The sequence below is a fragment of the Miniopterus natalensis genome, chromosome 1 (assembly GCF_054644295.1).
Source record: "Miniopterus natalensis isolate mMinNat1 chromosome 1, mMinNat1.hap1, whole genome shotgun sequence".
Lineage (NCBI taxonomy): Eukaryota > Metazoa > Chordata > Mammalia > Chiroptera > Miniopteridae > Miniopterus > Miniopterus natalensis.
The window spans coordinates 8,164,317-8,404,786 of record NC_142081.1 but is presented as its reverse complement, the minus strand read 5'-3'; the positions used below and the strand labels follow the sequence as shown (position 1 = coordinate 8,404,786).

The window sequence follows — 240,470 nt, the reverse complement described above, 5'->3', positions numbered from 1 at the left end:
TATATGTATCAGGATGGAACTGTAGTGACGACGAAGCGGGCCCACCAGTTGTACCGATTCCGGTTTCCGTTCGTCGGCCGGCGTCCCGATTGATCGCGCACAGCGCGTCAGCCTCCGAGAGGAGCCTGCGCCGCCGCCGGGTCCTGTCGGACGTTCTCGGTGCTTGGCAGTTTCTCTTAAGCCCTGTCTGCGTGGTGCTTTTACAGGCACCACCTTGCTAGTTGTGTAGTCGCTTAAACAAACAAATCTTAAAGACATTGAAAAGTTTTTCTCAACAAGACACCCTCATAAACGGGGGACAAGAATTGATGAAAGCCCGCAGTTGCCACGTGGAAGAGCCAAATTGCTCTAACCGAGATGGCCCTTGTTTGGCAATTTGCAAAAATTTAAGCGATTCAAGCCCTATATTTATGGAGCACCTTACAGTTCTCAAAACACCGGCTACCTTGGAACACCAAAACTATCCCTTGAGGTGGGACAGGTATTATTATCATCATTTACAGCTGAGGGGATAGACTTCGAAATACCAAGTCCTTTGCCCAGGGGCATACCAGTAGCATTAACAAATAGGCAAGCCAAGCCAAGAACCCAGGCATTTTGACCATGGTCACCTGGTCATAACCCGCACAGTTCTCTGATAGGCCTGGAAATTCATTTAAAACCCTTTTTAAAGTATTGGCATTTTCAACTCTACTCACCCTTTGAGAAACAAGTTTTTTAAGTCACACTTATTTCTGTTGTTCTCAGACCACCTCTAAACTTCAAAGGATAAGAGCAATTTCAAATTTTGTATATGTTTTAACCATCTCTTGGTCTGATTTTTTTTTTTTTATATGCCTCATATCTAGTTGGAGAATTTAAGTTTTTTACATCCTTCAATGGAAGGACTTTATCTCTTTGACTATGATCATTGCTTTTGTCTGTGCTTTTTTTCAGATTTGTTATATCTTTCCTTTGTTCATTCATCACCTCTTTACTTCCTAGGGAAGATACTTACCAATTTGTATTCATATTTTTCCCTTTCACCCCATGCATTCCCCCTTGCACCAATCTTTGAAAGTTTGGAGATTATAAACAGAGACTGTAGTATTCCCTTGCCTGAAAAAGAATCCCCTCTAGCTGGTAAGGTTGTCTTTCAACTGAGTGCACAAATGTGGACAATAGACAAGAAGTGCATGGAAAAGTGAGAAAATACAAGGGAAACTGGCCCATCTACTTGCAGCAAAGAATTGGCTCTGGATGCCCACCTCTTCTTCCCCTATATTGTTATACTTCCTCTTAATGCATAATTGACTTTTATCTAAATTAAAACCACCTGCCGTTATTTTCCATTATTTTCCCTTTGTCCTCATCAGCTACATATTGCATTCACTGAAAGACCTATTATTTGGAAACTAAAAATTCCATTGTCCTTGCCACCTCTTGATAATTTATTAAAAGTTAAATAAGATCAGTCTCCACTAATTACACTTTCTCATTTGTTTCTGACCCTCATTGCTTGACTTTGGTTCTGTTTCCTAGGAACGACTTTAAAAACAAAATTAGAACAATACCGGCAGTGATAGCATTCTAAGTAATTCCAGGGCAACACCATTTTTCTAAAAGCTGTTGATGTAGAAATCTACCAAAGCCTTTTTGAAAAGCGGAGTGAGATCTGCTTGTTCCCCCTTGTCCCTTTCTCTGTCTGCACATTTGAAGAACTCTACTTCAACAGTTGGGCATGATTTGCCTTCACAGAAATCATGTATAAGTGTTCTGTGACTTTTTCCACAAGTTAATTCATCCACCTTGTTTTTCATATTATACCACTTAACTGCACCTTTGAGATATTGAATTAACTCAATTTGCAAGTCCATCAGAATTTAGATTTGTAGATTCAGTTCAGTCCAACACACATTTTTTAAACTATCCAATATCATGTGTGAAACACCAGGCTAGATGCTTAGGAAAAAAAATAAATGTTTCTTTGCCCTTGAGAAGCTTAGAATGTAAATAGGAAGCTAGACTGAAAAATAATTTTAAATAGTAATAATTTTAAGAAGCTAGTGCTAAATAGTATGGTTGATCCTTGAACAATGCAGGGGTTAGGAGCACTCACCCCCTCACACAGTCCAAAATTCCACGTATAACTTTTCGCTCTCCCAAAATGTAACTACCCTTGGTGTCCATGGAGGGTTGTTTGCGGGACCCCCAGTGGATACCCAAATCCGAGAATGCACAAGTTCCATATATAAAATGGCATAGATCTGTGCGAACTTCCAATGGTGGATCGAAAACAGAACAGGCGTTTATTTTTAAAAATCCTTTAAAAAAAAAAAAAAAAAAAAGGTTGGGCTAGTTCGAAATGAGAAAAACAATGGGTTTCTGTCACTTGTAATCAAGAGTCCTGAATTTGTGTTGTGTTCCTCTCCCTGCTCCCTCCATCAGTGAATGGCACCCCATCCACCTGGTCACTGAAGCTAAAAACCTGAGTCATTTTCGACATTAACTGCGTATTCCATTTTCTGTTACTCCAATCTTTTCTACCATACATAATCATTCACCAAAGCCCCTCCTAGGCTCATCTTTCTGGAAAGACAATAGGGAAGTTGGGTTTTTTAAATCATGAAAAAAAGGAAAATTTTATTTCCTTGCATGCTTTGCATATAATGATACTGTTCCCAAGCGTTTTTTTGGAATCTCCTGGAGTCTAAAAGGTGAAGAGGAATGAAAACACATGTCAAAGTGCCCAGGGCAGTGATTGGTACCTTGAAAGGTATGAAAGACATCTTCTGCATACCAGAAGGAAAGAAACATTCCTATCACTCAAGATGGGAATCGAGGTCAAGGGAGATCTATACAAAGAAATCTTGTTAAACTAATGCCTTATTTTCCTAATCACTTCTCCATGATTAGCTGCTCTGGCTCAAGCCCTTTTGTCTTGATACTTTTTCACAATTTACCACTCTTTGTCCAACTTGGTATATATGGACAAAGATATACTAAGCTCTAACTGCTTCTTTGGGTCTTCACTTTCCTTTGGGGGATCCCATGCACATGAAAAACTCTGTATGCCTTTCTTTCTCTTGTTAACCTGTTTATGCCAGTTTAAGTCTCATTCCCAGCTAGAAACCCTAAGAGGGTAGAGGTAAAATTTTGCCTCCCCTACACATGGATTCAACTACATTTAAAAAAATAACTTCAGTTCATCAAAATACACAATAAGGAGAGTGAAAAGACAAGCCACACAATAGACAAAGATATCTGCAATACTTAAAACCAAGAAAAGGCTTAGATCCAGAATACATAAAGAATTCCAATAATTCAAGAAGAAAAAATGAGATAGAAAATGGGCAAAGACCTGAACAAGTGAGAAAATCCAAATGAGACTAATTAAAAGGTACTCAACCATATTAGTATAAAGGAAGTATAAATTACAGCTGCAATAAAATAACACCACTGACTAATCAGGCTTGTTAAAAAAAAAAAAAAAGACAATTTCATCAATGAGGATATGGATTAGTAGGAACTCTCTACACTGCTGGTGTGAGTTAAAAATAGGAAGAACCACTTTGGGGAAGCAGTTTGGCATGACCTAGAAAATAAGGAAAATTGTCTTTCCTATGGCCCAGCAAATCCACTATTGGGTATATATATAGAGAAACCTATGTTCGTGTGCACCAGGCGATATGAACAAGAATGTTCATAGCAGCATTGTTTATATGAGTCAAAAACTGGTAACAGCCCAAATAGCCATCAATAATAGCATGGACAAAAAAAATGTGGTATATTCATGCATTAAATGAACTTGAACTATAAAACACGTGGATGAATCTTACAAACATGATGTTAAGCCAAAGAAGCAAGACACAAAAGTAATCATACAAGACAATTCCATGAATTGTATTTATCCTTTCTAAGATGTACTTTTTTTTTTTAACATTTTTTAACAACGCTAAAATTTGTTGTTACAATTGATGACCTTTAGGGATGGGTCATGATTTAGTTAATAGATTTATTTTCTTAGTGAGACATCAAATAATGGCATCTAAAATTCTATAAAATACAAAAACAAAGCTAAACCATTTGGTTTATAGATACATAAACCCTAAACTACATAGAAAGCAAGGATGAGTAATGGTGATGCAATATCAAGTATTTAAGATGCTATGGCATAATTTGGACATCTCATTTGTGAATCCTCAATTCTTTGAAACCTAGAGATGGAATTTACCTCAATTTACTCAGCATCATATTTCAAGGCACATTCTCACACATTGCCTTGGCCCCTCATCCATTTCTGTCATTGGTGGAAGTAGAGTTCTTGTGGTGCTACAAGGAAAAGAATTTCCCGAGGCCCCCGTGGGATGATGGGGTTTTGTGGAAAGCATTATTGATGATGTAAAATTAAGGGGGTTCCCCTCCAAGGTCCCATCTCTGTCTGTTCCACCATGAAATGTTTACTCTTGTCTTCAGCAGGGCCGGAATTAAGGCCACTGCCCATAGTTTTTGCTCCATATTAAAGTACAGTCTACCCTAGCATCTGGCTAGCTTAACTTGTGTTCCCAGCTGCAGTCCATTTTGTGTGGGGTCTGCACAGCCATGGGCATGCAACTGCTTAAGGCAACCTGGCTGTGGAGAGAGAACAGGTGAGCACTGGGCGAGTGTGGGTCACAGAGCAAGAGAAATCAAGAGCATGAAGTGGACAAGAGACAGGGAACTCTTTGAGGATTTTAACCAGGAACTTTCCAAGGTTTTGTGGGCTTCTGGTGTGGTCCACCTCCTAGTCAATCCATTGTTCCCCAGGTAAGACTGACAGGCAAGCCACCTGGACTTATACTGCACATGTGCCTATTTCCCCCTTTCTTTGATTCCTTTCCCCAGTGATCTACAGGGAATGAACCAGTGGTTCCCTGGGGAGTGTGAAGCTGTAGGTTCTTGGTGAAGCTTTCCTGGTGACCATGTTTACAATGTCTGACTTCCCTTTGCTTTCTTTCCTTTACCAATATTAATAACTAGCTAATTACAATAATATTTCCACCTTCCTTCCTCCTCCTAATTTCTCACCTTTCCCAATCAAGTGATTTGGGTGGGATTGAGCCTATGTTTATACCTGATTTCCTGATTTAATTAAGATTTTCAGCAAATGCTACTCCCCTGGTTTTAAAGATAGGTTCAGGGGAGGAAATGTAACACCATCAAGAACGGGATGTATGTTTGCTAGGACTTCTGGAAAAGAACATCTATCCTTGTACACAAGATGCTGGAAGAGCCTCCTCCTGTTCTGTTGAATATCACTAAAAAGGGATGTAGCCCTAGGAGTTCTTGGCAACCATCTTGCTACCCGAGGGGAGCCTACTTTAGGGTACAGCTAACTTATACCCTAGGGAAAACTGTGTCCCTGGTGACATGATTAGAGATGTTATAGGCAGTTAGGCAGACATGAGCAGAGCAAGGACAATGGATCAGGTATAGAAACTCACCAGGGCAGAAAACCCCGGGTGCCTAGCAAGGGGTGAAACTGGGGGAAAAAGAATCTTGCCCCCAGGGTAACCAATCCTCCCCTAGCATACCACTGGTCATACGGTTTGGAACCCCTGACCTTTTCCTCCCTAAAGATAATATCTAGACCTCAGTTGTATTTCAGCTCCAGGCCCAAAAAAGCAGCAAAACCAGACAAGTGACGCTGTGGCTGCCTCAGGACCAGCTGCATTGACTAAAGACGCCCTGCTCTGGCACGGACCAATCAATGGAGATCACGACCCTGAAAGAGCACACCTGAAAAGTTGACAAATATTCTGTTGAGACCCTCCCTTGAGACCTCTCCTAAGAGTCCCATTTGCAAGAGAGAGAGAAATACTCTCGACACAAAGGACCCAGTGTGCTCGCTCCCTCAGTGGAGCACACCCTCCTCTCTCCATTCCCTTCCCCCCTTCTTTCCTCTAAGGGACCCCATGAAACTTGCAACTAAGGGAGCAATGGGCAGTGGCCGTTCATCCTGGGCTAACCTCCTGAACCTGTCTCCAAGGCCTCCTTTTCTCTGGCTTCTCAGAGAACCACAGCAGCCCAGCCTAGGCTCTCCTGTAGCTTCTTCTATGCCCTTCCTTGTTTCACTATCCTAAGTATGTTTTTGCTGCAGCCAATAAATTCTTTCTTGCTTTGCTGCACTTTATCTCTTGATTGAAATCTTTCCTTTAAGAAGACAAGAACTGCCCTAGCCTGTTTGGCTCAGTGGCTAGAGCTTTGGCCCGCAGACTGAAGGGTCCTGGGATCCAGCCAAGGGTAGTACCTCGGTTGGAGGCTCGATCCCTGGTCAGCTCACTAGCGGGAGGCAACCAATAGATGAGTCTCTCTCACATTGATGTTCCTCTCTCACTCGCTCCCCTTCTACTCTCAAGAAAATGTAACACCAACAAGAACAGGATGTGGTGTTACATTTCCAAAAGCAATGGAAAAAATAACATAATCATATGAGGAGTAAAAAAAAAAGACAACCAAGTTCTCGTCATCTTGCGGGCAACAGTGATGCTGTTAAGCACAAAAGTTTTAACTTCTACAGTTGAAAGTCTTTTTATAAGTAAGGTTTTATTGAGCCAAAAATGCTAGCCAAAAAGAACACTGGTCTTGGGGCACGGAGTTAAACCACCAGCAATATGGCTAGGTAGAAAAGACAGCATATTTGTCATCCAGGAGTTTTGGAAGCGTTTTTTATACATCAAGTAGGGGGAAGGAGAAAGAAAGAGGCAGTCTTGAAAGAATTTACTAGGCAAAGGGGGGGGTGAAGGAGGGCCAGCTCTGGGATAGCAGTCTGCCTCAAGAAATGTCGGCTCCTGTGGATTGCATGGGGCAGCAGTCTGGAAATCCCCCAGGCAAACAAGCAGAGCCTGCTGCTGCCTTGCTAAAATAATCTGCAGAAATAGCCACCTGTAAATTAATCCAAGATTCCAACAGGCAAAACAGGAATGTGAGAAGTCATTTGTTAGTTGGTCAGCATCTATTAACAAACTAACAGATCTGTTTCTTTCCCTCACTCTCTGGCCATTGTAATTTGATTTAGAACATTTTAGAGTTTTTTAAAATCAATGCTTAATTAGCTTCACCTGAAATTAGCCCTGCTTCTGGCCTTTCCAATTAGGTGAGCCAGTCAGTCATTTATCATTAGGTTTTCCTTAACATTTATCCAAGTAATCTTAACTGATATATATGCTATCTCATTTAATCTCCATATCAGCATTTGAAGAGAAATATTCTTATACTTGCTTTATTAGTCTGAGCCTCTGTGGCTAGTAAATGATAGTGCTGAGGTCTGACCTTTGATCTTTTTGCTCCAACTGCCAATCTCTTTTTACTCTGGCATAACAGAAATACATTGAAGAATTTCTGGATGTAGTTCAGGAGAGAAAGAGTGTCCAATTTAATAACAAAAAAGTGATGTAAATTAAAACTGTTCTCAGTTTTAATAGAGAAGGGACCAAAATTCTGCCACCTTGAAACTGCTTTTGGGTATATTGATTTCAAGCTGTTTTATTAAGAAATAGGAGACTCAGAAAGAACCTTTGATCCACCCCCCTTTCCTGCCCAAGAGATTCAGACAGAGAAATCTGCTTCAGGAAGGAGATCTTAGGACGCTGCCTTAGCCTAATTTGAATTAAGTATGGTAAACAAGAGGGTTTCTGGAAGGTGCCTGTTAGCTACATACCCCCTGCGTCCTGTTGTTTCTGAGTCACCTAGCAACGATTTTCCTGCCACGTGTGTGCCCCTCTCTCAACTGCCTGGAAATCGCCCATTCTCACTTCTGAAACATAATACCCTTTTTACCCCCCTTTTCTCTTTTGTCCAAAATGTCTTATGTACCCAATGTTGCCTCATTGTCTTGAGAATTTTCATGGGTTTATCATGTCTTTGTGAATTCCCCATGTATATGTATTAAACTTTGACTTTCTCTTGTTAATCTGTCTCAGTTTGGTTATTGGCCCAGCCAGAAGAATTTAGAAGGTGGGAGGAAAAGTGTTAGTATTTTTTTAGCCCCCACAATAGTGTGTTTTGTTTCAAATGATGTAACTTTTTGATAAAAAGATCAATTTAGCCCACTGGCTTAGCGCAGTGGTTTAGCGTCGACCCACGAACCAGGAGGTCTCCATTAGATTCCCTGTCAGGGCACATGCCCAGGTTTCAGGCTCTATCCGCAGTAGGTGCTGTGCAGGAGGCAGCTGATCAATGACTCTCATCACTGATGTTTCTATTTCTCCCTCTCCCGTTGTCTCTCTGAAATCAATAAAAACATATTTAAAAAAAAAAAAAAGAGAATCAACTTAAAGAAAAATTTGCACAATAGTGAACTTGGAACACCAAGGTCATGCTTTGAACTGCCTAAAGACAGTTCTTTCTCAGGATTCTTTGTAATCATGGACAGCAGCTTTTGTTGGATCTTATATTACCATTGTGTTTTCAATTCAAAAGTGTGCTACTGATGTTACCAGTTGCATAACTCTGTTTTTTCCACCTTGGCAACCCTTCTGCTCTTGCTGCTTGCTTATCTGAATTTCTATCTTTGAGGTCCTGCAATTGTAAAGACAGTCACAAATAGACCCAGAGAGAGGCACTGCTTTCCTCAAAGACCTTTGGTCCTTGAAGAGCAATTAAATGTGTGTTTCTAGGGAGGAGAACATTCAAGATGTTTGAGCCTGGGGTAGTGCAGTCTTAATACATTATATAATTGTCTTGAACTCTAATGCCAGTTTATTTAGAACATGAACATTTATAAAAACCATATGAAAAAAACTAAGTAGGCGGGTGCGCCTTTCTTTTTCATTGTATATGTAGAGCTCAAAAAACTTGATCTCTAGGCTGTAGCTCTAATTATGTCCTTTTACATAACTGCAGCAGGAAGGTTCTGCATTGTAGGTCACTGAGAATATATTGAATGCAGGGACCACTAAGCCCTTTATTGAATATTGCAGAGGTTTGAGTTAACAGTGCTAGTCCTTTGTGACTTGAAGAAGGCTGTACCTGTAATTTGAGAAGCTAAAAGTGCCATCTATAATTTGAGAAGCTAAAAGTGCCACCTCCTGGAGTAGGGGTGGGTGACTGGGAGCTTAATTGTGTTGTGGCTGAATTTGGATTTATATTTCTGACACTGTCAAAAGTACTTTAAGGATTTTGTCACAGAGAAAGACCTAAAATGCTCAATTCTCACATCAGCTGCACTCCAACTGAAACTTTTTTCTTTTTTAAATATATCTTTATTGATTTTAGAGGGAGGAAAGGAGAGGGATAGAGAGATAGAAACATCAATGATGAGAGAGTCATTGATTGGCTGCCTCCTGCATGCCCCTGACTGAGGATCGGGCCCATAACCCGGGCATGTGCCCTGACCAGGAATCGAACCCTGATAGCCTGGATCCTAGGTCGACGCTCAACTACTGAGCCACGCCCAGCTGGGTGAAACTTCTCTGAATTAGGATTAATCTAGCCTGGCTTTTCTCTTACTGAGCTCTTTCTTTGCTTACTTCAGCATTTCTTGTTAACTTTTTAAAAATTTACAAAGTAGGGGAAGGCCCTGGCTAGTGTGGCTCAGTTGGTTGAGTGTACTCCCATGCACTGAGAGGTCACCAGGTCAATTTCCAGTCAGGGCACAAACCAGGTTGCAGCTGGATCCTGGGAAGGGGGTGTGCAGGAGGCAGTCAATTGATGTTGCTCTCTCCTCAATGTTTCTCTCTCACTCCCCCTCTCCCTTCTTCTCTTTCTAAAAAAATCAATACAAAACATATTAAAAAAATAAATAAAAAGTGGGGGAGGCCCTGGCTGGGTAGCTCAGTTGGTTAGAGTGTTGTCCCAATAAGCCAAGATTTTGGGTTCGATCTCTGGTCAGGGCACATACAAGAAGCAACCAGTGAATGCATAAATAAGTGGAACAACAAATAGATGGCTTTTTCTCTGTGTCTGTCTCTCTCTCTCCCTTCCCCCCTCTTTCTCTAGAAAAAAGTCTTAAAAAAAAGTTCAAAGTAATATTCTTGAAGAAATTTGAGGTCACAATGCATCTATAAAATATGAATAGGTGACTCTTAAAAAAACCCCAAAATAGTAAGTTTTAGAAGTAGAATTCTAAATGAAGAACTTGACAGAAAGGCTAGAGGAGAAAGCCAGGGAATCTTTCAGAGTGTAGAACAAGGGGACAAAAAGGGAAAAAGTTGAAACACATAGATGACCCACCAAGAAGAGCCAATATTCATCTAACAGTAGTTACTTAAAAAAAATTTTTATGTATTGACTTTAGAGAGAGAGGAAGGGGGGAGAGTGAGTGAGACAGAGAGACAAAAACAGACCTGTTGTTTCACTTATTTCTGCATTCATTGGTTGATTCTTTTATGTGCCCTGACTGGGGATGGAACCCGCAACCTTGGTGTATCAGGATGTTGCTCTAACCAACTGAGCTACCAAGCCAGGGCTAATAGTAGTTTCAGATTGGGAATAGAGCAACTAGAGAGAAGGAAATAAATAACAGAAGATCTCCCAGAGCTAAAGAAAATCCAAGTTGAAAGGTCTCTCCCACTGCTAATCCACACGAATGAAGAAAGACCCATATCTAGCCATATCTCAAAGAAACTTCACACGCCCAAAGACAAACAGAAATTCCTAAAAGATTACAAAAAGAAAAAATAGAGGCTACATTAAAGGTTGAGAATTATATCGGCATCACACTTATCATTTACACTAGATACCAGAACAATTTGTCAAGTTCCCGCGGGACAGCGATTACAAGCCTAGAGTTCTATAGTCAGCAAAATTAGCATTTAAGTGGGGAGCAAAATAAGGATTTTTTTTTCACTTGCAAGGGCCTGAGGAAATTTATCAGCCACAGACCATTCCTGAAAGAATTGCTGAAGGATGTACCACATCCACGGGAAACAGGACCCTAAGAAAGAGGAAGGTACTAGGTGGCAGAAACAGGGCAATCAAAGGAAATCCTAGGACGCTAGGTTGTACACTAGGCCTAAAAAGGAAATAGTGTGAAGACACGGGTTCATCTCGGAGAGTGGATAAAAGTTGATTATAGTATTAAGTTTAAAAATCACAATATATTCCATTTTTCCTCCAAGAGCTACGAGTTTGTGACATCGCCTTCTCTACTGGGTCCAAACACCTTCTTTGATCCTGCCATGAATATTTTTTATATCATCAACAGATACTTGTTCTTGGTTTTCTTTTTACAAATTTTTAAAAATTTGTTGCGTTTTAGAGAGAGAGAAACCTGATCTGCTGTCCCACTTACCTGTGCACTCACTGGCTGCTCCTTCTCGAGCGCCGACTCCAGCGCCCACCCACGGCCTTGGCCTCCCCACCAGGCTCTAACCAGCTGAGCTCCCCCGACAGGGCTGTTCCTGCTTTTCAATGTTGGGCATTAATTTACAGTCAATGTATGGGGAACTTAATTAACATTAGAGAACAGAGTATCTACGTAATAAAATCTGCCAATGAGAAGTAACGGCACGTTGAGAAGCGTAGGTGGGGAGGAGAGAAAGATAAAGAGAAGCGTAGGGGTGCTGAGGCCTTCGCCGTGCCCAGCAGTAAATTCAAGAGATAGATGCTCTGTGTGGTGTTGGGGGGCTGGGCAGTTGGCGAGGGTTAGAAAGCCCAACTGAGGGGCACAGATTTGAGGGGTGTGGGGTGAGATGGGAAGGGATGGAAGGGAACCTGTGTGAGGTCGCGGTCAGGCGGAGGCCTCTAGCCCAAGGGGCGGGGCCTAGCCGGGCAGAGCGGAAGAGGCGGGGCAGGCGGGGCCCAAGGCGCTTGCGCAAACCCGCTTCCCGCCCAGCTCTAGAGCACGCGCCGTCCTGCCGCACCGCTCGTCCCCGCGTGCCGTCCCGTCGAGCTCGCTCCGCTTTGCCTTGTGTCGCCTCACCTGACGCGTCATGCCGCGCCTGCTAATTCTCTGCCTGCGTCGCCGCCCACGCGTGACCCTGCCAGGCCGCCTGGTCCACTCCGAGCTTGGTCGCAGGCAGCAGCACTTGTCCGCTGTGGTGAGTTGGGACCCAGGCCCCAGGGCCGCGCTGACTGGACGGGTGGGGCGAGAGTGTTGGGTCGAGGTTGGGGGCGCCTTGACTGGTGGGGAGGACCCGGGCCTCGGCTCACTGCGGCTACCATGGCAGGGCCTCTGTTGGAGAGGTGGGGGCTGGTGGGGGTGGGGGCACGGTCACGGTCACAGTCACGGTCACCGTGAGCTCGCTTTGGCTGGGCCTGAGGGGTGGGAAGTGAGGACCATGAGGGCACGGGCCTCGGAGAGGTTTGGGCCTTGACCTCGAGGGTCGCCCTTGTGGGCGCCAAGATGGAGGGCAGAGCCGTTGCTGCGCCATAGAGTATCTGCCACCTTCAGACCTTCATTATTACCAAGACCCTACCATTTTCCCTAAGACGGTGAAAAATTCTGGGCAGCTTCTAGGTTCCAGCATTCAAAGGTTGGAAGTGGGAAACCGTTAGAAGAAAAACGAATCTTTTTCAAAAATTTAAGTTAGGCCATTAAGGAATGGCAGGCCTGCGTTTTAGTTTTCGCCAGGCCCAGGTTTCTAGGACAATGGTCAGATTTCTCAAAATGAAAGCGGTTTTTGTTAGGCAGGCGAGTGATGACCGAGGAAGCCACTCGTTCACAGCGCTGTTTATTTTCCCCTCCAGGACGTGGCTGTTGGACTCGTCGTGATTTTCATGACTTTCCTAACACCGTGTGGGTATGTGCTGAGCAACCTGAACCGGTTCAGAAGAGAGTAGATGGAAGAAGATGAAGAGCAGCCGTTAACGTCCAGCAAGATTTCAGAAAAGCTGTGACTTCTTTCAATGAGTAAAAGTGCCAAGTTGGGTTGATGGGTGTTGTGGTTGTTCAGTTTCATGACCATATGTTTACAGTTAATATTTTGCACTTTTTTAGTACTGTGCATTATATAAAGTTGAGTTGTATAGTCATTTAAAAATGTTAAATAAAACTGAAGCACTTATTCATGCTTGGTATTATGTGTGATCATAGATAGTTTTCTGAACATCATAAAAGCTGATGAAAATTTACTGATGAAAAATACAATAATGAGAACTGCTATGAAAGGTCAGACTTATTGAACATAGTGCCATCGAGTGTTATATTATGGAGTGAATGCATATATTTGGGGACATCTAGATTAGATATGTAGGTGAATGGTAATAAAAGTTTAGCTAAGTTTGCCTCTTTAAATTCCTACGTTTCAGGGTTTATTAAGTACCTGTATATTTTATTTTTACCTCTCCTAAATTATTATTATTCTAAGTTGTCTGTCAGGTTCGAAGAATCATATACACCTTTTTTTTGAATTTTTAGCTCACTATTCCAATTATGGTGTGACTGTGGACAGCATAGTTCAACTCTGAGCCTTGGTTTTTCTTATCTCTGTAATGGGAACTTAAAATTGCTGTCTTGAAGGGATGTTCTGGGGGAGTAAAACATTGAACAAAAGTAAACAACCTCCGAGCTTAGTGCCTGAAACAGACTAATCAATAAATAGAAGTTATTGTTAAGAAAATATGTTTATAAATGTTCATTCAACAGGTACTGCATTCCTGTGATGTGCCAGGTATTGTCCGAGGTCAGTAAACCAAAAATAGATCCCTGCTTCTGTAGGACTTGGCAGACTTGCATTCTAATTATTTTTATATTCTTAAATTTCCATTTTGAAATTTCTATTGCTGTATTATTAGAGTTCTCTGGAGAAACTGAACCAATATATTGCACTCGTGTGTGTGTGTGTAGGGGGAGGGGGCACCAGGACACAGACTCTTATCTTCTCATGTCATCAAGACCATGTTCCTGTTGTTGATTTTTAACTTTTTTCTTCTTTGACTTTGATGACTTTATGCTTAAACTTCTGATGCCTGCCTCTGTGTGCTCCAGCTAATGACAAAATACTGGTCTACCTTTGTTCTTCCTTAGAACTTTAGCACTAAATTTTCTGAATCATTTATTTGGTACTCTTTATTTATTGACTAGTGCTATGTGTGGGGAAATGGTAGGTCATTTTGGTAAATGAGCACTGTTGCCCTGTCTTGTTACTTAATTTTACATGCATAAAGGTGTCATATTCAAAGTACAGTTGATTCTTGTTACTTGGGGTAGTTATGTTCTATAAAGTCACTGTGAACACTAAATTAGTGAATACTGAACCATTGCTCCTAGGGAAAATTTAGGATTAGGTTCCTTTGAGCTATTGGTCACATTTTTGTCAAGTTAGCAATACATAATCTTGTTTTATGTCTGTTTAACGACACCTTATTTAATATGTATTGATTTGTGATTCATAAGCATTTTACTCATGGCCAACAGCACTGTAAATTGTGCCTGAACAAAGCTTATCTAATACTCATGTTTTCCATTTAAGACACATAGTGTACTTGTGCTTAGGAACTCTAGATAGCACTTAAGCACTATGCATGGGGGTCAGATCACCAGCAAAAAGTAAAAAATATACGTGACACTAAATAGACCATGGAAAAGACACATTTACAGTATGCTGGCTGAAACAGGAAGGCAGAGCATCACCTTTTCAACCTCACCATTAGGTGATTAAAATTTTACCCCAGTCTGTGTATGTCTTTGAATGATGTGAAAACATTGTATTGATTTTGGGATTGCAAATCAATTTTAGTGAGATTTTGCAAAAATGAGATCTACAAGTAATGAAGATCAGGTGTTATTCTTGGAGAAGGTCTTGGTCCCATTTGTGAAAGATTTTGGGGTTTCTTAATGTGAAACTTTAAGAATTTGCAGGATAGTCTTTTGTTGAGAATTAAGTAGAGAAACCTTTATCTTTTGAGGTTGAATTTTTGTGGAATAGTTTTAAAAAGTGAGTTTTACTTTGGGGAATAAATGAAGTAGTGCACCTCTTGGTTTAAAAATGAGATAGATGAGACCCTGGCTGGGTAGCTCAGTTGGTTAGAGCGTTGTCCTGATACACTATGGTTTTGGGTTTGATCTCTGGTCAGGGTACACACAAGAAACAACCAATGCATGTTTCTTCTCCCTAAAATCAATAAATAAAATAAAATGAGATTAATGATAAACTAATGATTTTCTTGGTAAAACCGAGGGAAAATGCACAAGAGATAATAAAATATTTTGATAGTGATATCATTGGTAGATTAGCACTTTCACTATCTGTTTCTCAAATAAGTACTTCAATGGCCAACATCCAGTTGGATATAAAATTCTGATATCTGATAAAGAGTTAACTCATTAGTATCTAGATATACTGCCTGTCTCATCTACATATCCAAACTTAAAATTCCTTGAGGAAGGGTAAGGTATGATCATTTTTTTAATCCTTAGGTATAGCATATTAGATAAATCAAAATATTTACTTCTTGATGAAAAGACTGAAATTGCTTCTTCATATAAACAAGTATTTAGTGAACATCTATTATATATTCTGTAGATGGGATTACGGACAGTTCTTTTTTCCCCCCTGATCTATAGGGCTGGGCAAAAGTAGGTTTACAGTTGTGAGTATGTAAAAGTTTATTCTTACATCATTTATTATTGTATTGTTTTCTATATGAACAACTGTAAACCTACTTATACTCACCCCTGTATTGTCATTCCTTTCTCAATGCACATATTCTGAGCTCTTTTTAAAAAACCTTGATTGTTGAAGGTTTTTCCCCTCCCATTGACCCCTCCCATTGACCCCTTCCACCCCCCCCCCACTTTCACCATACTGTTGTCTGTGTCCATGGGTTATACATATATGCATATAAATTCTTTGGTTAGTCTCCCCCCCTCCCCCGCTATATGTCAGCCTTGCATGCTTCAATGTTTCTGGGTCTATTTTGTTTGTCAATTTATTGTGTTCATTAGATTCCACATAAAAGTGAGATCATGTGATACTTGTCTTTCTCTGCCTGGCTTATTTCACTTAGCATAATACACTCCAGGTCCCTCCATGTTCTCTCTTTTATTAAAAATATACCAATTGAGTGGTTAAACTGCTGGTTAGACAAACAGGGTTGATGTCACTTGCCAATTTCCATCTTTTCTAGTAGTGGGTTTAGTGCTATGTTGGGGAAGATTACAGAAGAAATGGAATAATTTTAATCAGTGGTGTAAATAGTGTGTAGCATTTATATTGACTTAGTATATCAATTTTTTTCTCTCATTTTTTTTGTATTGGTGATACTATTACAGATGTCCCCCATTTTCTCCCCCTTTGCCCACCTCCACCGAGACCCTGCTCCACCCTCCCCTCTGGCTTTCACCACACTGTTCCTTCTACAGGCACATAGTATTCCATGGTGTAAATGTACCACAGCTTTTTTATCTACTCATCTACTCACGGGCACTTACTTGTATATCAATTGTTCCTTCATAACTTTGGCAAAGAAATTTATAGAAATTATAAATTCGTCTTTAGGTAAGGAGTTATAAATCATATATAATATATTTATAAGCATGTTAAATGCAGTATTTAATTTGTAAGCATGATAAATATAACATTTGTGGCAAATATTCTTAAATTTTTATAAGAAATGTTGATCATTATGAAATATTTCTCTTCAGACAGCCCAGGAGTGATTTTTTTTTCAATACAGGAAAAACTTTTTTTTTAAAGTTCCGTTTTTAAAGTTCTGTTGCTATGGCAAGTTGCTGAATTTGGGTAAATCAGTTAATTTCTGGAAGTATGTTTCCTTTTCTGTAAAAAGAACAGGTTGACCTAGACCAGTGATTTTTAACTTTTTGCTTATTCAAATCAATATATTGTCATTGAAAGATTTTGTGGTTTACCATGCAAGTAGGACATTTTGAATTTTTAATAGTAATCTGAGTGTAGTAAGAATTAAACTATAAATTAAGTACTATTTAAAGTTGATGCTTTTTATAATTTATGCACATATGCATAAACACTTACATGCAATATAATACTTGGGCAGGCCTATCAGTGGGGAAGATCACTTCTCTAATGTCATTTACATGATGTCAGTCTTTGCTCCTCTTAGCTTTATTACTTCATTGTTCCTGCTACACCTTTACTTGGCATCACTTAGACTTCCACTCCCTTCTCCTCCATCAGGACCCTGCTTTTTTTTCCCATTTTTACTTAGTCTTTTCACCTTATCCACTTTAATTTAAGTGTTCTGTTGCCAGTGCTTTTTTTTTTAAATCTTTATTGATTTCAGAGAGAGAGAGAGAGAGAGAAACAACGATGAAAGAGTCATTGATCGGCTGCCTCCTGCATGCCCCCTACTAGGGGTCGAGCCCAGAACCCAGGCATGTGCCCTGACTGGGAATCGAACCAAGATCTGGATCATAGGTTGATGCTCAACCACTGAGCCATGCCGGCCAGGCATATTGCCAATACTTTTAACTCCTTTGCCCTTTTTTTAATCTTTTTGTTCATGTGCCCTACAAACTACAAACCCTGGATTGGTCTTAGTCCCTTGATTTTGGGTCAGGCAAGTGTTGCAGAGGGAATCACATCATCACACTATTAGTACTATTAGAAATTCATCTCCAAACTCATAAGCCTGCAATGTTTCTTGAAATTCCTTTCTTTTTTCCTTTACTTTTCATGGTAGTGGCTATTTTAAATCCCATCTTGACTTATTCTGTTAGCCTCCTACTCAGTCTTAGCAGACTACCTCACCTGGTACTTCAGAGAGAAAGTTGAAACTATATCTTGATTATTTCTCCACTTTCTACAAATGTAACTGAATCCCACACACCTTTCCTCCAATTGCAGTGGAAAAAGAATTACCATTCTAAGGCTAATTCCTTTGCCTGTGCTGTGGGTCCTACATCCTTCTTAGCCTTTGGGATACAAAGCTCTAACAATTGTCTAACTTTGATTTTTCTTTTTTGATCCTCATAATTTAAATACACTCAGCCTCCAATCTTTAAAAATGAAAAAAAAAAAAGTTCTTCCATCCTCTTGTAACATAAACATCCAATTTTTGAGTAGCCTTCACAACATTCTCTCCCATTTAGTTTTCAACTAATCAAAATTTGCTTTTATCATTCTGATACTGCTATCCAAGGTCATCAGTGGCGTTGTCACTAAATTAGTTTTTAGTCCTGTCCTTGTTGCAGTATTTGGCACTATTTACAGTACTCCCCCTTATCCATGGTTTTGCTTTCTGTGGTTTCCATTACCACGGTCAACTTCTGTCTGAAAATATTAAATGGATAATTCCAGAAGTAATTCATAAATTTTGAATTGCATGCTGTTCTGAGTAGAGTGATGAAATCTCATGCCCTCCCACTCTGTCCCCCCTAGGATGTGAATCATCCCTTTGTCTAGTATATCCTTGCTGTATATGCTACCGGCTGTTAGTCATGTAATTGCCATCTCTGTTACTAGATCAACTATTGTATCATAGTACTTGTATTCAAGTAAGCTTTACTCAGGCATTTTATCATCTTACATCATCATAAGAAGGGTGAGTATAGTACAATAAGATATTTTGAGAGACCACATTCACATAATTTTTATTAAAGTATATTGTTATAATGGTTCTATTTTATTATAGTTAATCTCTTACCGTGCCTAATTTATAAATGAAACTTTATCATAGGTGTATATGTATAGGAAAAAACAGTATATGTAGGGTTTGGCACTATCTATGGTTTCAGGTATTTACTGGAGGTCTTTGAACATTTTTTATTATTATTGATGTTTAGGGAGGAAGGGAGAGGGAAAGAGAGAGAAACATCCATGTGAGAGTGAAATATCAATCAGCTGCTTCCTTCACAACTCGGGTGGGGCATGTGCCAGACCAGGAATCGAACCGGCAATCCTTCAGTGCATGGAATGATGCCTGTACAACCGGCCAGGGCTTTGAACATTTTCCATGTGGAGAAGTGGGGGGCGTACTATACTCTCTTTTTAAAATAATGTATTCAGTTGTATCACTCATTTCTTGTTTACCTCCTATCAATTTGATTGCTCTTTCTTAATCTTATCCCTACCCTTCTTGTTTAAAATTCTCTCTCTGTATTCTTATTCCTTTGGATGAATTACTATCTACTTGGTTACTCCCAAATCGGTCTTTGTGGCCTAGATCTTTCTCCTGAAATCTGGATAGTAATGTTTGTCTGCCTACCATTTCCTCTTGGATATTGCATAGGTAATTCAGATTAAAAATATTCCAACCTAAGATCTTTTCCCCCTCAAATCTTTTCTTCCTGTATACATTCATATATTCAGTATTTGAGTGCCTCCCTGTATACCACTGTTCTGTGCTAGATACTGCACATGTACTGAGTAGTCAGATAAAGTCATTGTCTTAACTTAATCTAGAGGGGGAGACTGACAGACATGAAAACCTAAATACATAGTCATAAATAGGATATGAAGAATAATCAGGGCGTCTAACTTAAGTTCAGGGAGGGGGAGTCACTGTTCGTCTGCTAGAATGATATTTGAGACCTGAAAGATAAATGGGTGAAGAGTCAGGGAAGAAATTAAAATTTTTGGTAGAAGGAACATGTAGGAGACCCAGAGGTGGCCAAGATCGTCACATTTTATAGAACTGAAGAAAGCTACATAACCTTAAGTATTGTGAGTGAGAGAGAAAGTGTCGTGAGACCACGATGATGGGGTAGGTGAGAGCCAGATTATAGATGGCTTTATAGACCGTGTTAGAAATTTTAAAAAGTTTATTGAACATACAGGAAAGCAATAGGATCTGATTTTAGCAACAAGTGATTTAAGTGTATGAAAATAAATGTAATGAGAAATGAATCATATTTGCCTTGAATCTCAAAAGTAAGATACCACACATGGTCTCTATTTCAGCTGCCAGAAATAAATGTAAGAACCCTCCTCAACAGTCTTTTTCTTTACTATTGCTCCACTGATTTTACATTTTAACTTGTCTTACATTAACCACCTCAGTTCATCCTACTCTGGCTTCACCTCTTAACTTTTTAAAAAAATCCTCACCTGAGGATATGTTTTTATTGATTTTAGAGAAAGAGGAAAGGAGAGAGAGATACATCTATCAGTTGCCTCCCGCACACACCCTGGCCAGGGATCAAACCTACAACTTGGGTATGTGCCCTGACCGGGAATCAAACCCTTGACCTTTTAGTGTACAGGACAACACTCCAACCAGCTGAGCCACCTGCCAGGGCCACCTCTTAACTATCCTACTGTTCTCTAGTTATATCCAACTATTCGTATTTTCATGCCCCTATCCCACTAATACGTGAATTTTCAGATTGCCTCCATCCTTTACTACATAGATAACTACTATCTCTAGAATGCTTTCCTCACTCTACCCTTTACCTATCCAGTTTCCATTTTGGCTTGGAAAATTTTTACTCACTTTTATTCATTTCTCAAGTCTCATATTTAATGTGTCTGTTGGAAAACTTGTCCATATTTCATGTTCCTATGACATCTTCAGTTTACTCTTAAAACAGATGTAGTCTCTTCAAGAACCTGTATGTTTCTGGTTTACTTTTCTAGGTTACAGTCCTTTGAGGTCCAAACCCAGATCAAGGGAGGTTCACCCATTCACCTGATTCCCCATGAGCCTCTTTGACTGTGGACTCCAGTGTCTATCCTCTTAGTCCTAAGAGGCTGTCAAAGCACTTTCTCAGTGGGTGAGCGTCAACCCTTGAAGCAGGAGATCGTGGTTCCATTACTGGTCAAGGCTCATGCTCGGATTTCAGGCTCAGTCCCCAGTAGGGGGTGTGCAGGAGGCAACCTATCAATGACTCTCCCATCATTGATGTTTCTATCTCTCTCTCTCTTCCTCTCTCTGAAATCAATAAAACATACTAAAAAAAAAAAACAACTTCTCAGCCACTTCTTCCAGAATTGGTAAATGCAGAGCTTCTATTAATTACTATATTTCACCATTTTCTGACCTGGTAAGTCTTTAATGTCTTGTAAATTCTTTAATACCTTCAAGCGAATGTTTTTTATAAATAATTTGTTCCACTTGTTTAGTTGCTCAGGAGAAATAATGGTCTGACCTACCTATTCTGCTATTTTCAGAAGTAAAAGCCCCGTGCATGTATTTTGCAGTCTATAACTGAGATCTAATTGTCTTGACATATTAATGTTTTTAAGACTATGGTTAAAGTGAGAAGTTCTCCCTATAAAAAGAGAATGGGGAATTCAAAGTAATCTAAATTCAGGTTTAAAAAAAAATTTAACTGAAGTGTAACATAAAAATGTACAAGTTGTAAGTATATGGCTCAATTAATTTCACAAAGTTAATTCAGCTCTGTCACTAGCACTGAGACCAAGAAACTGTGTTTACCAACACCCAAGAAGCCCTTATTATGCACACTTCCAGTCATGAGCCCCTAAAGATAACCCTTATCCCAACTTCTAACAGCATAGATTAGTTTCACCAGTTTGAACTTCATATTAATGGAATAGTACAGAACATACTATTACTTCTGGCTTCTTTAGCTCAATATTATGTATATGAGATCCATATTGTAATTTAGATTTTCTCTTAATATATTTATTGTAGGTTGGGGGGAGATTAAATAAAGAAGGTGGACTTGGCACATATGTTTTACCTCCAGATAAATTTGGAGAAAAACACAGCTCAGTAGTTACAATAGATGGATGTTTTGGATGTAGGGAATTCCTGGTGCAGTTTCAACATATACAAGGAATGGGAAAGGGGTCTGGGGTAATCTTCAGGGGACCTTTGGGGAACTAAGTAGCTTAGCACATCAACCCCTTCCCCCATCAATTTGTGGCACTAACTTTAAAAATACCGTTTTACTGAGAGATAAGTCACATTTCTTACAGTTTACTGGCATTGGTTCTTGACTAAAGTTGTAAATGTGGTCACTGGAATTAAAGAGGCTGGGATTTTCTCCAGATAGCTGTTTGACTTCTAAAAGGGATGGAGGGCCCAGCTGGCGTTTCTCAATGATTGAGCATCAACCCATGAACCAGGAGGTCAGGATTTGATTCCCGGTCAGGGCACATGCCCGGGTTTTGGGCTCGACCCCCAGTAAGGAGCATACAGGAGGCAGCCAATCAATGAGAACTCTCTCTTATCATTGATGTTTCTATCTGTCCCTCTCCCTGAAATCAATAAAAACAAAAAAAAATAAAAGGGATAGAGGGCTTCTACAATCACCATTGGGCCTTACATGGGACATGTCCTGTTTCTTTTCTTCCTTTACTAGAGTCAGGTTACATGAAAATAAAAAATGTACAAATTCTCAATACAAAAGTGATCGGACTACCAAGCTTCATCAAACACTTGAGGAAAATTAATACCATGAACAAAATTGGTCCAGAGGCATGGATGCATGGAACAGACTGACAGATCTTAGAGGGGAGGGGGGGATGGGAGGAACAGGAAGAGATTAAAGAATTTACATGCATAGCCCTTGGACATAGACCATAGTGTAGTGAAGGCCTGGGGTGGGGTGGGTGGAGGGGGGGTGCAAAGGGAGGGAAAATGGAGGACATCTGTAATACTGTCAAAAAAGTTTTTTAAAAAAGTACTAAATTCAAGAAATAGAACTAATCTTGAGAAATCAGAGTTAATATAGCAAGATGATTTTAAAACAAATATATTCTCATAGATTTGAGAATGTTGCATACTTGACTATGAAACGAATCTTGGATGTTGTAAATATTATTGTTAAAATGAACTTAATATCTGGGCTAAATGACAGTGATACCAAAGCACAATTAGGTGCAAGAGCAAACAAATTCTTTGAGAACATAGAGGAAAGGTCAGGGGATTAGAAAGAGTGATAAAAAAGGGCACATGGTTATAGATTCAGGAATTCATTATCTGTCTAATAGAACCCCAGACAGAATAGAGAAAATGGAAGGGAGGAAATAAAGGAATCGAGAAAAATTTCCCAGAGCTTAAAAAGAAGACTCCACATTGGAACAATCTATCAAGTGCAAGTAGAATAAGTTATAAAAACCTGCACCTAAATACATTTTGGTGAAATCTGAGAAGACAAACGATAAGGAGAAATTTCTAAAAAGCTTTCAGACAGAAAAAAAGGCTACAAGAAATAATCAGATTTCTTAATGTAACACAATCTTTGAAGGCAAGGAAACATGTTCAAAGATAGGAGGGGAAATGATTTTTATAACAGACTAGAATACTATATCTATAGCTAAAGGAGCACTTAAGTGGGAGGGAAAAAATAAAGATTTTTAGATATGCAAGGCCTCAACCAGTTTTCCTTAATGTCAGCACCTCATATAACCATGCGACACTTGTGAAAACTAACAAATGAAAATTGGTACATTATTAACTGAAATCCAGAGTTTATTCAGATTTCATCAGTGTTTTTTACTAGTCTTTTCTGGTCTAGGATCCAGTCCAGGGTATCACATTGCATTTAGTTTTATTTGTCTTTGATTCTTTAGGATAAAACCCAGATGCAGGAGCCCTAATAGTGGAGACAGTTTAAACTCAAGATTTCTCTCTTTCTCACTCACTATTACTTTGTTCTCTTTATTTTCTCCAGATTTTTTCCATGCACTGACATACATACACACAGGAGCATACAAGTGAGAGTTTTCTCTTTCTGTTTGTGGGATCCCTAGAGGCCTGATTAGATAGAATCCATTGACATTCAGCTGCAGCTGAGGCAGTGGAGTTTGCAAGATTCAAGAAAGGAGTGGAGTGAGCATAGTCATTTGCTGAGGATACAGTAGGCATACTGAGGGATGAGGCCTTAAAAAAGAACAACTGCAAGGGGAAGAGGTAAAGTATTGGAGAGAAGATGAGTTGAGAATAAGTGATTACATAGAACATATTCTGAAGGTTCAACCAGCCAGGAGTTGCTTTATATTGTGTGACATAAAGGGGAGAACTCCAATGGAACATAATTTCTTTCTATGTTTTACATTCACCATCGCCTACTTCGCATCTAAAATGTAGTTCCTACCCGGCCAGGCGTGGCTCAGCGGTTGAGCATCGACCTGGGATCCAGATGATCAGGGTTTGATTCCCGGTCAAGGCACATGCCCGGGTTGCAGGCTCTATCAATGACTCTCTCATCGTTGATGTTTCTATCTCTCTCTCTCCCTCTCCTTTCCTCTATCTGAAATCAATAAAAATATATTTTAAAAAATAAAAATAAAATAAAATGTAGTTCCTGTTTCTTATGTGAGAGCATGGGGAGAGGTAGGAGTTGGGATTGTGAGTGGGTAGGAAGTAGCGTAGAAAATGATCTAATATAATTGATTTTTTTTTTAAACATATCTTTATTGATTTCAGAGAGAGGAAAGGAGGGGGGTGAGAGAGAGAGAGAGATAGAAACATCAATGATGAGAGAGTCATTGATCGGCTGCCTAGCCCACACCCCGGGCATGTGTCCCGACCGGGAATCGAACCCCAATCTCCTGGACCCTAGGTCAACACTCAACCGCTGAGCCACGCCTGGCCGGGCAATATAATTGATTTTTAATTCAATGTAGAAAGAGCAGAACCTCAGGGTTCTTGTCTTCCAGCCCCAAACTGTCTTTTTAAAGTACTGACCAGTTTTTTGCACTTGCTTTCTTATGGATTCCCCTTCTGCCTTTCCCAACTCTGACTACTTTTGCTACAGGTGAGAAGTCTGAATTTTAGAAAGTTTATGAGGAGTTTTAGAAAGTTGAAGAGGAGAAAGCAGGGAGATCTTTGGGGGTATGTGTGTGATTATTGGGGATGATTGGTGGGGAGGAAGCCCTGCCTTTAGACAGAGTCCATTGTTTTGTATTTATTTTAAAACCAAAAAGCCACTTAGTTAATTTACAATGATAAATAAGCTGTCAAAGTGACTGAGTATGGGCATCCTTTGGCCACAACATTCTCTATAAGCAAGTTATAAAAAGATAACCATGAAAAAAACAAGGGACATAATTATATAACTGGAACGCTCCCTACTACCAAACTAAGATAATCTAAATATTTGCATAAAAGGATTAACTAAGACCACTTTAGGGTGATTAATCTGGGAATAGCATGAAGAATAGATTAGAGTGGAAAGAGATTAACATTGAGGAAACTGCTAAGGAAGGTATTTTAATGACTCAGATGTGAGATCAAGGAGAAATAAATTAGTGTTATGGCAAAAAATATGGAAAGAAAAAATTAAATTCAAAGACAATTCTGAAAGAGAAATGACAGAACTTGCAGCCTGTTTTGTTAGTCTGCTAATACTATAGAATACCATAAACTGGAGGGCTTAAACAACAGAAATTTATTTCTTAAAGTTCTGGAGGTTGGGAAGTTCAAAATAAAGGTACTGGCCAATTCATTTCTCTGGTGAAGGCTTTCTTCAGACAGAAGTTTAGGCCACCTTTTCACTGTGTCCTCACATGGCAGGTGGACAGGAGGGCTCAAAAGAAGGAGAGCTCCATCTAGCCAGGGTGGTTCAGTGGTTGAGCATCAACCTATGAATGAGGAGTTCATGGTTTGATTCATTGTCAGGGCACATGCCCAGGTTTTCCCACTCTCTGAAACCAATAAAAACACATAAAAATGGAATTAAAAAAAAAATTGCTCTGGTCTCTCTTCCTGTTTATATAAGGAACACTAATCTCATGAGAGCCTCACCCTCATTGCCTCATTTAATCCTAGCTACTGCCCAAAGGCCCCACCTCCCAGTACCATCACATTGGGGTTACGGCTTCAACATAGAACTTTTGGGAGACACAATTCAGTCCATAGCAAAGCCTGATTAGACTGTATGGAGGAGACATAGTGGAGAAAAAGACAACATTGTGATTTCTGGTCAACAGTGAGAATAATGGCCCCATAATGAGAAGAAAAAAAATCAGGAAGAGGTGTTGGTAGGGTTGGGAAAATAATGAATGACTTCTGAATATTGAACTTAAGGTAGTAATGGGACATCCAGATGTAAACATCTATCAAACAGCTAAAAATAGAAGGCTGAATCTTGGTAGACTGGCTAGGACAAAAGAAGAAAATGAAAAAGTTGAGAATCTTAAACATGTAAGTTGTAGCTGAATTATGGGAATAGATACTATATCTGGAAGAGAGAGATTTAGAGAAAAGATAAGATTTCCAAGGCTGAATCCTTGAGAAATAACTCACATTTTGGGGAGTAGGATGCAGAAGATGAAGGAGGAGTCAATGGAAGTAGTCCGATACTTCTTGTCCAGGGTGGTAGTGTGTTCATGGATTGGGCCTAAACTCATAGTAATGACATGGCTGAGTTCAAAACAAGATAAAATATCAATTTGCACCAGAAACTGAACAGAAATGCAAATTTATGAGTAGGGTTGATGTCAGCCTGCTAGACTTGAGGCTGAAAGCAGGTAGTTTGGATTTATAGCTCCTGCACGATAAAGTGTTCCATGTAAGACAGGAACTAGAATCACACTGTTAGAAGTCTCCAGCTTTCCCCAGCCTCACTCAAGAAGAGTCTGAAGAAAATTGTCAGCTCCTGCTTGGGATACATACAGCTTAAAGCACACTAAGCCTGGAGATTCAGGAATATAGATACAGTCTTGAGACTTGGAGTGAATCAAACTGTCCAGTGACTTGTGACTGGTTTTGTCATACCTCTATTTAACAATCTTTATCTGTGCATATATCTGCTAGTATAAGATCTAGTTCAGGATTGGCTGTCCAGGGAATTAGGTAGAACAAACCAGAAATTGTTAGGGAGGGTTGAGCGCACAGGAGAAGAGAGATAAATAAGAACAAAAGTCTCTTATATAAGGTACCTCCAAACAAAGATTACACAAATAAATCTAATGGCAAGAAACATGACCAAGAAAAAAGTTATGTGAATTCAATATAAAATTCTTTTTCATGGAACAAGCTGTTAAAGACCTTAAAACAAGTATGTTTAGGGTTGAACGAAGGAATAAAATTCATAATAAAAAAAACTGTCAACTAAAATCAAGCGTATATGAAGTGAGAACAGGTGGGTATGAATAATGTAATTTGGCTACATGAAAATGAAATATTTACATCATTGAAATTAAAAATTCAATAGCTGGGATACACACCCTATTGGACACAAAGAGAATTAGTGAATTAAAAGATAATTCTGAGGAATTAACTCAGTTTGCACTAGGAGAGGTAAAAAGACAAGCAGTTAAAAGGTACAGATAGAGTAAAAGGCTATGAAACATCAGCTAGACGTTCCAGAACAAGGAAGAGGAAGAGATGGAAGCGAAGAAATATTTCAGAGAAAATGGAAGACAATTTTCCAGAATTAAAGTGTTGTGACTTCTTGATACCAAACAGGATAAAATAAATTTAAATGTAGACACATCATAGTGGATCTGCAGAACATTGATGATCGAAATAATGTCTTCAGTGCTACCAGACAAGGAAAAATAGATTATTTAATAAAAAGCAATTAGAGTGACAGCCAACTTCTCTCCATCAATAAAGGGTTCCAGGAAACAACAATATCTTCAAATGTTGAAGGGAAAGTGATTTTGAACTAGAGTCGTCTCCCCAGCTAAATATTACCTGAGAGTGTGGGGCAAAGAAACATTTCAGCATATGAGAGTAAAAAAGTAATGAAGGATGTACTTCAGTAAGAAAGTGAAACCAGAGGGAAGATACGGTATACAAGAAATAATTGTGAGCCCAGAATAGACAAAATATGTTGGTAAATTTACTTAACTATTGATCAAATGAGCAAGTTTTATTTTTTATTTATTTTATTTTTCTTTAAAATATTACAGATGCCTCTTTTTCTCCCCAATGACCCGTTCTACCCCGTCCCATCCCCCTCCCCAGTCCCTCTCCCCACCATTGTCCGTGTCCTTCGGTTGTGCATATATGCACATAAATTCTTTGGTTACTCTCTCCCCCTCTACCCACCCACCCTCCTCTGTCCCTCTGACATTCGTCAGTCTCATCTATGCTTCCATGTCATTGAATCTGTTCTGTTCATCAGTTTATTAAGTTTTTTAGATTCCACATATAAGCGAGATCATCTGATGTTTGTCTTTCTCTGCCTGGCTTATTTCACTTAGCATAATAGTTTTATTTTTAAAGGCAAACTGAAATTCAAGAATCCTGTTCAATTGTAAGGAAGATAGAAATACTGAGTAGTTTGAGATTGTTAGAAAAGTTTATAGTTAAGGAATTTATTTTAGTCAAAGACTAGAAACACCTTTCAACTTAGCAGAGGGAAAAAGGATTACAGAATTTTTTTCTTTTTTAATCCTCACCTGAGTATATTTTTTCCATGCCTTTTAAGAGAGAGTAGAAGGAATAGAGAAAGAAAGAAAGAAACACTGATGTGAGAGAGACATACTGATGTGAGAGAGAGACATCGATTCGTGCCTCCTGCACACACCCTGACTGGGGCCAGGGGTAGAGCCTGCAACTGAGGTACGTGACCTTGGCCAGAATTGAACCTGCGACCCTTCAGTCCGCAGACCAGCACTCTAACCACTGAGCCAAACCGGCTAGGGCCAGACATTTTTTTATTAAAGTAAAATGGGAGAAAGGAGAAAATGTTCATAAACAGCCTCATGTGTATATAAAAAGTTGCTTTATGGCCTGACCAGTTTGACTCAGTGATTGGAGCGCTGGCCCGCAGACCTAAGGGTCCTGGGTTTGATTCCCAGTCAAGGGCACATACCTCGGTTGCAGGCTCCATCCTGGCCCTGGTCGGGGTGCGGGTGGGAGGCAACGAATTGATGTGTCTCTGTCACATCGATGTTTCTTTCTCTCTCTATCTCTCTCCCTCCCTTCTCCCTCTTCCTTCTTCCCTCCCCTCCACTCTCTCTAAAAAATCAATGGAAAAAATATCCTTAGGTGAGGATTAAAAAAAAAAGTTGATTTACGACAAAGTTGCCATGGGATTAGAAATTGTTGGGGAAGAATTTAATAAATGGCTTAGTATGATACGTATTCATATAGGAAAAAGTAGTCCCTGCCTCATGCTATATATAAAAATAAATTTAGTTTGTAATAAACACTTAAAAGTGAAATGTAAAGCTTTAAAACTTTTAGAATGAAATATAAGATAATCTTTACAACCTTGGGGATAGAAAAGCATTTACTGAAATATAAAAAGCATAAATTATAAAGAAAAACATTGAAAAATTTGGCTAAATTTACATTTTAAACCTTCTGTTTAATAAAGACTATAAACAGAGAAAAAAAGGACAGCTTGGGAGAAGATACCAGTTTTTATCTGGTATCATTTTATTTCAGCCTGAAGAATTTCATTTAGCATTTCTTATAGTGCAAGTTTGCTGGTGACAGATTCTCTTAGTTTTCTTCTATCTGAAATGTTTTTATTTTGTCTTCATTCTGAAGGATATTTTTGCTGGATATAGATACTGCACTGACAGCTATCTTTCAGCACTTTAAAGATGTTGATTTAATATTTTCTCATCTCCATTATTTCTGATTAGAAGTTAGCGTCAAATAGAACTGATACTTACTCCCTTGTATGTAATTTGTCATTTTTTCTCTGGTTGCTTCCAAAATTTCCTTTTTGGCAGTATGATGTTCCTAGACATGATTTTTATTGTATTTCTCCTGCTTGGAGGTTTTTAGGGCTTCTTGAATCTGTAAATTTTATTTCAACAAATTTGGAAGTTTCAACCATTATTTCTTTTTTTGAAATAATTTTTAATTTTTCAATTACTGTTGACATACAATATTATATTATTTTCAGGTGTACAACATAGTGATTAGACATTTACCAGCCATTATTTCTTTAGATTTTTTTTCCTGCCCATTCTATCTTTTCCATCTGTGACTAATATCACTCATGGGTTAGACCTTTTGCTATTGACCCCCATTATCAAGGCTCTTTTCATTTTCTTCCAATTTTTCCCTTTCTGTTCTTCAGATTGGATAATTTGTATGAATTTATAATCAAGTTGAATATTCCATCTATTTTCTGCCATTAAGGCCATCCAGTGAATTTTCAATTTAAAATACTGTATTTTTATGTTCTAAAATTTCCATTTAGCCCTTTAAAAAAATACTTTCTACTTTCCTGCTGGCATTCCTATCTTTTCACTCATTATGATCATATTTTATTTTACTTTATTTAGCATAATTAGGCTTTAAAATGCTTGTCTGCTAATTCCAATTTCAAGTTTTTAAATTTTTAAATGTAATCATCAGTTTATTTTTTTATTTTAATTTTTAAAAATTTATGTTTATTGTTGAAAGTATTACAGATACCCCCCTTTTTTACTCATTGATCCCCTCCACCCTGCATCTGCCGCCCCCCCAGGCCTTTACCACACTATTGTCTGTGTCCATGGCTTATGCATATATAAGTTCTTTGATTAATCTCTCCCCACCCACTTCCCCACCCCCATCTTTCCACTGAGATTCATCAGTCTGTTCCATGCTTCTATGTCTCTGGATCTATTTTGTTCTTCAGTCTGTTTTGTTTATTAGATTCCACATATGAGATCATGTAAAACTGAATCAGGAAGAATCAGAAAACCTGAATAGGCTAATAACAACTGATGAAATCAAAGCAATATCAAAAAAACTCCCAGCAAACAAAAACCCTGGTCCAGATGGCTTCAAGGGGAGCTTTCTAATTCTTTAAGTTGTAGGATTAGTTCACTAAAATTTTTTTCTTGCTTTTTGAGGTAGGCCTGTAGTGCTATGAACTTCCCTCTCAGGACTGCTTTCGCTGTGTCCCATAGAGTTTGGGTTGTGTGTTCATTATCATTTGTTTCCAGGAAGTTTTTGATTTCTTTCTTGATCGTATTGGTAATCCATTCATTGTTTAATAACATGCTATTTAGCCTCCATGTGTTTGAATGTTTTTTTGTGTTTTTACTGTAGTTGTTTTCTAATTTCATGCCATTGTGATCTGGGATGCTTGATAAGTTTCAGTCTTCTTGAACTTGTAGGGACTTGTTTTGTGTCCTAACATGCGGTCTATCTTTGAGCATGACCCATGTGCACTTGAGAGGAATATATATTCTGCAGCTTTGGGGTGAATTGTTCTGTAAACATCAGTTAAATCCATCTGATCTAGTGTGCCATTTAGAGTCACTGTTCTTGTGTTGACTTTTTGTCTGGAAGATCTATCCAGTGAAGTCAGCGGTGTGTTAAAATCCATGACTATGACTGTATTGCTGTTGATCTCTGTCTTAAAGTCCTTAAGGTTATCATCGATAGGTCCTTATTTATTGCCATTTAAATTCTTTATGTCTATGTTTCTCTATTTCTCCTTATTACAGCAGTCCCTTTAACATTTCTTGCAATGCTTCTATTTCTACTTCTAATTACAGCAGTTCCTTTTAACATTTCCTGCAGTGCTGGTTTGGTGGTGATAAAATCCTTTAGCCTTTTTTTGTCTGGGAAGCTCTTTATTTCACCATCTATTTAGAATGATAGCCTTGCTAGATAGAGTAGTCTTGATTTCAGATCCTTGTTTTGCATTACCTTGAATACTTCATGCCATTCCCTTCTGGCCTGTAGAGTTTCTGATGTGAAATCAGCTGATAGCCTTATGGGAGCTCCTTTGTAGGTAACAGATTGCTTTTCTCTAGCTTCCTTTGTCTTGAATTTTTGGCATTTTAATTATGATGAGTCTGGGCATGGGCCTCTTTGGGTTCTTCTTGCTTGGGACACTCTGTGCCTTCTGAATTTGTGTGGCTTTTTCCTTGAGCAGATTAGGGAAGTTTTCTGTCATTATTTCTTCAAACAAATTCTCTATCTCTTGCTTATCCTCTTCCCCTTCTGGCATTCCTATGATGTGAATATTGTTACATTTTATGTTGTCCCACAGCTCCCTTAGACTGTCCTCCTCTTTTTTAATTGTTTTTTCTTTTTGGATCTCTGATTGAGTGATTTTTTTTTATACCCTATCTTCTAATTCACTGATCTGAGCCTCAGCTTCCTCTAATCTGCTGTTTATTCCTTTCAATGTATTCTTTATTTCTGCTATGTCATTCTTCATTTCTGACTGGTCATTTTTCATAGTTTTCATATCTTTTTTCATACTGTTGAGCATCCTTACAATCAGTATTCTGAACTCTATATCTGATAGATTGCTTATCTCCATTTCATTTAGCTCTTCTTCTGGAGACTTCTCTTGTTCTCTTATTTGGGGCTTGTTTTTGTGTCACCCCATTTTGGCTGCCCATTTGGGTTTGTTTCTATGTATTAGGTAGGCCTGCTAGGACTCTCAGACTTTTCTGAAGGTCTCTGGTGCAGGCCAATGTCAGACACTGTGACTTGCCTTGAGTACCCTGTTTGGAGCTGTCAACAACCCATGCCTTGAGGTCCCCTCTGTTGGGGCTGGGTTGTTTGGACAGGACCAAGATGCACACCAAAGTCTGCTATTCCAAGGCCTTGGCCCAGAAGCAGATCAGACAAAGACTCAAAGCACTCTGAGGTCTGCCTCTGCCTTCAGGCTCTTACCCTATTCTCTTATTGAGCCTCAGGCTATAAAAACTCCACAGGGTGGGGCAGCTGATTGTTATCAGTCTCTTAATGAACCTCAGGCTGTAGAAACTCCTCTGGGTAGGGTGCGAGGTTTTCCAGCAGGATAGGGCAATTGCTTCCCCCTCAGGCAAAAGCTGCTTGGAAGGTAAATGTCTGCCTGTGAAAGATGTCCTCTGCAGTATGGGGGAATGACTCTGCACAGGAATCCAGAGGGGTCCCCTATGAGCTTTATCTCCAGAACCCACAACCCTAGATTCTCCTCACACAGCTCCAGTCCACTCACACTGAAGCCCAAGGTGAGTGGCTGCACATGAAACTTTGTGTGTGGGCTGTTTAAGAGGGTGCCTGCATTTCCAGCTGTCTCTTCTGGGCAGACAGAAGCCCGGCTGCTTTTCAGAGCCAGATATTATGTGGGCACCTTTCTCAGTTCTGGTGCTCTCAGCTGGGAAGCCCAGCCTGGGGTTTAGGCCCCAGAGTCCTCAGTGAGAACCCCCCTCAGGTGAGATATCCCTCGGGATCTTCAGCTACTGCCTGTAGGAGCCCAGCCAGCCCTCTCACCTCCACACTTCCTACCAGTCTCTATGTGGTCTCCACTTTTCCTCCTTGGTTATGAGGGTGTTCTCCAGCTCGTCTTCAGTTGCAGTTGATCATTCAGGATGGTTTTTCTATATTTTAGTTGTAAATCCAGTGTAGCCCCAGAGAGTGTCAATGTAGCTTCCACTCAGTCTGCCTCCATCTTTAATCTCCCCCAGTTTCAAGTTTGAATTGCATTTGGCACATTGTGAATGTAATGCTGCAAAGACTGCAAATTTTGTTATTTTCCTCTGAAAGGTGTTATTTTTGTTTTAGCAGATAACTAATTTAGTTCACCTTAAACTATATGCTAACTATTGTGTGGCAGCTGAAATCTGAGTTTCGTTCTCTTATCCCTAGCTGGATTATTTGCACACAGCCCTGCACAAGTGTGGTTCAGAGATTAGCTAAAGATTTGGATAGAGACACATAATTTATATTTCCTTCTCTCTGGCTCTATCTAGTGATTCCTCTTCCCTTTCTAGTAGATACGGTTATTCTTGACTATGTGGTTTGGTAATTCAGATCACAAAGGTTGTGTGGGAAAAAAAATATTTAAATTATTATTATAATTTTTTATTGATTTTTAGGGAGAGAGGAAAGGAGAGAGAGAGAGAAACATTGATGTGAGAATGAAACGTCGATCAGCTAAGGCTGTGAGTATATTATTGGAGTTTTAGCCACCCCGTGTGGCACTGACTAAAGCCATCCCTCAGGCTGAAAGCTATAAAGAATGGGAAGCAGTGCCCGGACAGTGTTGCTCAGTGGTTGAGTGTCGCCTCATCAACCAGGAGATCACTCTTTGATTCCCGGTCAGGGCACAGGCCTGAGTTTTGGGCTCGATCCCCAATAGGGTGTGTGCAGGAGGCAGCCAATAAATGTGTCTCTCTCACATCAATGTTTTTCTCTCTTTCTCTTTCTCTGCCTCTGTCTCCCCTTCTTTCCCCCTCCTCCCTCTCTTCCACTCTCTAAAACAACAATGGAAAAAATATCCTCAAGTGAGGATTAAAAAAAAAAAGAATAGAAAATAATATTCTTGTGACATTCACTTCTTCCAAGTGTGTTCAGAATCTACCTGCTTTTGGTTAGTCTCCACTTTTTCAGGTTTTATTTTTATTTTTAAAAATTTTCTCCAGAGTTTCTGGTTTTTATCTTTGGGAGGATTTGTCCAGCAGTCCTTTTTTTTGGCTATACTGGAAGTGGAACCTGGAAGGAGTGTAAGTTGATACAATTATTTTGGTAAGGAATTTGGCAGTATCTAGTAAAAGTTCAAGTTGAGAAACACCCAGAGAAATTGTTGCACATGTACATATGTATAAGAATGATTATTGTATTTTTGTAATGGGAAAAAATTGCAAATAACCTAGATGTTCATCAACAAGACAGTAGGTAAATAAATTGTGGGATATTTATAAAATGAAATACTATACAGGAATGAAAATGAATAAATTAGTGCTATATGTATCAACATGAGTAAGTCAAAATGTGATGTCAAGTAAAAAGTGTGTTTCACAAAGATATGTATAGTTTGGTATCAATTATATAAAGTTAAAAATATGTAAAACAACATATATAGTTTTGGATATATCACCCATACATACTGTGTAGGAATCTATCTCATCTAAAATTTTACTCTGGTATCCAAAATTCTAACCTCTTTCAACATTTCTTATCTATTTTCCTGGTTTAGTATTTTTTCTTTTATGTAATTATCAGTACTTAATGTATTATATATTTTATTTCATTTTTTTGTTTTTCCCTCCTGCTAGAATATCAGCTCCATGGAGGCAGAGATTCATGGTTTCTTTTTCACTACAGTATGTCCAGTGCCTAGAATAGAGTTTGGCATATCATAGGTTCTCAATAAGTATTTGCCTAATGAATAAATGAATAGTATAAAAATATGAGGGTTTCATTAACCACAAATTTGGATAAGTGTTATGAGGACTTCCAGTGAATCTAAAATGTTTTATTTCTTAAAAGTAAAGTATCTAATGCAAATTTGAGAAGATATTAAGAGCCGATGACAGTGGCAAAATTAGTGTTTATGATATTTTTTGTATTTTTATGTTGGAAATAACTTCATTAAATAAAAGAAGCACCAAAAAGTTTGGAGAAGACTTTTTCAGAATATTATAGCACAGAACTTAAGGGAAGAGGGAGTTTCAAAACTGAATAGAGAAGTATTTGAAATGCTGGAATTAGTCACCAAGAGATAAGATAATTATAATTGACTATTAGGAAATTATTAGTGACTATAGAAAGAACCTGTTTCAGCAAGGAGTTGATAATAGGTAGGATGCTGAGAAAATGGGGGCAGTAAGTATGAAGACAGGTACAGATTTTCCAGGTTGGAAAATTTATTCATGTTTGTGAGCAAAATGAACAATGCATTGAAAAGATGGAGACTTAAAATGCTGGAAAGAGAGAGGACAATTAATGGGAGCACCTATAATAGAGACACATATTAAGAAGAAAAGCGCGTTTCACCTGGCAGTGAGGGTAGGCACTACTTATGCAATAGAAGAAAAGAAACAGAAAGTTTGACACAGATGGGTGGAGACAAAGAGAAGGAAAGGTAAGGGAGTTCACATTTGTTTTTTTTGTCTGTTTCTTTGAAGTAGTAAGTTAGGTCATGTGTTGGAATGCAAAAAATGGCCCAGGTTAGTGAATTAGCCCAAAGGACATGTTAGAAGATTGAAGTTTTAAGAGCCTAAATTGCTAATTAGGATATCAATTATATGGATGATTTCAGGCTTTGAAACAGAACTAACCTTAATGGAATGGGTGCATTTGAGTGGCCTGAACAGTAATACTAACAGCAGCAAATACTCATATGTGCCAGGGATTATTCTAGATTCTCATATGTCATTTGAATTGTGCCAGGGATTGTTTTAGAATATTTATGTATACTCATTTAATCCTGACAACAACCTTTGAAATAGCTATGCTATTACGAGCATTTTGCAGCAAGGAAATTGAGACATACAGAGTAACTTGCTCAAGGTCACACCCAGGCAGAGCTGGAATTCAAACCTAGGCCATCTAACTCCTGAGTCCGTATTTCTTGACAACATTATACTGTCCTAAGGGGGTACTGGGAGGTTTAATTGATGACAAACAGCAGGATTAATAAGCAGGTCAAAGGAGACTAGTTTTCCAATACATATTTTTTACTTTGTTGCTGAGTTATCTAAGACACTACTTTTGAAAAAAAATTTCAATTATTGTTTTCTTTATCAAAGCCTCAAGCCTCCCAGAAATTTTTGCTTAAATTATTGAGTTTTCTTTTAATCACACAAAATATTTGTCATCTCAGAAATTTATATTCATATTTTCTGTCATAATGATTCCCACTTATTTTACCCAAAAATTAACTCTTCAGCATCATTTTTTCTTTAATTGATTTTTTATATATATATATATAGAGCGATGAAGGGAGAAAGAGAGGTATCAATTGGCTACATCCTGTGCGTACTCCAACCAGGGATCCAGCCTAACCTGGGCATATGCCCTGACAGAATTGAGCCAGCAGTCTTTCAGTACACAGGGCAATGCTCAACCCACTGAACCACCCCGGCTAGGGCTTCAGCATCATTTTTTACATCACCATTTATCTTGGAAGAATGGAGCTTCTGTGTGGGATGTGTTTTTGGGAATGAACAATGGGATTAGCCAGACCAACCTGTCAAGCAGTGAGGTGACATTGTCCAGTCGTGAAAGCATTTTCAAGTCAAATTATTAACTTTTATGAACATTTTGCCAATACCACGAAGCTTAGCCACTGTGTATATTGTAATAGGCAAAGTTGCCCATACACTTTTTATGCTACGCAGAAACATTTCTTGATATTTGTTCACGTATTTTTTAATTGGCAAAGATTTATTTTGAATATTTTGTACATACCGTATACAATTTAACATTCTTTCCTTTAAAATAAGGATTATTCTTTTTTTCTCAAGATGAAAAAACACTGATCTAGTAGCCAGTTGTCAGCATTAAAAATAATTGGTTAACTCTTACAATTCTGTTTCTGTGGCTTTTGCTAAATAACTTGCTCTGATCATTGTTCCTCAGCTTTCACAAACTATTTAAATTATTTGAATGAGAATAGTCATAATGATTGGCACTTGTACCGTATTTTGAATTAAAACAGATTTTCATATCCATTATACTATTTCATCTGTCCAGTAACTCTTTAGGTGACGGGAAGGTTTTATTGTTCCCATTTTACAGATGAAGAACCTGAGGCTTAGGGAGATTAAAAGATTGGTCCTAGAATGAGTATGTGGTAGAACTGAGTCTTGAAGTCCAGGCTCAGATGGTCCACTCTAGATGATTCTTTAAGTATCTTCCTATTAATATGCAAGATGCCGTTTTCCCCAACACTTTCCTTTTCTATTGGCTTTGGTTTCCCAACAGAGGGGTTTCCTAAGGTGTCTGTCTCCATTCTGCGTGGTTGCAAGGGAGCACATTGGGTACCTCCAGTCTCCAATCTTGTATTTCTTTTTCTGTAGCCCTTCCAGCTTCGCCATCCATGGAAATCTCCTTTTTTAGCCCCAACTTCTAAAGTCTTCTCACAGCCCCTCGGCAGTGGGACCTCCCATCCTAATCCTCAGCAGGAGAGCCCATCAGAGAGGGGCGGCAGGGCACGGAGCACAGCACGCCGGGAAGCCATGCTGAGGGTTACTTCTGCATTTCCTTCTGTGCGGCCCTCGGGAGCATCCTCGCCGCCCTCCGGCCCCGGCTCTCTCCAGCCCGCCCCGGATCCGCCTCCCCCTCCTTCCTCCGGGAGGTTGAGACGAAGCGTGGGACGCACCTGTGTCCCTCTCCGGTCACTCCGTTGAGGCGCCAGGGGCTGCTCCTGGAGCAGGATTTACAGGCCCGGAGAACGCCAATGGGAGATCCAAATGGTCGGGGACTCCGGCACTTTAAGAGGCTTTTCTCTGGGAAATACCCGGCCCCTCCGTTCGCCTTATGAATGGAAATACTCCTCCCCCGGTCGAGCCCATTTTCCCATTTCACCAGGAGCCGCAGCTCGCTCTCTCCTTTCGGTCTCCCCGCCCACATCCACGCGGGCAGCTCCAGGAGGGGACGGACAGGAAGCCTTTGGCCGCCTATTAAATCCCACCCATTTCTCCGGGGGCGATTTCCTAACCTTCCGGGACCGAATTCTGCAATTTGATGTGCGTTTTGTCCGAATGGTAGCGACACGGGCCTAAGGGAGGGGGAAAGCGAGGGGGTGGGGGGTGGGGGGTATGCGTTCTTTTCCTCGCAACATCGCTGGCGGAGCGAGGGAGCTCACACGACACAGATTTTTGGGCAAAGCCTTTCCATCTGGACAGCACCATGTCCACCAAAGCGGAGCAGTGTAAGTAGCAGCCGGCCTGGCGTTCCGGCCCGGCCTCCGGCTGGGAGCTATTGCAGTTGCGGCGTTTGCGGCTGCCGGGAGACCTTGGCGGCGTGCTGGTGCGGGGGTGGGGGCTGAGGTTGGGGCGGGTGTGGGGTGGGGGGTGGAAGGAGAAGGTGGGGGAGGGCGGACTTTAATGGCAACGCGGCGCTGTCCCCGGTGCTGAAAAATAATGCTGTCTTCGTCGCGCTTGCGGTGGGGTTTCTAAGGACGGAAAGACCCTGCGAAATGAAATTAAAATGGGGTCATTCTCGGAAAAAAAAAAAAAAAAAAAGAGGCCTCGTATCTTTCAGATAAACATTTCAGTGTCTCTTGTTGGAGTGGGGGAAGGGGGGCAGCGGCAAATCAGGGGCGGGGAACTGTCAGTGCAACCAAAGTCGGCCCGGCCTTCTGAGCATGCCCAGTGCTTGGTGCTGGAGCCATAGGGGAGTTTGTCTGCAGTTTCCCTTCAGGTTGGAGAGGCAAGAAGGGGGGCGGGGGGCCAGGAGCCAGGCAGAATTCAGGATCCAGTGTGAGGATAATCCGCTCAGGAGTACCGACCCATGCTAAAACTAAGCACAATGATAGGTTAAGGCAGGAGTGGGTGCTTTCAAGAAAGTGAAAGGGGCTCTGGGGAAATGATCTAACCCTTTGTAGGGCAGCTTACACAAACTCTAACAAGCAGCAGGAGGATTTTAGTTGTCCCAGTAATGACTGACGGTGTGTTTGGTTGGAAACAACCTGCTAACTCCTTGTGGACGGAGGAAGTTTCTAATGCGCTCCCTGTAGCCTTATTGCAGTGCGCATTAGTAGGCCTTCGTGCACACTTGGGAGGCTGATTGAAGTGAAACCTTTTCCTGAGTGCACTTGAGGGATTCAGGAACTTAAACTTCTGATTGTAAATACAGGATGGTTTTATTAAGCAAGAAGTTTGAATTTTTAACAAATATACTAGAACTCACTCATCTAATGGATTCTTGTTTCTTTCAAAGTAGTACACAGTTAATGTTGATAATGTTGTCACTACTTAAAAGTCTTTGTAATTCTTCTTTGGAATGGCTATTAAAACCATTCTGTGAGACACCCCAAACAGTAGTCTCATTACTTGGGGGCAGTAGTGTGTATATGATAAAATGCAGTCTGTTACTTATTCACCAGCTAGGTTAAATGAACCAAGACTCATGGAATTCCCAGATGGATGGTTCAGTAGAGATTGACAGAGCACCCCTACCATCCAGTGTTTGTACCTCTTTGCAATGTTTTATTTCCTTATCTGTGAACCTGGGGTAGCAATGCTGACGGGGTTGTTGTGATTATAAGTGAGAGGATACATATACATGAAAGGTTGAGTAGTGAGCCTAGCACATAGCAAGTACTCAATAAATAATGGTTATAATACTGACAGTTATTTCCCACTTAATAGTGCATCTCTTCTAAATAGTTAGGAAGTTCTTTTGTAATTTTTGTTGCCTGTCTCCATAAGTTAAATCTAAATCTCAAAGATAAAATTTGCTTCTACGGAGGCTTTAGAAAAAAATTGGAAGCATTATGTTTTGAGTAATGACAACATACTTGGAATCAGTGTGGATCTTCCCACTTGAGTATATCACACCCTTGAAAGTTTTATTATAGTACAGTTGTTAAAAAAACCCCACAACCTGTCATTTGATTTTATAGTTACATATTATGTAAGTAATTTCAGGTTATAGCCAGTGAGCATTACTGTCCTCTTCCCGTGTTTTCTCTTCCTTGTTATATTTTGAGATGCACTGGATGCTTTTTCTTGTCTTTTTCCCAGACAGTTAATGCCAAGATAAATAAAATCTACCTGTGGACTTGGTTATGTAGTGCAAGCAGTGTGTAGTTAAGTAGCTATTTTAGAATTGTTTGTAAAATAGGTTTGTTCATTGTAGATGATGGAAAGGACACCACTAAGGAGCTAGAACATGGGGATTTGAGTTTTGCATGCCCCCCTTTTTTTATGCCCTTTTGATTAACTGTGAGACACTGGGCAATTAATTTAATAGTGTCATGCCTCAGAGTTTTCATTTGTGGGATAAGGAATAGTTTTCATCTGTGAAGTAAGGAACTGTTTAATCCTAAGGGTTTGGAGGACAATGGAGGTAAATGGGAGGTTAAGGATGCTTTGAGTGTTTTTAAGTATCTTTCTTTAGAGTAAAGGGAAGGAAAGAATTTCTTTTTTTCTTACATGCACGAAAATGAATGGGTGGACACTCTAGTGTACATTATAAACCTGAAAACAGAGCAAACACATAAAAGGCTGCCTAGGATGTTCATGAAGGGTGAACACTTTTTTGATAAAGGAAAGTTGCAGATCTGTGGTATTTTGGTCTTGGACTCAGTGGGAGTGTGGCTAAGGGGAAAGAGAACGAGAAGGGAAGGCCATGAGATTTTTCTCTTCCTCTGGATGTGAGGACCAGGATGGGAGGGAAGGAGAAAGTTCCTTTCTCTGCATTCAGCAGTGTGCACAGTACCACTTACCTAAAGACCAACAGGGGAGAATTGGATTTAATATAATGTCAAAATATTATTTCTATTACTCTTCCTCCTGAGGCCTCTTGATGTAGGTAAAGGTTTCCCTGGTACAGGAAGTGGACATACTTTGGTTGAACCAGCAGGAGGAAGTACTTGCATTTGAACCCAAACAAATTACGTGACTTACCTTTGAAATGTAATGTGTCACAGATATGTGAAAAATGATTTTATGTAGTGGTATTTTCTTTTATGAAATAAGTAATGGTGAAAGAGAGGCTAATTTTAGCTAAGGGTAGTTTGGAGCCTGTTTTTATACATTCGCTCTGTTTCCTATGCTATGTGTAGAACCCTTATAATAGAAGGTGAAAGTTTCCTAGCAATTTCTCAGGCAATTGCACAAGAGTTAAATTTTTTTTTCTCTAAGTGCTTCTTTTTCTTAAAAAGTTCACTGTAGTGAAAATGTTTATGTGGCTGATATAGAATCTGGAACGATAAAAATAAGAATTTATAGTTCTTTTATTTGGAATTCTAAAGAGGAGTACAAGTCTCCTGCACCCCCACCCCCAGCTTTCTCCATCTTCCAAGAGTTAAAATTGACAAATCTGGGGTACTTTGGATGTGTGCTTCCAAAAGAAGCTTGCTTTTGATAACAGCAGAAGTTAAGAGTTGGGGTTCCAGAATCAGACTGCTGCCTGGGTATGAATCCTGCTTCTTTCTTTCTGTGTGACCTTGGACAAGTTAAGTCAGCCTCTCTAAGCCTCGACTGCATTAATCTATAAAATGGGGATAGTCATAGTAGTTGTGAAGATTAAAGGAGGTGACCTATGAAAAGTGCTTAGCACAGAATCCCGGCACATAATGAGGAGTTCATAAATGTTAGCTATTGTTATCATCATCATCATCAAGTATAAAATCTTGTGCTTGCTGCTACATTATAAATGATAAATTTGGACCTAGCTCCCCCCTCAAAGTATTATTTAAATGGGATATGGACTATTGGACTATTTTTATTTTGCCTTTCCCTTTCCCTGACTCCAGGTCTCCTCTTACAGGCAATCAACCTAACCCATTTTGGTGGGAGGGGATCCCTGCACGTCAATTCCTTGACTTGGTCTATCTAAACAAAACATTTCTTGAATGAAATGCCTATCCATCATCTTTTGTATTTTGATGGCAGTATAGCTGCTAGTAAACATAAGCCAGTTATCTAAATATCCATCAAAATGTTTGTCAAACTTGTATATCAACCCGCTGGCAATTTGAGCTAATGATAGAAATGTGAATTTATGCTTTTTTAATGTACTTATCCTACTCAACATCTTTATTTCTGTAACTAAAAATCGTTTTTATTACATAAAAACCAAAAACTTTTAAGAGTATAGCTAATTAGCAATTTGATTTGGAGTTGAACTTGCCCCTCTCCCATACATATTTGAGGGCCATGCTTGGAGAAATCAATGGAATGTTTAAAAAATTTTTTTACATATGTTATATGGTAATATTACTAAAATAGAAAAGTCATTCTCCTTTGAATAGCACTGCAACCTGTACTTGTTTATAAATCTTTGCACAGCATTGCTAACTTCTTACAGATGAAACTAGTTTTATTCATATATGAAAAAATTAGAGTATGGGTTATTAACCATATTGTGGTAGCAAAAAGAGTGCGTGATTTTTAGCTCTTGTTTTACATGACTTCTCTGCATCGTTTGACACTACTTGTATTCCTTATTTAAACTCTCTTTTCTTTCTCTTTTGACTGTTCCTACTCAGATTTTTTTAGGGATATTTTCTTCTTGCCCTTTATAAACAAGATTCTGTCATTAATCCTTTCTCTCTCTCTCTTTAAAATCCCACAGACTTTTGCTCTCGTTCACTCTCATATCAGTTATCATCTCTATGTGGATGACATCCAAATACAATTTTCTAGTCTAAACATGTCTTTTGAATTATAAGCCTCTATCTCTATCCAGGCATCCTATAGGCATCTCAAACCCAAACTCATTGTCTTCTGTCCCAAATTTGTATTTCTTTTTATATTACTCATTTCAGTGAATGGTGTGACTATCTACTCATTAATCCTAGTAAAAAATTTGGGTGTCTTCTTAAACTTCTACTCTGTTATTAGTATTCAACAAATCACTAAACCCTGTTGATTCTAGCACATCCAACCAAATAGCTGTCCTAACTCCTTGATCTAGTTACATTGGACTGTGTTTTTTTTTTGCTTTTTTTTTAAAGTTCCTCCAATGTATCATGTTCTTTTAGCCTGAAATGCTTCCTTTCCCTTGGTGGCTCTCTTCTTTGCCTTTTTATTGTTCAATATTCAGCTTGGAAGCTTTGCCTGATTGCCAGTCTTACTCCGTATGCCCCACTCGTGTGCTCACACTGTACTGCAATAATTAGTTTTCTTGTTAGGTGCCCACATTTATTTTGTGTGTAGACTGTATTATGTTCATCTCTGTGCCTCCAGTGTGCAAACACCATTGTCAAGTGCACAGTGATTACACAAAAACAGTTTCTTGAATAAGTAAAAATGATAGAGAGTGACTTAAATGTCTTTTATAAAGAAGAATTGCATAATCAAGTTTTTGGATATCATTAATTTGAAGATTACACATTTTTGTCAGTGTGAAATTCTGCATTCTGTACAATGTGGACATTATATAGAATGTGTGTTTTTCGAATGGTTTTTCAGCAAAATAAATATACACTTGTCAAGAGTGCTTAAACATATTTGCTGAATTAAATTATAGTATTTATATAACAAGTTACACTTTTCCTGCACATTCATTGTGTTTTTGGTTCTTTTCTCATCAGTTAAAATTTTCTATTATTACGTTCAACATAATAATTATGATTTCTAATTAGTAGACAAACTTAGCACATAGACAACCATTTTTCTTAACATAAAATGACAATACATCTGAAGTCAGGGACTCTTCATGATGTCGTTTGATGTGGACCCTTTTATAACACATCTATCTGTTCAAGTTTTATATATTGATGACTCAACCAATAAATAGGCTTTAAGTTGGGATTTTTGTTTTGCAGTATTGTCATCTTGGAAATTCACATGCATTTATTTCTTACATTCTGAAAAGATATGGGTAGCTCTGCATAATTGATCTGTCTTCTCTTTTATCTTTTTATTTTTATACACGAAGGCTACTGATTTTATGTGCTAATTTTATAACTTTACTCAATTATTTTCTTTTTGTATTTTCATTTATTCTTTGGGTTCTCAAGATGTATAATTATATAATCTGAATATAGAAAATAGTTTTATCCTTTCTTTTCTATACAATTCTTTTGTCTCTAATTGTTTTCTTATTTCTAATTGGACTGGCAAATATTTACAACCCAATGTTCAATACAGCATAGAGAGTGATTCTTTGTTTTTTAAACCCTCACCCGAGGATACCTTTTTCCATGGCTTTTCAGAGAGAGAGTGAAAGGGGGAGAGAGAGGGAAACACTGATGCGAGAGAGACACAGCGATTGGCCGCCTCCTGCATGCGCCCAGACCAAGGCTGGGGATCGAGCCTGCAACTGAGGTGTGTGCCCTTGGCCTAAATCGAACCCGGGACCCTTTAGTTCGTGAATTGATGAGCCAACCACTAGGGCTAGGGGTGATTATTTTTGTTTTTTATTTTAGTTGGGAAGATTCTAGTATTTCACTATTAAATAAGATATTCTTTTGGGCTGAGGTATGTACTGAGGAAGTAACCATCAATTCCTATTTTATTGACTTAAAAAAAGCCCTGAGTGGTGTTGAACTTGTCAAGTTCATTTTCTGTATCTATGGAGACCATGTGACTTCTCTTAACTTTATTAATATGCTGGATTGAATTTTGTCATATTTTATTTAATAATTTCTGCATCGATATTCACATGTTAGATGGGTCCATTTTTTCTTTTTTCTTTTTTGCAGGGATGGTGTGGGGAGTAATTCTAGTCAGGATGTGGGAATAATGCTATATTTACTACATAAGATGAATCTGGAAGTTTTCCTACTTTTTCTATGCTCTGGAATGATTAAAGGAACATTGAGGTTACCTGATCTTTAAAAGTTCGTCATAGTCCCCCTGTAAAACCCTCTAGCCTGGTGCTTTTTTGTAGTGGAACCCTTCTTTCTCTATTTCCTCTGTGACCCTTGTTCTATTTGGACTTTGTGTTTCTACTGGGGTCAATTTTGGTAAGTTTTATTTCTCTACAAAATTAATTCAGTTCATCTAAATTTTCAAATTTGTTTGCATAGAATTATGCAAAAGTGTCTTTTAGAAATTAAAACTTTTTTATTATTTTGATGTAACTCCTTGTCATACCTAATGTCGTATGTTTAGTGCAATTTGTGTCCCTGACCCTCCTTTTTTTTAAAAAAAACAACTTATTTTTAGAGAGAGAGAGGGAGAGAGAGAGAAACATCATTTGTTGTTCCGCTTATTTATGCATTCTTGTATGTGCCCTGACTGGGGATCAAACCCACAACCTAGTGTCAGGATGATGCTCTAACCAACTGAGCTACCAAGCCAGGGCCCCTCTTTTATTCCTGATTGAGTGAGTTAGTGGTTTGTCTATTGTTGATTTCTTTTCTAAGGAACTAGTTTTTGGATTTACATATTAATTCTATTGTTGTTTTTTTGTTTCTAAATTAATTTATGCTTTTATTATTAACTCTCCTTTTTCCTGATTTCTTTGTTTTGTTTTGGTGGTTATTTGTTAGCTTTTTGAGTTGGGTGTTACTATATTTATTTTAATATTTTGATATAGGCACTTCATGCAATGTATTTTTCTTTGACACTTCTTTTAGCTGCAGCCTACAGGTTCTTCATAAGGTCAGGCTTTTATTATTATTTTCAAGAAATTCTGCAGTTTAATTTAGTATTTTGCCTTTGACCCAAGAGTTATTTAAAAGTGTGCTCATAGCCCGGCCGGACATGGCTCAGCTGTTGAGCGTCGACCTAGGATCCAGGCGATCGGGGTTTGATTCCCGGTCAGGGCACATGCCCGGTTGCGGGCTTGATCAATGACTCTCTCATCATTGATGTTTCTGTCTCTCTATTCCTCTCCTTTCCTCTCTCTGAAATCAATAAAGATATTTTTTTAAAAAATAAAAAAATAAAAGTGTGCTCATAAAGTCCATGAGGAAAGAAGTTTTATTGTTTTAAAATTTTGTTATTGATTTCTGTTTTTATTGCATTATAGCCTGAGAATGATATTTGCATTATTTTTGTTCTTTGGGACTTACTGAAAAATTTTTTGTGGCCTAACATTTGGACAGTTTTTGTGAATGTTCTATGTGTACTTGAAAAGAAGTTTAATCTCCATTTTTCGGATTCAGAACTTGAGATAGATCTATAAGATCTACCATTATGTTGTCTAGGTCTCTATACCTTTCTTTTTTTTAAAAATTTTATTTTTGTTTAAAATATTACAGATGTCCCTTTTTCTCCCCAATGACCCGTCCCACCCCGTCCCTTCCCCCTCCCCAGTCCCTCTCCCCACCATTGTCCGTGTCCTTGGGTTGTGCATATATGCATATAAATTCTTTGGTTACTCTCTCCCCCTCTACCCACCCGCCCTCCTCTGTCCCTCTGACATTCGTCAGTCTCATCTATGCTTCCATGTCATTGAATCTATTCTGTTCATCAGTTTATTAAGTTCTTTAGATTCCACATATAAGCGAGACCATGTGATGTTTGTCTTTCTCTGCCTGGCTTATTTCATTCAGCAGAATTTTCTCCAGGTTCATCCGTACTGTCCCAAAGGGTACGAGATTATTCTTCTTTACAGCTGCGTAGTATTCCATGGTGTGAATGTCCCCCTTTCTTAATTTTTAGTCTGCTTGATTTTGGATTGTGAGGTATGTTCAAGTTTTCCTATTATTAGTGTGTTTCTGTCTGTTTTTCCTTGCATTTTCTGTAGGTTGCTGCTTAACGAAAATTATTGCTATTATTGGGCTCATAAATATTAGTAACTGTAATAACTTCATTGTGAATTATAGCTTTAAGAACTATAAACTGTCCTTCTTTATATATTTTAATGCTTTTTGGTTCCAATTCCACTTTGTCAGATATCAAGATTGTGACCCCCTGTTTTTTTTTTTTTATGTTTGCTTGATGTATCTTTTCCCATCCTTTTATTTTAATTCTTTTGAATCTCTTTGTTTTAGGTGTGTCTTGTATTCTGCATAGTGTTGGATTTTGCTTTATTAGCCAATCTGAAAATCCTTTTCTTTCAATAGGTGAGTTAAGCCCATTTACATCTATTGATATGATTAATATGTTTGGCCTCAGTTCTATCGTATTGTTTTATTTTTATGTCTTTTGTATCTACACTTTTTTCATTATGCAGTGGGTTTTATCTGCTTGTTTGTTCCATTGGTTAACTTTATACTAATATTTTTTGTACCATTAGTTCATTTTTTTGGACTTAATTGGTTTCTCACATTGAACAATATTGAAATTAGCTTGTGATTTCTTCTCCCTTGCTCCTTCTAGCTCAGTATCTGATTTAAAATAACATCTTTTTATTTCCAATTAATATTTATTAGGTGATCATATTCATATGCACTCCCTATTTCCCCATCCCAATTTTTGATTATTATACTATACTATATTCTCTTCTTTATAACTGTGGTTTAGCTGTGTTCTACAGGTATATTTATATTTAATGCTCACCACTAATTCTTATGTTACTGTCTCTCAGTTTCTTTGGTTGTTTGAATGTCCTTTCCTAATAGATTCTTTAGGAAGGGCACACAGGATCAATGTACCTTGAGTTTTGGGCAGCTTATGATTGTTTGCAGCTTTTTACTTGGAAGTCAGTTGGGGTAGATATAAACTGCTTAATTCTTGTTCCCTTCCTTGAGCATCTTAAATTTGTTACACCACTTTTCTGGGGTGTGTGTGGGGAATTAAGAATTGTTGAAAGGCCTGGTGGCAATCTTGTTTTCTTTCCCTTAATAGTGGCAGCCTTTTTGCCTGGTTGCCCAAATGATTTTTATTTTCTTTTGAAGTAGTTTTAACTGTAATATGACTCACTGTTGGCCATGTTGAAATTATTGTGGTCTATCCTTTTAATACGTAATTTTGAGATTTTTTTTTTAAATTTAAAAGAGTGTTCTGGAATTTTAGTTTCTTTTTATCTTACTTTATTGTTGATTGGAATTATAGTTTTAATATTTATTTTTTCTATTGTTTGGCATTCTTTGCAATCCATATCATATGTATGATGGGTTTTAATCTTTTTTTGATAATCTTCTATATGGATCAGTGTCTATTGAGTGATTTTAAAATCCCTTTCTTTATTTCTTTTCAGTTTTTTTTAGAGTCAACTGTACAAATACTTTTAAAAAATCTGTATGTGAGCTAGCGTATTCATGGTGATTCTGCATGTAAATAGGAATATAGTTATTTAGTCCTTAATTTGAAATGTCAAATAGAAATTAAAAATTGAAACTTTTCTCTTGAGTATTTTCTTATTTCTCATAAATCCAAAGTTTTTATTACACGAAAGTATAAGCATCTGACTATGCCATTACGCCTTCTAGTGCAGACATGCCCAAGTCCCCGTGTGTTGGGATGCATGTTGTTTTGCCCTCTCTTTGTTTATTAGGGAAATGATTATATGTGATAACATTCACCCATTTCAAAGGCACAGTTGAATGAATTTTGCTAGGTGTAGGCAAAAGTAGGTTTACAGTTAATACAAATAAGTAAATAATAAATACAAATAAATAATACAATAATAAATAATACAGTAATAAATCAATACAAGAATAAACTCTGTGTTTCGTGTACTCACAGCTGTAAACCTACTTTTGCGGCGCCCTGTGTAATTGTGTAGCCACCACCCTAACCAGTATAAAGAACAGTCCCATTACCCTGAAAAGATTCCTGTGTTCCTTTGCTCTTGACCCCTTCTAGCCTCAGTTCTAGATTTTCACCTAAATGGAATCACTTAGTGCAGTCTTTTCTTTTGTTTTTGTTTTTTAATTTATCTTTATTGTTGAGAGTATTACAGGTGTCCTATTTTCCCCCCCAATTGATCCCCTCCACTTTGCTCCTACCCCCTTCCCAGGCCTTCACCCCGTTATTAACTGTGTCCATGGGTTATGCATATAACTTCTTTGGTTAATCTCAGTGCAGTCTTTTCAGTAAGACATTTTATTTAGCATAAAGTTTTTGAGATTCACTCATGTTGAATGTATTAATATTTTGTTCCTTTTTATTGCTCTCTAGTATTTCATAGTATATATGTGTATTATTTGGCCATATGAATAATGCTGCTAAAAGTATTTGCATACATGTTTTTATTTCTCTAGGGTGAATACTTAGGAGAATTGCTTGACAGCATGAAAAATGAATATTTAATGTTCTTGGTCTTGGGTAGAAAGCTTTGAGCCTTTTACAATATTAAGTCAACCTTGCATTCCTGAAATAAACCACATCTGGTCATAATACATATCCTGTTAAAATATTGTTGTATTCTGTTTTTGCTAATATTTTGTTAAGGATTTTTGTATCTATGTTCATGATCTATATAGGTCTATAGCTTTCTTTTCTTGTGATATTTTTGCCTGGCTTATAAAATGAGTTTGGAAGTGTCACTCTTTTTTAAAATTTTCTGAAAGAGTTTGTATAGAATGGATATTCATTTTTCCTTAAATTTTTGGTAAAATTCACCACTGAAGCCATTGGGGTCTGAAGGTTGCTATTTTTATGTGTGTATGTGTGTGGGGGATGGTTTTAAATTTTAAATTCAATTTAGTTGATACAGAGTTGTTCAGATTATTTCATTGTTGTTTTAATTCTTCTTGGTCAGCTTTGTTATTTGTGTCTTTCAAGGAACTTGCCCATTTTGTTCATATGACAAATTGTCTGGTTGTCCATTTATTGACATAAAGTTGTTTGTAATAATCCCTTATTATTTTTTCTATATAGGTAGATTTCTGATATTGGCAACTTATGCCTCTCTTTTTTCTTGAACTGTCTGGAGGTTTATCAATTTTATTGATCTTCTCAAAGAACTAGCATTTGGTTTTGATTGTTTTTTCTATTACATTTCTGCTTTCTATTTTATTGATTTCTGCACTTATCTGTACTATTTCCTTCTTTTGATTTGCTTTGGGTTTAATTTGATATTTTTTTCTAGTTTCTTAGAGTGATAGCTTATTTTATTGATTTGAGGCTTTTCTGCTTTTCTAATATAGATACTTAAAGCCATAACTTTCCTTGTAAGTCCTACGTTAGCTGCATTCCACAATTTTGATAGGTTGTATTTTCATTATTGCTTAGTTCAAAATCTTTTGTAATTTATATTGTAATTTTTCCTTTCCCCCAAAGTTCCTTTAGAAATGTGTTGTTTAATTTCCAAATATTTGGGATTTTCCTGGTTTTTATTTATTGTTTTTGATTTCTCATAATTTCATTTTTGTTAGAAAACATAATCTGTAAGATTTCAATCTTTTGGCATTAATTGAGACTTGTTTTACAGCCTAAACATGTTCTATTCCATGTGCACTTGAAGGAATGTATATTCTGCAATTGTTGGGCGTTGTTTTCAAATCTTCTATGTTCTTGCTATTTTTGTCTAGTTTTCCTATCAATTGCTGACTAAGCACATTGCAGTTTTTAACTATGATTATGGAATTGTCTGTTTTTTGCCTTTAAATCTGTCAATTTTTGCTTCATGTGTTTTGAAGCTCTATTATTGAGTTCATATTTATTTATGATTGTTACGTTTTTCAGTTGAATCATTTATTTTATCATTACTGGGTTTCTCCTTTATCCTTGTTAATATGTATTGTTGTTGTTTTTTTAATCCTCACCAGAGAATATGTTTCTTGATTTTAGAGAGAGAGAAAGGGAGAGGGCGAATGAGAAACATTGATTTGAGAGAGAAACATCAATTGGTTGCCTCCTGTATGAGCCCCGACCAGAGATCGAACCCACAACCTAGGAATGTGCTGTGACCAGGAATCGAACCTGCAGCCTTTTGGTGTAAGGGAGGGTGTTCCAACCAACTGAGCCACCCGGCCAGTGCACTGCATATTGTTTTTATATCTCTTTATCTGATATTGATATGCTACTCCAGCCTACTTATTAATTATTGTATTGTTTTCCATATGAACAGTTGTAAACCTACTTTTGCCCCACCCTGTATTTTCCATTAATTTTCTTTCAACCTTTAAAAATTTCCTATTGGCTTCTTAGGTATCGTCTTTCACATTTTTAAGTAAAGGTTGCCATAGCAATTATAATGTACATTGTTAATTTTTCATAGTTAACGTACAATTAATTATGTACTACTTTATGTAAAATATATAAAAATCTTGCAGCCTTATAGGCCCATATCACTCTTTTATAGTTGTTATATGTAATACATATGATACATATGTTATATAACCCGTGAGACAGTGTTAGGATTTTAATTGTAAAGGTATATGGTTAATAAAGAAATTAAGAGGAAGAAGAAAATACAGTGCTTTGTATTTAAAAGAGGTTTGCCATTTCTGAGTCTCTTCAGTCTTTTCTGAGGAGCTGTGTTTTCATCTGGTATCAGTACTCTTCAGCCCAAAATTTCCTTTAGCCTTTGCAGTGCAGCTCTGTGTGTGACCGAATTTCTTAGATTTCTTTGTCTGAAAGTCCCTTTATTTTGCTTTTGTTCTTGAAGGATATTTTTGCTAAATATACAATTCTGCTCTGACAGTTCCTCCTTTCCTTTCAGTACTTTAGAGATACTATTCTCTCTGCCCTCCATGGTTTCAGAGAGGAATTCAGCCATCAAACTGTACTACATCCATAATATGTATGTAATGTATATATTTTTCTCTGGATACTTTCGAGATATACTGTTTATCTTTGGCTTTTAGTAGTTTGAATGTTATATGGGCTTCTATCTGCATAAGTTGTTAGGTGTTTATTCTGTTCGGTGTTTGCTTATTTTGTGTGTGAAATTTTTTTAAAAATAAATCAAATTTGAGAAATCATTGGCTATTATTTCTTCACAGATCTTTTCTGCCCCATTCTTTCTGTCCTCTCCTTTTGCTTTTCCATTTGCGCATCCTTAATTTTACCGTTTGATGTTATGTAACAGGTCTCTGAGGCTCTGTTCATTTTTCCCCCAGTCCTTTTTTTTTCCTGTGTTCTTCAACCTTGAATACCTTCTATTGATCTATTTTCAAGTTCACCTACTCTTTCCTCTGTCAAATCCATTTGGCTAAGTCCATCCAGTAAATTCTTTTAATTCAGAAATTTATATTTTTCAGGTCTAGAATTTTCATCCTGTTCTTTTTTTAAAAATCATTTTTATTTGTCCATTGGGACTTCTTATTTCTCTGATGAGAGTGTCATGCATTGGAAGCATGTTTTGCTTTCCTTCGCTGAGGATAGTTATACTAGTTGTATATGCCTTTCTGTTAGTTCCGACATCTGTTTCACTTCACCATCAACCTAGACTGGTTTACCTTTCTTCTGAGAATGTGTTTCATTTTCTTGGTTCTTTGTATGTTGGATAATTTTGGATTGTATCCTGGACATTATAAATGTTAAGTTATAGGGACTTTGGATTCTATTACTTCCCACTGATGAATAGCGTTTCCTTTATTTTACTAGGTCATTTTCTTGGCTGGGCTTGAACTGTAAACTGTGGCTTATGCAGTAACATCTTCCTCTGTTCAGATCGTTTGCCTTTAGCTGGGCTGCTTTGAGTCTGTTTCGTACCTGTGCGGTTCAGGGATCAGTCAGGGAGGTGGGTACCCCAAGACCGCAGGTCCCCTTGCCATTGTGGGATCCCCCCACTCGCTTTAACAGTCACGCTTGCCGCTTTCCTTTCCTGGTTCCCCCGGTCAGATAGGTTGTGGGTTTCTCTCCGTCCCCACCAGTGTACATGCTGCTTGCACTGCACTTAGCCCCAGGCTAAATGCCGCAGAGCCTGTCTCCCCTGCTCCTGGCAGCTGGGCTCCCCCCGAGTCTGTCTGCTTCTGTCCATTCTCCTTTGCTCTCAGGCCACTGCTTTTTCATCATGTCCAAGCTTTGTAGTTATTTCCGTGTGAGGAGGAGGAGCTGATAGAGATTTAGTTTAGCATAACCAGAAGCCTCTTTATTTCTTTTTAATTTTAGGAATTCCTCCTTTCCATGTTTTATTTTTCTTAAGCATTATCCATGGTGTTTATCTAGTCCTGTTTCTAGCGGTTGTCTTCATTTTAAAAATATTTCTTCTTTTATTTCTAATTATCTCCAGAGTTCTTTCACTGTCCTTTTTAAGATCTCTCTTCTCTAGTCAGCTAATTTCAGTGTGCTTAATAACACAGTTTCAATCATGTTCTTAATTTCTTTTAGCTTGTTTTGAAATATGAGGTTACAGTTTTCATCTGTTTAGTGCACACGTCTGCTTATTTTCTTTCTCTTATGATAAATTCGCATGGGGTTTTCTGTTGCTCATTTTTTAAAGCAAAATAAGTTTCCATGTGATTTTAGGAGGGAGGGTTAGGTCAGGATGACTTTAGGGCTCCTATTCTATTTTCTTGTTTTTGCAAAGTGATAAAAATATGCTCTTGTACTTTCTGAGACCTGTTTTCTTTGGTTTCCTTCCCCCTTTTATTTGGACTTTCTTTCTCCTCTGTGTCTAATATCCTTACCCTGTTCAGTGGGATTCTATTCCTGGTAGTTGCTTCTGAGCACAGGGCTTTATCTTGAAGGTACCTTGGTTTGTTAGTGTTTACAGTTTAACGTCTGCTCCCTCACTGCAGATCTTATCACCTGAGGAACCCCCTCCCTACTTTGACTTATGTTTTCAGGCTGGGCCACCACAGTTTCCTGTGAGTACCCGTGGACGATTTGAGAGTTCCCCTGTCCAGAGGACCATCAGGCCCAGAGGCCTCCCTTTTGTGCCTTCCTGCTTGGATGCTGATAGCACATGGATGTGTATGTCTCAGAAGTTTTCCCCACCCTCTGACAATTGGTTCACAGGGCTACCTTGTCACCCAGTTTTGTTGTTGAGATTGTCGGCCAGTCTTTGGGTTGTCATCTTCATTGATCTGTCGTTTTTAGTTGAGGGGCTTGGGTTCATTAAAAAACTATGCTGCTGCATTTACCCTCTTCCCAGATCCCTCCTGGTTTAGCATATTTAACTGGACTCTTTTTAAAACCCTCTTCTCTGGTAGTTAAGATAAAATGGCTGTTGCCTTTAGAACCAAGCTTGTGACCATTCACCCACTCCCTGCGTCTGTGTCAGGAGGAAGGCACGGCAGCCCCTTTAGTCCTTTCTTTTTTTCTGTTGCCACTAAGAGGAGATGACCAAAATTTGTCCTGAGAAGAGTGGTCCAGGATGGTCAGCTTCATCTTGTTGCAGAGATCTCCTGCAGATCTTTTTTCTTTTCTCTTTTCTTTTCTTTTCTTTTCTTTTCTTTTCTTTTCTTTTCTTTTCTTTTCTTTTCTTTTCTTTTCTTTTCTTTTCTTTTCTTTTCTTTTCTTTTCTTTTCTTTTCTTTTCTTTTCTTTTCTTTTCTTTTCTTTTCTTTTCTTCTCCTTTCTCTCTCCGTCCCTCTCTCTCTCCCTCTCTCTCCCCCTCTCTCTCTCCGCCCCTCTCTCTCTCCGCCCCTCTCTCTCTCCGCCCCTCTCCCTCCCCCTCCCCCTCTCCCTCTCCCTCTCCCTCTCCCTCTCCCTCTCCCTCTCCCTCTCTCCCTCTCTCCCTCTCTCCCTCTCTCCCTCTCTCCCTCTCTCCCTCTCTCCCTCTCTCCCTCTCTCCCTCTCTCCCTCTCTCCCTCTCTCCCTCTCTCCCTCTCTCCCTCTCTCTCTCTCTCTCTTTCTTTCTTTCTTTCTTTCTCTTCTTTCTTTCTTTCTTTCTTTCTTTCTTTCTTTCTTTCTTTCTTTCTTTCTTTCTTTCTATTTCTTCTTCTTTCTTCCCTCCCTCCCTCCCTCCCTCCCTCCCTCCCTCCCTCCCTCCCTCCCTCCCTCCCCTCTCTCTTCTTTCTTTCTTTCTTTCTTTCTTTCTTTCTTTCTTTCTTTCTTTCTTTCTTTCTTTCTTTCTTTCTTTCTTTCTTTCTTTCTTTCTTTCTTTCTTTCTTTCTTTCTTTCTTTCTTTCTTTCTTTCTTTCTTTCTTTCTTTAAGATAGGACTTCAATATTCATTCTTATTGAGTAGAGTACCTCATCTTTCTGATATTAAGAACAGTTTTTAAAAGATTTTCTTCTACATAAATTTTCTTTCTCCAAGGTGACTTTCTGTTCCTTCTGATCTGTCTCCCATGTTAGACGCTTTCTTTAGATTGCTGGCCATTCTTTGCTATCTTCTTGGTTAAGGGTTGGGACTAAGAAGCTGACCTGAGCGCATTGGTGGGGCCATTTATTGGGAAACCCCTGATGTCACTGTCTGTCTTCAGATCTTTCATCTTTGACTGGTCAGATTCACAGAAGGAAGGAGCAAAACAGAGGCTTCCAGGCTCCAGCCTGAAGGTTCAGGGTCTGTCTGCTGGGTGTAGGGGCGGTGTGCGGCGGCTGACTTAGCTCTGTATTCAGTATTCAAACTTCTTACACCCACTAAATCCCACTGGTTTAGGTTGGTTAACTAGTCTTCAGCTGCGTTTGATTTCTTTCATTCCAGAGACCCTCCAGTGTATATTCCCTTTAGACAACAGACTTCACATCCACTGAGTTGGGGGGAGGTGCTCTCTCAGAGATGTGAAGCAGCAGAGAGAATTTCGGGATCATTTTGCTCCTTAAACAGCTTTCAGCCAATCCCTCTGATTTTTAAGCTCTCCTCCCTGCTCCACGCCTCTGGTTCAGGGCTATCTGGTGCTGCCAGCTCTATGCCTTTTGAGAATTCCGAGATGCACATGTTCATTGTTAGCTTTCCTTGCTGCTGGCCTGGGATTGCTACTTCCCTATTGGCTTTTGAGCTCCCAAAATTATGTTGCCGTGTGTCTTCTTGCTTATTGCTCCTTTCTTCTCATCTTTAAATGACCCTTTTACTGTAGTTTGGTGGCATTTCAGGTGGGTCTGATTTAGATGATGGTGTTCACTTTATTGTCTAAACCCAGAGGCTTTCTCCCATTTTTGCATGTCTGCATCTTTGCATTCTTTATGTCTTAAATATGGTCTCTTCTGAGAGGCCTTCCCAAACCCTGTGTAAAGAAGGGATTCCCTGCCTCCTCCTTTATTTTCTATGCTAGCTCCCTGCATGCTTCTTTATATACCTTTATATTTTTTTGGTCTATTTTGTTCATCTTTGACACTTTATCATAACATCTGGGGATCAGGGGCTGTAGCTGTCTCATGCACTGTTATACTCCACTACGGGGCACATAGTTGACCCTCAATAAATATTTGCTGAATGAGTAAAAGAACAGTTTATATGTAGATTGCATGAGGTTTTGAAATGGACAGTTTCCTCAGTTTTTCACATATAGCCAAAGAAGGGCAGGGGAGTAAACAGCACCCACCTCACAGGATTGTGGTGACTTACAAGAGCTAGGAGGGTGAGGTGCTTAGAAGAGTGCCTGGCACACGGTCAATGCTGAAGAGTGTTAGAGTTTTAAGAGACTTAAGAGTCTCGAAAGAGTCACAGTTTTATGCTTAATTGTTGTTCAGTTTGATCAAGTTAGATCAAATGTATGATGGACTGAATTATTCTTGGGAATTGGGCAGTATGTTCTGAATGACAGCGCATCCGAATATTAACTCCAGGTCAATCATGAGTCTCAACTTGGACTGTCGCATTGTCATGGAAGAGAATGTACTTTAACAGGGTCCCAAATATTTCTCAGAGTTTGGCCACGAAACCAGACATTCAAATTTTAAGACAGTGCTGTTTATAATTCATCTTCTTATTTAGGCAATACTGGGATATCTGCATCTTCTTAGGAAGTATAATTTATTTTCAGTGCAATCGTTTTCTTTTGAAATGGAGCCATGTTTATTGGACAGATGGTTGCTAATTCAAATATGTCTTGTGTACTGCACTTAGGTATGGAAACTTAAAGAATGATTCAGAGTCATCAGCTTCTGTATATCTCTGAAATTATTTAATTTTCACCAAATAGCTCCTTAGTTCCTCAAAAATCTATGATTATAGAGAGCTAAGTACAGTTTAGCAATGAGAGATGAAAACATTCTCTAGTTTTCATCTGCTAAATCCATATGTCTGGATTTATAAGTCCTTGAACAAATCAGTAATACTCTTGTCTTTCTATCCCCCCCCCCAATCCTTGCAGTTTCAAATACTTTCTTCTTGTCACATCAGGAAGAAAGTACAAACTTGTGAGTCACTCTTTGGATGAAATGGGAGGTACCCAGAATTTGCCCTCTTAGGCTCTTCAATTTCAGAATCTTGATCTGAGGAAGCTGCCCAGTATACTTTTAAAAACAAGCTTATATAACCTAACCTGATTGCATAAAAATAGAATAGAGCTCCCTATTCCATTTAAAATTATAACTAATATCCAACAAACTCTCAACTTGAAGAAAATTTACCGCTTTATCATTTCTTCCAACATGCCATGGAATGAATCTGACTTTCACATTTCCAGCACAAGCTCTTCTGACCAATAGTGCAAAAGAAATATAGAAATCAAAACAGCAATATTCTCTTCTGACGAATAAATTGTTTTCCCTCTTTTCTTTATTGCAAGTACTTCATCTCTGGCAAATGAAATGTTTCCATGTTAAGACTTTTTTTCCAGTTGGCAAGTGATTAGGTATCACTAATTCATGCATGAAAGCATTGGATGATTTTAGGTATCTGTGTATTTTTATTTTATTTTATTTTAATTTTTATTGAGTTTTAGAGAGAGGAAGGGAGAAAGAGTAAGAGAGAGAGAGAAAGGGAGAGAGAGAAACATTGATGTGAGAGAGAAACATTGATTGGTTGCCTCCTGCACGTGGGGATAGAGCCCGCACACTGGGAGTGTACCCTGACTGGGAATCAAACCTGCCACCTTTTGGTGTACAGGACGATGCTCCAACCAACTGAGCCACACTGGCCAGGGTTCTGTGTGTTTTTTAATATGCTAAAAATGTACGGTGGGTTACAGCAGTTCTACTGTTTCTCTTTATAGGTGACATGTCAGAAAGTGGCTTTATTATTTACCTCCTGCGTGACTTTGGGCAAGTTACTTACCTTCTCTAAGCCTTGGTTTTCTCATTGGTAATATGGAATTAATAATAGTAATACAACTATTATTTTTATGTTTACTGGCACAACATAACCACTCAGAATTTATAATTATTACTATTATTGTGACCCAGAGGATGAGGATTATTATGTCTTTTTGTTGTTGATTTGTTTGTATCTCAAAGTGCCTAGCGCATTAGTGAGTGTTCAGTCAATATCTGATAAGTGAGTAAGACCACTGATACCTTTCCCTTTGTTACTTAACTTTGCTTAATGTGTAAAATTCCCTAAACTCCTGACGTTGGTGTTTTGTTTTTTGTTTTTGTTTTTGTTAATCCTCGCCTGTGGATATTTTCCACTGATTTTCTAGAGAGAGAGGAAGGGCGGGGGAGAGACAGAGAGAGAAGCCTCGGTGTGAGAGCCTCATTGATTGGCTGCCTCCCGCATGCATCCCGACCAGGGCCAGGGATCAAGCCCGAAACTGAAGAATGTGCCCCTGCCTGGGGATCGGACCCGTGATACTTCAGTCCATGGGCCGTGCTCCAACCACTGAACCAAACCGTCAGGGTGACATACTGTTTTCTTTTAAATATGTTTTTATTGATTTTAGAGAGAGAGGAAGGGAGAGGGATAGAGAGAGAAACACTGATGAGACAGAAACATCGATCAGCTGCCTCCTGCACTGAGCATGCATCCTGGGCATGTGACCTGACTGGGCATCGAATTCTGATGACCTCTTGGTTCATGGGTCGACACTCAACCACTGAGCCCCGCTTGTGCAAAAATATTGTTTTTTACAAGTTAACTGCTCAGGAGTGTAATTGAGTAATGTATGTGGAAGTGCTTTAAAAAATGTAAAGGCTATCCAAGTGTAATTGATGATGATGATGATGATGATGATGATGATGATGGCGATAGAGTCACTTGCCGGAGAATGGGAGTGTTCTTTGCTGACCTCTACCTGTCTGCTGCCAGGTAGAGTTTGCCACCTGGAACTAAAACCTCCTAATATATGTAAATATATATATATATATGTAAATATGTGAGTATTTGGAAGAATTAACAATGAAATTTGTGACTTCTGACATCCTCTTTCTTTTAAGGGGAGATGTGACTGTTTTGGCTCTTTAAATATGTGTATCCTTTCCCATCACTTTTCATTTGTATCTTTTATGAGGTTTTGCTTTCAGTTAAAGAGGATAACCATTCTCAAAGAAGAAGGATTATTTTTGATTAAGGATTTGCTGAGAACTCTGGTGCCTCGCTAGAACTACCAGTGTGTTGTGGCCTGTTCTCCCTTCAGCTTCACTTCTGAATATCTTTATTATTAACTGTATTTACTTTTCTGTAAAAGACAAGTCTCTGAATATAGAAATGGATTTCAATACCAAATGCACTAGTATATTGTGTGTGTGTGCATGCGTGCGTGTGTGTGTATGTGTAAGGGGTGCTTGGTTCAGTTGATGAAAGATCTTTGCTGTGTTTTTCTTACTCCATGGTTATTCTACTTTTTAAAATATTTTTTTTACTTTTAAAATTTATCTTTATTGTTGAGAGTATTACAGGTATACCATTTTCCCCCGCAACTGACCCCCTCCACTTCGCTCCCACCCCCTCCCCAGGCCTTCACCCTGTTATTGACTGTGTCCATGAGTTATGCATATATGCATATAACTTCTTTGGTTAATCTCTTCCCACCCTCCATCCCCCTTCCCTCTTTCCTCTGAAATATGATCATCTGTTGCATGTGTCAATGTCTCTGGATCTATTTAGTTCATTAGATTCTTTTGTTCATTAGCTTCTTCTTAAAGAAGACCCTTCAACATTTCCTGTAGTGCTGGTCTGGTGGTGATGAACTCCTTTAGCTTTTTCTTATCTGTGAAGCTCTTTATCTGACCTTCAATTCTAAATGATAGCTTTGCTGGGTAGAGCAATCTTGGTTGTAGTTCCATGTTTTTCATCACTTTGAATATTTCTTGCAACTCCCTTCTGGCCTGCAAGGTTTCTGTTGAGAAATCAGCTGACAGTCGTATGGGTGCTCCCTTGTAGGTAACTAATTGCTTTTCTCTTGCTGCTTTTAAGATTCTCTCTTTGTCTTTAACCTTTGGCATTTTAATTATGATGTGTCTTGCTGTGGGCCTCTTAGGGTTCCTCTTGTTTGGGACCCTCTGTGCTTTCTGGACTTGAAAGTCGATTTCTTTCCCCAGGTAGGGGAAGTTTTCTGTAATTATTTTTTCAAATAGGTTTTCAATTCCTTGGTCTCTTTCTACCTCTTCCGGCACCCCAATAATACGAATGTTGGGCCTCTTGAAGTTGTCCCAGAGGCTCCTTATACTGTTTTCATATTTCTGGATTCTTTTTTCTTTTTGCTCTTCTGGTTGGGTGTTTTTTGTTTCCTCATGTTCCAAACTGCTGATTTGATTCTCAGCGTCCTCTACTCTACTGTTGATTCCATGTAAATTATTCTTCATTTCAGTTCCTGTAGCCTTCATTTCAAATTGGTACTTTATTATGTTATCGATTTTCTCAGTTATTTTCCTAACCATCTGCTTAAACATCCTTATAACCAAAATTCTGAACTCTCTGTTAGCTTGCTTGGGTCTATTTCATTTAGTTCCTCTTCTAGAGATTTCTTCTGTTCTTTGCTTTGTGACATGTTTCTTTGCCTCTGCATTTTGGCTGCTTCCAGGTGTTTGTTTCTATGCATTAGGTAGAGCTGCTATGTCTCCTGGAATTTGTGGAGTGGCTTTTTGTAGTAGGTGTCCTGTAGGGTCCAGTGGCTCAGCCTCCCCATTCACCTGAGCTGGGCCTTCTAGGTGCTCCCCTGTGTGGGCTGTGTGCACTGTCCTTTTGTAGTTGAGCCTTGGTTGTTGTTGGCATCCCTGGGAGGAACTGACCCCCAGGCCAATCAGCTGTGAGGACCAGCTGGAACTACAGCCAAAGCGCTGCTGTGCTGGAGACACCCCTATGGAGCAGGATTTACTTCAGTGGAGCTTTGGTGTTCACCAAGTGCGCCCCTTGAGTGTGTCACTCGTAGCTGTGGTAGGGTTGTAATCCAGCATGGTCGAGTCTGACCACCAGGTGCACTGTCTCTGGGGCCTCCTGGGAGGTGCCAAGTCAGCCTCTGCCAGTGCCTTGCCCAGGGCCACCCAGCATGAGCTACACAGCAAACCGTAGCTGGCTGCTACTTGTGCTGGGCTTGGAGGTGCCCAGGAGAGGCCAAAGCTATGAGCCAGTGCAGGCTGCCACTAGTGCCAGGCCTGGGGCCACTTATCAAGCCGTATGGGGCCTGCTGCTGCTTGTTTGAGAGATTTTAGGAAAGTCCTAAGTATGGGACTCGAGAGGTCACTTGCACAGAAAAGCCCCTGGAAATGGCCTGGATGAGCCTACAGGTGGGGAGGGGCGGGGCCTCCGGGAATCACGGGGCGGGGCCAAAGGCGTGAGTCAGGTGCTGGCGACTCAAATATGGCGCCTGCCTGCCGGCTGTGCGGGAGGACCCGCCACAGGAGCCATGGCCTCCGCCAGCCCTTCTGCCTGGGAGGAAGCCGCCCCTCGGCCTCTCGCCCGGATCTCAGGCAGGTTAGTTCCTCCCTGAGTGTCCCAGGTCCTTTCAGGCTGCTGCCCTCACTCAGAGGGAGCGTCCGAGTGAGTCCGGGCGCGGGCCCTTTAAGAGGAGCTGCTGGGGCTCCCGCAGCCTCCGCGACCCTCAGGGACAGTCCCCGCTGGTTTCATAGCCCGGAGTTGTGTGGGGTCATCTCTTCCGGGCCTGGAGCCCTGGGCTGGGGGCCTGCTGTGGGGCTGGGACCCCTCCCTCCTCTGGGAAAACTCCGCCTCGGAGATTCCCTTCCGGGTTTCAACCACGGCACCGGGGGTGGGCCCGCGGCCCAGTCTCCGCTATTCAGCCCGATCCGCCCGCATCTGCGCCCCTCCTACCGGTCTCGGTGCTTCTTCAGGTCCCTGGTTGTGGGGCTTCTGTTCAGCCAGATCTCAGGAGGCTCTGAGTGATGGTAGTTCTGTATTTTAGTTGTGATTTTGATGTGGTTGCGGGAGGTGGCGGGTGCAGCTGTTCCCTACGCCGCCATCTTGTTTTTCCTCTCGGTTATTCCATTTTAAGGAACAGAGTATTGGACTGGGAACAGGGAAAGAGAAGGATCTCACATATAACTGCTAATTATAGTAGCAACTTATTATCTACTATGTGCCAGTCATTGTGCTAAGTAGTTTATACGTATAATATTTTAAAATCCTCATTTTATAGGTTAGGAAATTGAGGCTCAGAGAAGTTCATTGCCCAAGTTCTCATAGCTGGTAAGTAGAAGAGCCTGAATTCAAACGACACCTGGCTCTTTTGCTATATGCTTTGAATTCTTGATTCCTCCACTTCCATCTGTAAAATGGAATATTTTGTGAAAAGCTCCAGTTGTTGGGGGTGGGAAGCTCCAGTTTTAGTGGGTGACATAAGGAAGAGGGTTGAGGAGACTCTTATAGTAACTTCAGAGAATTACAGATGTAGAGTGATATAAACAATGAAAGGTTTGGAGAAGCTGGAACATGGGGGCACCAATGAAAATAAAGACCCTACAGGCCCATATTGCCTATGTTCTTGTGGGAGTGCAAGTTTTAGTTGTGATACCAGAAGGAAATGGGGAAGGGGTGCACATGGAATTTGTAAATGCCCCTCATAAATCTTGTTTGGCTCCTGATATAAAGGGATTTGTTCGTTACTGTTATTGGGCGTGATAGTACTATTGCGATTATGCTATAAATACCTTTATTAGTCAGAGGTTATACTAAAACATTTATAAGTGGAATGATTTGATTAGTAGCATTTGCTTTAAATACTGAAGCCAAGCAGTATTGTGGATGGGAATAGATAGTGACTAGTAAAGTTGAGTGTTGGGTACATGGACTTCATTTTACTTTTCTCTCTACTTGTATGTGTTTAAAATTTCTTTTTAAAAAAAATCCTCACCTGAGGATATGTTTTTATTGGTTTTATAGAGAGAGGAAGAGAGAGGGAGAGAGGAGAGAGGAACATTGATGTGAGAGCGAAACATAGATTAGTAGCCTCCTGTACACGCTCCGACTGGGGGATAGAACCCACCACCTGGGTATGTGCCCTGACCAGCAGTGGAACCTGCCCCCTTTTGGTGCACGGGATGATACTTCAGCCGACTGAGCCACACTAGCCTAGGCTGTGTTTAAAATTTCTATAGTAAAAAGTAAACAACAAAACTGAAACCAAACTCCTTTCTCCACAAAAGCTCCATGTGGAAATAAAGGATAAACAGAGAAGAAGCCATTATGCTACTGAGGACTTCTAAATTCAGTGGGCTGAAAGGATACAAGTAACTTGAATATAGCCTTAGGGGGTATCAGGCAGGGCTCCAAATTCTCGTCTGTTTCTGTAACATTACCCCCAACCCTAGTTCCCTCAGCTTGAGCTCTTTAGCAGTGTTAGGGGTTGAGGCTGCGGCTCAGATGGTGTAGTCAGCCTGGGCATCTTCAGCCACAAGGGGCTCTTTCTGTGGTTCTCCCAACAGAGGAAGGGAGCCTCACTCATTCTGATTAGAACAGAGCCAATTTTAGCTGTGAACATGGGGGCAACAATGAAAACAAAGACACTACAGGCCCATATTGTCTGGGGCCTGTATATTTTCTACTTTTCCTCCTAAAATTATGTTTCCCAAAATGTCCTCCTAGGGGTGTGCCTTTCTGCAGGTGTTCGCTTTCCTTCCTTACCTAGGGGTACGTAGCTCTAGGCCTCAGCTGAGACTGGCTCAGAGACTGAGGACTCTCTCTCTGCTCTGACCGTCCTCTGGGTGGTCAGCTGTGACAGGCACACATCATCCTCTGACTGTAAGGCTGCAGGGCCTTGCGTGCTTTCTCATGCAGTTAGGCACTCAGGGTGGGGCTCTCTGTCTGCCCCCCCTGACTCTTGGAATAGGTTTCCCTTGTTCTCGCTCCATCTTTGCAAACTCAGTCCTTCTGTTGGCTTTCAGCCAGACCAGCTCCACATCCCAAAATGGCCACTAGTGGAACCAAGCACTTTGGAAGAAAGTGATACAGTAGTTCTTGTGATACAAATAGTTCTTCCTATACTTAATAAGAAGAGGCACTAGGAACTTTAGTGTCAAATCCAAGATCTAAAACTAGTCCATAGAGGGAATATAAATTTGAAACTGCTCTGTTGTACCAAAAATCATGTGATACGTGAAGTCATTCATTCATTCATTCATTCATTCATTCATTCATTCATTCATTCATCAAACATTTGTTTGCAACAAGGCACTCATTAAATGCTTGATATACAAAAATAAAAGACAGTTTCTGATTTCAAGGATCTGATAGCCCAGTCGAAGAGACAGTGATTGAGTTAATAATTATGGCATATATGTAGTGGTAAGTGCTATGTTAGAGGGAAGTCCCTTGGGCTATGACAGTGCCGAGGAGATGTGTCTAATGCAGCTTGTGGTAGAGACAGCTAGTTATCTATAGCAGAAGTGGTTACAGCTGAGCTTTGAAGAATTCTTAGGAGGTGGCCAGGCAGGGAAGTATAGATTGCATTCCCGTAGAGAGAATATTATGTGCAAAACCATGGGAGGGTGTGAGCATCGTAAGTTGGGGTTTCTGCAAGTCAGTATGATTGAAGTGTGGTACATATGGAAAAGACAGAAGATGAAGTTTGACAGATGAGCAAGGATCCGTTCATGTAGGACCATATATGCTAAGCTAATTATTTGGATTTCAACCAGCAGGAAAGCAGGAAGACTTGCATTTTAGAAAGATCACTTTGGATGTTATGTAAAAGAAAGGGTCAGAAGAGAATTAGTCTGGATATCACAGCAATAACCTAGAAAGAGATTGTGCAGGCTTGAATTATGGTGTAGATGGAGAAGAGAGTAGATGTTAGAGATGATTTCTAGATAGAACAAATAGGAACAAGAAGTAGAATCTACTTGGCGTAAGAGACAATTTGAGAGACACAAAAATAGTGAACTAAGACAGGCAGGGCAAATAAGAAGGATGTCTAATTCCTTATTGATCCTCTCGTTGAGAGAAAAAATGAAAAAGGTACCATGCATAATTTTTACTTTAACCACTGTGGTGAATATTTACAGCAACCCAAATTTATGAACTGCTCTTTAGTTATGTCTGTTATTTCTCAGCGAAAGGTTAGACTGAAGAGAAGGTGAGTATTTTAAAAGGGACAATGACAGCAAATCTATAAAGCCGTGGGCTTTATGTAGTGGAAGAGAGCACCAATAAAAAATAAGATGGAATCAGGATGTATGCCTCGCATCTACATTAGTAACCAACTTTTGCAAAGAATGTGTGGGAAGTACTATTTTAATTTCTCATTTGGCAAAAATGAGAACAAACAAACAAACAAGAACCCCTGAAGCTCAGAGATATTAAATGATTTTTTTGAGGTCGCACGTGGCTGTAGGTGGGAACTCACACTGACCCCAGAGTTCTCTGCAGGACATTGCGATAACTCCAGGACATTTATCCAGCATGTTTAGGGCCAAGCCATGAACAGTAAAATGAGTGGCCTATTTGAAGAAAAGAAAATGAGTAGGTACTGAAAATGATAATGAAGAACCTATACATACCTCGGGAATATATATCAGGCAAAATGATTGTTTGGAGTTCTATTGGAAGGAGAGATGGGAAGAAAATATGTCATGAAAAAGTTCTTTGCATTATTTATATGTCAAACAAATTTTATCTGGAAACTACTTATTTTTGTAAATGATATTAGATTCTAAAGAATTTATTTAGAGAACATTGATAGGATATGGGATAGGTGACATTTAAATTTTCAATTCATTTCAGCCATTGTGTAAAGGTTGACCATCTGTTATGTACCTAGCATTTTGACATGTGCTAAGGGAGTTACAAATATTACATAAGATAATTCTGCCCTCAGAGATGTTGAAGTGTTGTTAGGGATACTAGATTTGCAAACATGAAACTAATTTAGACCCATACAGAACAGAACAGAGATAAACTTATATAATGAAGTGACAGAAGTTCTGAGGCAGATAGTGAGTAGCCAGAAAAGGGAGACAGTGATAATGACTGGAGTCAGTTAGAAGGCTTCATGGATGGTCTGATTCTTGAGATGGGCTCTAAAGGGTTAAAGGGAATTGATTTTCAAGAACAAAACGTAGGACTAGAGAGGTAAACCAGTTTCATTTTGTGTTTTCTAAAGAAATAAATAGATTTAGTCTAATATTTCTTCTGTTCACTACAGTGTTACTTAGTGAAATATTGGAAACAATCTAATGTCAAATAATGGAATAAGGGAAGTATTACTATTTCATGCTATATCATACAATTAAATATAATTAAGCTAATAAACATAATGAAAGAACAGTGTAGCCTGGTGGGGAAGCCACTTACTAGCTTTATGTCTTTGGGCAAGTCACTTAACTCTTTTTGTGTTTTGGTTTATTTAACTTTAAATGGATTAAAAATTAATGTATATAGAGCACCTGATAAATAGTGGACATTCAATAAACATTATTATTCATATATATTACTAATATGTAAAGAGATACTGTCTTTCTGAAGGGAAATGTCTCAGTTCTTATCAAAAGTTTTAAAATGAGTATTTCCTGTTTGGCTCGGCAATTCCATAATTAAAATTTATTCTAAGGTAGTATCTAAAGATGCATGTTTAAAAGGATATTCTTTGCAACTTTAAATAAGATATGAAAAATAACCCCAAATTTCACAAATAGGTGATTAGTGAAATAGATTATGATTCACTTACATAAAGGAAAATTATAAAACCATTAAAATGCTGATGTAGAAATGTATTTCTGATATAGAAAGTGAAGAAAGCAGATTCAAAAACTATATAAGTAAAATCTCATTTTTGTAAATGTATATATATGTAGAAAATTTTCTAGAAGGGTAATACACCAAATGTTAACTATGGTTGTCTCTGAAGAGCGGGCCCTTAGGTGATTTTTATTTTCTTCATTGTGCTTACCTAAATTTTTTACTTTTATGGTAGTGAGCATAAATAATTAAATATTACAAATTAGCAATTGGTTGCTATTAAACATATTTAGTGACATAGGAAAATGCTTAAGATTGAAAGAAAAACTATTTAAAACTCATGTATTATATAATCCCAATTTTGTTAAAGTATTTTTGCTTAAAATGAATGACTGAATTTGCTTTTGTGGCTTTTTTTGGGACCTGCGGCAGAGCTCTGATGGCCCGGTGGAGACGGGAGGAACAGTGAGGTAGCAGCATGCAGAGGTTAGATCCGTATGTGCCTGGATAAAAAAGCATCACTTTCTCAGACCGTCCCCCTTTGTGTTTTCTTCATTTTTATCACAGCTCTAACAGTTGGCTTTCTTGGCTGTTTTCGTGAAACAAAGTTTAACCACTGCCAAAGCCACTCTCCCTCTTTCTCCTTTCCCTTTCTCCTTCCTAGGACCCAGCAAATTCAGCACCCTCCAGCCACGGGGCAGATACAGTGGCAAATAGGGGACATCGTTCTTGGTGCCTCCTGCCCGTTTGGGAGAGAGTCAGCAATCACCCAAAGAAGTGTATGATGAAAAATTATGATGACTACTGTGAAAAAATAGAATAGGATATTATAATACAGAAAAATGTGGGTGGAGGTCAGGAAATCCATTTAGACAGGAAGCCAGCAAAGACCCCTGTGGGGAAGCGACAGTTTAAGTCAGCCTCGAAGTATGGGTATGAGTTAGCCACACAGAATGTGAAGGGAAAAGCATTGTAGGAAGAGGGACAAGTACATAGAAAGGTTTTCAGGTAAAAAATAGTTTTGTGTGTTCAAAAGCTGGGGCAGGAGCCAGTGTGTCTGACTCTTGTGGTATGACATGAGGTTGGAAGGAAGGCAGGAACCTGGTATAATATGTTAAGGATTTTGGATTTTATTGAGTGCAGTGGGCAACCACTGAAGGATTTGCACGGAACTGCTTATATTTGAAAAATATCTGTTTGGCTGCTCAAGAGGCAAGAGAGAATCAGAAGATGAGTTCAGAGGCTATTTATTTATTTTTGAGTTTGGAGCCTTTGTAGAATCGATCAGGAGATGATGGTGCCCAGTAATGATAATGAACATAAAGAACAGAAGACAGTTTGGAGGTATATTTTGTTGGTAGCATTGACAGGACTTAGCGACAGATTGGATTAAGGGTGTGAGGGAGAAGGAACAGTGAGGGAGTGAGGTGCTGTCAAGGATGATTTTCAGAGTACTTTGTTGGAGTGACTTGCTGGATGACATAGATGGTGGAGTAGGTTTTATTGGGGTGAGGGAAGAGCTAAAAGTTCAGTGTCGCACATGTTTGCTTTATGATCGCTCCAGAGCTCCAGTGGAGCAGCTGAATAGGTGGGGCCTGTTGCTCAGAGGAGCTACTCGTCAGCGATGGAGATGCACATTTAAGAGTAGTTGGCACAGGTGGGGTGGGGTGAAAGCCTTGTGGATGGATGGGATTGACTGTCTAGAGAGTATGGTGACAAATGCAGAGTCTAGGGCTAAACTGTGAGGAATTCCAAGACTTAACCATCGAGTGACGGGGGAGACGGCAAAGCACATTGAGAGGGATACACTAGGCGGGGGGAGGCAGACAGGCGAGTGCGCCAGGGAGGCCAACGGGAGAAAGTTTCAAGGAAGGAGGGACTGGCTATGGCATGGCATAGACTGGAGGTCTAGGAAAATGATGACTGGAAAGTGCCCACTGGATTCAGCAACATGGAGGCCCTAGACAATGGTGGAGAAAGCAGACTCAGTGCAGCGGCGGAGGTGGAAGCCAGACTGGAGTGGCCGACAGAGCTGGAAGTGATGGAGAGATGAGAGGACACATAGTGCTATAACCTTGGCTCTGAGTGGAGAGACCATTAGCTAGAGGGGAACTTCAAGTTAAATGAGAGGTTTTTTGTTTCCCTTTCACAAACATTATTTGGATGCTTATGGAAGTGTGTAGGAGAGACAGCTGATGGATGGAGGGCACTTGTGGTGGCATGGATTTTGATAGGAAGGGGAAAGAAGATGGTGCAGCTAGGCTTCTGATATTCACTATATGTTGAGTGTGTACTAGGTACTATGCTAGGTGATTGGCTCAGTAAGAGATTTATTATTCACAATAGCCCATGAAGTTGGTATGATTATCCTTATTTTACAGATGAGGAAATGGGTTAAGGGGAGATAGAGCCAAAATCTTAATCTAGAATTATTTGATTTTAGAGCTCAGACTCTTAGATCTTAGAGGATTTCCTCTATGATGGTGTATTAGTCAGTCTGCTAGAGCTGTCATAACAAAGTACCACAGACTAGGTGGCATAAACAACAGAAATTAATTTTCTCACTCTCCTGGAGACCAGAAGTCCAAGATCAAGGTGTTGTCAGGTTTGGCTTCTCCTGAGGCCTGTCTCCTTGGCTTGCAGATGGCTGCCTTTTCTCTGTGTCCTCACATGGCCTTTTCTCTGTTCACACGCATCCCTTGCGTCTCTCCTGTGTCCAAATCTCTTCTTATAAGGACACTAGTCAGACTGGATTAGAACCTGCTCTAAGAGCCTCATTTTAACTTAATCACCTATTTAAAGGCTTTATCTCCAATACAGTCACGTTTTGAGATTAGGATTTCAATATATGAATTTGAGGGAGGTGGGGTGGCATTCAGTCCATAACAGATGGCTTCTGTTTTCTTAAAGTATAAGGGGAAGAGTCGTTATGGGAGAAGTTTTGAAGAGCATGCAGAAGGATGAAACAATGATTGCCTGAAGGTCACTTGAGGCTGGAGATAATTTGTTTATATCCATCCAGCCCAATTATCTGAGTTTCTGCAGCAATATTCAGGCATAAGGTTGGAGTGAAAATAAGAACTCTGTGCTGTGTTGAGGCTGCTGGGTGCTCACATGGGCTCAGCGACCAGCCAAATGACCCTCTCTTCTGTGTGAAGTTGAAATGTAAATGAATTTTAGTCACATCCTCAGCACAGTGACAAATTACTATGTAGCAGGGACCTTTCTGGCTGTTCTCAAATAATCGCAAACATGGAAGTTAAATAAATCTATGATTTTGTTGAATTCACAAGTGCAAAAATTAGCTTGAACATTTTTCCAACTGGTTCTATAAATTGTCTTTCATGATTACTCACCAGTATCTTTGTTCTTCTTTCTCTCCCCCCTTTCTTTCTTTTTTTAAAAAAATATGTCCTTACTGATTTCAGACAGAAGAAGGTAGAGGGAGAGAGAGAGAGAGAAAAATCAATGATGAGAGAGTCATGGATCAGCTGCCTCCTGCATGCCCCCTACTGGGGATCGAGCCCGCAACCCGGGCATGTGCCCTGACTGGGAATCGAACTGTGATCACCTGGATCATAAGTTGATGCTCAACTGCTGAGCCATGCTGGCCAGGCTCTCCCCCCTTTCTTTCTTCCTTTTTTCTATCTTTATGTGTCAATTATTTATTGAACACCTACTAGACGTCTGGCACTAGGAATAAAAACAATCTAGTATGGGTGACAGATACGTATATATACAAAAAAGCCCCAAGTGATAAATATTATTCAAGTAATAATTCATTTGTTCACTTATCCCACAAATATATTGAGTACTTACTATGTGCCAGGCAGTGTGTTAGGCATGGGATTGAGACATGAGTAAGATATAGTTTCTGCGTTCAAGAAATTGACAACCTGGCATAGAAAAATAAACAGGTAAGTAAACAAAAATAATACAATGTGACATTTGTAAAATATTAAAAGATTTCAAAGAAGGGAGTGACTCTTGTTTCTGCTTTCCCTTGCATGTTGTGTAGTGACAGTTTTGTAGCTCTTGAATTATGAGCAAGCATTGAGTTGGGGGAATCTATGGCTTTTCTCCTCAGTGGAGCATATTGACCACAACTTGCACTATCAACTGCCTCTTTTTAATATGGTGGAATGATTAACATTTTCCTGAAATACTCAACAGAAACTTGCTAAATATTAAAGGCTGAGAAAAGTCATAGTAACAGAGTGTTATTGCGATGCTGGGTGAGCAGAAAGCATATGCTGGCCTAGCACATATTTCAGATGTTTGGGGCTTGAAACTATATGAATGTCGGGGTTTCCTATAATGTGATTTGATAAAAGATGGTGAACAGCAAATAAAAAAGGCTGAGAAGAAAATGGATTTTTGTAGATTATGTAATTAAATGTTTTATTATTATTTTATTTTATTTTTTAAATATGTTTTTATTGATTGCAGAGAGAGGAAAGGAGAGGGAGAGAGAGATAGAAACATCTATGATGAGTCATTGATCGGCTGCCTCCTGCACGCCCCCTACTGGGGTTGGAGCCTGCGACTCGGGCATGTGTCCTAACCGGAAATCGAACCGTGACCTCCTGGTTCATAGGTCGATGCTCAACCACTGGGCTGGGCTGTAATTGAAACATTTTAAAGTATCACTTATTTTTACCTTATCTCAAGAAAAAAGTCATTTACAACCAGCCACTTATAGGGTTAATTGAGACAATGAATATAACCTTGTTGCTTTCTTTAGAGGTGATGTGCTATATACACACTCAAGGTATTATCTGCAATCTAGACATTTTTGTAGGAAAGTACTAACCATATTATGGAAATATGTAGGTATTCGGAGAGAGAAAAGGACAATCTGATAAATGGTATATGTGGGATTTAGAATCAGTGAATAATAACAGCTGAAAATTGCTTTAATGTCATGCACCGAACACCTTCTGTCTGCATATTGACTACATTTCAGAATCGGATTCTAGAGTATGTCACAGTGGAAAGAGCGCTGGATGGGAGTGAAGGTTTTTTAAGTTCTAGTCTAGCTCTGCCACTAATGACCTAATGTGCCTGATTTTCCCATATTCAAAATGAAATGGTTCTGGGAAAATGTCATTAAGGCCCTTCCAGTTCTGATATGTCATCATTCTGTGATTCTACATCCTGTGCCTATCAAAAGCATTCTGACGTGTTTTAAGTTACTTAAGCCAGAATTTCAGTTAGAGCTCATCCAGGAGCCTATTTCCGTGGGCTGTTGGGAACAGCACAGCCTTGCTTCTCCAGGACTTGATATGTCTTCTGTTAACTGCTGACAGTGAGCCATGCCACCTAAAAGGCTCCCTTGGTAGCCTTAAAGATTGAAAGGACAAATGGACAGTGTTGAGAGCTCTGTGGAAGAGGAGACCTGGAGACGTTGATCATCATGGCCCCTTGGGATTTGCAAAGAGGAATGACTAGAACTGGGCCATTCACTGCAGCCAGGTCAAAGGTCAGGTCAGGAATGTGGACAATGCTGGTGACTCCAGGTAGGTCTAGGAGGGTAAATAAACCTATTTAGTCCCTCCTGAGTCTTGAGAAGATCTGGGCAGCCAAGCTCCGAAAGCTTAGGAAGCCTTCTATTTCTGAAATGTCTTGGAAGGAAAATGTGACATTCATTTTTTTATATTATCACCCAAACATTGTATTCTTACTTGATACTAAATTAATCCATTCTTAGTATTCTTGCAGTTCAAACATTTGCTAAGCACACTTTTATGATCACTTGCTGAGTTAAAAGTCTGGTTTCAACTGATGCCATTGGGCAATGGACTCCCTTTATTTTAGGATTTTTAGAGTGTTGTTGAAAGATCTTTGAGTTTTTTCATCCAGTTTCAGTTAAGTAATATTAAATATAGTTCTCTGGTAGCAGAGATCTTTATTATTTTGCTAAAAATAAGCTAACTTGGGGGTGATTATAAAATAATTTGGAGTACTGCCTTTCTTAGTGATAAAAAAAGTAATGGATAATTTGTGAAAAGGATATTAAACTAGATAACTAAAAATAATTTTGGGTGCTGAATACAATTAGAAGAAATTTAAGTTCTTTTATAATTGTTTCTGTCATGGAATTCCAGCAAAAATTTACATATTTTTCTTAAAATACTGATTAAATTTCATTAAAAACAGCAACAGCTGTATATCGTATACATAGTACAAGATGATTCTTCTTGTTTTTTGTTTTTGTTTTGTTTTGCTTCTATCTAGTTGCTTCCAAGATCCGGTACTTACAGGAATATCATAACCGGGTTCTCCACAACATTTACCCTGTACCTTCAGGAACAGATATTGCAAACACCCTGAAATACTTTTCTCAGACCTTGTTAAGGTAAGCTTTAAAATATCCTCTACTTTGAGACAATTATTAGGTAGGACTGCTGAATTGATTGGGATCTAAATTTTGATTGAACTGAAAGTTTTGAAGGGCCTTATGTTTCCTAGTGCTCTGCCAGAAGAGTCTGGACTCCAGTTCTCTGGGTGTCTATAGCAAATCCGATCATAGAACTGAGTGGGGGAAAAAAAGTTGCAAGGTTCCTGCCTCCTTTCCTCAGTTGAATGTCTTATCAAGGGATTTATACAGTGATAAAAGTTATATGTCTGGCAGTAACATAGAGTAGGATTAAAATTAAGAATAGGAAGTACTTATAGTCTTAAAGAAAATCAGAATTATGTAGCATTTGAGGGTCATCAGTGGTAATTCGTATTTCTTGAAGTGTAATGTATGGCAATAACAATTATTTTTAATCTGTGTAACACTTCAAGTGTTCAACATCCTTTACAATTGATACAGAAATTCTCTAGAGGACCAGGAAGCAAAACCAAATACTGTCTGTTTTTACTGTAGCATAGAGACAGGAGGGACCTATCTGCTTCACAGTTCTCACTGGGGAAAAACCAGAGACCATGGGACTTTGAAGGAAAGGCTCAATTGTTTGGGAAATAACATCTGAGAAGTGAGAGGAACACCTTACTTTTCCACTGAATTCTAAGGCTTAGCTCTTCCGTTGTTACCATGATCTTGCTCCAAATCTGATTTTGGAAATACATAGAGTTGACTTGCTACTGTCTCTTTAACTATATAACAACAAAAATCTTGTGAGGTAGGTTTTAGGTAAGGAAAGAACACCAATTTGGAATGACTGTAGGTGGCACTGGAATTTACTGTGGTCTAAGGCTTTGCGTGGTGAATGCTTTGTAGATGGAAGCTTCATGCAGTCAGGTCAGTCACTAGTCTTCTGCAGTTCCGCTGTCTCTTTGTTCTTACTCTTTGGAATATCTTTTCTTCTTTAGAACGCTGAGTGTCCCTGTTCTGTGTTAAAGGGATTCTGTTTATCAGATTCATAGATTTCATACTTGTATAGTAAATTTAGGACCTTGTTATAGGGTATTTCCCTTCTTTTCAAACTGCAGTGGAATAATTAGTTCAGTTTTCATAGTAATAACCGTAAGTTTATACAGCACGGGATCTGATTCTGTCCTCTGGAATTCTCCTTTTGTCCTTGAGGTCAGTGTTCTCAACGGGAAACACTTTGCTTTATCACAAATTCGGAAAGTTCTTGAACTGAGAGGCACTTCTCAGGAAGAAGCAAATTCTGAATTATATTTGCAAAGAAACTGTGACATCCTAGTTGGCGCTTGGAAACTTACTGCTTAGGTCTTAGTCATTGTGCCAGAATGTTAAGAAATTTAGGGTACTGAAGTCATGTTTGCAAGGCATGAAGGTTCTGTTTTCTTGAGCAATGGGTCATTAGAATATGATCATGGGTGATAGCATTTTAATGGTCAAACCCTGGTATTAAGGTACTTTGTTCAAGTGGCTGTTGGAGAAGATTCTATGTGATTAAGCTGAGTCCATTTTCAAAGGGAGACATCAACAGCTACTACTACTGATAATACTAACAACAGCTATCATTATCTTAGTAATATTGTATAGTAATAATAGTAATTATATGTCTCAAGCACTGTTCTAAGCACCTTACACGTGTCATCTCATTTAATCCTTTATAATTCTATGAAATAAGTGTACTATTACACCCATTTTACACATAGTGAAACTAAAGTATAGGGTGCTTAAGTTAGTCAGAGGTACATATCTAGTAAGTGTTGGAACCAGGATTTGACCCTGGTGGTGCTAACCCACAGCAGACGCTCTCAACAGTTATGCTATACTGCTTCTCCTTAGCACTACTAGCTGTCATAGTACAGGGACACTTCTTTTAGTAATTGGTTTGGCCTTTGGGAATGCTGGCATCCATTAAGAGTCCATAGAGTAGTTCGGGCTCTCTTCGAGCTTAAGGTAAGAAAAGAAGTGCTTAGTGCAAAGATTTATCATCTGTTTGGAAGTTAAATTGAACTTACTGGAGGTGATGTGGACAGTATTTCAATCCCCAGGTGCTTTAGCTTTATCTTCCATTAGGCCATTCATTGTGGACAGCAGGTCAGAGCAGAGCTGACAGCCTGTAGGTCAAGAGCGTGCACACGGAGTGGGAGGAAGGAAGAAGCACTGAGCAGTGTAATGTGTCTCTGGTTGGGCTTCAGTGCTTACAGATTCAACTCCTGGGCTGAGCCCAGCATTTTCTTTCTTCTTTTTTCCTACCTCAGTTTTTTTTTTTTTTTTTTTAAGCTCTTTCATCTCTTTTGTTTACTGGAAATACAGAACTTACAACTATTGTCCTATATATTGGAACAAGTTCTGATCACTTTTGCTGTTGGTATATATACCATAGCAATCATACTCATGTTTCTTTCTTTATGCTCTTAGAAAGTTCGAGACAAATAGAATGGAGTAGGCATTTGGTATCCAAGGTTATTAACAGTAAGATTTTCTACTTAAAACCGAGATGGTTCCTTTTACATTTTACATAATTAAAGAAAAACTTTCTAATTACAGTTTACATTCAATATTATTTTGTATTAGTTTCAGGTGTGTCATAGCGGTTAGACAGTCATAGGTTTTTATATAACTTTTATATTCAGAAGCACTTCTTGCTTTCAGAATTCAGATTCTTGGAAGGAAATAAGAAGAAAGAATTAGAGATGAATTCTCATGGAGTAACCCTCTGTCTTTCTATTTGGGTCTTCTCAAGGATGTTAAAATTATTATTATTTTGGTTAAAATATGCAACTTGAAGTCCCAGTAGCTTCATTTGAGTCAGAATAACATTTTTAGAGTCCTCTGATATTCATGCATGCATAGAACTCTCATTGATTTTAGTAGAGTTTTATACGCATTTCCAAAGGCAGAGATTATCCTAGTTGTTTAACTTCAATTAATTTAATCCACAGGAGAGGAGAGATTATATTTAGCATAATTGACTAGATCAGCAGTTGAATAGTCTACATATGTCCACTTAGCTCATAATTAGACTCAAAACAGAGTTCATGGAAGTTCCCTAAACTCTAGGTTAGTGGAAGGTGAGTCCCGTGTATTACTCAGTTTGCTAGCCCTTGAGCCTAGTGCAGTGTTTGGTCCTTAGAAGATCAGTAAATGTTTTTTGAATTGAGTTGACTTTAGTTCAGATTTCACCTGTTGCAGGAACCCTTTTAGAGCATTTACTTCATCTAGCAGTGACCTTGGGTCCTGGGTAAAGTTTCATCTGAATACTGAGTTGTACTGATTTTAATTTAGTAGGAACCTAAGTGTAGGAATGGACACACAGTTTGCACACTTTAGGGCTTAGCTATTTTGTTTGCTTGTAGTATTAGAAGCAACTATGAAGATCATCTAGTTTAATCCCCCCTCACCGCTACCAGAGGTGTCTGTGCATTTTATATTAGAAGCATTCTGGGCCATGTTTTAAATACTTCAGGCCTTCTTTAAGAATCTTGCCTTTTACTTGGCAGAACATTTAAAGGTTTCCAGTCTTCCTGTGTCAAACATTCTTTTAGAACCTCTTCCCCCAGATATCTCTTCTTGTGCCTTTCAAGCTGGTAGCATATAACATCTTTTAAAAAATCATTAAGTTTGGGGAAAATTACTTGCTGCTAACTCTTTAGAAAAAGTTTAATATGTTTTTAAAAGGGATTCTAGCCTCATTTCAATAATCTTAATTGAATTATAGTGTCTGATTACTTAGGAAGAGTATATAGACCTTCAAATTACTGACTTGAAGTCTACAGAGTAGCTTTAGAGCATAGCATGATCAGGGAAATTTTGTTTAGTGCATAAAGTCAACTCAAGTCAACATTCATAATCTTATAGAAAGTTTATTTTATGTATTAATTTTCTGTGCTATAAATACCTTGGGACAACTTCTCATCTTTACTAACACCCCCAGAGATCTTCTCTTGATTTCTCTTGATGTTGGAAGGAAATGCTTGAGAAAGAGGATCTCAGGAGGGAGAAGGAAAGGTGAGAAGTTGGCTGCTGGGTTGGACTCTTCTGAGCAGGGCGCTCTTAATATTCCTTTTGGTTGGATGTACGGACCTCTGGGAAAGAATTTCAAATGGGGAAGATGGTTTTATGATTTCCAAGTTAGACAGTTTGGTTGGGGAAATAAGTTTTTTCTCTGAATAAAATTCACAAAACATCATAAAATCACAATACATTGTACATTTATTCATGAGCCCTTCTTAAGTTTTTCCACAAAGAAAACATTTCCTTACATTGAAACATGAATGGTAATTTAAAGCTGGTTTCATGGAAAGCTCATCTTCAGCCATTTTTTTCTCAACCTCACCTACCTATTCAATCTGAAGAAAGTGGGGAAGGTCCACGGTCTCAGGGCCGGCGTCCCTCCCTCCCTGCACGTGTGAAGTCGCTGTGCTGCCACTTGGGAACGCCGCATATGCAGGAAGGGAAAAATATCAACGGAGCCTCCAAAGCTGATTTGCTCCTGTTTGTCAAATTATATCAAACTCTGGAAAAATGCAAATGTATATTTGAAAATATACTGTGCTATATTTCCCCCACCAAGGAAAAGTTTGATGAGAGCACTGTACTTAATCGAAAGGATAGCATTAATATATGATACAGAGAAAATTTTATTCTCAATGGCAAAATGTTTTTTTATACCACTTCTGTAAGATCTACATCTCGTAAATTTGAAAAGGTGCTTGTAGTAGGCTAAGTTAGGGCTGAAGTTTGGGAAAGAATATTTCTGATTTATATCCATTATGATTCTAAAGGTGTTTTCAGTGAGATAGAATCCTACAGGATTAAAATAGTTTTTTGGTGACTGGGCTTATTATCAAGAGTACATTTAAAGGTGGTACTTTTAGGGGTAATTGAATTATATGAGGAAAGTATAAAGTCTGATGGAAAATGATGGTATTTATATTAGATATAGGCAGGCAGGGGTAACTGGAATGTTGATATTATCCCATTGTAAAGTAGACGCTTACAAAGTTAAATACATCACACACACAAAAAGGTATATTAAATCCCTTTAAAAGTTAAAAAATACACTAAATCTTAAGTTACTTATTGCTAAGAAGTATTACATAACTATTCTGAAATTATCTTTATTATTAATTGTTTTTCCCTGGACATTGGGTAACAGAAGACAAAGGAAATCGAGGTAAATTAGGCACATGGAAAATAAAAAGCATGTAGTCATTTTTCTTACATTGTAACATATTTTGCACTAAGAGTAAATAAAAATAAATGTAAATTTGGAATAGCAAGCATGCTTGACACTAACCAATTCTTCACCCCACTGTAAAATTGTAAATGTAATATCATTAACTAAGAACTTAGTAATGTTTGATTCACATAGAATAAGTGTAAAACAAGGTTATTTTTATGTAATGAAACATTTATAAATTGTTATCTATTTTGATTAACATATAAAGCACGTTGTAAGTGCAGCAGATTTATCATTATAATGTATAGCTGTTGTCTTTAATGATAAATAGTATAACCTCATTTAAAAAACCTAAACATTTGGCTATGCAGTCATTTCTCCTATTTTTAAATTAACAACTTTTCTTCTTTGCTTTTACTAAAAGGTTTTTATTTTAAAATGAAGGCTTGAAAAAAAAGCCAGTTTATTTTTAGAATTTATTTTTATTCCCCTTAAACTTTTTTTAACTTTCTAAATTATCTTTCCTCTAGTTTTTAGTGAGTTTTGTTGAATAATAACGTAAGTAGCAGCAGTAATATATGAGATCTTATTGTATGATATACAGCTACATGGCAGATACTGCTTGCTTAGTCTTTAGAATTTTGAAGGTAACTATTTAATAAACCACTGTTTGTATTCATAAAATAAAATGTTTCCTCCCCAACATGCAAAATTAAAAACACACACATAAATAACCATTATCATTAGTTCACAAACATATGCTACTGACCATCTAATATATATTATTTTACAGCTTTTCCAATGTAGTTTAGCTAACATTTTAGAAATATGTATTATTTCTAAATTCATATGCCTGTTTAAACTTCATTATCTCAAATGATACTGACAGAATGTCATGAAACAGTATCATAATATACATATAGACATTATTTTGATGCAATAAACATGTGATTTTTAAGACTTTCTTAATAAACACACATGTTTATTCTTTGCTAAAACATGTTTCTGCAAGTGCCATACCTATATTTTGCAAGTTTTATTTACCTGATTAAGACAATCTTGTTGAAAACTTCCTTTCCTTTGAAAGCTCCTTTTAATTAAGAATAGAAGCCCTAACTTGTTAGACAAAAGCCATTGTTTTTCCTTTCAGGAAACTTCTTCACCAGATCGATAAACTGTAAAACATGGGTTTGGCACTGAAACATGCATTTTTATATTTTTGCTCCTTACTAACCAGATAACACATGAGATGCAATGCAACTTTCACAAAATAGACCTTGCATTATTGGTATCTGAGCACAAAGCTGTGTGACCTGTACTAGATTTGCAGATGCCCCTGGTGTGGCAATTGCATCTTATGTGGGCTATATCTGGTGTTTTATTATTTGTTTTAGAGTGTCATTTCAATGTAATGTGCTGTTCTTTGTGTCTTTGTTGTCTCTTTTTTTTCTTTGTCCCCCCAACAGCATTTTGTCCCGCACAGGGAAGAAGGAAAGCCAAGATGCCTCCAATTTGACAGTGCCCATGACCATGTGTCTTTTTCCTGTGCCATTCCCACTCACCCCATCTCTAAGACCGCAGGTCAGTTCCATCAACCCTACTGTTACTCGCTCCCTCCTTTACAGCGTCCTGCGAGATGCTCCCTCTGAACGTGGCCTGCAAAGTCGTGATGCTCACTTGTCAGACTACCCTTCTTTGGACTATCAAGGCCTCTACGTGACTTTGGTGACTCTCCTGGATCTAGTTCCTTTACTACAGCATGGCCAACACGGTGAGCATTTTATCGAAAACTTTGAAAATGTAAATGCATGTTTATGGAAGCTGGAGATTGTTGTTATTGGAATAAATTGCTTGAAAGATCTTTGTTTGGCTAAAACCTTTCTTACATTGAAACATAATTATGGTGTTTTCCATCCTAGCATTTTGCTGTGGCCAGAGGGATGTTATCGAAGTGGGCCTGATTTGGGGGGGAATGGGTTGGGGAAAGGAGGAAGACTCTAACAGGAACGTATTTCTTCTCCCATGATCTGCTTATCATGGAGACTTGTTGAAATGATTTGGGAGCTAAGGCTTAAAAATTTGCCCTCCTGAAAATATAAGAGGTGGAGCTTGAAGAGCAGGTCCAATGCACTGACTTAATTCTGTCACTTTTGTGGGGCAAATCACAGAATCTCTCTGAGACTTATTTTTCCTTTCTTTACACCCAGGAGATTAGATAAGAAGAAATCTCTAAAAACAAAGAAAAAGAAATCTCTAAGAAGTATTCCAAATTTAACTAACAATTAATAGTTAATTACAAAATGTTGGCTGAGCGGTCCAGTGTCTATGTGCTGTATACAGGGTGCCTTAGGGCAGAAGCTGGAGAGCATGCTTCCTAACTCTTCCCCTTTCTACTGGGTGTCCTTAGGCAAGTTCCTTAGCTTGCTTGCTTACCAAATTCTTCTAATGCATAAAAAGGAGTGCAGTAATATCTACTGCTTAACTATTCAGTATTGTATTTGGGCGAATCAAATGGAAAACCATATAGTAAGAAAAGGGATTTTTGCAGAAAATGAACTTTTAAAACATCAATTGTCTTAACTTGAAAGCACTGAGAATCTGGTTTCTGGGAGGATTATAACCAAAATTTCACTGTACAGAAATACTGGAATTTGGGAACTGCATGGGTGGTGAGGGCTTATTTTGCCTTTTAGTTATGACTAACTCTCCTAAGAAAATGCTTAATGATTTATTTAGTAAGATGTGTTCCTAGTTAAAAAAATATTTTTTAAATCTACTTTCATAAAAATGATGAAATAATGATTATTGAATTTGTTTTTGCTTATATTTACATTCTGTATTGTAGTGAATATAAAAAATGGAGAAATTTATAAATTTGCTTATCATATAATTTTGTAGCTGTTTTAAGCCTAGTCACTTTTATTGTGATTCTATCCTATCTCAGAACTTAAGGGAGAAGCCCTTTTGAACATAAGGCGACCAGAGCTTACTGTGGTGGTGAGCTCGTCAGTGCTTTCCTTTGTGTCTCCAGTCCTTCGGTCATCGTGGACCTGTCTGGTCCTGGGCTGGGCCACTGTGTTAGGCAGCTCTTCTTTGTCTGTAAAGCCCCTTGATTAAGATAAAAACATTCAGTTTGGTAACTTACAACTCATTTAATTGCTATTAATGTGTAAATTATGACAATTTCAACCGGGATGTTTTGTATTTTTGCTTTTATACCCACAGCTATTTTGTGACTTTTCACTGTTATCTCTATACTATGCTCTTGTTCTGCATAACAGAGCTTGGAAGATAGGGGAAAACTCACTAGACCATCCCTTAGAGGTTAAAAAGTACAGCGTTGTTTCTCTAAGCGTGATCCGAACAACATCAGAATCACTGAGGGAGCTTGGACCATGGAATTCTGGGCCCCAAGCTGGTGCTTCTGAGTAAGAATCACCACATTTTTAAACTAGCTCTCTGGGTGATTCTTTTGTATACCAAGTTTGAGAACATAGGGCTAGAGGCTGCGTCCACACATGGAGCAGTGCAGTGTCCCTGGAAGAGTCCCATTTTTATCTCAGTTCAGCAGCTAACTCTTAGGAAATTTTGGACAATCACTTCTTTTCCCTGGGCCTTAGTTTCTGCATATGAAGAATATTCCAGGTGGGCTCTCAGGCGCCTTTCTGTGCTTACAGAAGTTCTGTAAGTAGGCTAAAATGCAGCTGAGGTGTTTGTCATGCCTCGGTTAATTCTTAGTGAACCACCTGTGGATTTTCTGTTTCTTCATTTGGAGCCCAAGGTTGACTGACCCTGGTTCCCCAGTGTACAGTGTGGCCACATCTCTGTTGACAGTTGATTACTTGTTGAGAGGGTATATTAATTCTAATGAAAATCAGAAATAACAGGCATCAAAATATCACTAAGAAAGTAAATCTGCAAAAAAAAGTCGAATAGTTTTCTTTTATAATGGATATGAAAATGGTCAAAGTCTTTTTTGTCAAGTCTTGGCTGACGACCTATGTATTGGACAGTCCAGAATGATCGAAATACACACTCGGTGCAGTGGGATTTGGTCTACATGCATTCTAAAGCTAAATAGTTGTTTTTTCAAATGTGCTGTATTTTTACTCCTTGTGCAGGTAATAATTATAGTAAGAATATTAATATTAACAAAATGGCTAATATTTGTGGAGCGCACATTATGTATCATGTTAAGCACTTTACATTTATCTCATTTAAACCTCCTAACAATCCTTCTAATGAAGTGAGGTAGGTACTGTTCCTATCCCCATTTAAAAATGTTGATAGATTATTATCAGGTGGCACGTTCTTCTGTGATAATTGATAATTAAATGCACAGGGTCATGCAGCATCAGTTTACGGCTTCCTTTCTTTGGTGTGGCTGAATCCGCCGTTGTGCTGGAAGATACAAATTACTGCATTGCCCCAAACTCCAGATTGTAGTTTGGTTGATGGGGCAGAAATAGCCTAGTTTTATTTCAAATCCTGACCTTGCCTTTTCTAAAACTTCGTGTGATAAAATAATTTAACATCCTTGTGCCACCATTATTTTGTGTAATATGTAATGGAGGTAAGAATGCTGGAGGGATTTCAGGATTCATTATCACATGAATTTTAATTTATGAAGTTGAGGAGTGCTATGAATACCAAGTATTACTAAACATTGTTAAAGCATTGAGGAAAAGCCCATGTAATAGGTATTTATGTATCTTTTTTTTTTTTAAAATATATTGATTTCAGAGAGAGGAAGGGAGAGGGAGAGAGAGAGAGAAACATCAGTGATGAGAGAGTCATTGATCGGCTGCCTCCTGCACACCCCTGACTGGGGATGGAGCCCACAACCCGGGCCTGTGCCCTGACTGGGCATTGAACCCGGATCTCCTTGGATCCTAGGTTGATGCTCTACTGCTGAGCCACGCTGGCTGGGCTATTTATATATCTTAATGCAGTTATTCATTAGACATTTAATGAGCAAATGCTTTATACTCACTATTCTGAGTAGTATGTTTCAGAACTCTTAATAGGAAGAGAACAATAGTTACTTATCATTTAAACCTGTTCATAAAAACTTAGAATGTATAACTAGCATATTTTGTTAAATGGCAAAATATTCAGTGACCGATTACTCAATTTTCTTTTGTAGATCTTGGACAGTCGATATTTTATACAACCACATGTTTGCTACCCTTTCTCAATGATGATATTCTGAGTACTTTGCCCTACACGATGATATCAACGTTAGCTACCTTCCCTCCATTTCTGCACAAGGATATTATTGAATATCTTAGCACATCTTTTCTACCAATGGCTATATGTAAGTTCCATCTTACCTAATACTAGATTATTTTTATATATTGTACAAGTGGAAATTGCTTTTGCTGTTTGAGGCTGTAGATTTTCAAGATTATAATGAAATCACTTGCTATGGACATGTGCTGTGATTTAAGTGCAATCATTTCGGCATGAATATTATGATGAAAACCAAAGATATGGAAGATGATTATACCTTACAATTGTTTTGTTCACACAGTTTGATCTTATGCAGTTGGAAGAAAGAACATGTAATGGCACAGTCTATATTTCCTAAATATAAATTATGGTATATTTTGCCCCTTGAGGAAAAAAGGTGGAGAGAGTGTTGCCTCAGATGTAGAAATTGTTCTCTTTTGTATTTGAAGGCTGTGAGGTGTAATGGGAAGAGCAGTAGATAGTGTCAGGATATGTAGATTCTAGGCTCAGCTCTGTCCACAATCTGCTGTGTGATGTGCAGCTCACATAGCTGAAGCAACATCTCCAGAGTGACAACAGCATCAGCTTTCTGTCACAGGAGTGTTGTGATGGTAGTGAATCAGACTTTATGAAAACACTTTGACAACAGCTAAGGCTTGAGACTCACGTGCAAGGTACTGTTAGAAACATAGAACTGATTTGAATTCTATTTCACTATTTTAGACTTAATTCTTCAGGCTTTCCAGACCTGAGAGCAGAGAAAAAAATAAATCGGGTTGTGGCTTTTATGATCAAAATCCCCCTAAAATTGTTTTTATAGAAATGGATTACGAATTATCTGTGTTGCAGTGAATAATCTGAAAAGATTATGGTTTGAGGACTCAAATAGATTTTGATTCAAATCCTAACTCTACTACCAACTAGCTGTGTGACCTTAGGCAAGTTAATTAACCTTTCTGTTTCTTACCTATAAAATGGAATAATAATAATAATAGCTGCCTCATGGGGTCGTTGTGATAATTGAGATGATGATTACCCTAGAACATTGGTAAGGTGCCAGCACAATGCTTAGTGTTTAATAAGTGTTAGTGTATGTCCCTCCTTCCCACAACTCTTGTTCTATAAAAATACCTTTATTGGTCATATTCAATTCCTAGTGATCATTTTTCACCATTTTAATGTTAGGTACTTATGATCTTATTAAAGTTGTTACTCTGTAAATATATTTACACATTTTACGTATTTTACAAACAAGTTTAACTTTAGCTATGGAATTATAATTTTCATGTCTTTTAAGCAAGGAGTCTGACTTTCCTAAATTACGTAGTGATTCAAAAAAATTAGCAGACTGATCATACCAGCCTTAGAATTGGATAGCCATTTAAAAAGAATAAATATGTTAACTGTTAAACTTAGGCACAGGAATTTTTTTTTTTTTTTGAACAATAGCAGGTGAGACTATATCTTTGTAATAATGAATCTAATTCATTGTATTCCTACTTTTTAGGAATAAGTTGTTAATTTTAGGAGAGGCATTGAGTGTGTCAGGCCTCTGCAGTTATACTTAGACTAATCAGGCATTGGGACGGGTGGCAATTTGTTCTTTTTTTTTTTTTAATATATATATCTTTATTGATCTCAGAGAGAGGGAGAGAGAGGGAGAGTTTGATGCTCAGCTGCTGGGCGACACTGGCAGGGCATGGCAGTTTGTTCTTCATCTGTGATTAATTTCTACTTACTTAGAAACACAGACCCCCGAACATGCCGTGCAGTCACACTGAAATTCTAACTTATTTAAATGTGTGAACTGTGGCAACTGAGGAGGGCAAAATGGTAAATTTAGTTTACAACATGCGTGTGAATTTTAGTGCTTATTTGTGGAGTCACTTGGTGTTCAGTTAACAGTATGAACAAGTTGCTTGTGTCTCTGAGATTCCATTTTTATCAACTGGAAAGGAGGGCTTTGGGAAAAATGTTCAATCTCTAAGGGTATTTCTGGCGTTAATAATCTAGGTTAAATAAGATCAATCTTATTTGATGTAAGAGGCGCATATCTTCTGCAAACCCAGTCGTTGATCTGATTCATTTATTTTGTTGCTCTGGTTTTAGTTGTTTAGTTCTGACTTTCATTTCTCTTCACCATTCCTATGGTTCAATAGTACCCAATCTTTGTCATCTTTTAATTTTTGAAAACTAAATCATAGTACTAACCTTAAAGCCTATTGTATTAAATGATTCATGTGTTTCTTTGTACTTGTTCCTTTACAAGGTAGGTACAAAGACATAGACCCAAAGATTGGGGGGATCAGGTTCTAGATTAATCATGTTAAAAGGAACCGATGTGAAAATATGTGTCTGTTGCTTGTATCCATGTTGTTTCTATTTTTGGAAGTTGTTTCAGTGTCTAGAAATTCTGACTGAAACGAGAGAGGAGCGTTTAACTTCTTCCAGAATATTTTTATTTCAGTACTGAGATGTTAGGATGAAGGATGTTGCATTTTTTGAGTACTTGATAAAGTCTTTAAAACGAGAAGGCTTTTTTCTCTTTGGTATGGTGTTTGCAAGATCAAATGTAAAACATGGGCAGTTTTTCAGGTATTGTATAATTACATCATTAAGGGCCTAGAAGATGCTGTTCTGAGCCCTAAAGTGGGTCTGCTGAGGTAGCACAGCTCTTTCAGTTTAATTAAGGGCCATCCATGGATATCAGTTGTCCTTCATGTCATTTTTGTCAATAAACCAAGTACTGTGCTTCTATTTTAAATAAGTTCTTTGGCGGTACCACAGAGCAAACTACAGTTTATTATAAAGACTTCCTTTTACATAACCTTTTCTAACTCCTTCCATAAATAAGATATACTTCTTTTTATCCCAAGTTTGTGCAGTAGGTTTTGTTTATAAAGAAAATATTAAGGAGTTCCTGAGAATTGAAAAAGCCATTTGCATTTCACCATGGAAATCTCTTTTTTCAATAAAGAATATGTGATTTGTGGGCCAAATTGAAATATGGAAGCTGGGAAGAGAAGTTGGGAAGTTTGGCAGAGAAGAGAAAAAGCTGATCCCAAATGAACATTAATTGATGTAGGCTATGTTATTTCAAAGAAAATAATAAAGCTGAACAGTTATATCAGTTAAAGATGCTCCTAGTATACCTTGGTAGCCAGGACTGTGCAGTCTCATCTAGTTTCTTTTCTAAGTTAAATCCCCCCCCAAAGTCACATACCCTCAGAAAAAATAAATGTTTATTCAGATCTTTGCATTGACTTAAAAGAAATTGTCTCACTTAATTGAATACCTGGTTTCAGACCACTGGCCCTGGATCATTTTTGTTCTACTAACACTATAGAGGATGTGTGTTATGTTCCTATGATCTTCCAAAATCTAATAATTATATGCAAAAAAAAAAACCAGTAAAAAACAAACACAAGATATTGATGGTATTGAAATAATCTTTTATGGATAAAATCTGTTTTATTGGCTAATGATTGTTTTTATAAGGTCAGCCTTACTGTACTTTAAGGGTTTATTGTTGAATCAAGGGAAATGTTTTGGAAATAAAAATCCAGAAGAGCTGAATTGTCGTCCTTTGGCTATAGATCTCTTAACCTCATCAAACTTCAGTTTTCTTAGCTGTAAAATTGTGACTAACCATAACCTTCCCTGTCTACATCCCCTGTTTGTTGTGAAGATCATGAGATAATCTATAGGAATCGCCTTTGAATATTGCATGTTACCCAAGCGTATAAACAGACCAAACCCATAGTCTAATGACAGACCTGTCAAGTTCCATTGCAGCTAATTCCAGCATTCTGTTCAAATCCACGTGTTGTTCTGAAATGCTCTTATCTTAAATATTGCCTGAGATAAGGGATCATTCTCTGGGGCTTGGAATTTTCCCCCTAGAGTTTGTTGTGTCGTAACAGTAATTTTTATAACAGGTTTCAGGTGCACAATTCTACAACACATCATCTGTACACTGTGTTGTGTGGTCACCATCCCAAGTCAAGTCTCCATCCATCCCCATTTATTTCCCCTGTACCTTCCTCCCCCTCCTCCCACCCGCCCTCACCCCAGCAAATAGCTACCATATTGTATGGCACAGCTCCAGCATTTTAGCTCTAAGAGGGCAAAGACTTGCCTGTCTTGTATGTAGCTGTGTCTCCAGGGCCTTCAACAATGCCTGGTACATAGGAGGTACTGAAAAAATACTTATGTTTTAAATCCTCACCTGAGGATATGTTTAGAGAGAAGAAGGGAGAGAGAGAGAGAGAAACGTTGATCAGCTGGGATTGAACCCACAACCTAGGCATGTGTCCTGATTGGGAATTGAACCTGTATCCTTTTGGTGCATAAGACGATGGTCCAACCAACTGAGCCCCCTGGCCAGGGCTGAAAAAACACTTTTTGACTGAATAAGTGACTAGATCATTGGCTATGAAGTCAGGTGACTTGGGCGGTAGTCCCAATAATTAAGTTGGTGTTCTCATGCAAATAATTTGATTTCTCTTTTATAAAAATGGCTTTTCCCATATATAAGAGCTGTACATATTATATTAGGCACTGTGAAATGCAGGAACAGATTAGGGAATTGTTACTATTCATAGAGGGGGTGGTGGTGGTAATGGTTATTCTGATGGTGCTGAGAGGATTAGGGAATAGGTCTGAAACTTTTGATTATATTTCTTGAGCACAATATTAAGTGTAAATTTTTAAAATTTTGATTAATTCTCTTATTCCTTCTATTATATGTAGTTGTGGCCTTTTGCACCCCCATGGGGACAAGCAACACATCTGTTTACATCATGCTTTTTAACAAGATTCAATAAATGATGTGTGCCTGTGCGTGTTTATTAAATTAGAATTGCAATGATTTTATTCATTCTGTTAGAAGGCTAAGAAATTGCAAGGCACCATCTGTTTATATAAGCATTGGAGCCAATTTCCTAGGGCTTGAGCCAAGGGAGCGCTTTTGGCTTTGCGGTTGACCATGCTTGAGGGAGAGCATGGATTTGTGGGGGTAGAAGGGACATCCAAAGGTCACTGAATCATTTGGGCTGTTCTACAAATAGACTTCACCTAAATCATCTGAGGCACTTGGGCATCTCTCCCATTTTTAAAGGCCTCCAGGCACAGTGATTCTCAGTCTCTCTTAATAGTAGTTTCCATTTTTCAGAAATGTTATTATTAAAAAGTTGGAGATGAATTTAAACAAAGGTGAAAACCTTTGTCCTAAAGGAATATATATGTGAATTTATTTTTTCTGGAGACTTTCTTTTTCTTCCTTAAACAAAGGACACAAGGCATGCACTTAGCCCTCCCACACCTGGACACCTTGCTGAGTGCTTTCTGTCTTATTTCTTACCTCTCTAGTAGTACTTCCAAATGGAGGCCAGAGATCCATTTGCATCAGAATCACTCACATGCTTACTAAGAGTGGCACTTTCCTGTTTCCCAACCAAGTTAGGCTCTCTAGATACGGCCCCCCAATGCTGAATTTGAGCCCCCTGGCTCAGGTCTGAGAACAGCTGCATCTGTTCTTTAGGATTCAGCTCAAAGTCCTTTTTCCTTCATCAATCATATTTGATTAATCAACTTTATCACTCAGTAGCAATGAACTGATCTCCACATCTCTGTGTGATTATTAAACTTATTCATCTACCAGAGTATCACCTCGTGGTGAGGTAGCAGCAGCGCAGCTGCACGTGATGGATAAAGCAAACATGTTAGTTAGAGACCCGTTTTATTTATTTGTTTGTTTCTGTGAAGCTGTGGTAATGGCCACCCTCTACTGTGGTGCTCAAAGGCTTTTATGTAAAAAAAAAAAGAATCATGGGGAACTTCTTTGTCTTCTTTATATCAGATCTTTTTATTAGTGTTTTAATGGTACTTCTATACATGTGTTTATTAAAAGTAGTCTTATTCTTTTTGGCTATAGGTGAGATATTGCTCCCACATACTGCACTTTGATCTAGAATAAAGTAAAGTAAAATAAAATAAAGCGGATTTTAGGTTCTCTGCTTCCGTTGTTGCCCGTGTTCATGGTCTGGCCCATGATGTGACTTTCTGGGGTGTGATGCTCACTGTATGCTGTTCTGTTCATGCTTTCTTGACAATTTTCCACACAAGCCCAAATATAAGGAGAGGCTTCTCCTACTTCTACAGTTATCCCTGAAAAAGATTTTCATTTTATATTTGAGTCCTTATGAAGTTTCTTCTAATGTGGTTCCTCTCTGTTACTGTGTTTAGAATAATCAAGTACTCTCTGGACACAATATATTACCTTGAATGACTTCAATCAGTGCTAGTTTTGAATGTTATTGGGGTTACCTGATACATTATATTTAAAAAGACACAGAAAGAAACTTAATATAGAGTTGGATGTCATTGTAAACAAGCCACTTAAAAGATTTCTTAAAAGATGTCTTAAGGGTTATTACCTGGAGAACATGATTATACAGCTATAAGATGAATTCTGAAGAAACCAACTTGCTTTGCGATTCAGAGCTTGTGGCACAGGATAAAATGTTCAGCAACAGTGTTATTCACAGAATCAAAAAGTGCTTTATTTAAAACAACTCGTATGGATCTGAAGATGGTAAGCTTTGGAAAACTAAAAAAGTGGTTCTCATGGTGATACAGATGCTAATGGTTAAGTTACATGTGAAGGTTTGAATAAAATTTTTTAATGATGTGAGCGTTGAAATAAAAAAATGTGTTTTTATTGATTTTAGAGAGAGAGAAAGGGAGAGGGAGAGAGAGAGAAACATCGATGTGAGAGAGAAACATTGATCGGCTGCCTCCCACACACACTCCTGCAGGGGACCGAACCTGCAACCCGGGCATGTGCCCTGAGCAGGAATCAAACCGGCGACCTTTGGTTCATGGGATGACATTCAACCAACTGAGCCACACTGGCCAGGCGTGAGAATTGAAATATTTGTTTAAATTAATATACTATTTTTAAAAAGTACATGATATAAAATTTGTCTAACTAAATTAATAATGTACCCATTGTAAGTAGACTGGTATTTTATCTGCATCTCTAAAAGTTAATATATTCAAGTTGGGTTCAGAAACCTTTTATTTTTACTTTACTGGAGTAGCCTTCAACATGCCTTCATACCTGGGTACATGGATGATTCTGTTTTTTCTCTCTTTTCCACCCAGATGCAAACATCTTGGGTGCAGAGGTCACATCTAAGTGCAGCTCTGCTAAAGCCATCACATCACATTCTGGCACTGTTCCCACTCCTTGTGGATTCTCACTAAATGCTGGCTACTGCTACTGATAATGACAACTGTAGCATTTGTATGCTAGGACACATCTCGTAGTTTTATTTGTGCAAAATGTCCGTTGATTCTGTTGGCACTTTTAAAGAAAAAGTTTTTTCTCAGCTCTCATGCTCTATGCAAAGTAGCAAGTATACATATATCCATATAGATTAGTTGTGTCTAATCAAAAATATTCTGCTTTCAGTGGGTTCCTCAAGGAGAGAAGGAGTTCCTGCCCATGTTAATCTCTCTGCATCATCCATGCTCATGATTGCAATGCAGTACACGTCCAACCCAGGTAAGGGGAAATTTGGGTGGCTTGACTAATCCCCAAACCAATAATTAAACGAGACATCAAACAAGCAGGCTAGAAATTCTCATGTGATAACTTCTCTTGGTGGATAGACAAGTGAAGATATGTTAGAAAACAGACTTTTGAGTTGAAATAAATTTCCCTTGCCTGTTTCTATCAACAGTAATCTTGTAGGCTAGCATTTTCAGAATGTTTGAGGACATGATTTTAGAACATTGGCTGGAAATTGATTGAATGTAAGTATACAGGAATAGTTGTATTAGAAATAGAAAAATCACCTGCAATTCTAATAATTAAAGAAAACCATTGTTAATAATTTGTGAATTTGCTACTCTAATGCCACACAAGTATCCTTGAACATAAATCTTTTACTACATTTTAAAATTATTTCCTTAGAATAAATTCATAAAAGAGGGATGAATTGGTTAAAGGACTTGAAAAATTTTCAGTAGTCTCACTAATTATATATGAAAGTATACATAGCCTGTCATTGAACATTGTTACACAATTTGTATAGAGTCGGACAAGTGAGAAGTAATATCTAGTTTTGGTTTGTGTTTCTTTGATTACTGGTGACATTGGACAGGTTTCCTGTGATTTACTCTCTCTGGTTTCTGTTCATCCGTATAATTGCAGGTGATCTTTCGGAGACTCACCTAAAAAGGGGCTGACTGTTGGCGTCACATGCTAAGATATGAACATTTTTATTTTTATTTGATGTTTATTTGGAAAGTGATCAAATTTGATGGACTTGTTTTCAACCTTCTACTTAATTATGTAGTAAATACTGAGGTTTTGACTCAGAATGAGGAAAAACATATTTTTCATTTTAAAATCTTAATTCTTCTAGTGTGGAATGCCGTCCTTTAAATGTGAAACCCAGTCCCTTAGGATTATTATATGAGTTTGATGAAAATGTATTCACTTTGGAAGTTATATCTCATAGCTCACTTTGGCTTGAATATCCTTAAAATGTCATTTATATTATATGTTATGTTCTGGAAACAATCCTTCATTTGGAATCCAGTTCATTGAAAACGTCTCGTCATGAGGCTTTGGTCCTGATGTCTAAGTTGGGAGGCAGTGAAGCAGCGCTTTGAGGTTAGATGTATGTGGGTTCACATCTGTGCTCACCTGCAAATTGCCAGTTAGCGTAACCTTGAACTTGTCATGTTTGCAAATAGCTGTCACAGTGGAGGTTATTATATTTTTATACAGCCACACACACAAACAAGTAATAGATCCGTCAGAGCAATTAAAGCAGTGTCTCCTGGTGTGCCTCTTTCCTTTTATCCAAGAGAAAAACAGAAATCTCACAAGTTCTTTAGCAGGTTCTCCCTTAGGTCTTGCTGCCGCAACTGAGTCAAATGGCTGTCCCCAGCTGCAAGCTGCACTGGGACAAGGGCAGGTGGAAAGGGGTTGTTGATAGCAGTTGAGTAGCATCAATAGTGTCTGTTACGGGTAATAGGAGAGGGTCAGTCATGAAGTCAAGGGAAGAAAGGGTTTTAAAGAGAAGGCAGTGGTCAGTACTGAATGCTGCTGAAAGTCAAATAAAAGGCAGACGGAAAACTGTCCATTGAGTTGAATGACTTGAAGGTCACTGGTGACTAATGTGAGATCTACTTTGGTGCCACAATAGAGTTGGAAGATGGATTAGGGAAAGTAAAAAACAGCTATTTAACTAGGGTGAAAGTATCTCTCTTCCCTCAGTAAGCATAGGCAAATCAAAGAAGCTTGCTGTTGTGTAGCTTTTAAGAATTCCTCAACAGATGGAACTGGCAATCAAATGATAAGACCCCGTTCTAGTCCATCGTTGTAATCCATCATGCTGTCACTTGCTATCTGCCCAAACTTGGCAAGGTAGGAAACAGTCTCAGTTTCCTAACTGCAGCACGGCAGTTACGGGATAATCCACATACAGCTCTGAGCACAATACTTGGCATAATGAATGCTCAATGAGTGTGGCCTTTTGCTACGATCCTGTTCGGCTCTTTTCCCCTATGTAGTTCTTGATTACGTGGATATAAGAGTCTGTTGTAACGGTATGATTACTGGGGATTTTTCTTAATATTTCCTTTGTCGATAAGGTGAATGAAATATGCTTCTCAAGGATCTTGGAATAAAGCTTGATAAAGTCAAGGGCTTGTATGATTTTTTAAAAAGTGTGAATATATGGAAAAAAGTAATTTCTAATTTAATGATCAGAGTGAAAGTCTTACTAATATAGTTTATTATATCTCAAAAGATGTTTTATCTGATATCTACATTTCATGTTCAAATTACATTTCTTCCTTACAGTGTATCATTGTCAATTACTGGAATGCCTCATGAAATATAAACAAGAAGTCTGGAAAGTAAGTTTTGGGCCACATTTAACTCATAGCCACAAACTCCCCAATTTATATTATATAGTAAAAACTGTTTGCATGTCAGAAGTATTTATAGGTCAAATTTATTGATGCCTCATTATTTTGGTGTGGCAGAGCCTGTAATTCTTTCCTTACTTGTCAATTGTTTATCATTTAGAGCAGGAATGATCTTGAACACAGTGGCTTGACAGAAAAAGTAATGGAATACCTCTTATTCTTGGAGTTTAGCAAATACTATATAATATGACAACTTTATTTGATTTGAAAGGTTGCTTAAGAACCTGTCTTCTTTCAAGTAGGAGATGTGAATTGTTAAGAAATGTGTTTTAGGAAAAAGAATTTTTAAAATGTAGTGTTTAGCAAACTGGCTTAAGCTGTTCTAAAGTCTATAACATTATTTGGAGTAGAGAAGAATATGTTAAGAGATAGTGTACATATGAACTCTACCTGGGGGCTTATTTACAGGACCAATAAGTAAATGATAAAAAATCATGTTTTAATATGATTGAATCTGAGAAGCACACCTGGTTGATGAGATTCCAGGGGAATTAACCACCTCAGCCCCTCTATTGAAATTTTCACTGCTTTGGTATTATTGAATGAGCCACTTTTATTTTTATTTGATCATGCTAAGTCAAAATATTCTTCCTGTTTCCTTCAGGATCTTTTGTATGTGATTGCCTATGGGCCTTCACAAGTAAAACCACCAGCTGTGCAAATGCTGTTCCATTACTGGCCCAATTTAAAACCTCCTGGGGCAATAAGTGAATACAGGGGCTTGCAGTACACAGGTAAGGAGAGAACAGCCCTGTGATATACCCTGTCTTTATTTCTCCTAGGCCACATTTGTTTCACCTACTTATATTTATTTTTATCTTGCTGGATTATATTTCTGTGCCTTTAGACATTGTCATAAATCCTTTCTGAAACTAGGTGGTGTAAAATAAATAAATTACAACTAATGTCAAAAGTATTTATGACACCATAGTGTAAGTCTCAGTCTCCTTTGCTACCCATGTGCCCCATGGTCTTAACTACTGCTGATATTAATCACTGCAAGGTGTGAGCTGTGAGTAATGCTGCACATTTGCTCACCGTGTAGCAAAACCCCAGGTGGCTAATTCTGTTCTGATAAGACGACTTGGGGCATGTTCAACATTTCCAGTTCATATGCTAAGTAAAAATTAAATGACCCTGGTAGCCTAGTTGGACAGGAAGAGTCAACAGTTGCTGAATATTGGTGTCATTAATAACTGAGAAGTAAACATAGAATTTAAATATAAAGGCATATATTTACCAAAAAACAAACCAACCCCAATCCTATGTTGTGGTTTAGGTTTATATATTATAAAATCAAAGAAGCAACTTGTGGCTAATAGAGTTTCGGATGCTCTTGACTACCTTTTCCCTCCACTAAACTGTATTCATAGTTTTCTGAAAATGGGAGAGGTGGATGTTTTGGCAAAGTTAGCTTTTATTCAAGTTATTGTGGGTTACTGATGTTCTAGAACCCACTTCTTTCTTAGCATCACTCATCTTTCCTAAGGCAATTTGAGGTGGCTCAGAGGGGATTTAACTTAATTCTGGTCCTGATTAATTCTGTTCCTTATGTTCCTGATTAAAGCCAAGTGTTAGAGTTATTAATATCTGTTTTATGGGCTTTGATGATCCTTGGTGGCTTATTCTAAACTCAGAACAAATAGTATTGGCTATAGTGGTAGCAATAATATTAATTAAAACAATGAAGGTAGATAGTAAGTGATTTTTAAAAAATGGAAATTGGTATCATTGGTGTTTTATATCATTGATGGTAGAGAATATTGAAGTATTGCTAACTGGATAATTTGAATGTAAAAGCAAAAATAGTTGGAAGCATTAATAAAATAAAAGATAAAAATGATTGAAATAGTTGATACCAACCCCTCTCAACAGATCTCTGAAATAAGCACTTACAAGATGTAACCAGTATTAAATGAAATTTATTTATTTGGTAAATATTTGAAGAGTAACTCTAATGTGCCAGGCCCTGTACATTTTCACACAAAACCAGATCTCATGGAGCTTAATACAGTCTGGATATGAATATTCATTCATTTATTCATCAAATATTTATGAGGTGTCTACTATTAACCAGGTATTATTCTAGGCACTGGTGGTAATACAATGAAAAATCATACTAAGATCACTAATATCTTGGTATGTGCATTCCATTTGTGTGGGAAAGACCAGGAAACCGCCTTAAAGTGTGATAAGTGATAAGGCAGAGCAAATACAGTTGGCCTTTGAACAACTTAAGAATTAGGGATGTTGATCCCCCCATCCCCTACACAGTTGAAAATCTCTGTATAACATTTGACTCCTCAAAAACTTAACTACTAATAGCCTACTGTTGATGGGAAGCCTTATAGATTATAATTGATTAACACATATTATATATGTTATATGTATTATAGACTATATTCTTTTTAAAAAAATTATCTTTATTGTTGGAAGAATTACAGATGGCCCCCTTTTCCCCCATTGACCTCTTCTTCCCTGCACCTGACAAAATAGATCGTGATATAAAGTATGCTATATTCTGAAGGTAAACTAGACAAAAGAAAATGTTAAGAAAATCATAAGGAAGAGAAAATATATTCACAGTATTTATTGAAAAAAAAAATCCATGTATGAGTGGACCCGCGCAATTTAAACCTGGGTTGTTCAAGGGCCAACTGTACAGAGAGCTGTGGGAACATACAGGAGGGACCTCTGACCTCACCCTGATGGTGGGCAAGTTTGAGGAGGGTGAATTACCAAGAAAGGTCTTTAGTGAGTGACATGTAAGCTGATACTTGAATGAGATGCACACACTAGACATCATAAGGGGAGTGAATCAGCAGATGAAATGTGAAATTGAGGTAGAAGGAGCTGCACAGGTTTGGACTTGGGGCCAAAGATAGCATGACTGTATTTTAGTTACTAAAAAGTCTAATGCAGCCAGACAATGGAGGGACAGGAGGAGAGTAGCTAGGGGTAAGCAGAAAGCCTGGTGGGGCCTGTGAAGGAGATTGGATTTCATCCTAATGGCAAAGGGAAACCACGACAGGTTTTAAATGGAGAAGCCACATGATGAGATTGGCCTATTCAGAGCATCTCAGAAGCCCCGGGAAACTGACAGCTGCTTTGGTTTCCCACTGTAACCACACCCTCTTGGTAGAGCCAGGCAAACCTATCTCCCCAGAATAACTCAGCCTATGCCAATTAAGATCAGAGCAGCTCTTTCTTTTTTACTTGGCCTATCGGAACAGGAGTCTGTCTACAGGCATTAATTCTTCAGTCCATCCTTGTAATTACATCTCCACACACTTCCATTCTTTCAACAGTGTTATTATGTGCCTAGTACCTGCCAGGCACTGTCCAAGGTCCTGGGAAGCAGCTCTCTTAGAACTCCCTTTCCAGTGGATCATGGCATTCTATGCAGAAAATAGATCATGGAAAAAGTTAACCATTCTAGTCCATATATTACTATTTATTCAGCACTGTCTGCTTGTCAGACATTGTCCTACCTGCTTATTATCTCATTTAATCTTTTAGGGTTCTCCTAATTGAACAAAATTTATGGACCAAGCACCAGATTAGATTTTACAGACATCGTATCAAAAATCTTGAGAGGCAGGCTTTCTTATTTCAATGTTACAGATGAGGAATGGGACACAGTTTAAGTAACATCCCTAAATTCACATAAATAATAAGGAAACACTGCTTGAATTTGAACCTAGACTATCTTCATTGAAAACCTACATTTTTCTGGTCTAAGAGTGTGATGTCACTTTTCTCAGTTCTTTAATGAAACTAGCTGGAGCATTAGAAATTTTCTGCCATGCTTTCTGCAATGAAGGATGCACTAAAGGGTATCATCAGTATTTAGATTGCAGTGCTACCCTAAATATTCTTTAAAAAAAAAAAATCTTTATTGATTTCAGAGAGAGGAAGGGGGAGGGAGAGAGAGAGATAGAAACATAAATGATGAGAGAGTCCGTGATCGGCTGCACCCTGCATGCCTCCCAGTGGGAATTGAGCCCGAAACCTGGACATGTACCCTGACTGGGAATGGAACCGCGATCTCCTGGATCATAGGTTGATGCTCAACTGCTGAGCCGTGCTGTTCGGGCCCTAAATATTCTTAATAATAAAAATAATATGGACACAGAATCTTATGATGAAAATTGTCTCCATATAACTGAAATGCTTTCTTAGGGATTAGCAACTTTTGTTAGTTTCCTCAGTGATTTATTTCCTTTTAAAGTAAATTTTTTTAATAAAAGGAAAATTTGCTTTTAGAAAAACTATAGAAATATGTAAGAAGGAGAACAGTACTACCCAGAAATGTTATATTTGGTATATTTGTTAACATTTTGGTATATTTTCTTCCAGTTTTTAAAAAATTTACCTTTATTGTTGAAAGTATTACAGGTGTCCTATTTATTTTTCCCCCATTGACCCCCTCCCTCCTGCACCCACCCCTCCCAGGCCTTCACCCCATTATTGTCTGTGTCCATGGGTTATGCACATCTGCATATAAGTTCTTTGGTTAATCTCTTCCCAACCCCACCCTTCACACCCCCTTTCCTCTTCCCTCTGAAATACAATAGTTTGTTGCATGCTTCAGTGTCTCTGGGCTATTTTTTTTGTCAGATTATTTTGTTCATTAGCTTCTTCTTAAAGAAGACCCTTCAACATCTCATGTACTACTGGATTGGTGGTGATGAGCTCTTTTAGGTTTTTCTTATCTGGGAAGCTCTTTATCTGACCTTCAGTTCTAAATGATAGCTTTGCTAGGTAGAGCAATCTTGGTTGTAGTTCCTTGCTTTTCATTACTTTGAATATTTCTTGCCACTCCCTTCTGGTCTTCAAAGTTCCTGTTGAGAAATCAGCTGACAGTCATATGGGTGCTCCCTTGTAGGTAACTAATTGCTTTTCTCTTGCTGCTTTTAAGATTCTTTTTTGTCTTTAACCTTTGGCATTTTAATTATGATGTGTCTTGCTGTGGGCCTCTTTGAGTTCCTCTTGTTTGGGACTCTCTGTGCTTTCTGGATTTGTAAGTTTATTTCTTTCCCCAGGTAGGGGAAGTTTTCTGTCATTATTTTTTCAAATAGGTTTTTAATTTCTTGCTCTCTTTCTTCTACTTCTGGCATCCCTGTAATGCGAATGTTGGGCCTCTTGAAGTTATCCCAGAGGCTCCTTCCACTATCTTTATTCTGTGTTCTTTTATTCTGGATTTTTTTTTTTTCTCTTCTGATTGAGTCTTTTTTGCTTCCTCATATTTCAATTTGCTGATTTGATTCTCAGCATCCTCTTTTCTACTGTTGATTCCCTGTAAGTTATTCTTCATTTCAGTTAGTGTAGCCTTCATTTCTGACTGGTTCTTTTTTATGTCATGATGATCTCACTAATTTCCTTAAAATTCTTACTAAGATCCTTGAAATTCTCATTAAGTTTTTTGAGCTCCTTATAACCATTGTTTTGGACTCTGTATCTAGTAGTTTGCTTGCTTTCATTTCATTTACTTCTTTTTCTGGAGGGTTCTACTGTTCTTTCCTTTGTGACATGTTTCTTTGCCTCTGCACTTTGGCTGCTTCCCAGTGTTTGTTTCTACATATTAGGTAGAGAGCTGCTATGTCTCCTGGAATTGGTAGAGTGGCTTTGTGTAGTAGGTGTCCTATAGGGCCCAGTGGCTCAACCTCTCCAGCCACCTGAGCTGGACCTTCTTGGTGCTCCTCTGTGTGGGCTGTGTGCACTGTCCTGTTTTAGTTGAGCCTTGGTTGCTGTTAGTGTTACTGGCAGGAATTGATCCCTAAGCCAACTGGCTGTGAGGACCAGCTGAAACTATAGCTGAAGAGCTGCTGTGCTGGAGACACCCCTGTGGAGCAGGATTTATTTCAGTGGGGCTTTAGTGTTCACCAAGTCCGCCCCTTGTGTGTCACTCATGGATGTGGTAGGGTTGTGATCAGCATGGTTGAAGCTGACCACCGGGTGCACTGTCTCTAAGTCTTCCTGGGAGGCACAAAGTCTCTTCAAGTTTTTTTGACTGCACACTTTAAAGTTGAGATCATATTGTACATAATTATACAAGATTTCTCCCCAATCTATTATGACAGTTTTCAAATACAGAAGTTTAAAAAATAACACTATGGACACACATATAGCCACCTAGATTTAATAATTGTTAGTAATTCACCATAATTTTAACTATACATATATATGTATATAAATTATTTATTGTTTTTTAAGCATAGTAACATAGGAATATTTACAACAACTCATATGAAGAAGATCAAATAGTGAGGATTTGGTAATCTACAGTGTTTGCCTCTTTTGAGTTTATTAGCATTTATCAACAATAAAAACTACTCCAATTGTTTTGGTCATCAAATATGAGTCTTAAAGATGCAAAAGTTACAGGTTTCTTGGCAATGATAATCTCCCATTATGTTGTTCTATATAGCTCTGCTTCTGTGGGGAAGAAAGACATTACTTAGCAATTTTCTTGTTACAGTTTCCCAACAATTAAATAATTTAGCCTTTGTAGCAAAGATCAGCACCAGTATGATACAGTTTTCATCTGAACTATGGATAAAAGATGTGGGAAGATATACATTTCCAGGGCAGAGACTGTTGCAAACATAAATAGGGCATAACTAACTAAAGATAGCACTACAAGGTTATACTTTGGTTTAAGCTACCAAATTAGTAGAGTTGGATTCTTGAGTTGTATACAAGTACAAGAAACTCTACTGTCTTTTTATGTCATAACTTCCCCATCATTGAGGTTTTATTTATTTTCTTATTGTCTTGATTTTATCTCCACAAAATTTTTAAAATGTTTTAAACATTTTTTACTGGTGCAATATACACATGTAGAAAAAGACACAAATTATGACTATCTGTGGAACACCTCCCACCATGTTTACCTCCTTCTGCTCTCCCAAAGGTAAACTACTAACCTGACTTCCAACGTCAGAGATTACTTTCATCTATTTTTGAATTTTATATAAATGGAATCTTACATTATTTATTTGCGTATGTGTGTGCAAATTGTCCATGGGTTGAGCATAACTGTGCTTTGTTCATTTTAATTGGCGTATATGTGTGTGTGTATGTGTGTGTGTGTGTGTGTGTGTGTGTGTGTGTGTGTGTATATGCTACCAAACGAATGTACCACAGTTTGTGTATCCATTTTGCTATGAATGGATATTTGGATTGTTCCCACTTTTTGGCTATTATAATTAATGCTGCCATGAACATCTTTCTCCATATCTTCTGGTACACATGTATACACATTTCTGTTAGATGTATTACTAGGGCAGAATTGCTGGATTGGAGGGTATGCATATATACAATTTTTTTTTTAATCCTCACCCAAGGACATTTTTTTCATTGCTTTTCAGAGAGAGTGGAAGGGAGAGAGAGAGAGAAACATTGATGTGAGAGAGACACATCAATTGGTTGCCTCCTGCATGTGCCCCAACCAGGTCCGGGGATTGAGCCTGCAACCAAGGTATGTGCCCTTGGCCAGAATCAATCTTAGGACCCTTTAGTCCACTGGCTGACGCTCTAAGCACTGAGCAAAACCAGCTAGGGCAATATATCCAATTTTAATGGATAATGACAATCAGTTTTCCAAAAGGTTGTACTCATTTGTACTTCCATTATAAGAGTATGAGATTTTTTTTGGTCTATATTCTACATTTTGGGCAGTTCTTTATTTGTTTAAAAAATTTTACTCGTTTTTGAGGGCATGTAGAAGTATCTAGTTGTGGTTATAATTTGCATTTTCCTGATTACTAATACACACTTTTTTATGTCTGTTAGTCATTTGGATATCTATATAATCTTTGTCAGTTATATACGTTACAAATATCTTCTCTTATTTTTTTTCACTCTCTAAATGATGACTTTTGATTAACTCAAGTTTTTCTTAATGTAATCAAATAAGCAGTCTTTTTCTTTAAAGGGCTTTTTATATCTTATCTAAGAAAATTTTTCCCTGCACCATAATTATGACAGTATTCTTTGTTGTCATCCAGAATATTTGTTTTTATACCTTTTAAATTTAGATATATCTGGAATTAATTTTTCTGTATGGTGTGAGGTAAATGTAAATTTTTTCTCTTATCGGTTTCCAGTTGACTTAATGTCACTTATTGAAAATGTCCTTTCCTTACCGCTCTGTAGTACCATTTTTGGGGGGCATATTTAAGGATAGTTTTGTCTCTGGATTCTTAATTTAGTTTAATTGTGATATTTTTTCCCTTTTCTCAATACCACAGTGTCTGAATAATAAAATGTTACATCCTCTACTGCAAGTGTTTCCCCCTTGTTGTAATTGTCTTTCTCTTCCTTGTTTCCTCTGATTTCTGTTCTTCCTGTTCTTTCTCTTACTGCTTTTCTCCTTCCTCCTTCATGGTTATTCCTAGCTGTTTGCTAAGTTAAAGAGTTTGTCATGTTAAACACACATAAACATATGCCAAATCTGCTAGGATTTTGATTGAGATGCCTTGAATCTATAGATCAATTGGGGAACTGGCATTTTTGTAATATTGAATCTTCCAACCCTCAGACATAGTATATCTCCATTTATTTAGACTTTCTTCAGTTCCCCTCAGTGCTGTTTTCTGTGTAGATGTCTTGCTTGTCTCTCATGTGGTATGTCCCTAGATTTTTATTTTTTTGATGTTATTGTCAATGATATATCTTTTTATTTTTATTTATTTTATTTATTTTTATTTTTATTTTTGTTTAAAATATTACAGGTGTCCCTTTTTCTCCCCAATGAATAATATATCTTTTTAAAATTACACTTTTTAACTCCTTGTTGCTAGCATATAAACATGCTACATTTGGATATTTATATAACCTTTGTCAGTTACAAATCTTCTCTGATTTTTTTACTCTCTAAATGATGACTTTTAAATTCTAATAATTTATTTTAGTTTTGTTAGGTTTTTTATGTATATAATTATATTATGTTGAATAAGAATAATTTAATGTTTCCTTTTAAATTCTTACGCCTTTTGTGTCTCTTGCCTTATTGCACTTGTTAACACCTCCTGTGCTATGCTGAGTTCTGAGTTCCTTCATGGTTTCATTTTTGACCCACTTGGTCATTCAGAAGGGTGATGATTAGTTTCTAAATATATGGGGATTTTCCTAGTGAGGTTTTGTATTGATTTATATATTGATTCCTCTGTGGTCAGACAACATACTTTGTATTATTTTGATCCTTTGACACTTTTTACATTTTCTTTAGAGCTGAGCCTGTGTTCATTTTTTTGGTAAATGTTCCTGTGTACTTTAAAAGAACTTGTATTTTGTTCTTTTGATACTGTGTTTTATACATGTCAGTTAAATAAAATTTGTTAATTGTGTGGTTCAAATCTTCTGTATTCTTATTGCATTTTTGTGTATTTCTTTTATCAGTTACCAGGAGTAGAATGTTAAAATCTCCTACCATGATTGTGGATTTGTGTATTCCTCCTTGTAGTTCTATTAATATTTGCTGTATATACTTGGAGGCTGCATTACTAGGTGTTTACAAATTTAGAATGCAGTATCTTCCTGGTGATTTGAAACTTTTCCATTATGAAGTGTATGTCTTTATTTCTAGTAGTGCTTTTTTTTTGTTAAAATCTACTTTGTCTTATACTAATAGTTACACCAGATTTCATGAATGCATAGCTTAACTTTTTCCTTTCTTTTCCAATGTTATATTCATATATTTCATGTGTTTTATAGGCAGCATATCATTCTGTTCTTTAAATTCAGTTTTCATGATATTTGCCTTTTAATTGGAGAACTTAATCCATATGTATAATGTAATTACTGGTATATTGATTAAAAATCCATTTTTCTATTTGCTTTCTATTTCTCCTGCCTTTTCCTCTCTGTATTGCCTCTTTTGCACTGATTGAGTATATTTAAATATTCCATGTTTGTTTTAGTGAGCTATTCAGTCTTCTGTATTCTTTTAGTCACTAGCCTAGAGATTATAGCATACATTCCTGATTTATCAGTGTCTAGTATAAAATAATACATTTAGCTTTTCTGGTAAGATGACAGAAGATTTTAACTTCTTTTACCCTCTCCTGACTTCCATGCTATGCTTTTATGCTCTCTTTATTTTTCATAATTTTTGTGCATGGTGTAAGTAGTGTCCCAGTTTCATTCTTTTACATGTGATTATCCAATTATCATAGCACCACTTATTGAAGAGACTGTCTTTTCTTCATTGAGTATTATCTGCTCCATTGTCAAATATTAATTGACCATGTATGCTTGGGTTTATTTCTGGGCTCTTGATTATATTTCATTGGTCTATTTGTCTGTTTTTATGTCAGTAGCATATTGTTTTGATTGTATAGCTTTATAGTATAACTTGAAATTAATGAGTGTGATGCCTCCTGCTTTGTTCTTCTTTCTTGGGATTTCTTTGCCTATTTGGGGTCTTTTGTGATTTCATATAATTTTTAGGAGTGTTTTTTCTACTTCTGTAAAATTGCCATCAGACTCGTGATAGGGATTGTATTGAATCTATGGATGGCTTTTGGTAGTATTGACATTTTAACTGTATTAATTTTTCTAATCCATGAACATGGGATATCTTTCCATTATTTGTGTTCATTGATTTCTTTCACCAATGTCTTATAGTTTTCAGAGTAGATATCTTTCATCTCCTTGATTAAATTTAGTCCTAAGCATTTTATTGTTTTTGATGCTATTATAAATGGGATTAATTTCTTTATTTCATTTTTAGAAAATTCATTGTTAGTGTATAGAAATGGTACTGATTTTTGTGTGTCAGTTTTGTATCCTGCAACTTTACTGAATTCATTGATTAGATCTAACAGTTTTTTGATTGAGTCTTTAGGATACTCTATATATAAAATCATGTCATCTGCAAATAGAGATAATTTTACTTATTTTTTAATTATTCTAATACCTTTTATTTATTTTTCTTGCTTGAGTATTTTAGCTAGGACTTCAGTATTATGTGAATACAAGTGGTGAGAGTGAGCATCCTTGTCTTGTTCCTGATCTCAGAGAAAAAGCTCTTAATCTTTCACCATTACGTATGAGGTTAGCTGTGGACTTGTCACACATATATAGATAGCCTTTATTATATTGATATATGTTTCTTCTATGCCTAATTTGTTAAGCATTTTGATCACGAGTGGCTGTTGAATTTTGTCAAAAGCTTTTTCTGTGTGTATTGAGATGATTATATGATTCTTTTCTTTCATTCTGTTAATGTGATGTATCACATTGATTTGCATATTTTGAACCATTCTTGCATCTCAGGGATAAGTCTCAATGATCATGGTGAATGGTCCATTTAATGTGCTGTTGAATTTGGTTTGCCAGTGTTTGAGATTTTTTGCCTCTGTATTCATCCCTTGAATATACTGACCTGTAGTTTTCTTTTCTAGTAGTGTCCTATTCTGGTTTCAATATCAGGATAAGTCTGGCATTGTAACATGACTTTGGGAGTGTTACTGCCACTTGAGTTTTTTGTAAGAGTTTGAGAAGATTGGTATTAATTCTAAATGTTTGGTAAAATTCACCAGTGAGATATTCTGGTCCTGGGCTTTTCTTTGTTGGGAGATTTTTGATTACTGATTTAATCTTCTTACTAGTAATTGGTGTATTCATATTTTCTATTTCTCCCTGATTCAGTTGTATGTATTAAAGTGTATATTTCTAAGAATTTTTCCATTTCTTCTAGGTTGTCTAGTTTGTTGGCATATGGTTGTTCATAGTAGTCTCTTCTAAGCCTTTGTATTTCTATGGTGTCAGTTGTAATGTCCCCTTTTTCATTTATAAATTTGTTGATTTGGGTCCTCTCTCTTCTTTCCTTGGTTAGTATAGCTAAGGGTTTGTCAGTTTTGCTTATCTTTTCAACAAACCATTAGTTTGGTTATATTTTGTATTATTTTTTGTTCTCTATTTTATTTATTTCTACTCTAATCTTTGTTTTTTTCCCTTCTTGTTCCAATTTTGGGCTCAGTTTATTCTCTTTTTAGTTTCTTAAGGCATAGAGTTATGTTGTTTATCTGGGATTTTTCTTGCTTCTTAATGTAACCATTTATTGCCACGAACTTCTCTTTTAGCTTTTGCTGAACCCCATAAGTTCTGGTATGTTACGTTTCCATTTTTGTTTGTCTCAAGAAACTTTTATTTCCCCTTTAATTTCTTCTTTGACTCATTGTTTGTTTAGGAGAATATTGTTTAATTTCTACATGTTCATGAATTTTTCAATTTTGCTCTAGTTACTGATTTTTAGTTTCATGCTGTTGTGGTCAGAGAATATACTTAGTATGATTTCAGTCTTCTTGAATAAGACTTGTTTTGTGGCTCAATGTATGATCTAAGAAAATGTTCCATGTGGACATGAGAGGAATGTGTATTCTACTGTTGTTGGATAGAATGTTCTGTATATTTCAGTTAGGTCCATTTGATCTAGGGCAGCAATTTTCAGCGTTTTTAATCTCATGGCACATATAAGCTAATTACTAAAATTCTGCAGCACACCAAAAAATAGATTTTTTTGCCAATGTGACAAAAAATAGGTGTAATTTGTATTCATTCATGCCAGATGGCTATAGTTGTGTTGGCTGTGTCATTTTTTCATTTACAGTCTAAGGAAAAAGAGGTCAGTGCTCTTGCTTAAATAGTTAGGGATTGCCTGTTATAAAAATTCTTGCGGCACATTGGTTGAAAATCACTGATCTGTAGTGTTCAAGTTCTCTGTTTCCTTATTTATTCATTAAAAAAAATATTTATATTGATTTTTAGTGAGAGAGGAAGGGAGAGGGAGAGAGAAAGAGAAACATCAGTGTGAGAGAGGAATATCAATTGGCTACCTCCTGCACACCTCCTATCTTGGAGTGAGCCCACAACCTGGACATATGCCCTGATGGGGAATCAAACCAGCAACCTTTTGGTGAATGGAATGACACCTAACCAACTGAGCCACACTGGCCAGGGCTCTTTGTTTTATTGATTTTAAGTCTGTGTGATCTTTCTATCGTTGAGTGTGGGTTTTCTATATTTTTTTAATTTTTCAGCAGCTTTACTATGATATATCTAGTTATGAAATTTTTATTTGTCTTTTTTGGGGTTCATAAGACTTTTTGACTTAATGTCTCTTCAGTTTTGGACCAGAATATTGTTTATGTTAGTAAACTTTGCATGTGCCCTTTAAAATAATGTCTATTCCACAGTAGCTGAGTGGAGAATTCTATCATTATCAATTAGGTCAAGTTGTTGAGAATGTTGTTCAACTCTTCCATTTTTACTGATTTTCTGTCTGTTTGTTTTATGAATTACTAAGAGAGGATTGGTGAAATTTACAACACAAATTATGGACTTATTTCTACTTTCAGTTTTGTTAGTTTTGCTTCATATAATTTGAAACTCTACCATTAGATACACAGATATTTATGATTGTATGTCATCTTGATAAATAACCCTATCACCATTGTGAAATATTTCACTTTATTAATGGTAGTATTCTTTGTTCTGGAGTCTACTTGTCTGATATTTATATAGACACTCCAGTTTTCTTATGATTAGCATTTGCTAATGCTGTGCTAATCATATGTAATTTTATAACTTTTTGTATCTGTTTACTTTTAACATCTATCTTTATATTTCAAATGTTTCTCACAGGCAGCATATATTTGAGTCATGTTCTTTGAAAAACTTAAATCCTATTTGACAATCTCTGCCTTTTAAACCATTTACATGTAATATAATTATTGTTTAGACCATTTACATTTGATGTAACTACTGATATAGTTGGGCTTAAGCCTATCATCTTTTACTTGCTTTCTATTTGTCCCATCTGTTTTTTGTTCCTTTTCTTTTTGACATCTTGCCTTCTTTTGGGTTAATTATTTTTAGTGCTTCATTTTATCTCTATTGAATTGTTAGGTACACCCTTTTTAAAAAGAATTTCTTTAGGGTTTACAATATATACCTTTAATTTCACAGTCTAATTTAAAATAATATACTAGCTTACATGTAATGTTAGAACCCTGTACAGTTTCATTCCCCCCACCCCTGATCCTTTTTGTTCTTGTTATCAAATATTTTACTTCTTTCTCTCCATATTATTAGTTTCACAATTCATGGCTATCATTTTTGTTTTGAACAATAAGTCATATTTTAAAAACATGCTATTATGAGTAGAAAGTCTTATATTTACCATGTCGAGAACTCTTTTTGCCTTTGTGTAGGCCTTAGGTTTCATCTGGTATCATTTTCCTTTAGCCTTAAGACCTTTCTTTAACATTTCTTGTAGTGGAACTCAGTTGGCAATGAATTCTCTAATCTTGTGTTTGTCTTCAAATAGTCTTTATTTCATATTCATTTTTGAAGGATATTTTCACTGGGTATAAAATTCTAGGTTGACAGTTTTTTTCTTTCAGCCTATTAAAGATGTCGTTCCATTGTCTTCTGGCTTGCATTGTTTCTGACGAGAAATCAGCGATCATTCTTATCTTTGTTCCCCTGTAAGTAATGTGTCTCTTTTTCCTGGCTGCTTTTAAGATTTTCTCTTTATCATTGGTTTTCCTCAATTTGATTTTAATGAATTTTAGTGTGGTTTTCTTTGCTTTTATTTTGGCTAAGATTCATTGAGCTTCTTGGATCTGTGGGTTTATAGTTTTCTTCAAACTTGAAAATTTTTGGCCATTTTTTCTTCAAATAATCACCTGTTCCCACTGCCTTTGCTCCTTTTTGGCTTTTAAGCACACATACTCTGCCTGATATTTTCCCACAGCTCACTGAAGCTCTGTATTTTTCTCCTAGTATATCAGTTTGGGTAGTTTCTGTTGTTATGTTTCCTACTACACTGATTTTTTCTTATACATTATCTAATCTGCCATTACTCTTATTTAGTGAATTTTTCATTTTTTGATGTTGTATTTTTAATTTTTAGAATTTTTATTTGGTTCTTTTGTTATATTTTTAATATCTATCCTCATTGTATTCATATTTTCCTTTAAATATGTTTATAATAGCTGTTTTAAAGTCTTTGTTTGCTAAAACTATTTCATTTCTATAATTTCTGGGTTTGTTTCTAATGGCCAATTTCCCCTCAATTATTGGTTACATTTTCTTTCCTTTTTGAATATTAAGTAATTTTTGACTGGATGCTGGACTTCATGAATATTACATTATTGAGTGTCTGGATTTTGTTGTATTCCATTACAGTGTGTTTTGGCTGTCAAGTTACTGGTAGATCAGCTTAACCCTTCCAAGGCTTGTTCTTATACTTTGTTAGGGTGAACCTGGGCTAGCCTTTTAACTAACATTAGTTCAGCCCTCCTACTATGTTATAACTTCCTAGAGTCTCTATTTTTATTAGTAGTGACTTCCTGGAGCTCAGTTTTGAGAATTATTATAAGGCTAGTTCTGGACTTAGTAGGAAGGAATGCTCTTACGGATTAGTGATATCTGTCATGAATTTGGGTTTGGAGGAATGGGGCCATATGTCCTATATATTTGCAATTCCCATACTGATTAAAGGCACTCTTTTTTTCTAGATTTCTTTAATTACACAAAAAAAACTTGTTGCTACTCTCTATATTCATCTTGACTTTTCCACATGTAGGAAATATATCTTATAGTTATAGAATGTCTATATTCAAATAATTTTTTCATTCATCCACTCCTTACTCATTTCCTCTTTCTTTCTCTCTAAAAATATAGTCAATATGATACTCTTATTAGAGTAGTGGTTTCTGGTCTGTACTTTTTGTCTTCTTTGTATGTTTTTTAAGGTCAATGGCTCTGTTGATTGTATTTTCTTGAATTCCAAGTATTTTTAAATTAGAATTTGATATGTAACTAAGTAACAATATCCTCTCACCTGCAAGTTATTCTATATTAGGCCAATCATGGTCCTATAAGATTAGAATATGGCAATTTAGAAAAATGCCCTACTTTCAAACATATAATTCTATTACTTTTTTATGATGGAATATTGTTAGCTAAGTGCTTTGGGCTACAGAATCATCTGGATGATGATAATTACTTGTTGTGATTCTTGTTATGATCTGCTCCAGATCACTTGGTTCTTGTCCTCATTTTCTGTGTGTATACTGTGTTAAGGAGTTGCATATTAGCAAACTTGCAGGGATTTAATTTGTGGGTCACATGTGAGAGAGAGCTGCATTTCATTTGGACAAGAAAGTCATCTTTCCAGTCTTCACATTTGATGGGGATGGGGTGGGAGATGGAATGGTGGAAATTGTTTTACCATTCATTTCAGTTGTTATCAACTTGAAACACTTCTTGGTGCTAAAAACCTAGGATGTTTAGCATAGTATACTGTCATGAAAAGAGTGAAGTGTCAAGAACCAAGTTCTAGTCCTAGCTTGTCATTTACTAACTCTGTGATCATAGTAAGCCACTTAACCTTTTTAACTTTAACTTACTCATATATTTAATGAGGTTAATCTGTTGTACCTGTCCCACAGAGTTGTTGGGAGGATCCAGTGAAGCCATAGATGTAAAAACCTTTGAGAACTTACTAACGGTATATCATTGTGAAGGTAATATTATGGTATTGTGTATGCCACTTTATACTAGATTGGCTCCCCCCCTTAGGAAAATGGATGATGGAGTTGTGATATCTTTGTTCAATTTAAAAATTCTTCATAGATTTAAAAATTATTTTAGGAAGCCTTCTGATGATGGTTCTATTTAGGAAAAAGAAAACTGATGAAGTATCTGCTGTATTTTTTACTAGGGCACAAATAATTTCAGTGACAAGTATTCATCAGTTATGCTTTGCTTTACAGCTTGGAATCCTATCCACTGCCAGCACATCGAATGCCATAACGCAATTAACAAACCAGCAGTGAAGGTACTGTTTTATTAGACCTGTGTCATATTGTATTGTCAGTGGTCAAACTATCAGGAGCAAATTGTTGAATTAAATGTTAGTTCATACATTTTTCATGGAATTCAGCTTAATTTTTCACAGTGGTGAGACTTTCTTGGTTTCCATAATTTTGTTTCTATATCCGCCTTTCTTTCTGCCTAAATCACAATGCCCTCTTTTGGTTCACCGAGGTGTCAACAGGAAGGAGGTACTTTCTGTCGATTGTTTCAGTTACTTCCCCCCCTAATTTTATGTCATACTGCATTCACAGGAGCCCTCTGACTTCCTGATGATTTCTGGCCACCTACTCACAGAACTCATCACAAATCAGATTTTCTTCCTCTCTTACAGGCAGACAGCCCCAGTCTACTCCTCTGGCCTGGCCTCACTTTTCTCACAGGCTGTTCCTTGTAGCCAGTCCTCCAGGATAGGCCAAACCATCTGACTTTCTGCCTTTTTTTTTAATTGAGTTGAAATTGATGGAACTTAAAAATAATCATTTTAAAGTGAACAGTTCAGCGACATTTAGCATTTTTGTAATGTGTGACCACCACCTCTTCTATTTCCAAAACATTTTTATCACACTCCAAATTTTACTTTCTGAACCCCATTTTTCCTAAAGAGCTTCATTTTGTATTTTTACTTTATGCTTCCCAGAAAGGTAACATTCTTTTTAGTGTGACAAGACATGTTTTTGCACAACAACAGGTCTGCGCAGGTGGTATTTAGTCCTTTCTTTACAATATGAGCACTTCCCAGATGCACATGGATATAACCTTATGACTTGTTGATCTAGGGTATCCAACGTCCAAATGCTTATGGAATAATGTTAAGTGAAAAAGAAATTATGGAATTGTATATAGTGTGATGCCAATTTAGTTTAAAAATTGCATATGTGTATATTTATATTCATATTCATAGTAAAAACTGCCAGTTAATGCTCATCAGAACATTACTGTGATTGCATTGAGATGGAGGGTTATTGAAGCATTTAAATTTTCTCCTTTCCTTTTCTCTATTTTCTCAAACCTCTACATGGGGCATATGTTATATTTATAAACAGAAAATAACTATTTTTTTAACGCAAGATCAGATATGAGCATATTAATATGGGTGTAAATAGATCTGTTTAGAGTAGAACAGAATTGACATTACTAGTCACAAATCAGATGGGTCACGTTAATAAATTCATTTAACACATTAGAAGTCAACTAGCTAATCTCTGTTGAGCACTAACATCCCAGGAGTTTTCCCTTTTGTGTGGGATGGACAAATATCTTTACCTGACGGAGGCATCAGTGACTTTTTAGACATACAAGTAAGAGGTGAAGGAGAGGTCTGCTTGGGGCACCTGGGAGAGACTCAGGGAAACAGATTTACCCTCGCAAAAGCCTGACATTTCCATAATATTGAGCTATCCACTAGGCAGTAATGATTTGCCAAGTAAAAAAGTATTTATTTTTGTTGCAATAGGTTGCAAAAAAGTACTTTTGGGGCAAGAGCCAAGAGTTGTGATAGGATTCACAATGAAAATATGTTGCAATTTATAGTTCATTAATATCACATTCTGCTTCTGGGTTTGCTTGATCCTATTTGAGAATCACTTTATGAAATACTTTGGAGCCCAGATTATTATCTAACATGGGAGTCAGCAAACTATGGTGCATAGCTAAATCTGGCCCACTGCCCGTTTTCGTAAATAAAGTTCTATTTATTTGCTTATGTATCCCCGTTTATGGCTGCTTTCGTGCTACCAACAGCAGGGTTGAGTAGTTGTGACAGAACGCATGGCACATAAAGCCAGAAATAATTTTTCTCTGACCATTTACAGAAAGTTTGCCAATCCCTGATTTAACATACCAAAAAGTAGTTATCCATTGCATCAAAAGAAGCATAAAACTTACCCTAAGGAAAAATGTCACACTGGATCTTTAGCATCAGGAAATATATAATTTAGAGATTTAGATGGTATAATTATTTAAATTTAGGAATTCTAACTCTTCTTTCCCCAATCATTGAAACTCCTCAGGGTTTTAACTTTAAATGACAGGCTGTTTGGCTTATAAGTTTGGTTCATTTTCCCCCTTCAAATTAGTAAAAACAACCAAAGGAAAGGCAGAGGGATGTTCCAGAAGAATTTGTGGCATATTAACTACATAATCAGCTATACTATGTATTGATTATTTCTTGAAGGGCAGGAACAGAATTCAAAATGACTTTGGTAAGTCATAGAAACTTAAATTGATGCAAAGTACAAAATTCAGTGAGTCACTTGAATATTTTGTTCACTTTATTTAAAACATCCAGATATTTGAAATATCCTGATGATCAATTGTAAAATGAACATTTTTCACCTCTGAGCTTAGGCTTACAAAAAACTCAGCCATAAATAATCAAAAACTGAACAGGGCACAGCAGGGTTAAACAAACTACAGGCTATGTGTGAAGGAAAAACATACACACCTGGAAGTGAAACATTGGATGACTAATATAGAACTTAGATTCCAGAGTGAGAAAAGTGAATCATTCATTGTTAGATTTAAAGCTAAATTTTCTGAATGAGGTTTCTCTTAAGCAAAAGACTCTACTGCCAGCATTTCAGTAAGAGTTATGATTTTTAATCTTAATAATATATTTTCCTTTTCCTAAAGAGAGACATTGTGTTTACCACTTTAGAGAAGGAATTACTGTATGAGTAACATAGAGGCAATTTGAGCAGCCATTGAAGAAGATGATTTTTTATCTTTGTGGAATGATGGTAGATTTCTTGATATTATTTGTTACTTGAATTGTAAATAACAAGAGAAATGAAAACACACAGTAGCCCCATTTAAATCAACCATGTGAACTCATGGGCCAGTAGAGGAAAAATGGTTACAGGTTGAGTGGGTTTTACTAAAAATATTTGTTCCTCTTTGCTTTTGAAAACCTGTCATTATTGAAACATTGGTGCTCATGATATCAGGAATGTGATAAACAGGAGAGGAGATTTCACTCTGTCTTTTCATGTGTTTCAGATGTGCATAGACCCTTCCCTGTCAGTAGCGTTGGGTGATAAGCCGCCCCCATTGTATCTGTGTGAAGAATGCAGCCAGAGGATCGCAGGGTAGGTATGAGGGCCTCAGAGAAGAAGAGTGGGGCAGTAATGAGGAGATAGGACCAGTCACTTGGGCTTAAGTTGGTTACATTACCCACATTCCCCATTAACCTCTCTGCTTTTTCAAGGTTACTTTGTCAGATATTTAATATATAGCAAAGTTTCATTTGAAAGATTTCAGCGGTGCGAAGTTGTAATAGTTCTCTTTGTGTGACAAGAGGAAGCAGTTCCACTTACTAAAGCAGCTCCAGTTTTCAAGCGACCCTACTAAAAAGGCCACAGAGAAAAATAAAACTGTTTTTTTTCACATGACATTTAATTCATATGGGTTCTCTTTGCTTGTTGGTTTCATAGGATCACACTCAGCTTTGTACAAATCCTGCTGTATTTTGGTTGACTTAGCATCTGGAAAGTATCATTTAAAGATAACTGAATAACGAAATGCCTATAACTTATAATTTAGCTGGAATGCCTTAGACATTTTAAAAGTTTATTATGATAGTGCTCTTAATTACACTTCCTTTCTATTAAAAGCCTTTTAGCAATAGCGTGCAGCTTATAAACATTCACGTGGAAGGGTAACAGTGCTAAGAAGTTCAAAAATGACTTTTGTTTTTCTTCGTAGGGACCACAGCGAGTGGCTGATCGATGTTCTTCTGCCACAAGGTACGGTTTACTTCAGAAAGAATGAGTCATGAGTAATCATGACTAAGGGCACGGTTGATTGGTCTCCTTTTGTACTATTTTATTTAATAAAGGCAGTAACCAAAGTATTATAGTGTATGAATATTCATTGATATGAAACATTGTATCAGTGTCTTGCTTATAGTATGCCTATACGTTTAATAATGAGGGAAGAGGTATCATTTCTACCCAAATTAAGGGGAGATGTTGAAATTAGGATTCTGCATGATTTAAGCCCTGCTGAATTATGTTTTAAGAGATTTTCTGTATACATAACAGGTGTTACCAATGATATGTTAGCTGTGCCAGGTCAGAAAGAGAATAAAGAACATCAGCGGGAAGAGCATTAAGTAATGGGATTTTTTCGTGCCACTATTACTAGCTCTGTGTTTTTAGGGAAAATCATTTAATCACTGTGAGACTTAGTCTCCCCATCAGTAAAATGGGGATAAAGTGTATCTGTCCCATCTCCATGAGGAGGCGAGATTGTAACGCTTGTCGTTCGTTAGAGTTCTGAAAGCTATGCCCGCCAGGTTGACAGATCAGATAGATGGGTAGTATTCTTCCTCACATGGGGAGGCAAGTATTCCAGCCACCAAATTGGAGACAGTGACCAGGAAAAGTTCTGGACACCAAAGTAAAGATGAAAGGTAGAAAAAGCTGGGCGCATCCTGAGCATAGATAGGCACACAGGAGGGACTCAATATGTGCTTCAGAGGTAGAAATAAGACTGTGAAAGGCCTCATTTAAAAGGATATGTAAAAACCTTAGCTAAATTCTGTGAACTTTCTTTTTAAAACTTAAGGCCTGTGTTTGATGATAATTACACTATTTGTTTGTAGTCTAACTTTTAATATTAGGCATCTCTACCTTAAGAAATAAATTAATTTAGCAAGTACTCTCCATCTGTAGAATGGGTCAACAGAGGATAAGCCTCTGTGTCCTTCAAGGAGACATTTTGAAAATTTATATAAGAAGATCTATATAAAGATTTGGGCATGTACGAGTCAAGGTAACTCCCCATCTCTCCCTTAAATTAGGCTACCTTGTTAGTGAATTCCAGGGCTCTGAGGGAAAACCCATAGTTAGGTCCTAAACTACATTTTAAATATCAGAAGTATTGCTGCATTCTGCTTACCATCTCCGGGTGATATTCATCTTTGGAGGAAGATTGACAATAACTTTTATTATTTATCTAGAGATGTGACTAACCTCCGATTAAGATAAACTGTAAGATATCAAACTGTTCCATAGCCATTAATTACATAAAACTAATTTTAAAAACTGAGTTGTATATTTCATTGAATAGGCATCCACTAATTCATAATTTCTAGACAAAGTTTGGGAGACATTTACCTTTGATCTTTTTAATAAATTGTAACATAGACTATACTATAACTAATAGTTTAGTTAATTTTTTGAACACTTGCTATTTCAAGGGAGGTGTTAACATATTCTCGGAAAAATTATTTTCAAGTACTCTCAAGCATCAACTTTCACGGAAATAATTTGTATGCCCACTCCCAGGAGTTTTAATCTATTCATTAAAGTCAATCCTGAAGTAGACAGTGTGACAGCCTTGTTCCAACTGGCCAATCCATGGGTTTGAAAATTACTTTCTCTTAAGTAAGCATGCAGCTGGCTTTACACTAGTTAAGGACTAATATAAATTGATAGTTCAAGTAATTGAAGTTTCTATAGTTCTGATATAGCAAGTCATCTCCATGGTGAAGCTCTAAATATGTCACATCAACTCAGTGTCATAGTGTAATGGAACAGCAGTAAAGAGAGAACCCGTAGACATATTGGTCAGTCTGCCTCCACCTTTGATAGCCTGTGTGATCCTGAAGAAGTCATGAAGTCATCCAACAATAAATAGTGGCCCTGTGTTTTGTTTTCTGTCAAATAAGGGGGCGAGATTCAAGTTACTTGGCTTTAACATGATCTGAATTCTAAGTCATGTCCGAGAAGGTTGAGTTACTTATAGGGACCGGTGCAGTATTTGCAGCACGCAAGTGTTTTTTAACCTCATTAAACATAAGTAGATGATAATTCATGAGACGAGTGAGAAGCTGTTGGGGCCAGGTCTAGAGGTTATATTATAAAACTTGTTTTTACCCCTCTTCGTGGCTGCCCTTGTTGAAAACGGGCCCTCTTTCTTTGTTGATATGTTGTGTGCCTTCCCCTTACAGCTGAAATATCTGCTATATGTCAGAAGAAGGTAAGAGCAACCCATCTGTGTGGTGGGGCATGATTCGCTGTGTTTGTATGTAAATTCACTCATTGACATCTGCCTCATTTCTGCACCATGGTTTCCCAGTATGTACATGTTACTGTATTTGTGAAGGGGGAAAAGAAATAATTTAGCATGCAAGATTTCTGTGTCTGAATGGTCTCTATTTCCATTTCTGCTTTTGCTCACCCATCTTATGTACAAATGTTTTTGACAAGTAACCTGAAATAAAAGCTGTGTGCTTCTCTGGAATAGAATTCTAATTACAAAATGGTTTGAATGACTGTGTGATATGTGCAGCTTAACTTTGGTAAATGAGGTATCTTGTATGCTAAACGTCTTTATTGTTTTGAAGTGGAGTGCACATAGTCCAATGTATGTGGTAACACATACTCGGACCAACTATATATGGAAAATACTCATTTATATGTAAGTTGAATATTATCTCTAGTTAAAGATTCCACCTTCAGATTTCCTTTAGCCACCTTTCATGACAGTTTCCCTAAACCATATCCATCTTTTTTCTTGTTCTAGTTGTGGAAAAGTACAAGAGAAGGTAGTGTGGTGTCATATAAAGAACTTTGGGTTAGGTGGTTGAGATGCTTGGGTTCTGGCCAGCTCTATTTCCACTTACCTGTGAGACCAGGTACAGGTCATTTAAACTCCTTAAGCATCAGTCGTGAATGGGTACCTTTGGAGGGCTGTTTCAGTTATCTATTGCCACGTAATAAACCATCCTAAAATGTAGTGGCTTATAACATCAAGCATTTGGCTGTGCTCAACTAGGCTTCTTTTGATAAACTCCTGTGGGCTCTCTCATGCATTTGTATCAGTTGGTGAGTAGGCTGGGGGTTAGCTGGTTCCAGATGACCTCTCTCCTGTCTGGGGCTTCCACTGGGATGGCTAGAATGGTTGGGATGACTGGGCTGTCTAGCCCTTCCTCTTTCCATTAGTCGTCTCATCCTCCAGGCTAGGCTGGATTTGTTCATGGTAGCAGTATTCTGAAAGAATGAGAGAGGAGATTGAAAGGCATTTTGAGACTGAAGCCAGAAGTCACGCAGCATCACTTCTGCCGCATTCCATTCGTCAAAGAGGGTCCCAAGGTCAGCCCTGTTTCAAGGACTGGGGGAAATAAATTCCTCCTTTTTATATAGCAGCAAGAATTTTGTGGTCATATTTAACCCACCACAATCTACCTTCTGGACATTACATTCTTGCATTCTCTCCAAATGCAAAATACTCTCACCACCTTGCAAGACCTTCAAAAGTCTTACCCGTTTATAGGGCTTCAGGCTTAAAGTCCATGCTCTTGTGATGTGCACCTGGTCTGGTCACTGATGAAACTCTTGGGGTGCAAATTCTCTTGATCCAGAGACCTGTTAACTAAAAAGGCAAGTTATCTGCTCTCTACACACCTCACACACAATGGTAAGGTAGGGACATGATAACAGCAGCGGACTTCTGTTCAAAAAGAGCAAGAGGAAGCAAGGAGCAGCCACCGGTCTATAGCAGCTCCAACCACGCACACCACGGTTCTGTCTGTAGGAATATTGAATGTGCCTGAAATTGGATCTGGTTTTTCTTTCTCGGAGTAGTTACCAAGTCCATTGTTGTCTTCCTGGCATTTTGCTGCGCTCTCTGAGACATCTCTCCTTTTCGATAAGGAATGGCCCGGGCTGCAGCTGAGTAACTCTGTAAGTCTGCTTCCGGCGTGTAGACGTTGGGGTTTCACAGACCTTTTTCCACATTGAGCTGTGCCTGTCCCCTGCAGTCTAAGTTGGTGGTGCTTTTGCTAGTGTGACTTTAAAACTTTGTGGATTTTCAGTAAATCTCATTGTGGTTCTGTGCTCCCAAAGCCACCTAAAATTTTTTTGAAATAGTTCTTTGTATACTTTGGGCATTTCAGGCTGCCCTTAAAATTATTAGAAGCCCTGTTCTAGCTGAGAGGCTTAACTGGGCATCACCTTATATCCTTCTGAAGTTTTAACAGGATCGTACAGTCATTCAGCAAACTCTTAATTTGATTTTTATCCTGAGGTTATTTCTTTGAGAATCTTTCAGAAGCTGGAGAGACTAGGATGAGAAATAGTTTTATTTTGTAAGTCAGTATGTTCTGACTTTGGTGATATACCTAATGTATTTGACACCCAGAGTGGATAGTTTTTTTGATATTCCCCTCCTTTATATGATAAAATTATTTTTAGTAATAAGCTTCAAATTAGCACATTTTTATCACTTACCCTTTAATAAATGTTGTATTTTATATGAATGTTATTTTGGAGACCTTCCAGTAAGTTCAAAATAGTTCAGAATTGTTCAAGCTTGCTTTGGGCACAGTTTGTACTTTTGGTATTATATGTTCCTACATTCAAATAGTAGGTTTGAAATAAGCATTAAGATTATAGAGATAGACCTTGATTGTTTCAATTTTGTTGTTCTATGAGACCATTTGGAGTTATTTATTTATGTTTAAAATTTAAAGCAGTGAATGAAACAGTGGCTGGAGTAAACATTTGAACACCCCAGCAGAATCTAAATCTAAGGGAAATCTCTTCCGTTTACTTTTGAAATGAATGCATATAGCTGACTCCACATGGATTGAGGACTACTTGTGGCTTATAAATATATTATTAAAATCTAGTGGGAACCACAGCAATTGTTTAGAACTTTGATGAACCAAATATTATTTTGAGGCAAAGTATTTCATTGCTGATATTATTTAGAATTGATGGCACATGGTGCTAAAGCAGGTTGACTTTCAGTTGGTACTCCAGATACTAATATATGTAGTATACCCAGATACTGCATAAGAAATCATTCATAATGTAGCAACATAAAACACCCACCATTTAATTATGTGGGTCAGGGAGTTGGACAGGGCACAGTCCACAGCCTGTCTGTGCTTGATGATATTGGAGGTCTCATCTAGGAAAACTTGAATAGCTTACAGGTGGAATTATCTAAAGGCTTCTAGATGATATCTCTGGGATTGGGCTTAGCCAGGACTGCTGACTAGAGACTTAGTCATTGCCTCTCCATGGAGCTTGGCCATGGCAGAGTTCTGAGAACCGTGTCCTGATGAAGAAATTTCTGAAGAGAGAACATTCCAAGACAGTCTGGTGGAAGCTACACATCTCTTTATAACCTGGTCTGGGAGCATATAAGTATGACTTGGGCCTTACTCTCTTGGTTGAAGGAGCCACAAGCCCATCTCGATTCAGGGCATGGATTCAAGGAGGCACATCTGCAGGACCGAACTCCAAGAGCCTCACCCACAGCTGGACTTCGTTTAGATGAGAAGACCTTGGGTCTCTGGTTAGGAATTTACACGTGGGAAGAATGTAAACAATGTAAGCAGAAAATCGGGTGGAAATTGCAGACCTTAAACTTCAGGACTTTATTATGGCAAATAAGTACCCACTAAACCCATATCTGCGTCCTATGGTTTAAATCACAGCAGGAGTCCCAGAGGAACAAAGACTAATTATAACCCAAAGGAAGAAGTAAGCACTAAGGATGTCCTCTGCTCTAAGCCACACTGCTAGTGGTGTGGTGGTGGTTTGGTGGGTGAGCAGGAGAAGCCCCAAACCAATAAAAATTCCTGAGCTTCCAGAATGAATTTTAATGTGCAAAAGAGAAAGAGAAAGAAAGGGCACAGCGCAGGAAAGAAGCCCACTTGGACAAGTCAGGGCCTACTTGAATGCCAAAGAAGGCGTGGGCTTTAGATGCATAAGAAACAAGCTATATTTTAACAAATAATTTTTGAAAATATTAATTAAAGGAAAGATATTATAAAAAATTTAATTTGCTCTTATAATTTGTTGGCCTGAATCCTTTTCAGAAAATGAGATTTCCCACTGCTGGTACCCAAAGCCTCTTGCTAAAATCAGAGTGGAACAAGCCATTGAAATGGTTGTTCAGATTGACAGCTCAATATATTGTCAATGTCTTGATGTAGGCTTTGCGCTTGCCTCCTTCCATCTTCTGTCTCCCCAAGGTGGCTGTCATGGAGTTTGTCTCAAATCTTCACCAAGCTCTGAGTTCATAAGGGCTTAGAATATTATATCCCCTAGAGGTGTTCACATCTTTTTAAGCTCTAGTGAAAGACTGAAAAGCTCTCAGGACACAAGACATTGAGTATGTGGTCGCATGTCTAACAGGCTAGGGGCGCATTTTTTGGTGCAGGCCAGGGATGTTTCCTGACAGCGCCTCAAATTGCTTCGTGTGGATGCCGCCTCGCTCCTCTGCCTCTGCTCAGCAGGTCCGACAATAGCCCCCCTGAACTTCAGAATCTTAGGCTGCTCCACTTTTCTCATTTCCTTCTTCATCTTTTGATTCATTCCTGTAGATGGTGTCAACGGGTGATTCTATGAATGGTTTTTGCTGCGTTTTATACGTTACTGTGGTGTCAATATTCTTGAGGTCTTGACAGAAAGCCCTGGTGGGAGTGGAAGGGCCTGCTTTGGGTGCATCAGCTCAGTGTAGTACACCCCCCTCCCTGTGCTTCACGGCAACAAGGACAGACGAGCTGCTGTGGATGTGTGCTCTGTTAGTGGTTGATAAAATAATTTTCAAAGTGTACGCTGGGGGTTAAAATTATTCCTTTTCTTTGCTGATGTGCTGTGATGTGCTCTCTTTGCACCCTGGTTTTAATTTTTTCTTCATATGTCTCCTGAAAACTCCTGAAACACTAACACAAAATAATCCAGAGAGCTCTCCAGCCCCCATGACTGAGGTGACTTTCCAGAGGGCTTTCTGACACAGTTCCACTCATATGTAAAGTGTTTCTCCCATGCACACTGATAGAAACCACTTCTCACCTTTATTTTTAACTGTGACTGAAATCTAACTGGATAGAGATGACCTGCATTCTGGAAACTAGTGGCACTTCAGAAACAAGCTGCCACTTTTGATGACCCCTTTAGTTTCCCTTCCTTCCAATTCTGAGCCAAATTTAGCTCAGTGATTCATTTTAATTGATTTCACCTTTTTTTGCCTCTAGAACTGCAGTTCCCATGTTAGAAGAGCAGTTGTCACCTGCTTTTCAGCAGGGTGCTGTGATCCTCACGGAAATAGGCCTGTTCGGTACTGCAAAAGGTGCCACTCGAATCATCACAGTAACGAAGTGGGGGCTGCCTCGGAGACCCACCTCTATCAGACCTCCCCTCCGCCCATCAACACTCGAGAGTGCGGCGCCGAGGAGCTTGTCTGCGCCGTGGAGGCCGTGATTAGGTAACGGGCAGTTTATTAGTCGCTTGCTCTGAAAATACCGCCTTGGCTTTGAGCCACCCTTCTCACACTGAGATGTGCAAATTTAATTCAACTTCAAGTGCCCTCAGCCCAGCACAGTGTCACAGTGATGATGTTGTAATTCATTCATTCAACACACATTTTTATCAAATGCCAGTTATGTGCCAGGCATGAGTTGGGCACTTGAGAGGCAGAAGAGAATAAAATGTAGTCTCTGCCCTCAGGTTACCCACCTAAGGCCTCTTAAAGCAGAAGCAGGCAATTGTGATCCAGAGCGGTGCGCGCGGCGATAGCTTGGCAGTGGGTGTTAGGGGGAGGGAAGTGGGGCACCAGTCCCAGCAGGGGTGGGGGGCCTGGGGCTTGACTGGCAGCAGTGAAGTGGTGGGGAACCCTGGGTTAGTCAGCACTGGGGTCAACCAGAAGGCTGTGGAGTAAGAGGGGCAGTCCTGCAGGCTCCTGGCTTTTTCTTCTATTATGTGACAAAGAAAGGAGTTTTAGAAATGGGGATGTCTAGACCTACTCTCTTATTGTGTAATACTCATTGAGGCAAGTTTCTTAAAAATTAAAGAAATAATATTAGAATGTAAGTTTTAAGAATAAGGGACAGTCTTTTCTGTTTCTCCCATCCCAGTGGCTGACACAGTAGAAATGCGATAAATGGTTGTCAAATGAGACATCACAGAAATTTGGAAATAGAAAAAAAAAATCAACTGTACCTGTTGATTCATCATTATCATCCATTTTGCACTTTTTTCTGGTTTTATTCAAATGCATGTTTTATTTCAATAACTATAATCACAGTGTATCCACAGTTCTTTTTGATATAACATTATACCATTAGCTCTTTTCAATGTTGTTGTGTAGTTTCCATATTTATCATTTTTAGTGGATACATAATATTTATCCAGGTTATTTTTCCCACCCTTAAATAGGTAGAATGCTTTTATTTTTTTACTATTATAAATAAGTGATACATATGTATGCATATGGTGCTGTTTCTATATTTTTTATTTCCTTAGGGTAGATGACCAGATGTGGGTGACTGGGTCAAAGGGTATGAATACTTTAATGGCTTTGATACAGCACCAAAGTGATTTTTAAAGAGCGTATACGAATTCATAATGCCAAAGGTGCTGTATGATATTGTTAGTTTTGCTACACCCTTGCCAATATTGGGTATTATTTTTAAAAACTGTCACTTGTTTAGCAAATTGGAAAGGGAGTCTTTGTTGCTCATTTTCAGGTTTTTGAATACTAGATATTGAATATTTTTCCTCTGGGTACAAGATCCTCAGTCTTTTGTCATCTTATACATTTGATGTCCACATAGCTTCACTCTAGATACAGGGGAAGCATTGACTTCTAGTAGGATGGGTGATGAACCAGAAGCCAGAAGGCATCAGTTCTGCTTTATTCTAATTGAGTGAAGGAAGTAGCCTCTTTGTGCCTCAGTTTGTTTATTTTTAAAATGGGAATGGATTACAAATAGTAAGGAAATGAAATTAGGCTTCTTGGAGTAACTCCTACCAATTTAAAAGATGCTTGATTACTCATAAAGTAATTGCTCTGAATAGGTCATCCTCTGGAATGTGTTTTTTGATAGTCTAACTTAAAATCTCTCCTCTTTGGCCCTGGTCCGTGTGGCATAGTTGGTTGGAGTGTCCTCCATACCCGGAAAGGTTGCAGGTCCCATTCCCAGTCAGGGCACAGACCCAGGTTGTGGGTTTGATCCCTGGTTGGGTTGCTTACCGGAGGCGACCAATTGATGTTTCCCTCCTTCTCTTCCCCCCTCTCCCTGCCTCTCTGCCTAAAACCAGCCTTTAAAAAGCCCTGTCCTTTTTGGCAGCTTGTTGAAAGAAGCCGAGTTCCACGCGGAGCAGCGGGAGCATGAGCTGAGCCGCAGGCGGCAGCTGGGCCTGTCTTCTTCCCACCACTCCCTGGAGAACGCCGACTTCGATAACCAGGACGACGACAAGCACGACCAGCGGCTGCTCAGCCAGTTTGGAATATGGTTCTTAGTAAGAGAAGCCGCGCTGCCCTCCGCCCGCTCGCTCCCACTCCAACGTGCGCCCGGCCCTCTCCCTCCTGCTCGAACCCGCGCAACTGCGCAGGGCAAAGTTAGCCTCAGCCCTGGGGCCCTATGCCCCAGGACAGTGGCACCCAACCCCGGGCTGCATGTTAGATTCATCGGGGAGGCTTTTAAAACATGGCATGCCCAGATTTCACTCTAGATTCCCGGGAGCTTCTCAAAAGCTTTCTAGTTGGTTCTAATGAACAGCCACGTGTTGAAACCTGCTTTGCCTGGCTCTAGACTATTTCAGCTGTACCTTTTGACAGGAAACAGACGGGAAAATAGCTTGGGTATATTCTGAAAGATTAGATTCAATATGATTTACAGGTCATTCTCACCCTATTGTCTGTATACATAAAATTTTTCTTGAAAGTTAAGTCTCTGTGGAGCTTTTTTTGTATTTATTGCAAGTCTGCCTATAGCCAAAGAAATTATAGCCACACTAACACAAGGAATTGGATTGACTGATTGAACTGCAACGTTTGTTCCGTAAAAATCAAACATACAGATCCAAAATTTCAAGCAAGCTGGATTTGCCAGTTCTGCAGAGAAGCAGACTTTTGTTTCTGCCCACTGGAGATATGAACTAAGTCTCCATAGTGATACATCTCTTATGCTTTCACATGGTTACCCAACCCAAAAAAGTCTTTTTTTTTTTTTTTTAAACCAAATTGGGATTTAATTGTTGATTTCACATGTCTTGTTCCCAGAACTTATTGTCTAATGACACAGTGACTACTATTGTGAACGTTTTGAAGGCAAGGATAGGGTTTATTTATTTTTTATATTCCTAAGCCCTACTCCACTGCTCAATAAAAGATTATTTCAGAATAAGCGAATGAATGAATGATTAGTTGTTTTAAAACGCCTATTTATAATGTGGTGAATTGGAGGTGGGGGCTCGAACATTTCAGAATTATTCCTGATGGAAATTCTCAGCTAAATCCAGTCATGTTAGAACTGAAATGTGTATAGTTATTTTTTTCACGGAAGATATTTAGGAAATTTCACTTTGTAGACGTAGCTTTCTAAAAGCATCTATGTAGTGCAGATTATGTAAAATATTTCTTATAGGAGAAAAGGCTTATTGGGAGGTGCAGTCTTAAGGGGAAATGATTGTTGCAATCCCCTCTCCTTGAAGAGAGAAACACAATTTCTAAGATAAGTGATCTTCCATCATTTAGAAAACTGTCTATTTGAAATGGATTATGTGGGACATATTTCTTTTTCTTCTGACTTTAAATGAACATGTAATAATTATGTAAAGATGGATGGAGGCTGAAGCAGAGTCTAATCTGTCTATTTCCAGGTGAGCCTCTGCACACCCAGCGAGAACACACCTACGGAAAGCTTGGCCAGGCTGGTGGCCATGGTGTTCCAGTGGTTTCACTCCACAGCATATATGATGGATGATGAAGTTGGAAGTTTGGTAGAAAAACTGAAGCCTCAGTTTGTTACCAAGTGGTTGAAGACAGTATGCGATGTTCGCTTTGATGTCATGGTCATGTGCCTTCTTCCCAAACCAATGGAATTTGCCAGGGTAAGTGGAGGCCTACAGCTCAGGCCTGGCTGGAGAGGAGAACTTGGGGAGAAGCTCCGCCTTAGCCATTAGAGTGTTATCAGTGTCTGCAGAACAGGAACACTTTGTATTTTAGTCAGTTCAGCTGAACGAGTTTAGTGTGTACATTTTAGGTGATGTCCTGCTTTGGTGTTGGTTTGGGATGGGGAAGAGCAGAAGATGAATGTGTGAGGTATCTTTAAGAATTTAAGGGGATATTCTTTCCTGACATTGCTGAATATTTTCATCAAGAAACAGAAACAAAAAGCCTCCCTGTGAGGTTGCTAGAGCTCAGTCCTTTTCTGGTCTGTGAAAGGCTACCGTTTACTTTGGGCAATTTCTGTGGTTTCACATATATTTCTGTTAATGAAAGGTAGAAGTCCTTGCCCTCCCATTTGGAATGTCAGACAGGTTCAGGAGCTGCCCAAACCTTTTTTGGTTTTTCCTCTGGCTATAGGACAAAATTCTTTGTGCTTCTTCCTCTGGATCCCAGGCTTCAGATGTATGGCTGAGAAGACCCCATATTTCTTAATTACAATATAATCAGTTTTTAGCAGCAATATATGAAAAATTTTTCAAGGTATTTTCTAAGTGTGTGTGTGCGCATGTGTGTATGTGTGTGTTTTGGTTTCTTTCTATGGGGTCTTGAGGCAATTTTCAATTTAAATAAGCCATTTCAGAATAAAAGAGAACACAGACCATCTAAAGGCATAAGTAGCATTTGTTAGATTTTCAGGACTTGAGTGTTCTGTGCATTTATCAAAATGCACTTCTTCCTTCTTTGGTGCCACCTATTGACTCACATATAAAACTGGATTTTTGCATAATGGAAATTTCCATTTCCTGGCATTCTTTGACTGTGTTGATATATTCCCTATTATTATTTCTTTCTGAATAGTAAAGGGCTGGTGTCATCTGACTCTGGAAGATAAGAAGAAATGATTATGTTGGGAGGAAAACTTTTCTATCTTGGGTTCAGTGGTTGGGGGCCTGCATATTAATTGGCAACACACATATTAATAAGAGAAGAGATAAAGTTTATTTACTCTTATATGCAGGAGTACTAAGAGATGAGTAACTTTCTCAATACCCACAGATACAAGGTTTTTAATACTTGAATGGGAAGATAAGGAAAATTCTTTTGGGCTTTTTGATGCTAATGGCACTGAGTTGTGTGTCCCCAAGGACAGCTGAATCAGTTACATGAGGTAGGTTTTCAGTGAGGCACCAGATAGGGGCGAGTGGTATTCACCAGATTAATACAGGTTCAGACTTGGAGCCAGTGCTGGGTCTGAGGCCACTTAGCAAATGACCCAGGGTATACCAAGTCTAGCTGCAACCTGCTGGGTGCTTGCACAACTTTGTGGTGGGGCAAGATATCGGAGTCATCAGCGTGAGGCCAGCAGAGCTTATTAGACCCAAACAAACTAAGATTTGGCCATGTGAAGGGCGGGCTCTGTATCAGTGGGGCATGTGAAAGAGAAATGGCCCCCTTCTTAGAGGCACACAACTCAGTCTGTCCCAGATTCTGCCAGGAGCCTGATCTCAGCAGGGCGGGGCTGCTGGGATTCTGGATGATAGAGCTTATGGATCTCCTATGAGGGGAAGGTGCCAGTAAGGTTCATGGAAAAGTGGGGGGAATGGGCTCCACCCCAAAACCACACAATTCAGTCAGTAACACCCCTGAGTCTGCCCAGATCCCTACATCCTGGCCCAGGCAGCTGACTCCTCAGTAGGGTGCAAGCTCTGCAGGGTAGGGTGACAGGAAGTCTAGAGGGTGGGGCTATTGTATTGCCCCAGGCTGATGCTGTAAGGAGGGGAATGCTCCACCCAAGAAAGGTGGCATCTGTGTTGTGGGAGAGTGACTCAGTACAGATGTTCTGGGGCTGTCGTTTTAGCTCTCTCCCCAGAGTTACAAGCCCAGGTCTCTCCTCATGTGACTCTAGTCCACTCCTCCCTGCCTCCACTGGTGAGTGGCTGCAAATGTGATTTTGTGTATTAGCTCTTTAAGAGGGCACCTGTGTCTCTAGTAGACTCTTATCTCTCCCTGGAGGACAGAATTCACGCTAATTTTCACAGATGTTATATAGGTGCCTCTTCCCAGCTCTGGTGCTCTGAGCTGGGGATCTTGGCTTGGGATTGAGACCCCACACTTCAGAGAGAACCTTTGCAGCTGAGGTATCCTTCTGGAATCTAAGCCATGCCCATGGGAGTGGGGCCAGCCCTTTTCATGTCTCTGCCTTTCCTAACAGTCTTGATGTGGCTTTGTACCTTTGTACCACCTGAGTCAAAGGGGGCTGGTTCTCCCCTCCTCTGCTCTTGTTGTGCTTGCAAGAAAGAATTCAGATGAGTGACAGAAAGCAGTATTGAAGCAAAGCAAACGAATTTATTAAGGAAGCAAAGCAGGTGAATTTATTAAGAATACACTTGGCATAAAGCATAAGCTGGCAACTCAGCTAGTCTGAGTGCCCCACCTGGTGAGGGTTCAAGGGTTTTATACTTTTCCTCCCTATAGGTTTCAAGGTTCCCCTTTTACATAGTTGTGGCTTTTCTCAGAGCTCATGAGAACATCTGGTGATTTTTATCTTGGCAAGTTCCTTGTTCAGTGGGTGAGATAAACTCCCCCTTTTTTCCCTTCCCCACCTTGCCCTCCTCCTGCTCTAGTGGCTATTTATCCTGCCAGGCATACTCTCCTCAAGTGATACCATCCAAATGATTTTGGGGTTTTGTTATTTGTCCCTCAGACTTCATCTGTCCTTGGGTTTAGCTGGCACAAATGGTATTAAATGGGTCTTTGTTCTCTATTTTCCCAGGCCAGGGTGATTTAAGCTATGTATTCTCTGGTTAGGGAAGAGAGGTATAAACCTTTTGCCCTCAAAGTGTCTTTGGTTGGGGAAGATAAGGTCTTGTGATTCATAAACTGGCTGTAAGCTGCCCAAACTGTTCGGCTTTGTTTAATTTTCTTGTCTCAGCTTCCCCATTCCACTTGCCCAGGAATTTTTTTAGCTCCTTACTGTCCTGCCACAGCTTCCTCTGTAAGTCCTTGGTTATAAGGCTTCTCCTCAGCTAGTCTTCAGTTGGTTATTCAGGTTGGTTGCTCTATATTTTAGTTGTAATTTCAATTTGGTCCTGGGAGGAAGTAAATGTAATATCCACCTACTCCACCACCATCTTGGATCTAAAAATCCTTTAAAATATAAAAACCTTTTCCAAATAAAAGGATCTGTTTTCTGGCCATTGACTGTTTGGGGTCTCCACAGGGATATCTGTTCCAAAATGTGACTCAAATCCAATAGGCCTTTATGTGGCTTAACCATGAATTTCATAGCCAAAGAGCCTCAACAAGGATACCTTCCCTGGTCTCATCATTATCAGTCAGCTTAACTAACAGCAACAAGTCCAGAAATTTGGTCACTTCCTGAAAATATCTAGTTAATCATCAAGGATTTTGGCCAGTATGATACCAAAAAGATAGTTGAGCTTTAAATAGAATTGATTTATCTAGAATACTCTGGAATTCTAGATTTAGTAACTAAACATCTAAAGTTAGATTCATTTAAAATAAGGCAGTGTCCCACAAATTTTGTGTTACATGGTAAAGAGTCAGGACCAGTTAACCCCTTGTTACTTTGATATGTATAATAAGAATATAGGAATTTATCTAAAATTGGAATTAGACACAGAGACTAAATTATGATTTTAACTTTTTCTGCACTAAAAAATTAATATACTATTTTAATTAGGGAAAAATACCAGTATTTTTTATTCATAGATTCAACCAGCCTTTGAGCATATTTAGGAAAAATGTTGTGGCAGCATATACAGCATAGGGAACAGGAGCTCTTTGTGCCACTTTGTTTTCCACAATGAACAATCTTCAATACAAAGTTTATAGTAGTAGAAATCTCTTTTTCTCTCAAGTATAGGTATAATTGCACATATTTGTAATGGGTTTGTCAAACATGAGAAATAAAATGCTCCAATAGAATTCCTGTTAGGAATACATCTTTGGAATTTTAATTCATCTGTGTTTTGGAAAGTCCACAGTGGAATAGCTCACATTCAGTTGTGATTAATATTTGGATGTATTTGTAACTATGGTGTTTTTTTTAAACTAATGGATCTGGATGGTTTGTAGATTCTTACAGGTCTCACTCTGAGGATACTTGGCCTAGGATTCAGATATAATGGATTGTGGCCTTTCTCCGTACCCATTTCCTTTAGGAAATCTTTGTGTATAATTGAAATAAGTGCATTCTGTTCCTTTCTCCTGCTGCTGTTGAACTGCATTCAGGTCGGTGGATACTGGGATAAGTCTTGCAGCACAGTGACTCAGTTGAAGGAAGGCCTCAACCGAATCCTCTGCCTGATCCCCTACAATGTGATCAACCAGTCTGTGTGGGAGTGTATTATGCCAGAATGGCTGGAAGCCATCAGAACGGAAGTCCCAGATAACCAGTTAAAAGAATTCAGGGAAGTATTAAGGTGGGTAAGTAGTTTGATGAAGTCACCATAATTATAATGATATCTAACATTTATTGAGCATGTACTGTGTGCCAGGCACTGTGCTAAGCATTTTATATAATCTTGCTTACTTTTTAACAAAACCCTATAGAGAAACTTGAAAAATGGAACAGTTGCTATAAATCATGTTAAGATGATTTGGAATTGTTCAGAAAAGATTTTGTTCTTGTGGAATAATAGATATACCATATTGTTTGCTTATTTTCAAACATAATTCTAGTTTGGATAAAGTGGGAAAAGTACAAAAGGAAAATGTTTTTAGATGCTGGGAGGCAACTCCCATTCTTTAGAAATGCATTGCCTTCTGTTAAGCCTAATGTGACTATGAACACTAAAGCTATTAACAAGCATATGAATTATTTATAAGATATCTATTCCAATGACATAAGCTGTTCCTGTAATAGACGAACATGAAGTGTTTGGCTTCCCGAATAACACGTTAGAAATGCAACAGGAGATTCTACTCTGTGCCCACCGGTCATTTACTTTTGTTGCTCTGCTTTCCAGCAAAATGTTTGACATTGAGCTCTGTCCTCTACCTTTTTCAATGGAAGAGATGTTTGGCTTTATCAGCTGTCGGTTCACAGGATACCCTTCTTCTGTGCAGGAACAAGCTCTTCTGTGGCTTCATGTAAGTGAATGATACTTTGATCATTTTGGGCACTAGTTCTTAGCCTGTGAACTTTTAGATCCCCAGGTAGAGGGGCAGGGAGTTACTGCAGAGTCCATAAATTTGTATGTTTGCTGTATTAGTCTGCTCTCTGTAAACTAATAATTCATATGCATAGATAAGTACATTTCAAATATATGTAGCTATAGTTGTGATTTATTAATAAAACACAAATTCATGCAGTACTGTTATTGAATTCATGTTAGCTTTTGGTCCTTATGTGTCTTTCCATCAATAGATACTAAAAGTATAGTAGCTGTTTTGTGGGATTCTGATACATCTTTTGATATTAAATAGGTCTTTTACTTGGAAAGGCTGAGAGCTACTGACTTAAGGAGTAGTTCATGCTGTTCACTCAGCCTAGAATGACTTTCTGCCCTATTTCCATTTGTGAACTCCAGCTTATCTTTTAAAATCCAACTAAAAAATTATCTCATCTATGAAGTTTTCAGTTTCTTTACCCCCATCTTCCCATCAGAATTCATTATTCCCTCTCCCAGTATTCATACAGGTTCTCTGTGTGAATACTATTTCTGTCTAGTATTATAGTTAGTTTTTGTCTCTCCACAAGATTATAAGTGCCTTGAGGGCAGGGACTACGTCTTTTTCATTTTTAAATTTATAAGTCCATCCTTTCTTCTCATTCTCTGGCATGTGTTTTGAATTTAGTAGATGTTCTTAAAAGTTTCTTAAATTGAGTTGAATAACCTGACATGAAGTTTGGGCAGTTTCAAACAGGAAGACAGACCCAGTGTTTAGATTAGCTATGGGTGCTGATACATTTCTGTTTCACGGAAGGATGTGATCCCTAAAGCTTTTCAAGTTGCGAAGATGCAATTCTGGGCTCTAAACTAAGAAACCATATTTTTCACAACTGTCAAAGAATAAAGGGGATCATTTTTTTAAAAAGTCACCTTTGGGACCTAGAATTTTAACTTTTTATCCCCAGGTAGGTCTCAATAAGATAACTTCTCATTTTGGGAAAGCCAATTCTTCTACAGATGGCTAGGTGCTGTTACCATTACACACCCTTTGAGCTGTGCCATCTGGGAACAGGGCTGTAAACCTCTGTCCCCAACATGGCTAAAACAGTTATAGTTTACATGTTTTATGGACTGGGCTTTGCTGTAGTTTTGGTGAAGGCAGTGCTGCAGTTGAAGGATTTAAGCCACCGGTCTAACCATTTGGAGAACAGGTTAATAATATAGAGATAGGAATGGACTCATTTATTAATTAATTGTGGAAACATTTATAGAGCTCCTCTGTGCCAGTCAGTGTAATAGGCACTGGGATACAAAATGGGAGAAGGAATCCTCATACTTTCACTCTTCAGAGAGCTCACAGGGGCAGAGATAGTATCAAATGATCAAATATAATGCAAAGTGATAATTGCTCTAATAAAGTATGTGGGAAGTTCTCAGGAAGCAGTGAAGAGGATGGGTTAATTCTAAGGGGGGGCATCTATTTCCAAATATTTATTACAGATCAGATAGCTTGACTTTGGCAGGATACCTGAGCACGCTCCAGGGAACAAGAGCAGATGGGCGTTCAGATGGGAGCAGGGATGGACTGGAGGAGAGTGCTCACAGATTATACTAGTCCAGGAGAAAGGTGATGCGCTAAGGCACTTGCAGTAACTTGCAGTAGCATGGAAGGGAGGGGGCAGCATCAAGAGGCACTTCGAAGTGTCAATAGAAAGAACATGGTGATTTACTCGATGTTGGGAGTAGGAGAAAAGGAAGATTCAGTGGTAATGTTGATTTTATTAATACAAAAAATTGAGGATGACTGTGCCGATAGAATATGTGGAAGTCTAAATGTCCTTATGTTCAATAGTTTACTTTGAAAAAAATGCTAAATGGTTTTTTTTGAATTTTAAAGTTTATATTTTGGGGGGATATCTGTGCCTTTCTTCCTCAGGTATTATCGGAGTTAGACATCATGGTTCCACTTCAGCTATTAATAAGTATGTTTTCTGATGGAGTTAATTCTGTCAAAGAACTGGCAAATCAAAGAAAATCAAGAGTCAGTGAATTGACAGGGAACCTTGCAGCTCGAAGGGTAATTATCCCACATCTGTTTTTGTCTTACTTATTGAGATTTTGTCGATGATAATGGGCCTAAAAGTAGCATCATGTAAGCTCCTCTGAAAATGATTTTTTATCCCATCTCTCTCTGGACCCTTTTAAGCACATTAAATAATAGAAAACTTTAAGTTGTGTTTGGTTAAGTCTGTAATCAATAAGTTAAGTTACTGAGTCTTCATTTCCTTCATACCTATTAGCGATCTCTTACCCTTGATGACAGAAAAAAACCAAAAACAAACCCCAAAAAACCAACAACAATAAAAAGAAGCATTTTGGGTACTTTTTTTGGTCTCCTGGCAAATTAGAATTCCTTACCAGCTATTGAGCAGCTCACTGCTTTACTTTGAGGATGAAGAGGGGATGTTTTTGCCCAGATTGTGGGCTCAGTCCCCAGTGGGGGCAGGCAAGAGGCAGCTGATCAATGTTTTTCTAATCGATGTTTCTCTCTCTCTCCCTCCATTCCTCTCTCTCTCTAAAATTTTTTTTTTAAATTAATAAAAACATATATTTTTTAAAAAAGCTTGGATTTCTTTTTTTAAATTGTGTTTTGAGAAGATATGATCAACTGGTGGTGACCATGAGTGATGCTATCACTGTGAATCAACTAAGCCCATTTTTATTGACCCCTTTGTATCTTTGTGGATGCGAAAAGTCAATATAGCCTTGTCCAAAGTGTTTGAAAACTGTTGGAATTTCTTTTTAAATCTTTACCCGAGGATCTGTTTCTTATTGACGCTAGAGAGGAAAGGAGAGAGAGAGAGAGAGATAGAGAAAGAAACATTGATGTGGGAGAGAAACATCGATCTGTTGCCTCCCGTACACATTCCAACCGGAGATCGAACCTGCAACCTAGGCATGTTCCCTGACCAGGAATCAAATCCTCAACCTTTCATTGTGTGGGACAACACTCCAACCAGTTGAGCCACCTGGCCAGGGTGCGTTGGAAATTTTGATACCTTTTCTGTGGGGACCTGATAGAATTTTGGTCGATGTAATGACATTCCCAAACCATGATCAGTTTTGGAGAGGTTGACTCACATCTGATGGTGGATGAAGGTTGTTCTCATTTCTCTCCTGGTCAAGCCTCTCCTTTACATCTTCTCCACTGTATACCACACGCCCCAGTCATTCCACCCAATATCTGGGGACTGGAAAATATAGCAATCATGGGATCACAGTTTGTATTCAGTACTTTTTTTAAAATTTGCCTCATGGGAACCAGCTGCCATTTATATTTTGTTTCTTCCCTTCTTCTGTAACCTTTAATGTTACATTACTTCATTAGCACTTTATACCTTGTAATGTGTTCACAATTAATGACAGCACAGAATTGTGTGAAGCTTTGGGGAGGAACTCACTGTCCTCATCTTACAGCTTCTTAACCTGAGGGTCTGTGAACGGAAGTGATTGGCCATAGGTAACACTCAATAGCCAGGTATTCTGATTCTTAACGGGGTACTTATCTTTATTTTATATGGTTTTCAAGGAGCTTGCTTGTTATTAGAGAAGTCTTTAAGAGTGAAAATATGATTTGAGAGTGACGTACAGGTATGTCATTCAGGGTTCTGCTGCAGAATTTATCCCAGATGGTTCAAATGAAGGGACTTTCATGGAAACTCTGCCTGTAGAGTTACGGGAAAAGTTAAGGGAGTAATAAGGGTTGGTGAACTAGCAGTTGAGTAAGAAACAGTTATTCCCCTAGGGCTGAGGGAACAAGGGAAAAGAATTCCTGGAGCCCATTGGGAGCTGTAATTATAAGGATGAGCTGGCTAGAGGAGCTATAGGGTGATGGAGAGACTGCCAGAGATGTAGCATCAGAGCATGCCAGTAGTGGGGAGAAATAGTCCTACTTCTCTCTTCTTCAGCTTCAGGTCTTCTGCTGGTGCCTCCCATTGACTTAACACAACTGGAAGCTAGCCAGCAGGAGAGCCTTGAGCGACTCAGTCCTTGACACCTTTGGGTGTAGGTGCAGGGAAGAGCAGGGCAGTGAGGGCCTAGATGGGGTATGTGGGGGCGGGGGCTGGGTTGGCACATGGAGAGTAACCAGGAAACAGGTTTGTCTTATGTTGTTTTCCCCTGGTAGTTTACTAGTTATAATACCTAGAGGCCGTTCTTTAACCAGTCATGCCGATCTGACAATCTGTGCTTATAATTCTAAAACCGATCTTGCGATGTTTTACTTTTGTAAGTTCTCATTTTTTTAGGTTATGGTTTTAGGTAGATATAGACAATTTAGTTTAATTGGAAATGTTTGATGGGATGAAAAATATAATGACAAAGACAGCTGCCTTCATTCTTCAGAGTGCTGATGTTTTATTCACCTGACAGAAAGTTTGGGTAAACTTATTTCTTATATTTATATTTTGCAAAGATTTATAGTATTTGGAGGTACTAATGCTAAGAAAGGAAATCAGCGTGACAACTGGAAATACCTTTCACAGGCCCCAGTATTATATACAGCCATTTGAGCCTCTGCAAGTTCACTTATGTGTGTTGATGTTCTTTCTTCTAGGTGAGTGTCGCCTCTGATCCTGGTCGACGAGTTCAGCACAATATGCTGAGTCCATTTCATAGTCCTTTTCAGAGTCCATTTCGGAGTCCTATGCGTAGCCCTTTTCGTAGCCCTTTCAAGAATTTTGGACACCCAGGAGGAAGGACTATTGACTTTGATTGTGAAGATGATGAAATGAATCTAAATTGTTTCATCCTCATGTTTGATCTTCTCCTGAAGCAGGTAGCTGAAGCATGAGCTTCCTTTAGTTCAGAGATACAGGATGAGCAGGGCATTGTATAGTGATTTTTTTCTGTGTTGGACATCTTTACACTTACTGAAATGATGCAGCGTCACTCAAGACATTTCTCAAACTCTCTTGGGGATTTCCTAAAGAGCCTGAAAAATACTTGTATGAATTTCTGCAGTGATATTGACCTATGAGAATGGATATGAATTTTAGAAACATCCTAGCATCGTTAGAATTGATTCTGTTGAATGCATTTGGTGAACAAACTGGGTAATGCAATTGTTGGGAAGAGCAACGTACAACGCTATAGTGATGGGCTGAGTTTAATATATTTCATAAATTGATTTTTGAAGGTAATTTTAAAAGAGAAGTTTAAAAGGTTTGGTCTTAACTTTTTATTTTGAAATAATTTTAGACTTGCAGAAAAGTTGCAAGAATAGTACAAAGAATACTTCTCCCCTAAAATTTTCAGATATTAACATTTAGCACATTCATTTCTTTCTCTTTCTCTTATTCTGTGTATGTATGTATGTAATTTTAATGAAGCATTTGAGAGTAAGTTGCAAGCATGATATTCCTTTATCCTTAAAATTTCAGAGTGTATTCTCTAAAAAATAAGGACATTTTCTTTCATAACCAAGGACAGTTATCAAAATCAGGGAATTAATATTGTTATAATACTATCTAACTTACAGAAACCTTTTATTTTTAAAATTGATATAACAATCATCTTTATAACAAAAGAAAAAAAAATATTTTTGATTGAGGACACAATCCAGCATCACTTATTGCAATTATTTCTCCTGCCTTAGTCTTATTCCAGGGTAGTTCTTCAGTCTTTGTTTATCTGTTATGTTCTTGACATTTAAAAAGAGTCTAGTTATTTTGTAGAATACCTCTCAATTTGAGTCTCATGTTTCCTATGAATCGTTTGGGTTGAGCACTTTTTGGCATTAATACCACAAATGTGATGTTATGTTCTTTTCAGTGCATCATATCAGAAAGCACATGACAGTAATTAGTGGTGATAACTTATTGGTGGTGACTTGGTTAAGGTGATTTCTGCAGGTTTCTCTACTACAAAGTCATAATTTTTCCTTGTGATTAATAAGTGCTTTGTAGAGAGATACTTTAAGACTGTGAGATTTCCTGTTTCTCATCAGACTTTTACCTACTAGTATAACATCCATGGGTGATTCATGCCCAAATAAATTATTACTATGATGGTTAGCAAATGATAATTTTCAGATTTCATCATTTAAAAAAATTTGTTAGTTGGCATTCTACTGAAGGAACAGTTTTCCCTCCTCTCCCATTTATATATTTGTTTGTTTATCTACTTACACCCTCATGTACTCATGGATGCTTATTTTATTCAGTGGGTTATAATCAGTTGCTATGATTCTTTATTTTGATGCTTATATTGCCCCCTATTTGGCTTGTGGGAGTCCCTTTGAGTTGGCTCCTGTGTACTTTCAACACAGTCCCATCATTCTTTGAATGCTTCCTTAATTGACAAGATGTTCCAGGCTCCTTTTATATTTTCCTTGCCCCAACCCTGAAACCAGCCGTTTCTCCAAGGATCCCTGGTTCCTTTTAATGAATAATGGTATTTAGAAATCAAGATCTGGATATTAGGTGAGGAGCAGCATTTTTTTAAGTGTGTAAAACCTCATAGAGTGATAAGTTTTAAATGTCCTACATGATTTAAAAAATAATTTTCATTACTTTGTCTTATGTTTATAGTCTTTTAAGAAGACTCCATGGAAATCAATGTATATTCACGGTCTATTAGCCTTACCATCTTTAAGTAATTTAATATTGTCCATTAATGAAAAGTTCCCCCAATTAGTGTGCCAACGGAATAGTGGACAAAAGGACCAAACTCCCTCTTCTTTTTTTTTTGGCCTTTTTTTTGGTGTCTTTCAGATGGAGTTACAAGATGATGGGATCACGATGGGTTTAGAGCACAGCATATCGAAGGACATTATTTCCATTATAAACAATGTCTTCCAAGCCCCCTGGGGGGGCTCCCACTCCTGCCAGAAGGACGAAAAAGCAATTGAGTGTAATTTATGCCAGTCCAGTATTCTGTGCTATCAGCTCGCTTGTGAACTCCTGGAGAGACTGGCTCCTAAGGAAGAAAGCCGGCTGGTGGTAAGCAGTTGAAGTGAGGTGGCCCATGTCTAAGAGTAATAAAGACTGTAGTAGTGGCTGTAATAGAGTCTTTCTCCAGTACTACCTTATGCACCATGCTGGGTTATACCTGAGACTGTGTTAAAAGAAAGTGTTCCTGTTCCTTCCACCCACTCAGGCTCCTGGAAAAGAATATTAGATGGAGCTACATTATATAGAGTTCTTGGGTTAGAATTCTTGAGTTTGAGTTAGCCTTTGTAGCACATCCATTCACACAGTTTTCACAAATACAAAACATTCCTGATATTCTTGAAATAACTTTTATCAGAGAGTCATTACAAAGTTTAGATAACAGTGAATACTACAAAGTATACGTATCAAATACTGAGTAAGTAGATTGGCTGTGGACACTGAGAATTCCTAGGTAACCTCAGTTTCAAAACCTATTGACTTCATCAACAGCCAGTGAAATCTTTATTTCATTTAAAATTGTTCAAATAAGAAACAGCTAATATGGAATAAGGAATAGCATGTATTAGCTGCTCCGTACATTAGTTATTTCCAGTCCCTGCCACCTTGGAGGATAACACCAGAAACATGGGTGACCGGGTGTATGCAGAGGGTCACTGTGCAGCAGGAAACATCATCATATCAAACTTCACGAAACTCAGTTTATAATTTGATTTAGCGTCTTGTCCATGGGCAACCTGGGAACAGGGCAAGCCTTCGAAAATTGTAACGTGGTCAAAGATATTCAGAGCCCTCCTAACCACTTGTTTATTTTTTTCTTCCTCGTGTCCTTTTATCCCATCAATCTTAATGTCTTGCTTTGAGCTAGCTGTCAAATAATTCTCAAAAAAATGTTTACTGGTTAAACTGTTAGCTAAAAGAGGATATTTGAAAGTAGAACTTGAAAGAAAAAAGAAAAACTGGAACAGGAGGATAACTAGAGAGAGATATTTTAAATATAATGATATCTAGCACTTTCTTTCACCTACTTTTGCAGCTTATTTTAATATATAAAATGCATAAATATATATAATTATAAATATATACATAAGTATATTCACATTATTTTATAATCAATCCCCAGAACTTTTTCATTTTGCGAAACTGAAACTCTATACCCATTAAACAATTACTCCCTGTTTCTCTTTCCCTTGGCCCCTGGAAACCACCATTCTATTTCCCTTTTCTACGAGTTTCACTACTGTAGATAACTCACACAAGTGGAATCAGACAGTATTTGTCCTTTTTATAACTGACTTATTTCACTTACCATAACATCTAAAAGGTTCATTCATGTTGTCACATGTGTCAGAATGCCCTTCCTTTTTCAAGGTTGAATAATACTCCATTGTATGTATATACCACATTTATCTATCTGTTTACCTCTTGATGTATACTTGGGTTGCCATACCTAGTTCTAACTCGTATAGTATAGCAATTTCTTATTCCTAAAATTTTGACTTCTCCAGACAATCAGTATTTGTATTTTAAATATTGATGTGAACCCCTTATTATTCCCTGCAAATTAAGTAGTTATTGAACAAAATGTGCATGGATTGGGATCATTTGGTGAGTAGGACACAATCACAGGGATTAAAGCAGAGATGGGAAAACAATGTTTTTGATATTATCCCGTATTTATTTCAAGGGAATGAAAATGTTTCATTAACAGCTGTTCCAAATTCCCATTAACCATTACTGAAATAAGCTCAAATCTCTGCAGAGACAGGCGCCTCTGCACCCCAGGGCTCAGCGCAGGGCCGGGACCCAGCAGGCGCTCAACTGGTCTTTGTTGCAAAATGATCTTTACAAGCCCACAGGGCCGCTCATCTGGCTGCTTGTCATATTTGTTTCAGGAGCCCACAGACAGCCTTGAGGATAGCCTCCTTTCTTCCAGACCAGAGTTTATTATAGGCCCTGAAGGTGAAGAGGAGGAGAATCCGGCCTCTAAGCATGGGGAGAACCCCGGCAATCACACCGAGCCCATGGAACATGCTGGTAGGTGGACTCGGGCTGCCGGGAGAGAGCGAGCGGTGTGCACATCACAGTTTGCACAGGCCCAGCACTCAGAGCCCTGGTTGCTTAGATTACCATGGACTTGCACGAGTTCAGACTTGGCTCCCTTAATATAGACTTGTGCCAGTGAATCGTTTCCCCCAGATTAGGAAGGGAACAGATCCAGGATGTGTTTCTAGTGGAACAGAGGTCACTGAGCATCTTTCTGGCAGCAGCAACTTGTTGTCAACAAAACCCCGTGGTGTTAGTGTAGAAAACACCACCTACCTCCTTATGGTGTATCGTGTTCTCTGTGCAGAAGTAGCTGTGAGCCAGGTGAGAGGCAGAATGGAAGGTGCTTACACTCTCCACAGCCACTCAGGGCATTTGGCCAGAGCAGAGTGTGTTGGGACAGAAGCGATGGAACTTGAGCTCCTGTGGCTCCTGTGTCCCTGGCGTGTGACCAGGACTCTGGACAGGCTCACTATGGATAGATGTGCAATTTGTGCTCTAAGGCTGGTTGGCTTGGCTCCGAGCTGGGAGAGAGGCTGGCCTCTTTCCAGGTGCTTAAAGGCTCTGTGTGGGCTAACTGGGGACAGCAAGATGGCAGGCAGACCCGGAGTCAGACTCTAGCTCCTCACGCTGAAGGCGCTTCAGGAAGTTAGGATGTGATTCCAGGTGCCTCTGGGAAAGCCTGATTTCTAGGTCTGCATTGCGGCACTCTGGGAATGTATACAGGACCTGGAACAAATCTGAGCAGCTTTTAATCTTCCTGCTTCCACTGTCCTGAACTAGGCTGGCTCCTGGGAGGCCCATCCCCAGAAGCAAAGTTTGGGCAGCATGGGCTTTCTATCAGTCCCTCAGTGAACAGCACATATTGTTGTGTGACTATCGTGTGGGGTTCATTGTAGGTCCTGGGTGTCGTAGTCAGACCAAGGTGACTACATCGTTACTACAGAACTCTTGGTTGGAACTAACTGCTTCTGCGTGCATGGTATAAATGGTCAGTTGACTGTGGCTATCCTGGCTCACTATTTAGAACCATTGACACTTAGAATTTGAAGGAACACCTGAGATGACCCACTTCATTGGTTTTCAGTGTGTACTAGGAGTTGTACAGGCTCTCTGTTGTTTCCTTTGGACCTTCATTATTTGGGCCGGCAATTGGTAGGAAGACGTGGGTAAATGATGAAGACTCAGGCTGCCCACCCTGCTTCACCCAGATTCTCTGACTTGCTCTATTTCATGCATTGGAGATCTGGGTAAAGTTTCCTTTGAACAGAGTATTCCATAGAAAATAAATTTGAGACCTGCTGACTCTAGTTCAGACTCCTACTTTGCAGGTGAGGAGATACATCCCAGAGGAGTTAAACAACTTGCCTCTTCTCATGAAGCTCGTATTATTCGATCCTTATATATGCTTTATGCTTACCATGCTGCCAGAACGGTACTGGAGCAGCTGGATCGCCTGAGGAGTTGAAACACAAACAAAGTGAATGAGCTCCGCCCACTCACCCCCAATTCTGAGTATCTCTGGGGTGGGGCCTGGGAATTGGATATCCAAATATTATAAAACTAGTTAGTGTCAGGGTTGAGACTAGAACCTATGTCTCCTGGTTTACTTAGAATTAATTATACTTACTGAGGCCCAGGCCCAGGCTGCGTTAATGTCCAAAGGAAGCAAGGATTTCACTTATGATCCAGTAACCTGTACTCTTTATATGCAAACATATTTTTAAACCTAAGATAGCACACAAATCAATTAACTGCCACTTTTATTTCTTTATATGTGAGGTTTTCTTTGAACGATGCTTAAAATTAAGCCATTTATTTTCATAAATGACTCTTTTCCTTGCGCAATTATTACCAACTCTACTTGTTTAAGCATTTCCTCTATTTTTCTTCCCCAGACACGGAGTCAGGCTCCCGTCACAGCTTCTGGTCCATTCTCCTACGTTTACTCTCTGCTGTCTTGCAGGATGCAGTGATAAATTGTCCCCTCAGGGAGGTCTCCATTAATTTCCTTTCAAGACCAGCCTCCCCTGCTGCTCAGCACCCAGTCCTGCTTCTGCTTTGTGGGCCTTCAGGCAGTAGTCTTGAGCTCCTCTGCCACAGAACAAACGGCTGCTCTGCCTCCATGTTCAGTGATTCCTCCTTCCTTTCAGAGTTTTTCCTATTTCTGCGTTTTGTGGCCTGGTGCCTATTTCTTCTGGCAGTCAGATATCTCTTCCATTAAAAATATTTTTAAAACTTTCACCCTAGACAAAACAGAGTTGAGTGCTGATAACAAGTATTTAAAACACGTTAGGGTGGAAGATCTCCAATAAACTATCTAGTATATACACCAAGGGGGTTTGACTCCCATTGTTTCTGATCCTAGGAATTGTCAAAGCTTCTAACAGTGATTTGAAAACATTTTACACTAGTTTCGACATCTGGTTACCTTGTGAATTCTTTTTCCTAGCATGCTTCATGTACAATACACTGCCACCCTTTACCATAGGGGCAGAGATTTTAGAGATCCTCATAAGAAAATAAAGCCATGAGTAGCTGTTCTGATTTGAGTATACTCAGCTTCTTTAAAATACTGGCTTTTTGAGTGAGTCTATGGGATAAATCCCTCCTAATACCACTTGAATACCTCTCTTTAATACCGGCTTATCTCCCTTTCAGTTAGGAATGCATACCTAGCCAGGTCCCAGGCCCCTACAGGTAGCAGCAGAACTGGCAGCCCACAGGGTCATAGGGGTGGCCTGGGGTCGCTTCAGGTAGCCAAAGGCATCTGAGTACAGGATGGACTACACGGTGGAAAATGGAAGATGAGAACCCCAAATCTAGAAGGTTTCTCCCTTCACTTGCATTATAGAAGGGATATATGCTAACCTGGAGAGCAAATCAAAACATTAAAATGCATACACCAAAATGCAAAACACTAAAAATGCGTACATCCTATGTCTGTTTTTACTCCTCTTGGCTTTATGACCTGATCAGTTCATGAACGGTGGGGGAAGGGAGGAGTTATGCTAACCTTTGTGTAATTATTTCCTCCCAGCAGTAAAGAATGATACTGAAAGAAAGTTTTGCTACCAACAGCTTCCAGTAACTTTGAGACTAATATACACCATTTTCCAGGTATATATTTTGGAATATTTGAATTTTTGGTTTGGTAGAGTTGCTGTTTTAGATAATGAAGTAACCATGTGCTTCTTTGCGTAGGAAATGGCTAAGTTTGAAGAGCCAGACATTCTTTTTAATATGCTCAATTGCTTGAAGATTCTCTGTCTACATGGAGAGTGTTTATACATTGCTAGAAAAGATCACCCTCAATTTTTAGCCTACATTCAGGATCATATGTTGATTGCAAGGTATGTCTTCCTTTTTTTGGTATGTTAGGCTTTAGCTATGAAAATTAAAGTTAGAATAAGACTTACCAACCCATTTAGACTACTTTTCTTAGCCAGGACAGCCTAATCACCTATGGGAACTATTTTTGTTTAGTTAAATTATTAAGCATGTCGATATGAGTAATAATAATTTTCTTTGCAAGATACTATAGAAATAGAAAAGGCAAAATAAAGATTATTTTATGCCTTTCAGTTTTTAGATGGCTTAAGAATATAGCATGCCCTAGAAAAATGTCAACAGGTACTAAATTAATATTTACCTAGTAAAACTGAGTAAGGACTTAATTTCTTACTTGAAATAGAACTGATAGACATCTAAAATCTTTCCATATATTATCTGATAAGGTATTTTTTTAAAGACTACCCAGGCATTCTGAAAAAAACAAGAAAATATTGCCCTGGATCTACATAGTGTTTTTCTTTCTGAGAAACTTCAAATAACTGTTATAATCTTTCCTGAAAATAAGCAGAAAAATATTATCCTCATTTCATATGTAAGAGAATGAGGTGATTAAAAAAAGGGAAAGGTTGGTTCATATTAACATGGCGACCAAACCAAGTTGAGACTCTATTTGTCTTTCCTCGTTTTGTTCATTTATTTACTCATTTATTCAAAAATATTATTGAGGGCTTACTACACACATCATTATTCTGGGTCATTTTGGGAATTTGCAGTCTGGTTCGGAAGAGGGTGAATGGTATGTGTACAGAAGGTGACCACCTAATTTATTATTAAAATTGGTCTACTTTTGAAGCTGAAGAGGGGATGTTTTTCATGATAACCTCAAAACAATAAGTATAAAGTAGGCTAAGATCTTGGATAAACGAAGACACATGGTCACCTCTGTATATATGAGTTACTGTCAATCCTGGGATGTGTGATGGGTGACTTGTTTTGTATAGTTCACAGGCGAGAGAGGTCATTTTTGGATGACAAGAGAAGCCTCAGGAGCAGATACCACTTGGATGGGCATTGAGATAATGATAGAATTTTGATGGGTAGAGGTTGGAGATAGGCAAGCCATCTCGTAGAAAATGGGAATGTCAAGAGTAAACAGATGGCATAGTTGGAAAGAAGGGCATACTTAGGTGACAGTAAGGTTTTATTTTGCTGCGTGGTGTCGTCTTAGGGGAGTAATGGAAAATGAGGCTGGAGAAGCGGGTTGGGACCCACATGTGAAGGGCCTTGAAGACGGGGACTTTATTTAATAATGTTTGGAGATCTAGGGAAGATCTTAAAACTATGAACAGGGTCAGAGTTATACTTTAATAGCATGAATATGGAGAAAAGAGAGATCCTTGGGAACCACCCACATTGAAAGGAGTGCAATGACATGGTGCAAGGGCCTAAGTAATATAAAGATATAACACAGAACTTTCTTCTAAAAAATTTGTTAGGGAAGGAAGGGAAAGATCATATACTCAGAGGGGGAAGGGAATGGGTGTCAAGGATTTTTAGGAGAAAAATCTGAACATATTTATGGTCAGTGGGAGAGAATCAGAGGAAAGGGAGTAGTTGCTGGAGCCAGGTCCTGGAAGGCAAGAGTATTCATTCAAGAACAAAGGCTGTATGGAAAAGAGGGGGGATGCCCTTTCCTTTGAAAGAATACACATTTTGAGGAAAAGAGAAATAAAGTGTTAAGGGGAGTTCATAACAGGTGATTTAAACCTTAAGAATAGTAGGTGCTGCTGTCTCTTCTGAGGGGGAGGTGATGAGATTGGGTTGGTAGCTTGCAGAACATGGGAAAAAAGAATGGAACAGCCCGTAGGAGGAAAGCAGTAAGGAGTCAACCAGAAATAACCAAAAATTTGCCAACTTCAGGCCCAGCTGAAGTTAGCTAGTACCGCCTTGTGGTGGACCAAGCGAGGAGGACTTTGCGATTCTTTTTCATTGGTGCTCCAGGGATGTGGGAGAGTTGAGAGAAAGGGGGTAACATCTACAAAGGCCCTATTTCCAATAAGGTCATATTCTGAGGTCTGGGTGGATATGGTTTTTTTGGAGTGGGGACACTGTTCCACACAGGACAGAAGCATACTGTGGGAAAGGTAGAGGATTTCAAGAAGTTCCTCATAGTAAAATGGGGCTTCTACTGGTGCAGTGGGAGGAGCTGTTGGAAGGCTGGACATGGCTGACCTGGATGTGGGGAAGAGTAGCAATGATCTGAAAGGCCCCGCAAATCCAGGCAAAAGCAGTGAAGGAAGAGGGCCAGGAGTTAGGCAGAAGCTCTCTTCATTCCAGGAGAGTGGCAATACTAAGTGGGCCGACTTTTGTTGTTAAAGTCACCTCTATCGGATATGTACTTGGGACAAACGGATCATTGGTGCCATGGAATCTCTGCCTCAGCCTTTGGGCTACGCTCTTCCATTTTGCAAACAAAGCTGCTTTAGGGAACTGAGAAAGCCATGTGGGGTTGGCCAAGTCCAGGGATTTTTGCCACTGAGGAGGTTTTCTAGCAGTGCCGTGTACGGTTTGCTTCCTTCTGCTAGGCTGAAAGTTCCTTTGCATTCTCTATAGGGCCTGTTGTATAGAAGCATCGTCATCCTTAGCCTCACAATGGTGACAGTAGTGTGAGGTTTTTGAATACCTACTATATGTCAAGCACTATGCATTTCATACAGCTAGCATTGGGAGGAAGTGGAAGTTCAGACAAGTTACATTTACACTTGGTTACACAGCTAATTATTGTCAGTGTGGATTAGATCCATATTTGTCTGATTTCCACAACTCAGATGAAGCATATAGTGTTTGAAAATTACTCCTTTTCATTCTGTAGGTCTGGTATGTCTTCTGAGATACCAGCAACTTTAGTGACTTGTACCTCAATGTATTCTCTATAAAATGGAGGTACTGTGCCACTCCTCTCATCTTTTAGGGGTATATGATGAGTTTTTTAAAGTCACAAATAGTTTTGATTCTGTATCAACTCTGGAGCCAAATAGAAAACAAAATAAAACAACAAAAACAAACAAATGAAAAGCATACTTTAAGTAATTGAATGAAAGCCCGGCCTGCAGGGCTCAGTGGTTGAGCAGCCTCCCAGTCAGGGCACATGCCCACGTGGCAGGCTCCATTCCCGGTAGGGGGCGTGCAGGAGGCAGCCGATCAGTGACTCCCTCATCACTGATGTTTCTGTCTTTCCCTCTCCCTTCCTCTCTCCGAAAGAAATAAAAAACAAACATTTAAATAATTAAATGAAAGATTTAAAACCTATAATATATTATTACTAAAAACACATCTTCAGAGTTATTCTGGTAGAAATTGACAGACACGTAGCTAAACTTGCTAGAGTACATATCACCAGTAGTGGCCTGGTTTTAGGCACGGCTTGTACTCATAAGGTGTTACAGGGATTGCTCTCTCTCCCCACTTTTCTTCTTTCTCACTCCTCTCTCCTTTCCCCCTCTCCGTCACTTAGCTGCACCCCATCTGTGTGGGCTTCTCAGCGGGCTGTTCCTGTGAGAAGGAGAGAGATCTCTGTCCCAGAGTCCATATCAACACCTGGAAAGAGGATTCCGCTTTCCCAGACTTACGTCATATGTCCACCCGTAGACTAAATATTCTATTCGAGGCATTGAAGTACTTTGATCAGCATGGGCTTTGTGTTCATTCTTACAATAGGCAAAGGGGGAGGGAGCTTGATTGACAGCTCTGCCAGTTGTCCAGGCTGTTCTTAATAGAAAAAGAGTTGTCCCTTGCTAGGGCAGTAAGAGGAAAAGGCTACTAGGCAGGCAAAGCCAACAAAATGCCCCAGCTGTTCAGTATAAGAGAAAAAATCACTATCACATCATGATCTTAATATAACTAGTATCAATTTTATACATTATTTAACAGTCATTGTTCATTTCTATACCTGAATTTAAAATATAGTTAAAAATTTTTATGTTGAAAATGTAATGTTAGGTGGTGTTTTTCTATGTTGTTACATAAAAGTAATTACTTTAAAAAAACATTAACAGAACAGAGCATAGGAAAAGTGTATCAGAGGATTATTGTCTTGTGGATGAATGTAATTTCACTAAAGTCATTCCTACCAGCTATGTGTTAACTATACTTCTTATAAATTGAGATAATAGTATTTTCTTTGTAGAAAGGTTTTCATAACTTTAACCACTTTGCCTCTTCTTGATTTCCAGCCTGTGGAGAGTTGTCAAGTCTGAGTTCTCCCAGTTATCTTCATTGGCAGTTCCTCTCCTTCTCCATGCTTTGTCACTTCCTCATGGTGCTGACATCTTCTGGACAATCATAAATGGCAATTTTAACAGCAAAGACTGGAAGATGAGGTTTGAAGCAGGTACCTCTGTATTAGCTTAACGATTCTCTCTGGATCACATCGCAAACCAGATGTCCAGTTATGAGAGCTCTTTCTGGCCCTCCGTTTTCCTCCTTTCTTTTTAAAGGGCGTTTTCCTGCTTTCTGATATTCTTTGTTGTTTCTACTTAGCTGAGCTTCCTTGATAATAGTATTTTGCAGAATGGTCCTTAGGTAGGGTGACCCAGTCTAGTTTGCCTAGGATAGTCCCAGTTTATGCCTGTCAACTAGATGTATTTACTAATTTTCCCCTTGTTTATTTTCAAATGGGCCCTGGCTTGAATGATCAATCATGTAGTCAACCTAATGGGTTATTTGCATCAGAATAACTGGGAATGTTAGTTAAAAACACTGATTACAATGTTACAGTGGAATATTGGTTCTTGAACTTAATTTGTTCCAGAGGCTGTTTGAGAAGCAATTTGTTCGAAAACCGAATCATATTTTACCCCCATTAGAAATAATGTAAATTGAAGTAATCAATTCCAAACCCTCAAATAATTTTCTGTTTTAACCTTTCTTATATACAATACATGTCTAATGTACTGTTTAATCTATAAACAAGCACTTCTTTTTTTAAATTATCAAGCCACCTCCTACTAGCCTTAAACAAATCACTTTCAGCACTCATTCCAGGGGTGTCTTTCAGGAGATCAGTATGCAGCATCTTCGCTTTTTCACATATCATTGCCTCTGAAATGAACTGCTTTTCGTTCATCCAAATCAACAATATTTCTACCTCTTCATTTGCCTGTGATGAGTTTCATGAGCATTTCACACCCTTAGCAACATCAGCACTCTTGATGACCTCTTTAAGTTTTAAAAGTGTGCTAATCATTCATTTTGCCAACAACAAAAGCAAAAAAACATGAAAATATTCACAGCACAATTTCCTGAGATGTTAACAACGCAAGGTTTAGTGGTAAACTGACTCATACTTGCACATACTCTCCTTTGTCACCTGAGAGACACTTTTTGTCATGCTGAGGTATCAGCATGAAACAGTTGTCAAGAGAACCACAATTTTGTTTGACAACCAAGACATTTTTTTCCCTTGAACAACTTGGTCAAGAACTGAATTGTTTGAGATGGGAGATGTTTGAGTACCGAGGTTTGACTATATTGGGCCTCATCCTAGACCTACTGAATGAGAATCTCAGAAAGTAAGGCCAGGAATCAACATTTTTAACATGTTCTCCAGGTAATTGAGTGGAATTTGAGAAGCTCTGCTGTTACACCCTTGCCATTGAAGCATCAGGGGCCAAGTATTGGACAGTGATGGATATAATATCCTAGTACTTAGAATGAAACTTCTCAGAGGAACCTAGTATGGAAGGAAAATGGATGTGTTCTCTTAGCCTCACATATGCTGGCTTCACTGCCACTGCATTCTGCTAGTACTTCTGTTCTCAAGGGGCAGCGAGCAGGGTTGGCCTACCGTAGTGTGCCTTATCAGAATGGTTCTCTATATGTTAGTGTCTCAAAAATTGGGCAAAGAAATGGAAGTTCCATCAGGGGAGCTAACTATTATTGTTTAGAGTTCAGTTTCCTAATCTTTGGCCACCTCAAAGAGTTCTTGCTTTTTAATGCCCTATGAATTCCAGGGGCTGGTGTATTTATATGGTAGTACATGATGCTGTTAGGAATTAGATCAGAGCAAAAATTTCTAGCAAAAAACAACATGATATTGACAACATTTTATAGGCATTAACTACAAATAAAGCAGATAAATATTTCATTCCAATGGAAGGATTAGATTGTTGCCAGATTAATCTTCTGAATCACATCTCTGGTTATGTTGCTTTTCTACTCAAAAAATTTTAATTGGTTTTCAGTGGCTAGAGAATAAAGTTCAGACTCTTCAAATGGATGTTCAAAGCCTCCCATGGTTTGTTGCAGACTCATTTCCCGCTCTTCTTTCTTCACATGCTTCACATGCCGCTGCACCTTCCCCATTGCTCCCTGCTTCCCCTCACCCACGTCCTGGCCTTTCCCTGTTCTCAATCTGAAATTTTCTTTTCTTCTAGGGCCCATTCAAATGCCCCCTCCACTTGAACCGCCTTCAAATGCCCCCACTGAGTTCCACTTTCTCGCTTCCCTTGGTGGAAAATAGTTTCTTTATTCCATGATCTCCCATAGCATTTTATTTATACATCATTAGCAATATTTACAGCTTTTCATATTACATTTTGGTTATAGTTGTACTTGTCTTACCTCTTTTAGTCGACTTGACTTTGAAGTCAAGACCTGTGAATAATTCACATATTAGTCTGCTTGGGCTGCCATAAGAGAATACCATAGACTGGGTGGCTTAAACAACAGCAATTTTTTTTCTTACAGTGCCGGAGGCTGGGAGTCCAAGATCAAGGTGCCAGCCAATTTAGTACCTTGGTGAGGGCACTCTTCCTGGCCTATAGATGGTCACCTTCTTGCTCTGTCCTCACATGGCAGAGGGAGGGGGCTTTGGTTTTCCTTCTGCTTTTTATAAGGGCACAGATCCCATCATGGGGGCCTCTCTCATGATCTCATCTAAACCTAATGACTTCCCAAGGTCCCAGCTCCAGATGCCATCACATTGTGGGTAAGGGCTTCAACGTGTAAATTTTTTGGGGGGGTGGGGGGGACACAATTCAGTCCCTAACAGTTCATTTTTCCATTTACTTGCATCTCCCCAACAAATACCTAGCATCATTTCTTAGTTATATATATATTTAAAATATGTGAACTTATTGAATAAATAATAGACTTATTGAATAAATATAATATATATGGGAACAATAAAAAGAGTATAAGAGCAGACTCCTGTTCTCAGAAGTTCTCAATTTAATTGATGAGACCAAATACGAACATGTAAGAGGTTAAGAAACTATAAAGGTGTAAATGTAATTCAAGATCACAAAAGATGTGTCATACAGCTATGTGTGAACACACAAATGCCATGTCTAAATGAATAGTATTTCGGCAGGAGTTCATGGGATGGAAAGACCACTCTAGGAGGTCAGAGTGGACTTCACAGAACATGTAGAATTCTAACAGCGGATTCTTTCAAGGGTGGTAGAATGTCCATTACCAGAGAAGAATAGAAAAAATATTCTGGGCTGCTGGACCAGCTTAAGCAAAGTACTGAAACGTCTTTATTTGCATGAAACTATATTGCTTCATTATCTACTATGACTTTTTATCAAGCTATGTTTTAAGAGTGGCTGGAATCATTTAACATAGATTTGCGGAATAATTTAAAATCTATCAAGCAAGGGTGCATCTATTTCATTGAAGAAATACTCTCTATAGCACCAGGAAGACTGGTTGTCATTTCACATCGTGACACACTGAGTGTGGAGTCGAGGGTCCAGAATCTAGAGCCAGGACTGGTAGGCACTTCCCATCTTCCTGTGTTGTCTGGGGAACTTCTACAGAGTGGACAAAGAAAAGAGCATGGAGACATTTTTGAATAGTTTGAAATACTGCTAGAAGTTAAACAAAGAGAAAGACCATTAAAAAAAGGAAAAAAAGACAACCCAGAACTAAATCAAAGCTGCCTGACAGAAAAATACTGCACTGAGTAGAAATGGTCTCTGCTGCAGAGATAAAACAGAGCACTTGAAAAGGAGGCATTAGACTTTACTTTTGGTATTTAAAATCAGTGTATGGGGAGCCCAGAGTTACCCTTATCTCTGTGGGTTTAGTGCTCAGACTATCTAAATAAATGTAATTTCTTTTTGTTGTGTCTTTTACATTGCAGTGGAAAAAGTGGCTGTAATTTGTAGATTTCTGGATATTCACTCAGTGACCAAAAACCACCTGCTAAAGTACTCGCTTGCACATGCCTTCTGCTGCTTTCTGACGGCTGTGGAGGACGTCAACCCCGCAGTGGCCACCAGGGCTGGCCTCCTGCTTGACACCATAAAGAGGCCGGCGCTGCAGGTGATGTCCCTCAGTGTGTGTTATCTGCTCTGCAGATGGTACCCTGCTCCGCTCCACTAAATCACTGAGTTATTTGTCACATAAACACACGTACTACTGATGATGATGATGATAACAGTGGAAATTGTTAAGTTGGGAAAAGCATCCCAGAATCACATTGTATTAACAGACCTCTCGTTTTTATTTGTTGGTATTTTCTTTTTAGTCTTTGTCCATGTGCTGAATCACTTCTGACAGATGTAATTATTGTATAACTTGTTTTTTGTGGCAGATTATTAAATTAAGCTTGTTTATTTATACCATTTCGCTGGCTTCTGGGCTGAAAGGCCTTTTATTAGAGGCTAGATGCTAAGAGAAATCAGATGAATTATAATATAAATCAAAGCAAACCATGAGATGGTAAATATGCTACCAAAATGAAATCTACAAATTAAAGCCAAAGTAACATGAAATATGAGACCTGGAGAGAGTTGTACATTTATCTTATTTGGCACCTGTATTTTATAGTTGAAGAGACCAAGTCTCAGAGATAGTGTCACTTATCTGAGGACACAGAATGAATTCATGGGAGAACTAAGACTAGAACCTCCAAAGTCCTGATCTTCTGTTTTTCCACATTGCTGCCTGATTTATTATTAAGTTATTATTAAAACTAATAATAATGGCAAGAGCTAACATTTATCAAATAGCTATTGTGTTTCCAGGGCGGTGTATTGAAAGTATCCCATCATGTATTACCTCATTTAATCCCCACAATAACATTTAGTGTGTTCCCATTTTACAGATAGAGAAGCTAAGGGTTAGAAAGATTAAGTAGTTTCAGAGTCACAGGGCTAGTAAGTGGTAGAGCAAACTCAGGTCTGACTCACAATAAAGTCATGTTCTTAACTATGTGTGTGTGTGTGTGTGCATGTGCACGTGTACACTGCCTCCCAATCATTATAAGGGTTTTTCCTGTAAAAAAGACTAAGAAGGAAGGGCAGATGGTTTAGGATCTGAAATATTCTAGGGTTATGCTGCCTATGGATGCACACCCTCCCTTGTAAAAACTCCCAGCGGTTTTCTAGATAGTCCTCTGTTGGTCTTAATAAAACTAGGTGGTTGTATGTCTTACCCCTGCTCAGGGCCTGGAATATAGGAGGCACTCATTAGATGGGAGTTGAATGAATTAATAGTTTGGTTGGGTGAATTAGTTTTTTTTAAAAAAGGGAATGGTAGACTCATATACTAGAGAAATAGATGCTCAACCCATTCCTTGTTTGAGTTTTTAAGACTCTGTGTTTAACTCACGTTCCAAGAAGGTATTATTTTCTTTTAGAATCACTAAAAGAATTCTAAAATCTAAATTTCTTTTAGAAATTTTAACTCTAAATATTAGAATTTAACATTGAAAGGGAATTTAAAGACCACCTTCTTGTGTATTCTGAAATGTAGCTTTGGAAGTATGCTTCTCTTATTGAAACTACAGACATTAAGAAACATTGGTTTGAGGGTATTTGGATAAAAAAATTAATAACATACATTTAGTTCAGATTTTTGAGTCAAAATTCAAGAGATATTCTACAATTAGGAGAAACTTCTTTTGTATTTTTCTACTAAAATTTCCAATAAAAAAGATCTCAGTTTGCTCCTTCTGCGTTATAAATATAGACTGAGGAGTTTGCCTTGTTTCACTGACTGCTTAGTGTATTTGATTTGAAGCAGCTTAGATGTTTACATCTGACTTTTCTTTTTCCCCTCCTTTTCCCCAGGGTCTGTGTCTTTGTCTTGACTTCCAGTTTGATACTGTGGTTAAAGATCGGCCCACAATATTGAGCAAGCTTTTACTTTTGCATTTTCTTAAGCAAGATATTCCTGCTTTGAGCTGGGAGTTCTTCGTCAACAGATTCGAGACACTTTCTTTGGAAGCTCAGCTGCATTTGGATTGTAACAAAGAATTTCCCTTTCCTACAAGTAAGCAAAATGAAGAACTTGATTTAAAGAGTGGCAGTTCCTATGCTTGTGCTTCCAGCTAGCTAAGCAGAAGACGCTCTGCGCGTAGTTTAATCTCCCATCATGGAGGATGCCTTCACTTCGTGTACTTAGTTCATCAAATGTGTGTTGAATATCTACTGTAGTAATCTACAGATGAACTATTTTCTGGCATTCTGAAATCATAATTCTTCTCATTTCTTTGAGGACTTGTGAGAATCATTCATGACTGTCTGTCCCTTAGATATTCAGTCATCATGTTTGTAATGTTTGTGAGATATATTTGCACCTTGCATGCTTTTTAATCAGTTACCTACAACTCTAACTAGATGGGGAAAAGACTTTGGTCACTCAACTAGTTACCCAGCAATGACAAAGTTAGATAATTTAATCTTATTTAGACAATAGTCATGATAGGCAATAGTCATGATTTTTAATGTTAAGACTTAATAGCATCAAGAGAGAAAGGTAGATCATCCATGTATCCATGAAGGATGGTTTTTAATACTGAAAAATACGCACAGATGGATGGTTTCAAGCTAGTTGCATAACATAGCCAGTTAAGGAAAATGACAACCTCTAATTCCTTTTGCAAAGCTATCACCGCTGTAAGGACCAATGTCGCCAACCTCAGTGACGCCGCACTGTGGAAGATCAAGAGGGCTCGCTTTGCGAGGAACCGCCAGAAGAGCGTGCGGTCCCTGAGGGACAGCGTGAAGGGGCCCTCGGAGTCCAAGAGGGCGCTCTCCCTCCCTGAGACCCTAACCTCCAAAATTCGTTGAGTATCTTCTTTCATCCTTCCTTGAAGTCTGTTGAATGTTTTCCTGAGGCTGACTTGTCTTGTTGAATGTTCAGAGAGTAGCGTATTTAGCAAACAGCTCGGTCATCAGGTTTGGCCTTTGGATTCCCTAGAGGGTCACCGCAGGGGTGTTAGTGCCCTGGTGGCTTTTTCTAGTTTTGGGGTGAAGCAAAGCCTTGATCCAGAAGTAGATTGTTCAGTAGATTGTTTTGAAATGTGGCAGGCAGCAAATCCATTGATGCTTGGCTTGAAAGTAGAAGCATTTGCTCCCAAGTCCTCAAATGTGAAGGTTTGCACCAGCCTGGTAACCTGAGAGCTTCCCGGATAAGACTTTGACAAGACTCTGACATTTTCATTTAATGCATGATAGAGGCAGCAGCCAAACCAGCCTCCAGACAAACCAGAAATAATGGCTGCTTTTGAAAGGAGAAATCAGGTGGAGAGGCTGGATTTCTGCTCAACTTTAAAAACTTCATTACCAACTTTAAAAAAAGACCGTCTATACTTCTTTTCTAAAGGTCTTTATATTGTACTTTTAAAGAGAACAAACTTTTCCTTAAATCACCAAATCACTAGATGAACTCTAATGATTAGCAATGGCTCATGAATGGGAAATAGTTAAAAATTCATAACTAATTAAATCATCATATTAGTGAATGGATATATTAAAATATATTGCTAACCTGTAAAATTTATTAAATGATCTAATTTTTTATTTTTAACTGCTGTGAAGTTAATAAAATAACACCATAAAACATATTTCTTATCCTGTTAGAAGCTGAAAAGTTTGCTTTTTCATTGGCATTTATTAGTAACATGATCATTTTTAACCATAAATATGATTTGATTTTATTTATTGCATTTTCCTCAATTTTTCGACAAGCTAAGGGAATGTAGTATTTTGAACTTTGGAAGAATCAATAAAAGCCCTTTAAGCAATCAGTAATCCAGGTGTCCAGAGAGCAAAGATAATAACAGATGCCCATTTAAGAATATGTGGTGGTAACGTGAGGCCCCAGGTGAAACTGAGTCAGATCCTAAAAACCAAAACCTAGATCAAATAAATGACAATTTCTGTAAGAACTTCCCAGCTCTTTTAGACTCTAACTGATCAGTTTGGGATATAAAGTTTATTTATTGTTACTTCTTATTAATTGATTCACATGACAATTTTGAAGATTAAGAATTAAAGTAACATTGAACAATGTTCTTGAGATTCAAATAAACCACAAAATTTTTGTGATGTAAACATCTTTTATGTGATGTTAATTACAAATAGGAAAACTAAATTTGCCCCTACTATCCAATGCAGTTAGCACTGACTATATTTTCTAGGCTCAACTTGTTTTTAATGCTTATTTAAATAGAGTTGTTGTTGATTTTTAAGCTGTGAGGTTGACCAGGCATGAGCAGTCTGCTCCAGCTCTCGGTGGGACACCCGAACAGATGCCAGGTGGGTACTTCTGACTTGAAGGGCTGTGTGCAACTGTCTCTCACAGGTGGACAAGGTAAAGAGTGAGGTGTCTCTGGACCAGAGTGATAGAGTTAGGAGTTGCAAACTCAAAGGGTCTTCACCCCAGATGCTCAAGCATTTGGGGCCCTGACATGGCAATTCTTTTTCTTTTAATATTTGATGCTGTTAACTTTTGGTCCAGTAAGAAGCATCCTGTTACCCCAGTATGCACTTTTCCCCAGAGAGCCAATATGACCAGAACTATACCTAGTACTTATATTTGTATGTGTATTTACACATAGAAATATTATGTTCATATATATCTGCTATAGGAAAAACATACATTTCATTTGCATTTCAGCAGGTTATACATTTGAACCACTATCATTCGCTCATCCCCTTGGCCATCCTTGATTCTTTGCAACTCTACATGCATTTCTGTCTCTCAGAGAAAGGAGGGTTTCCATTGTTTGGAGGACCATGGGGTCATATTCAGCTTGGTACAGTGTAACTATCACTTGATGTTCATGATAGGTTACAGTTTATCATGAATTATCCCAAGGGTTAAGGGGACACAGGCAAGACTAGTACAGACTAAATGTTATTCACACAAATAGTGCCATAACTCGCTGGGAAAACTGTGAAAGTTCTGGATACCTGCTTATTTGTCAGAAACATACTTGGTAACTGCTACCTATATGTCATGTTAGAGAAGATTTGGTTTTTCAGTTTTTATTTTCTAAGAATAGTTTTAAGATAAACTTTTCAGAATGGTCTCAGAAGGAAAATTTCAAGTAGGGAGACTTTGAAGACTGTGTGTTCTGTGTTAGAAAGAGGCAATTAGGGGGAACAGGAGGACAGGAGCGAGAGCCCCAAGGTTATGACTGCAGATGGCAGATGTTGGCTGGAGTGTATTTTCTCTTACAAAATCGATGAGAAAAAAGGGATGGCAAACACTTGGCAGAGTCTCTCTGCCTTATTTTGTGCATCACTTGTGTCTCAACTGAGGTGAAAGAAAGAATAAAAATAAGAACTTCTGATCCTGAGCTCATTGCAAATGTGAAATGCATCCAGTTCCCCTGCAGTTAGGTCTTTTTGAAATTGGTCTTCTGCAATTTCACAAACTATATTTGACCCCATCTTTTCTGTCTTAAGGCTTCATTGAAAAGCTAGTTTGTAATTATTATCACCCATTATAACAATCCAACCTCTCATATCTCTTTGGGAAAATGTATGCATACATTTCTTGATGTTAAGAAAAGCCTTCAGGCATCTAATTGTCCCATCAAAAGTGACCAGATGGAAAGGGGGCAAATAACAGCATTGTTCATATTAAATATACAGATAATTTACATGAGACTACCATAAGCAAAACTTGCTTAGATTTGAAAACTTATAAATTGCTTATAAGACACTTTTAAACTAGTTTTTCATTATTATTTACTGGACACTGAATGTTTTAATTTGGAGGCAAAGACATGCCAGGACAGCCAGAAGACTGCAGGATGGTTTAAGATAGTAATTAAATGGAAATTGAAGACCTTGCTACTTGAATATACTTTTGTTCTGTGCAGGTAATGAGCTCCTCCGTGCAAGACCTCTTATTGATTAGGCCTGAAGTAAAGCAAATGCCCTTTAATTATGCCGCAAGACTTAACTTTAATTGTTGTTTAAGGCTGAACTTTTTGGCACTGGATTTACAATTTATGGCTCTCTGATCTTAGCATGCACAGCAAATTTTGCAACAGAAATACACTTGTATAGAGGGTGTACTCTGCAAGGCTAGTGAAGAGCTGCATTCCTCTGTGACAGTTATAAGTCAAATCAAAGGCATTTTGCATGTATATAAAATTCATAGAATGCTGTAGCTGAAACATTAGAAATAGGCTAATATTCTTATTTTACAGAAGAGGAAACTTAGGTTCCCAGAAAAGAGCAAGTGTCACAGGTTTGTTGGTAGCAAACGGATCTGGGTCTCAAGCCCAGATATCTTGATCTCTCTTGCAAGGCATGTGTGATAATTGCTAGTAAGAGTTCCACGCCTTTATTTAATCCCAGCTGATGGAAATACACACTTTGACCCGCTCATCTGAAATTGGTATAATTATAATTGGATGTAAAGTGTATTTTCACTGATGCTGTGAGAACTAGGAATTCTTTGTCTTTGATGACTCAGAACATCTCTTGAATATTAGTTGAGCTAATGCAGCAGTTATGGCATTTTACCGAACAAACAGTATCCGTTCCATGTGATCACAGGGAGCTCAGTTATATCTTGTCCCTCATCTCTGGTAATGACTAGCCACGCAGTAGCAGGTAAATAATAATACTTCATATATGTATAGAACTTCTGTCTAATAGAGTGTTTTTATGCAAATCATCTGATTTTGATTTTACAGCAACTATGGATATATGTAAAGTATTATTATTTTTTCATTTTGCATATGGACAGGAACACTGAGGTGCTGAGGAATTAAGAAATTCTGTTTGGATGACTTGCTGAAGATCAGATATAAGTAACTAGTTAGGGATAGAACAGATCCTGAGTCCAGGAGACTTGATTTGCTTCCTTCCCGCTACAGCCGCCTCTTGAGGAATTGGTTTTGGGTACTCCTGCCCTTTGGGACATGAGCACACTGGTCTAGTTATGGAGCTTACCTGGGCATTCAGGTCTGCTACAGTGAGCATCCAGACCAAAGGACCTTTCTGGTTGGAACCCATGGGTTTGTCTAGAGCTATCCTAATCCCTAAAGAGATATGGGTGCTCTATTCCAGCCTATAGAGAAATCCTGAGATCTCTTGGTCTGAATTTGTATCAATAAGAGAAGGTGCCCAATGCTAGGTAGCATTGGTAAAACCTGTATTGACCTTTCCTGCCTCCCTCTTAGTGTCCCGGCCTAGACTTCCAAATTGCTTCTCCTTGGACTCTCTCTTTCTAGAAAGATGGTTTACAATTCAAATATTCACTAACTTCAAAATACCTATTGATCATTATGACCCAATAAATCAAAGAGTACAGTTGACCTTTTGTAGGAATGCTCTTGTTTGAAATGATAGTTTTGGGAAATGACAGTTTCTATGGAACAAACATTTATTGGGCACCTGCTGTACTAGTAAATACAAAAAATGCAAAGATTCGTTAGATATTTTTATATTCTCAGCTTGCTTATAGTGAAGTAAGAGAGATAAAGTATGAACATAAGTAAATTCCCCCAGAGTGGAAGTGTTAGTACTACAGGACGGCTCACGTCAAATGCAATGTGAGGAGAGCTGGGGGCACCAGGGAAGGTCTGAAACGCTGCGCCTGGTCCGGTGGTGGGATGTAAATGCATGGAGACAGACTGTGGGGTAGGAAGAGGCCCAGGCAGAAATGGGGAGCACGTGAGGATACAGTCAGTCACCAGCCCCAGCTTTACAGCCCCTCTGTTGGCTGTGTGCACACACAACAGAGCTGCTGTAGACAGAGCTGTAAGTTGAGTTAATGAGCTAGGGAGACCAATGAGGAACTTCCGAAATAATGCACCTCGTTTACAGTGCTTGATCTTTGGCTTCTCTCAACCAAATGCAGAGTAAGCTCACGGAAGGGGCCCTTTCTTCCTCTGCTTATCACTTGTTGGTTTGACAGTGGCTTCTGTGAGTTGACTTCCACAGAGGGATGCTCCCTATTTCCCTGGCCACTTCCTGGCTGTTTGGGGACTTCATCCACTTGTCTCCTCTAGAGAAGACAAGATCTGAAATATTTATTTGAATTCAGTATACTTAGACATTTACGAATAATAAGCCCCATGTTCTCTGAAGGATTTAAAATCGGATAAAACATAGCACTTGCCTTCAAGGAGCCTTTTTTCTTATAGGGGAAATAAGGCAAGTGAATGAATGAAAAGTTGTGCCTTGCAGAGAAGTTCCTTGTCACACGAGAGTTAGGAAGTGCTAAAGGACTTCTGTCCGTTCTTCCTTTTCTCCCTCCCATCTGCCCTCCTTTCTTGTCTTTGGAGATTTACAGAGTTTAGGGATCACATCCAGTTGCTGAGAAGAGGGTGGGCACATGTAATAAGAATGGCTCCTGGGGACTAGATCCATAGGGTTAAATTGGGGTGGGGGTGGAGGACCACTCTATATGGTGAGGGGAGCACCAAGACATAAAGGTGGGAAATGCTGGCAATGTCCTGAGATCTGTGAGTAGCCCAGCTTGTGAGGATACTGAGCATTTGGGGTGGATGGAGAGACAGGATATAAGTCTGGAGAAGCAGATCCTGATCCTGCCTGGTTCCAAATTGTCTGAATAAATAAAATTGTATTATGCTTTGGAGTTTCAGTCAGTTGTGCTACTCTGTGGACAGATTACAACGGGCCCAGTCCATGTTAAAGTTATGGTAGGACTTACCTTTTTCTTTACAGAAATGGATAAAATCAAATCTCTTAACTCATTAAATCTCTGTAGTTAAAACAGATGCAGGAATTTCATAGACTAGAATTCAAGTGTTTTAATTGTCACACCTTAGGGAAAATATTGTAGGCGTTTAGTTTTAAAATGGAAGTTTTGTACCTTTATAGATAACTGACTATTGTCTTTATCAATTAAAAAAACTTCAACTTTTCTAAGCTTATTTTTCTTACAGATTTGATTAAGGTAGCTTTTCTTAATGATGAGTGTACCAGTCACAAGCCTACAGTATAGTAAAGAAAGATGACACACAAAGCACAAACTTGCAAAACCCACAACTGGAGGCATAATTATTGGAATGAAAAGAGATCTTCTCTATTTTATGCAATAGATCCCATTAACTAGTCCTTTTTTTAGTAAATGTAATGGTTTCTTAAAGAGCATTCATTCCTGGCTATTTGGAGAAACCAGAGTAGAGCAACAAGCTTAAAGCTAAAGCACCGAAGGGCACTGAAGACGAATCTAATATGAGGATAGGGCATTTGTGAAATGATACTTAGTCATTAGGAAAATGTAATTTGAGGGGAAAAGTTAAGGTTATATACTTTTAAAATAAATGTTTTCTTGCAGCGATAAGAATTTTGACATATTTAAAGGTGAAGTCTGATGGTTTATTTTCTAGACCTAAGCTGGGATAGAATGAAATAGCCGATGTCCTAGCTGGGCCTGGCCTGGAGTTTCCTTTCTTCTGTATTGAGTCTCTAGATTCTCAGGGCTCTAAAACAAAGTGCAACTCCTCCAACCCTCCTTAGTTCCACTTTTAACATTGGGACTTCGAAGCCCAGCCACTCTGGACTTGGAGGTGGCTGAGCAGGATTGAGTGATTCGTGCTGTCTGAAATTTTGCCCCCAGAGCTAAAATGAATCGAGGGATGAAGCTATACTGTAACAGCCATGACTTGCTGCTGCAATAACACTGAAACCTGCAGGGAACCTAGATTTTCACACTTGTCACATTCTTGGCCCAAGCTTGCCCAAAGCAATAACCTTCTAGTTGTAAAGTAATACTCTGGAGAAAAAAATCAAGATTAAATATTTTTCAGTGTTGAAAAGATCATTTTCTAACCTTTTTCTATTTGGGCTTTCTGAGGATTTACATAGATACTGCTTTTGGTTTAATCTTCTATTTCAAACATTTAATTTAATTATAACATACAGCGATGCTTCACATTTTTGGGCTCTTGGTGAAACAGGGTGATTTTTTAAAATGATGGCTGATGCATGGCTAAGAAATAATGATAATATTAACAATTTATTGCTCACTTTTCATGTGAAATACCATCATAAACAAATTCTTAGGTTTTATTTGAATAATTTTTGGTAAAAACTTCTCTAAAGTACATTACACGTATTTTTTGCACAGGCTCTATGAGACAGAAAATGTTAATATCCTAGGGTCTTATTGAAGTTTGTCAGATGCTTTCCCCTATGTTAGAAGCTCTTTGACTTAGTTGATTTCCCTGCCTCTTCTCACATTGTAAACTGTCCCTTCTCAGTGTATCACTTTTGAACAGACCAGCATTCTCCTGATCATCTGGGGAAAACTAGACAACCTAGCTTGTTGCCTTACTTGTAGTTCTAACCTAGTCAGTTCGAACTTGACATTACCTCATGCCACTGCTAAAGAGAAAAGTCACTGGGCTTGAGGCAGCTGGTTTCCACAGTCCCAATAAACGTTTCGTGTATCTTGTTTCTCTTGGCTGTGTGCTGGAAGACTGAGATTTTGCCGAATTGGTTGTTAATGGGTATAAATTACCACCTAACTCTTTGTTATGTGCTTTATACCATCATTCAATAAATGCAGGCAAGCTTTGGTTTATCATGGTTTGTAACCAAAGCTTGTCCTCATTTAGCAGAAGTTCTCCTTGCAGGGTGAGAGGTGGGAATGCCAGGGTGCTCACCTAACCCGCCAGGCAAAAACGGTTTCCAGCTTAGACATTCCGACGCAGCTGGTCAGGGGAAGGGCAAGAGCAGGCCCTGAACAGAATCCAGAGGAGCAGATCTTACTCTCGCTCCCCCAGAAGCCCTAGGCCAAACAGGGTCAGACGAGGCAGAAAAGCAAGGGGGCCAGGCTGCAATTCCTGACTTTGAAAAATAACAGAGAAAGTCAATGTCAGGGAGCTGCCCAGATACAGTTATTTGTTAGGTTAAGAATGCGTCAAGGGCAAAGGTATTTTTTTTCTTTCCATGTGAACTTTCAGCTCACCTTCACGTGGCGTTTCTTTTTTCTTTTTCCTTTTTAAAAAAAGTTCATGCTTCTTTCTTTCTGTCTGTGACCCTCCCTCCCCGTGTATTTCTCATTACATTCAGCAGGGCTTATAATTTGCTACTTATGATTTTTGCTGTATCATTGAGAGACTGCACACTGCTAATATCTCAGGATTTGAAAAAGAAAACTTTTTCACCAGCTGATTTATGAACATAACTGAATTGAGATAATAATTTAAACAAAATTAACCCAGTGGATGTTTTTGTGCTCAGTGGGTTTTAGAATATTATTATTATTTTTGGTTATTCTTACATGCTTTATTTTACAAAGCTGGAAGGGAAACCTCTCTTTATCACTGAGGATAAAACTTTGCCAAGTGATTTTAAAATGCACTAAATGAAAAGTGTGTTTAGGCGTTTGTCTTGCTATTCGAAGAGAAATTAGTTTTGTAATGCCCCGTTTTTATTTCTATTTCCTTATCACTCCCCAATTACTTAGTTGTGGAAGGAAAACCAAGTAATGCTTTGCTTAGCAGGCCATATTGTGCCTGTAAGCTTTTCCAGAAAAGAACCTTTAAATACTTAGTGGCAGAAGAATGGTGCTTTATCATTAAGTGAGGTTTTAGTGTAAAATTACATGTGGAGGAGTCACCCATTGATGGCCTATCTTGTACTGACAGGACAACAATCCCCTGAGAATGACAACACCATCAAGGACCTGCTCCCAGAAGATGCTGGGATCGATCACCAGACAGTTCACCAGCTGATCACAGTGCTCATGAAGTTCATGGCCAAGGACGAGAGCAGCGCCGAGTCGGATATCAGCAGCGCGAAGGCCTTCAACACAGTCAAGCGGCACCTGTATGTCTTACTCGGCTATGACCAACAGGAAGGTTGCTTCATGATTGCGCCTCAAAAAATGCGCCTGTCAACTTGCTTTAATGCGTTTATTGCAGGAATTGCCCAAGTAAGTGTAGTAACAGCTTTCAGAAGTCATACCATTAGGCTTTCAGTAGAAGCAAGTAGTGAAATTCCGTGTAGCCAGCATGGGTTGAGTGTAAAGGTTTGTGCAAGTGACTTTATGAGCCAGGGTATGTGGAGGGGACTATAAAGACGAGAAGGCTCAGCAACCTGACGTCATAAAGGGAGTTGGGGCTTTATTTGGGGGGATAAAATACACGCAATATAAATTTACCGTTTTAAGTGTACAGTTCTGCGTCATTACATGTACACAGTTGTGTAACCGTCACTACTATCCATCTCCAGAACTTTTTCATCACTCCTTAACCCTAAGCTCTGCCCACTGAACATAGGCAGGGTGGGATTTTTGTTTGTGGGTGTTTTTTTGAATTTTAATTGGATGTACTGGGGTGACATTGGTTACTAAAATTATACAGGTTTCAGGTATACAGTTCTGTAACTCATCATCTGTGTATTGTATTGCGTGTTCACCACCCAAAGTCAAGTCTCCTTCTGCCACCATTTATCCCCCCTTTCCCCTCTCCTACCTCTCCCCACCCCTTTCCCTCTGACAGTCACCGGACTTCTTTCTTTTTTAAAATCCTTTTTCTTTTTGGCTTCAAGTGGAGAGTTGGATTAATCACACAACTTGCTTCATGTCACGTTGTCATCGTCAGCTCTTCCACGTTTGTCCGCTACTTCTACCTGCCGTATCGTGTGCCATGGTGTACACCTACCATGCTGCGCTGTCATGCCCCCAGCGACGGACACTTAGATCACTGCCAGCTCCTTACTGCCCCAAACGGCTTGGCCGTGGACATCCTTGCACATGCGCCTCACTAATGTGGGATCCTTTGAGATATGATCCAAGGGCAGAATTAAGGGATTGTGGGGTATATTGTGTGCCTAATTTGACCAGTGCTACAAATCTGACTCTCCAGAAGAGCTGCACAGTCTGCAAAGGGTATAATATAATGGATATTAATTTCAGCTCTGCCACTGTTACTGTTATGGCCTTAGACATCCTCTGCTTGTTTGCTCATTGGCAACAGACTTTTTTTGAAAGATTAGAGACAACATATTGCAAAGCACCTTGCTCAGTGCCTGTCTCCTGATAGGAACTCAATGATGGTAGCTGCTATCAATTAGCTCACATAGATTGTAAAATAATGAACACAGATAAGCAAAGTGGGAGCCATACATATGTAGTTGTCTCTTGCTGATGCTGATAACTAGATGGATCACCACTAACACTCAGCTGTCTGTGATGAAGAGAGAATACACCATTTCAGACACCAAACCCTCTCTCCCTTTTCCCCTCCTTTCCTCTTTCCTTCCCTTCCTCACTTCTCCCTTTCTAAATACAGGTTATGCATATTCATTTTAGAAATATAACCAATAATTTAAAATATAAATCTCAAAAAAACCCGCAACAACTAACATTTTGGTGTATATCACTGGCTCCAAATTTACACACACACACACACACAGTTATGCATATATCATATATATACATACATACATGTGTATATATATGTATGTATGTATATGCATGCACATTTTAAATAATGTTATACATATTGATGTATGTGTATCCTTTTTAAATTTAAAATATATTATGAAGTTCATATAATGTAAATAAGTCTATATTATATCCTATTTAATGGCTACATAGCAGTCTGCTGTCATAAAAACAATCTTTTATTAACTAATCCCATATTGTTGGATATGTAGATTGTCTTCAGTTTGGGGTGGCTACACTGCTGACTGCCTTTATGCATTCATCTTGGAACACTTGTCTGATCATTTCCTTAGTATATACGTAATTGTTGTATTAGAGGCTGTGTGCTTATTTCTGAATACGTGTTGCTAAATTGCTCTCCTGGAAGGTTCTGTTGAGTAATACTATTGCCAGTGGTGTCTGAGAATGCCCATTTCTCCACATGATTTCCAATGCTAGGTGTTTTGATTGATTCTAAGTTTTATTCTAGTTAATAGTTTAATATAACATTTTAATGGATAAAATTTTATTTTAATAGATAATCAAATAGATGAATAGATATTAGATAATTAAGTAGATTAAACTACTTTAATATTGAAGCTTTTTTTCTTGTGAGGTTGGACTTTTCCCCCTTTTTGTGTACTGGCCATTACTATTCATATTTTGTGAGATGCCTGTTAAATATTCTGCCTGTGTCTCAATGGTTCATATTTTTCCTTTTGGCTTATAAGTGTTTTCTATAGTTTTCCTTCAGTTACTAATTCTTCTCCTTTTCAGGTTATGGACTATAACATTAACCTGGGAAAACACCTTCTCCCCCTGGTGGTTCAGGTGCTCAAATACTGCTCTTGCCCTCAGCTTCGGCACTATTTCCAGCAGCCGCCCCGCTGCTCCCTGTGGTCCCTCAAGCCGCACATCCGGCAGATGTGGCTGAAGGCCTTGCTTGTCATTCTTTACAAGGTGAGCTGCTGCCCTTGCTCCTTTTGGGGTGAAATGACTCTCTTAGTGAGGAGAACACTTAAGAGACCTGCGCTGAGAATTTTGTAGGACAATAATTTGACCTTCAGAAGAAGAATTGTCATGTACAATTAGTACTGAGAAGTAGAGCTATTGGAATGAAAATAGAGATGGAGGCCATGCCAGTGGCTTCTCTTGAAAATGTTTAAAACAACAAAAAAAGATGAATTGTAGAACATTGACCAGCAACCTCTATTTATGACCAGAGTCTCCTATTTTATCTATATATGAATTCTTATGCCAGAAAGCAAGGAAAATCTTTAAAATTGTATTCATGCACCAAATGTTTATGCCAGATAATTTTCTTGAAAGGAGTTGTTGCTATGAACTGGCGTGCTTGCTGCCCCTGGTTCAATACAAGAGGCAGGGAACAAGGTCATGATAGGAATTTATGTTTGCTTTTCTGTATTTTTCTTTTTATCCCAGAGAAAAACTGAGAAAGCTATCTAGCAAGATCAAGTGGGAAACTTAGCCTTCAAAATAATCATTTATATATTTCTCCCTTCATTTTATTGCGCAGTATCCATATCGAGACTGTGACATCAGCAAGGTCCTGCTGCATCTGATTCACATAACAGTCAATACACTCAATGCACAGTATCATAGCTGCAAGCCCCATGCCACGGCAGGACCTTTGTACAGTGACAACAGTAACATAAGCAGATACAGCGAGAAGGAAAAAGGTACTTCACATATCTCAATTCTATCCTAAACTTAGCTTGAATAGGTAAGACATTTCTGGACGGTGTTTCTCTTAGGAGATAGAAGGGTGCCCCCAGGTATCATTCTGGAGTAAAAAAAAAAAAAAAAGCACTTACTGCTTCATTAATTTTCCAACTTTCCCATGAATGTCGCTGCCTTAATTTTTAAAATGAGCATTCAAGAGAAAGAATTAGTATGCTTCTGAAGTCCATTTCATAAGAAGTAGAGTTTGGTAAAAATTGTCTGCTGTTTGGTTAAGGAGCCTTTGTGAGCCTTTTCCCACTTGATGGAAACACCTTGCTTTGGGCTGTGAGGTAAATCTTGGTCAGCACTTAGTGGAGCCATGTAATCTTGTCAGTCTCTCGTTTACTCCTGAACTTTGTGCTCACAGATTTGAATGGAGTCTAAATTTGCTGAAGTGCTTTTTTTCTGGCTGTCTTATTTAATAAAAATTGATTCAAGGCAACTGGAATGAAATACTTTTGTTGCATAGGTTTACATTATTTCCAATACTGACTTTTTATATTGATAGCTTTTCCACAAAGGAGGCCATAGAATAAAACTTTAGGGTAAAATTATAGCCTGAAAGTTTTTAGGTGAGAGCTGAAGAACCGAGGTGTATATCTTTAGTGCATGTCCTGGGGTGACTAGACTTGTAAAAGGTGACATTATCTAATCCAATCCTGGGAGAAAGCCAAGTGTCCCATGACCCTTTGGGTTGTTGTATAGTGGTGTTAATAGAGTCTCATTTGGTTGACTGCTCTGGAAATATCTCAATAGGATGGATTGAAGCCAGCTTTCCATTATTGGTTTATTGCTGCAAGGTCTAGGAATCTCAGTTGGCTATAGATGGAGCTCTGAGTACTAAGTTTTTAGTTCTGGTACCAATCAGATCCTTTCTGAAGACTATCTTGTCTACCAGTTTAGGTCCTAGTTTCCGGGAAATTGGGTAGATTCAGTTACACTATGTGGGCTCAGTCTTTGGGCCAACCCCAGATGAACCTTTCTGAAGGGGAGGTGCCACCTTGAAGTCTTTCTTCTCTTTTATTCAGTATATTTGAGAATTATTTCACAGTTATGTAATGGAAATGGTATAACTATTTCCTCAAAAAATGTATTTTTAAAAGGAGTATATTTTTATAAAGGAAATAAAAAATAAAACATCACTGTGTTGTATCTCCCCAGAAACACAGGAATTTAATAGGCTTTCTCATCAGTGTGGAAGTTCACTGAGAGTTTTGTATCCATTTTGATTGTTAACATTTATTTTTTACTTGACAAAAAAGATTAGTATTCTTAGTTTATCCAACATCTGCTGCTTCAAATTTCACTTACTGTAGACTCTTGCTGAATTAGGACAGGATCAAAACATAACTCTATATTTGTACCCCCCTATACTCAAGAAACCTTAAATAATCATAATTGAACCTGAGCCTCATTTTGTCCTAGGGGTAGATGTTAATATAAGCCAGATGCTATGATTTCAGTGATAGTCAACTCGAGTAGTAGGCTAATTCCATTTATCGTGGTATTAAGTGCATTTTCGTAGCCTTTTCTCCTGCTGCTTTGTACATGGCTTTGGACTGTCCAAAGCGTGAAAAAAGAACATCTGAGATTAAGGGAACTTTCCTCATTAATATGTTTTTGTGTTTATCTTTGATTTAGGAGTAGTCAAATGGGGTAGAGGAGGGCATAGGAACAAGCTTAACGGACCCTCCAGCGGCCAGGTTGTTTAGCAAGCCGTAGGCTGATGGATCGAAGATCCTTTCAGGGGTTCACGAGAGTTACACGTGGCAAACTCCTCAGAGAAGACTCGGAACTAGGGGGAAATGTTACTTTCTGTTTTCTTTTTCCTTTGTTTACTCTTTCAGTCCATAACCATTTGTGGAGCTTTTGAGATGACCAGTGGCCTTTCTGAGCTGTTTCTGTGTGTTGTGTGTTTCATTACCAAATGTAGAGTACAGTATTTTGCATTCACAAAGTATAAGGTGCATGTACTGTTAGGCTGTGTCTATGCCAGTTCTCAAACCCCAGGAAGGCACGTGTTTTTGGAAAGAGTGAGATCCACTCATTTTGTCAAATTTTCTTTGGCCAAGTTCGCCTGAAAATTCACCCAAAGCAGGGATGTCAAGCAGATTCCTGACGAGTATGTATTACCTGGTTTTAAGTACATTGGAAAAGCTTCCGCGTGAAGGCTCTCTTGGGATACTGAGATGCCTCTCTTGAAAATGCTGCCAATTGTCACATGGAAAATGAGGGGCAACCTTGTGTAACCGGTTGCTCTGTCCAACATATGGGTGATTTGATGCCTGGATGAAATGCCAAGCTGTGGCTAGACTTGGGCTGGCGTAGAAAGCACCCCAGACTTGCCTCCGTGTAATGCTGTCATTGAAATGCTTGTGTAGACACAGCCTCAGAGAGAATAACCTCTTAAGTGTAATTTTGACTTTCTCTCCCCAATTAGAAGAAGATAGTGTTTTTGATGAATCTGATATTCATGATACACCTACTGGACCCTGCAATAAAGAGTCTCAAACTTTTTTTGCAAGATTGAAAAGGATAGGCGGCAGCAAAATGGTGAAATATCAGCCGGTTGAGATGAATGTACAGAGAAGTATGAATTTTTTCCTCTTAGTCATTTTATGCAGAAATGTTGTACTCTACCGTTTGTTTGGGGTAAAATCTTAATTTTATTATGTTACTACACATTTTAATGCCGTTGATTTTATATATATGTATGCATAAGCAGTATATATATACACATTTATATATATACGTGGATCGACAGGTACCTCATTAGTGTCATGACTGTCCTACAGGGCCATCGCTTGGTTTGATTTGTTGCAAAATGTTTGCTTCTCTTCCACACAATTTGAATACAGTTCTCTAGACCTGCCTCAGCCAAAAGCGATCCCCTCTCCTGTGTACAAATGAACAGAGCTGAGGAGTTATCCTGAAGCCTGATTTCAGAAATATGATCTTAAACTGCCATTGTGGGTTCTTTCATTCCAAAGGTTCCTGGTTTTTGAAATTAGAACGAACCTTACAAAAACTTGGCCAGAAAGTCAGTTTTGCCTTCTGGTGGAGCTGGGATTGTGATGATGATTTATGCCAATTGTATGCCCAGGTATGAGGGGGGAAAAAAACAACGGTGAAATCTCCCAGTAAAATAGTACTAGCTTTTTCTGTTTTAATCAGGTGAAATAGAGCTGGCTGAATATAGAGAAACGGGCGCGTTACAAGACAGCATTCTCCACTGTGTGAGAGAAGAGAGCATTCAGAAAAAAAAGCTGCGCTCTTTAAAACAAAAATCTCTTGATATAGGGAACGCAGACTCCCTGTTGTTTACATTAGACGAGCACCGCAGGAAGTCCTGCATAGACCGCTGTGACCTAGAAAAGCCTCCCGCGCAGAGACTGCAGGACCACGGACGTCCCAGACAGAACTCTGGCGCCCGGGCTCCCGGGAACCCCGACGGCCCGCAGGAGGCGCGGCGGCCCGTCATTCCCGAGGTGCGGCTGAACTGCATGGAGACGCTGGAGGTCAAGGCCGCGTCCCCCACGCAGCCTGCCCCTAGAGAGGACTTAGATCTGATCGATTTGTCCTCAGACTCGGCATCCGGGCCCGAGAAACAGTCCATGCTCTCAACATCTGACAGCGACTCCCTGGTCTTCGAGCCTCTCCCCCCTCTCCGGATAGTGGAGAGTGACGAAGAGGACACCATGGACCAGGGAAGTGATGGTGCCCCCGGGAAACACGCGGCCTCCTCAACCTCCCTCCCCAGCCGCCCCTCCGCCCTCAGCCTGAGCACAACTCCCCTCGTGCAAGTAAGCGTGGAGGACTGTTCCAAAGACCCTTCTTCCAAGGACTCAGGAAATCATCGGTCAGCAGGTGACAAGGACTCCAGCCTCATAGCCCTGGACGACCCCACGGACTCTGAGGAACTGTCAAAGCCCGGGGAGCTGCTCGAGTTCTCCAGCGGCAGCCCGCTCACGCTTAAGCAAAAACGAGACCTCCTTCAGAAGTCCTTTGCTCTCCCCGAGATGTCACTGGACGATAACCTCGAGCCCGGCGTCGACGAAGAGACGCCAGGTGGGCTGATGCCAGCTTCAGGGGTCAAAAATGTCCTCCTCAAAGTCCCTGAAGATGGGGAGAGTCCTATGGAAAGCGAGAAGCCCGACACCAGTGCTGACTCGGATACAGAACAGAATCCCGAGAGGAAGGTCGAAGAGGAGGGAGCCGAGGAATCTGAATTTAAGATCCAGATTGTGCCCAGGCAGAGGAAGCAGAGGAAGATCGCCGTCAGTGCCATCCAGAGGGAGTACCTTGACATCTCCTTCAACGTGCTTGACAAACTGGGAGAGCAGAAAGATCCAGGTGAGCTCTTGTCTCTCCTTCCTGTTGGCCTTACGTTCAGGTTTGTGCACCTTCCTTGTTAGGTGCTTGGCACCGACTGTGCATAAATCCTTAATCTTATAACGCCAGGGAGTGACATTAGAATTGCTTCCCAATCACTCTGAGTCCCTCCTGCCTAGTTGCATCTGCTGGATTCAGATGTGGTTCTATTGGCTCCATAAATGTTTCCCCATCTGTTTCTTCAGTCAGTTCTTGACCATGTTTGGAAATAAGAGGCAATGGTTAATTCATGTCAAGATATTCCAGATATCGTTTTAGTTTACCTCTATCAGCAAAAGTCACTAATGTGAACTCCTTTTGCTTTCTTTTACCCCCTGCTTTATACTTTAGTGAGCTGTGATATAGTCCAAAGGAGGGACAAACACAAAGGGGTAAAGTAAAGCAAAGAGGCTTAGAATAATTAAGAGTTGACTGTATTAGCATTTAGGGCCTACAGCTGATTATATATTTTAACCAATATCAGCAATACGGTGGCCATGTGTGCCCTCAGGAACCAAAACAAAAAGCCCAGTTACGAGTGAAACCCACATCCATGGACACCACTTGATGGTGAAGTTGTCACAGCACATGCCTCGTGCCATTCCTTGTGTTTCCTTGGAGGCACCGTTTCTAAGAACGATAACTTGCAAAAGTGGCAAGCCGATAATCCACCTCATCCTAAAACACAGTCTTCTGCAGTATTACCAAAACACTGCTGCTTCAAATGCTGCTTCATTTTCTTAGCTCATCTTTTAAAAAAAGGAATGTGACTCTTAAAAAAAATGGAATTGGTCAGGGATGTTTATTTTATTAGATCCATAGGCTCTAGAGCATTTCTTCTACTCGGCCACAGTGGCCTCTTTCCATTTCTTGGATATTCTCTACGTAGTTCTATTTCAGGGCCATTACACTGGCTGTCCTCTCAGCCCCAAAACTGTCTTCCCCAGATATTTACCTGGCTCACTCTCTCACTTCTTTTAATTCTTTGATTAAACATCAGGTTCCCAATGAGGCCTGGACTACACCCAGTCCTAAAGAAACTTGGCTTAAAGAATCTTGGTACACTAATGGTAATAATAACTGTCTTACAGTAATGACATTTCTTTAAAATTAAAGATACACCAATGATTTTAGTAAGCATACCAAAAACCTCTAGAAGTTTCAACAATCTTTCAAAGAATTCTTGAAAATTAGCGTTAAGCGTTCTCATTTTACATAGTCGGTGGGGTTATTATGCCATAGTACCAGCATATATAAAATAGGCAGGTAAGGGTAAGAGAGGGAATTACACGTGTTTTTAGCTAGTGGCTGAGGGAGAATACCTAAGAGTCATTAGTATCTTAATGACTCAGGTAAGTTAAAATGGGTAGTTATTTTGTGCTTTATTGAGTTTGGGAAACATTATTAGAGTTACACTTTTTTGTTACTAGGAAGTTGTTAATCTGGCAACCATATCTATGTAGAAAGACCCCTGAGAATCACAAACAGATGTTTTAGAATCAGTGTTCAGAGGTTTTTATGCCATGCTCTCACATAGGATCTATTTTATTCTTATTTCTGATAGTTTTGCAAGTTTTGTGATCATCCAGTAACAGAATAGCATCTGCATACCTAAACTGTATGTATGTATCTCTGGTGTCTTGCTCTGTGACAAAACCCAACAAGGACTGACCGTAGTAAAAGGATGAGACAGATACATTATTAAGCTTAAGAACCCGAAGCCACTGAGGGTGGCTTCCCTGCCTTGCAGCGCGGTGTAGTCACGAAAGCCCATCGTGGGTGACTCCAGGGTGCTCTCTGTGTTTAGCGCTGCTTAATATGGCAAGGTGGTTTGTAAAGAATTTTAGGAGGTTTGCTACAATAACCTATTAAACTTTTCAAAAAGTTTTAAAGGGTAGTCTTTACCTAGAATGATGTGGAGTACCTTTCCCCCATTAGGTTAATAAGACAGTGTTATATGCAGAAAATATTTCACCTCAGCTGTATTTGTTAAATAAAAGAAGCAAACGGTACAGTCTGTTTCTTGCTCAACTAATAGAATATAAAATCTGAGTTAACAGTATTTATTTCATGTTCGATATAGTCCCTGCTCTTAAATTACTTATGGGTTAGCAAAATTATAGATAAGTACATAGAAAATTACATTATAGAGTGTTAGGTTAGGGAGAGATTAAGGACAGGGTGCTCTGGAATTATGTAAGAGTGTCAGCTGACCCAGTTTTTTTGGTTTATATTTTGGTGGGGGAGGGGTCCTAAAAACCATCTTAGAGGAGGAATTTTCTGTACAAATTGAGATGTAAATGATGAATAGGAAATTGCCATACAGAGGTGGAGTGGTGGTATGGTGTAGGTGGAATGAACTGTAAGCGCCTTTAGGTGTTGGATGAAGAGAAATGCAGCCTGGAAAGGTGAAGGGATGGCACCCTCTCAAGGACAGGCGGTGTGAGCACACGAGCCTTAGTTTTGTCGTTGTGTTGACATTGATCTCTGAGAGGCATGGCCACAAACGCAGAGTGCAATATGCAAGCAATTTCCCATGGAACTTTGAAACCACTTTGTATATAATGCCATTAAAGAAATCAGTAGGTCAGATAATATATAAGGGTATATAATGTGTACATAATGTAAGTAGAAGGTATTAGGCAAGCGGGGAAAGGATATAGAAAAGGTTCTGTTCTATCTAGAACTTGCTTTTAATCAGTGTCCTGAGTTTTAAATAATATTTGTGATTGCAGATCCCTCTACTAAAGGACTTTCTACTTTGGAAATGCCACGAGAATCCTCGTCTGCCCCTACGTTAGAAGCAGGTGTGCCAGAAACAAGCAGCCATTCCTCGATATCAAGTAAGCTTTCTTCTGCATTGATTTTGAAGCATCCTTTGCTGCATTATTTTCAATTTTCACACTCTTGGTCGTTTTTCTTTCTTTTTTTAATATGTTAGCTTCCCAGGTGACACTATGTTGTATGTTCTCAGAGACCCTGAGGCATAGGCCCACCTTTGTCAACATCTCAAGTGTTTGATAAGTCAATATGGTTACTGATGGGCCACGAATCCTAAGATGTTAAGGAATAATCACTGAATTTCATCATTAAATAAAATAAGAATTATATATTACAAGCCTAGACATAAAACATGGAACTGGATTTGGAGCAAGTGAAAAGCATTGTCTATGGCAGAATTTTACATGGAACACTTTAAGTGAATCACCTCCATCACTGACAAAATTTTATCTATGTTATCATAAAATAAATGTATCTGATATCTCATGATAGAATCAAGCCCTTTTGAATCAGAAAATAAAAATACCCTGGCGCAGCCAGATGTGGCTCAGCGGCTTAACATTGACGTAGAATCCAGGAGACTGCAGTTCGAGTCCCAGTCAGGGCACATGCCCGGGTTGCGGGCTCAATCCCCAGTGGGATGCGTGCAGGAGGCAGCCGATCAGTGACTCTCTCATCATTGATGTTTCTATCTCTCTCTCCCTTCCTCTCTCTGAAATCAATAAAGATATATATATATTTTTTAAAAAGTCCTGAAATTCTACAGGATCTATAAGAGGCAACTATTTGGAAACTGCCTTCTGTTGTTAGGTCCTAGATTTTGTCCTGAGGAGCTTGAGTTCCATTGAGGTGAGGATAGGGTGTCCACCTGGCTCAGTGGAGGTGATTAAGAGATTTTAGAATAGGAAATTTTCCACAGGAATCAGACATAAACAGAGCTGCAAGTTCTGCAAACCCTTGTCACATGCGCTGGCATCGTTTGTTCCATGTGGACACTGCCCGGGGGGTTGGTTAATTTTCATTTGACTCTCTTGAAATGAAGATGATTCTGACAAATCAGATCAAGATCTTAACTTAAACCTGGGCTGGTAGTGTGGAACGACATCACCATCTTCATCGTTCATTCATTCATGCATTCATACATTCAGCAATTATTTATTAAGTGGCTGCTGGGTGCCAGGCACTGTGCTTGGCATTGGGGATCAGATGTGAATAAATAAGACACCCCTTCTCCAAGGAGTTTACAGTCATAATAGTGGTAAGAGCTAGCATTTACTTGACATTTATTGTGTGCCAGGCACTGTGCCGCGCTGTTTACACACATTGCTGTCTTACTCGATCCTTACATTAGCAGTGTATCGTTGACCCTATTTTATAGATTAGGAAACAGGTTCAGAGAGCCTAACTGCCTTGCCTAAAGTCACACAGCTACTAGGTGGCAGAGACAGGAATTGATGCCAGGTCTGTCTGACTTTTCAAGCCCGTGTCTTTTTAGTATATATGCCACACTGCCTTAGAATAATTCACATTTGGTTAGAATAGAGAATATAGGCATTCTAAGGAAGAGTTTCCAAGTGACCGTTATTTGCCCTTTTGGTAGCAGAGAGGAAGGGCTAGTTCTGAATCTAGTTGTTCTTTTTTTTTTTTAATCACAAAAAACCTGTTTGATAACCCAATAAAATGCCCGTTTTTAAGTCCGCATACTAAAATCATGAAAGCATACTTATTCCTCCTAATTTGCATAAGTCATCTAAAAAAAAAAAAGTGAATTCTAATGAGAATTCCAAGTTGGCTATAATTTGAGAAGGATAACTAAGTCAGTTTGAGTTCAGTGCCAGTTAAATGTATCATAAAATAAATGTATCCAGTGTGTCATAACTCCCAAGTCGCTGGCATTAGATTTCCACCTTCCTCCTCCTCTTCATTAAAAGCACGGATTGGATGGCCCTTGGTGATGTGTTCTTGGAGGCATAATGCCAGGGGTCTTACACACTGAGCTAACTATTAAGGGTTTTTATTCTTAGGGAATTCTGTTGTCTATAAAAACAGCAGAGAATTGGAAAAATTATTCAATCATTAGAGATTTTAAATCTTTTTTTTTCCTGTGCTGATTTTTAAGTTTGTGAAATCTACAAGATTTACACTTTTGAATTTTAAAGAAGCTGTACTTTTCAAGTGAGTCACAAAATTATAAATTTTCCCAATCAGCCAGAAGATTGAGAGATTTTTCCATATTAGTTTGCATAGTCATTTCCATGAGTTCAGTTAACATGGATTCCAACACACAAGAATTCCAATTGCACCCCTGTCTTTTCATCAGTTTATTAGCTGATTATTTTGTAGCTAAGCATGTCATGACCACCATGAATCAAATAGCCTGCTACTTACATGAAAAATAATGTTATGATTGATTTTACATCACACCAAGTTGCTGCCTTGGTACCGTTTGTGAAACCTGTGTGTAACATTCAAGGCTTTCTGGGGCCATACAGTCATCCCAGTTTCTACTACCCCCTTTTAAGTCACATAGTGCAGAGCTTCAGTTTCTGAAATTGTCCTTATAATGGAGTGAACGGCCACAAGTTCTCAAATATCCCAGTGCTTGGGATCATGTAGAAAAAGCACATCAGTGGTGCTCTGCCTTTCTCACTGGGCTGGTGGCAGGGACAGGTGGGACCGCTTGCAGAGGAATAGGAGGGAAGGAAGCAGGTGGCTTTGTCACTCAGCGGTCTCCTGGCAGAAGTGCTTTTCATGGTTTTTCTGGTTTGGAAATGCTTATAACTTCACATTTCATTGGTGGGATATTTGTCAGTGCCTAACGCAGGATAAAAATGTTACCGCTATTTTCTACCACAAAGATGTATACTGGAATATAGTTGTGGAACACTGTTCGAGTCACACTTTTCAAATAGTGGGAGAAGGCTCATACGGAGATTGAAAATAGCACTGACTTTGGAGTTAACATGGTTTGGTTTTACGACTGCTTCTTTGTTGGTTGGTTCCAAGTAACATAATTTCATTTGCTTCAATTTCTCTCTAAAAATCGGGGTTGATATGTGTCATCCTACTCCAAAATATACATGTATGTGTATACACACACACACACACACACACACACACACACACACACACAGGGACCTCAGGGGATATAATGGAGACCGAAACTATTATGTACAAGCTCCATTAAAGAAAATTGAGCTATAAGTCTAGAGTGAAATTATCTGTCTTAAATCCTTTTTGGAACAAGGCAGAGTATATAAATAAAAAGTTAATGACAATAATCATGTTGTTGGGGTAAATATTTACAGGCTACAGATAAGTGCTCATAGATACTGGTTTTTCTTTATCAAGTGCAGAAAGGCACCCAGAATAGCACAGTGCCTTAGTTTTCCATTTGGACAGGAGCATACAATTTACCAAACAATTACGCATAGCTGAGGAAGATTCAATTAAGATTCTATATGGATGTCTAGAGCCTTTGTGTGCCATGCAGATTTATTCCCCCTAGTAATCATCTCCTAATTTCCTCCATATAGCTCAGTATAGGCAGATGAAAAGGGGATCCCTGGGAGCTCTGACAGTGAGCCAGTTAATGAAGCAACAGCTGGAACATCAGTCTAGCGCCCCCCATAACATCAGCAACTGGGACACTGGTGGGTCAAGCTTTTTCTTCTTGTTTTACCTCTCAGATTAGCTAATGCCAGTCTCTCTGTGTCCCCTCTGCTCCCTTGTTGAGGAATAGATTTTCTCTTGTGCTCTGTGGTTAAAATAGTTTTTAAAAACCCGAAGGTAATTAATAAGCCTGTTTAAACTTTCTAAGTGTTCTAGAGCCATCTGTTCTCCCATCTAGGCTGGTCCAACTCGTTTTTTTCTTTTTTAAGATCTAGATTCCAGATACTAGGTTATCTATCTGGGAGTTAAATGATGTAAATGCATAAAAGGGGGAATGGCACTATGACTTCATGATGCGAATTAAAAATACCAAACAAAACACCAGGTTATCCGTCGGTATTCTCTGTTTTATAAAGTGCCCAAAATAAAGGATTATTAATAGTAATAATAAGAGCCAGTGTCAGCTCAGCGATGTCATGATCTGCTGGTAGGTTTGGGAATATGAGCTGTGTGTTTGAGTCAGCAGGGCCACCAGGTTGCAGCCACACCCTCATGCCCATGGGACGGAAGCGCATCTAACCTCACTTTTAAAGAAAGGGCTGCCCGCCGCAACGTGTCTGGTTTACACACGACCACTCCGCATCTCCTTCACTTCGCTACCACTTTCTTTCTGCACACGTACCCCTTTCCCAAGCTAGCAGTTACTGCCCCAGTCCTGCTCTTTTGAGTGCCTGCTTTTTTTTGTCTTTTAAATTAAATGGGTCATTTGGGTTACAAGATTATATGTGTGAAAGCACTTGGCAACATGGATGCGCTAGGAAAATATCAGGGTTTATCACTCTGATTTGGGGGCTAACATTTGGTTTAGGCCAATGTAGTATCTTGGTTAGTACTTTCTGGCTACGGTTATATGAGATTATTTTAATATCCTTCCTTATAATCAGGAATTATAATGTCCACAAAGCCAAAATCTTGAGATACTGTTATTTTTAAAAAAACCATAATAGTTACGTACATTTCAACTTATTTTCCCCCTTTGATCTTAAAAACCAAAAAAAAAAGAGCTGGTATAGATAACTGAATCTCAGACACTATACGCAATCCTACACTTAGCAAATAGTTTCAACTTTCCTGGCCTTTATCAGGGTGGTTAACATTTTGAGGGTTTAGTGTTTTATCTTTCTTTTAGTGACAGGTGGTAGTGAGTAATGAAATAGCCAAAAGCCAACAGGCAAAAGAGACCAGGAGAAAGACAGTGGATAACCAGTCTCGTGAGTTTGGGTGAAATCTTCTGTTCACACCAAAGAGGACTTTGTTGCCCCCTTTACTGAGATGAAGCTGTGTAAGGAACTGAGAATGAACGCTTTTGTTTGGTTAGTTCTTTAATAATTAAATGCCCAGCTTTTGTTGGGTTGACCTGTGGGCCCCAAAGAGTAGTTAGCCATTGTACTGTTTTCTATAGCAAGCAGCTCAGCCTGAGCTGTTTTAGATTCTAACTATAATGACAACCCAGTTTGATTGACTCAGTAGAGATAAAAAGGCAAACAGCGCTCTATTTCCAGTCTAAATTTTAATCTAGAAAAATCTACCTGATGCCAAATAACCCATTTAACGGAATTTTTCACTTTTCAACCAAACTTCAGCCTTGTTCCTGTCACTCTGGTTTCTCATTTAATACTTGCCATTTCCATGCTGTCTGAATCTGTTTTGCCTGAGTTCTCCAGGGCTTGTTTTCCATCCTTCAAGTCCAACTACAGCTTCATCGCAACATTCTTGTTTTTGCTCATGGAATAAAATGTTCTCCCTAAATCTAAGACCAGAGGAGAGGCGATGAACGTGTAGTTCAGTGTTAGGGGGCATGGGACTTCATACCACATATGTTGATTCAGTGACTTGCTAGTCTCCAAAAGAACAAACCTGGTCATGTAGACACACTGAGAAAGGCAGCCTGAAACATGGGTCACAATCGAGCCCCCTCAGCATGTACCTGCTCGCTCACAGAATGCTGTCTCTCCTCCGTCCGGGGATGCACATCTGATGGCCTATGTTGCTTCATCTCTCATACGAGACAGGTGTTCCTGAAGCACTGCCCCTGCATTTCTGCCCCTGCCCCCTTATTCCTGTTCCTCAGTCCTCAAACGCCTGTCATTTTCTTGCTACCAGTTCCACATGTTTTCTGTATGACCATTTTGGCCATTGCCCCAAATGATCACTTATGTACTTATTGATTTGCATAAAACATTTCTTTTATGGCTGTGATATTAGCCTTTCATTTTTTTCATTTCATATCAAGAGATACGGTATTTGAGCTTTTTTGGGGGGTGGGAATCTGGACTATTTTTGGATGGTTTTAGATGCTCTTCTGTTTTTAATTGCATTTTATATACCTAAAGGGCAGGTTTGTAGTGAAACCCCAAACAGCCCTGCCCTAAAAAGTAGGATGTTTCCTGTAAATGTTAATAATCAACAATAATGACCAAAAACATGGCCCCAAGAGATTATTGGTTAAATTCTTTGTATTGTGAATTATGCTCAATTGCCACATTGAAGACTGAGATGCTCTGTTTGTCCACAGAACAGATACAGCCCGGGAAACGCCAGTGTAATGTGCCAATGTGCCTAAACCCTGAGCTGGAGGGACAGCCATTGAGAATGAGAGGTGAGTGGAGCCACGGAGTCGCAGACTGTGAGAAACGGAAAGAAACTGTATCTGTCAATCATCGAGTCATTCAGCAGGTGTGGAAATCTCTTATTTAGCAGCTCCTTGAAGAGGCTCCAGCCTTTGCTCAAACACCTCCAGGGACAGGAATGTATGACATCTCTCCGAACACGACCAACAGGAAGTTCTTCCTTCGAGTGACTTCCTAACCCTTGGGACCATACAGAACAAGTCCAGTCTCTCTTAATAGCCATCTGTTGCTTATTCCCTCAGTCTTTTCTAGACCACACGTCCCTGGGTCCTTTGGTATTCCTCCCGATATGTATCAGCTTTCCATCTCAGTCTGTGTCTGCTTCTCTGAGCATGCCCACCTTCTCTGTGTTCCTTCTGGAACGTTGAAATCACTGATGAATAGCTTCTAGTCAGCCATCGGAAACTGCACGGACTGTACTCTTGACTTTGTGCTGCTCATAGGCGCAAGCTGAGAATGAGTCTGTGCTAAGGTCATTAGGATATATATTTTCAAAATTCATCTCATGACTAGTTAATCATTACTTTTGTTCTTTTTTAATTCAGGAAGCAAGTTACCCTATCATTTGTAAGAAGTAAAAAAGTAAAAATGAATGATGGTCTTATCTCTTAGCTAGCCTCTTAGATCAAGCAGACCTACTATTCACATCACTCTTCTAATTCTCCCTAGGAATGAGGGGATATTTATCTGCAGATTTTGCTAACATTCGTATCGCACTGAGTAGCAGTTTTAGTCCCTGTATCTGATGAAAGGAGATTCTTCTCATTTAAGGGCCTAGGAAAAGCTTTTATAAGCAGAAATCGGGGTGGTCGAACAAACTCTGGTCCCTGTCCACGACTCAGTGACGCAGGTAGTAGCAGCACATAGAGGATGGGGTGATGAGAGGAAAGACGGACGGCGAGTCCCTGTCACTGTGAAATGAAGAGTCCGCCGGCAGCTCAGGGCCTGATGTGTGCACACATGCTTTGAGACAAACCAACACCTTTATACTTTCTCTTACCTCCCAGATTCCCAAAGCGGCTTTTGTTAAAGTCTCCGGCTTTGAAGTTGGGCTTTGGAGAAGGTCCCTTCTCTATTCTAAAGTTCCTAAGAACCTTCTAGTTCTGTTCCTAGTTCCAGATAGCATGTATGCTGGGTATTTAGGAGGGGAACCAGAGGTGGTCACCCCAGAAGCATTGCCAACAACGGGAATAGTGAGACTGCCTTTAACATTGCAGACTGAGCTGTGACTCAGCCATAACAAAAGGCAGCTGATGTCTATGGCTTCCCTTTTGCATTTCCTACCTCCTCCTGTACGTTGCTCTTTGCTGTCACATCGCTAGCAGTATTCAGAAATCCATTGATTCAGCTAATGTTGCCTTACGGGGACTGTTGCCCAATAACTTAACCCCTCCACTTTTATAGATGACTGCCATGAATATTGTGTCACACATTCTGTGTTGTCATTTGAAAACACAACTTCAAGATGCTATTGTCAAAAATACCTGTTTGTTGGCATTTGTATTGGATACAAATAATTGGCTTGAAACCACCCAGACAACTTCGATTTCCTCCCTTTTCTTGACTTGAATTGTGATTCTGTATAACAATAATGGGCAGTAATCTGAAAGCTTTGACTCAGAGGCTTTAAAAAAAAAAATCAATTTCTTATGTTTCTAGTAAGACTGTGTATACATCACCATATATCTAATGGGCTGAATTTTTCTACTTTTACCACAGGCATTTTGGGATCTGATAGACATGGTCTGTCAGTGTTCAAGAAATGTACACTGTGTATTGGATTTAAACGTTCTGTGTTTTGGTTTCTTGAAGCCACTTCATGTTCTTTACCTTCGCACTTAATAATCAGTCATATCTTCTTTTATCCTGGCCCAGTTCTTGCCTTTTCTACTATTAATCAAGTTATACATACTTATGCTTATAATAAATACTGTTGCTTCCACTCCAAGCTACATCTTTAAGAAAACAATTGGAGATTTTTGTTGATGATCCACTTGGGTACACTCAAGAGAGAGTAGTATCTCAGAAACAGCTGATAAATAGAGTGGTAAAATTTGGGTTCCCATTTGGGATCTTTAAATGTAACATAAAGACATTTTCAGATACTTTTTTTTTGCCTTTTGGGTCTGCAGGTCTCAGGCTTCTCATAAGCACATTTTGGAGCCTTTGATCTGGCGAGGGAGTCAGTATAGCCCGGCAGCGTTTTGCCTCTTCAAAGGCCCACGCCACTCTTTCTCCCTCTCATTGAAACGCATTGCCCACTTGACTAGGTTTCTAAAATTTTTATGTTGACTCCTTTAGAAACCAATTCTCTGCATCATTATCTTTCCCCTACTTAAGGAAAGATCATGCAGTTATGTTTTGTTTTTCAGCACCAAGTTGCCAGCTCCTTGATGAGAAACAGATTCTTTCATGACCGTCGGGTTTTTTTGCCTTCTTTCCTGTTCGGAGAACTCAGTCTCGGGTTCTGTCGTAGAGCAGGGCATTGCTCTGGATAGTCACTTTGGGATTCTTCTTGGAGTGCCTCGTTTCCACGTTCCCAGGCATCTGCCAGCACTGCTGGGTTTCCTGATGGAGAGCAGTCTCCTGACTCCAGATTTCCTCATCGCTAGACCACGCTGCCAAGATTCCTGCCTCAGATTTCTCTGAAGGCAACAAAACCCAAGATCTTAAACTGTGTGGTGTTGATTGGCTGAAGACACTTGATGATTCCTTCAAAACACTTGATATCTCATTTTTAAATATTTCAGTTTGAAAAATGAAGTCTTTCATTTTGGGGCTTATGATACTAATTTCCAAAGCAGAAAACCGTCTTAATATTTCTTAGCTCAAATATCTCCTCTCACTTAGGGGTGTGGAGTTCTGGGAACTTACTCCTTTCCCAAATTTGCAACATTTTAGTGTTGGTACATATTTGTGATTTTAGAAACGCTATCGTATGGGCAGCTTCCATTTATGCCTGACAAGTAAGGGTCATAACTCATTTAGGGTAGCCTTGAATAGATTTCCCCCTTTCTTCATCTTTGTCCTGGTACCCTGTTCACCCTGACCTCACCTCTTTCTGATTTTTTTAAGGTCAAGAAGCAAAGCGAGAGATAGGAGTTTGGCTGGTAAAGTCATACAAGCCGAAACAAATCACGATCTCTCTTGAATTCATTTTACTCTTGAGGGTTTTCACAGTGCTATTGGGCTGTCCTTGTTACCTCCCTGTGAATGTGATCTTTGGAGGATTTATAAGAGGTGAACAGGGCTTTTCCTGGCCCTCGGAAACAGATCTTTACTCACCGGTTGTGTCTTTGCTGCTTACCCAGGGGCCACTAAATCCAGCCTGCTGTCAGCACCCAGTATTGTCAGTATGTTTGTGCCAGCACCCGAGGAATTCACAGATGAGCAGCCCACGGTGATGACTGACAAGTAAGCTCACACAGTTACTTCCTTCACCATGTTTGCAGAATCTGAGAGTTTGCCCACTGTGGCTATGAGAAAGCTCCAGAGGAGGTGTGCTATAATTTGTTCTCCAATGACTGTAGCCCTAAGTGCTGGTATGCATTTATTATTCTAGAAACATAGTATCGTACGGTTAGGCAGCTTCCAAGGCATTTAAAAAACTTGGACAACTGCAGACGATATCCACTTACCGATTGCTCCTAGCAGCAATTTCACACAAGTAGAGCCCCACCCAGAAGCTTCACATTATTAGCGTGGGACTGAGTTGGAGACTGGATCCTCACTCCCATTCTACCAGCAGAACCTGTTCTCTGAATCTCAAACTGGTTATGCCACGTCTCGGTTTGTCAGCCCTCACTATCCCTAGATTTCTTATAGGATAAAGTCCAAATGCAGTAGCTTATAAAAGCCCGTTTGATTGTGAAGGTATGGCCTTGCCACTCCTCACCAGGAACTCTTTGCTAAGCCCTCTCATCTTCTCCAGAGCATGCCTGATGTGTTCTCTCCTCTGCGATCTCATAGGTGCCCTTCTCTTTGTACTATCTCTGCCTGGTAGACTCCTATTCATGCTTCAAAACCCAATTTAAGGCACATTCCCTGATTCCATAAGGTAGAATTAGTCATGCCATTCTCCAAGTTTCGATAGTATTTGATGTATCTATCTATTCTACCACTTATCACAGGGTATTTTAATTGTTTAGTTGTTCGTACATACACATTCTGTAATAGATTGTGAGTTCCTTAGGGACTGGGACACTTTCTTCTTAGAGTATTTTTTTTAAAAAAAAATCTTTATTGATTTCAGAGAGAAGAAGGGAGAGGGAGAGAGAGAGAGGGAAACATCAATGATGAGAGTCATTGATTGGCTGCCTCCTGCACGCCCCTGACTGAGGATTGAGCCCGCAACCCGGGCATGTGCCCTGACAGGGAATCAAACTGCGATCTCCTGGATCCCAGGTCGATGCTCAACCCTGAGCCACGCCCGGCCGGGCTTTCTCAGAGTATTTTACACTCTAAGCTCCCTATACATTGCCTGGCACATAAATGCTTGTTCATTGCATATGATAAAGCATAAGACTTAAAGGGTTTCAGGTTTGGAGGATCCCCTTGGGCCAGGGAGACTTCCTGGTAAAGTAACCCTTGTGACTAATGGGGCAAGCTTGTGATAGGAGAGGAGGGAGAGGTGGAAGGGGCTGGAGGGAAGACCCATGTAGCTGCGCACAGCTGACAGTCATTACTGAAGGCGTGACGGTGCCTGTGTGAACAGCTGCCTTGGTATGTCCACATGGGGAGCACCTAGTTGCTTGTGGAGGACTCCTCCTGGCTCCTGCTTTGGTAATTTCCCCATTGTGTGCCATCCTCCAAGTCCCAACCTTTCCTATTTGCCTTCCTGGTTGCCTGTGTATACATTCCATTTCTCTTCTTTTTGGTACAAATGTGAGTTCTATATTTTTAAAAAGTCAATTACTTAGGAAGTTTTTGGATGGAAGGCTCACAATAGCGCTCATAATTCAGGTTCCCTGGCTCTTCCCAGCAGACTTTCCCTTCCCATTATAGAGCTGCCCAGCTGTGGCTGAAAAGAAGAGCTTTGGCTTTGGTTGAGATGAATTAAATTGAGCCTACATTAGATATTACAGAGGAGCAAGTCGTAAGTTACTAAAGAGCAGGTGCCAGTGTGTTTCTTTCTCTCTCTTTTCCCCCTTTTTTGCTCATCCCTCCACCTGTGCCATTGTGTTTTTATATATTACACTCTCTAGGTATGGTGAGTTCATAAAACTGACCTGAGTGGTAGAGAAGAGACGGCCATCCAGGCTCCCCAGGCTTTCTAGAGTGTTCTATTGACCTGACTACCTGTTTCTCACCCACTAAAAGGACATTTTTAAATTTGAAAGCTTAGGAAAGCTTCCATTTGTGTCTAGGCATTTTTCATGTTTAATTTCAACAAATGAAAAAATATCTAGCTTCTGACTATCCTTAGCAGTAATTTCACATACATAATCCCTCAACTAGAAGCTCTAAACTATTAGTCCAGTTGTCACTCACTGTAGTAGTTCATCTCTAGGCCAGGTGTTTGTGACCCGAAAGAATGTTCTCGGTGGCCCAGGAACCTTCCTGGTCCCTGCCACATGTGCTGGCTGCTTCTGTGTCTATGGTGATGGTGACAGTGGAGTCTCCTATTTATCGTTAGACAACTGACCTCCTTTTGGGGACTTTTCCAAGACTCCCCAGAAATGGCTGTATGTAATTTGTTCTATATTGAAATCATTGCTGGCTTTCGTGGAGAGCACTCCTCTGCTTTCCTTGCAGATGCCACGACTGCGGGGCCATCCTGGAGGAATACGACGAGGAAACGCTGGGGCTGGCCATCGTGGTCCTCTCCACGTTCATTCACTTGAGCCCGGACCTGGCGGCCCCGCTGCTGCTGGACATCATGCAGTCTGTGGGAAGGTGGGCGTTGCCTTCTGTTGTTTGGTGGGAAGGCACCTCGTTCAATTTACATACTGAAATAAAACTACCAGGCCCAAAGGGAAACATTTAGTAGCCTTATTAATGCTTGATATTTGTGGGATTGACTCAGACTAATTTTAAAAACGGAAAGGACCAGATTTTTGGTTGACTTCCCAGCTGTGTAGGGCCACGAGTCAAGTGTCAGAGTGAAGCTAGAGGAAGATACTTAAGGAAACTGTTGTTTGTTGTCTGTTACTTTATGAGCTAATGGAGGTGACAGCGCTCAGAACTGGGTGGAGTTCAGAGTAAACACTTTAGGTGTTTCAGTTATTGTTGTTATTAATCTCTCTGCCTGTTTTAAGATGGGTCCTCTAGGCATTTTGTAACCTGGGGGTGGCTCACTTATGCAGTTGGGGCATTGGCACATGAGGGGGTAAATGGAAGCATAGCAGTTTCACAATTTTGACTCAGAAAAAGGAAGGATGCACACATTTTGGGAACAGGGCCTTCAGCCTGACAGAGGGAAGATTAAAATCAGCTGCTCTGAAAATTTTCATGTTTAAGAAACTTCCGTTTAGTAGGTAGGACCTTAGAAGAAAAGTGAAGTATTTCATGGATATAAGTGCGGTTCAAATTCAGTAACAAACTGTAGTCCTAGCATGAACAGCTTATGGAGGAGGGTTGACTTAAATTCACATGACTGTATTACATTTCCAGTCCGTGTGGGCACAGAGCTAGGTGCTTTAGGCTGTGGGCATTAGACCAGGCTTTTGTTCTCAAGTGCTTTGCGGCTTAGTTGTTGAAGAGGACAGTGGTGTGTGGAATAACTGGGTAGCCAGACAAGATAGAATGAATGGTAAGTTCTATAGAAGGTTAGGATGGAAATGATTTCTTAGGGAAGTTCTCTACGGGAAAGGTAGGGGAAAACTGGACTCTGGGAATTCCTTGTATTTGAGGGAGGGAAAGAACATGAGTCTTAATGGAGCTAGAATTTAACCTTTTTTTTTAAAAAAAAAAATGCTTTTATTGATTTTAGAGAGAGAATAAAGGAGAGGGGGAGAGAGAGAGAGAGACATTGATCAGCTGCCTCCTGCATGAGCCCGCAACCTGGGCATGAGCCCTGACTGGGAACCGAACTCATGACCTCTTGGTGTACGTGTACAGGAAGACGCTCAACCAACTGAGCCACACCGGCCAGGGCAATTTTTTTTTTTTTTTTAATGAAGAAATGCTGAATTCAAATTTAAGACAAATAGGAAAGCATTAAAAACCCCTTGACCCTAAAACATGTGATTCCTTAATCTCCCTTTCCCCGATTTTTCTGTATTACCCTTAGGAGTATATAGTCAGAGACGGTATAACTATTTTACCTCTCATGCTTACAAATAGCCAGTATGAAAAGTAAGCGATGAACACGGGAGATGGAGAGATAAGAAAAGATGAATGATTTCATTTAAGCCCTTGATTTTAACCTAATCATAATAATCGTGGAATAAATTTTGTCAACAACACTGTGGAACTGAGAGTTTTTATTAATGCCAGGTCAGAATTTCTACTGTCAATACTTTGCAGTGTTAGAACAGATAGAATTATTGTTGTGGTCTGTTACCATCTCCTTGGAATGGCTGATCTAAGCTGTAATCGATATATAGAAGGATTTTATTTTTTCGTTTTAACACTAAGAAAGAATAAACCATGTTCGAACATTGCCAGCTGTTAGGATGGAAACATGAGCTTTGAAGAAAAGCAAAGGCAAAACAGTATCGGATACATTTTTACATACTTACTGCACATATATTTAAATCCCTACCTCTTTTGGTTGGGTAGCAAGAGACAGGGAGAGAGCATTTAAAGCAAGTTTCCAGAATTCTTAACAACCTCAGCCGAATCAGCAAACCCGCCAAGAAGAGATTCAGCAGTCTCCGGGTTCAGGGCTTCCTTGCATGCCCCAGTTCCACACGAGGTCATGCGCCTGGACGAACACTTGGCTGATTTATGCTAGTCCCTCAGGAACTACTTCCAGGGTGTTCTAAGAGTATGTAAGTTCAGCCCAGCCTTTTCACTTATCACCCAAGCCTTTCCGTACGATTTTGGATTTTGCTCTATATTTACATCTCTCTTAAAATTTACCTACCCTGCCCTGGCCAGTGTGGCTCAGTTGGTTGGAGCATCATGGATTCAGTTCCCAGTCAGTATGGAGGTAACGATCCCTGTTTCTCTCTCTCATCCACGTTTCTCTCTCTCCCTCAGTCTCTTTCTCCCTCTCCCTCTCCCTCCAAAAAATCAGTAAAAACATATCCTTCGGTGAGGATTGAAAAAAAAATGTAAAAAGCAATTACCCACCCCTTTTTCTAGGTACAGCCTTCAAGATCATATTTGCCACACCCTTAATTACCGTTGATTTCACTTGCCAATGTTTATCTTTTCACTACAGTATGGTTAGCATGAGAGGGCCCATGACCAAAGCAGCTGGGAATGGTGCCTGGTGTTAGTGGTTGCTGGGCTCTCTGTTCCTCTCCAGATGTGTTCTTGGCTCAATCACTCTCTTGTGGTTTTAAGCAAATAAGTCTGTAGCATTTTCTTTGTTTCTTCAATATCCTACTGATCAAGGCATGTTTTTCTAAACCCACCAATTTAGTATATTCTCTTTCTCTGCCTATAGATTATTTCTGTGTGTACAGAGCCATGTAATTGTCCTTTTCAAAAATTACATGTTATATATTGATTACTTAACCTCATACATTTCTCTTCTCAATAGGTCCTTTTAACCCAACAAATAGCTGACAAATACCCCTATGTTCCATTTTACTATCTTAGAGAGGCTTTTGCAACTTGTGATTTGTTTGTGGTTAGGTTTCAGAAGTTGTATGCAAAGTAATGAATTTTGAGTGGAGTTAATATGGGGAAGGACTGGGTCAGATGCTGTTCCGATACCTGTCTGGCCCAGCTGCAGAGACCATTTTGCAAATTGGCTGGGTGATATCCAACCAACTTAACTGCATACATCTCCCTGGAGATACCTGATTTGATGCAGAAATCAGGTCTCAGGAACTCTCAAGTCCCTGGAGACCAACCACTGTGTGGGCCCTCTGTCCCTGCCTAAGGGAATTGTCAGAGGTGTCTCGCCGTCTAAACCAGAGCTACAGCGGGTCTGACTGTAGTATGCACTTCATCGTGAAGGCCTCAGGTATGCATGTGACTCTGTTTCCTTTATTTCCTAGATTGGCGTCCAGCACCACTTTTTCTAATCAAGCAGAAAGGTAAGGTCCTAAAGTGAGCCCAAATCTCACTTTCTTTTGTCTCCTGTGCTTGTTCCTCCCGTTTCTAAAACACAAGAGTGTGCACCGTGGAAGGAATATTGTTAAGGTCAGTTGCTGCTCCAGAGAGCACTCGTCCATTTCGTGCCCACACCTTCCTTCCTTCCTTCCTTCCTTCCTTCCTTCCTTCCTTCCTTCCTTCCTTCCTTCCTTCCTTCCTTCCTTCCTTCCTTCCTTCCTTCCTTCCTTCCTTCCTTCCTCCCTCCCTCCCTCCCTCCCTCCCTCCCTCCCTCCCTCCCTCCCTCCCTCCCTCCCTTCCTTCCTTCCTTCCTTCCTTCCCTCCCTCATTTTAGTCAATAAGCATTTTTGCCCGGCTGGGCGTGGCTCAGTGGTTGAGCGTCGACCTAAGATCCAGGCGATTGGTGTTCAATTCCCAGTTGGGGCACATGCCCGGGTTGTGGGCTAGGCAGCCGATCAATGACTCTCTCATCATTGATGTTTCTATCTCTCTCTCTCCCTCTTCTTTCCTCTCTCTGAAATCAATAAAGATATATTTTAAAATGAATAAATAAATAAATAATAAGTATTTTTAAGCCCACTCTGTACCAGGCATTGTGCTAGATACTAGGTGTCAGCTAGGGGCAAAATGGACCTGATTCCTGCCTTTGTATAGCTCACAGTCTATCTGGGAGGCAAACATGAATAAAATATTTGTATAAGTTTGTAACTGTAAACAGTGCTAAGTCCTGTAAACAGAAAGTATAGTGAGACATGTGTAACATTCATTTATGCAGCAAGTGTGCATGGAGTGGCTGCGGGGAACTGAGGACACCATAGTTAACAAAACAGCAAATCCTGATTTGCACAGACTTATATTCTAGTTGAGGAGGCAGACTGAGCAAATTAACAAAAAAACTGGTAATGTAATTTGATATCACTTAGTGCTCTTTGTTTTAATGATTCCAATGTAAATGGAATTTTTAAAAAAATTAATTTTCCAACTTTTTGCTGTTGGTATATGAATATACAATTGACTTTTTGTGTGAACATTGTAATGTAATAAGCTAAGTTCACTTAGTTGTAGTAGTTACTTTAAAGCATTTGTATCTAAAAAATCCTATCACCTGTAAATAGTGACAGTGCCACCTCTCTCTCTGATTTCTGTGCCTTTTATTTTTGTTGGTTGCTCTGCTGCAGTGGCGAGGGCCTCCAGGACAGTAAGGGAGATGTGAGCGAGCGCCCATGCCTCACTCCTGCTCCCATGGGCGAGGTGCTTAGTATCTCGCCGTTCATTATAGGTTTTCATAGCTGCTCTTTACCGGACCGAGGACTTTTTTTCCTTTTTGTTTCTAGTTTGCTGAGATTTTTAATCACAAATGTATGTTGAATTTTTTCAAAGGCATTTTCTGTATCTACTGAAATATATGGTTTTTGCCCTTTATTCTTTAATATATTGAATTCCGCTGATCAGTTTTTGAGTATTAAGCCATTCTTACAGCCCCGGGATCAGCTCTGTTTGGTCATGGTCCACCCTTTCTATTTACAGTCAGATTAAATGTCCAGGAGGACTATTGGGCTGTCTTTTTATTCTTCTTTTCTTTCTTTTTTTTTTTGTTCCTTCTTGTTTTTTGTTTGTTTTGTAATGACTTTATTTTAGAGCTATGTTAGCCTCATAAAATAAGTTGGGAAGGGTTTCTTAAATTTTGAAAGGCTTTGTGAAGTTCAGTGTTATGTCTTCCAGAAGAACTTTTCTGACCCACCAGCTCGAACCAGCATTTCAGGGTAGACTTGGTGCAGTGGAACCATTAAGTAAGAGGGACTTGTTACCAGTTAGCAATCTGGGCTCTTCGATTTCCCCTTTCTTCCTTCTGGTAACCCACCCCGTAAGCACTCTGGGGATGTCCTTTCTAACATGTTAATCCGAGGGGCAGGGCCACATGATCATCTCTCTTGACATGCAGAGGGTAAAGGGGATAACTGCACACATTGAAATCCTTTCCATTTTATAAGAACCAACACAGAGCCCTCCTACCCCCCCAAAACTCCCCAGCTCTCCCAAGGGGAATGAACATCTCCCTGCCGGTTTTTCCTCAGAGCAGCCCTCTCTGTTAGCCAGTGACACTTTCTGGGAGGATCTTGCTGACAATTCTCACCCTGCGTTCTAGTCCTTACCCTGCCGTTCTCTGGGTTTGTGGTCTTGGAAGGTGACCTTTTCTCCCTCGGCCTCGGAACCCTCATCTGTATACTGGGGTGGCTGGAATTAGCCTGGGACCACCCTGCCATTTCCTGGCTCTCTCTTTCTAAAACCTTATTAACAGGATTCTGTGTGATTAGAATATTTCATCTCAGGGATGAAAATGACAATGAGATATCCCATAAGTGGGTTGGTGTGTATAAATGCTGGAACTCTAAATAAATAAGAGAGTAAATACCTAGACTCAGGCTGCTTGTTCCATGATTCCTTGTCTTTTCTTTCCCTGCTCAACCCAAGCATGATGGTTCCTGGCAACGCAGCAGGGGTGGCCAAGCAGTTCCTGCGCTGCATCTTCCACCAGCTGGCCCCCAACGGCATCTTCCCGCAGCTGTTCCAGAGCACCATCAAAGGTAATTCACCCTCGGGGAATGCGCACGCCACCGACGGGGCTAGCCACTGAAACCCGGACCCTGCTCAGTCTCACTGTTCACTTTCCAGATGGGACTTTTTTACGGACCTTAGCCACATCTCTGATGGACTTCAATGAGCTGAGCTCTATTGCTGCTCTCAGTCAGCTCTTGGAGGTAGGTTTGTTTTGATGATACTTGAAGCCCCTACTGAAAACCCTGCTGAGGAAGAAAGTCATTTAATTTAAAAATTAAATTAGAAAATTTTGATATAAAAATTAAAATGTAAATTTAAGATAATTTAAATTTAAGAAATTAATTTTAAAAATTGCCAATGCATAGGAAAGGGTCAGTTAGATACTGGAGTTTTGTATGGATTTACTATTTATTTAAAGCTTCTGGACACCCTCAACCAAAGGGTGGATGCCAGCCATTGAGAACTCACCTCCAAGAACGTCCCACCTTTCAAAGTGTGTGGTGGGTAGAGCAGTGCGCACTGTATCATGAGACTTGGATTCAAATGTCAGTTTCATTTATTCATTGTATCATGAGATTTGGATTCAAGTCCTGTTATTTGATGTATTACGAGACTTGAAGTCAATTCTCAGCTCCACTGCTTATTCGTTGTATTGTGAGACTTGGATTCATGTCTCAGGTCCTCTGCTTAAACTCTCTCAATTAGCTTGGAGTGTTGGCAGACTGCCATAGGGACTTTGCTGCTGGTCATTACTCTTAGTCTTTGGCCAATAGAGTTTCCCGCAAGCATCTTTCATTGTGTCTTTTTAGCACATAACCATACCATGTAGATCTTTAAAAGATGTTTTTCTTGCTCACATTTCACCTTTTCTGACTGGGTCAAAGATCACAATTTTTCCTCCTAAGTTTGAATGTGATTTTTCTCCATACTCCCGCCAGTTGCAGTGATTACCCTATATGGTAGGTACACAACACAATGACTTGAATATGTGATTTTAAAAACTGATCTTTACCTAGTAGCTATATAAATTCCCATGCTGTTTCAACAGTTGATCGCCTATGCTTTTGTGTTTTTAGGGTCTAAATAACAAAAAGAATTTACCAGCAGGGGGTGCTATGATACACTGTTTGGAAAACATTGCTACCTTCATGGAAGCTTTGCCCATGGATTCTCCTAGTAGCCTCTGGACCACAATCAGTAATCAGTTTCAGACATTTTTTGCCAAGCTGCCTTGTGTTTTGCCTCTGAAGGTAAGCCGAGCCGAGGATTTCATTTTAGATTCCTTTTTTCTGTTTGCAGATCATCTGTCTTGGGTGATTTAATGTTATATAAAGGGCTATATGGAATCTTCGTCAGCCAGGGAAAGGAGAATATTATTTAGGTTGTTCTCTCCAAATGTTACAGAATGACCTCTATACGTAGTGATTTCATGTTTTCAGTTTGTTAAGTAAAGGTCAGGAAGACATTAGATTGTGTTTATCTAGAAATTTTTCTCGAGTAGATATTAAATAAATAAATAAGTAGTTTTGTCTAAAGGGAGACCAGACATACTATAAAGCTTCAATTTTAGAGAATTATCTAAATGGGAGTGGTTGCTGTGTATTTGTAAATCCAGTACTTGCAAGATCAGGATGATACTTTGACAGCTTCACACCTTCCTCTCTCCAGCCCACCCTCCAAGAACACACACAGGTGCCTAGCTGGAAATCTGATAGCCTAAGGAACATGTTCAACATGAGCCCACTAAATGTGCAAACAGAATCCTGTACTGTTAAAGCTGGAAGAGACCTATAAAAACCATCCTTTCCAATGTCCCCATTTTCCAGATGGGGGACTACAAATTCAGAGAGGTGGTACAGTGTGAGAATTAGAATTCAGGTCTCCTGACTCCCAGTCCAGTGTCCTTGTCACTAACAGGCTTTAGAGCCCTTCTAAAGCAAGGGTGAATTGAGAGCATTCAGGTCTTGATAGCAGAAAGAAGGGGCTGGGAGTGGCCATTGTGGTCTGTGAGCCTCACTTGTCCCACAAGCTTTCTGTGCTCTATGCAGATCACAGATAGAAGTATTCAATTTGTTAATGAATCACTTGTTAATCTGACAGGTGAAATTACAAGTTAGCAGTACCTCTTCTAAAATGATTATTACAGTATATAAAATGTTTTATAAAGGCCAATCACCTCTAACAGTACCTTTTTCCAAATTGGCAGATTTGGAAAGTGTGACCCCCACATGGGCTCTGTCAGGATGTTAATTCAGGGCCCCTGGGCTTGGTGTGTGCTGCTTTCTGTGAGTTTGAAGCTACCATGAGAGAAGCAGGAACACTGAGACCTTCGCTGTCTCCCACTCCCTCTGATTCTTGGCTCCTCCCAAGCCTGGAGTAGCTGAATCATCTAAGCAAGGAGGATTAGTATTTTGAAAGCATGTGCATGCACAGCTAGCTGCTGTACATAGACACCCAGGGAATCAGATGCACACTTTTTAACGGGGCCGCATGGAACCTCCCTAGGACCAGAGAGCCATCCAGGGCCATCTGTTGCTTAAGAGAAGGGGTGGGGTGTGCCTGGCAAATTCAGATGCCCATGGGCTGATGCTGTAGTCAAAATATTAAACTTGAACACTGACCAGTTGGAAGTATTGCGAGCTGCAAAAACTGGTAAGCCTAATTTGTAACATTCAGTCCTACCCATAGGGACCCTGACTGCCCATAGGCATGGAGTGAGATACGGAAATAAGGAGAACTGAGACCCCTGTGAACTGGAGAGCACCAGTCCCTTCTAACAGGGTCAGCTGCTACTCCTCTCCAGCCAGCTGTTGTGTGGGAATGCAGGCCTCATGCTGTTGATCTTCCTATTTTTTCAAAACGTTATTTCCTCATTTTAAAAACACTGTAGGGAGCAGATGAGCAGCCAGTTTTCAGCTCTTGGTTCAAAGTAAAGTCATGTAAATGTCAGACCAACTCTGATGGGTACTGAGCAGATTAAATAGACCAATGCTTCCCTTAGGAAATACTTGCAAAATACTTTCAGAATGTATGTGAAAATTTGCCCTGCTGAGCCCTGCCTCTGATTATCTCTGCTTTGTTTTTAATCTTGGGGGAAAATACTAAGCCACTGAAAAACCTGTAGTTTGTTCTCATCAGTTTAGAGAAGTGAATAGCAAAATTTAGCGTGCATCAGTGTCCCTGGAGGGCTTCCTGGGCTTTATTCTGAGAGTTTCTGATTCCATAGGGGTGTGGGCTGAGGAGTTGCATTCTAACAAGTTTCCAGGTCATAGAGGTATTGCTGGTACAGGGATTATACATGGAGAAGCACTGGCCCACTTTGTACTACCTTAAAGGAGTTACTATTGTACCCAGCTGCCGAGTCTTAACTGTAGCTTGCTATTGTGATGTCTTTATAATGTTAAATAATATTATTGTTTATTCTTGCTGTAACATTTTCCCCCAGTCCCAGTAAACTCAATTTAAAAAGTACGTTTTGATGTGGAATCTTGCCAAATACAATTCTAATGAATTTGTGAGACATGATTTTCTCTTGTAGAAATTTTACTGCTCTTCCCCAGGTTTTTGTCATGTCTTTTAGTAGCAGAGAAAGGGCAGATGAAACTGATTTTTATTTGGATTAATAAACCTAATGGTTTTAAATCGATCTAAGTTTTTTTCAACATGCCCTTTTACAAATTAGTGTACCTCTGTGGAGTTGGACACATTTAATATCTACCTATCCACCTATCTGTTAGTCCGTCCATCCATTCATCCATCATCCATCCATCCATCCATCCGTCCGTCCGTCCATCCATCCACTCACCCATTCATTATCCAATTCTTTATCCAACTCTGATTTAATTTTAGGTATATATCTTGGAGAAATAGTTTAAGAACTATGTTTAATTACTTAACTGTTTAACATTGTTTAATAAATTGTTTTAAACCTGAGAATGATTTTTTTCAGTGTGAATACATGGCATGGAAAACTACCAGGAGGCAGCTATATCTCAGATTTTATTTCCTAAAATAAATGCTCATAGGAAGTATAAGAAGCAAAGATATAACGATGAGTACTGACTTTTACTTTTTCATATTTATTCACAGTGTTCTTTAGATTCCAGTTTGAGAATTATGATTTGCCTCTTGAAGATACCCTCTACCAATGCCACAAGGGTATGTATGTTTCAGACAAACATAACCAGTTGGTATTTAGTTATTTTTTTAACCTGAGAAGAAGGGCATGGAGCAATACTGAACAAACAGTTATTGCATGCTGAATGCTTCACTTTCAATTTCCTTGAAAATGTGTAGTATGAAGAGCTCTAATATATCACAGTATCATTTTTTATAATTGGTCTTCTTAGTTCTGGGCCATGTCCACCAGTCCGTCCCCTATACTATGAATTAGGTGATCCTTCTAAACATAGATCTCATCCCATTAATTCCTTGCTTTAAAATCTTTGATAATTTCTCATTTCTTTTAGGATAGTGTCCAAAATTCCTTAACGTGGCATATGAGAAGGTACTGCATTCACTTGCCAGCCTGCCTTTCTAATTTAGTCTTCGGCTCCCTGTCCCATCCCCATGCCTCCTGCGTACTTTCAGAATCATCATCAGAACAACCACCACTGGTTTTGAGCACTTACCGTATGGCAGGCATCGTGCTAACAGCTTTACGGTTATAATCTTATTTAATTTCATACTTCCTTGCCTTTGCTTAGGCCACTTCCTTTACCTGAAATGCTTTATACCCTTGTCAGTGAGGTGTACTTCTCACTCTTCAAAATAAGAATTTGAATTTCAGTGAAAAACTGCTCCTGTTCTCTGTAGCAACTTCCACCTAAGTCAGCGCCCGCCAACTGATAGAGCTCTGGGAATTAGCGTAACATGCGGACGCCTCCCCAGCGAGACTCCAGCCTGGGGTCACTCCCCTGTGGATGCCTGGCTGCATTTCTGGCTGCATCATCTGCAAGGGTACAGCGAGTTGCACTGCAGCAGCTTGTAACTCCTGGTTAATATACTGAGAAGGCACAGTTCCTGTAACTTTTTACCTTGAATGTGCTTTCACAGACTCATGGTTTATGCTGGAAAGTCGCGAAAAGATCATTTGATCCGATCTGTTCATTTACAGATAGGGGAAAGGCTCAGAGAGGCGCAGTGCCTGGGCCAAGGTTGGTGGAACCTGGGGCCTCTGATTCCAAGTCCCCTGACTTTTCTGCTGTGCCATGTTGCCTCGTCACCACACTGCTTTGCTAGATGAAAGAGCAAAAAACTGTGTTGGTTTGAATTCAGATTTCTTTGTTTCTTGGCAGTAGGGATGCATTATATATCAACAGAGACATATTCCTGTCCCCACTCATCCATCATCCAAGGCAACAACAGTTACACAGAGCAAAGAATGCTCAATCAGCTGTCCTATTTCAAAGAGTTTCTTGTTAAGGTTTATTTTATGTGGAAAGTACTACATGGGCTTATGCGGGGAATACAGATAAATTAAAGATATAATCCCTGTCCTCAGGGGCAGCTAACATGTAATGAATTCATTTTTGCATTAATAAGGCAAAAGGATCTCAAAATGCTCATATCCTTTGATTTAGTCATTTATTTTCTGGGAATCTATTCTAAGGAAGAAAACACAAATATTATGCAAAACCTCTTTATTGAGATGTTATAATAAAATGTGATATTTTACTACAACATCCCAATGGATGATTATGAAGAATTAAGTAGCATTGGAAATTAGTTTTGTTGTTGTATTAACAAAATGTAGGATTGTATACATGTCAGATTTCAGCTTATAAACTTGTGTGCAACGAAGAAGGGAAATATGGCAAAATGTTATCAGCAGGTGGTAGGAGTAGGATGACTTTTATTTACTGATCTCTGCTTTCTGCAGACCCTGCATTTACACTTTGAGCAGGTATTACTTTTATAACTCAGACAGTTAGGACTATAGAGGTTGAGAGGTAGTGGGGAATAATGGCATGGAAGTCTTTTGGAGCCAAATTAAAACAATCCCGTCTTCCCTGCAGAGCAGTTCTTCCTCTGGAAAATTGCCCTGGAATTTGGCTTTGAATCCCGTTCAATAGCTCCGTGCCTTTGAGCAAGTGACTTGCCTGCTCAACTGCCTCAGCTGCAGCATGGGGATACTAGAGCCTCAGAGCTACGATGCAGATCAAAGCTGATAGTGATGGAGGGCTTACTGCTGCCAAGTGCTTTACATACATTATCTCCTTTAATTCTTACAACAGCATGTTGAGGTGGAGGCCATTATTACCTCATTTTACAGGGGGAACAACCAAGTCCAAAGAGGTTAAATCACCTATTCAAGGTCTCAGAGAGCTAGAGTTTGAAAACATGTGTGTGAAACTCTAGACTTGTGTCATTACCTATTCTAACATACTGTCTCCCCAGGATTGTTATAAAGAATTTGAATCAGATAAACTATATAAAAGCACCTAGCTCTGCCTGATACTTAATAGGTGTTCAATATGTGTTTCTAACTGGCTTCAGAAAGCATATGGATTAAAACTGACCCTTTATGGGTGGATCTCAGATGGAGAAACCAAAACTGACAATGTCTTTCTGATAATAAACATGGGCAGGAAGCTGGGCCATGATGAGTTGTACCTAAGCTTAATAGTGCTTTGGTGCTCACATGCAAGGGTCGGTTTGTGCTGTTTAACTGAGGTGACAGGCTTCTAGAGGAGCTGGATCTGATGAGCCGTAGAGGCCTAGGGATTCTGAGAAATAGAGTAGAAGATCTAATGCAAGCCTCACAGAATATCGATTGCTGGGGGTGCACATGAGGATAGGATTAGAGTTAGGTAGGTTTACAAATGATGCCATCTAGAAAAAAAAGGCTTTTTTCCCCTCTTTTTTTTTTTTTTTTAGCAATAAAATGATTAAATCATGCACTTCAAACCATTGATTGAAGGTGCAGTTCTGTTCTTGTTAGACCAACTGGGTTGCTACAGTAGCCATCTGGCAACAGATTTTAAATAAAAAGGAAAGAATGATCCCATTAAAGTATAAAACTTTAATACTTTTTTAAATGAAAGAATCAGCAGTTGATTTTATTTGGCCCCAATCTCATTGCAGAGTTTGTTGGAACCATTTTCGAAATTGCTCAGCTTTGTAATTCAGAATGCTGTCTTCACTCTGGCCTACCTGGTGGAGGTGTGTGGCTTATGTTACCGAGCTTTCACTAAGGTAAGTGTGCATATGTATGTCAAGTCCCTGTTAGACTAATTGCTTCAATATAGTTTTAAAATGGGTAATTCTACTGAGGTCTAATAAATAGCGTTGGAAAGAAACACTTTACATATGTACATAAAATATCTTAAATACGAAAATTTAGAGGATTGAGGGTCATATAGTTTAGAAAAGAAGAGGTGTTTTGCATGAAATGAGATCATGGTCTAAATGACCTCTTAAAGTCCTTTTCAAGTTCACCCATGATTAGTGGGCAAGGCGTCACTACCTATTACTTTTATACCCAAAGTAGAAAAATATTGGGTTGTCATTTGTAACAGCCCGTGAAGAGCTCCTTAATTCTCATCATTTGTCTGTCTCCCCAGTTCTGGGTTCTTGGCCTCTGAGATTGCAATCTCATCTCTTGTCATCTTGCCTTAATAATGCTTTCTCTATTGAGTTATCTTCAGTATCCCCTGCCCCACCACTGAGGAAGTGGAAAACTACTGCTTGCCTAGTGCAGGTGGCAGCCTTGCTGGAGCTGGTAAACACTAATGGAAGAGCAGGAGGCATTTCTGTCCTTACAATGTGCAGATCTTACTTTTCCAATTTCCAAGTTTGTTTTCAATGGGGTCTCTGTTTCTGCTGTTTTCTTGAATATTCAGAATACTCCTTTCTTCATGTTGTTCACTTCTGTAAGCCCTTTATTTTCTTCATAAAAATCTAATTTTATACCAAGGCTTTTATTCTATTTAAAACACTCTTGTCTCATTTTTTTTCCATCTTGTGTCCTTTCTGCCATGTTAAGTGTTCCATGATAATCTTCTCTTCAGTCTTTCTGATTATAAACCATTACTCTGCCTGGAACGATATGTTTTCCAACTACCAAAATAATAAGTATTTTTTCTTTTTTCAAATCCTTCCTGAAAAATGACTTTTTCCTTTTTTTCACTTTAAAAAAATTGATCTGTAGGACACAGCCCCAAATAGAACAAAAAGATCCTCTATATTTAGAAGACATTTTCTTTATGTTTGATTTGTTTAAATTAATGCATTTTCATAGAGGAAGAACCATAATGAGTTTGTATTTCTTATGTTGTCCACTATAGGTATCGATTATAGGGGACCTTTATCAATTTGGATTCAAGATATTCTTGGCTTTGAATATTCATTATACATTATATCCCCTCATAATCTATCATAACTTTAGAGGCCTCCACTTCCTGCTGCCATCTACCCTTTCTCATTTTCAACTTGAAACTAATGTTACTTATAGAGAGTTTCAATCTAGGGTGTTCCCACCTACCTCATAATGAGAAGCTCTAAGAAATAGGTAAATAGCAGTATCTAATCAAGCCTTCTCCCTATTTAATCCAGAGAAAAGGCATGGAAATGTAAGGGATTTGGAAACTTCCCTTTCTGCCAATCTGGCAGCCTAGATAACCTAAAAACGATTCCACTTAAATACTAGAATTGCTGGATGAAATAAACATGATTTTAAAAGTAAAACTAATTTTATAAAAATAAAAAGAGACAAAAATGGAGAGGGAATTGAGAAACAGAATGGTAAGTATATAAGCTAATATTGTAGAAGTCTTGGGGTGAGGGTTTTGCTTTTCTTAGTAACTTAGTAGCTTGAGTTTTAAAGCCCACACAGAGAAAGAAGATGAGGTTTGGGGACTATATCAGGCTGGGACTTGGAGCTGAGTCATCCCCAGCAGAAAGTCAGAACCCTTGAAAGGCTATACATTTGGTAAAAGGGTGATTTGCAAAGAATATATTCTTATATGGAAGTGACAAAGAATGGAATCTGTCTGAACCTGGAAATTGAGAAAAAGATTTGTAGTAACCTTGAGAATTAGTAAACATAAATCTACCTGTGAACATGTTTAGAGTTTGATTTATAATACCTGCATGCTCTGTGAACCCCAAACTAAAAAGTCAAGTAACATTGGTGCTGAGCAAGTAATAGCATTGGAATGTCTGGTAGAAGTGAACTTGAAGTCAATCCTCAGACCTCTCAGGATTTCCATAATTAAAATTCTGATGAGCATGAGCCACAATCTAAAATTATAAATCATATGAAGAAATAATCCACCATGAGCTTGATTATCAGAGTCAACATATAGCAAGATTATTTCCTCTAAGGATTTCCGATATTAGAACTATGTGATAGAGACTATAAAAACATATTTTAAATGATAAGCATATAAAAGAAGAGAGAAAAACACGAGATCTAGTTACTCAAAAAAGCACACAGAAAGATTCAAAAAAAGTAGAAAGTCTAGAAATTAAATAGTCGCTAACATAAAAAAACAGATTAAACAGCAAATTAGACAGCCAAAGAGGGAATTGGTGAAATGGAAAATAGAACTGAAGAAATTACATAGTATGTAGCAAAGAGAGAGAAAGAGATGAAGATGATAAAGAGAAGATCTAACATGTATTTAATAAGTGTTTCAGAATGGGAAAATGGGATTTTTAGCAATTCTAGAATTGATGAAAATCATTCATGCTTTGATTCAGGAAGCACAATGAGCACTAAAAGTATTACAAATAAACTAAAATTTTACCTGCACATGTCATAGTGTACATGAGTAACATACAACTTGGCAGAACAACCAAGACAGATAAGATTTTTTTAAGAGCAACAAAGAGAAAAGACACTCTATAGATAGACTGACAACAAACTTATCAACAGCACAATGTAAGCCAGAGGATAATGGAAAAAATGTCTTTAAAATTATGAGAAAAAGATAACTGTTCATCTGGAATTCTCTACCAGCTAAGCTATTATTTAAGAGTGAAGCCTAAATTATTAGGAAAATTAGAAATTTCCTAATATATTTTTAACTGAAACAAGTACTAAAAGATGTATTACAACATATTATGAGGCCAATAGACTGTTGAAACCAAACAGACAAAGGCAATAGGGGCAAGAAAAATTATAGGCCAATTATACTTCAGAGATGTAAAAATTCTGAAGGAATAACATGCATTAAAACTAAAGCCTCATGACCCAGTGAGGATTTTCTTGAAATGTAACAATGGTTAAATATTAGAACATCTATTTATGTTACCGTGTTACCAGATTAATGGAGAAAAACTTTTATCATTATCTCAACAGATAATAAAAGAAGCACTCTTTCTAATGTAACATCCATTTATGATAATTCTTGTCAGACTAGGAATAGAAGGAGCTTCTTTAACTTGACAAAGGTTGTTAACCAGAAACCCCTAGGAAACATTATACTTAACGGTGAAGTGCCAGCAGTAGTACCCTTAAAATCGCAAGTAAGACAAGGATGCCCTTTATCCCTGTTTCTGTTCACTCTGGTCCTGGATGTCCTCCTAAGTTCTATAAGACAGGAGGAAGAAATTAAACATATGAGGATCGGAAAGGAAAATAAAACTTTCACTTTTCATAGACATGTCACTATAAATGGACCAAAGAGAATCTCTCTATAGACACCATTTTGTAGCTTGTGTAAGAAAGTTCAGCAAGGGTGCCAGGTACAAATGAATACTCAGAAATCATCCACCTTCACCTTCAGCTAAGATGATTATAAAAGTTACTTTAAAATACCATTGATTGTGGCAACAGAAATAAATTTAATAAAATGTGCAGGAACTTTATGGAGGTAACCAGAAAATGTTATTAAACAACATTTAATGAATAGACACAGAGCTCATGTTCATCGATGAGGACCCAGCATGATAAAGAAGCTAATTCTCACAAAATAACCTATAAATTTAATATAATTTCAATAAAAATCCTAGACTTTTCTCTGATAATGATGGACTAGATAATCTGAACCTATCCTCCCATTTAACTTAAAAAGTTAAAAAAAAAGTGAACAGAATATTTTCTGAAAACTTTTAAAAAGCATTAAAATGCTAATCAGATATAGGAGAATTACCAGGCTAAGACCTGGGAGAGCACAGAAATGTAGAGATGTGAGCCTAGCACTGAAGGCATTTTTGCCCTGGGGGTGTTGCCTATCTGGAAGACGTGACCGACTGAGCTCCAATTCTGGAAGATTCAGGGTAGGGGAACAAAAGTCACAACCCAGGATCTACCAAGAGTGGTAACTCTAATACACCCACCCACACAGACACTTTTGGTCAGAACCACAAAGTAATGATATGCCCTCATGCGGACGCAGCTGGATGTCAAGTTCTTTGCTTGCTAGAGGTAAGAAAGTACAAGGCTTGTATGTTTATTGAGGCAACACTGGACCTCTGGTGCCTCCAGTACCTGGCAGAAACAAACAGAAAGCTCTTTGGAGGAAGACAACATTTCACATAAGTACCGCATGCTAACCGATTACGCGACTGGAGCTCCGACAACATTTCAGTTCTCAAATAATTTTTATGAAAAAAAAAATTTTTAAACAATAATTTATTGATTTTTAGAGAGAGAGGAAGGGAGAGGGAAACATCAACATGAAAGCATAACATCGATCAGCTTGCCTCCCTCATGGCCCCCTCCTGGGGATCGAGCCCGCAACCCCCGCATGTACCCCAACCAGGAATCAAACTGGCAATCTTTCAGTGCACAGGACAAGGCCCAACCAACTGAGCCACACTGGCCAAGGCTATGAATAATTTTTAATAAAGCATCCAGCATGCAAAGATAACCAGGCAGATGAGGAGTCAAGACAGCATGAGCACTAATGAGTAGAAAGAAAAGACAGTGGATACAAACCAACAGGGTCTCTAGGTACTTGGTTATGGTTAAGAAAAGATACACAGGGGGCTTCTAAGATGCTCACAGTGTGCTGTTGCTTGATCTGGTGCTGATACTAATCCCTTTATCTGTACACTTATGTTTTATGTACTTTTCTGCATGTATGTTATAGTTGACAATGAAAAAAGGCTTACAAAATTGAAAACAACCTAGTGTTCCATTAATAGGAGGACAGATCGATATATTTTGGTATGTTCATATGTAACATATTATTAATCCATTTAGCTGAAAGAACCAGAGCTATGTGTATCAACAGGGCTAACTTCAAAAATATAATGTAGTGACCCTGGTCCCTGTGGCTCAGTTGGTTGGGCATCACCCTGTGCACTGAAGGGACAACCAGACTCAAAATAGCAGCTACTTTAAGGAAGGGAGAAAGAACAGAGAGTGCTACATAGGTAGCTTCGACAGTTTCTGTGGTGTTTGATTTATTATTTAAAAAAATGTAAAATCAAAGCAAAATGTTAAAATTTGACATGATACATAATATATTCCATCTATTTTACTTTATGCTTAAAATTGTCCATTTAAAAAGTAAGTTCCTTAGAGAGAATATGAGATCCTTTAAGCAGGTGTACATGTTTCCCTCTAAATTATTTTCTATTAAAAAAAAAGCGCTTTTAGATTTGTTGAATTTTTGCAGTTCTGGGAACTTGTGTCATTCCCGGTGAGTAAGAACCAAATCCTGTGGTTTCCGTGTTGAAGAGCAGGCCTGTCTTCTTACCCGTTAAATGATCTGTTGTTATTGCTGTAGTAAACTCATGACACACAAATGCCTTTTCAAAACTTTTCCTTTGTTCTGTTAATTTTATTTATTAAGGACAACTCATTATGCGTTTTATTTTTATTTTATTTATTATTTTTTAAAACCAAACATATCTTTATTGATTTCAGAGAGAGGAAGGGAGAGGGAGAGAGAGAGAGAGAAACATCAATGATGAGAGAGTCATCGATCCGCTGCCCAGCCTGCAACCTGGGCATGTGCCCTGATTGGGAATCGAACCCCGATCTCCTGGATCCTAGGTCGATGCTCAACCGCTTAGCCACGCCCGGCCGGGCCTCATTATGCATTTTAAAATACTGTTTTTTATTTCTGACCTGCGACTCTTTTGGAAGCTCTTTTGGCATAGATCTATTCTAATTGAATTCGTAGAAATTGCTCACCTTCTCTTTTGTTTTCTTTAGGAGCGGGATAAATTGTACTTGTCTCGCAGTGTTGTCCTAGAACTCCTGCAGGCCCTGAAGCTGAAATCTCCTTTACCAGATACAAACCTGCTCCTGCTTGTCCAGGTAGGCTGATGCCTTGTTTGTAATACTTCATGAGATTCACTTATGTTTGGAAAAATTAAGGAAGGTATGGGGCATATGCATAAATCAAATATTTCTGCACCTGTTATGTGCCAGGCAGTACGGTAGGTGCTTTACATATTCCCCTCACTTTACCTTACTGCCATGGGAGTTCTTGGTTCTGTATCGTAGATAAGGAGACTGAGGCTCTGGGGGGTTCAGTGACTTGCCCAAGATCACGCAGCTGGCGTAAGGAGAGTCAGCACCCGACCACAGGGTCTGTTCGTTGTGGAGCACAGCCTCGTCAGGTTTTCCATTCCCCGCCCAGATGACCGTAACAGCTCTGAGCTTTTGGTACTGCCTTCTTCTCCCCAGACCAATCCAGTCTTCTGGTTTATGGCTGCCTAAATGAATTTTGCTAAACCTCTATTTTTTATCAGATCACACCCTGCATTGAAAACCTGCAGTGACTTCCTAGTGCCTGAACGACCGAGGTCTTCCATTATCTGGCTGCATTTGACTCCTCAGCGGTATTTCCCATGACAGATGTTCCCTGACCGCCTGTTTTGGGCTGGGGTCTGGTAATGCAGAGATGTAGAGGCATGGGTCCTGTGCCAGTAATGTGCCAACCATTATGCAGCGTGTAAGGTCCTGTAGAGGAGGAGTGGCCCGCTCAGCCGGGGCGGTGGAGGAAGGCCCCTTAAGCCATTGTGCCCCCTGACCTGGCCCAGGCGCTGGGGAAGCAGAGATGAGCAAGCCATGGCCCCTTCCTCCAGGCTGTATTACCTGGTAGGTGAAGCTGACATGTAAACAAAAATTCCCACCGTAGTGTAATGGGCACAGTGGCAGAGGCGTGCACTGAGTAGGGAAGTGGTGTAGAAAAGGGACTGTGTGCACCTTGAAGGGTGCACAGAAATTGAGGTGTTTATCCAGGAGAAGAGGAGGAGGGACACCTGTCATTTACCAGCTAATAGACACTACTTGGGCCCCTTCCTTCACTACTATATACTACTGGTCCTTAGGACCACAATTGAGTTTTTCCACAAAGCCTTGAGATTTAATAAAAAGTTGGTGTACTTTCACTGAAGAATCGTCTTCAGTTGCCTTTGAAGAGCTTTTTTTGGTCACATTGAAGCTCTGTGAGAGCAGCGATTGCTGGAAAATGACAGCAGTGGGTGTGAGACATGATGTGGTCAGAATGAAGTGGCTCCCATTGAACCAAGATGTTAGACAGCCCAAGAGGAGGGTAGAAGCAAAACCACAGCCTGGAAATACCTGTGTTCCCGAGGTCAGGCAGGTATTCACCCTCTTCCGGTGGGTTGCCATGGGCCAGCCCCTCCTACTCACACTCAAGTCACTTGCTTCTGATAGTGTTTTGGTTGGTGACCTGCCACCTCAAAATAGCCTAGGTTTCAGGCCCTGAAGGTGCTTTCCCGTGGGCATCAGGGAGCGTTCTGTTAATTGCCCCCAGCCTTGAGCAGAGCTGATCTGTGAGGCGGATCTTCTCGGGGTCTAGCCCCTGACGCCGTGACTGCAGCCGAGGGCTGGTTTCCTATGAAGTACATGAGTCAACCATAATAGGAACTTGCCACAAGACAGCAGCCCAACACTGACTGTTTCAATAGCCCAGCACTTAAGGAAACCATGAAAACAGTGATTATGCGTCACAGTGAGGTAAATAAATAACAAAACCAGATTTGTTTCAGGAAGAAAGAAGGCAAAAAAGTAGATTCTTCTGAGTGTGTTTTTTGGATTCTCATATGCCATGTCAATGAATTTCATTTTCATCTTTTTGAAACAAATGTGTATTTGTCATTGAATCATTAAATTTAAAACATCAAGTTGTAAAATTATTTAGGTTGGAAAGGTGTTTTGGAGACATTTTGAGGTCGTGCCCATGAGGAACAACTTTATGAATGTTTCCACCTCCAACAAAGCAGGTTAAGCATCTTGCCGTTTTGAAGTAGTACATCTTTGTTTGTTCTATAAGCTTTTAGAATAAACAGTTTTAATTACTGAGAGAAATAAAAAGGAGGCATACTTAAAAGTTCCCATGTCTACCCTGTGATTTCTGGCTAACTGGTGGAGAGGAGTTCTATGTGGGACCACTCATGGGATGAAGAAGCCACTTGCCTCTCTTCATGAATAGTCCATCTTTCTGTGGGTTTTCCTGTTACTTTTTCTCTTGCCCTTGACTGCCTGGGTCCTCCAGGTGTTCCCTGGAGAATAGCACAGGGTATAACCTGCTCTCTGGTAGTTTCTCTTAGGCCAGAGAGTTTAGCCTGGAGTCAGAGAAAGCTCTTCCCTTTACCGATGGGGCATGCCAGGCCCTCGCTCCTGGAGGATTAGCTCCCAGTATGGACAGATACTGTGTCTGAGGCAGACAGTGACTTCCTTTATAGATGTCAGTGACCACCATCTGAAGGCAGTGGGGTGGCTTTGTTTAACTGAAAATGCAACTTGAAAACAGAAAAGAAAGAAACATTTGGAAGGAAAAACCCCCCTGATGAGCCATCATAAATGACACTGGCCCCGTTAGAGAGAAGTCAATTTTTTAAACCTTGGATTTGCCCTTCTTTCTTTCACCCTCCAGGAAAGCAGTCGGGTGTGTCCTCTACCTCTTGAATTAATAACTTAGATGAGCTCATAGAGATGGAGCTGTTTACATTCTCATAGACAGACCATGCCCTTGTTGTTTACCACATACTCTGTCTGTAAGCGTCCCCTTAAAAACAGTGAAACACTTGCCCAGGGAATGTGGGGCCACAAAGCTCTGAACACTTCAAGGCAGTGGTAGGTGCCAATCTGTTTTTAAATGCCTAGAATTTCTTCCTGGAGGCTGAGATCATGGGAAACCTCCCACTGGCTATAGTGATTGTCCAGCCATGACTCCTACTGTTTTTACTTACGTATAGTCAGGTGGCCTTAGATATTCAAGTGGATTTTTTTTTTAAAGAAAAAAAGCATGGAGACAGGGAAGAATTTTCAAAATAGAAAAAAGATATGTATCCTTCAGAATCTAATCCCTGTCAATCATCAGGGTGTGGTTCTTCTGCACTTTGGACCGAGGCTCTATCTGATTGTTTTAATTCCGATCTATTGACAGTTTTGCTTTCACTTACAGCGTTTTCTCTTCTGCTGGTCTGCTGCAGATGCTTTATGTGTTAGATGTTATTGTAAGTGTTCTCAAGATGGATTAAAGCAGTTTTCCTAATAGAGTGATAACCCATTAACAGCTACAAAGGCTATAGAAATGCTCAAATCCAAAAGAACATCCTCGGCTCCTATTACATGTCAAGAGTAGACATTTTGCTGATTTGCACGGAGCACTCCCACTGTGTGGGATACACCTGCACATTCAAGTGTGAGAAACCGTGTGGGTGGCAGGTTTTCTTTTAAAGATCGGTTAGTTGTGGGCTGGAGGACAATGAAACGGCAGGGGCACCGCTGCTCTTTTTGACTCACAGGTGCTATGGATGTGGGATTATTAATATTGGTTGAGTTACTTACAGTCTGATCGCTCTTTAGGATGAGAGGTGGAGATACTATTTTGAGTCTCATTTCGATAATGAATTTAGTAATGACACATAATGGATATTGCATTTCTTCTGCATTCTTTTGTATTCGTGCGGGAGTGCATATTTCTATCTGCATATAAAATTCTTCCTTGTATGGCAGTCATCCTTTCCCTCTCTGATTTTAGTTACATCTTTATATTTATACGAGCAATTCTATAAAATTTTAATGGAGTTTTTCACTTCCTGGTTAGCAGCTATATAAAATGAAGACAGAAAAGTTTACTTAGTTGTACATATTATGTTAAAATGCACTGGATTAAAATGCATTGATAAAAAGTAAATAGATGGTTTTGGGCTTATGCACTTTTATACCCTTTGATATACCAACTCTCTGCAGCACCTCCATAGCTTTTAGGGTGATTTTGATTAGTTTTGGCTTCCAAGAGTTATCACAGATCAGACATTTGAATTTAGCCTCATATCTTGACACTTACATTATGTTGCTCCTTCCCCTTTGCTGAGCATGGTAGGTGAGAGAGGCTCCTGCTGATGGGAGACGGAGATGGTTGAAGTTTCTCTTCACAAATCCTATCTTGCCCTAAGGGCACAGGTGGGCTGTGCAGGCATTCTTTAGGGGGCTGAAGGCTCTAGACCACCTAGGGGCACTCCTGCTGCCTGGGCTCCCCTTCCCTCACACTTCCATGCAGTTCTCTCTTGCCCTTGGCCTCTCTTAGCTGTAGTCTCTCATTTCTGTTTTAAAGAAATTAATTAAAATGTTGGTGTCCTGGCAGAGGTTTCAGAACTTAGTGATAAGTAGTTTGTCTTAGATTGCAGACTCGGAGAGTTTTGAAATGAGGAAAACTATCTGCCAGGAATTGGGGAGTTCCTTCTTTTCACCATGTACTTCTATCAGATTTTTTACTTACAGGTTTTGGCCGAAGGTACAGGCTTTACTTTTAAAAAAATCCTGATTTATTTAATTTTCCTTGTATTAGAAATAAACCCAAATTAGAAGAGCAGACATAAGCATTCTTGAATAAAATAATGGAAAATTTTAGGCATTCCCTGGATGTTGCTAGCCGGCACTTTCTTTGCCAGATTCAGAGTTAACGGCAAATAGATTCTTCAGTTTTCTGTAACTGTATTTGAAGCAAGTGCAGATGACAGAATGTGAGCGTGGAGATGTGTGCTCGCTCCTGCCACGCGGCTTTCGGAGTTCCGTTTGCTGTCTTCTCATGCCTGCTCGGTTACCTGTACTGAAACACCTTTCGTGGAGGAACACACATGAAGACCAGCTTGTGGCCTTGAACAAGAACTCTGAGGACTTCTTGACCTTAGAAGGCCTTTGGCTTATAGCTTCTCCTTCTTAGCGAAAACCTGCTGCCTATTAGTAATGCTTTGATTGTAACTCCTGATTAGTCTGCAGTATGCTGGTTTCTGTTCCTCGGCAGGCCTCCTTGAGATTTTTTTCTACCACCCTAACCCATATTACTCTCCCCAGTTTGGCAGGGTCTGAGCCTGCCTTGCTGAACTCATCTCATTGTCTTGACCTCCCTAACTTTTCTGTGCTCTTTAGGCATGAGAGTGACATGAATTAGAAGGAGGGGCTGTCAGCGTCAAAGCTTTGTTCCGAGCCTCTGGACCCTGCATAGCAGTACTTTGGATTCCAAAGTGATTGGGGCTACTGGGCAGAAGCCAGGAGAGAGAGATTGACCAGGAAATAATTGCTTATAGTAAACCCTACATACAGACTTTATGTTTAACTTTTCCCCTAAAACCATTAATAAATATTTGGGTGTTGCATTTAGTGGGAAACACCTGTAAAAATCTGTAAAGAAGGAAATTAAATTATAATCTGGCAAATCCATCCTCATGATCTCAAGACATAATTGATTAATCAGTTCATTTCACAAACTTTTACTGAGCCCCTCTGAGATGTCGGGCATGAACCTAGTGCTGGGGGTGAGGTGCCTTGAGTCTGTGCTCTCGAAGAGCTCGGAGCAGGTTATGAAATAGACTCATAGGTCATTGCAATCTAATGTCACGACTGTTACAATGGAAGTATGTGAAAAGTCCTGTGGGGACACAGAGCAGGAGCGGGGCTCATTATCAGCACAGAGGACAGGCGTGAATGAAGTGGGAGAAGGAAGGCCAGATCCAGAGGGGAAGCAACAGCTAGAATACTCACTCTGCGGTTAATCGTTTTTCTGTTTTCATTCTAAATGTATGATATAATGATAGAAGTCTGGAAGAATCTATGAAAATTCAGTAACTGTCAGGAAGTGCTGAAAATAAATAGAATAACTTCAGAATGAATCTGACAATGCTGACATCTTTTCTTCCTTGACTGAACGCATGTTTCCAGTGTCATTTAGCTGTCTGGGTAAAGTAAGAATCTGTGTTATGTGCTGTGATTGTGAATTTCTCATAGAAATCAACTGTCATGATTAGCAAGTACCATAAATCCAGGGCAGATTGTCACGAAAGCAAACACTAATGAATTTAAGCCAAGTTAATAAAATTATAAACTACTTATTACTGTCCAAATTACTGTCCAAATGCTCTTAAAAATAATTATCCTTTCAATTTCTTATTAGTTTATTTGTGCAGATGCTGGAACCAAACTAGCTGAGTCGACAATCCTGAGCAAGCAGATGATCGCCTCTGTACCTGGAGTAAGTACGGACTGAATTAATTGTCTGCATTTTATGTTTTCTCATTTCCTCATTTAGCAAAGAGGTATTTTTGACCTGTGTCTTGGTTCACTTTGATAGACTATGCACTAAAATTGAAAACATATTAGCATCTTTTTAAAAAGAGCACTAGTGAAAAATTAAACTAACCCCAGCCCTTGGATACGTTTAATTCCAGGAAACATGAATAAAATTGAAGCAGCTAGTTAAGGTGAGAAAAGAATTACCAGACATAAAGAATAGACTTGGCCCTGCTGGGTGGCTCAGTTGGTTGGAGTGTCGTCCCATACAGCAGAAACGTTGCGGGGTTGATTCCTGGTCAGGGCACATACCTAGAGTGTGGGTTTGGTCCCCGGTCGGGGTGCATATGGGAGGCAACTGATCGATCTTTCTCTCCCTCTCCCTTCTTCTCTGTCTCTCAAATCAATAAAAATATATCCTCGGGTCAGGATTAAAAAAAAAAAAAGAGAGAGAGAGAGAATAGATTTGATTAAAGTTCTATTTTTCCAGAATCAATTTTCCTACACTGGCTCCCTGTAAGCAATTTGATTGAACTACTTCCAGAAAGAAATAAGCATTGTAATGCCATGTTTTCCTTTATAATATTTTCTCTGAAAGTTAAACAATTTCCATTGTCAGCTAGTAAACTATTTGGTAAAATATGTTACCAGAATTGCTTAACCATAGCAAGTTTACTACGACAAAATCAGAAACTTTAGAGATGTTGTTCACTGAAAACAATTATTTAAATTTTCAGTAGAAAAAAATTTAATAAAGAAAAGGATCATCTATAATTCCTTTGCCTTATAACGAGAACTGTATTGTTTATAATATTTCCCATATTTTGATCTATTTAGTATCCTAATCAGCTTATTCCCATATTGTCAGAAATTTATATACTTTCTAGTTTCTTTGCTAATACATATATTTGTTATATATGTTATATATAATACAAAGATTACCTTCATCTTTATTTTGAATTATATCATTGGGATTAATTCCTTAAAGAGTAGGAATATATTATATATTTTCATATTGTTTTCCAAAAAGGTTTTATTAATTTACATTTAGAAGTACACCAATTTTACCCACAACATTAAACATTTTTTTAAAACTACTGTTTATTTTTTTATTTGTAGAAATTTAGAGAGAGGAAAAAATAATCATTCAATAGGTAATTTTACTGCTAACATATTAATGTGTTTTCTTTCTCTTTTTCCATGTATTTGTTTGAACACAGTTGAAACCGTAATATAAGTGCCACTTTGGTTCACACGTCATAAGCATTTTCCCCAAAGTTTAGTGGCTGCAGAATATTACCTCATGGGAATGTACCATAGAATAGTGGTTAAAAGTGTAAGGACTAGAGTCACAGCAGAGACTGAGGTCTGCCATTTACTAGCTGTGTGATCAGGAAAGTCAGTTGACCTGTGATTCTTTTTTATTTTTAATATGTTTTTATTGACTTTAGAGAGAGAGGAAGGGGTTTGGGGGAGGGGGAGAGAGAGAAAGAGAAATATCTGTGTGAGAGAGAAACATCTATGTGAGAAAGAAGCATCTTTCAGTTGCCTCCCCTATGCCCCCTGACCAGGAACTGAACCGGTGACCCTTCGCTGGTGCATGGGACAGCGCTCAGCCAACTGGGCCACACAGGCAGGAGCAACCTGTGATTCTTTGATTTGTATTATCTGTAGAATGGGATGTGACAGGCCCAATGTCTAGGTTGAAGATTGAATAAAAAAATGCATGAAAAACATATCAGCCAGGCATGTAGTAAGTACTGAGTAAACAATAACTATTAAAATAATATTAATAAGCATTAATTCTTTTTGGATATTTTAGTTATTTTCAATACTCTGCAGTTGTAACATCAGTTGTAATATGTGATAAACATCTTTGTGCTTAAACCTTTGTCTGTATTGTAGACTGTATTTTTATAATCAATTTCTGGGAGTAGGATTACTAGACACTGCTTTTTTAAGAGTTCTTAATAGTAATTAGGGTAATGCTATGAGATAAAATGCCAGTGCTCAGCGACTTAGCACACGAAAAGTTTATCGTTTGCTCCTGTGAAGCTAAAATGGGTACCTTCATTAGTAGAGGGAGGAGGGCTTCCATATGGACACTTAGTGATCAGGTTCCTTCTGTGCTGTGCAGTCCTCTATAATCAGCTGATGGTGGGAAAAGAGAAGAGAACATGGTGCGTGGAAGGTTTTCATGCACCAAGCCTAAACGGGTTGTGTGTTTTTTCTACTTAGATCCCCCTGGCTAGGACTCAGCCACATGGCCTCACCTAACTGCAAGGGAGGGTGGGAAATGGGGTCTAGTCTCATGCCAGGGAAGCAGTGCTCCTGTGAGTAGCTAGCCGGTCTCTGCTGCACACTCACTGGTTTACCTACTGTTCAGTTCTTTAAGACTCAGTATTTGCTGCTTATGTGATAGCTTAAAAATATTATCCTTAATATAGCAAAGGTTTATTGAAATCGACAAGTAAAAGACAAACATTCCAATAACAACAGAAAAACAAAAACAGATGTAGGAACCAAATATAGAACCCTTTCCAACGACCAATAAGCCATTCAAAACATACCTTTTACCCTCACTAGCCATCAGTGGATTGTAAATTAATATAAAATACAAAAACATTAAAAATAAAAATTAAAGTCAGCTAGCAAATCAGCGGGTTTTTCTTAATGAATGAACTCATTCATGATGAAGTGAAACAAGCATTCGTATAATCTCCCAGTAGTAGTGGAAAATGAAGCACCGTGTACTTCTGCGCATATGTTCCAGGAAATAACTAGTGTGCACATAAGGAATTTACACAAGTATGTTTATTAAAGCAGCATTTGAAATAGCAAATATATGGAAATAAAATTAATGTCCAATGTTAGGATTTTGTTTAAGTAAAATAAGGTGTATCTATAAGATGCATTATTATGTGACTACCAAGTCAAGTTTTCAAAGAATATTTAATTAACTGGAAAATGTATATGATGCATTTAATATAAAAACAGGTTAGAAAAAAATCTCAGTCTTATAAAAGTTATGTATGTGTGTGTTATATACATTCAAAAGAACTTGGAAGGAAGTATTAACAGTGCCTGTCTCACAGGCGAAGGACAGGAACTAGGGTTACAGTGATTTTTATTTTTATTTTTACTAATTTGTATTTTCCAAGTTTTCTACATTGCACATGTTGCTTTTATTATTTAAGCAATGTAACTTTAAAATCAGACATAAGTTTTGAGGAGGAATTGGATATGATTCGTTTCAATTCATGTTTTTGGGTTAGAGTATGTTTTCAACGCCTTTATCATCAGCTTTCCTATTGGAATAACTAAAGGCCTTCTGAAACAAGTGGAACATGGCTCTTTAGAGTCTTTATGGTTGTTGTTTTTTTAAAATATATCTTTATTGATTTCAGAGAGAGGAAGGGAGAGGGAGAGAGAGAGAAACATCAGTGATGAGAGAGTCATTGATCGGCTGCCTCCTGCATGCCCTGACTGGGGATGGAGCCTGCAACCCTGGCATGTGCCCTGACTGGGAATCGAACTGCGATCTCCTGGATCCCAGGTCGATGCTCAGCCACTGAACCATGCCCAGTCCAGCTCTTTATGTTTTTTAATAACATGCCTAAGGTTATACTTATGTTTTGCAGAGTAAAAAAGGGGGAACTGGAAATGATATACTTTGTTTTATAAGGGTATATGGCTCACTAAGGTTTTCATGATTATAAAGTATACTTTAAGACTTTTATTAGATGTAGTTGCTGGTCTCTAGAGCAAACATAACTGAGTAATAGTAAATTCTTTGCTCTCATTTTTTTTGCAGTTTAAACTTAAAAGACAAATATTAAATAATGTTCCTGGTAATTATTTTCTGTGATATTTGCCTACTTGAAACGGTACAAAATATTGCCAGCAAAAGAAACAAATCCCTTTCAAGAAGCGCAAGAGCAGAGTATGTGCTCCTATTAGTATGACATGTGAAAGGTCAGAGAAAATGGAATAAATTGGGTGGAAATCCTTTCTTGCATTAAAGGATTAATATTCCAAAAGCAGGGACACAACACACTTTTATAATTCCTTCACTTGATTTAAATTAGAAGGAAACCTTAGCATGTATGAAATGCTTGGCAAACGCTCTGACAGAACTGCCAGTGACCTCATTCTGCTGTTTGTTACCCTGTCAGGGGACCTGACAGGCGTGACGTCCTAGAAGAGAGAGAAGGTGATATAGTTCAGGACTGTGCAGATATACATGAATGTGGGAAAATAATTTCTGACTGGGTGAGCGTGTTAAGCATCTAATGTTCCAGATTTTCCTAAAGAAAGCTAAGGAAGGCCTTCGCATAGTATTCAGACGGCTTCCAAGACGGCCTGCTTTTGACCCACATTAAACCCCCACTGATGGATGGGTTCCCTCCTACAGCTTTGATGAGCAGCCTGTCTGCCCACTTTCCTTTCCTCTGCTTATAACCCACATTCACTGCAGGGCCCCAAGAGAGCAGGCTCGTGCCACTGCAGGGCCCCGAGAGAGCAGGCTCGTGCCACTGCAGGGCCCCGAGAGAGCAGGCTCGTGCCACTGCAGGGCCCCGAGAGAGCAGGCTCGTGCCACTGCAGGGCCCCGAGAGAGCAGGCTCGTGCCACTGCAGGGCCCCGAGAGAGCAGGCTCGTGCCACTGCAGGGCCCCGAGAGAGCAGGCTCGTGCCACTGCAGGGCACCGAGAGAGCAGGCTTGTGCCACTTAGTAACTTGAAGCACAAGTATCCTTTTTTTTTTCCCTTAAATCCTCACAAACATGCTACTAGTGCCTGGGGAAGATAACCGTTTTGTTTATTTACTTACCTCTAGGAAGAACACAACAGTAATTACATTTATCTACTTTGTAGTGTACCTGCCGTATATGAGTTAAGTTGTAAGTGGCTTGACTTGAATATAAAAATTCTTGACTCTTCTAGCAAACACAATATTTGTTTATATACTTTTGTTTTTAATAGAGAAAGCCAGGATTCTGGTGGCGGAATTTGGTGTCACGTATTTGATGTGTATCTAAGACTCCCTAGAGTGATAAAGTGTTGCTGTAGTTTTAGTGTGACTCATGTCACAAAGACTGCTACTAATGGCTTTACATAGGCTAAATCTTTGTATACCAACCACTTGAAAAACAAACAGAAACCAGTTAGATCGCCCAGAAGAAAAAAGCATGCCCACCTTGTCTCCCGTAGGTCATTTCTTTGCTCTCCACCACAAACCTTTTATCAATTTTTGTCCCAACGCCGGGCAGACAATCACAGACTGTGCTGAGAGTAATAGAGTGAGTCAGAAATCCAGAAAATGAAACAACTCATTAGCAAACAGCGTGAAACAGAGCGAGACAGTCGAGGCAGTCAGGGCAGAGAGGAAGGCCGTGACTCAGAGTGCACCCCGGCGGTGTCCTTGTGTTTCAGTGCGGGACCGCGGCCATGGAGTGCGTGCGGCAGTCCATCAGCGAGGTGCTGGATTTCATGGCAGACATGCACACGCTAACCAAGCTCAAGGTAAGAGCGCTTCCAGCTGCCTATCTCTTAGGTTAACAAAGCAGAGACAGTTGGAGAGACTTAAGCAGACCAAATGGGACTTCACTGTTACCTGGATGAGCCCACGTCTGGGGAGCCTGAAGAACGGAGTCCCACCTCTGCAAAGAGGGAAAGGTGAAAGGAAAGGACATTTACATGGCATTGGCTATGTGCATAGCTTTACTTTTGCCACTTTTTCAGTTCTCACAATGCCCCTATTAAGGTGTTATCCCCATTTTACAAATGTTGAAACCGAGGCCCGAGGTGGTACAGTAATTTGCCCAAGGTCACACTACTAAGTGGTGGAGTCAGGGTTGACCTAAGACTATAGTGACTCCCAAACCATTAGCTTTGCACTAGGCCACAAAGCCTCATTTAACTCCCTAAGCCTCAGTTTCCTAATTTGCAAAACAAATCCAATGATACCTGCCTTTGCTGACTGTTACAAGGTTTGATGTTAAATAATGCATATGAAGAGATTTTGTAAGCTATAACACATTATGCGAATGTAAGCAGTTTATGGTTTTTATCTGCATTGAACCTATCTTCTTCAAGAAAATAATTAAAGACAAGGGGTAGAACAAACTTTAATTTGCAAGTGGGCAAAATCCCAGTGAATTTGTTGAGTTTATTGACGGTTTTGCAGGGTGGAACAAATTGCTGATGCAAGTCAAGTTCCCTGCCATGAGTGGACTAAAAGATTGATAGTTTGAGAGATTTGAGGTAGGCCCTAGACACAGGGCAGAAGGGAATCTAAACATGGCCCAACAAGCAGCCAGATTGCAATCTGGCATCAAATGATTCTTTTTTGTTAAACAGGATCTAGTCATGCCAGAAGTCCATCAGCTAAAAATATGGTCCCTTCCTCACCCAACACAGTGGCCAGACTGCTCAGATGATCTAAGTGTTTCTTGGGACAGCAATAGATTTGCACATTCCAGTGGAAAGTAGAATCAAAATTTAAAGGGATGATTCCTCACACTGTCCAAATGCAGTCATTTCCAAGGAAGCTCCCCTCGCTTTTGATTGCCCACTGGTCACTAATTGCCGAATCTGGTTGCCTACACTTAAATGACTTTGATCTACAAAGAAGAGGGAACAATTGTTACCTAAACATTTTTAGCTTGTTTCATATAACCACTTTCAAAATACAGAGAAGAAGAATAATAAGAATCCATGATGATCGAAAGGTTGGAGACTACAGACATACTCCACTTCTCCGATTTTCCATAGTATTGGCAAACAGATGAGAAGGGGCAAGTGGCAAGTGGCTTATCTAAGGCCATGCAACTAATTAAGACAGAATGGGTCTCAAACCTAGGTCTCAACTCACAGTTTCATCTTCTTTCCATTCACTAAGCCACACTGAGCAAAGACATGTTTTCTAAATTAATTCAACAAATATGTATTGAGCATCTATAATGCAACCATCACTGTTCTAAGCATTTAGGATGCAATGATGAAAAAAACAAACACAGTAGCTGCCCTCATGTAATTTATAGTCTGGTAGTGGAGGCCAACTTTAATGAAAATTTTATACAAACTAAAGTAAAATTGTGACTTTCACAATTGCTATGAAGAAGGGGTAGTCAGCAGCATGAGAGCTTCTAATAGGATGATATGACTTAGCCAGAAAGGAAGTCAAGTAAAGCTCCCTGGAGGAAGAGACACTTCAGCTAAAATCCAAACAATGAATAGCGATTAATTGGGTGAAGAGAGACAGGAATAGTATTTCAGGCAGCAGGAACAGCATGAGTGCAGGGCAGTAACGGGAGGGAACCGCTGTAGCGGCAGCCCAAGGATGAGGGAGTAAGATGCACAGCTCTGCAGTAGCGAGGTCATTCCAGGCTTTTTAGCTTGTGCAGAAGAATTTTTTTTTTCCTTTATCCTAAGAGCAGTGGGAAGCAATTTACTTTTCAGAGGGTTGTATGCTTGGGAGTGGCGATAGAAGGTGTGGAAATGACAACCTGCTCATTTTAAGGAGTGGCCTGGAATGTCTCCAGGTACTCTGCCAAAGTCACAAAACACCATTTGGTTTTGTAGAACCACATGAAGACATGTTCCCAGCCTCTGCATGAAGATACCTTTGGTGGACATCTCAAAGTCGGGCTGGCTCAGATCGCAGCCATGGAAATCTCCCGGGGCAACCACAGAGATAACAAAGCTGTGATTCGCTACCTGCCTTGGCTCTATCACCCCCCTTCTGCGATGCAACAGGGGTAAGACCCTTATTATTCCAGCCATGAGGGTAGATAAGGCAGGAAGCACTCTGAGCTCCCTGGGGCTCAGTGAGAAAAAGTATATTCACTGAAGGTTTATGGGAGTGGAGTAGGATTGGCTGGGAAGATGGGAACTGAGACCCATCCCTGTACTTACTGGCTGACCTGGTAGCATTTTTTAGCTTGAGCGCCTCATGACATGCTGCCAGTAATAGAAACTTGCCCTCACACGAAAACCTCAGTCATCCTGAGGGATGGTGAAAACTTGGAGCTTTACCACTTTAGCTCTTAATTTCAACTCATTAAATAAATCCATAGGTATTTATTGAGCACTTACATAGCTTCTGTCTTCAATGGGCTTGGGTTGTAGCTGGAATGAAATCTATAGCGGAGACGAGATAGAGTGCAGGGAGGAGGGAGCCCCTGGTCCTGCCTCTGAGGAAGGCTAGGAAAGGAGGTCCCATGGGTGGTTTATTTGGGGACTCAGAGCAGGCTCAAGCCTCCCGTTTTGCGTGGCTGACTTCCTGGCTGGAGGAAAGGTTTGGAGTGGGGGTGAGGAGGGCAGGAGGAGAAAATGATTGGAGGGCAGGAAAACGGGTGGCTGTGTGTTATACCTTCTCCTTTATTCCCTCTCCTGTAGTGATGTCAGACTTTCTAAGGAGAGAAAAATAGAGGGTTTAGAAAGAGAAACTAGTCAGAAAGGCAGTAGGTTCATGGGAGAATGGAATTTAATCCTGTGTCACCAAAGGCTGCCCTTTGCTCAAGAGGCTTAGATCCAGGATTAGAGCGGGACACAAACAAACAAACAAAAACACAACCCACATACAGCGTTTTGTTGGCACTCTGACACCTTGGTGTTTTATTTTATGTAACTGCCTGCAAGACCACACTTTTAATCCACCTATAAGGATTTGTTGAGCACCCGAACGAAACAAAGAACATAAAACACCTTAACACTTCCTTCTTCTCTAACAGACCTAAAGAATTCATCGAGTGTGTCTCCCACATCCGTCTGTTGTCCTGGCTCCTCCTGGGGTCCCTCACTCACAACGCAGTGTGTCCAAATGCCCCCTCCCCCTGCCTGCCCATACCGCTGGATGCGGGGTCTCATATTGCAGACCATCTTATTGTTATTCTCATTGGATTTCCAGAGCAATCAAAGGTAAGTGATTTCTGCAAGATTAAGACCATGTGCATTGAAATTGCTAATGGAAACCCTTATCAGCCAATTACATTTCTTCTGAGAAGAAAATGCATCTTATCACAGGCCTCCTGTGGATATTAGGAAAGCAAAACTTTGTGCTAATGCCTTATTTAAAGTTGTTTAAATTCCCAGACTATCTTTTCTTCCCCCTAAATTGTTTTTCAGTTTACTTTTATGAAGATAAATTATGGAGGCAAGCAGGAGTTAGCTTCCTAGGCATTTCTGTCTCAAAATAATGAACAGGACTAAGAAGCTAGGAATATAATAAAAACTCTGTGAGCAGTTTTTAGGACCAGATGTGAAGTGGAGGAAAATTTATGCTCTACCTAATTCTTCATGCACTATCTTTTCAACTCAAATCTCTAGGGATATATGAATATACAAAGTAAAAATAAGGTGGCCAGTTGGGGACTCACTTAAGCACACATCAGAATCACCTGTGCAGAGGAACTTTGTAAATTATAGAGACAGATGATGTGCTCCAGGGAATAAAGTAAACCCAAGGCAGGCATCGATCATGAGCCTCTATAAGCAAACTAGACACATTGGTACTAATTAGCTCTGAAGAGCCAAGGCCCCTTCGGAGAGCTTAGGCAAATTCTGGGAGACCATGGTGGCGTGGGCCAGGATAAGCGCACTCTGTGATAAAGCAGAGCAGCCATCTCAATGACCCACATGATGTTTGCAGGAGACGTCAGGCAGTCAGCTTCTAATATTTCAGCGCAGATCTGTGTTTACTTCTTAACGACGGTGCTTTGTAATTTTGTGACCTTGAGAAAGTTACTTCACCTCTCTGAGCTCTGGTTTTTCTCTGTAAAGCAGATGAGGGGATGGTTTGAGAATTACGGAGCTGATCTATGAGAAACATCTAGCACAGTGCCTGGGGATTGTAGGTGCTCACTCAACCAGCGCTTCCCACCAGTGGGAATACTGTCTTTGCTGCCGCCGCTGCTATTCCTGCTACTAATAGTATGACTGTCAAGCACGGGGCAGTGTGTTCATAGATCCCGCCTCATTTATTCCTCACTGCACCTCTTTGAGGAGGGTACTGTTATCCCATGTTGCAGATGAGGAAACACCCTAAAATGGTAGAAGGATTACTCTTCCTAATCTAGCTTAGGGATGGGAACATCAGTTTTGTTAAAGGGACGGGTGTAGATTTATTCTACAAACTAAGGCGTCTTCTCTCTGAAAAGATGCTTTGTTCTCTGAGCACATTCCCACTGACCAAGCAGAGAGCAGTTTGTTTCAAGGTGATGGATCATGGGTTTGTAACCTGGAGCTCACTCCTTCAGCCTCTCATCCTTGAATTGGCTGTGCTCTGGCTGTGCGCCTTGGAAGGCTGAAGCCATGCGGGGAGGGCTCCGTGGAGCAGCCCGCCCACTAGGAGGTAACGGCTCTTCCTCTGGTTCCTCCTCAGACCTCCGTGCTGCACATGTGTTCCCTCTTCCACGCGTTTATCTTTGCTCAGCTCTGGACCGTATATTGTGAACAAAGTGCCGTAGCTACAAATGTCCAAAATCAGAATGAATTCAGCTTCACAGCCATCCTGACAGCACTAGAGTTTTGGAGTAGGGTGACACCCAGCATCCTTCAGCTGATGGCTCACAACAAAGTGGTGAGTTCACGAATAAGTTTCCCATTGGTTAGAATCTCAAAGTGTGTAAACTACTGACAGTCTTCACACTGCCTGTCTTAAAGATCTCAGCTGTAATATTATAGAAATGGATTGATGAACTTTTACATTGTGAACTGGATGTTTTACTCGCATAAGAATTTTGATGAAACACAAAGCAAACAGGTCAGTTGAGTAAAATCAATTTTTGTTTTTTTGCCTAGTGCCAAAGAAAATGTGTATGAAACTCCTACCTTTAAGAGCTGTTGTGGTGCTATACATTCAGAGAATTAGGAGGGGGATTCATATTATTTTTGGAAAAACCCTAGCCAGTTACGTCACCTTTTTGTGGCATTTTAAGAGCAGACCGACCATACGTGCTCATTCCACTCAGGGCTCAAAACTGGGAAAGAGCCTTACCTTTTCGAGTTATCCATGAAGACCTAAGCCCCCAGTCTTCAAATCCTGTTCTATTTTAATGTCGGCTCACCGAGTGAGGGCTGCTCCAGACTTATTGGAAAATATCTGGGATATGGTTAGCATGAGCCCACTTCATTGAACATACTTGGATTAGTCCTCATGGGGTCAAGGTTGGAGGGTGTATGGAAGGAATTTACAAGGGAGTCCTTTAGTTTGGTTCACTGCTTTGGAAGAGGATTCTGAGCTGGCAAAGCAGCAGCCAGTGTCTTGGGTATGAGTCGAATTCATGTCTGCGAGGGGCATGGGACTGAAGAACACTATGACGTTGCTCCCAACATGCTCAGAAACCTGGCACTGCACCACCCACAAAAGGCATTCCAGAAACAATTTTTGATTGAAAATTAATCTAAGAAATATTTTCTTTCAGTTCTAATTGGAAAGGGGATTTTATATTTCCTTTAGTGAAGCACTTTCTTTTGTTTAGAGAAGCAGATGTTATAAGGCAATTCTGTATGGGGAGAGATGTTTTAGTTCAATTTAAAGGACACTTATGTGAAAATTTTAGGGTGCACACAGACAGCTCTGACTGCTGTGGAGATAATTACATCTATTGGATCAGAGAGTCTGCACTGAAGAAGAACTTGGAGATGAGACACATTCCTTTTTTGATGTCATTAATACATCTCCTTCAAAGCTCTTTTGATATTCAGATGTTACAAATGAATTTTGTAATGATGTTATAAATGAATATGAATTAATTTTCTTCCAACCAAGTAAGCCAATCTGGTAAAATGCCCCTGGAGTGTTTAAAGTCTAGCCTTAGGAATTTTCGACAACATTATAATTAGCAAGGATATCATTGCTACTGTACTTTTGAACTGTCCTAAGCATGACTACCTTTTCCATAGAGAACAAAGACCCAAAGACAGATATGCGATAAATGAAACAGCCCCTCCCAGTAATGGAACTGGAGAAAGGATGGAGATGGAGACTAGTACCGAAGCCCAGAGTTCTGCGGTTGGAAATGGGCAGGCAAAAGCCATTGATCCTCTGGTGTGAATCACAGTGCAGTGCAGATTAGCGAGATCAATACCCCACTTCCCTTGGCAGCCCCGAGATAGATGAGGAAGGCACGACAGTTGGAAAACCTCTGGAGCTTTTAATTCAGTTTCTGGTTGAAGCTTTGGAGATGAATGTACACCACTCCTGTGCTCCCCGTGGCCGTCGTGCAGACAGGCATCACGGGCACAGTGTGTGGCCCCATGGCCGTTGTGCAGATAGGCCTCATGGGCAGTGTGTGGGCCCCGTGGCCATCGTGCAGACAGGCCTCATGGGCACAGTGTGTGTGGCCCCGTGGCCACCGTGGCCATCATGCAGACAAGCCTCACGGGCACAGTGTGTGTGGCCCCGTGGCCGTCGTGCAGACAGGCCTCATGGGCACAGTGTGTGGCCCCGTGGCCACCGTGGCCATCATGCAGACAGGCCTCACGGGCACAGTGTGTGGCCCCATGGCCGTTGTGCAGACAGGGCTCACAGGCACAGTGTGTGGCCCCGTGGCCGTCATGCAGACAGGCCTCACAGGCACAGTGTGTGGCCCCATGGCCACCATGGCCATCATGCAGACAGGCCTCACGGGCACAATGTGTGGCCCCGTGGCTGTCGTGCAGACAGGCCTCACAGGCACAGCGTGTGCATTCTCTGTGGCTGCAGCTATTTGCAGGGTTTCTATATTATTGGAAGTGGACTTGATTTTCATGTGTTTTGTTTCAGATGGTAGAAATGGTGTGTCTCCATGTGATTAGTTTAATGGAGGCATTGCAAGAATGCAATTCAACAATTTTTGTCAAGGTAGGAAAATCTTATGATTTTTATAGTTCTTTTATTGCTGCTAAATACAAACGTGGATTTATTTGAATGTATCTTCTGAGGAGGGAAATAAGAGAGATTTAATTTTAACACTCAGAGTTGGGGCTGGAGGATTCAGGCTCATTCCAACCCTTCACTAAATGGTTATCATGTTATTTTTTCCTCTTGCTCTACCACTGTGACCAGCTCTAAGTGGGTTAAATATGTTGGACTGTGATTGCATGCAACACAGACAATTAAAACGTTACTGTTTTACCGATCTGAAAATGACTCTATCATAATATAAATTGGTTGAAGGTGCCTCGCCTCGCCTGCCGCCAAGGAATCCAGAAAACCAAAGAAAATAGTCTGTGATTGTTTGACCTGTTAGCTGGTACTTTTCTCTAAGATAAATTAATTTAGTTTCCAGTACTACTATTCTACACCATTGGACAGTGTGTGAAAATAGCTATCCAGTGACATTAGAAACATTCGTGACACAGAAAGGAAAAGAGTAAAGAACTTGGCTCCGTACCCACTTTGTCTTTTTATTTCCCCCTTTCCTTTCTTCCCATCATCCCGCCTCTTTGTCTCGCTGAGTCTGTCTTTCCTCTTCTTTAGGACTCCCTTCTTCACCCCAACTTCTGTATTCCATTATCTTGACCACCCTCACTCCCCCCAACCCCCCATAGTGCACCGCTTTGGAACGTTATAACTTGCTCTTTCGCTCCTTGGTGGCCTCTGTTCTTTAATAAAGGACACTTGTCAAGTTAACTCACATAATGTTGAAGAAAAGCAGCCCATTTTCAGGGAAAAACTTGACTGTTATCAGAACACTGTAACATAGTTGCTTCGAATGATAGTAGCAAAAGTCAAATCTATGAGAGAAACCATATGACTGACACTTGGGTAATGATCAGACCTGATTTTATTTTTCACAGCTTTATTGGCATGTAGTTTACATACAGTAAATTATACATATTTAAAGTGTACAGTTTGATAGGTCTTAACATATATTACACCTGTGAAACCATTACCAACAAGATAATGAACGTATCCATCACCCCCTAAAGTTTTCTCATACTCATTTATAATCCTACTCTTCCCCACTCCCTGTACCCCACCTTCTCATCCCCAGGCAACTGCTGATCTGTGTTCTGTCAGTATAGGTTAGTTTGCATTTTCTGGACTTTTATATAAATGGGTTCATTTAGTACATATACTTTTTTCTGCCTTCTTTCACTCAGAATAATTATCTTGAGATTAATCCATGTTATTGCATGTATCAGTAGGTCATTTCTTTTTATTTCTGAGTAGCAGTACATTGTGTGAAATACCACATTTTGTTCATTCATTGGTTAATGGATATCGGGACTGTTTCTAGTTTGGAGCTATTACGAATAAAGGTGTTATTCAGGTATACAAGTCTTTATATAGAGACATGCTTTCATGCATGTTAGACAAATAACCAGGCAGAATATCTAGGCCATATGATAGGTGTATAACTTAAAGAAATTGACAAACTGATTTCTAAAGTGGTTGTGCCCTGTTACATTCACATCAGCAGTGTGTGAGCATTCCAGTTCTTCCGCATCTTGGGAAGTATTCCTTCCTTTTCTGTTTTCTAAAAAAGTTTGTGTATATTTGGTATTATTTTTCTCTTAAATACAATTCACCAGTTGAACTTCCTGAAATTTTCTTGGAATTTTCTTACAGAAAGGTTTTAAACTACAGATTCAATTTCTTTAATATATAGGGCTACTTAAGATCTGTTTATTCTTGAATGATCTTTGGTAGTATGTGTCTTTGAAGGACTTTGTCTATGTCTTCAGAGTAGTCAGTTTTATTGGCATGAAGTTGTTCATAACTTTCCCTTATACTTTTAATATCTGTTGGATTAGTAGTTATGTCACTTCTTTAATTCCTGATATTAGTGATTGGTGACTTTTCTATTTTTTTCTGTTCAGTCTAAATAGAGGTTTATCAATTTTCGTGAGCTTTTGATTTAAAAAAACACCACAGTAATCAGCTTTTGATTTTTATTTTCTCTCTTCTTTTTCTGGTTCAGTGATTTACTATGTTCTTTATTCTGATTACTTTAGATTGAATTTGTTTTGTTTTTTTCTAGTTTCTTAAGGTGGAAGTGGAGCTCAGTGATTTAAGACTTTTTTTTCCTAATATAAGTGACTAGTGCTATTAATTTCCCTCTAAGCACTGGTTTAGCTGCATTCCAAAATTTAGTATGTTGCGTTCTTTTCATTCAATTCTAAATACTTTCTAATTTCCCCTTTGTTTCCTTTTTTGACCCATTGGTTATTTAGAAGTATATTATTTAGTTTCCAAGTATTTGGGGATTTTCCAGAGATTTTTTTGTTATGGATTTTAATTTCTTTGTGGTTAGACAGCATACTTTTCATAATTCAAGCTATTTTAAATGTATTGAGATTTGTTTTATGACCCAGAATATTGTCTCTCTTGGTAAATACTCTGTGTGCACTAGAAAAGAGTGTGTCTTCTGCTGTTGTCAGGTATAGCTTTCTATGTCAGTTGGTGCAAGCTTACTGATAGTGTTGTTCAAGCCTTCCATGTCCTTTCTTCTGTTTAGTTGTTCCATCAATTTTTGAGAAAGATTGGAATATTGTAATAATTATGGAGTTCATTATCTTTTTAGGTCTACCAATTTTTGCTTCATGTATTATGAAGCTCTATTTTTGGGTGCATAAATGTTTAGGATTATTATATCTTAATAAATTGAGATTTTGAATTGGCTCTCTTCATCCTCAGTAATATTCTTGATCTGAAAGCTACTTTGATATTAGTAAGATGGTATGTCTATTTCCATCCTTTTACTTTTAATCTCGCTGTGTCTTTATATTTAAAGTCTATTTCCTATAGGCAGCATATAGTTGAGTGTTGGGGTTTTTAAAAAATCTAATCTGACAATCTCTTTTAATTGGAGTTTTTAAATCATTTTATGTGTTTTGTGATATTGTTGGGCTTAAATCTATCATTTTGTTATTTATTTTCTGTATTTCCCATTTGTTCTTTGTCCCTTATTCTGTCTTTTTCTAACTTCTTTTAGATTGAATTTTTAATGATTAAAATTTGTATATAATTCCCCCCCCCCCTAGTTTTTTAAGATGGAAGCTGAAATCATTAACTGGAGAACCATATATTGGAGAACTCTTCTTTTCAGTCTTGAGTGTTTAGTGCTCTAAATTTCCTAAGTATGGCTTGAGCTGCATTCCTCCAAATTTTGATATGTTCTTATTTCCATTCAGCCCAAAATACTTTCTCATTTCCCTTAGGGTTTCTTTTTTTGATCCATGGGTTATTTAGAAGTGTGTTTTTTAGTTACTGTATTAGTTAGATGTTTTAGTGGTTGATTTAGAGTTTATTATATATATTTTTTAACTTATCACAATCTATATTCAAGTAATATACCACTTCATGTATACTATAAGCATGTACAATAGCATACTCTCATTTCCCACATCCTGGCTTTGCGATATTATTGTCATATACTTTACTTCTACATGTGTTATACAACAAACCACACATTATTATTGAATATAGTCATCTCTTAAAGAGATTAAAATTTAAAAATATATTTATTTATCGTCCCATATACCAAAAGTTTGCAGGTTCGATTCCGGGTCAGGGCACATACCTAGGTTGCAGGTTCAATCTCCTGTCTGGGCACGTATGGGAGGCTACTGATAGATGTTTCTCTCTTACATCAATGTTTTTTTCTCTCTCTCCCTGCCTCTCTAAAAAAAAAAAAAATCCTCAGGTGAAGAAAAAAATATGTATATATATTTATATTTGCTATTATTGCCATGTTCCTATTTGCCATTTTCAGTGCTCTTCATTCCTTATATAGAGCTAAGCTTTCATCATCCTTCTGCCCAAATGACTTCCTTTCCTGGGTCTTGTGTAGGTCTCCTGGTGAATGCCTCAGTTTTTGTATGTCTGAGTCTTCACTTTGCCTTCATTTTGAGACATTTTTGCTGTGTATTGAATTCTAGGTTTGAATGTCTTTCCTCATACTTTAAAGATGTTGCTTCTCTACCGTCTTCTTTCTTACATTGTTCCTGGTAAGAAATCTGTGTTATTCTTATCTTTTTTCTTTTTATGTCTGTAATATGTCTTTCCTCTCTGGCTCATTTTAAGATTTTTCTCTTCACCATGTTGTTAAACCATTTGATGAGGAAACACTTTGGTGCAGTTTTCTTAATGTTTCTTGTGCTTGAGTTTTTGAGCTTCTTAGATCTGTGAATGTATAGTTTTCATTATATTTGGAAAAGTGTCAGCCGTGTTTCTTTAACTATTTTCTTCTATGCCTCTACTCAACCTTTACCTTCTTGACTATTAAATATAGTTATAATAACTGTTTTAAGTCTCGTCTACTAATTAGTATGTGTCATTTTGGGGTCTTTTCTAATTGCTTGACTTTTCTTCTCATTATGGGTCACATTTTCCTGCTTCTTTGCATGCCTACTAATTTTTTATTGAATTCTTGATATTTTGAATGTACGTTTTTGGGTGCTGGATAGTTTTGCATTCTTATAAATATTCTTGAACTATATTCTGCGACATAGTTAAATTACTTAGAATTAGTTTTTTAGCCTTTTGAGACTTACTTTTAAGCTTTGTTGGTGGGATCAGAGCAGCATTTTGTCTAGGGTTAGTATTTCTTCACTACTGAGGTAATATCCTGAGTACTCTACTTGATGTTCTATGATTTATAAGATTTTTCCACTCTAACTAGTGGAAACACAAACTCTTGCTGGCCTTATGTGATCAGTAGGGATTTTTCCCTTCAATATATTTTGGTGTTTTTTCCTTCAGCCTCAGGTAGTTTTATCACATGTATTCACTGGTCAGTATTCAGCTGAAGACTCAAGGGGAACCTTTTACAGGTCTTCAGAGTTCTTCCTCTCTCTCTGTGCAGCTCTCTCCTCTGCAGTACTCTGCCTTACAAACTCTAGTCACATTGGCTTCTCTGGACACCTGGCTCCATTGCCTCAACTCAGAAAGACTGCCAGGCTCTGCCTGGGTTCTTCCTCCCTATGCAACTGCCTGAAAACTCTCTCTAGGCAGTGGGCTAGGCTAATTGTAGGGCTTACCTTGTTTCTTCTCCCTCAGTCACCACTGTCCAGCATTGTTGATATTCAGTGTCTGAAAACCATTGTTTCATATACTCCATCTGGGATTTCAGTTGTTTCAGGCAGAATGATAAATCTGGTCCTTATTACTCTATCTTTGCTGAAAGAGAGCGTTTCACAGCTAATTTTGATTTTGAAGCCTGGAAAAAGCATGCAGCAAAATGAATACATTCAACCAAGCAGGGTGACTTTAATTTATTCTGTAGCATAAACCAAGATAAGAGAAAAGGGATCACTTTTATTTTGGTGAAAAACAATTTAGTTTTCCAGATATTGTTTCTGGAGAAGAAAAAAACCCCCAACCAACTTCATTATAACATTACAGAGCCTAAAATAAATTACATCTAATTCTTACTGACAGCTTTGTAGGAGCCACTAGCAAGAGGGAACTGAAATGAATGCTATTCAATAAGTCAAATTAGCATTCCTGAAATAGGATGACTGCTGGATTATATAATGCTATCAACAAAAATGAGGTTTAACCTGAAGCCTTTAGTCATGTGATTTGTAGATCACAAACCTGAAGGTCCTTTGTAGGTATATTTTAGAATCTTATGGTCCCATATTACATCAATGGGGAAATAGTAAAAACCCTTCTAAGACCAACCTCACCATTTCCCTTGATTGCCTCATACAGGGACAGCATTGGGAAAGGTGTTCACCAGGGTCTGAGTACTCATGACTTCCTGGCCCGTTCCCTCCCTGGTCCCTCAGGATTCTTAACAAGAGGTTAGTTCAAGTATTTCCCAAATATCAAGAGGCATATGGGCCTGTTTTCATATCAAATAGGTCTATAGTCAGTTAAAGTCTCTACACATTAGGACCCGAAAGGTTTAATTCTTGCTGTACAGACATCAGGGAGGAAGCGGTTAGACCAGTTTATTTTTTCCAGTTAAGAATGTCAGAGAGCACAGCCTATGTGGCACCAACTTGTGTAATCCTACAGTTTGCTGTGTTGGTGGCAGGCGGAGGGTGGGAGAGGGTTTCATTTCCTGGTATTTTGAGTTTTAGTCCAATTACATCTTTTGGGACACAGCATACTGCATTTCTAAACACAATATTTACGTTTGAAATGGATTATTAACTGGCTGCAACATAAACACTGTTTAGGAGTAAACATCACTAGAAGTCCAATTAGCAGATTATACATATACATCAATAGAATGTTGAAAGCAGAACAACCACCAGATTCAGCCTTGGGAACAAAAGCATCGAGAGAAATGTAATTTATCACTTCACCAAGTTTATTATTATTTTTCAGTGTTTTGATGAATTAAATGAGACCAGCAGTCTATGGCTATGAGTAGTGAAGAGAAAAGTCATTTATACACTCACTGTCCCCCATCCCAGAGTCTCTCTTCCTGGTTCTCACTGTGTTCAGTGCGCCGCTATCCTCTGTTTGCCAGGGCTAGAAACCTCAGCTTTTTCTCTGACCTTTTCCTCTCTCCAAAGAGCAAACTAGTCCTCAGACCCTCACAGATGATCTCTGCAGGCAGCGTCCTTTCCATCCCAGAAGCCATCCTCAGCCTTACCCGGACTGGAGGACGCCTCCACACCAGGGCCCCTGCCTGCAATCCCCATGTCCTCCCACACCCTCGTCTGCAGCCTGCTGCCACAGTCATCTTTCTGGCGCATAGTCTGCTTGTGGCCAATGGGGCCCCCCTCTTTAGGGGTTGTATTGAATTTGGAATAAAATCCCATCTCCTCATGTGGCATCTCAGATCATCTGTGGGCAATGGCAAGAGGCCTCACCTCTGCTTTTCGAAGGTAGTTTCTTGTGGCACTCTCCTGAGAACCACACCTTCAGCATCACGTGAGCACCTATGGCCTCCACACCTCTCTGCACACTCCTACCTCGGGATTTGCTTCCTGGGTGCTGTTTGCTAGGGCTGCTGTAACAGAGAATGACAAATGGATGACTTAAGTGACAGAAATGTATGTCTCACAGCTCTGGAGTTCAGAAATAGATCAAGGCATCAGTCAGCAGGATGGTTCCTTCTGAGGCTGAGGGAGGGTCTGCTCCAGGCCATACTGAAGCTCCCGGTGGATTGGTGGGATCTTTGGCTTCCGTGGCTGTTGATCTCCGCCTTCATCTCTCACGGTATTCTCCCGAGGGTGTGTCTGTCCAAATTCCTCCTTTTCACAAGGACACCAGTCTTATCGGATTAGGGCCCACCCTACTCTAGAATGACCTCCTCTTAGCTAATTGCATCTGCAGTGACCCCATGTCCTAATAAGGTCACCTTGGAGGCTGTGTGGGTAAGGATTACAGCATCTGTTTGAGGGGACACAATTCAATCTGTTGGAAGTAATATTGGGGGAAAATGATAAGACACGTATTAGCATATTAAAGATCTGAGCAATACTAAAATAAAGAAACTAGCATTCCCAAACTTACTGGTTCATAGACTCCCTCCCCATTTAAATCCCACCAAACTTGAGTTCTGTGGAACACACTCTCGGAAACGCTGTATTCTGTCTGGATTTCCCAGGCCATGAATGTTTACTTATTTTCTGAGAGGCTGAAACGTGGCTGAGAGAGCAGAGCAGACAGAGGAGACCCTCTGCCAAAGGCACTGGAATGGGCACCCTGGGACCTCCTGGGACAGGTGAATCAGGGGCGGCAGAGGGGCCAGGCACCCCAGCCATGCTTTCAGAGCCTCCTCTCCACTTGCCTGCATGTGCACCCCCCCAGCTCGAACCCTGGCCCGCCTCACTCTTGCTGTGTCTCACCTTCCACATCATGCCAGGCAACTGCAGTGCTTGTTTTACTATCAAAACATTTTGACCGCTTCCCAGTGATATTTCCTTAATGACTACGGACAGAGTCACCATGCTACTCAGGGACTCAATTCTAAAGATCCGTGGAGGAAATTCTATTTCAAGAAAGTGAGGATTTAATTAAATAAATGCACATTTAATTTCCTGTGCTTGGTAGCTTTCAAGAGACAACCGGTCATTTACTCTAAAGTGTGTGTTTCAGGCGCTCAGGGGGCGCTCATTAGCCTCCAAATGCCACCAGCTCAGCAGGGTGTGGCCATAGAAAGACACTTTTCTGGTAACGGGTAACTACGCAGCAGGGGCCCACATTCTTTCGCAGCGTTAAAGGGATTCATTGTGCCCTGCTGTCCCTCGAGTCACGGAAGCTTATGCGGGAGAAGGGGGAACAGTTGTAACGAGGCTTCTGTGTTTCTCCACACAGCTGATACCTATGTGGTTGCCAATGATTCAGTCAAATATCAAGGTAAGTCACCCTGGTGGACGAGGCTCCGTTCCCTCCAGAGAGCCTTAGAACATTCATAGGGCTCCTTCGTGCTCCACTCGCTGTGGAGAAAGACGAAGCCTACCTGCTGCTGGCCTCTGGGGCCCATAGTGCAGGAGACCCTGTGGGCCAGGTAAGAGGCCTGCGACTGAAGTGACAGCAGGACCCACTGTTGAGGATGAAAATGAGGGATCCTGGAGTCCAAGTGAGGCTCAGTTACTGCCTAGAATGCAGGCTGAAGTGGGTCTGGCCCCAGGCATGTCCAGTGCCATTTCCTGGTCGTTGAAACTGTCATTTTGTGATGAGAAGAATTCTATTAAGAAAGGCTAGTGTTGAATGAAGGACAGAACTGAGCTGGCAGGAACCTGCCCCACCCCCTCATTTTACACTTGAGGAAAGCCAGGGCTGGGAGGGGGAGTGATTTGGACAGAGCCCCACAGCCAGGAAGGGGGAGACCCTGACTGGATGAGTGTACTTCCCACTGCCTGTCCCTGCCTTGAGCGATGTGTTATTATTGTGGGGCCAAAGATGCTCCGTGACTAGTAAACATGTTGCTGGGGCTTGACGTTGAGATGGCTCCGTGTGGAACTGGGCCCCGTTAGGGCACTGGGAGCAGGGGCGGGGCAGGGGGAGAAGTCAGAAGCCTTCTTGCTGGGTTTCTTCTCAGAGTCGGGGAGGGATGCTAGAGGAAGGAAGCAGGGTGATGTCAAGGGACCCAGACTCCAAGAGGGAAATGCAGCCGTCAGTAGTGACTGCAGGCGCAGAGTCCCGTCTGTGGGACTGGTGGGGGAAAACCTCAGCCCAGTACCTGTTCTTCCTGTGGAAAGCGCTTGTACTTCCACCCCAAGGCGTTCCAGGCCGCCCTCCCCTGCTTAATAATCTGTGGCAATTTGACATGGGCTGGACTGTTAAAAGGAGGCCCACGGAACTTGGTGAGAAGGTAGGAAAAGTCAGAAAATCTTACAGCCCAGCTTCTTCATGTGCATTAACCCGAGAGCAGGAGGTTATACGCACACCTAGAATGTAGCGAGTATTTACTACGTGCCAAGCTCCGTTCTGAACCCTCTGTTTACTCATTTCTCCTTACAAAGACCCCAGGAGGTGAGTGTTACTATCCCCACTTTGTCCATGAGAAAATCCACACACAGACCAAAAAAGTTTGTTTCTAGAGTTGTCCACAGAGGAGCCAGGATTTGAACCCAGGGAGCCTGGTCTCCGAGCCTGGTCACTTCACCACCACACCAGGCTCGTTTGGTGAACAGCTCCTGGGGGACACATAGGTGGCAGCCCATACACTGGTGCGGCTTTGAGCTCCTGTTGCAGTGAATGCATCAAGCTAGGAATGGCGTGACTGGGATGGGTTCGGGCTGGGGTGACTCTAGAAACATGGCACCGGCCCCCACCCCCGTGCTGAGCACCATGATTCCAGAGCTGGCCTCCTCCAGGCCGGCACCCCTGGGTTGACTGTGAACGGGAGGAAGAAAGAAGCTAAAGGAAATGTCTTGCCCTTTCTCCACAGCACTTATCCGGGGGCCTCCAGCTTCGCCTCCAGGCCATTCAGAACAACGTCAACCACCACAGCCTGCGCACGCTGCCCGGCTCCGGCTCGGCGCAGAGCAGCGGCCTGGCGGCCCTCCGCAAGTGGCTGCAGTGCACCCGCTTCAAAATGGCCCAGGTGGAGATCCAGTCCTCAGAAGCAGCCTCTCAGTTCTACCCTCTCTGAGCGGACTCCTCGGCTCTCAGCGTCAACATTCTGGTTTAGCAATAATGGGTTTCAAAACAAAGCAATTTGATCCAAGCAGGTTGGGGAACATACTGGTACTGTACATTCTAGTTTAGTAAAAGACGTGCGAAGGCCGGCGAGGGCCAACAACGCAGCTTTCTTGCTACACATATTTCTGATGACTCCTTGGGCTATCTGATTAAGTGTTTCCTTACATTATTTTTTAAAAACCAAATCATTTTTCTTTAACTAACTTCTATTTTTTTTAAGAAAAAAAAAAAAAAAATAGACTGGTGGGTACTCACAGAAAAGTTGTATAAGTCCCCCTGTTGCTATTTTTGATGATAGAGAATAAATAGGGTTTTTGAAACCTTTGTAGTGTTTTTTCTTAAAATTCACTCTTGGCAATGCAATAAAAAACAAAACAAAAACGTCACCATAAGCCAGTGACACTCCACCGAAGCTTTTTGTCATTATCCTGGGAAAAGTGGCAGCTCGCAAGGACCATTACAAAGTGCACTTAGAAATTAGGTGGTTAAACTGTACCAATCGTTTCCTTTGTTTTATAATGTCATTTTCCAAAACTGTCCAGTCAGTCTTATTATTTTTAAAACTAGTTTTTCAACTCATTAGTTCTAGGCTGTACTTTCTTGTACGCTTTATGATGACCACTTTAGTTTTGTGAATAATAAATTTTATTCTTTTGTTAATACTTGTATACAATTCAATTTAAAACTGTAGATCGCATACTGGACCAGTCGACTCCCCGCGCTGGCACAGAACACGTCACCCGGAGTGACGTTTCCTAAAACGGGATTTTAATAGTGTGGGAACACCGAGGTTTATCCGCACTCCTACTTACATTCACAAGTGACGTTTCTCTCCTCTCTCCCTGTAATGCACTGACTAAAAGAAGACTTGATATACATTTAAGCTGTACATTGACATGCTATTAAATGCATTTTTTATCATCTTTGTGAGCCTGGGGTTTGTTAAAACCAGTTTATAGAGCTAGAGTTTAGTTCCTGATAACCATTTATTCTAAACTTTTAATACTTCTAACTTCCCTTAAAGCTAAAATACAGTTATTGAGAGGACAAGTTTTCTTTTAGATCATTGAGTGAGAGACATATACATTTATTTAAGTTCATTTTCTCAGAAGGACTTTAAGAGCATGAGACAATTCCTTTTTTATTTTTTATTATTTTTTATTGGTTATTAAGAGTCTTCTTTTTTTCCTGGGAAGCCTGATACCGTCATGCTTCTCAGGGGAAAACAATTCCTCAAATGTTTAAGTGTTTCACATGAGTTCTAGGAAGACAGGGGGCAGATCTTCATTCTTATGAGAACTTGCAGGGAACCAATGTCTCTATAATAAGAGTATAGAAATGATCATTCTTATTTGCTAACAGACACCTGAAAGGCCTTCCCAGAGTCAGAGTTCTGTGTCCGGTCCTTCTTGGTCATGCTCCCAGGAACGTTTTCTCTTGAATAGTAGTCAGTTGTGCATGTTTAGCTCACTTGTAAACTGTGACAGCTTTCAGGGCATGTCCTGTCTCTGCGTCCCCAGGGTTTGGCACATCGTATGTGTCTAATTAATGTCTATTGAATTGAATGGATTTGATTAAGCAGCAGGGCTTTCTTGAGCTACCTAGTGGGCTTAGCAGGGGCCGAACTGTGACATTCTCTTTTTGTGCAGGGATTCTTAGAGGGGTTACAGAAACAGGTGGTGGAGGGGCCCAGCTGCCCTCCCTGTGAAGGCTTACCTGATTTCCCCATCTGGCCTCGCCTGGAGGCCTGGCTCTTCACTACTCCCGAACCCTCCTGGCCAGGACCTTCGTGGCCCTGTCCTAAGTAGACAAGGTCTAGAGTCACCCACAGCTTCTTCTCCGACCCCATCTTCTTCACCTGCTCTTTAAATGGACTTCTGCCTCAGTTCCCTTTGTATTTGCATCCCCTCAAGAGCTGCAAACGAGCCCTTAACTCAGCCCTCTTGTCGGGGCCCCCATCTAATGCTTCCTGCTGTCCAGACCTGTTCCTTTATCCCCTGTCACAACCTGGGGTCTTGGGTCCACCCAGGCAAGTCTCCCTCCCTGCTTCTGAAAACTGTGACCTGTTTTCCTGCCAACCTGACCCAAATACTGTTCCTGCTGGGACTCCGCCACTTCACTGGCTGATGGAGACCAGCAAGGTTCTCTGGCCTGTGCTGCCACCACCCACCCTGTTTCCCTGTGTCCTCTCTTCTCTGTTACCTCATTATGTCAGTCTCTCCAGCAGGTGGGACTCAGCCACTTAGAAGGAAAAAGTCAGGAAAAGAGGGGACAGGTGGATGTTTAGCAGGATTGGCTCTAAGAGGGAGGGGAAGCCATTATCCTAGGTCAGGGGCCAGCCCTACAGCCCATGGGCAACTGCAGCCCACTGCCTGTGTCAGTAAAGTGTTGGAACCCAACCCAGCCCGCCATTTACACATTGTCTATGGCTGCATTTGAGCTATGACAGAAGAGTTGAAGAGCTGTGACAGAGACTGGGTGGCCCCAAAAGCCTAAAATATTTATTGTCTGACCCTTTACCCAGAAAGCCTGCTAACCCCTACCCTAGCTGAAGGCTACAGGAGCCCTGAGCTGAGTCTTTGGGTGGGTATGTTTTCCCTACCCCCTCAGGGCTTTTTGAAATTTCATTATTAGTGTTTCCTCATCTGTAAAATGGGGACAGTGACACATTCTACCTCATATGGGGGTTGAGATGATGACATAAAAGAAGGCAAAGAAAGGGCTTCGAGCAGTGCCTGGCGCGTTATAAGCACTCTAAGTCTCAGTTGTTATTTTTATTCTTATGTTAAAGCTTAGAGAAGTAAAGCTACTTGCCCAAGGTCACACGGCTGATAAGAGGCAGAGCTAGAACTGACCGCAGGCTGGCTGACCCCAGGATTGTGCTCTTAAACTGCCCATATTGACTCCTGCTACCCCACCACCAGCCCCAGGTGGCAGCCCCGACAGCAGCAGAGGGCAGCGCGACTCCCACAAACCGCCCGACCCCAATTGGCCTGCTCCAATGACTGGCTCGGAGAGGGGCCCAGAAATGGACTCAGTCTTCCTTCCCTCGTGGAGTCCTATTGGTTTCCGAGTGTGAATAGAACATTCTGAGATTCCCAAAAGTGGAAGGAGCCACAATGTGCAAATGCATAGATTCCATGATTGTTCACGGTGGGCATGCCTCTTGCTCCTTGGGTGACCTTGGACAAGTTATTAAACCCTGCAGACCTCTTTTTTCCGTATCTGTACAATGGAGCTATCTACCTGTCCCTGGAGCTGGTGGAAAGCTCAGCAGGTGGAGGACTGTGGTGGTGCTTGGGAGACTGTGCCAAAATCTACAGACCTCCAGGAGGAAGACTGCTGCCACCTTTTGAAGGCTACGTGAGGGGACAGCTCACAGCTGCAGGCTCATTTGGTTTTTCCTTCAGCCAATCCCTCAGAAGCAAGTTCTATAAGACCCGTGGAAGCCAAAACTTGGTCGTTAGCCGAGGGTGTCCAGTCTCCACTGCATCCAATCTCTGCAAGCCTGTCATTTTGCCTGACATCGGGATGTTTTCAGCAAATCTCTTCCCAAAGAGTCTCACCTGGGGCCAAGTGGTTGCAGCAGCTTCACCTCCGTTTCCAAACTAAGGCCAAACAAGACGGGATTGCACTGGAGAAGAAGGGTTATCCACCAAGATTCTTGTGGGCTAGGATTGAAGGGCTTCTGACATTAATTGGACAATGCAAACCATTTAATATACCTCTTTAATAGAATTAACTTGCAAATGTGTATATTGGGCAGACTGGGAGTTTTATAGTACTGGTCTTAAGAAGAAAGAAGGGAGTGGTTGGAACTCAATGGAATCTTTATGGAAGTGGAACGCTTTGGGAGATGGCGGAGGTGTTGTTGGAAAGAGTGTGGCCAGTTCCTTGTACCGAGAGGTGCAACAGTGAGCCTCTTGTGAGCGGTATTCAAGAGAAACCACAATAGCCACCGTTTATTGAGCATCTACTGAGTACTAAGCATTTTATATACATTATGTTTATAAACATAGCTCTTCCTTAGCTCTCTCCTCCCCATGAGGGAGATGGTGTTATTATTCCCATTTTGCAGGTGAGGAAACTGAGACCCAGAAGTTAAATGACTTAGTAGCATTAGGACCAGAGGCTCTTTTGGCTGAAATGTGCCAAGAACATGGGATAGAGAAATCTGTGGGCTTTTTTTCTGAGGCAGGCCCATTTTGTTGAGATCTCTGTTTATTTTAATTAATTAGCTAATTACTTTTTATTGATTTCAGAGAGAGAGAGAGAGAAACATCCATCAGTTGCCTCCCACGTCCACCCCGTCTGGGGATCGAACCCATAACCTGGTACATGCCCTGACCAGGAATCAAACCCACCACCTTTTGGTGCATGGGACAACTCTCCAACCAACTGAGCCACACCGGCCAGGGCGAGGTCTCCGTTTATTGATCTCTTTCACAAGTATCCATCAAGCCAGCGTCATCTCATCTGACAAAGACTTTCCTCTTGGCTTTGGGAATTCATTTATTTGAAAAAGATAGCCCACAAATTAAATCACATTTAGTTTCCCACTTACTATAATAGTTCTGTGAGAAAGAATAAAATTTTATGAATTAAAGATTGTTGTGATGAACTCTCTCTGTTAGATTGGGGGCCTATTGAGAGTTCACTTGGCCGTATGGAGACTTGCCCCTCATAGTTGTAACCATGCCTACCCGATCTGAGGGTGGACGGCCTGTCAGGCACTAATAGATACACCAGTCTCATTCAGTCTTCATAATAGTGACATGAGGTAGGCACTTCTGTTATTAACTCCGTATTATAGGTGAGGAAACTGAGGCACTGAGAGACTATTTGCAGGAGTCACTCAGTGAGAGGTAGAGAAAAATTTGAATCCAGTTATGTCTGCCTCCAAAGCCCTGGTTCTTTCTAGTACATAATTCTGGTAGTTAACTGATAGGTAGTCCTTTGCTACTCACCTGACCAACAAGATCCCCTAGAATCATGGAGACCAGAAGTCACCTATAGGCAACCTGCTGGCTGAAGTTGGCTCATGGCATATTTTATTTGATGAACTTGAACTTGTAATTTCTCCGTTTGGTGTGAGTATGTTTGATGGGGCATGCAGGCTCCAGTTTTGTACAGATCCCACTGCTGACCTCTGCCTTCCAAGCAGGAAGCTCCCCAACAACCTTTTGGCAGAAATCCTGTTGCCTCTGGGTTGGTTTGCAAGGCCTGGCATGCCACCCTGTGCCACCCCATTTAGACTGACCCTGTCAAGAGGGGATGGGGTTTACCTAGGGTCAGTCAGCAAGATAGTGGCACAGCAGGACTTGGGGCTGTGCTCTTAGCCCTTAGTGACACTCATCTCCCTGGCTCACTCCTCATCTCCACCTGCATGACCCCTGCACACCCGCACCGGTCAGTTTGACCTCGTTTCAGGTTGGGGCTGGTCTCTCCAGCCCACCACCATCCTGGTTTCTTACAGCTCAGGGAAGCTGAGGTCAGGGAGGGGGAGACTCAAGGTGAGCCCTTGGCACCAGCACTTCCCTGCAGGGTACACAGGACATTGGCAAAAGCCACAGATTTGGTTGAACAAAGAGCTGGTTCTTTAATTATGCAGCCCAGACAGGCCCGCTCGCAGGCCAGTGGACAAGGGAGCCTCCTAGGGCTGCCTGGCAGACGCCCTGATTTCCACTCCTTCAAGTGGCCTCTTGGAAAAGAAAGGAACCAGCCGGTAATCAAGCCTGAAGGACAGAAGCACCCCAGGTGAGGACGATCACGAGGTGCAGCTGGGGGCGGGGAGTGGGGGTTCTGCAGAGGGGGACTGGGCCCTTCCAGACCGCAGGGTGGGCCGCAGCAGGCAGCTCAGCGCCGGCCTGGGCTGGGGGAGGCAGATGGTGGGGACATAGGACCCGGGCTCTGCAGCCGGGTCGATTCTGGATTAACTACTCTGCTCTCTGACCACGGACGAGTCACTCTCTCAATCTCGCTAAGCCTCTGTTTCATCAACTGCAAAACGAAGGTGGCATTTCCTCTCTCCCAGCATTTTCATAGAAGAAATGATGCCTGTCAGGTACTCAGCGAGGGAGGGAATCCAAACATGAGGGACAGCTCTCCTTTCGGGAGTACCCGCTGCTCCTAGGTGCCAGGCTCTGCTAGGCCCCGACACTCCTGCAGCCGTCTCTCCGGTGAGGCTGCGTGACAGCTGGTGTTTTGCTGAAATGAAATCACAGCTTGCGATGGGGATTTGGCTCACTTTTCTGAGCTTCCTGTGGTAGCTCGAGGCTCCCCACGCTCCTCCTGACCGCGCGCTGGGAAACCCTCCTCCATATGGAGCGTCCCCTTGTCGTCCGGACATCACCTGTTGTGAACACATCCTCGTGTTTGTGATGGGGACAACATCCTGAAAATAAACGGATCTGTTCTTTATTCCCCAGGAAACCCCATCCCCCAGCCTAGCTCCACGGGTGGGCGGCGTGGGGCAGGAGGAGGTTCAGATGGAGGGAAAGGTCTGGTCAGACAGGATGGGGGAGCAGAGCCCCCTCCTCTTCTGGACCCTGGGGGCTGTTGGCAAAAGAAAAAGGGAGACACGTGTAGGGCTGCGCTGAGGCCAGGTGGGCCTTCATCTTCCCTCT

General features: G+C 39.6%; 1 protein-coding gene across 3 annotated transcripts; it reads left to right on the top strand.

Moving 5' to 3' along the window:
• The first annotated feature begins 72,140 nt into the window (after positions 1-72,140).
• UNC79 (unc-79 subunit of NALCN channel complex) lies at positions 72,141-233,794 on the top strand. 3 transcript variants are annotated; one of them, XM_087813828.1, is made up of 52 exons: positions 72,141-72,243; positions 72,962-73,082; positions 79,746-80,050; positions 83,426-83,596; positions 90,989-91,081; positions 93,395-93,450; positions 94,127-94,256; positions 110,316-110,380; positions 113,416-113,504; positions 114,121-114,161; positions 116,372-116,400; positions 121,415-121,644; positions 123,509-123,680; positions 125,043-125,273; positions 129,586-129,776; positions 130,323-130,446; positions 132,406-132,546; positions 135,085-135,306; positions 137,243-137,470; positions 139,315-139,456; positions 142,506-142,585; positions 142,670-142,818; positions 146,992-147,149; positions 150,909-151,090; positions 152,842-153,043; positions 153,659-153,838; positions 155,248-155,313; positions 162,645-162,931; positions 165,203-165,385; positions 165,963-166,125; positions 168,609-168,758; positions 169,343-170,521; positions 173,275-173,382; positions 176,857-176,973; positions 179,508-179,591; positions 182,934-183,036; positions 185,377-185,517; positions 188,739-188,777; positions 191,266-191,378; positions 191,467-191,552; positions 192,429-192,602; positions 195,442-195,510; positions 198,439-198,549; positions 204,467-204,571; positions 210,684-210,761; positions 216,231-216,320; positions 218,382-218,557; positions 219,533-219,719; positions 221,182-221,379; positions 223,567-223,644; positions 232,012-232,053; positions 233,591-233,794. In XM_087813828.1, exons 1-52 carry the CDS (start codon positions 72,141-72,143, stop codon positions 233,792-233,794), a joined length of 8,166 nt encoding a protein of 2,721 aa, XP_087669954.1. The 3 variants fall into 3 exon arrangements, with proteins under 3 accessions (XP_087669954.1, XP_087669959.1, XP_087669958.1); XM_087813833.1 differs by lacking the exons at positions 72,141-72,243; positions 72,962-73,082; positions 79,746-80,050; positions 155,248-155,313; XM_087813832.1 differs by lacking the exons at positions 72,141-72,243; positions 72,962-73,082; positions 79,746-80,050; positions 155,248-155,313; positions 168,609-168,758 and having other exon boundaries at positions 83,439-83,596.
• The last annotated feature ends 6,676 nt before the right edge of the window (positions 233,795-240,470 follow it).

Excerpts from the sequence above, each read along its gene's own strand:
- UNC79 (XM_087813828.1), top strand. The coding sequence starts at position 72,141 with ATGGCCCCTTGGGATTTGCAAAGAGGAATGACTAGAACTGGGCCATTC. Across the intron at positions 137,471-139,314 it reads AGGAAGAAAGCCGGCTGGTG|GAGCCCACAGACAGCCTTGA; the intron begins GTAAGCAGTTGA and ends TATTTGTTTCAG. Across the intron at positions 147,150-150,908 it reads GAAGATGAGGTTTGAAGCAG|TGGAAAAAGTGGCTGTAATT; the intron begins GTACCTCTGTAT and ends TTTACATTGCAG.